At 34.4% G+C, this 288,358-nt stretch overlaps 1 protein-coding gene and 2 long non-coding RNA genes across 4 annotated transcripts; 2 read left to right on the top strand and 1 right to left on the bottom strand.

Moving 5' to 3' along the window:
* Nucleotides 1–12,134: 12,134 nt before the first annotated feature.
* LOC149774007 (uncharacterized) lies at nt 12,135–19,712 on the top strand. The gene is made up of 2 exons (XR_016417099.1): nt 12,135–17,655; nt 18,138–19,712. It is a non-coding gene; the product is annotated as an uncharacterized LOC149774007 (long non-coding RNA).
* Nucleotides 19,713–28,618: 8,906 nt separating this feature from the next.
* On the bottom strand, nt 28,619–48,693 carry LOC149774008 (uncharacterized). Of its 2 annotated transcripts, none has more exons than XR_016417092.1 (5): nt 48,265–48,693; nt 47,603–47,712; nt 46,619–46,747; nt 35,219–35,353; nt 28,619–33,278 (listed from the first exon to the last, which is right to left on the bottom strand). It is a non-coding gene; the product is annotated as an uncharacterized LOC149774008 (long non-coding RNA). The 2 variants fall into 2 exon arrangements; XR_016417093.1 differs by having other exon boundaries at nt 47,603–47,673; nt 48,265–48,692.
* Nucleotides 48,694–59,944: 11,251 nt separating this feature from the next.
* Nucleotides 59,945–216,239, top strand: LOC149774009 (uncharacterized). Its single transcript, XM_089945893.1, has 4 exons — nt 59,945–60,801; nt 77,460–77,483; nt 214,006–214,029; nt 216,123–216,239. The coding sequence occupies exons 1-4, from the start codon at nt 60,079–60,081 to the stop codon at nt 216,237–216,239; spliced, it is 888 nt and encodes a 295-aa protein (XP_089802019.1). The 5' UTR covers nt 59,945–60,078.
* Nucleotides 216,240–288,358: the final 72,119 nt, after the last annotated feature.

Here is a 288,358-nt window from a genome sequence, read left to right on the forward strand (position 1 = left end):
TCGAAATTTGCTTGCACAATAAACTTTACTCTGAAAAAATATTTTTGATTGAGGTAACCGATAATTGTTTTCGCTCGTGCATCACTCATTGTAGCGTCCTTGAAATCGTCGTCATGCATAATGTTGAATGTAGACCACACGTGAGATGCTCCATCATTACGAAATTTGTCTTTGGCATCTCTGATAATATCAAACAGACCAGTCAGGGCGTGCCTCCGCGAATCAGGGGTTAGTATGTCCAGATCAAATCTAGAAGCTTTCCGGGGCTTGATTGCAGATAATCTCTCAAACTCCTCCATATTATATTTAAGACAAACATTTAAATAAGAAATATATAAATAACGCCTAATCAGTGCAAGTTGCTTAAATTGGGATCTGTAACTCCTTGTAACAAATCCTGCAGAAAAGAATTATTCGGAGAACATTTACAAAGCATTCGGAAAGGGTGTTTAGGACCAATACCGTGTCTGCAATGTGGTATTGGAGTCAGGGGTAAAACACAGTTATGCGCAAGTTGCGGGGGAAAAGATACCGTGAACTTGAAAGATATTGTAACAAAAAAAAAAATAAAAACGATACACTAAAATGTGAGCGTGATTATGTAACTAAGTTTTCAGACAAATATAAATTAGACAAATAACATTATCATATAAATGAACCAGGAATTTGTCCCACACCCTATCATTAAGAATTACGAAGCGTCACGCAATGGTGAAATTAGAAACTGCAGATTGAAAAGAAAAGTTGGTTCTGTTAATAATGCTGGTCATCTAATGTTCAAAGGTGGGAAGAAAAATTATCTCTGTCATCGTTTTGTGTATGAAGATTATCACGGAGAGATTAAAGATGGTCTTGTGATCGATCATATGGATAAAATAAACTCAGTATTTCTTTATCCAATCTGAGAATTGTCACACAAAGCCAGAATTGTAAATTTTGAAAGACTGGACGTAACGATAAAAGCGCCAAAGCAATTTTATCCTTAAAGCTAAAGACAAATAAAGAAAAAATATTTCACTCGATGTATGCAGCTAGCAAACATTTTGATATTTGTGTACCTTCAATACGGAAAGTCGCAGAAAATATATACAAATCCACTCTGTCTATAAACTATAATCAAATCATTGTTTTACATCATTGTTAGAATTGTGTATTTCAATCCGAAGGCTTTAATATACATTTAAGGGAGATAACTCTGTTAAGCATGTGTCATGCACTTAATTCCCTCCCCTTGACTTTCAAAATATTTCGATGACATTATCATCTGCGGGTAATTTTCCTGAAAAAGTAGAACTAATTTCAAGTATTATTTTGCAACAACCAAAAGTCAACAGTTAACTGTAACGAATCGTCTAAACAGGTAAACGGTTCTCCGTGTTACCTAACAGGGAAACACACCACAACATGTAAACGGTTCTCCGTGTGCTACCTAACACGGAAGTAAATATCTCCAATTACTTCCCTTGACAAGTCAAGGCTGACAAAGTCAATGATTGGCAGGAGTACTCGTTTATTTACACTTTTTTCACAAACTGGGGTTTCGAAACTCAATAAAGTTGCAAACCTCCGGGTTATAGCCGTGTGCGGTGACATTTTACATCTCGCGGGATTGATTCGGGGAGGGTGTGCAACCTGTTGAGCGTAGAATATAACACCGTGTATGTCTGTGCTATTCTTACACTACCCGTCAAACCTGCCAAAATGTCATAAGACAATCTGGAGGGGCACGGTCAATAGTGACGAAAAAAAAATACACCATTTCTGGACTTGCTAGGATGTTATAAGACAACCTAGGAGTTCACATAAATGGTGTACGTTTTCTTTTAAATATATAATTATATAAATAATGAATTACGAACATATCAATAAAGTAATTTCTGCTATTAAAAAATTAGAAGAAAACGAAATTAATATATCTGATGAATTAAATCCTGAAAAAATCATGTCTGTTTTTTGAAACACTATATGAGGCTAAATTGGAAGGTCGGTATATTTTTCCTGCTCAGTAGAAATTTAAATAGAAAATCCAAACTGCTATGAATAAATCACTGGCTGCAGCAGAAGAAGCACAAAAAAATGAATTTGTCCCTGTCTGCCGTGCAATCGAAAAAATTATATTAGCATTGTCTGAAGAATACAAATTAAAAAAAAAAATAATTAATACTCGTGTAAGACAATTGAGAAAAATTATGTCAAATTGTGAAGCGATCGAGAGTTAGATCCCCTTGATTTCTTGGCAATGAAGTCAAGTACGTGGAAATGAAATCAAAAGTACAATGTCAGTCTCGCACTGACAGTAATATAAAATATATTTTTTACCCACATAATATTTTTACCCACATCAATCAATCTGATGGGTTATTTTCACTTGTATCAATCTGATCTGCAGAGTTAAATAATATTTCCTTAAGCCGATCAAATTTGACGCAGGAATGTGCGTAATTTAAAATCTGGTCTCTGTCACATGTGATCACACAAATACGTTTTTGCTGCAGTTTATCTAACTGTCCCTGCGTTAATAAAATATCGTAGTTGTTTTTTATGCTCTTGATCAATGAATTTAAAGTAATCATTGATCTCATCTAGGTGTATAGTCATGTGTTTAACTGTTCCTCTTTGGAGATCCTCTTCATAAGTAAAAAACCATTTGATATCATCCTTTCTGAGAAAATTAAATACACTACCCAACTTTACGCTTTTTAGCTTAAGTAAATTATCCTCGTATAATGGTAAAATTCCGTGGTATGATTTATTGTCTGTGACATAATCAGATTTTTTAGGTTCTGGTGTTATCGGTAGTGCTTCAGGTGCTATTTCAGGCCATCCTAACACTGTTCTGATCAAATTCTGATATATATCTACGGCTTAGTCTGGAGTGTTTATTTCGACCGCAGAAGACAGGGTGGGTTCATGAGACAGTTATTGCTATCTTGGTTTCTTTTCCTGTGATATTTTTTTATTCGACGTTGTTCTCTTGTGGCTTGTATTTTCGACTATCTGTTGAAGTAATTCTGTCATTATCTATCTTTGTTGTTTTGAAATGGCGGGTGCAGTCTTCGTATATCTTAACCATGTTCGCGAATTTGGAATCTGATATTGTTGTATCGTCGATGCTTGAAGATATCAACGACGATACTTTTGAGTATGCGGTTGTGGCCATGTTTAGTTGTATGATATAATCGTGCGATTTTGTGTTCGTGCACGAGGATATTTTTCTTGCCATTATATTAAAAAACCCTGCGATTGCCACCGATGAAGAAACACACATCGTTACTGCAATTGTTGCTGGTGTTAGCGCTGATAGTACTACTCCGGTGGATGCAACTAACGCGGATACTGAGTATACTAACGCATCCAGGATGACTACTCGTCGTTTATATTTTTTTACTTTTAGGTTGTATTTGTCGATGAGGGTTTTTAACTCTGATTGCCATTCGCGCACTTGATCGTACCTATATTGTTGCGCATCTAATGTTGTCGTTGACGCTGTCATTCTTAACTCTGTTTAGGATGACATTTATTATCTTACGCAGTAACTAATTGAGGTGTTACAGCTACAAATTCCAAACACCACCAGTAATATGTTGTGTTTAATGTCTTATAGGCTGCTTCCAGTATAAACTCTTCTTCTGTTCCTCTATTTATTATTACAGTCAAAACCCCGGAAAATCTGTCAATGGAATGTTGCTAGGGACATGTTGTGAAAATCTCAAATTTTGCAGCACTGAACACAGAAAACCTGTACGCGCCAGTGGCCGTTGCAGTGTATTTGATAGTATTTTTTTTGTTTAGACCATGTTGCGAACCCAGATGCTATCGTGTACACCATGTTGGTAAAATGCCCAGGAGTAACTCCAGGTGGGATTTTAATTAAATTGGTTTTGTTAACGATCTCAGGAATCCCACCTTCGATATTTTGCTGTGTTTGTTTGATCGTGTCAATGTTGGTTTTGATATCGTGCTGTGTTTGTTTGATCGTGTCAATGTTGGTTTTGATATCAGATTGATTTATGTCAACGGTGTGCGGAGTGCCGAAAAATCCTTCTGTGGTTTCATTAATTCGAAGTCGTGAAAACGCGTTTACATGAACGTTGATAATTTATCGTCAACGGTGTCAGCATACTTTTTCGTTGCAGCATCTTCGTCGGATGTTGGATCTCTTAAAACAACTATTTTGTTTCCGTTCATGCTGAGTTCACCTGTCATTGTGTCACCGGTATTTTTTAAACGATTTGATACAACTTTTTTCATCTTGTCTCTGATGGTTGTAAACGATACACTTGAGTTTCTGATTTTTCCGCTGTCACTAAACACGGAAATGTTATCCGGGGTAGCTCCAACAACCCTGCGAACTATGTCATTCCATTTGATATTACTGGTTTTTAGTTTTCCGTATCGGTCCTGTAAAATAACAACCTCATCTGGGTCTATCCCGGATAGCCTTAAAAGATTATCGATTTCATCTCTGGTTGCATAATTTGATAAATCTACATCACTGCGTTTTTTTTATCTCTGCTTCGATGAGAGATCTTCCGTAAATATCAACCATTATTCTTAAAGGATTGTTTAAATCGACCCCCGGTATACTCGTGCACGACTTTGTGAGACGGTTTGGTTGATTTTGATATCGCGTCAAGCACATTTAATATTTCACGACCGCATATTGGCGGATCGGTTAATGTTTGTGTTGGTAGCGTTGAATACCAGACTGGAATGGGAGCGGAAGTACTTTGTACGTATTTAAGGAATTCATCTGGCGGTGCTAACCCATACGAATCGAAATAGACGATTCCACGTGGATCGCTCGCGTAAGCAACCCAGTGAGTTCCAGGGCGTTCGCTGTTATCGAGATTAATAATTTCAGTTTCTGGATTATTCGGTTGCTGGAGTAATTGATCTCGCATGAAGACGCCTCTGATTTTTTTATATTTAATTGTTTAACAGCATCGAGCAAATCAAAATCTGACATCGGTGTCAAAACCGTTTAGGGTACCATGACGGCGGACTTCCTGGAAGTCTTAGACCCCGTCCTTTTTTGGTATCCTTTTCCAGTTGCTTTCTTTAATGCCATCCCAGCAGCTGTTTCAACGGCTCCTAACGCGGCTGCTTTTGCGACAGCTGGGGCAGCTGCAGCTATCAGCGCTGATATTAAGTGGAAATATACCACCTGTTTCAACCATATCCTTGATGGTTTTTGGAGCGAAATCAAGTTGAACTCCGGGTTTTGCCTGTTTTGCTTTATTGAAATTTTTTAATTGAGTTTTAGTCAGCGATAACTTGTTTGGACCACCATTAACGATTTGATCGTCTTTTAGTGTTATCGTTACTCCACATGCACTTGCGTTGTTTGATTGTAATTTCTTTACCTGACCAGGAGTCAGAGTGACATTAGCGTGACTGTATGACATTTTATAATAAACGCGATTGATCTAATTGTCTGCATGTTTTCTAATGGTGCATCAACAATCCTCATTTGGACACCAACACCTTCAAGTAGCATTGTCTTATCACTGAGTATAGCAGCAATGCTCTGTACTCAGCTATAGCCCCTCTTGCCACTTGAGCTCTGAAATGCACATCAACGACAGACTGTCTAGTTAAATCAAAATGCTCTAGTGAGAAGTAATAGATTGGATAACGTAACATAAAATCCAATTGTGATATTTGCAAACCAGTATCGCGCTAGGTATTTCATCAATTTAACTGTATATTTTCAGATGGTTCTTGATGCCCGTTTATTCTTAAAAAAACGTTAGTAACACCGAGTGGATCAAATATCATATGACTCCGTGTTTGTGAGTTTCTTCGTGTAATATCTTGAAGAGCAATGTAAATATGTCGCGGTGCTGGAACCCCCTGCTGTGATGCTACATGCCATGTAAACAAACCATTAGTGGTACTCTGAATGCTATGTGTGGTTACTATAAGCCATGATAACAATGATTTACCGCCTTGATCTATAAAAGAAAGCAGTCGCTGTTCTTCAGCAATTGTCGGAGTCATTACCGGCATCCACAACAAAAGTTTTGTTATTAATACTTTACCAACATCACCCAGAGGTCGTAATAAAGCATCAATGTCATCATTTTTTCTAAAATGTACAACCGTATGTTTTGCTCCAAACATTGCCTGTTTGATATCCCTACAAAATCAAAAAATATGCGACAGCGGAATTGCAGAAGAAACAGTTCTTCTATTCCCACCTAACATTTGTCTACGTGTATGAAATCCTAGATTAAAATGTCCATTAGGACTGTGAACCACCGGATTCACATCAGCGTCGGCGTTGTCGGCAAAGTTTATTGGTCGTCTAATATTGTACTGATTATTATCAGGATGATCAGAAGTGTCCTTGGCAAACATCATTGATGGGCCAGCTGATTTTGTATAACCATCGGAGTATCTTGCTATTAGCCACATCAACATTGTTCTCAATTGACTCAATTTTTTTCCGTCAAAGAGATACGCAGCGCTTTCAAACAAGGCCATACCTTCATTATTAACAAAACCAACTTTAAAAACGTTCTCCATGTTCTGTATTATCTGTTTTTAAAATTTCACCTTCTACTTCGATACAAGCCTCAGCGGGCAAGAAATATCTACTTGTGTCTTGAACCTGCAATTCAATTCGTCCTCGTTGATTTGCATGTTGTATGCCATAAAAATAATACTGAAAATCACGCACCGATTCGTCCTTGAGTACTGGTACATCCATGTCGAACGCCGGGTCAGATTGACGTTTAAACATTTTATTATAATTTGTTATCTTCTAAAACGAAGACCACTTCCGACACCAGACTTCCGACACCAGCCCCTAGATTTATCAACGCTGCTAGTTTTTGATTTGCAGCTTGATTCATTACTTTACTAACATTTGCCGGCATCACTTCAGTACTTGGTAATTTCACCGGTGGTTTTGGCCTACATATTAATCGCCCTAGTCTGTCTTTGATTGCCAAGAGCGCTATACTGGCAACGTTACCAACAGCACCAGTAGCTTTATCACGAATAACGTCAATAGCTTTCACTGATAATTGTTTTGCGATCGATATTGCTTTAGGAATCATTCCCGCAAATAAGCCTTGAACAACATCATCAAATCCATCTCTGTAAGTTAGTGTGTATACTGGCAATCGTGAATTTACCACCCTGACCCTAACTGGCCTACGATGAGATTTGTATATGATCATTTTATTTAATTATTTTTTTTATCTGACAACTAGTCACTATGATATTCATCAACGAGCTCATTAATAAGTTCTCGCTAGATATCGATATCCATGATACCACCTTGAAATAATCGCCGACAGATATCAGCTGCTTCATTAATTACTTCTGGTGACTTGTTTCCAGCTCGCTTTCCTCCTATGAGAACTTCTAGCCGTTGAGCATCATTGATGATATTGTTAGGACATTCAATAAAACCACTTCCTAAACCACGACCAGTAGCTCTCAAGATACCAAGATCTTCTAAAATATCCCCTGAAGAACCAGGTTCATCTTCTGTTTGTGTTTCCTGTCCCCGCGTTTGTTGTCGTTCTATTTGTTGCAGTGGCAGAGGAAGCCGAAAAGGCTCTTGCTCAGACGATAGATAGGGAGGTGCTGGATAGGGAGGAGGTGTTGGCTGTCGTCGTGATGTGAGCCTATCAAGTCGTTTTATTTCCTTTACCAAATTATTATACTCTTCAGTTTTTACCTGACTTTTTTCGTAATGCACGCGATACAATCATTTTATAAATTTCTCATCCCTTACGTTGACATATTTTTGTTTTAAAATTATACCCTTTCGATCTAGAAGTAATAATACTGCAGCGAGGAAATTTTCCTCTGGTGTTTTCCTAATTTTTCAATAAAACCTTCATTAAATTTTGCATCCAGGTCAACATCTTCTCTTACCGGTTTGGGATTAGGCACGAGATTTTCCTTCACGGCAGCGACTTCAGTACGAATTTCGCTGATACCTTTAAGTATTTCCTCACCGGTCGAGGCTGAGCTGCAGCTATATCAGTTGGAAGATCTCGTTAAATCTATTTTGTCTTTTTAGTTCTCGCTGCTATTTTTTCAGTGTGCGCAGCGATCTGTTTTAATATTGGAAGAATACCTTTTCTTCGTTCCTCTTCCTCCTTAATATCATCCTTAGGATCTCCCAATAAAGCTCTTTCAGTGACCGCAGCGGCTTTCTCAGTAGCTGTTGTAATGGGTCTAAGTAATTGTTCCGCGCCTGTAGCGTGTTCAACTTGTGCTTCTTGCAGCGCTTATAATTTTTGTCTTACAGAATCTCTCACAGGAAGAAATTTTTTGTTTGCTTCTAATCGCTCTCGAGCTATTCTAGTGGTATACGCTTCTCCAACATTTGCCATTATCAATAACATAATTGTTTAATCCATAGCAGCAGGGAGGACGACGACAACGAATTGGTTCATTTGGTAAATCGAAGCGCCATTAATAGGTTTTCCAACCAGAAACCACATTTGGACTAACGTAGGAGGACCTCCCAAGGAGTTTTCTCCCTACGAGAAATCCTCCTGAAACGTAGTCGCCGTTATTTCCGGTTGAAACCCTTTTTTGGAGGGTTTATTTCGACATTTGGAACCTTATACATTTTGTAGGATTCGCCCTCCCTGCTGCTAGGATACATGTCGAGGACCTGTGACAGGAAAGTGTGAAACTAGAATCCCCATAACCCAACTACATAATAGTATATCAGTAATATTAATCATATTATTACAATAACATTTGCACAGGCTAAAATGAATGAGAAAAGCAAGACTTATTACAACCGCAGTGTTAATATATAATAAGGTGATACTAGGATATAAAATGTATCTTATATTATATATTTGTTTCAAGTATTTAACAACTGTTGATTGTAATAGTTATGGCTTCTGGCTTGCATGGACTAATAATTGTATGAAGACTGGGTTATGTAATGGTCTTCGTGGGTTTATATGACTGGGGTATTAGATGGTCTATGTGAGTTTATATGACAGAAAATCTTCTTACAACTATTCATCTAATTGGACATGTAATATTGCCTGCCAAATTACTTGCTGCTGTAGCAGACTTGGACACTACAATAACTTTCTATAGTTTGTGACTTCATCATAACAATAAAAACATAGGACCATTGTAAAGAGGCACAGTCGAGGAATTACCTAGTAATTTCATTGTCTTCATTGTAGTGCATTTTAGTAACTTTATATCAAGAATATGGGTACTCCAGTTAATTTCTTTTGTTGGGACACGCTTAGAGTTAATTTGTTTGTTTGAAACCATGGACTCTACTTTTATTGATATTGTGCGGTGTACGATTTTAAAATTAAGGTATATTATCTACCTTGTCCTGTTATATGATATGTAAAGAGAATAAGAGCATACGGTTTAATCGACTTGACATTAAAATAGTAAATCTTTCAACCCGTGACTGGATCAAATAAATAAACTTACTCTGGGTGTATGTTCAACATGCGTACATTCACCTTCCGAATACTTGGTTCAGTACATGTTTAATAATGAAATTATATAATATTATGCATCGTTATGATTACCAACTATTTGTCTGATTTAAATACGATATGCATTACGCGAGGATATGCATAATGGAGGAGGGAAAACGAAAGGTTCATAATGAAAAATGTGTTCAGACATTTTGTCGCCAGCTTGAATTGAAGTGCTAGGTGCAAGTTGCAGGTCACCATTGAACATTATGTACAACCTTCTAGAGCCGATTACTTCCTTCTTCACATTTCAAACTACAGCTATACCAAATTCTCTGCAATTCATTGAAGCCTCGATAAAGAAAGGGGACACTTACATTTTTAGTTTTGGATTATGAGAATTAAACTAGTGTTCAGTTCTCTTTGTTTTGTTTTCTCTCTGCATACTTAGTACATTCACCCCAAGTAGTTTTCCCCTACAGTACAACTGTGCAGCATAGCATCACATTTCGTTACGAATATTAATTAGGTGATCTTACATAAATAGACTGATTGTACAATGTTTTCAACCATGATAATTTTAAACAGATTTTTGTTTTATAACAATTCGTGGGGATAATGCAAAGTCAATTGTCTCTTACCACACTAGATGTTGTGATATTGATTACATTGCAAGACTGGCTTAGTTAGGCTATTTTACATTTCAACACTGCCGTATGTTAAAACTATCTCAGAATATCAAAATGTTGTGGTTGTATGTCACATGTATATGATTGTTAGAGTTCAATATAAATTATAATTGTGTCGTTCTAGAGATTAGTACGAAACAGTAAGAGCTAAATATGCTAAACAAGTCATCAAATGAAAATTGTCGTCAATGAATATTGTGACCATGGATGAAATATTTGGCGTATTTCGTGATTAATGATAATACTAATCAAATTTGTATATGCATCAAATTGATGTTTGTGTGAGATATGACGGCATATAATTAAAAGTAAGCTAGTTATATACAGCTTATATATATATATATATATATATATATATATATATATATATATATATATATATATATGAAATATATTTTTATAAAGATATACTGCTATCTGTATTTGCTTTTCATTGTTTATTAGGTTTCTTTTATTTTGTTGTACACTTTGATAATTTTATTTTGGACTTTACCTTGCCCAAAATCATGTTCTCTTTCAACCAGACCTTAATCATTGAGTTTGGTTTTGGTAACGTCATGTTTTTCTCAGTCTGAGTCTAGAAGATAGGAAATCCCCAATGATTTATCGAGTCATGTTGGATAACACATTTAATATCATAATAGCAGCAACAAACCTTTTTATTGTATCTAACATTTCATCCTCATTTGGAACCTTCCAGAATGAACTTTTCCAATAGGACAAAGATTATTTTAGAAAATGTTACATGTGACATGAGGTGAAATACAGGACTATAAAATGTTAAATGTGACATGTGGTGAAGTACAGGACTATAAACTGTTAAATGTGACATGAGGTGAAGTACAGGACTATAAAATGTTACATGTGATATGAGGTGAAGTACAGGACTAAAATGTTACATGTGACACGAGGTGAAGTACAGGACTATAAAATGTTAAATGTGACATGCGGTGAAGTACAGGACTATAAAATGTTAAATGTAACATAAGATGAAATATAGGACTATAAAATGTTAGATGTGACATGAGGTGAAGTAATGTACTAAAATGTTACATGTGACATGAGATGAAGTACAGGACTATAAAATGTTAAAAGTGTGACATGTGGTGAAGTACAGGACCATAAAATGTTAAATGTGACATAAGATGAAATACTGGACTATAAAATGTTAGATGTGACATGAGGTGAAGTACAGGACTATAAAATGTTGCTTATTTAGAAACTACTAATTCGTGCTGTAAGATCTCAACAGAATCATTGTTGTGACCAGTATTTAATTTTGGCTGGAATTTATTTAGTCAAATTATTATTTTCTGGAAATACAAACGGACCAAAAAATAACATTCCTGGATATAAAGACCTGGATTCATAGTAGAATTTCAAATATGGATACATTCTTTGTTGTATTATTGTGATCAAACAAATGACACTGGCACATATCTACGACACTGGCCATCACAAGCATAATAACAATACAATCGTTGGCTTTAATTTGGAATACCACTAAAGTTTATTCAGAATATTAATCATTAGGACCTGCTTTATACATTCTATGATTATTTCGGATTTAATTCGCAATACAGTTTTGTTTTAACAGTTTTCATTTGGTATAGTAGCAAAATAAATTCTTTGATGAGGTGTATACAACGTGCTGGTTTTCCCTCTTTTTCTGTTATTTTGGTTAAGACCATAGAATCATAAGAGAAAACTGGAGATCCTTAGGATACGAATGTCTCTAAAATATTTCAGAAAACCTTCTTCTTGAAATTTAAATTCATCTTGGTTTGGAATTTTCAAGTTCCTGGTATTAAATCACATAAACGATTAGTTAAACAAACAAGCTTTGACAATGTTTTCTTAAGTTGATAAAATTTTTATCAAATCATGCTCAGGAACAACCCTCCATCAAAGACATGAATACTTCCATACTGCCAGTAAAGATTATGTTCTCCTGGCAAAAGCCTTTTGAACGAAGCAAGAAAGGAAAATGTTTTGGTTCAATATTTGGTAGAAAATACTGCTCTGGATAACAGCGATCTGGAATTGATTAGTGTCTCCATCAGGCTCTAATTTATGTAAGTGCAATTAAAATACAAAAAGACAATCTAGTTAAGAGGGCTTGCGCTTCAAAACTGGAAGAAAAGGAGAAACGCATGTAGTTCGCATGTAGTTATACAAAGAAGAGAAAATAAGATGAATCAATGCATTTACAGAAAGAATAACAAATGCACTTGCAGAAAGAGGACAGAACGAGACAAATATAATTGCAGTTGGAGAAAGAGGAAAAAAGAGAGTAAAACAAGATATACCTGTGCAAATAGAGATACAATGTGGAAAAGAAAATAGAGAAATTCAGAGAGAAAAAAGGTAGAAAGAGAATTTCAAGATATGTTAAAATTATTGGAGCTGGCAAGCGAAAAGCACATACCGACTTTACAAACAAGTTCAGCTTTTGATGTTACTACAAATACTAGGCAGAACTCCTTTTCAATGAAAAGTAAATAGATACATATTTTCCCCATTTTCAAAAAGACAATGAAAATATGAAATGGCCAAGGGAGCATTGGACTCTGTTCTTACAAAGTGCACGTTTTAACAAAGCTCGTGACATTTACACTTCCCCGTCAGTAGAAAGTGCTTATTATGATTTGCGTAAAGGAGATATATTGAAGGGTTATGTGTTGGTAACTGGTGATTATCGACAAACGTTTAGGAACTATGAAAGAAAACACAGGCAAATCCAAGTCGAATCTGCAAGTAAAAATGATCAATAATATGATATGTGATGCTTAGCCAAGAAAAGCGGTCAAGATTACAAAACTCTCAGACAACTCATCCTAGTTGAAGAGTTCACGAATTGCGTCGAAAATAGCGTTACGAATGACCTTGATGAGCACAAGGTGGAAACATTTTAAAATTCTGCTCATACGACTGACGAGGATTATTCCACTCAATAGTCTTTTTGCAATAAAATACAAGTCTAATACAAGCACCTCCAAATATCAAACTTGCACAACCTTTATGAATCAAGTGTCTGATTAGATTGATCAGAAATAGTTGCCTCTTTCTATGTACATATATTGCAAGAATAAATGACATGTTATTTCTGATTGCTACAAATTGAAAATTAAGCAACAAAATCAGGACAGACCTTTTCCACAATAACCTTATTTCTAAAAGGTACTGAAAGCAATAAATGTATTAGGTGAAACAAATCTCAGTCAAATCTCAGTTTGCCCGTATTATGGAAAAGTATGAACCATTAATTTAGCAAAAATAAATATCGCTCATGGTTGATTCAGCCAATCATATTCCTATCAAAAATGTAAAGGATATAGCGAGTCTTTTATAATCAGGTAATGATGCCATGTTTTTAGTTGTAACGAGAGTGTTCTGGTTCATGGAGTAGACTGCGGCTTTGGTAATGTTCCTTCTGTGCTGTAAATGTGTCAACCGACTTAGTCTCAAGATCTATGACAGTCTAAACAGCGTTGACTTTACCAATCGGGGGTATTCATTTAGTACTAGGCAATGACCTAGATGGAGATAAGGTTGTGGTTAATCCGCTCGTAACTGACAAGCCTAGTCTGAATCACAAAGTTCATTGAACAAAGAAACTCATGATTTATAACCAGCATGTGCAGATATTGGAGCTCTGGCATCGAAAGCTCTTGTGAATGATTTGATCAATCAGGATAAATTATTCCTTTAGGTGACACCTGTATTGGTCAGGCTTTTAATCAGGTCACGTCTGTTGATCGTTTGAATCAATCAATATATATCAAACAGAGTGATCATATATTAACTTCTACCCCTCTCTATTTTAATCTAGGTGGCAAATGACAATAACTTGTCGAACTGGAACAATACCCCGATATCGCCTATGTATTACATAAGGTTATTAGCAACACCGAAGCAACAGATGTACCTGTTTGCTATTTTGTTACAAATGCGTCCTTATGTGAAAATGGAGACCACCTGAGGTACTTGCTAGCAACGAGTGGCCATTGAGCTATCCCATTGAAGTTAAAAAGTAGTATTTACAGGAAATTCTTAGTTTAGCCAGTGAAGCTCATTTTGCGGATTATTATCGATCAACAGGACTTACAGCATTATCTGGAATCATTTGTATTCTCCAAAGATTAAAAGTGATGTTTGTAAATACTGCAGATCCTGTAACACACGTCAGATGGTAGGAAAATCCAAACAGAAGATATATATGGCTCATCTGCATGCTTGTCATGCATTTGACGAACAATTTAGCAGAATAATAGTAGACTTTGTCGGACTTTTATATAAGACCAAGCCAGGTAACCACTACTTGTTCATCATAAGGTTTTGCGTCTACAAGATTTCCAAAGGCAATTTCTATGGTGAATGTTAAAACTAAAACAATAGGAAAAGCTTTGATAATGATTTTATTTAGTTTGGTCTTTCCAGATCTATCCAGTCTGATCAAGAGTTAATTTGTATGTCTGTAATTTTGCAGCAAGTTATACATAAAAAGGGCACACAGCAATTCAAGTCCTCTACCTATAACATTGAAATCTGGGGTTGTTACAAAGATGTAATCAGACTTTGAAAAAATAGGATCCCGTCATATTGTTTTCTTACTAGAAAATATTAAGACAAAGGTGATCATTTTCTGTTGTTTGCTGTCAGAGACTCAGTTTAAGAATCTTTAGTATTCATTCCATTTAAAATAAATGTCGACCACTGAAATATTGAAACGACAAAGTTCTTTCATATGAAGGTATAGATATGTTGCTTTTCGAATATTTTCTTATTTTAAGTATAATTTGGTAATTGCCTGTGAAGTTGCAAGAAATAATATGCACTATACTCAGAAACGAAATTATTGACAAAACTACAAAAAGGAAAATGCATCCTGGTGTTATGGCTCGGGTTCTCTTGACCATACATCAAAATTCTTTTCAGGCTAAACACTTTGGTCGTTACAAAGTTGAAAAGAAAGGAAATTATTTGAATCATATCATCAGTATTCCAGTGAGGTGAAAATAATAACAGTATGTTAAAGGAGTATACAAATAGAGACATTATTGTTAATCATACAGTCCATTTAGTTGTACCTGCCCCTCACAGTAAGGATTTAAGCAATGCAATCAGACTGTGTTGAATCTGGTTTAACCTGTCTTCAGAACTCAAAAATGTTTAATAATCTTGGCCAGAAACTATCATATCTCTAGTAAAACAAAAACCAAAAAAAAAAAAAAAAACATGAATTCAAATAGATATTTATTTAGTGTGATCACAAGTTTCTAAATGTTTCCATACGAACAAATAAAGTATGCAATAATGTTGAAATTGTAAAATCAAAAGCCTATTTCACAGGAACGTTCAAAAAGAGAAATTCAGCATATAACCACATGAAAGTGACCTGACTTCACCATGTATACTTGCGCCGAAACTAGGTAATACTTCCCGCAAGTCCACTGACGATAGAAAAGGTAACAGTGTGACCAAATCAGATTCATTTCCATTACCAAGAGTCTATGACCGCATTGATAAAAATGTATATGCAAAATGTGTCACGAAATTTGACCGTTTCAAAGGATTATAGCAAATTCCACTCGAGGGATGTACAAAGGAAATTTCAGCGTTCGTGAATCCAGATGGACTTCATCAATTTGAAAGTGATGTCGCTTGGGTTGAACTGTTCGCCTTGTACTTTTCACCGTTCAATAAACATGATTACGTCTTGTCTAAATAATTGTGAAGTTTGCATCAGTGGTGTCATCATTTGAAGGAAGACCTGGAGCGATCACTTAGAGACAATTTTGAAATTTTATAGCAGACTCACTGATGCAGATATGATAATTTATTTAGCTAAATGTGAGTTTTGCCGTACATGAGTTACATTTTTAGGACATATTGCGGGACATGGACAAGTTTGACTTTAGATGACCAGGTCAAGTCTATTTCTGTATTGACTTTGCCTATTAGTAAAAGAAACAACTGATGGGATTTCAGTGTAAGTCTGGATAACATCTGAACTGTATTCAAATATGAATCATAATCGTTGAACCCCTCACAAACGTATTGGCCAGAAAAAGATCATAAGGATTTAGATAATTCAAGGTCATATCTAAGAGTGCATCATTTAATTAAGCTCCAAATTCCAATTATTTAACATGTATTTTGATGCAAGTAAAGTTGGGGTTGGTGGAGTATTGATTCAGGAAAACAATAATGGTATAGATAATCCAGTGCGCTACACTGAGTCCCGGACATTGGAATTTCCCCATGAAATGCATGGTCAGCCTGCTGTTTACTGCGTTTTATATTATAACTTCAGTAATAGAACTTCCTGATATAACTAACATTTTATTTTGTAAACATTTCGATCCTTCCAAAATAAAATGTTCCATCAGAAATAGATTTGTATGGAAACTGCCAATTGTGTTTTGACGTCAGGTAGAGGACCATAATATTGCTTGTCTTAAAATTATTTATTCGTGTGGTAAGTTCTGTGCAGAATATCTTGAACTATTGTTGTGTCCGGCATGGTCAGGAATTTATTTATTCAAATTATTACATTCAAGTGACTCTTCTCTAGAAATACAAAGTGCTCAAAATGGAATTGAAACTTGGATTTATATTGAAATTTCAAATAAGGATACATTCTTGGTTTGAATCATTGTGATGCAATAATCACAGGCACATCACCACTTTGGGCTTTTAAAATATTTTGGAATGTCATTAAAGTTTCTTCAACCCTTTAATATATAGTGTCTGTGTTAAAATTATTTGGGACATCCCTCACCATAATGAAATTAATTGGGACATAAAACACAATAACGTAAGTATTTTTTATGCTTAACATTTTATTCCATGGAAAGAAATAGTCGTCGAATTCGGTTAATATTGTTGGTTTTCGTTCTTTTTCAGTTACTTTGTTTACTTCATAGAGTATAGAAAATTCTTATATATATATATATATATATATATATATATATATATATATATATATATATATATGTGTGTGTGTGTGTGTGTGTGTGTGTGTGTGTGTGTGTGTGTGTATTTGCGATATAATGTTTTATGTATCGTGGTAGTTGCAAACTGCGGCTGCTGAAAAATCGAAGTGTTACCCAGTTGTGATATCTCTCTCTCTCTCTCTCCCCCTCGCTTTCTGCTTATATATATATATATATATATATATATATATATATATATATATATATATATATATATATATATATATATATATATATATATATATATATCTTTATATATATGTAAATAGTGCATGCAATTTGTTTGGTAATTTTAGGGATAGATACATTTGACAATGTCAATCAAGACAGCTTAAGTAAATGCATTCAGGAATAGTTATAATATATGTTACAAAAGAGCAAAAGATTATCTACTGAGGCTTTGTTTTGATAAATGTTAATTTACAATATTTTAGCAATTTTTCCCTTTGGATTTCAGTGTGGTAAGTGTCAGGGATGGACTTATGACTACAGATTTGGTTTCCAATGTCAATGTGGTGAGAAGAGTTGAAAGTAAGTATTTCTACAGTTAAAACAAATCGTTTCAAGAATGAATACAACAATAAGCACTACTTGAAAGATCAGATTGTCAACGAATAACAACATTATATTTGAGGTTGCTAATAATATTAATTTAGATTTTTGAGTTAATATTCATTAAGGTTAGTAGTCATGCCACAAAAAGTCATGCTTTGATATATAATTTTACCAGCAATACCTTAAGCAGACACAAAGCATCCAACAAGAAAGTAATATTCCGTCCCCAATAAGTACCCATAGAAGATTTTCATGCGTCATTAATTTTGAGACATTATCTTTATGGCCTATATAAGAGCAGCATAATATAATTACACTGATTATGTAAATCAAGAGGACAACGTTTCCCTTATCCCGATCCAGATATTACTTCATTATAAATTAAGTAAACCTTAAAAAGGAATAAGCTATGTTCTGCTTCAATATAGTCTACAATATGTAATTTCTTTCTTTTTAAGGTTGATGGACATTTTGAACAGGGTGAAGAAAATATCACAGAAGAAAACGAGGCAGTTCCCAAATTAAATACGCTTGATGTTAATAAAAAGGAAAACCTGAACTGTTTATTTCAGATACTGATATTATTCAAAAAGATGCTTTATAAGACAGCTTATTTGCCGCAATTTTAAGCTGTGGGGTTTGTTTTGCATTAATAATCAGGGTTTGATTGCGTTATAGTACTAATTAGGGGTTTGATTGTGTTGATTAATAATTATTATTTCATTATATTACATTAATAATTAGGTGTTTAATTATGTTATATTATTAATTTTGGTTTTGAATTGTCCAACGTTATTGTACTTTTTCTCAAAATGAAATTAAATGATAGCTGCCTTGTAAATTAGGGTCTGAAAATTTTCATATTAGTTGTAAAATTGAAAATTTGGTGTACATCCGAGTGAACAGAGCCAGTGAATTAGATTGTTTCGACAAAACCCGCTAGAAGGTTCTGAAATTCGCAAACAAATAATCATGTATTTCCATGCAAAGGCACAACACAGCATTTTGTTCAAAGGTAAATTATATTATTTTCAGCGGCACCAAGTAAACAATATGCAGGAGAGAAGTATGGAATCGTATGTTAGAGTAATTATGGTGGAGTTTATTGCCACAAACTGAAGCTTTGAACCAGTCAAACATCATGTTTCTAAAGCTGGTTTGCTAGAATAATTATTTGCATTCATTTTCGGTTGGCATTTAAGTGTCACTAAATGTGTGTATAAATGATATATCTTGCTGTGTTTAGAAGATATTTTACCTGATAAGTTATCCTCTGCTTCTTGTATTAAATAAATAACCAAACTTAAATTTGACTTACATAAAGAAATACACTTACAATCTAAAGTTATCATTCAAAAGCCAATGCTGTATGCATTATTATATATAAAAGAGATTGAAGTAGTTTAGGAACATACATTTAAAACTTTCATCTTTTTTAAATTTTGAAATAAGTATATTTTATTGTTATCTATTACAATTACATCAAAAATGTCTGCTTATGAGTGAAATGTATTAGAATATTAGCTCCATGTTATCCAATTATAGACTGTTAGGAATATATACCATTTTTTATATGTAATTGACCATATCTAATGCATCGTATATTTGCACAGCAATTCAATGCTATTCCAGTAATATAGACAGAATTATACTTCCAACACATGCTATTTAATTAGATGTGATTGCATATATCTATATTGGCGTATATATATATATATATATATATATATATATATATATATATATATATATACCAATTCATGTTATTCTAGACAGTTTGAGAACGCTTTCAACATGCAAACAGTATCTCTCTTAAAGGCAGAAGGTACAGTGTCGTCCATTTTCTGTATGCCAAAGCATGGATCACCAAGTCCAGACAAATACAATGTCAAAGAACTATAATACTTGTTTGGTTTTTTTGTATATGATGAGAAAGGTGTTATAATCTGATACAATGTACATTATTCCATCAAATTACAAATTCCCAGATTATCCGCTCAACATATGTTTGAATGTATAAAATATTGATTGTATTTACTAGTTTTCTTTAACCCTGATATTAAATAAGGAATTTAGAAATCTAGTCCTGACAAATATGTGTCACGAATGAAAACATTTCGAGTCGACGTAATATTTCTATTAGGATAATATTTATTGTAAGAATATCTGGACATTAATTTACCGTGAAATTATTCCTATGTTATACTAGAAATTGAATGTGACTATCATTGTTTGATACTGAATAGGTAACTATATGCAAATCAGAAACGGGAATGCATACACAATGCATACACAATAGAAAGTGAAAATATAAATATTTTTATTTGTAGCATATGCATATATTCAACATTTCCTCTTGATGCCTTATGTTGTTATATCTAATGTCGTTCCTGACTTTCCTCAACATATATATCTGCAAAAGCTCAACACGAACAGTTTTACAAATCGTTCTACTTAATATAGCACCAGAAAAACCATGACTTATAACTGTTTCTGGAACATGAAGACATTTCACTACGATTAGTGTCAAAAGGTGAATACTTTTAAGGAAAATTGTAGACATAACAGGTTTGCATTTATTTAAATCAGTTTAAACATTCAACTTTCTCCTGATATTGGCAGTGGAGACAAAACACACACACTGATATATACACACACGCAGACACACCCACCTATATATATATATATATATATATATATATATATATATATATATATATATATATATATAGTAGGATAGATGGATATATAGTGAGTGAGAACTTCGCTTCTATGAACTGATATCCATAATGAGAAAATAGATTTCACTTACATCTGAAAACACTATAAAGCTACCATGTTCATAATACGAAAAATACGAAAAATATCTTGTGGGTGAATAACAAATAAGATAGTTTGAAACAAAACATGTATTTACCTTGTTCACAAATGACATGTAATAGACGAAAGGACTTAACAACTTGAAAGTAAACAACTTATTATTTAAAATAAAGAAAACTTGTCACAGTGTTAAAGAATTTCCAAACGAACTCAAAGCACTGAAGACAAACATTGTCATAACACACATGATAATTGTAAACAGCTAAATTATCAACTTACTGATTGTAAAGAAATTTAGGGATTGATAATTATCTCTCGCAGTGGATGAAACACACGGAGAGCTATATTCGTGAAAATAACATTAGGTAGCTTCCTGCTTAGTTGGTTCTGCTCTGTAACTGATTAAGGAATTTAAGCATGAACATGAAATCAACTTCAGTCCAAACGCTGGAGTAATCCTGAAGTAAAGTATGGTCTCTAAATAGAACAATGATATTCCTCTTAAAGATAGCATCTGGATATAGGGATGGAAGTTAATTCCTGTATTAGCCCAGAATGTTAGATAATTTACCAGACTAACATTTCCTTCTGAAAATAGTGATATTATAGAACAGTATCAATAATTTAGTTTGTTGACCTAATATAAACATAGTGTGGGATTAAGTAAAACAACTCCTGAGAGAGAGAGAGAGAGAGAGAGAGCGCACTGCAATCATAAAACTTCATACATCAATACACTAACCAAAATAATAAGCAAGGGGTAATTAGAATTAAATTCAGGAGCAAAACGATTCGTTTCTTTAATAATATCCATGAACTTGTATGTTGCTTTGTTGTAAGTACAAGATTTGTTGAGATTCTTATTTACTATGAAATTGGAGTCTGCAGGGGACCATATGGAAATATATGAAAAGGCTTCCATGGCGTTTATTTCATTTCTAGGTCTCACATTATGAAACTCACATTGTTTTAAAATATCAAAATGCTTTTTATTTCCCAACAATAGAAAATAAAAATTAAAACTACACTTAAAATCTTATGAATTAAATTCTAAATAAGCCTAAATGTCCAATCACTCCTGAATAAAATCCAGTGGTCATGGGTATCCTGATAGGATGCAATGATGAAATCCAGAAATGTTTTTAATTAATTCATAAAATGTCAAAGTAATGTATCCATAAAAATGGACACTATAGCTATTCTAAAGAATATTTGGAATACATAATTCCTCTCTAATCATATCTGATTTCAGAAATACCACTGTATGATCGGATTTCACCAGACTGACCTAGAAAGGAATGAATTATTTCTTTATTAAATCATTATATAATGACATTTTCACAGGACTTAGATCGTAATAGAATGTGAAACATTCGAACGGAAAATCTTAGTCTCATTGATATATATGTGTGTGTGTCTGTGTGTGTGTATGGTGTGTATGTGTGATCAATAATACTTAAAATTACATCGTAGGCTGTCTTATGAATGGCACAGTTTAATTGCACAAAATATATACACAACAAAGCAATACAATACATCCATACACATGTGAAGACACGTTATTGTCCCCTAACCTGTATAATGTATGTGTTGTATTATTTTAATTTCTAACTTGTATTGTTCAATGTGTTAATGAAACTAAATGGATGATCATCCCTGAATATAATAATCGTCGAAGGAGCTGAACTAATACACACTTGAATGAGTTGCAACGCCATTATCAAAGCCAAACAGTACATCACAGTTTTTTTAATAATATTTCTGGTGCATGTTTAATTATCTGTAGACAATTGGCACAAGGGCCTCATGTTTTACCAAGCAGCGAACTGGTACGTGTTTGGCCTCAGTTTCAATAATAGCCCTCTGAAGCAAACATGATATCTTGTTCATGTTCGACAAGTGATTTTATTTTATCAGCCTGATTAGAATATACACAATAAATAGTGAATTGATGACCTTTGTGATAGCTAATTATTGAATGATCAGTTCCACGAGCATAAGTAATATCAGCAAAAGACTGACAAATAAATGTATCATCTAAAGGAATATGTTCCTGATCAACATCATTATCAAAAGCTCATTTTCCCAAGGTTCTGTACACTGAGCAAGAAGAATATAATTCATGGATTTCAATCTCAATACAATCAACTTGTCAATTACAAATTGATGACACACGACCTTATCACCATCTAGTTAATTGTCCAGTAATAAATGAACACTTCGTATAGGCACAGAGGACTCTGTTCCGATAGGCACGGGTCCTGAGACTAAACCGGATGCAAAATAGATTAAATGGAGATGAGCGTTAACGATGTCGCAGTCTACTCCAAGAATAAGAACACTTTCAGTAGAACATTTTTCGACAGACGCAAATAACCTCATAATAAACGACTTTGAGACAAGTATGTGTTGCTTAATATTCAACATGGATAACCCCGTCAGCTTTGCGAACAACAGTTTGCAGTGTACACTTATTGCTCATTAAGAAAGGGCATGATGTCAATGTGGAAACACTTTCTGAACCTTTCAATTAATATGAGCTGTCCAGGATTATCATTATCTCTATCATCCTTCTCCGCTGAGCACAACCTATCAAATAGTTGTGGATTTCCCTTGCTAGTTCGACAAAATCCTAAACCGTTGTGGGTATGACTAAGGCACTCATAACATTTCAAGATCTTTTCCTTAACCATATTGTAGTCCATAATATGTTGTACAGACAAAGTATTGTAGACGTCACGAACTTTGCAAAAAGTACAATTTAAAAAAAAAAAAAAAACTTAAAATGCCCTCGTCACCATTTCTAGCTTTCAGCAACTTTCTGAAAACGAAGAAAATAAATATATTTTTTCCTGAACAAGGGGTACTAAATGAACGTTCATTTTAACATAAAAACTAGAACTTATCTGTAAATCACGGGGTGGAAAAGCGCAGCTTGCCATCTCATAAATTACACTGCATTTCCGTTTCTTCTCTCCGCGTCTGATTTTGTATTCTCTCTCTGTCTCTCTCTATCCCTGCGTCTGCCTCTCTCTGTCCTCTCTCAGTCTCACTCTTTTTTTTTCAATTGCATCATTTAGCCTAAAAAATAAAGCTTTCTTAATTCGAAATATATCGGTTTTCTTTAACTGTAAGTAATTTAATTCCCTATCATAACTAGAGACAGGCTTACCAATCAAACCCAAAGCACAATCACCCAAAATTTTATTTGTCGTCCAAATACTGGATACAAATATTTACCTATTGCTTTCTTAAAAAAGCTTTCGCTTCACAATGCCTGGTATATTCAGGCAACTCATCCTTGTTCATAGAATCCAACCATTTCTGGTTAATATTTAAATAATAGTTCGCGGCATCTGTTGACGTTGTCAGTGATTCATTAGAGATTTTATAAATTTTTGAAAAGGTCAAAAAAAACCAAAGATTGTACGTCAATTTTTATATCTCTGATCTCGGAGGAGCCTTCGATTTACATTACGAATCTAGGTTTTAAAACATGTAGCATGAGGAAAATGGAAACATCATTTTAAGTAATATCTTCAACAAATTTAAATACCAATAATACGAAATCAAAATATACAAGGCACCTGCAATATTGTAAATTCAATTCTAAATAATACTTAAATGTCTTATAATAAGCCAAGAAATGCTGATGAAGTGAGTGAATGTAAAAACGGACAATTGATTTATCCAGACAAAATGAATGAAAACAATTAGTGTTTCTCATTTGTGAAATATTAATTCCTAGCATATAAACGCAAATGATTTCGATGGGAGTGGTGCCGAGTCAATTCGAGTAAATTGCTTTGCTAAAAAGACGCGCCATAGAAGACGATCTGGCTTGATCCGATGGCATGATTTGAACCCGAACACTTTCATCATGAGTCCAGTATGTATACGGCTAAGGAATGCGGCTCTTTGACTCAGTTATAAATTTGACTGAAATTGATATATCTATCCTCAATGAAAATAAATGTCACTACAGAAAGCAGTAATTTTACAAACATAAATGCAGACAGTTTATGTCGGGAAAGGATTAACCATTACGTTCTAATATAAATTACATGTACAGGTCACAAAATTAATAGTATTATCTCGATTGGTTTTAAAGTAACTAACAAATATATTTTGTGATGGTATGTCATGGAAAGATTGTGATATGGTCTATATACTAAGCTATAGTTGTGTGTCAGTGAGTATCACATATCTCCCCTTACTCTGTTTTGTTTCTAAAATGGTGAGTTTTCAGTGTCATTAGTGAGCAGTTGTCCGTCTAACATTATATTCAGCCATTGCATCTCTGTATTTTTTATGCTTATGCTAAGCAGTAATTGTGGGTTTTAGTCTATAGGTGTGATCTCTGATCAGTAAGACTATGTCTAGGTCAGTAGCTTTGGGGTGTTGTGGGTGAAGGTGTCAGTCTTTTGGTGCGAGCGTAGTCAGGAGAAATGGCTGGTAGTCCATAGGTATAGGTGATTGTCTATTCAGCTGGGTTTAACATGTAAGTCCATGTTTAAAAACCTATGAAAGTTTCAATCAAAATATGTGTTTACTCTTTTCATCTGTAACGAGTAGTTGATTGGCGATTGCAATCTAATGTGTCTTCTCATCAGCCATCGACAAAGTTCACTGAATGTCAAATGATTAAGTATATAAAAACATGTCGAATCAAAATCCACGATAGTAGAATATATTCCACTGTTTATCCAACATCGTCATTAAGTTTTCCTTTCACACCAGTCGAATCTGGTTCACCAATCTGACACAACAGTCTTCCGTTATGTGGGACATCTTCCATCGTTTCGCGGCTATGATTAAATAAATTAAACCACGGCAAATAATTAAATCCCTAAATTACCTCATAGTCATCCTTTATATCAGTCTGAGAATATCCTAACTGCACCAGGATTTTACATTATGTTCCTCGTTAGGTAGCAATTATCTCCTCCTGTCTGATATTACTACATTACCTATGTTACGTTACAAGCTTGTATATACAACTGTCCGGTTTTTATGTATATGTACCTGCAGATTATGGAACATTATTTTGCATATGGTTCAACATTCAATTTTGTGGGAGGATCAGGGAAGTGCAGACGTTATTATCAAATATTCCGAACCATATCCACGTGTCCTAGTGCTGTGAGACTTGCTATTACATGGGCACATAAATCGATCATCTCATGTTTGCCAAGAGTCAAATTGCTAAACACTAAACTCTCTGTCTGTCTCTCTGTTTATATATATTTAACACCGACTTTAGTATGAACATTTATGTACGAGCACCACATACTTTATGTTAATCAATTGCCACTAGAACAAACAATGGTTTATTGAGTTTTCCAAAACGTTACCAATTATTTACCAAATCAAAAATATTCATATTCATGTTCGAAATTGACCAGTTAAGCACGTAAGTGAGCGTATTCCACTCAACCATGGTTTTGGTAACCACATTAGCAATGTCCACAATGTGAGAAAACGTTTAGGAACATTTTAAATGTATTGGACATTGTCATTTTTGTGAAGCTTTAGGAACATAATTATTAATCTTTTGTTTGTTTTATTTTAACAAGTTGTTAAATATTTGTATCTGCTGGCAAGTACTATAATGTTTGAGTTAGAACTAATTACAATTACAAGATATGCTTTCTGCTACTGCTTTACATCATCTGAAGGCTAAATGTTGCATTGTTAATAAGCATCAGTAATAGTCCCATTTGTATGTTGAAGACATACATATCCATTCCATACAATATGTCAGTCTGTTAGGTAGGTGTATGTGTGTACCTAAAGGCCTATCATAATGTTTGCATATGTCATTTCATTATAAAATAATTATTACGTATGACTCTACAGAGGTGTAGAGGTGTGGGTGAGTTCCTATAGTATTAATGGTGGAGGAAGAACCCGAGGAAACCCCTTGGAAAGAACCACCGACCCACAAGAAGCTACTGGCAAGCTTTCTCGGATACCCACATTGGCTGAATCTGAGACTCAAAAAGGCGCAGACAGAGGTGAGATGGCAGTGATCCATAACGGAGAGCACTTTAGACCACCCGGGGCCCCTTACATATATATATATATAGTTAATTATTATGTCCCGTACGATAAGAATTAATACTTCATTAAATGTTAAATACAATGTAGGTTACCATGTAGGAATATATCAATATTCAGATGGTGTATATGCATTACCATATTCATATAAGTAACATTATTCATACTTCGAAGCGCAAGGCATGTATGAGTTATGTCAGCAGAGATTTGTGGTTGTACATTGGACCTTGCAAGGTTGGTTGCCCATTAATCTGACGAAAGGTCAGTGAGAGTGATGGATTCCTGAAAAGAAGGCTCGGGATGCAAGAAAATATGTCCCTGTTTTATTCCTTCAAAAGCTTCCAGGGTGCATACATGAAGTAGAAGGGTAGAAGAGGGTGGGAGGAGAAGTCAAGAGTGGAAGAAAGGATGATGTAAAGGAAGAAGCAGGAAGAAATAGAAGGAAGGAGAAAGGAGGAATATTTGGAAAGGAAGAAAGGAAGGAAATATGGAACGAAAGGAAGAAGTATGAATAAGTAGAAGTAGAAGGAAGAATGAAGGAGAAAAGAGAAAGAGGTGAAAACCATAGCAAGGAAGGAAGGAGGAGAAAGATAACGTGTGTAGGAGGGACAACACAAAAATAGGGACTCTTTTGTATGTAGATTGAAAAATTCCAAATGATGAAGTAACTTGTTAAATGGAAGTTTGATTAACCAGGTCAACTGCTGTCTTTTGCACTGACCAGAAATTGAAGTTTTTATGTTGAATATGTTTATTCTTTTGATTCATAACATTGAAAAAATATTCTTCGCCTTTTGAATTTTGAGTTGTTATATGTAGTTTGGGTGTCAGACTAGGGGCTCAAATTTATTAGAGCATATCTTCTGCAGTATTCTTTATAATACCATAGCTGGAACATGACAACTGTATTTATTATGAATTATGACGTAAACAAGGAATCTTTGTAATGTTTAGCAAATGGTATTGTTACATAACACATGCTCATCTTAGTTCACCAACAATGGAAATGATATGGTTGTAAGCATACAAGTATCAGAGGTATAACATGATACTATAGATTAACACATGGATGGAAATAGGTGTACTCAGTGCAAATCAAATGGTTGTAAGTAAAACAGCCCAAAAGCTACAGCATATATCATGTATATTTAATTTACTTGTTTGTTAATTAGTTATATTTTAATTTATTTTATTAGATGCTATTGTAATATAACATTGTATTTTGGACTTGACCTTGTCCAAAATTGAGTTCCTTTCTGCTTGACCCAAACTGACATTTTTTTAATTCTATGTAAACAACTAATACAGAGCTAAATTATTCTCTCTGTGTATGGGCTTGATATCAGGATTACTATTAATAGAAAAAATAATTATGTTAATTGGGGTCAAAGTTTGGAATAATCCAGGTTATTGTTTTGTAAACATCAGTATCATTGTAGGTTATTTTCCCTTAGGTAATGTTTCTTTTTTTATTATAAAATGCTAATTGTGACCTGAGGTCCAGTAGAGATCTATATAATCTTGCAACTGTGAGGACTTGGTCATTTGTGCTTTAACATCTACCACTTGCAATTTGTATTATGTTGTGTCTAGTTGCGATGAATTTTTGTTCTTCACATTATTGAATTCAAGTGATTTTCTCTGGAAATACAAAAACAGATGTGACACAATTCTTGAATAAAGACATTCACTTGAATTTAAACTGAATTCAAACCTGTAATTATATTAATGTAATTTACCAAAAGACTTGACACATCAACACTCTCTAAGCTATAAAATACATGTCATCACCTTCAGTTTTTTGGATTTCTTCAAGACTTGCACTGAGTTATATTCAGGACTTTAAACTATCAGGACTTGTGCCTGTAATTCTTGGATTATTTTGGGAATTAACTTGCAATTCCATAAGTTCTTTTTTCTCATTTTCACTTTGTATTCAAGAGAAATAAATTATAATTGTTAAATTTTACAAAGCTTGTTGCCTTTTACTGTTTTCTGTTACTTATTTTAAGAGCAGACTTGTAAAACATATTCAAAGAAAATAGATAAAGACACAGATGGACAAAGCAAATTCCATATAATGCCTTCTGCATGAAAATATGAAATGGAAATATGTTAAAAAGGATGCATTCCTTGAATAATGGCTATTATTCAAATGCTGTATTCTGTTTGAAAAATAAATGAATTGTATAAGGATGGATGAGACATAGAAAAATGAAATCATTTGTATAAGGATTGATGATACATACTTTTAAACAAATCAAGAGGTACAAGTGTGCATGAGATTAAGCTAAAAGTACATCATAATAGCATGCAATGGTCATTAGGCTCATATTCAGCTAAAGGTACATCATAACAGCAATTTCATGGTTAAACTAGGTTTAGGTATTTTCTCCTCATTGTCACATCTGTATATCATCTCAAGGATTGATGTAAAAACGTGGAATAGCTCCCACAAAGTCAACAAAACAATGAAATATGTCACAACTTTAATCTTGATGCTGTGAACAAAACATGTGATCTGCCACAAGTGTGATTTTGATGTTGGCACCGAAACAATGAGATGTGCCAAAATTTTGATTTTGATGATAGAATCAACACAATCAGATGTACCACAATTGCGGTGTTTTAAATAATAAGAATACCACAACGTATTATATGCTCACCTTGTTGCCCTTTCCTCAACCGATGACCTTGAACTTTGAGATATAAACCTGCAAGTTGCATGATTAAGTCTGAGCAGGGTAAAATTTTATTAAAATATCTGAAGTGCTTAAAAAGAAAACAGGCCACTGAGTGGGGTAATATTTTATCAAAATATCTTAAGTGCTTAAAAAGAAAACAGGCCACTAGGTTCATTTTGTTTATGACCTTGACCTTGTGGGCAGGTGGTATAACTATAATACCCGAGATACATTCCAGTCCAGATAAATAGAAGGCTACATTTTCACTAAACATTTTCATTAGTTCAAATATTCAACCTGTACATGGATGAAAGTTACTGATTTATATTTTCTTCGGCAGTGATATTAAACTTGAAACTGAAGACAAGGTTATGGTACACGACACAGTCTTAAGTTATGATATATTTCTGGTTAAAGTTTCATTAAGGTGTTGTCTGTATCATCTATACTTGCTTATAAGTCATGTAAAACTGCGAACAACAATCCTTATGATCTGCCATGGCATAATGCACCCGCATACCAGGGTTTATGTTGATCTGCCATGGCATAATGCACCCACATACCACGGTCTCAGTTGTTCGTTGTACTGATTACTCCTAAAAAAAACTGCACATATGCAGAACTGCTGGCACATTATGCAACGACAGATTGGGGTACGCGAGTACATGTGGTAGTTTAAAAATTATTCTCCAGACAGTTTAGAAATTACATAATTCTATGTTCTCCTGCCTTGATGCAAACTTAACCCTCTTAACCCTTTGCTCCTAAGTCATGATACATACATGGGTAAAGTTTTAAAAAATTCACAAAATTATGGGCTGGACAAGTAAATGTTAACAAAAGGTTGGGCAGACAATGTGTTAACATAATATGTATGATTTCAGACAATGGTCATAAATCAAGTTAACATAATATGTATGATTTCAGACAATGGGCAGACATCAGGTAAACATAACATGAATGATTTCAGACAATGGGCATACATCAGGTTAACATAATATGTATGATTTCAGACAATGGGCATACATCAGGTAAACATAATATGTATGATTTCAGACAATGGGCAGACATCAAGTTAACATAATATGTATGATTTCAGACAATGGGCATACATCAGGTAAACATAATATGTATGATTTCAGACAATGGGCATACATCAAATTAACATAATATGTATGATTTCAGACAATGGGCATACATCAGGTAAACATAATATGTATGATTTCAGACAATGGGCAGACATCAGGTTAACATAATATGTATGATTTCAGACAATGGGCAGACATCAGGTAAACATAATATGTATGATTTCAGACAATGTGCAGACATCAGGTAAACATAATATGTATTATTTCAGACAATGGGCATACATCAAGTTAACATAATATGTATGATTTCAGACAATGGGCAGACATCAGGTAAACATAATATGTATGATTTCAGACAATGGGCATACATCAAGTTAACATAATATGTATGATTTCAGACAATGGGCATACATCAGGTAAACATAATATGTATGATTTCAGACAATGGGCATACATCAAATTAACATAATATGTATGATTTCAGACAATGGGCATACATCAGGTAAACATAATATGTATGATTTCAGACAATGGGCAGACATCAGGTTAACATAATATGTATGATTTCAGACAATGGGCAGACATCAGGTTAACATAATATGTATGATTTCAGACAATGGGCATACATCAGGTAAACATAATATGTATGATTTCAGACAATGGGCATACATCAGGTAAACATAATATGTATGATTTCAGACAATGGGCAGACATCAGGTAAACATAATATGTATGATTTCAGACAATGGGCAGACATCAAGTTAACATAATATGTATGATTTCAGACAATGGGCATACATCAGGTAAACATAATATGTATGATTTCAGACAATGGGCATACATCAGGTAAACATAATATGTATGATTTCAGACAATGGGCATACATCAGGTAAACATAATATGTATGATTTCAGACAATGGGCATACATCAGGTAAACATAATATGTATGATTTCAGACAATGGGCATACATCAAGTTAATATAATATGTATGATTTCAGACAATTCATAAATATTCATATCATAATTTAGTATTGTATATATGACTAGTGGCATTTTCATTTAAGTCCAACTAAGAAACACAAAACTGTACTAATGAAAATGTCATGTTGATATAGGTATCCATTTGGGAGGAGCTATTTCAAGACAACCAAATGATGTAGGCCATGCTGAGGGTTAATCATTATCATGTAGGACCAATCAGACACAATAGTAACTCATCTGATAAAAAAACCATGTCAAAATGACTTTTAATTATAATTTAGGATGGGTGAACATTATAACCCTTTATTAAAAACCCCTTGCTGATATCACCATACATTCGGGTGAAGTTAAGTGATAACAAGATTTTAAAGCTGGCCTCTTAGACATCACATCATTGGCAGTGCATTTTTGTTAGGACTAAAACAACATCATGAGAAGCCTAAGCTTCTATTGAAAACACTATGTCAACAGGACTTTTGATTCTCTGATCGGTAGCGCCCAGTGTCAGAATGAATTTTAGGAGCAATTAGTGGAACTTTAGTCACCTGTTATCAATTTTTCCTTTATGCTATTTATTGTTTTCATTTAACTTGCTTTAGCCACTTGTGTCAGCATTTAGATATTTATTGACATATTTTATACTGTCTTGTTTATTTGATGTATAATTTAGTCTTTTACTGCCTCCTGTAATGTGCCCTCTATGCTTGTAATGAACCCATTATTCCCAGTATACTGAGTGCAAGTTGGTAGTTTTCCCATTTCTAGTACCAAAATTGGAGAACCCTGGTTGTCTCCCTTAAGTGTGTTAGTGTACACATCTGAGGGTGCAAAGTGTACAAATAGGGTCCAGTCAATCAACATTTCAGGAGGACTACACTTGTGTCATCAGTCATCTATTCCATTGTGCACCATCACTGCTAAGTAAGTGATTCTGCTATCTGCCGATTTGCTATCCAAATTTTGAAATTATCCCAACAACAATCAATTTCGAAGTGATGTCAGTAGTTTAAGAGGAACAAAATGGTCCCAAACATTTGGCCCCATTACTTTGGTTTGTTTACTGTGTACTTTCATGTATTACTGAATGTACTCTCTATCTGCGTAATGACACCCTTGTTCCTAGCATTCTTTGTTACTGAGCATAAGGTGGTAGCAATCCCATTTATAATATCATTGAACCTTGGTTGTTGGTCTAACATCTGAGGTGCCACAAGGGTGCTGAGTCAATAATAAAATAAGAGACAATTCAGATTTCAGACAACAATTACTTCATCAGTCATCTGTTCCATTCTGAACCATCACTATAAATAGGTACTTCTTCTATCTGGTGACTTACTATCCAAATTTGGAAATTATACCTACGCTATGCAACTCTGTGGTCACATCTGCATGTTAAGTGGAACAGAAGTACCAAACAATGCTAGTCTTTAGAGTCTTCAAATAAACAGTGTATATTTCCATATAGTGGATTGCACCCTGATAATATAAATAGTATTATTCAGAAAATATACATTTGGTAAATATTTTGTTAACCTAGTTTTTTTTAAATCCCCTCATAATATTTATAATTAGCAAATCTGTTATTTTTAATTACACATTGTGTTTTGTTGTGAATGCCTTGTTCAATGAAGTTTGTACTATGGTAAGGAATCAAAACCAATATCATTGCATGTAAATGAAATTGTGATCATCTAAATAAATGAAAAAAGAAACAACATAATTAAAGGCAAAACATAATACAGTCGATATTTATTTATGACATCATATGAGGCTATATTTCTTCATTCTCTGTGATCTCTTGTGTGCTTTTAGAATTCATTATACAAAACTATCTGCACCAACAGTCCACTTGCATATTTTTACCGTCTTCTGACCTCAAAAGCAAGTACCAATAGAACCCAGGATGTTTAGGACTGGAAGAACCCTGATGAACAGTCCTAACAAATGGTGTCAGAAGTGGGATCCTGAAAAATAAAATAAAATAAAAAAATTAGGACATCTCAAGGGTTCAAGCATACAATTGGAAACAGAACAAGTAATTCTCTGGAGAATGGTTTAGTAGGTACATTTCCTTCCCTAGAAATTGATAAAAAAAATAAAAATAGAAATGAGAATGAGAACATGGAAATGAGTACTCCATGTTTGACTTGAAGGAAAATTTGGATAGAAATCTAATTCAGTTTGCATATGTATGATGTGTAAGATACAATTTTGTCTCAGAGTGAGCAATTCAGTAAATAATTCAATAGTTTCCCACAATTTACATGCACTGCAGGATAAGATTAAAAAGTTAAAAGTAACCAATCTATTAAAGAAAACTAAAAAAGAAATTTTAGTACAAAAGAATCTCAAAGCAAACAATAATGAGCAAACCTAGCATGGTACCCAACAGTGGAATAAACAACAACACTAAAACAAACCCTGTAATTTGGTGGAAATGTAGATCATGACAAAAGTCCCACTCAGTTTAATATAGTGGCTCAAATCAAAGGCCTGTGTAATCCTGTAAAAGCCTTTTACCTAGTTAGCAGTTTGTTTGATGTAGGTTGAAGCTGCTGTTTTAGAAGAAAGAATTTTTTGCGAGCTTATCCTAGTTGTAAGTGAAAAAATAGAGACATTGTTTTATTGATGGAATTTCAGTCCTTTAACAGACTTGAGTTTGGAACACTCATTACTAAAATTAGCACCTGACTCTTGGGTGTGGAATTGAAAATGCATGTTTCAAACACATGTAAGTCTAGAAAATGCCGTGGCTCATATCCTTTCCTCTACACAGCTAATATCCATGTTTCATCTATATGATAAACAATTGTTTGATCATGAGCACTCACAAATTGTAAGTTATTGAATTTTTAATATCATGGGGTTTGCATAGGTTTACTATGGGAACTGAATTAGTACCGTGAGTCCTACAGTTAAAGTCTAGATATAGAGAGAAAGGGGAGGTAATGCAGAACTAGCTCAGAATATCAAATGTCTTGCCTGATTAGCATATCCTTCTGCTGATCTAATGGAAATCACAGAGAAGCTATCGGCGACTCTAACTTAGGACTGAGACTTGGGGAACAGGGGCCATACACTATGTCACATGCTGTGCCATTATATGTAAAACTTGAATTACACAGAATATCTGATAGACGGAGAAGTAGAATAGTAGGTTGTGTTCAAGAGAATGCAGGTAAAAGGTGTGAAGCCATTCAACAAAACACTATAACAATAAATCAAATTGCTCAACAAATGAAATTGACCCTGCAAAGCAATACATAATAAAATTTCCAAAGTGCAAGAAATCAGATGAATGAGTGAAATCACACAAATCTGTCAAAAGGAAGATCTGGTGGTATTAACCATCAGAAAAATGATTTCAAACCTAAATGGGGAGGTAACTACATACAGAATCCAAAATATTTTGTCAAAATATGAAAATTCGAACACATTTCCAGGGGCTTAGAGAGAAAACAAAAGTCAAGGTCAAAGGCAAAACCAGGAAACCTGGAATGGGATGAGTGTAAGGACAGAAACTCAACTCCCTCTCATAGTAGGTTCCCAATAATAAAACTTATCAGATTCAAAAGGATGAAAGGTACTTTGCACTGGGAAAACAATGAAATGAAATTACTTCATGACACAGGGTCAGATATGTCTATTTTACTGGAAAGTATAATTGAACAATGGCCAAATCCACCAGAAATCAGCCCTGTGAATAGAAAATTACCAACAGTAACTGATAAGACTGTACCATTTTATGGTAAAACAAATTTCAACACAACACGTGGAAATAAATAAACATGTTTATTGGAGTACTTCAAAATGAAGGGATCCTGGGAATGGACTTCATGATGGCAAACAAATGTGACCTAATGATAAGCAAGTGATATTTCAGTGTAAGTGGAGAAAACATTACCTGTTTCTTTAACAATGTAAAGGGAACTGTCCGTTACTGGGTAGCTATTACTGCAACTGTTGTGATTCCTCCACATCATAGTAAACAGTAAACCAATATGAATTGTGGGAGAAGGCTCCTATAGACTGATTCAACCTGCAATGAAAATTGTTGGGAAGACAGAGTTGTTGGTAGCCAATTAGTTAGGCCTAGTAGAAACAGAGTTAGCTATTAAAATAGAAATTTTTGGAACTGAATAATGTCAACTATTTAAAGATATGACAGTAGTCCAATATCACCCTGTGTCAATAAGTAATTGTACTACTTCTGAAATAAACAAGGTCTCACAAACATATGCTAAAATGAACGAGATAATGCCAAAACACCAAGCTGGCAAGTTTCAAGGGTTTTATATTTAGGACTGGTTGGCCTGAGGTCAGGATAATGTGACTCAGACATGATGCTACACGTCTGTGGCATGATGCCGATGTGCCAGACATCACTATAAACTATCACACAGCAGACACTGTAGCAATTTGACTGGAAAACTGAGGCTATATTAAAAATCCAAATCACACAGACACACACACACCCTTCCCATATGTGGCAATATCTCTGAAAAAAGGATAAATATATATGGAGATATGGGGTCTCCTTTTCTACACCCTCTTTGCATGTAAAACCAAGATGAGATGAAGCAATTTACTTTACGACATGATTTTATATTATAAGAAATTTATATCCAGTTTATAACAGACTCTCCAAAATTGAAGAAAGATAGGATGTTCTTAATGTAGGACCAAGTAATATAATCAAAGACCTTCTCAAAGTCAATTAATATTAATAACTCCATAATTTTGTATTTTTTAGTGTAAAACATTAAATCATGCAATGGTATGATGCTTTCCCCCAATACACGTACATCTGCCTTTAATAAAACCTATCTGATCCTCATTTGTAAGGTTAGGTAAGATGCTTTACACTCCACTAGCCATACAAGAAGAGGTTATTTTAAATGAAATATTAAGCCGTGTTATTGATCTCCAGTTCTTGAGATAGAGATCTTGGTTCATGTCCTTCAGTATACAATTATTCCATCTGTCAATGTTGATGAATGTTCTCCTATACTGTAATCATAGCTTATGGATCTAACAACGAAAACACTTTACAACAATCCATGGCATAACCATCTGAAACTGAGCTTGTATTGTCTGCCATCTGTTTCAAGCATCTTAATGCTGACTCATAAGTTATAGGACCTTCCAATGATAGTTTCTTCAATTTAGCAATTGTTGTGATATTCACATTCATATTATTAGAAAGATCATTTAAATTGGGTGGCACTCTACAGTCACATATTTTGCAAAGAGGTAGACTTTTAAAGAAAATTAATTTCCAAGGTTTTCCTCACTGGTTATATGGGTTCTTTAAAAAAACCTTGTGCATCTTAGATACTGTTAAAATAACGGCCTATGATTGATGGGTATAATTTGGGTTACATAGTATATATCTTTGCCTTACTTCAGATGTACACCTATCAAAAGTCTGCGAGCTCTGTTTAGTCAATCTTCCTTCATAAACTTCAGAGGTAAATTGTTATAAAAATGTGCCAATATATGCACCTTCAAAACTGGCATTGTCCACCCTGGCAAAATCCCTACTTTAATAACTGCTAAAAATAGTATAATTGTGACCAATGGAGGATGAATTTTGAGCAAAAGCGAGTGGATATTTTAGTTCTTAGATTATATATAATTTCTTCAAGTCCAATATCCAAAGAAAGTTCAGTTACAATGCATGAAAGTAATATAGAGGTATGCCAACATTCTCTCCAATGTGCATGTTGCCAATGCAAACAATTTCATCTTACATCTAACACTATCTAAGAAGTACATAATATATTGTTACAAGCCAGGGGTCTTTACTTGACCAAGCGGTTGTAAAAACCCTGGTGCAATTCTCGCTAGAAGTCATAAGTTTACCCCAATGTTCCAAAAACTTCCATACAACTTCAGTTGTAAATTAGAAAAACCGACATGTCTATAACTTTTCCTCTGATCAGTGCAAGTAAACAAATAAAACAACCTGCCAAATATCTATCAACCGCATATCTGCATGGTTTATCTTCATCAGGTTTCTGTACCGCCAGCCATTCACGCTGTACGCTGTATCCCCTAACACTGGGGATTATTTTAACTATGCCATCCTAGGTCAGTCAACCCATAGTTTCCAGGCACATTTCGCCAGTATAACTGCACCCAATTTGCCACCATGGCGACATAAACGGTATCTGCCGTGTCCCTTCTTAGTTTTTCCTTTGTGTAATTTACCGGTTTCCTACCGTAAATACTGTTACTAGCAATCACACCACCAATGTACACCACTAGATTTTAATATGGACTATCTTACTCCAGGGACATTCATTCAGTTTGGGCCTGACTTCACTACTACTGACCCATGGCATCATGGAAACTCACTAACACTTCACTCTGTGATGTTTGCTCCTAGTAATTGGCTAATTATTTCAGGCTAAGGATATTTCCAATGCACCGAATTCCAATAATCACACAAATCTAAGAATTCCTTAAAACGGGGCACTATAACCAAATGCGCATGCTCCAACTTTATTACAATATTTAGAGTGTCCCCTTCATCATTTATAGAAATGTTCAAAATAGGTCTTAATTTCTTGTTAAATGCATCACATCTCATTAACATAGGCATCATTTTGCTACCATTTCTTTTCTAAAGAGAGAATACATATTTATCCTCCAGGAAACCATTTTGCTCTGGAATGGAGTATAGCCCCTTTCACTTTGCCCTCCTGTATTCCATTTACTCTTCCTTTTTCCTGCTCAGATGAGTTCAATTTTTAAAAGTTTCACAATCTTTTCTAATTCTGTAATATACTGTTTTCTTTTTTCATGTTTGTGGTATAAGACAATAAAACAACTTTTAATTTATCACAAGTTGTTGATTTAGTTGTTATAGGGTTTAACACCATTTTTCAGCACAAGATAGGCTATACATAGCAGCTAGCATAAATGGTGGAAGAAGAATGTGAAAATCCCGGAAACAAACACCAATAACCTCTTAATGCTGAGCACCAAGCGAGGCAGCTGTTAGTACCATTTTTGTAAGTCTTTGGTATGACTCAGCCGGGGATCGAACCCATGACCTCCCACATCCGAGGTGGATGCTCTAACCACTTGGCCACCAGAGTGGTGTTTAACAAGTTGTAAAGATACTGTATATTTCAAAAATAAAATTAGTAAACTTCTGAAAACCTTTTCCCTTTGGAGTTTTTCAGAACTAATAATCATTGTAGAATGATCAGTTGTGTACCGATGTTCAATTAAAGCTTCCTTAGCATCCAATACTAGATGTTCTGATCCAAAAGAAAATCTCTCTTTGCTTATATAATTTTGTATGTCTATGTTGGTTCATACATTTAGATATTTGTTGACTGGTTTGTCCAATATACTGGATGCCCCATCATTTTTTTGCATGTGATCAAATAAAAAACATTTGATGTTGCATAATTAGTATCACAATGCATATTAAATGTTTCTTTCATATTATTAATATTGAAAGAATTATTGTGATACTAATATATGCAGTGTGATACTAATTGTATAAATCAGTCATTTTCATCTCATGTTACCGAACATTTTAACAACAGTTCCCATACTTTGTAAGATTTCTCCTTTCAAACTATTGTTATATCTGATTCTGAGATGGAACAAAATTATAATGCCCTTCACATTGGAAAATACTTTTTTTGGCATCTCCTTTGTTTAGAATTGGCAGATTTGACTTCTGTTTTCTGACAGCAATTCACGCAAGTTAATCCTTAAAACCCTGAAATTGATTTGGATTATGAGGGAATTCTGAACAATGCCTAAGTCAGTATATTGATGTGCAATTACCTTTTACTCCATAATATTAGCACTATTACCATAGCTGTGTAAATGGGGTTTATGGCTGATTAACACCAAAATCAAACTACAACTCAGTTTTACAGTATTACAGAAATTTTCAAAGCATTATTTCTGAAACTTCTTTATTGTATCTATGAGCTATCATTTCAATTTAGTGCAGTGGTGCCTATGATTCGATTCCAAGGGATGTACATGTACTTCATTCAGCGCAAGTACAAACTTTCAATATAAATGCTGTGATGTCACTAGCGTAAAAACGAGCATTCAATTTAAACACTATTGTTGTTCGTTGTTGTCATACTAGGATCATATTATAATGACTTTGGTTTTTACACTATAGGCAAAATAAAATCGTAATTACTGGTGCATTGATACAAAATTTTAATTTAATAATGCTTAAACAAGCAATAATTAACTAGTCAAATACTTGTAATTGTCTGATCAAATTATACACAAAATCTGAATTAGGAAGAACCAATGAGAAAACAAAAAAATTAAATAAATTATGTGACTTTTCAAACAAATTATATTAACTTAAAAATGCATTTAGAACTTATTGTGTGCAGGGACTATGAGAGACAGACATGCCTCACATCAATTTCAAGAACAACACAAGTACTTTAACCGATATGACTGAGACACCAAATCCTAACATTATTCCATGCAAATTTAGACCTGCAAAAAGGAAAACAATTCATATTAGTACTCATTCAGTACTCAGTGAAAAAACTACCAGTATGTCAGAAGAAAACTTCGTAGTTAACATCAATAAACTTTCAGACTTACATTTATTACAGTTTTTCAGACATATCAATGTGAGAATGCTTTTCAGGTTGGTACAGTACAGAAAAGACAGGGTCTACATTACTGCTTGCACGCAATGCAATAAATGTATGCTTAAATCCAATATGGTGGAACTGTTCACCAAAGTTTCAAAAAGTAGGGGCCCACATGTTGGAATAATGAATGAATAATTGATTTGTACCAGTTGTTGAAGGCCAAGATGGGTATATCAGATATACAATTACTTGTAAGCTACTTAAATATTAAGTCATCAGATATGATGGTGATGCAAATAAAATTAAATCAATTAGCTGATATGGTCACATATGTGAATGAGCAGCAGGTGTTGGCAAATCAGGAGCATGTCAAAACATTCAATATGGCAGCAGGATGGAGAATATTGCTCATGTGGAGACAGATAATTTATATAGCTGCCACCCGTAATCTGGACGTAAAGCTGCTACAAAGAGAATCTCCTTTCTGATAGAACAAAATACAAGGAGAAAACTGGTTTTGTCACAGGCAACTGCCAACAAGTTGTGCCCGAAAAGAAAGCATGTTCATTATTCAATGACATGGAGAAATTTCTATAATACAAAAGACTTGATTGCATCAACCGAAGGTAAATTGCTTGTAAAAAAAATTCAAAAGGTAGAGTCTAATAATATTCTTAAAGTATACATTATACCCAGTGATGACAGGACACTGGTTGAAAAGGCAGTAAGAGAATATGGTCTTAATGCAAAACATAAAATTATGCAGTACAAATTTTGGTACATAAGCTACGTACTCTTCAAAAGCAAATACAAAATGTTAAACTAAAACCATCTCCACTTGGAAGTGAAAAAGATACTTATTCACAAACACTTGCAACTTGCATCAGAGCAAGAGTCAGGCTGGAGACAATATGCACTAGAAAGCCCTGTCAAACAGAAGCATGATTTGTATGTCAGAGTCAAAAAGCTATCAACAATGTTGTGGTCCGTTTTCAAGGTAGGCATGATAACTAAACAAAATGTGTTGGTCTATACTGCTCATTTAGCTTCATATAACACAAAACATCTGCCATATGGAAAGCATATTGCTGTAATTAAGGCAGATATCAGTAAGATACAACCATTTTAGATAAAGTCTTTTCCACTGATAACCTTCACAAATTGTCTCAGCTCTCTTCAAACAATAAATGGGAAGGACTTCATAACCAGGTGTTTGATTTTGTTCTAAAGAATGCTGTGTGGAGTAAACAATTTGCTGGTCTATGTCACTCTGCTGCACATACCTCTTCAGTTGAAAAAGGTAGGTCAGCTCTGATTTTAGCTAGGGCAATTGGTATCTCAATAGGAAAGAATGAACAACTCTATTGACAAATGACACTCTATGATAATAATTGCCAATACCTCTTCAGTCGGAAAAGGTAGGTCAGTCGTAAGTTTAGCTAAGGCACTTTGTATATCAATAGGAAAGAATGATCCACTCTATTGACAAATGACACTTTATGATAAGAATTGCCAATACAATACATTGAGGAAAGCAATATTTTTGTAAAAACATAACCGCCATGTGAGTTGCAAAAAGAAATGTAACAGAAAACTATGCAAATTCATTATACACAAATACCAACCATTAACAAGTCAGGAACATGCACAAGGCAAAAACATAACAGTCTAATGTTTACTACATTTGTCATAATCATGATGTCTAAAACATTCTGAATTTATTTTACAGACTTTCTGTTGATTATTAACGCTATCATTTGCAACAGACATATGTTGAACATTTATACATTTCTTATTGTTGCATTGGTGTGACATAATAATCTTTGGTGTCAACTTTACAGATGGTGCATGAAGGTAAAAAACAAGTTGGTATACTAAATCTTTAATTCTTTTTCTGGAACATAACAGTATGCCAACTTATGATTTCCTTAAAGTGCTAGTTCTCCTGTGGAGTGAAATTACTTTGAAGAATGTGTGACACCGTGTCATGTAATGTTTTTGTTTGTCTGCAGTGAAATATGAATAACTTTCATTAAAATAGGAGTAAAGAGCCTGATACTTACAAGACAAGCAAGTAAATACTTTATAATCCCCTATTTGTTTTCATATTTACTAAGTTACGCCCCAAAATATGCTAACTTGTCCTGATGCAAATAACTATAATTTATGAGTGTAAAAAAAGTTACCTCCCTTGTATAATGAATCTCCCATAGAGCTTACATATTGGGAATAAAATACAATTATGTAGATATTATAATGAGGCTAATTTACAATAATTAACTGAATATGCATAAGGAACAAAAAAAATACAACACGTGGTTCACTGCACCAACAAATATGTAGCATTTTTTAGTAATGGTGCAATTGACAGTCTTTAATATACAAATTTAATGTTGCATGCACCTGCCTAATATACAAATTCATAAATAAAATAATACATGAGTGAGGTCAAAATGGCCCATACTTTTAGATAGGTATAATGAAGCAGAACATAAGCATATCATTCACTTGACCTGACAAGCCCAATGAAATTCAAAGAATAGAAAGATTACACTGGACAACAAATTTTTACAAAAGTCATGTTACTGAAATAAAATTAGTCAATTCTTATCAATTTTTATGTGCTGAACACGAATATGACAGTCAAATTGCAATATTGGCTCTAGTTTTTTTGTAATCTGCAAGAAATTAATGTTTACATAACGAAATGCATTCCAATAGTAAAAGGTCAACTGTAATAGCCTACCTATAAAAAATCAAGTCATTGACTACATCTTAGATTTCTTCGCCTGTCTCTTGTACAGCTGTTCGGGAGCATCTCTGAGGAGTGTCCAGCAGTAGTCAGCCAGCATTGTAGTGGACCATTTTCCCTGGTATCTTTGTTCCATTGTTGCGATATCTTGATGAAAACGTTCGCCGTGTTCATCACTAACAATACCACAGTTGCTAGGAAAGAAATCCAAATGGGAATGAAGGAAGTGAATCTTTAGAGACATATTGCAGCCAAGTTTCTTATACTTCATCAACATGTCTTCTACTAGTTCCTTATAGTTTTCTGCCCTAACATTTCCGAGGAAGTTTGTAGAAACTAGGCGAAAAGCATTCCATGCTTGTTTCGCGTCACCTTCCAGCAAGTTGTTGAACCGGTCATCTTTGAAAAGCTCTCGAATCTGAGGACCCACAAAAACTCCTTCTTTAATCTTTGCTTCGCTGAGTCGAGGGAATTTTTCATGCAGGTATCGGAATGCTGGCAAAGTCCGGTCAATGGCTTTCACGAAGTTCTTCATCAAACCTAGTTTGATGTGAAGGGGTGGTAGCAAGATTTTCTGAGCCTCAACCAGAGCTGGGTGTTGGATATTCTTCTCTCCAATGGCTACATTCTGCCTGTGAGTCCATTCCTTCCTCATGTAGTGCATTTCCCTTGCTCGGCTATCCCACTCGCATAAGAAACACATGTATTTTGTATATCCTTGCTGCAGTCCCATTAAAAGGGCAACTACCTTCAAATCACCACAGAGGTGCCAGCTGTACTTGTTATACTCAATGGAATTCAGTAGCTGCCTTAAGTTATCGTATGTCTCTTTCATGTGGACTGGAATAGATGGAAGAATGTTTCCATTGTGCAAAAGCACAGCCTTGAGACTCAGTTTCGAAGAGTCCACAAATAGTCTCCATTCTTGTGGGTCATGAGTGATTTTTAAAGCATTCATGAGGCCCTCAATATCGGAACAGAATATCAGATTACTTTCCTTTCTGAAGAAAGGCTCCAATTGCTGGTGGCGCTTTTGATATGCAGTAATTGTGACATCTTCTTCTAGAAGATTCCATTGTTGGAGTCTTGATCCTAGCAATTCTGCCTTGTTCTTTGATAAGTCCAAATCACGAATCAGGTCATTTAGTTCTTCCTGTGTTATTCTGTGGGGGTTGATGATGCACCACAGTGAAAATCTGGATCACTGCATGCTGATGGACCAGGAGAAGAACAGGTCGAGTCACCTTTGTCTTCGTCAGATGAATCAAGAGAATATTCTGCTGGAGGTTCTGGAATAGGAAGTCCCTCACCATGTGGAACTGGTCTCAATGCAGACGGAATGTTTGGGTAGACTATTCTCGACTTCTTTCGCTTCGTTATTCCGCCGGAAAGAGGAGGAACCAAGCAGAAGTAACAGTCATTTAGGTGGTTGCTTGGCTCTCTCCACACCATTGGGACTGCAAACGGCATTGATGACCTTTTGCAATTCAACCACTGTGAAAGCTGTGTTGTACATGTAGCACAGCATATATGCGGAGCCCAAGGCTTGTCTTGGTCACCAACCTTGCATCCGAAGTAAAGATGATATGCCTTCTTCACTTGAGAATTGATACTTTTCTTCTGGTTGGCAAATGTCACTTCCCCACAAATATAGCAAAAATTGTCCGCGGTATTATCACACTTTCGAGGCATTACTGTTCTTTATTGTACGTAAATGGATAAAATAATAAGTTTTATGTAACAGTAGCTTGAACTGTCTCGCACAACGTCTAAAATATTTTAAATGCTGAACCTATCTGATTGGGCTTTATATAGTACACTGCTTACGTCAGCTTCAGCAGCCGCCTGGCATTAGTATAATAGGCCTACACATGTATAGTACACTGCTGACGTCAACTTACTTCAGCAGCCGCATGGCATTAGTATTGCATTGCATCAGAAAATGATGCAATCAACTGTGGATGATGTGAGCATGATGGTATTATGCAATGTTACATCATTATTCCGGATGTTGCTGCAGTCCTACTGGAGAAATTTACACAGTGAAACATAGAAAATGAGGTATATGAATATCTTCAAAACGAGAGCCAATACAAATTTTTCACGGTTATATTCGTGTTCGGCACACCAAAATACTACAGATTAGGGCCTTTTCAAGTCAGTAATGATTTCACTGTTGACCAGTGTTATACACACCTAAACCATGTTTTATACATGCATTTTTCATATCAGAAGTCCAATTTTGATAGCAGCTTGTGGTGCTCACAGTGCAAATGTAAGCCCTTTATCTGATGTTAATTTTGTAAAACATTGTCTAATAAACAGCTTGATGCAATTCAGAACAGTTGTCATCCAATCAGTTTTTGAATCATTCTACTTGCCCTGAACCCACATGTCTATTGCTATGGGTGGCTAGCTCTACTTCCTAGCCAACTATTGGTATTTCATTGGCTACATACTGTGCAATGACTATGGGAGGTGGACATGCCTCACATCAATTTCAAGAAAAACACAAGCCTGAACACAAAGTTCACAAATATACTGTATCCATAAAATTAATTGTTACACAAAAATAGCTCAAAATGTCACACAAACCTCTTAAGAAAATTGCTGTAGAAATATCATCCCCCACTTCGAGAAAAACTCCAATAATTTCTTCATTCCACATCAACTTTCCACATTCCTGCCACCACTGACTTGAAACCCACTTTTCACATTCCCGCCACCACTAACCTGAACTGGAAAATAATCTGTAATCTTATGTCCAGCTATGATTGATTTCACTTTTCAGAAATGGACCAAAGTTTGGGCATGTGCACATGAAAGGAAAGGATATCAACTCCATAACCCCTCTCTGACATTTATAAACAATCAGCAGGATTTTTAAGTATTTTTTAGTATTTAAATACTTCAACAGACTGGAATGGAATGGTATGGTGATAAAAAAAAAAAATCATTACTTTTGAATTTATTTTCTGAGTCTTATTTACTGAATTTATTGAAATGGAAATTACATTAAATTTAAAAAATAGTGACATAATATACAAAGCAGCATATGTGCAAAAAACAACTAATTCAGAATAAGCATGTTAATTAGTAAACAGTTTAAAATTCCTTACCAGATGGCCCTAAGGAAATAAGGTGGGATATAATTTGGGCATGACAGAATATACAGTTGCCACATATACCTGAATACATGTTGCTTGAGATTGCAGATTTGAACTGTTGTCAAGATGAATTCACAAATACACACTTAAGGTACTCATACTCAAATATCACAATCCAAATGGAACTTTCACCTTTGTTGGTTTGTTTTTTCTTCCTATTATTGGTTTATTTTCATCACATGTCCCTTTTCCAAAACATGAACAGATTTTGCAAACTCATGTTTGCAAGTCAATGTACTTTTTCTGAACTACTTTTGAAGGTTTCCATTAATACTAATGTGCCCTGAAGAAGTCACATATACTTAAATAGCAATTATTTTTGTTATGTCATATCAATGATTTGACAATATTTTCCAAATCAGACTCATTGAGAAAGTTTTGGTTATATTCATGATTTATATTCACATCATCACCATCTTAATTTAAACACCGCTGCAACAATACAGGGCATCATTTATTTGCAAATCAATTGCTGGGGCTTACATAAACACTCAATGGAACATGGTTTATTTTAAGTATGTCCGACAGTACTTTCAAAATGATAACTGCATTGATAAGGATTAACTGTTAATTAGTCATACTGGCTTCTTGTCTGTTTACTTAAGCCTAGCCTTCAACTATTGTAAAGATTGTCCAGGGCTGACCAGAATATGAAAAGGGAAAAATGAGATGCATCACAGGGAGAAATGGCATGCCCTTTGAGAACTTCACAAGTATCTGACCAGGATGGTCAGGTCCCTGATTGCCCTGTGATCATCAAAGAGAGTCTGATGAATATATACCTTTGGTAATGACGGTTTTCTGGTCTTGAGTTCATGTAACTAGTGGAACAATTCCATCTTTAATGACCTTTAAAAGGGAGATAACTTTGCAAATAGACCTCATCTTTTGTCACCCTGAGAAACAGCAATCTGAAAATCGGAAATATACAACCAATTAAGAAAATGAACTGAAAAAGATAATAAATGAAATGTATGAACTTTTCAGGGCCAAAATACAACTCTCTGGTGTAAACATAAAAGAGCATTATGATCAGAGAATCAGTCTTCATAGCTACAATGTAACCTATGAATAGGTAAAATTCTTTGATCCCAAAAGATTAAGCAGGTTTAATTCAACATTACAAAGACCATGGAAAGGTCCATTTAAAATAAATTCAAAGCTGGTCCATTTCAAATCATTTCATTTCTTAATAATGTGCTATGCAGAAATAAATATGTCCAAGGCATAAGCCAAAGATTGTACATCATGACAAACTTAACTCATTTCATGGAGAAGTTACTTCCCCTGGATCAACATTAATAATTACTGTTTAAAGTGAAGTGTCTTCTGTCCTAAAATTTAGCAAAGTTGACACAGACTGTTTAATCTGTATCTGTTAGTATAATAAATAAATCATTTTAAACAAAATGCCCAATGAAATATTTTGGAAAGAAAATTTTTCTGGAATTGAATAAATGCAAATTGAGTATTTCTAAAACAGTGTAGAATTGAGAAATTAGTTGAAATTGGTAAAGTCGATGGATTTTGGTTGATGAAACTGTAAAGAGAAAACTGTGCGGACCTCTGGACCTAAAGATGTCTAAAAAATACCATACAGATGCATCTATATGAGGAACTTATCAGCAATTTAAAACAATATATATATATATATATATATATATATATGTGTGTGTGTGTGTGTGTGTGTGTGTGTGTGTGATCTTTAGGGACATCCGAACATTCATAAATAAATTTAACTGTAAATTTCAATTATCAATACTTACTGTGTAAGCACATGTGCACTAATACTGGCTTCCTGAGGTAACTTTGCTATTTCTTGATTTATCTCCATGTCCTCCAAAATAAATTTAAACTGTTAAAGGTTTTGTAATTTCTGTAAAATAAAATGCAGTTAGGATATGTTTTTGTAATCCATTTACAATAAAATGTAGTTTGGATATATCATTATATATTCAACCCATTTTATCAAGGTGTACAAGGTTTAGATTTTTGGTGTTTGCAAAGAGTCAGATTTTTAAAAGATAAAAACAATGCTCAGCAACAGGGGTACAACTAGACCTGAAAGGTACATGCATAAAATTGGTTCTTCTACAATTCTTATTTTCTGGAAGTATACATTTTCAGATGTTGCATATAAATGTTTTTTTTTATTGTTTTAACTGAATTATTAGCAACGAAACTTTTCAGTATAGCTGTAATTTGCAAACACCTACTGAACACACAGTGAATAATGAATATGTAAAAAAAACTGCGAGACTAGTGTGGCACTGGAAAATTAAAATTATTTTCTTAAATGTACATAAATCCTATTTCTCATCAATGTGATAATAATTCCTAATGGCTGGGGTTAATGCTAAGCCACCCCACAAATATATGTTTCGTCATGTTGTTTTATTGCCAATCTTAATTAAATGTACATGTATACCTTGTTTCAATTTAACACTCTTACGACAGTCCCTCATTGAAAACACGTGACTGCTTTGGTGGCGGTTAGTCTTCATTAAGTTTCTCAATTATGTTGATTTTTTTTACCCCGTCACTGCCTTGTTATTAACTTTAATGAAGTTATTTATTAGAGAATAACAATATTTGATACAGTAGTGTGTTCCTAACGTGTATTTAGATGTATTACTACATCCTAGAACGTGCCCCGCCGTATTTTTAACACCATTGTTGATAATGAGGTTCAACTTGGAATGGGCCACTTCTTCAGAAATTGCGCACAACATGGAATGGGCCATTTCTCAAGAAATTGCGAGGAATAACTTGGAATCTCTCTCTCTCTATTAAGTATCAGAACAAGGACATAAGCTTGGAATCTTTACCCAAAAATCTTGGTACCAATCTGAGCTATCTATATATTTCATGTTTATTTGGTTTTTAAAATGTATTTATTTATTTTAGAAATATGTATTTATTTAATCTGAATTTTCTTTTCTAAGGCATACATGTATTTGAAAAAGAGCTTTGTGCTTGAAATATATGTTTGTAAAAATAAAATATTTAATAAAAATATATTAAAATTTTGATTGAATGATTTATTTATTGATTTATATTTAATCACTAATGTTAATCTTGTTTGTATCATTGTTGTATATTGTTTGTAACAATTGTGATTCAATCTTGCTCAAAAAGACTGAATCAAAACATTTTGTTTAAGAATGTTGCACATAATTATTTGTAAAATACATAGACACATACGACATTTTTCTGATGGCAGGGGTCACATTTCACAGTAATGAAGGTTACACCCAGCTGCTTAATACAGCCTTAATGGGCTTTCCAAAAAGACTAGCTTTGAAGGAGACGAGATCTAATAGGTCCATTACAATAGCCCTGTTTACTGATGTTTCATGGATAATGAAGACTACTACAAAGTAACACCCCCAATTCTACCTTCTCTTGTATAAAAACTTGTGACTGGATAGAGAAATATTGATACCAATAATGAAACTAGTGACATAACACCAATATACCTTTGGTCCATTCTTGATTTCACATGTTCAATTAAGATACTGAATTGTTGTATTTGTATTGTTTATATATGCGTGTATCATAGTTTCCAACATTTCTATGTTACCTTGATAGTCAGTGCAAGAAATTTACCAAGAAACGAATAAAACATCAATCATAGGATATCTGAATAACACTAAACTTAAAAATCTTTTCTGAAGGACAATATTCAGTGTAATTCAATTTTTTCTGCATGATAGTTAAATGAAATGAAATTATAAATTAAAGTCAGTAATTAATGTTTGATGTGTGTGTGCAATGAGGAAATAAGACATAATAAAGTGTACTGTGATTTTTTTGTTCACTTAAATTACTTAAATACATTAAAAAAATACTCTTTGAAAAAGAATAAAAATATACATGTAACAGACTTAAGGGAGAGGAATTTACTGTTTAAAATTTTGGACCAATGTATTTGAAATGGGTTTTAAAAATGTCATAAAGGAAAAGCATTAAAAACTTTGCAAAATCAAACAGAAAGTCATGCTACCCAAACTACTTCAATTTTGGTACTCTAACTAGTGACAGTTGGCTTGGTACTTTTTACAGTAGTCATTTTTAAAAACACCCCTCCCAACAACAACAAAATTCCTGCATACATATTTTTTTTTAAAATTACTGAAATGTTCCTTTCCATCTAACTTTCTATGTCATTTGCGAACACCCGAACACCTGTTTCTTCATTGATGAATGACCACATTATGCCAATAAAACTGAGTGCAGTGGAACTGGAAAAGTATTATCTTTCATCGACATGTATTATACGTATATTACACTATCCTATTGTCCAATTGAGGATCAACTCCTAATGGTTGGGTAATGCCATGCCAGTCTCACCATCATATGAACGTTTTATAGATTTGTTATGAGTGTTTACAATACGTGTACATGTATAACTTGGGACGATTCATTACCGCAATGCTTACAGTCTCTTGAGACGGTCCCTCATCAAAATCACATAGTTTTGGACAATATCGATCGGCATTCATTTTCATAAATTGTGCTGAATTTTGTACACCGTCACTACGTTGCGATTAATTGTTAGGCCGACATTTCTAACGGAATGACGATGTTATATAATGTCCTGGCTGTTTAATGTGTATTGGTCGTATTTACTACCTCTCCCTAACGTCATGGAGCGATAAAGTGGTACGCTTCCGTTTCTAAAGCAATAATCGGATTACCTTGGTTGTCTCCTTTAAGGGTGCCAAGATTTTAAATAGGGCCCAGTTAGTTTAGATTTTAGACTGAAAACACTTATGTAATCAGTTCCTCTTAAATTAAAAATTTAGGCCTGAAATTGAAATTCAAAAATTTAGAACTGAATAAAAAATTTGGAATTGCAACAAGATTTAGATCTTTACCTATTTGAAAGTGACACAACTATGGTTGGGGGTTTCCCCCTTGTTGGTAAATTGAATAAATAAATAATTTAAAAAATACAGTATTTGAGCACTGATATTTTATGGAAATGTATAATGACAGGAAATAAAATCATCTACTTATCCTGCATCTGTAAATAATGGAGTTGTTTATTATTATTATTATTATTATTTGATATTTACCACATTACAAAATGTATAAATTTGATAATATTACATATAACAAAATGTAATATCTCGAAATTAAATAATCCACATTATTAGATTAATGGAGTTCATCTTTAGCACAGAATTATTTCTTGTGTATTTGCTATGCAAAATTGTTTAAAAGTTATTCACAGTTTATATACATATAATGTGCAATGAATAAATATTCTCTAAAAAAGTTAGGCCTGAAAATATGTGGAAGCTTGTGCTTTTCATAAGTTTGCAAATTGTACAAGCTTGCAGATGCTGGTAAGAAATGACCAGGAATGGTGCCATGCTTGCACAAATATTTATTTGCAAGCTTATTTTGATGATACAAGCTAGCAGCACGCTAACCACAATGTTTCGTTTTGGTTGGATGACAGTGTTGTCTGTGTGCAATCAGTGGAGAGCTTCAAGACTGCTCTTGAATAATACAACTAACTTTCTAGCTGGCTCTCTCTATTCGTCGGTGTAAATTTGTGCTGTATGATTCTGACGCCTACACTGTACAAATTCAGATTCCACTGTAAATTTGTGCTTTATGATTCTGCCACCTGCACTGTACCCATTCAGATTCCATTGTAAATGTGTGCTGTATAATTATACTGTACACGTTCCGATTCTGATTCAAATATGTTTTTAAAGCAGTGTCACATTAAATTATGGTGTATTGTGAAAGCACTCTTTATGAAGTGTTCAGTATGGTAATACATTAAAATCATTAATATTTATGTAAATGAAATTCTGAATATGTAAATAACAAAAAAGGAATAGAGATCATAATAAAAGGAAAAACTTAATTCATTCCTTATTTATAACATCATAAATATCATACATTTATTATTTCTTTTCTGTGATCACTTCTGTCTTTCTAGACTGTATTATACAAGGATATAAGCACCATGCACCAGCACCACTTGCATATTTCTACCCTCTTTTCATTTTAAAACAGTTCCAGATAAATCCTGAAATTCTGTGACTACAAGATTTTAAGGTGACAAATGGATGGTTATATATATATATATATATATATATATATATATATATATATATATATATATATATATATATAGTGTGTGTGTGTGTGTGTTGTGGATTGATCTCAACAGTTTTCAAGTTGTGGAGCAGTAAGGATTTCCCATGGTTCATACTGGAATGTATCTGATATCATCTTATGTTCTTATTATGTAGCAGTAAATTTAAAGCGCTTAACATGATCATATATTAGTGGAATGTTTACTTGATGATTCTGCAAAATCAGTGCAGTTGTAGAGGAAATATTTCCATAAGCATCTCTCTCTCTCTCTCTCTCTCTTTCTCTGTCTCTATATATGTGTGTGTGTGTGTGTGTGTGTGTGCGCGCGCACGTGTGTGTATGTGTGTGTATATAATTTTTGGACATGAAATAAACATTTATATATACAACTGTTATTGGCTCAGGGGTGCATTCGAACCACCCAGAGACATGGCTTTGGATCATAACACAGAAATTATTAAACATTAAACTCTATACTATATAGATGTACAGGGCAGGACAAAACCATTTGCTGACCACCCAGTGCAAGCTCTGAGTAACCTTTTTCTCGTTCAAGTTCATAAGGTACTTGCTTGTGGGCAGCTCCAAAACTTCATAGGATATATACCAAAACCTATATTTAACATGTACATGTACCACTTGCTTCTATTACATTAATGCCAACATTTTCATTAATTGGTCCTATGATATTTCACATTACACATTGTAACAGTCAAAATATGTTGTCTTGTAGTCTTTGTCAAGGCAAACACAATTCACTGTGACATTTATGATCTTGAACTGAAATAATGACAGTAAAACAACATGGGATTTAATACACTTTATATGTAAAATGTTTGTGTAATGAAGTAAAAACTTGCTGCATCTATGGTTTAATCTGTTCCATATTTGGTGTATTTATGTCACTATTTTTTAATGTTTTGTTTTATACTATGGCCTGTTTCAGATTGTGAGAAATAAGTAAGGGATAATCACATTAATCAGTTTAAGTTACACCAGTTTTATCTGTACAGTCCTTTCATCCATTGCAAAATACTTCTTGATGAAAACACAGGGACGTGTGATTGGAACCATTCAGTTATTTTTGAGTGGGTCTGTTAAGTTATGGGTGAATGGGACCATTCAGTTATGTGTGACTGGAACCATTCAGTTATGTGTTAGTGGGACCATTCATTTATGTGTGACTGGAACCATTAAGTTATGTGAGTGGAACCATTATGTTATGCATGAGTGGGATCATTCAGTTATGTGTGACTGGGACCATTCAGTTATGTGTTAGTGGGACCATTCAGTTATGTGTGAGTGGAACCATTATGTTATGCATGAGTGGGCTCATTCAGTTATGTGTGAGTTGGACCATTCAGTTATGTGCAAGTGGGACCATCATGTTATGTGTGAGGTGACCAATATGTTATGTGTGAGTGGAACCATTATGTTATGCATGAGTGGGATCATTCAGTTATGTGTGACTGGGACCATTCAGGTATGTGCTAGTGGGACCATTCAGTTATGTGTGTGTGGAACCATTATGTTATGCATGAGTGGGACCAGTCAGTTATGTGTGAGTGGGACCATTCAGTTATGTGTGAGTGGGACCATTATGTTATGTTTGAGTGGAATCATTCAGTCATGCGTGAGTGGGACCGTTATGTTATGTGTGAGTGAGGCCATTCAGTTATGTGTGAGTGGGCCTAATATGCAGAGGAAATATTATATATACATGTGACAGAACAGACAGGTCAGCTTAGAACAAATCAGGAGATTGGTAAAATTTGATTCCATTTTATGCTGGTAGCAGTCACCTAGCTAACTGAACGAGAAAAGACCAATATTAATGACTCTTCTTACGATTCAAATGGTCAAACTCGAATTTCTTTGCCATTTTATGCCCGTACGTGTGTACTTTTGCGTCCTTCTCTCTCCGAGACCAACACAGCTTTTTCGTTTACTTGCCTGGAGGAAATTCAATTTAGCATATTTTTTTTATCCCCATTTTAGCATAATGTATCACCCACTTTAGTACTAATGTTGTACAAATCACCCCTCTCCGCTGTTTCCTTGTATTTTAGTTGTCATTACAATGGTGAATAAAGTACTGAATTGCCTTTTCGGCTGTGTGCATTTCATATTTGAAGTTGTTCATCACATATTTTGCTATATTTATCTTAATTAATACAGAAAAATCTCCTTGAGCATGACACGGCTGGTCACGATACAGCAGTTATATTTCTTTATTAACAGTATAATATGTCTCATTGCCTGTGTAATAATCATTATATACATATATATATAGATAAGAATATATAGAGATACATTCATATATAGATATAAATATATATATATATATATATATATATATATATATATATATATATATATATATATAGCATATTAATGAATAAAAAAACGCAGGATGAATGTCAGTTAGGGATATATTTATACACGGCTTGCTGACGTACTTCCCGGAAAGGTATTTCAAGATGGTAAAAAACGAATAGCTCTGTATAATTCGTTACAGATTCAGGATGTGGACAAGAGCACGTGTGGCTGGTTATGCATCCGTTACGTACAGCAGAGATACCATGGAAGGTAGCTTGTGGAAAAAATGTTATCACTGCGAAAATAATCTTTTTTGTGGATGTATTAGGTGTAATATAACCATGAACAAGTGGTGTTTCAAGTGTAGAGCTAGAACGGGAAGCAGAAATTCAGTGGACAGCGATGACCAATAATGGACACCTCGTGGTCAGATCGTTCTGCGAGGTGTATGGAGTCAAACAATCGCAAATCGTGACGGGTCGGAAACAAGCAATGTCTACCAAGTCCGGAGCCGTCATCTACTTAGTGTGCCTTTTCTGTATTAAGAAATGCACTGTATGCACTGTGATCTTCAGACAGAGTGAGATCTGTGTCTGGGAGGACGTAAGCCATGTGCTGCACGTCAAATACTAGGGTGCGCTGTAGACATCCTTAAACTCATCAGAAAACTCCCCAGACCCAAAGGTGGATGAATGTTGCCCGGACACAAGTACATCGGGCAATGGAACCCCCTGGAAAAAACAGCTGGACCAAATGAACAGCCGCTGCTCAGCCAGGAGCCTTATAACGGCGTGGATGCCATTGCGCTGAAGCACGATGCTTGTTAAAATGATCATCACGACGACAAAGCTGGATGTGATGAAGTCATGCTGAGTGATTCAAAAGAGCTCAAACTGATACATTTTAGGGACCCAGTAGGTCGTGCTCTTATGCCTAGTATCATAGGGACTAAGCATAAGTATAGTGTTGGTGTTCAGACGCGAGCAACGGAGTCGCAGGGGACAAAGACGCGAGTGTCGAAGAAACTTGCAATGGAGTTGCTGATGGAAGAGCTGCACAAATCTCTGCTTAAGAGTTTTCCACGTCGTAAGGTCATTACTGTGACGGTGGACGAAATTTGGTTGTCGAATTTCGTCGACATGATAGGATCATATCAATTATCTGTGGACAATGTCTTTAGCAAATACGCCTGGGTGGCTCCTCTGAACAACAAGAAAGGAAACTACTGTTGAGGCGTTGGACAGCATTTGGTTGCACGACAATCCCCAAGCTTGTGGCTCGATCACGGCAGCAAATTTTGAAATAAATCCATCTCGGACTGGCTTTAAAAATATAACGTGGATCTGTACAACACGCAATATCAAGTCAAAGAAGCTGTCATGGAGATGTTTAACAGGACTTTGAGAAACCGCATGTGGAAACAATTTACCAGCGATAATACCAAATGGTATTTAGATTTTTTTCGCCATAGATCGTAAACCAGTAGAATCACACAAAGCATAGAGGTATCAAAATAATGTCCACTGAAGCGTCTGAGGAAGACCAAAACAGGAAGTGTCTGACCTCTTTTATATTAGGCAGTAATTTAAGATGGATGACCACGTGAAAATCAGCAGACAAAATTGCACTTTTGGGAAAGGATGAACACCCAACTGGACCGAGGAAGTGTATGTGTTGGATACGGTAAAGAAGACAATCCCAGTCACGTACACGCTGAAAGATGCCTCATTTACGACCAGGAGTTACAGAAAACCAACCAGGATGTTTTCAGGATCAAACAAATCATTACGCAGAAAGGTAAAAAATCTCTTGTCAAATGGTTTGGTTATCCTGACAAATTTAAGTCATGGATCCCGACGGCGGCGTTGAAGCACTTGTCGCTAATGCCAGTGTCTTCGAAATATTCTCATCGAATGCTGCTGACACGTTTTTGCCAGAAACGGGCAAGCATTTTGCAGCCTTTTCTGGTAAACCTATCATCTCAAAACTACGCTTAACACGTAATTGAACTTGATACATTTCATGCATCCTGGAAGTCGAACACTAATGACTAGACTAATCCAAAGACAACATTGATCTTGTCGTTCCGTAGTCAGGTTAAAACGCCTGAGCTAATTCCTGATGTGATAGTGTTGCTTGGATCGCTGCGCAGGCCTCTGATGGTCATAACATCTTCTTCTCCACTGGTCATCTTCGTGCACATCCTGATCCTCCTCCTCTTCCAAAAAAGTATCTCCTGAATATAACTCAGACCCTTATTAGTCATGGCCACATCCTCGTCCAAATATCATCAATGACGTCTTTGACGATCGCGTCCACTTAGGGTGAGGCTAATGTCCATGGCCACGGCCATGGTGATAGCCCTGACGCCTCTGGAAACGAAGTTTCCTGAAAAGAAGATTTCAGATATATTTCGTACACTGATAATAATCGTCTAATATGCAATGTGGTACAGAACCAACATCGATCTGATCACCACATAGTGGTCCAGAACCCACATTGTTTTCTCATTAGAATACCATGAGTTTCATAGGTTTGGTCTATAACCCTATTATTAATAAGAACAACTGATTGGATTTCATGTGCTTGGTCCAGAACCTGTACCTCACATCTCGCTGATCGCCACATACCTCATCTGATCTAGAAACCCATATATATCATTACCTCATGGTACAGCTGGTCCAGAATGACACATCTTATAAGATAACAGGTGTCTCCTACGCGTGGACTGGGACCCCCATTTTACTATATTACTGATATAATCCCAAATGAACTTGAATTAATTCAAAATAATCCCAAAATAACAAATTAGTCCAATAATTATTAATGAACACGTCGTAATTCCAATGAATAATTTTAAAACATAACTAATATTAATATAAAAACCACGACGGAATAACATAACTAGGATGTAGGTAAATGCGAAAAACGGGTAAGAGAAATTAGTTTTGTGATTATTTTGGTCTTATTCCCACTTGCAAATTTCCATCCATATGGTTAAATTTGCACTGTACGTGAGACGGCACAAATTGCATTAACACCACTTTTCCATTTCGTGTAGTGATAGAGTTATTATTGTCATCTTCACCGACATCGTCAAAGCTATATATTTTGACTTGAGAAAAGAAAAGTTCTAAAAGGTACATGTCCGACAACCACAACGTTTCACTACTAATTTTTATAACTATATGTGCGTAATTGCTTTTGCAATATACTTAGATCAGGGACTGATAAAACTAAGTTATGTAGAATGAAAACTTACCCTATGTTGTCTGTGAGTCTTCGATTCCGTCAACGACTGACAAATTATGGGGCTTTCCTATGATCAAATCAATATAGTCCCTCTTGACAGGCTGGCATAAAATAGGTCTTCAACAAATATTTATTTGTTAAACTGATCATCACCTACGTTTTTAAAAAAGATCAAGTCGCAAAATTTGTATCACGTTTAATAGAAGACTATATTATCTTGCTAAACAAGTTACTGACTACGTGAGAAGGTTGATGAATTCTTATATTGAATCGATTATTACTCCTCATGTATTTCATAGGCATGCCATTTTCAAAAGAATTTGGTGAGTACCTCAAGTCATACCGTATTTAATAGCAGCTTAGTACTTTGTTTAGTTTAGTAAATATTACATTCGATCACACCTTAAAGCTCGACTTTTATAATTTACCAAATGTACCCGAGAATATATGGTTAAGATTCAGTGACCAATAACGATCTATAAGCAGATATTCTCAAAACAACATTTTCTTTCACAAACTAGTTAAGCGTACATCTGGTACTGCAATGCCTTTACTGTACAAATGTAACATAAATAAAGATATACTATTAAACAGGGTCTCCCAAATTTACAAGGGTCGAAATGAGGAACATTATACGTTCTGAACGGATTGCGTTCGAATGGCACGTACGCGATATCATTTGTGCCATGACCAATATGTATGTATGTATGTATGTACGTATGTACGTACGTACGTGTGTGTATGTATGTATGTATGTCTGCATGTATGTATGTATGAATGCATGCATGCATGTATGTATGTATGTATGTATGTTTCTATAGTTAGGTAGGTAAGCAAGGAAGCACGGACCGACGAACGCGCACTCGCACATACACACTCCCAGTCCTGGTGTCACCATCACAGAACAATGCGCTTACTCATATGGCTACATTGGCTGTGCCCGAGACTCGAACCCATGCTGACAGAGTTGAATTGCAGTGATTGGTATCGACCACTGGGTCACCGGCGGCCTCATTCGGATAAGTATGTATGTATGTATGTATGTATGTATGTATGTATACATGCGTGGATGTGGCAACGCACACATAAACAAGCAAAACTACCTATATTAATCTCTCCCAACAGAAGACTACATATCTACTATACATATAATACTGAGCAAATATGACGGTTGCCATGCAGTGATACTTAAACAAATATATCTTTAAGAGTATTTCACATGTACTGAATTTTCAAAAGAATTTAGAATCGTCCTTCCCGCATTGAACAAAAGCTATGTGTCGTGTATATCATGCTCCACCTTATTTGATCCATCGTGTTTACCTCAAAACAATAAATGTATGGGCAAAAAATATTCAGTACAAATTAAGCTCGACGAAATCCAATAGAAAAGAAAAGAAGGGTTATTCAACTTCAGCCTTGAGAACAAAAAATGGTTACGGATTTACCTGTACAAGCAATCCTTATGATGTTATCACTGTCAGTAAGATATATGTTGTTGTTGTAGGGTTTAACGCCATTTTTCAGCACTCTATAGGCTGGCTGTACATGGCGGCCAGTATTAATGGTGGAGGAAGAACCCGGGAACACCCCGGAAAGAACCAGCGACCCAAGAGATGTTGCTGGCAAGCTTTCTCACATACCCACATTGGCCGAATCCGAGACTCGAACCAACGCAGACGGAGGTGAGATGGCAGTGATCCGTAACGAAGAGCGCTTTAGACCACTCGGCCACTCGGGGCCCGGTAAGATATATGTACATGATGGTTGTGTCTGACACAACTGTAGTTCAACTTCCATTGAAATTACAGGTTTCCAGAATTTAAAAAATCAATTCACGACATTCCATGTAATGATGACTATCGATTTGTTTTCAGGGGCACACTTACAGGTTTTATTTCTCTCTGACTGCACATGAATCACGACTTACTTACAACTTTATTTTTTACAACTTATTTTTTATATTATGGCTGCAACGATTACCGAGATTTCTAAAAGTATACACGGTTTATGATACTATAAACGAGGTCATTTAATCAAAATGATTAGAAATGCAACCTGTACCGCTATCGACGCGTTAGCCTTATTGAACAGTTCACAACTATTATAATGTACAAGAGTGAGTGCGGGAGATATTGCATAACTTAAGTCTATTTAGAGGTTATTATATAGTATTACCCATAACATACCTGGTCATACGATATAATACGATAACTGTGCCAAAGACACCAGAGTTACGCTTCAAGTTGCTTATAATTTTTTTTCAGTATTAATTATAAATAACTATGGCGCCAATCAAAGCAAATAACAAAATATAGTCCATGTCCCTGCACACATGATCGATACTTAGCTACACGAAGTTCAGATTCTGTATTGGTTGATAATAATGAAAGCGGCTACGAAAATGGCGGCGAGACAACAGGAGTGTAGCATTTGTCATGATAGTTTCAAGAATCCTAAGTTTTTACCTTGTTATCATAGTTTCTGTTATAAATGTTTGGAAGATTATGTTCGTGTTAACCTTCGAAATGGTAGATTTAAGTGTCCGATGTGCAAAAGAAGTGCTGAATTGCCAAGTGAAGGCGTACGAGCATTTGAAACCAATTTCTATATTGTGACCAACGAAACTACAAGGCGTTTAGGACCAAGTGTAAAATGCAGTAAACATACTGGACAAGACATCCAGCTCTTGTGTCAGACGTGTAATGTTTGTATGTGCCTTACGTGCAAAGCATTTGATCATGATACTCATCCATCGAAACCTATCGCTAAGGTGGCGGCTGAAGTAAAAGAGAAGCTTCGAGTAAAACAGAGACTTTGCGATCAAAAGCTGAAGAATCTAAATGCATTTGTGCAAGAAGGAACCAGCCTTGAGAAGCGTTTACAGAACGAAGAGCGAATAGAAATTGAAGCCATTGAAAACCAATATATAAAGTTGCTTAATATTCTGGATCAAGAGGTTACGCAAATGAAAGAAAACGTGAAATCACAATACGAAAAGGTGAGAAAAAGAAATGCAGTTATTATGAAGAAAGCTCTTGATGAAACTGCGTTTTACACTTCTGCAAGGAAAGATGCAAATACTCTAATTGATCAGGGTACAGATATTGAAACAGTTGAACAAGGATCAGAACTAGATCAAAGGATTTCTAAACAGCCATCAGCGACCGATCAAGTTTCCTTAAACAGTCCTGGGAAGAAGTTTTATATACCAGCGGAAATCAAGGTGGGAACACTGACTGCCTTAATAGGAACCACGCAAAAGGAAGATGTAAGTGTCTATTATAGCAAATTTGGTCTAAATAGTTTTGTTAGTTTGAATTTAATGGTAGATAGTACATGTTATTAGTATGGGTAACGTAACATCTGGCCCATTTGTTCAGTGTTAGACCTTTATCTTGTTCGAGATTTGTGGCAATTTGTAAACAATTTAGCCACCGAAATGCACCTTTAAAGTACATTTGTTAAACTTTCGAGCCACCTAAGCCTATGGTCGTCACACGGTAACAGGCACGTGTTAGAATAGACTAAAACATGTGTTACTTAATAGCTGGTGTGATTTTTACTAGTGAAGTCGTTCTATATTGTTTATGAAGCATCTGCAAAGAATAGACCGCTGAGGAGATTACTGACAGATCCTCTAAAGAGCCAAATAAAGCAAATATATATCCGACAAATGTTGTAGATAAATAGATTAGTTAATTATATAGCAAATATAATAAAGTTTGTATTAATGTGTGCTAATAGAAACCAACACAATAATTGCTACTATTTACCATGCAGCATTACACTGAACACTTACAATCACGTACAGTGCACCTTTGATGATAGCATTAACATGGGAATCGAAGGTTGGTTATTCATATTTTTTGAACCAATTTGCTGTTTACACTTTAATATCACAACGCACAACTACAAAAAACAACGATGAAGTTTTGGATCCCTTAAATGCTTGATAAATTCCTTAACAGTCAAGGAAATAACATTAGACTGATGAAAACGAATGAAATTAAGAATCATTTACTTGAAGATATTGAACAGTATTTAGCTGTAAGACATGATCATAAAACAGCATATGAGTTAAAGCTTGGTAATGCAAGTGTACATTGTGTATTGCTGCTTCTGGATTAGAAGTTGTGGACCTGTGCAATATGATTTCCTATGCATCTGCGTTTTATAGGGTTGGTTTACTAGATCTTTTTGCAAGAGCGCACAGCATGGGATGATATACAGCCTAATTTTAAACAACGGTAAGACAGGAAAATAACTAAGACCATGTTATTCTCCGATGTTTTCCATGGATTTGAAAAGTCAGTGTAGCACTCCTGCAGCCATACTGGATAACACAGTGAAACAAAACGCGTCTTGCATAGCTATACATTTGGATATTTTATCGTAGTTCAGGTAAGGTCAAACGGAATTTTCTAATTTAAGGGAGTACATTACAACACAGATTCAGTGCCTGACTAAATAGGGTGATGAATATTCTGGTATATTTGAATTAGATAAAAAGTCTGAAGAAAAGTACAAAACTATGACGTCATTTTGGGATTATAATAAGGATCAATTTATAGTTCTTTAGAGAACATTTGAACCAAAGAGTAACCAAAGGAAGAAACTGATGTTATGCCAATATCTCCTCTGATATACTTTGCTGGAACTTGAAACACGAAATTCAATATAAAACGTCAAACATTAGAACATGGTAATTTAATCAAATAATTAATAACAACAAATATAAAGCCTTGTTCTATTATTTCGTAACCTGCAATTCAAATTGTAATGACAAAAACATACTTCAATTAATGTATTTTACTTTCTGTGTTTAAATTTTGGTATAGAAAGTTGGACCAGTGATCTGGAAAGTAAATATTTTTTGTTTTATTAAAATTAGGGGATATATGTTTAAGCTTTGATCGTTATGTTCAATATCGTACGAAACCCACCGCGGATATCTAGATAAAAAGTTTGAGGTCAGTAAATATCATATGTCTCTCATATTCCCCTTCAACAATTTTAGTTTTATTTACCTTTACCTTGTTTGAAGCGCAGAATATTTGTGGAGCTGTGAACAGATGAAAGAATATCGCTCACTATGCATAATTTGGGTCTAATTATGAAAGTTATTCCACAATGTGTGAACATAGAGAAACACTGCATCCAAATATTTATCCAAGATTTTGAAGCGATTTGGATTTTACTGCGGGATACATATTGAATGGAGGTGTGTTGTTGAAAGGAAAAAGTTTATAGTACAAGCTGTGCGTAATTTATGAAATTGTGTTATCTTTATGAATCATCTAAACAAATTTTTTAAATCTAGCATGGATCTTGACACTGCTACCACCACCGTCGTCAGCATGTGTCACCTATGTCGCGCCTACGCTAAAGCTGGCGAGACAATGAAACAGGTTTAAAGTCAAGTAGCAATATAACAGTTCTCAAGAGATCTTACGTAGTAGCTACAATTCTAACGATGAAAATTGATTGACGCAATAATCACATTAGTGACGATCCATTGTAATATTTTTTTAAAAAGAGATTACTGTGACATTATATTATGCATTAGGAATTAGAAGTAGATGACATATACCTTGAATATACTACCTAATGACAGTCCCCATATAATCCAGTTAGTACTGTAGAAATCAGAAATGGGCTGTGACACATTCCCACAAGAAAATTATTTTTTTGTCTGGACACTGGGAGTAAAATGACTTTTCCAAGAACACGTATGGTAGTCGATCTGGACTAAAGTAACCGATGGGTCTCAAACCCTCGGTGAGTTATTATCTTGCCTATCCTTGCATGCAAAGTCAGCATATACAGACTGGGCCGAAGAGATTAACGGAGTGATCCAACAGCCACGAAGACGAATTTGCAAACGCTATGTGGAGAGCGCAGGGCATGAGAAGGCACCGAAGACGTCATGCCATCCGAAGGAGCCGATGTAGTCCCCACCCGTGACAAATCTTCGTACCACTGAGTTCCAACTACCAAGGTCGAGGGAGTGAGGCTGTCTCTGGACAAAGACTGTTTCCTTAAAGCTATTTCACGCACAGGTCATATTGTGCACCTATCATTCATCCCCATCATCACACGCATCGTTTATTATCTGCACCAACCAAAGTCCTACTGCGATGGGAGACTGGCGAAGCAATAGAAGGAGGTGACCACTGTAAGCTGTAGTCAGATACCTGCACGTAGACGGCCCTTCGACAAATGGTCGCTCTGCTCTGTACCCAGGACAGCGTAACAGTTCGGCAGCATCCAGGGCGACTGAGCAGACATTTACAGGACAGTGCTGCCCACCCTGCAATAGGAGGGGACTAGCAAAAGTGGCCTAAATTTATCCTACCCATCAAAATCTGGATAGCTTGACGCAGCTGGCAAGATCATTCATATCTGCGGTCGAAACTATCAAGCAAAAAATCTTATCAGAGCATAAAGCATCCGTACTCTGATGGACAAAGAGAAAGTATCAAGATCTCCAAGGAGGACCGCCCTAATTGCTAAGGAGCTCTCACGCTACAACATCGAAATTGCAACCTTGAGTGAAACCAGTTTCGCAGAGGAGGGTTATGTGGCTGAGCTAGGAAGCGGCTACACCTTCTTTTGGAAAATGAAAGCCCAATACTAAAACAGGATCGACGGGGTAGGCCTGGCAATCAAGTCAAGTCTTCTGAAATAGTTTCTGGATCTGAGTCTTGGTATCAATGAGTGGCTAATGAAATTGCGACTACGTATCAGCCAGAAACGTCTACGCCCATACCATCTCGAGCCCAGCGGAAACCATCGAGCAGTTCTATGTGGACCTCATCTCTGTACTGTGCTCAGTTCCAGCTGACAACACGATCATACTACTGGGGGACTTCAACGCCCGTGTTAGCTGAGATTTTGATAGATGGAAAGATGTGCTTGACAAGTACGGTGTCGGGAAGATGAACAACAACGGCCTGCTTTCACTCAGCAAATGCACAGAATTCGACCTCTTCATCACAATCTTAATATTCAGAATGGCGAATAAATACAAGATCACCTGTATGCACCTCAGATCTTGCCAATGGCGCTAAATCGACTATGTTCGCATCACCAAGGCCATGCGAGGAGTGGAATGCTGGACAGACCAGTCTTTTCCGAACTACCCTAAAGCTGTGCATTGCCCCACAACACTCAAGGCGTCCTACGATTGCGCGCAAAACCTTCAACATTGTCAAACTTTAATAGCCTTACACCCAGCTCAATTTCCAGGATATATTCTGATGACAAGCTGTCCACCAACGAACTTGTACGTGGAAATGCCTCCGAGAAATAGAACAAGCTAATGGGGCATGACAAGATAAACAGTTATGGCGACTCTGGGCCCCAAGAAGCGAACCCTTCACGACTTGTTCGACGAGACCAACGGTGCCATTGAAAGCTGCTTGCTAGAAAGAACGAAGCATTCATAATCTGGCAGGATTTACCAAACTCCATACCCCAAAAAAACCACTTCAAATGATATAAAGATGAGACTCGAAGAGAAATCTTCAAGATGCCTGACCAGTGGTGAGAAAGGAAAGCGGATGAAATAAAACGCTATGCCGACACTAACGACTTCAAGGAGTTCTACAACGACATCAACTCAATCTTCGGCCCTTCAAAGGATGGCTCTGCCACCTTCATTGCTGAGGATGTTTTTACACTAATAAAGGGCAAGGCTGACATTAAGGCCAGATGGGAAGAACACTTTAGCCAGCTCCTAAACCTGCTATCATAGGTCAGCCATTTTGATCTGTTGTTGACCAAATACCACAACAGCCAACACACGATCAAACCTGGATCATCCGCCATCAACAGAGGAGTTGAGGATGGTCATTAAATCAGTGAACTTTGGCAGGGCACCTAGAAAGGATGGTATCCCAATGGAGGTGTACAAGGCTGTCAGTGAACATACTCTGGAGGCATTCCACGATGTACTAATCAGCATTTGGACTGAAGGGAAGATGTCAGACGACATCCGCGACCCATCCGTTGTGGCCCTCTATAAGAATAAAGGCACACGTGCTGACTTCAGGAACTATAGAGGCATCTCCTTGCTTTCCATAGCTGGCAAAATACTTACTCGCATTATTCACAGCAGGCTTATTGTGGCAGCGTCAGAAGATAACCTCCCCGAATCTCAGTGTGTTTTTTTCCCAGACCGCATTACCGTTGACATGATCTTCGCAGTAAGACAAGTCCAACAGAGGTGCCTTGAGCAGAATATGAATATGTATGCCGTTTTCGTAGACCTAACGATGGCTATCGAAACAGTCAATAGCGACGCACTGTGGTTAGTACTCTAGAAACATAGTATCCTCAGACTTTTATCAATCTCATTCGGCTCTTTCCCGATGACATGACTGGAGAGATTCTCTCAGACAGTGAACTCTCTGAGAAATGCCATCCGTGACCTTGACCGTGACCTTGGTATCTACATTAGATATCGCCTGGATGGACCAGAGTTTGATATATGTCGCCTAGCTGCAAAAACCAAAACATTAGCAAGACTAATCACTGAAAAACTCTTTGCAGATGACTGTGCCCTCATGGCTTATAAAGAGACTTACATATAAGCAGTCTTGGACAGGTTCTCTGAAGCCTCCAATATATTTGGACTCACTGTTAGCCTAGGAAAATCAGAAGTCCTCTTCCAGCCCGCCCCAATTACTTTCCATTCACAACCTTGCATTACCATTGGCGAAACGCAGCTGTATAATGTGGTCAGTTTCAAATACCTAGGCAGCTCAATATCCAGTGATGGCTAACTGGACAAAGAGATTACTGCGAGGATCCAAAACGCCAGTTAAGCACTAGGATGAATCCTAGCCAAGTTCTTGCAACACAAGGACATACGTCTGTCAACTTAGATGAAGGTGTATAATGCAGTTATCCTCGCGTCTATCTGGTATGACTGTGAAACGTAGACTGTCTACCAAGGGCATATCAATCAGTTGGAACAATTACACGAGCTCTCCCTGAGATCCATCATGCGGATCAAGTGGCAGGACCGAATCTCCAACCAGGAAGTCGGACTGGCCATGTCATCCGCATGGATCAAAACAGAATCCCAATACAGCTATTCAGCTAGTCCATGGCAACCGAATCCACGGTCGCCTAGGAAGCTAGTATGACGTGAAACATATTAGCAAGAAAACTATGTCTCGTTAACAAAGTTTAATTTTATTTCCACCATTGGAGAAAATTGAAATGATACTTACAAGCCTTGGTCATTGTTGGAGATTTCTCTGCACAGTGTGTTGATGTAGCCACTTCGAATGTTAAAATGATTTATATCAACTGTTCAATGCTAGTTTGTTTTTCAAATGTATAGCTGTAAACCTTCAATTTTTTGGGACGGTCCGATTGAGACCTGTATCACTATATAATGCAAGAATGGGTGCACTTTGCTACGAATGGCGTCTTAACATTTGTATAACCAATTATTCCAGGGATATTGGCAAATAAATGTTTATCCGCGACCATTAATGGATCATTCACTGATGTAGATTGATGGAAAAAGCTAACCGGCTTCCGGCCTTTACCAACAAGGCATGTTGCTTCTAATGCTTTCTTCACTATCAATGTCATCATATGCCCGTAACAGTCAGATCTATTCCAAATAAGGACCTACTAATATTTTTTGTTTTCATTTGCAGTGTTGTCACTAGCATCAGTCGGAGTAGGAAGATGTAATTTACCCTGAGTAGCTCTAAATATTGTAGCAATATTTTCAGCCTTGTGAGAGCCCTCTCTAGTTTGAGGAACTGTGCCTTTAAATCCTAGTTTTGATCTATGAAGTGAGCAGTAACAGTATCGTAGCCTTCAGTGTTACAACTAGCCCACCCATCATATGTTATTGGTATTTCAGATGCATTTGAATCTCAGACTTGAGATTGGGAGTCATTTCTTCTTTCTTGAAAACTGTACCTCGCCGTGGTACTTTATACCTGAAGAGATAGACATGTACCAAATGCCATGTACCTGTTGGTAGGTGCTTTCATTTCCATATGTTCTACTCATGTTCATTCATTGTGGGTTCAGTCGATTAATTTTTCATATTATTTCCTAAGAGAAATTACTTATTACTATAATAGCCTCTGAAGCAGAAATCAGTCATATTGTTGCGTTCAGTATTTCATTTGGGTGGAATGTATATATTCCAATTATTTATTGACTGAAAATATAAAGAGCATTTGCACAATATTCTTGCACAGAAACATAAATAACGGACTTGTATCGAATTCAGACAAGGACATCTGGATTATAGTATTGTGAATAATTGGAAGACTGTTAGCACATGATCACAATTTATGGCACTGGTACATTAGTACATTCAAGACTACATATACGAAGAAGCCTTCAACGCTGAATCTTATTGCGAACACCAATTTAAATCTAACATTATTCATTAGGACTGGTGATGTAACTGTTTTGTATTATTTGGGATTTAATATGCAATATTGTGAATTCTTCTTAAATTTTCACTTCGTAGTTTGGGAAATAAATTATTTCTTGAATTTTACAAAATCTTGTTGGTTTTCGTTTTGTTATATTGCTTAGTTTAAAACCATAGAGTAATATTATGAAGAAAGACTGCATCCGTAAAATCAGGAGAAAAGCTTTAGACAGGTTAATGCGATGATGCTTAGCATCTCATTTCCGTTTGTAAATATTTATTCCATAAGAGTAAAGCCAGCTAGTCGGTTTTGATAGGTATGAATATAAACATCTTCAAAATAGCAAGTTCCACTGGGCAGTAAAATTATGTACGTTATGTGTGTAATATAATTGATGGGCTGTGATCCTTAAACGATCATTATTTCAACTGAGCTTCAAAAGTGTATAGCAGTTTAATTGTTTTGTACGAGAACAACGAAAACCCAGTCCTGCGTAACAAAATACATAGTATTTTGTAGTGTGGAGGGCTATCCTAGCACCGCTGATATATCAACTTTTGTAATCAAGGACGCGCATCTAATAGCTAAAATTAATACTCAATGAGCAACCAAAAAAACAAAAAAAACAAAAAACAAATAAAACCCCACAAACACGCGTATAAATATTAACGCGGGACGTACATGCACGATTAAGGATGAATGAAGCCTTTACACTTAGTGAAACAAAAAGTGAGTGACATAATAATAATAATAATAATAATAATAATAATAAATAATAATATTAATAATACTAATAATAATGAGGACTTTGTATAGCGCCTAACCTTAGAAGCACTAAGCGCTTTGCAACATTAGACAACACCTATAAGAGAAAAACATATAATAATATTATTACAAAAACAAATACCATGAAATTAGAAAAACATTAAAAAATAAAAAACATGCTGAGAATATTTTCGGTAGGAAACATTATTAGGTCTTTAAGCTTGTTCTTGCGTGAGTTTTGAGAGCACTCTTGAATGTGACCACTGTGTCTTTGTGTCTAAGTTCAGTAGGCAATTAATTCCACGTTGCTGTTCCCTGGTACGAAAAAGAACGCCGTCCATATCACTTTGTTTTCATAGTGGGACTAATGAGTATACGATTGTCAGAAGAGGAGCGTAAGTATCTTGCTGGTGTCTACACATGGGTGAGGTCAGATAGGTATGCTGGACTAGAGTCCGACAGTGAAAAGTAGCACAGAGAACACATTTTGTGTTTGATTCTGGATCGAATGGATAGCCAGTGTAGGGTACAGAGCAGCGGGGAGGTGTGTTCTGATCGTTGTACTCTAAGTATGATCCGAGCAGCTGTGTTTTGAACTTTTTGAAGTTTCTGGAGTAGATATTGAGATGAACCAGACATAATTGAGCTACAATAGTCCAGTCTTGAAAGTACCAATGAACACACAAGTGTTTTAGTGGCATCAACTGAAGATATTTGTGAATTGAGCTGATGCGTCTCATCTCAAGATATGCAGCCTTGCATATGTTCATGACATGTTAGTGCAATGTGAGAGTACTGTCCAGAGTAACACCAAGGTTTCGTACTGATTGTGTGAATTTAATGTTGGCATTGCTGATATTTAGTGTTTGAGGTAAAGGATGTGAATGAGAAAGTATTTGTGTTGTGATCAGAATGGCCTCAGTTTTATCATCATTCATCTGCAGCTAGTTACAAGTCATCCATGATTTCACATCAGAAATGCACCTCTCTACACCATTGATGGTAGCATCAACTTCAGTTGGGTGGCTAGATTTGTATATGTGGGTGTCATCAGCGTACAGTTAGGGAGACACTGAATGACGATATATGACACCTGAGAGCGACTGAGTGTACATAATGAAGAGAACAGGTCCAAGAACAGAGACCTGTGGAACACCACAGCATACATCAACTGGGCTGGAGTGTAATCCATTTGCAGATACAATTTGTGTCCTGTTGCCCAAGTAGGCTGTATCATGAATGTCAAATATATGCTGGAGACGGTGAAGTAATATATAATGGTCTATTTTGTCAAATGCTGCAGACAAATCAAGGAGTGTGATGACTGTAATCTTTCAGCTATCCTTCGCCGAGAAAATGTTATTAACTACTTTTAGAAGAGTAGTTTCAGTACTATGGCAAGGGCGATATGCAGATTGTACATTGCTAAAAAGACTGTTTGAATTTAGATGAGATGTAAGCTGAGGTAGAACAACCTATTCTAAGATTTTTTATATGAATTATAAACCGGGCGGTATTTCTTTAAATCGTTATGGTCTAGTGTTGGTTTCTTCAGCAGAGGCTTTACAAGGGCAGTTTGAAAAATGATGGGAATTCCCAGGATGAGAGAGAGGTATTAATAGCATCAGTTAGTGAAAGCAATACTGGATCTAAGTACTCAAGCAAGAGCGATGTTGGAATTGGATCAAGTTCACATGATTTTGGTGCACTCTGCATTAGGATTGTACGTACATACATATAATACATACAAATGTCAAACATCATGCCAATGTTTGTCTGCATTATTAACTTCGATGTTTTGAAGGCCAAACATGTTATGAAAAATTTATATATAAATGGCTCCTAATAGAGAAAGACTTTGTCCCAATATGACAATGAAATAACAAACGAAGGAAGATACAAAGATGATAACTATACCTTGAGAACGTGTTCATTTTATGCACGCGCACCCTATGAAATTCCATCGTCATTAGAAACGTTATTTCTATATATATATATATATATATATATATATATATATATATATATATATATATATATATATATATGTGTGTGTGTGTGTGTGTGTGTGTGTGTGTGTGTGTGTGTATATCAACACATGAACTATTAGTATCGCTACTATAAATATTGCTCTATGAATGAACATATATTATACAGTGCTGATAGTCAACATGTAAAATTATACATAAAAAGTGACCTAAATGCGGGCCAGCATAATTAACAAAATGGCTTTGCTATTGAGAGAACAATACATATAAAGAACACGTTATGTATACACGTAGTATTTAGACAATGCATCACTAATGAAAAATATATCACACTCTGAGCAATATTACGTGCGGCCAACCAGGCAATCTATTACTGAACTATTACATTCCTTTGGTAACTCAGTTTCCTTACTGGTATATTTCTTTATCAAAAGGTTGATTATTCAAACAGAGTTCATCTGCGCTCATATTAATTACAACATTAAAGTTTAACAACGAAATGATCCTGAGCAAAAGTAAAATTGCTTAGGTAGCTGTAACATATTTGAAAGTTGCATATGATGTTCTATTGCACTTTTTTATGTTGTAAATGTCCTTAAATTGCATTGATAACGCTAGACACATTATGCTTCATTCATATATTATCATGGATTCAGATTTAGTGTCCACATTAGTAATTATGACTTTGACCATTTGAGTAGAGCATGATGGATATTGGTTGTTATGGATCAAAGTAAAATAATTCCTGATCTTTGTTTTATCTCTCTTAGAACGTAACATAAATGTTCTAAGTGACAGCACATGCAAGTCTAAGACTCCTACTATGTGCGTGTGTTAATGTACTCACATACACACACATTCTTGTAAAACCTACAAAACGCGGACATATGATGTTTACCATCAAAACGGGGACATTTTAATTTTAATTAATTATGAGCGATAAAGATCTATTTTAATATTCATTTGATATACGTACATGTCATTTCTAATTGATTTGTGGTTGAGAATCTTTACCATCAGAACGAGGACATACACATATACCCAGTTTTTGAAATTATACAATCAAATAAGGGACATTCAATAAGTATGTAGTTTGATTCTAAATATAAACAATTTCAGTCTAAATACTGCAGTAATCTCACTAATGAACATAGTTGCCATCACTATTAATAAACTAATTAAAATTATCATGTTGACTCTGTATATACTGTTTGTTGTATATATAAGGAGAAATGGTGTCAAGGAGTTTGAAGGAGTTGAATTGTCATAGTTCTGTGAAAATACAGAAAATTTGTCACTTTTTCCAAAATGAGATAATCATAGATCTGTATAACAATCTTCAGTTAAAATAATGTTATTGGCAAACATACGGTTTAGAATTTAGAATCCCACATAATAACACATTTTTAACTTTGGTGTACAGAAATTGGCCACTTTAGTGCAATCTCCTCCGTTAATAAGCCAATGCATGATATGATCTCTTGAATATGAAACACACCAAAACTTTATTTTGTACGATGACATTGTTTAGATTTAGTGAACTCAGGTCAGAGCCGCGTAAGTGTCCCTCTCGCCAAATAATCCCTATTAAAATCTAATCGTGTGGATTGATTGAACGACGCCATGTGCAGTATTCACGAAATCGTACAATTAAATGACCGAGAAGGGACTGTCCCGTTATCTGGAGACGCCTTTTATTCTTACTGTGGTGATAAATATGGTGTAGAGTTACGGGCGAAATGAGGCTCACATTCATGATTTAACTGACTTAATGAAGCGTGGGAAAAATAGTTCCCGGTATTTGGTGTTTGAGTTGTGATTTGTCTTTTTTGGTAGTTAAGTACCGGTGCAATGTTAGGGAAATGTATTAAGGAGAAACAATGCATTTGTGAGGAAGGTAGGCACTTGTGAAATTGTGATGTAAATAAGTAGTTGTTATATTAATGATCGTGCATTAATTAGAGGAACATTATTATAGTCTGCTTCTTTCGTTCGTTTAAAGAGACCCCTTGCATGTAACATTATTAATGTTCTGCCTTTTGCCCAAGTGAAGTCAGTTGTGAATTCAATGTTGCGTATTTGTGGTCATTGATTGAGCAGAGAAAAACTGACGACTTTTAACAACGGGGCCATATAAATAATTGGAAACAAGGGACTTACGGCTAGAACGAAATGAAGCTGGCAAGAAGGATGAACGCCATACAGAAGTAAGGAAGCCCAGAGGCAAAAAGAGAGAGAGAGAGAGAGAGAGAGAGAGAGATTATAAATAGGTAATGACTAAACGAGACAAAAATGTAACATATTTGATAATTTACCTCTGAGTCTTTCTTTTTTGTCACATTATTTATACTTCAGCATGCATGAACATTTATGATACATCGACGAAAACTTAATTTGAGTATAAAAAGGTTTTTCAGCATCGTGACTCGTGCCGTGTACAAGTACTTACAAAGGTTATTTTTTTTTCCCTTTTGTCTCAAGCCTAACGTGTCGGATTTACCACTAATTCGGTTAAATGGAGGAAAGTAATGGTATTCTATTTGGGTTACCACGTAGTCTATTCGTTATTATGCTTCTAACCATGTTTGAATGAACTAAAATCAATGTTGATATTTTCCAGTGTATTTCTTATCTAAATGTGCATGGCTCAGAGTTGAATAGGAGAAAAAATATACAGGCACAGATGAATTGCTAGAATCTCTTGTCCCAAAAAAAAATGTGCATAATATCTGCATGAAACATTATATTCAGTTTTCTTGGTTCCCAATCTAATTTGGTGAAATGTGTTATAACGTTGTACTACCCATTACTAAATATGTATATCGCTTTTCCTCTCTGTATTAAAATAGAAAACATATCATATATATCTTTGTCTATGTTTATATAAATGATTTAAATTATGTTAGCTCTTCTTGATGCCATCTTTGGTCAGTAATTTGGAAACAAAGTGAGCAAGTCGACAGCACAACAGTGAGAATTTTTACCGCGTAAACGGGGACGCAGTTCTCCGACTGATACACGCGAGGTTCTAAGTCGAGTGGGACGTGTGTATTGCTGTGTATAGCATAATGTGAAAAATATAAAAAATATGTGGACATGCTCAGATACACTTATTTTAAAGTTTGTATCATTAAGTAAGGCCTTGGCATTCCATTTAAGTCGACATTACAAAACGGGGACGTCCCCGTTTCGAGGTGTGTCCCCGGTCTGTTGCTTTGTATTCACACTGATTTCCTCGTTTTTGTGCCGTTTCCGTACACACACACACACACACACACACACGGCATGACACCAAAAACACGAGAAAATCTGTTCGTGTTGTGGAATCATTTCTTCTAAAGCTAATTGGTAATGCATTATGTCATGAATAGTGCCATTGAGTTTATATCAAGGACGTTTGTGTAATTATATTGACAAAAGCATTAGCGGATCGTAGAAGGTCACATCAGAAGATCGATACATGACCATTGGGACATATGCGAAGTAATCAACCTTCTTATAACATTGAGATACGAATAATTAAAATGGACATACTATTAAAGATAGAGTTGTTCTTTCCATTTCAACTTGAATATGTACAACGCATTAGCGAACGTGTTTTCACAACACAAGAAGTATAATTTTCATTTTCTACTCCAAAATGCCCATTAACTGGAATGCCATTTTAGCATTTGAAAATGTATTAACTAATCAACGTATTAATAGTATTCAGAAACTAATAAACATATATTTCGTAGATCAAGCCGTTCATTTATAAACGGAATAATTTTCTAACCTCGCATGTTTAGTTTATTATTTGGTATGAACATGTTTCCCACAAGTTCTAGCATGATTATCTCCTACAACCAATTGTTTCTTTTTTTCAAAATAAAGTACCGTTATGAAAAGAAAACGTCCGTGTCTCACTTATAATAAAGTATATATTACTGGTAAAAAGCATGTACATTATAAACTATCAAACACTATAATGAAAGCAAAACACGCAGCTTTGCTAGTTATTTCGAATTATGTTAGCTTCGCTTTTATCAATGTCCACACCTGCCATGCACAAAAACACATTTCATCATTACTTCGAACAGGAACTAAATATTAATGGTGCAAACGCTTGTATATATTTTGGTCGTAAATTTCGTCCTGGTTACGGTAAGACACAACCATTAATATTGACTTATGGGATAGACCAGCAATAACTTGATAGTTTGTGATGTTAACCTTACTTGTTGTTTGGGGGAGAGGGCGGATAATGATTTTTAAAAAAATTAAATTCATAATTAAAATTTTCTTTCAGTTCGGAAATAATCGTGCATGCTTGGTATTGAAAGTTACATAATTCACGGATTTGAGGAATGTCATAGTGTATTTCATTGGTTTGGATTAGGCGATTTGTAGGTAATTGAAATCACATAAAGTATGAATTCATGCATGTGCTCTGACATGCATTTGATAATTAAATTATGTGATATGCATCAAATATACTAAGACTTGATATTTCTATGTCTGGAAAAGTCGGGATATGTACTAAAATGAATCGCTAATTAGCTAATAATTAAGATAAGACAAGACATAAAGTCCATTATTCCATATATGTAATTGAGGTGTGTGTTCTTGTGAACGAGAGGTCGGCGTGTGATAGCCGTCAGAACTCAGCTAGTAACGCACAGCTCAAAGCGGGATGTAACAGTTCATCGACGAAGTCTACTTATGTCATGGTTTCAGTTCGAAATGGAAGTAACTGCAGGAAAGGACAATGTGTGTGTTTGTGTGTGTGTGTGTGTGTGTGTGACGTTGCGAAATGACCATGCTATCTTAGTTCTGTTGAATAAAGAGCTGACATATTGTTCGATCTCAGAAGGGAAACCTTGACACCTATTCAGGTTCTTCATTACATTGTATTTGAAGGAAGAGTATTTCCATTCATGTACTTACTGCACAGTGGAAACTGGCACAGTGTACAACCAATTTACGGTTGAAGATCTAAAGAGGTTGTATACAGAGAGAGAGGGGGAAGCTCAATGCAACAGTGCTGACTGGTCATCAATAGTCGTTTGGAAAGAGTCGAGAGCAAACATTATGTTGAGATGACGGCAATCTGAGTTTGATCAGGTCGCTCGATTGTATGATGAAATAGGTTTTATAGGTACGACAAAACGAATAATTGAATTTCACATATATTTTCTGTCCTTATTTCTCAGAGAAAGTAAATCGTTTAAATGTTGTATTAAGTTTCATTTAGTTTATATAATTTATTAAAATTTTCAAGTTTACATACAAGGGCTCGTGTTGATATGTTTGATATCCCTGCTCAGATCTCTTGTATTCAATCCTTTAACTTCATATGTCATGTTACTGGATACTAGATCCGGGCAATAACACCGACGTCAACCATCTCCTAAAGACCGATTACCTAATCATCATAATGACTGGATACCACAAACACCCTCCCATCTATATCAGTGACCATTATTATAACGTATGGAAATAGTCTTATAGCCATGTACTTGATCAATGCTGTATTCCCTTTTTCTGAAGAAAATGTCATGGGTTTACAAATAAATAAAGCATGACATTTAAAGTTTTAGCAGAAATAGGTAGATGCTAGCCCTTTCTGACAGTCATACTGTTCTGAAAACATTTCATTTTATCTGCCTACTTTTCAAAACAAACTTTAGGGAGTGCACGGTACGGTTTTCTTGTATCGTTCCTCTCAGCGATAAGCGATATTAGGATATTAAATGCAGAAATTTACGTATAAAACAAGCCATTTTGAAAAATACAAAAAAAGTTTCGTGCTTGTCTAATAGTCATTTCTCCACCGCGGATCATCTACTGAAAACGGTATCGTGTTTACAATTTGCACTTAAATATTAAGAACAGCATCGTCTTATTTATAAATATATGTAGTTCTTGTCGCTTTTCTTTGTCAAGACAGAGAGGAAACTTGATGTAATAATCATTTGCGTTAGTTTGCCTTGGAATAATGTCCACACGAGTACCTGCACAAAACACATTTTTGTCATGCATCGATCAAAAATACGTATAAGGTGACGATTATAACAATACCAAAAAATCGTTCGGCTGTATTGCTTGTTGTGTCATACAGATATGGATTAGCTGTAGATTTCGGTGAAACAAAGGTTTAGAGCAAATAAGCATTCTTTAAAAACGTGATACTATTCTGAAAATACAATAGAAATATTTCCATTTATCTGTTTACCTTCACGAGCATACATTTTAGTGCCCATATTATGTTTGTCTTGCATCGGTATATGTGACAATCCAGCCAAATTATATCAATATTTTGAGATCGCAAGTAGTGAAACAAGTGCAAACCAGATACTATTGAAAGTGCATAATCGATGTCGCGCATGTCTGCCATAATATGTGCTATTATGTTCAGCGGTACAATCGATCAGTTATTATTAACGATATATGTCTCTATTTGTTTGTGTCCACGCGCCAACGTTACACTTTCACTAAGCAATTAGAAAGTATTGTGTGCCGAAAAGCTCTGCGCTTTCTTAATATGTATCTCTTCCGGATAAAGAAAAGGACAGAAAGTTTAAATGCAGAGATTTAAGTACGAAAAATCACTATAATATATTAGTTTTTCAATCGATAAGTATTGCCGATAACTCTGCTTCAATAATGGCATAAACTGTATTTGACAGTATGTGCATTCGCGAAAAAATTAGTATGAGAGAAATTAATTGGGATATTGTGTGGTTTCTAATATCACATTTATTATATTCTTTCAGGAAGAAAAAGGGAGAAACAAAAAAGTGAGTATTTATGTGACTGCATTCAGCCAATAAGTACAAAATATGCATCGGATACTGTTGTTTTTTATTGCCAAGACGGGTGCATTTAGTTAGAAAACTTTGCGTCAAATGCACCTTATCTTTTACCAAGAACTATCATGTCGTCAATTCATGTCTCCTACAATTTATTTTGTTCATTTAAGTTTAAATGTAAAAAATGCCATGTAAAGTCACATAACGTTATCCTGTAATATGATACTCTTATACTTGAGTCAGAAAACACATACTACATTTTGTAGTACATACATGCATATTACATACAAACAATTTTCTATAACAGAAATACTTAATTTAGTAATTCCATTGCGAAGTGTACTAGAAACTGCATAATCCTTTTCGAAATTCCTTAATATTTCTTCAGTATGAGTATGTTTGTATGAGAAGATCTAAGGGATCAAAAGCCCCTTTTCTTTCATTTCATCATCACCATTGTAAAATCACGTAGGAAACAGGAATTAGTTACAAAACGTTGTATAGTTAATCTGCTTCTGTATTATATTTTTCCAAAAAGGAAGTTATACATTCCTAAGTTGTAACACGAAGATCTTTGAATGCATGTAAGAATATAAAAATTAATATATTTCAGTATGAAAAGTCATTGAGCAAGTTAATAATTCCAATGAATAATTTGGAGAATATCACCTTCCGAATGATCTCTAATTCCAACAAATCCATGAACTCAGTAGTTTTTCAGAAGCTGATTTTATATAGGAATGAATATAATTTGCATATCAAAATCACTCTATATGAAAATTCCATTGATTGGCATATGAAACAGTATAAATTATTTTGATAGATACACTAATCTACTATGAAATAATAGAAGTAACCCCTTACCTAAACATCAATAATAGCACCGAAATAATGTCAGTAATGATAGATATAGGAACCACAAACATTCAAATAATAAATGCATACGACCCAGGGGGTACCTTCTGCCCTACCAATCTAATCTCACTAAGGGCAATCACTAATGACAATAACAACAATCTAATTATCTGTGGCGACTTCAACGCACACAGTACATTATGGGGAGGTAAAAAGAAAGATCAAAGAGAGAAAATGGTTCAAAAATGGATAACTGAGAAAAATCTAGTTATCTAAAATGACGGGTCGAACACTAGATTAAACCCTGAGGATGGCACTCTCTCAGCCATAGACCTAACTATAGCTACCCCAAACTTGCTCAAATCACAAATTGGTGGATACATTACGAAGTGACCATTTCCCAATCACAATCAATATTCAAACAAAACTCAACACATTCCAAACGAAACCCCTCCTAAATGGAGGTACCAACAGGCAGACTAGGACCAATTCCAATTATTACTAGCTAGAGTAAATCCAGATAACTTAGAAAGCCCAAATATTGACATGTATTATGATAACATAACAGACACAATCATAGAGGCAGCTAACCGATGCATCCCAAAGACAACTAATATCCTAAATAAAAACCCTGTACGATGGTTTACTAAACAGTGCACTATAGCACATAAAGACAAAAAAGGGCCTTAAGTAAATATAAACTCACCAAAAATTATATATACTTCCAGCAATATAAAGATAAAGAAAAAACACTAAAACAAACTTTAAAAAACTGCTAAAATTAATCTATGGCAAACCTTTTGCTCTAAACTGAGTCTAAACCAAACTCAAAACAAATGAGGGACAAGATAAAATTCATTAAAGGGAAAGCAACTACCACAGTCACAAAACTTTAAAATGACATAACAGATGAAGATAAGGCAGACCACATAGCGAAACAATTTTCGAGCATGAGTAGCAACAATAACCACAACAGAAACTTTCAAGAACACAAACAAATAATGGAGAAAACCCAACCTCAAATGTTTCAAGACCAAGGAACAAAACAATTTCACCTAAACAGCGACATCACAGTAAATAAATGAGAGATAGCCCTACGATCCAAAAAAGAAGCATCCCCTTGTAAGGTTCAGTTAGGTTACATTATTTATAAAAAAAACTACCTATCAATATAACAATAGCCATAATCAAACTCTTTAATAGGATATGGGATAAAGGCCAACTACCCACCAAATGGAAACAGGCCATAGTAATACCAATTCCCAAGCTAGGTAAATAGAACAAAGACTTAAATTCGTACCGACCTATCTCCCTTACAAACAATATTTGCAAAATAATAGAGACAATACTCGCAAATAGGTTAATACACCAACTAGAAACAAATAGCCTACTCTCAATAAATCAATGTGGCTTTCGGAACAAACGGTCCACCACTGACCAACTTCTCAGATTGGAAACAGACATGAAACTCGCTGTTAACGCACATAGGAAAACCGACCGCAACCTCATAGCGGTTTTTTCTAGACCTAGAAAAAGCGTTCGACCTAGTATGGACCAATGGACTAATGGCCAAATTAAACCAACTTGTAATAACTGGACGCCTGTTCAACTGGATTGGCGATTTCCTCTCAGGCCGGAAAATTACCACAAGAATAGGCAACACCCATTCCGAAGAATGGAACGCCGCAATGCAGTGTAATAAGTTCCCTACCATTTAACCTAATGGTAAGCTACCTTGGCCTCAATGCAGCCTCCACACACACATAAAAAACTTGTCACAATTTGCAGATGATAGTGGCGTATGGAGGAATGGAAATCCTGCCAATAAATCCAGCAGAGCCTAGACAACATAGGGAGATGGGTGGACAAATGGGGTTTCAACATATCTCATGAAAAAACTGGCAATCATATTCACCTCAAAACGACATAACAATCCTGTCTATTCCAAACTTCTTTACAAAATCAATTAATCAAATAGGTAACAGTAGTAAAATTCCATGGAATATTATTTGACAACCACCTCACATGGAAACAGCACATTGAACAACTCACCCAGAATTGTAACAAAGATCTCAGTTTACTCAGGAACATCACATGGACTGACTAGGGATCCAACCGGGAAACCCTCCTCACGATATATAAAACCCTAATTAGATCAAAACTGGATTAAGGTTGCCAAGCATATAACTCGGCTAAGCAACCTTTACAATAAACACTTGACACTATCGAGAGAAAAGCCGTACTATTATACACTGGAACACTCCCCTCAACATCATTAGAAGAACTACAAACACTAACAGGAGAACTACCCTTAACATTTCGTAGGCAAGAACTGCTCCTCCGATACTCCATTCGATTAGATACCCACCCAGACAACCATCCCACCAAAATAACTATAAACAAGTGTAAAGTTATCTTCAAACCCAAAGTCATACACACCACATCAAGTGGCAAAGTAATCCTTGAACTAAGAGAAAAGATACCTCTACTAAAAAACAGGTAACAAACAATACAGACCAGAACAAATCACAATGGTTACAAAAACAACCAAAGAATAACATTGAAGCTACCAAATTAGGCAATAAAGAAGGACAAGAAAACTTACTAAAACCTGTACTGGTAAACGAAATCAACCAAAAGTACCCGGACTATGTTAAAATATATACCGATAAGTCAAAACAAACAACCCACCAAGAACAGCAGCAGCAATATTCATCCCTGAATTCAATATACAAACGGGATCCAGATTACCTGACTATTGATCCATTTACACTGCTAAATTCTGATAAAAGACAACCAAATACCTAAAGCAGTCATTATAAGCTTTTTCCCTAAGCGTTATCAAATCGATCCAAAATCGTAATACACACTCTAGGGAACAATTCCTTGACAGAGCATGCCAATTAATCAACGATATCACCACAGCGCATCAGTTAGTCGAGCTCATGTGGATACCGTCGCACAATGGAATCTCTGGCAACGAAACAGCAGACAAAGTTGCCCAAACCAAACTAGGAGATCAAAACTCTATCAAGCTTAACTATAGCTCTACAGAAGCACTAAACTTCGCACAAACATACATAGGCCAAGAATGGCACAATTTTTGGAACTCCTCCACAAAAGGTAAAAAGCACCATGAAACCCCAAAAACCGTAGATAGGAACATACAGCTAACAAAGATTACCTATCGAGAACAAAAAACGATAAACATGATAATAACTGGAAAAATTAAACTAGCAAGCAGTTTTGGAAGGTTTATATGACCCAAACCAGCAAAAATTAACTGCTTTAACTGCCGCACCACCGAAGATCTACACCACGTATTCAATATATGCCCAAAATATCAACCCGCTAGGATCACCACACACATACCCAGAGATACTTATGGACTCTAATAAAAATAAGCAATCAGCATATAAAAATATAAATAAATTCATAGACTCAGCAGGACTTATAAACAAAATATAATTGCTATCCTCACAAAACCAAAAGACCCAGTAACTAGCCAAATACATTTAGAAGCCCCCACATAAAACCCATAACATATCATTCAATTTTATAAGAATATTAATACATAATTCATTTACGAAACACCTATCAAAAACTAATGAAACCGCAAAATCGGATGTCCTAGATTTCCTTAACGAACCGAGTAATCAGATAGGACTCGGTCCAAGATGTCCTTAGCGAACCGTGTAATCGGCTAGGACTCCGGTCTCTTGCTAAATGAAGTATAAGTAACATTCAATCTCTGAAAACATTAATAAATAAATAACTTAAACAGGAAATATCTAAAAACTTATAAATAACATAACGTAGGAAGCACACCCTAAACACTCGACTAGTAATACCATAATAACCTTGAAAATCTCTATTCATACACGATTTCTACTAACATCATCTACACAAAGCATAGAACTAACACCCCTTTTTAGACCATTTAAAAAAAAAAAAAAAAAAAAAAACAAACGAAAAAAAAAAAAACGCAAGAAACACCAGACAAATGCAACAAGAAGCAAGCGATATGAAGCAGCCAGGACCGTTCCCGAGCTCTCCTTCCCTCTAATGACAGCAAACTATTCAACTGTAAGTGACCTTTAATTACCCACATATTGAGTCCAAGCTATCAGGGTTCCTTGAACCCATAAAAGCCTGGGGGAGGTGGCACATTTCCCTTCCCCAGGAACAACTATCAGGCTGCTGTGCAGTCAGAAAAAAGTGGCACATGCGCAATTGTGCGCAGCCACTATAATTAAACTCAACAACAACAACAATAGAATATTATGCGATCGTGATCATTGAAATATTTTCATCATATCTTGTAGCAATTGCAAATGCAAGCGGGAAATGTTTTAAAACATGATGGCACGTTTCTATTCTTTATCGTTATCGATTTAGACATGGCTTTATTTGCTAGCATACTATTTAGATTTGGTTTTGTTTGCCATTTCTAATTGGAACTATACAATTCGGTAGCCAAATAAATCAAAATACCACATCAAAATATTTATTCCGTACATGTAATCGATGTAATGTTAGGAAATTCCATTGAAGCAATTTATAAACTATTGTTTGAATAATGCCCGCTACAACCGCGTGGATGAAAGCAAAGCATTTACATTTTCCGCGTGGAAACTCATTTTTAAATCAAAATCAACGACATAGGACCTTAACGCAAGTTCAATAAATGTTTTTCATTACTCTGCACGTTTATGGATAATGTATGGGGTAGTTCTCAATTATTTACATATAGTCCCTCGTTGATATTTTATACAATAATACATCCTCCCATGCTTTGGTAACGTCAGTTTCGTATTGAATAATGTTGAAATAGCATTAATAAATTGATTTTTAAATACAACTAATGGATAAATAAAAATGCCACAAAGCGGACTAGGACGCAGACAAATGAACAACATATGTGTTGTTGCTTGTGCCGAAGTTGCAAACGAACGCTTTGCACTCTCCACCACATTAGAGTCGATAAATATCGAAAATGATATGTTAGAAGAGAAATACGGCATATTGTTCATAACAAACTCGAGAAGAAAATGACGAATTTTCTCTTCGATGATAAAAATGTAACTCTACAAAAACAGAAACAAACATCGACACGGTGGACACATTTTGTAAAGAATGAGCACCGGATAAAATCATGCTCTGATCGATACGACTAATCAAGGGTAGAATTCAATATTCCACATCATTAACAAGGCATATAAATATCAAATAAAATACAACCATGGCTGACAAAGTTAACGAGGAAGAATGATTAGTTTCGATACGAATACATACTTTTATAAACAAACTTAAGTACTCTCAGTTATCAATGTAGGTAGTACACCATTAGAATTAGTCCTTGGCGGTGTAATTATAACGGATAATATCCCAGTTTTTAGCCGCGTCGTTAATACACATTGCAAAATTTCCTTACTTACTCACGACTTATTTAATTGTCTTGCATATATTCATGAACATTTATGTATGTGTATTGTCCTGGAGCCAGACATGGTATTATAGTGCCTTTGATACAGAAGAGATACGCCTAGTGAGTCGCCGAGATAATTACTATAAGCGATGATGCAAGTTACTGTAGGAAATCATATCTCATACGAGCTATTTGAAATCATATAAACCTTTGTTCACCAGCAGCATGACATCGATGATTATCTTCACACGTTATCAAGCCTATATGATCTTTCAACGAAGTGGTGCCGTGTGAAGCGAGCACGATATGTTGAACGTTTAAAAATAAATCCACGCAACATTTTTTAAATGTTCAATATTTTATCAGAACCCAAACATACACACACACTACACACACACATATATATACATTTGATGTGCATAAAACTTCAAAATATATTGAACATTTATTTTCTATGCCTCTTCTTATTTAAAGAATTAGTTAACTGTTTTATTATATTAGTATATACTTTCACTATGTAAGTTATTGTGTAGGTTAGAATAGTACAAAAGTATTTTGTAAACAGGGGACATAATTCAAAAACCTGTTCTAACATAGTTTAAAGAACATAACACATAATATTTTTTTTAAAAACGATTGATGAATGTCGTACTGGAATTGAGATATTTTGTATATACCGTATTAAGACGGCGAATCCAGTAGGTTTCCTTTAGCAGACGTTCCATCTTAGAATCAGCTATACCAAAAGGTCTAAAGGAGATATCTTACAAAGGACGGTAACTGTCGTTAAAATGTACGGTAACATGAGATGAAAATGATTGATATATATGATGTCTATGTCGCCTCATACGTTTAGATATTTGTTGAACGGTTTGTCCAATATAGTTATACTACATTGGGAACCTTTCTGCCACCCAAAGACGCATTTTATTCCAGCTTAAATCTATCCAGCATCACCGACGATGAATATCTACGAACACGCGCGCTATGACAAAATGTGTGTGTCAAAACCTCATAGATTACCACGCTATTTGTCTTAAGACGGACGTGTGTTTGCTCGAATATTACAACAAGTACACTACAATTACATCTACACTGTTACACTATGAGAACATTCCAATCTCATCGACATTACATCTCTACGTTACACATTAGCATAGCAGTACGTGCTCCTTTGATGATAAACGACACCCTACCTATGGTATTCATAGATTCGTCATCGGATACACAAATTTATACCAAAAATATAATAATATATATTATAAACACACTGACACAGAAAACACGCACTCTCACGCACAAACAAAACAACCAGAAACCCCACCCCCTAGTTGTACATATCAAGGGTATGTCGCTTACTTTTTCACGCGAACAAATTTCGCCAGAACCCCTATTAAAATAATACTGCAGTTTTATATGTCTACAAGTTTGAATACGTTCTCAGTCACTAAGTGTACACAGTGAGCTTTATCGACCATCGAATTATCGTACCCCTTTAAAAGGGGCATGCTATGCTATGTCACTTTTTGATTAATCGTTACTGCCATTTCAAGCTTTATGGAGAAGTTGACATAAAACTTTAACCAGATACATAATGTGACCCGATGTGCTTGATATTGGTCAATACTTCAGGAAGGGAAAGTAGTTTAGTAGCCTGATTCGGAGTCTATACATTAAGATTTTAAATGTGCACGCAAGTTGGATGATTGGTTGACATTAATATATCACGTGGACATTTTGTTTTGTACAAGACAACTGGATTTTTAGTTCACACATCATGATTCAACAACCCAAAAAATATATTCGTGGCTTATGTGCGTGACCAGATTGTATTGTTTGAAAGTACAGACACAACGTTTAAATTAATGTTAGTTCGTGTGCTCAAACATTTCTTAGTCATGGAACAACAATTTTGTCGATGGCTTATTTTATTGCCACTATCCTACGTTGTATTGATAGTTTTAGGATTTTATAGCGAAATGTCAATTATGCATCATACTGTATATAATATTGCCATGCCTTACACTGGATTTTCATTGATGAATATGTGCTTGAGTATCTACTCCCTCTTTTGAGAGCAAAAATGTGAGACATTTCATCTTGACTAATATCAGATTTATACTTTTCTTTCAGGAAGAAAGAGAGAAAAAAGGAACAGTAAGTACAATTATTGCTGCTTTCAGTAAATAAGTAAAAATCATGCATTACCTACAGTTATTACATGATTCTAAGACGACAATATTTACAAAAAATAATTATTAGCCAAATGTTCCTCATATTTTACCATCGGAAGGATTATTTTTATTTTCAAACGCTTGTCTAATTCATATATTTTCTATATCGATCATGTACTGTTTTCTACTGAAAAGAAGTAGCATCGTTTGTTCAATAAATTTAGATGATAATTAGTGGTTTTCTTGTTCTAAATATATAATGTGGCTAACATTGTCTGTTTTATCACAAAATTCAAGGTCACAAGAAGGAAGAGGTAACCATGAAACGTGTTTTCGTGCCCGGATAAAAATTTAGAAATACCGGAAACACTTTATTTTCTTAGCATATTCAACAAAACATACGCGATGCGTATTCCCAAAAGCAAAGATGGGGCCACACAAAATATGACACCTGCACTGTTTTTGTTGCTTCGAGACCAATTGAGATATATTAGCATTTAATCAGGAACAATGAGTTTATCTCTAGCAAAGTAGTTGTATAGTAACAATGTTTCAATGAAAGTGTCGAGTTAGTATAAAGTGTCAATACTTTTCAATATACGTGATTACTCTGGGGTATGTTTAATGAGATATTAAAACATTATGTGACATAAACTACTCCAATAATGACCCACTTACCTAATTCTGCGTTTCTTTCTGGCAAGCATGTGGGGCTACAATTTATTATATGTAAAAATAAAACACCAATATAACTGTATTAAATTATCCCAATAATTGTCATGGCGTTTCACACATCGTTGTGCTAAATAAGAACGTCTTGAATAAAGACTGACTGCATGGACAAGTGAAAATGGGATAATGTATGAAGCTCAAACTGGTTTTCGGAAAGGGTACTCGCCCATATTAGCATGTTTAGTCTTCAAACATTGGTCTATAAATATCTAACACTACCTGGCTTCAGATTATTTTATCCTCTATTGACTTGTTTCAACCCATTTGATTTGATAATGTCTCATAGAGTTAGGCGTGTTAAGATAAGTAGGGTATCGAAGAAGGTGTTTCGTTATATATAATCAATGTATATTAATAGTTTTTGAGGACGTGTCTACTTTGATCTGCATTGTATATAATTAATCTATGTAACATAGGAAACATAAACAATTGCATTATAAGTCTTTTAATGTTGACCTTTCAATATATATTGTCAATTATGGCAACTATATATATATATATATATATATATATATATATATATATATATATATATATATATATATATATATATATAGTTGCCATAATTGACAATTTACCATACTAACTGATTGTGATATTGTTAATTGTGCAGATGCTGTCAAATATCTAGAAGTTCAGCTTGTGGAGAAACAGGTTTCAATATTATTAATGACTAAACTCAATGTACTGTTATTATAAATTAAGGTATTCTGAAAAATCGTCTCTCCAATTTATGTCACGATACAATTTGTTTGGATATCAGTATTAAATTCATACTGAAAATGTGCATAACAGATTTTGTACCAGTTATTCGAAATGATCAAACAATATGTTATATTATGCATTCCCTACCAGTACATGTGCCCGATATCCTATTCATATTCATGACCTTACACAGTACTTTAAAGACTGATATAATATGCCAGAATGATCGATTATTCATACTCGCATAATGTTGCAAACTATTAAGCAAAATCAAGAGGAAAATTAAACCAAATGGGGTTCCAGTCCGGAACCACTATCCCCATAATATTCACTAAAGGATACTTGAAATTCTTCGTTTAACAACTGGAATCTTATATATAAATAAACGAATTCGTCTGTGTGTATGTATGTCCGGCTTGGCAAACAAGAAGTCGAGAGTTCGAACTTCGAGAGATATTAATTTTACTTTTATGTTATATTGTTGCTTCAGTTTTAATTTGTAAGTGCATATGGTCTTTTAAAATCGCACATCGCATTTTGCGGCTCTCTTGTTTACTTTTCTTATAGTTTGGTGTTAATCTTTTTTTTTCAACTCGCGCATCCAATTTACTTTTTATAAACTTTTTATTTTTATGTTGGAATTTTCTTTTTTGACTTCGTGTGCCAAACACGAGATAACGAGCAAGAAACTCGCGGCATCCCATTCTGATTATAATTTGTATCTATTTTTAACTTTTAATATTGAATATTTCTTTGAAACTCGCTCATCCCATTCTTTTAATTTAATAGTTTATTTTACTTTTGTATGTTGAAACGCGAGAAGATGCAAGGTTCGCTCACATTAACTACTAACGTTATTTTATACTAACGTCTGCCAAGCAAAAGGTCTTCAGTTCAAAATAAACGGCACCCCATTTGTTTATAGTATAACTTTCATTATGACTAACGCCTCCCAAACACATGGTCCCGAGTCTAAAACTCGCGGCATCCGAGTTGTATTATTATTTATTTTCCTTTCTTTTTTAAGTGGAAACTTTCTTTTATGACTGCCACTTTTCAAACAGGAATTCACGAGTTCGAAAATTGCAGCATCCTATAAGTTGTTTGTTTATTTTTCATGTTTGAACTTCCTTTTTAACTCGTGAAATCCCAATCGTGTTATAGTTTTTATCTGTTTTTAAATTTTAATGTTGAATATTTCTTTGAAACTCGCTCACCCCAAGTTTTTAATTTGAGCTTTCTTACTTTTTTATGTTGAAACGCTAGAAGAAGCAAGGTTCCCCCATTAATTACTAACGTTCTTTGATACTAACTTCTGCCAAGCAAAATGTTGTCAGTTCGGAATTCACGGCACCCGATTTGTTTATACTGAAACTTTCATTATGACTAACGCCTGCCATACACAAGGTCCCGAGTCGGAAACTCGCAGCATCCCATTTCTATTATTGTTGTTTTTCCGTTTTTATTTTTTATGTGGAAACTTTCTTTTATCACTCTCGCTTGTCCAAAAAGAACTCGCTAGATCAAGGTTGCTGCATCTAATTTGATGTTTGTTATTTTTTCATGTTTAAACTTCCTTTTAAACTCATCCCAATGGTTTATTGCGTTATTTTGTTACTTTTTAGATTTATGTTTAAACGTTCTCAAGAAATCTCGAGTTCGAATTTATATTGAAAGTATCTTTTATGACTAATGTATGTCAAACACGAGCTTGTGAGTTCGAAACTTAAAGCATACCACTTTTGATTTTTTAATTTTACCTTTTTGATTTTCATGTTGAAACGTTCTTTGATCTTTCTCATCCCAGTCTTTTATAATTGTTTTACATTTGTAGTTGTCTGCTGATACTGTCTTGTATTACTCCCAGCATATATGAGATTTTATCGGCATAGTACATGGGTTGTCCCTTTCTGTTACGTTTGGAGTCACTTTGCATACCAGATTGATCTGCAATCTCAGCATTCTCTCCAAAATGTTGACATCAAGTTATAATGTATTAGCGGTAGGTACTGTGATTTTCCTAGACAATCCAGGTCGCTACTTAACGTTATCCCTCATTAGACCGTAGGTCCAAAATCGTCAATTTTCAGCAGATACTATATGCACCACAGTCGCATCCTCCGACACGTCACTGATCTTAAAATATGAAATAACACAATAGTTTTAAAATTTATAACAATAAATGATTGCTGATATTTTAACAGCTGACTGTTTATTGAATATTTCAATTGTCAAAAGTACTTCCAGGTACAAAGACAACATTTTAGGTGTGCGATGCTCAAACACAGATTGGACAAATGTATCGAATGCCATATTACCCATACAAGATCAAATGTGGATGGAATAAAGAAGAATATCAGAGGAAACCTCGACATAATGAGATAAGTTCTAAAACAAATAAAAGGAAACGAGTCAGGTTGTACCTTCTTTATAATCCACGTTAAAGTAATCATATAAACATATATTATAGGAACAAATTAAAAATTAAGTATTATTTTAACTGCATACTAGACAGTAAATTCTGCAATATAATAGATATAACTGAATTTCTGGCAACGGTGGCCATTTTTTAAATATTGTCATCTTCGCTACTGCTGAATGGCAGCATGATGCTCCTGTGCTAGACATCACTATAAACTGCCACACTGCAGACATAATAGAAATGTGACTAAACATTTGTTAAAGCTACGTTAAAAATCCTAATCACACACACTACTGCTGAATGAATGGTGATGTTAACATGACATGTTCACTAAGATACTTACTATGATAAAAAGTGGTGCCGATCTGAGGTCATACTGGGGCCGAGTGGTCTAAAGCGCTCACCGTTGCTGATCACTGCTATCTCACGTCTGTCTGCGTGGTTCTGCGTCTCGGGCTTGGCCAATGTGAGTATGTGAGAAGGCTTGCCAGTAGCTTCTCGTATATCGGTGGTTTTCCCGGGGTTTCCCCGGGTTTTTCCTCCATCATTTATACCGCCCGTCACGTAAAGCCTATATTATGCTGCAAATGGCGTTAAACCTATATAAAAAACATACAATCAAACAATTAATTCTACATCTGTTATTGTAGTCGAAGCCAGTTTCTTGAAGTGATTCTTAGATTGTGTTCCTTACAATATAAATTATAATTTGAATTTAAAATACTATATACATTATACTCAAAGTCTTTTTTTTTCATAGAATAGTTATGTTTTCATTTAACCTTGTTTTGATTTCATGCTTGAAGTTTCCAAGTGGCACAGTTTATCGTTCTTTTTAAATACCTTAATGCTTTTAATACTGGAAAGGTTCATCTCTAATTTACGTGGATCATGTGTGCTCTTCCGTTGATAACACCCTTTAAAAGTTATCGTTAGATTAGTGGCATATCTTCAATTGTTATTACCAACCATGACAACAGTTATCACGAAATTACCGCGCGAATGTTTTGCAAAAACCACCGGAGTAACATCTCACAATAGATAAATATTACCATATATAAAACCTCACCGCCACCACCAATTATCTCAGTATCATTTTTATAGGGTCTGTCGTGACATTAAATATCTTTTTGGCCAATAATAAGATCATCAGAGCAGGTACCAATTTCGACAATGAGAGAAAATATAGGAATAATGTTAGTACATCTGCTAGCAATTCTTCTCTTCGATTTCTATTTGTGTTTAGCTTGCTTCAGTTTATTTTAGATTTATCCATTATTACATATCATGATAGTACCTAACTGGTTCTCGTGGTATTGGACATTTATCTCTGGGAATATTGACTTTGCTCCTGTGCATTAAACATGAAAGTAATTATACTGCAGCAACAACTACTGCAAATGTAAACGCGACGAAGACATATATTGTATAGTCCCCGACGAAATTATGTTTTGTAGCAGTATTGGCGTCGCCAGTGCTTTTTCCTTCTTATGGCTCGTGTTTGTTGTTGTTGTCGGTGTTGCCAGCAGAGGTGTCATTGGTGGCGTGATTGGTATCGATGTTGTTACTTGCCGTATCTCTTTCAGTTATGCAAATCAAAAGATCTAACATGGTGACATGTAATTAATGTACCACAGAGAGGTAAAATTATATAACCAACTTCAAAAATAATATTACTTGACAGGTATCGCAACGTGGGTCATATTACTTAAATGTTTGTCAGACCAAAGTAGTGGCTTTCTTTATCGTCTTTGTTATGTATGCAATGCATCAAAATCAAATAACACACAGCAGGGTTTTCCCATTTATAGTAACCAAAGCGGCACAGAAAATGGTATTGAAACGAGACTATGACAACATCACTTCGTCGTCAGATAATTTACAGACACCCGCCTCTGTCATATTTTAAAAATAAATTAATGATACGTTCATCGGACGATACAATTGTGGATTTTATTACGTGCCGCAAATAAAATACGTTTCGTCGTCCACGATCTTCTTTTGCCAATCAACAGTTCGCGATGAAATCAGGCATTGTGTTTTACATGTTTGATACTTTGGGTGACTGTAACACTACCGTTAACGCCACCTTGATATTTATTGACGCGATTACGAACGGCGCAGAAAAATCAAACGTATTCATACATATCCAATGTGAAGAGCAGTTCTAATTTAAATTGTACGTGTAATTATATTTGTTCTAAATATTCTGGAGTCGCCTAACTTGAGTCTAGTCCAGAAAAGAAAACAAACAAACAAACAAATCAACACCAAAATCACATTATGTTTACTTATTGCATTATCGAACGAATTTAATCTGTAAAGTTAAATATAACCACGAATGATGTTTGTTCTCGAAAAAATCTGGACACCGAGTTGTATTTTGTGTAATTACCCAAACACAGTGAATTTTGAGTGTCTTGATGTACATGTCGGTAGTGAGACTACATTACAATTGACACATATCTAAGTAATAGTATTAGTATTAGTATTCATGTGGGATCCTCAATAGCCGACTTAAACTTTGTTCTAAATGTGGCAAAATTTAATTGATTGATACATATATCACGCATCCGAGCATCTCCAGCGTGTCTTTAGCGATTTATATTGCCAGTCGTGCAAATGATAAATATTTATTTAATCGTCCTTGGAAATAGTACCCGCAAGATCAGAAAGTCGCCGATCAATCATCGTGGCGCAAGTTGTTGTGACTACTGAACTATGTAACTTTGTATTGTTTTGTCGTTATTCATTAATCAGGCTATTGATCAGTTCAACGGTGAACCCATATGTACACGAATCTCTGTCTCCGCTAGTAGATAAGTGATTCAAAAGGTCTGTATGTTCTGCATGAATCCATATGTATTACTGATTTTGAATTATTTTTGATAAGCTCACAAATTAAAAAGATAGTACCAGCTCAACGTCTAGAGGAACATCCCACTCATGAAGGGAGTATATTCCAAGAGTAACTCGCAGTGGACATTTCCGCGTACAAAGAAGCGGATACACAACATCTATTCGAGCCAGCAAAAGCAGCACCACAGTTTGAAGTGGAGGAACACTAAATAAACCTTTTTCAGTATATTTCAGTTAAATGGCTAACTTTCCTATGCATATGCATTCTAAAAATATACGTATTATAAAAGCTGCATGATTATAAAAATATAGTCCCCCATGCAAAATAAATCAATTTACTGGATTATACAAATTTAATCTCGACACTGAAAATCGTACATTGAGAATTTCTGCAAAATGTATTACAGACACCATCGTGAATTTATATGTTATACTCAGATCGGGGAACAGTTGTAGATAACTGTGTTGGAAATCAGGTTGCTGTCCGGTAAAACCGCAAGTAAGGTAAGACCGTCTTAGAAGAGTTTGACAAGTTATTTCCTGAGGAATACGATACGACTACAACGCACAAACACACATTCACCACAACATTATTAATTTAACATATTGACAGAGCTGATTCCTTGAATATAACAGGGTTTGTCGACGACACAATCACAGCCAATGCTGATTTTACGTCGACGTCTTGGGCGGTTTTTCTGTTTGAGGTATCGCATGGATGGGTGCAACTATTCCCACATAAAATCGTTGAAACCCGGGAATCTAGTCTTGAGGAAATGCAAGTGGGACAAGATTATATCAGTTACCGTAGGATTAGCTTACAAGCTATTACTATTTATTGATACGCACATACATCATTATTGTTGCTGAATTCCCTTATGTGCGATCCCGATGACGTTTATGGCAATTTACTTTCATTTAGCTGAGAGTAATCATTAGGGTATAATAAACATGATATGATATTATTGATACTACCATATGAGGTCGTGTTGATGTTGAATGCGCCTGTGAAACTCAGCACCAAAAATACAAAATGAAATTAATACCGAGCAAACGACATAAGCCTCGAGAACAATTTTGGATAATACCTCGACTCTGCGGTAGCATTGCCTGCAATCAACCTTACCATGGTATGTAATGACTTATATATATATATATATATATATATATATATATATATATATATATATATATATATATATATATATATATATATATATATATATTATCCGATCAGCGATAGTTGCCCTATCCACATGTAATATCTGATTAATCTGTTCGCACTAGTTGACTGAAAAACAAACAGCCACCTTAAGGTAAATGATTTTAGGGACATAATTAAGTATTAATTAATTATCATGCACGATATCGATTCGGAATCGATATTAGAAACATACAGCACGATTCCTCCTTGGGTCATTTGATATATACTTATACTGATGTTGGTGAATGAGTATTCCAGGTTGGCAATAGCGTTTGTCATAGCGATTTTGGCTTCAGCGATTAGATGTAATGTAATATTTAATCGAGTCAAGATTATGTTGCCCACAAAGGACACGTTTCTGAAGTAAGATCCGACTCGATTTTCGTCGTGTCGGTTTTCCTTGATTTGCCGACCTTGATAAACTTGTAAGCAGTTACGCATTGGCCGCATCCTCGCTGAGAAGTGTATCATGACATTTGTCCCCGTCCGCTGTCATCATTTGTCTATTTATGACGAATCTTATACGATTATAATAACATGTTTCACTTTGCTCTGAACGGCATTAACTCGTGGGATCCAGGTGAATTATATTTAACAATTGTGTTGGACGCGTTAAAATCTATTTGGGTTATTCGTTTATTTAATCATGTTGCTGAATATTCCCCTGAGTCCCTTTCAAGTAGTAACCCAACACTTCTTCGATCGACGTTGTGTCTGTATCCTTGGGTTATTTGAGCATAGATAAACATAAAGGACATGTCAACATGGATATTAAAGACCATAATTAGACTATTATTGTGACTACCGCGCGCATATACAATTATATTTCAACTTGGTCTATACATAACACAATGCAAATATGACGTTGACTGCCTACGAGGGTTTTCTACTGAGTGAATTTGTATGGGTTGATTTAAACTATATGTACCTCCTAGGGATATATTTCAACAGTTTCGCCTGGATTCAGAAATTATCCTCAAATACATGTTCATATTCAATCATACCATAATCTCAAGACGTCTCCCTGGATTTCCTTATACATGCGTAATAACCATGGATATACGTGCGGAAGTGTTCAGAGAGGAGTGGGTTGATAACGTTATTGAGCCTATTAAGGTGTAGATTCAGAGTGGGTTATATTATCGATAAGATTTATTGCCGACAACGGAAACATCGAATATGTTTGTCATCAAAATTAACACGGAAATTTTCCATTGGGATAAATACATAATTATGTCGATTATAAGTCTTTATGTTGGAACAATGTTTGAGTCATTCGACATGAACAACAATAATTAACAAATATACAAATACCCGCGTTGAAAACCAGCCTTGTAAGCAGAACATAAATGGATCTATATAAGCCTAACTAGGGTTAGTCCCAGCGATTAACACGAATTCGACGCCGTTCCTAAACACGTGCGAGTTAATGATAGGTCAGAACTTGTTTGTATCGTCATTGCTCATCGATAGTGCGTTTATTTTATCTCACCTAATGTGTTGCCACTCCTAGAAGGAAATTTGCCGTTGTCGAATAACGCCGGTAATACGCTTATAAACGACTTTATCAGAAGTAATTGCGATCGGTGACGCAAAGAGAATGAATATACGAATTCCCATTACTACACTGCATGCAATGTGTAAAATAAACTGTCGTCGGTTAAATTGCCATCATCGATCATTACAGAGAAACACTAAATGGACATCTACACTATTGTACCATGAGAACATGCAAATCCCATCGAAATCACATCTTTACGTACTCATCAACAAGAAAGGACTGTGCCCCTTTGAAGATAACCGATACTCCACCGATTGTATTCACAGATTCGCCATCGGACACACACATACATACAACACACTATAACGTACATAATATACACAATGACACGTAAAACACACTCTCCGGCACAAAATAAACAAACAACTGAGCCAGAAACCCCGATATTCTATTTGCATACATCAAGGGGCATATCTCACTTTTTGCACGGAGGAAAAAAAGTGAGCCAGAACCTCCCCGAAACTACTACTGTGGTTATTTTACATTTACAAGTATAAATACGCTCTCAGTCAATAAGTGTACACCGTGAGCTTTGCCGATCACCGAATTATAGCACTCGTGTAAAAAGTGCATGCTGTGCTATGCTACTTATTGATTATTTGGTCATTACCATTCCAGATTTTATGGAGATGTTGACAGAAAACGTTATCCAGGTACATAATGTCACCTGGCGTGCTTGATATTGTTCAATACTACAAGAAGGGTATGCAACTGAGCAACATGTTTTGGAGTCTGTACTTTGAGGTTTTAAATACGCACAAAATTTTAATGATTGATTAACATTAATGTACCACGATATATTGCTGTTGTGTTCAAGACAACTTGGTTTTTAGTTCACACGTCATGACCTCAAGAACATAATATAGATTTGTAGCTGATGTAGTTTCCAAACTGTATTGTTTGAAAGTACAAACACAACCTTTAAATTAATTTTCTTTCATGTATACACAACGAATACTTTATTAGAGGTGATGACTTGCACTTTGTAGCTTACACTCTATTTTCAATAGCGAATATGTGGATGTGGGTCTACTCCCTCGTTTGAGAGCAATTAAGTGAAAGTTATACTACCTTTTCTAATACCAGATTTATTCTATTATTTCAGAAGAAAGAAAAAAGTCAAAGTATAGCTGCTTTCAATAAAAGAGAAAGTACAAATTATGCATTGCATGACTTTATTATGATTTCTTAGACGAATATATTTATGAACAATAATTATTGGCCAACTTTACCTCATCTTTAATCACATACCAAAGAAGGATTATTGTCAAACAATTGTCTAGTTCATATATTTTTTATATCGTGAATTTATTGCTTTCTTAGGAAAATGAAGTAGCATCCTTCTTTCAGTGAACACTTACAAACGGACACTTTTATCTTTATCTTTTTCATTTTCATGTTGAACGTTATTTTTTATGACTCTCATCATCTAAACAAGAGGTCGCGAGTTCGAAACTTGCGGAATACGAATTTTTATTTTTTATTTTTTTACATTTTTTATTTTCGTACTGAAATCTCGCGCAAACCAATTTTTGTATAATTGTCCTAGATTTGTATTTGTATGCTGATACCGTCTTTTATACATCCCTTCATGTATAAGATTTCATCGACAAAGTACATGAATTGCCCATCTATGATATGTTAGGTGTCGTATTGCACACCATCTTTGTCTGAAACCTCATCATAAAGCATTCTGTCCAAAATGTTACCAACCTCAAGTATAATTTTTTGGCTATAGGTACTGTAATTTCCGAGAAAATGCTAAGCTGTAGGGGCAAAATCGGCAATTTTCGGCAGATAGTTTACACACCACAAACGCATACTCTGGCCCATCAAAGATTTGAAGTAAAAAAAGGAAATTACACACAATAGTTTTATTACTAATAGCAATGAAATATTGCCAGCATTTTATCAGTTGACTATTATTTGAATATTTAAAGTGTTAAAAGAAGTTCTAGGCTGGATTTAAAATAACAACATTCTAGGTGTGCGCTGCGGAAACACAGATTGGACAGATGTATCCAATAAAATAGTGTCCATTCATGATCAAATGTGTATAAAATAAAGAAGGATATTGTAGAAAACTTTGACATTATGAGACAATTTCTAAAATAATAAAATAAAATTGGTCAGGTTGAATATTCGTTTAATCAATGCTAAAGTTTGGTCAGTGCCCAACTTGGCAAGTCCATTTTAACTACTTATTCTGCATTTGTTTACTTCCACATTGTGCTTTCACTTCAAGCTTTCGTAAGATGTACAGCATATACATACTAACTATAAATGGTGTCAATCTGATATGAAGTATGGCACATTGGCATCCATCTGGAAAATAATGTCATTGTTGTTGTAACGACTCTAGATTTAGAACTAAATAAAAAAATAAAGTTAAACAAGGAAAATACAACAGACAATACATATCGCTAGACTACAAATTCGCAAATTCAGAACTGAGAGTCTTGTGATTTATATTCCAAGGAATCGCAAATGTCGTGTCGTTATTCCAAAAGCATATAATGGTTTGGAATGAATTCCAGTGTCTTTAATCTTTTGATGTACCAGTAGTCTGCAAAGTGATGACATACAATAACATTGAATGTGCTGATGTGCTAGTAGTTTGAATGTGTTTTTCTATCACAATGACACAGCTAAGTATGTTGTTGAATAAATCAATTATATTGCTTATTGTATAAATCGGGTGGTAATCGTGTCAGTCATTAACGCCACTCTAACGAAGATATCATTTACATCCATTTGATCGGGACCGACGTCTGTTCGGATTAACATTCGTCTCAAAGCTACGTGGATAATAGTTGCTCTTCCGGTAATAACACCCTTCAAAAGTTGTCCTTAGAGTGTTGCCTTATCTTCAGTTGTTATTGCCTTCCACGACAACAGTTATCACGAGATTACCGCGCTAGTGGGTGCCCCGATTGGCTGAGTGGTCTACAGCGCTCTCCGTTATGGATCACTGTCATCTCATCTCTCTCTGCGTAGGTTCGAGTCTCGTATTTGGCCAATGTGGGTATTGAGAAAGCTTGCCAGTAGCTTCTCGAGGGTCGGTGGTTCTTTCCGGGATTTCCCGGGTTCTTCTTCCAACATCAATACTGGCCGCCATGTATAGCCTATCGATTGCTTAAAAATGCCGTTAAATCCTACAACAACAACAACCGCGCGAGTGGTTTATAAAAACAGCGGACTAATATCGCAAAGTTAGTAAATATTCCATTTTATAGTCCCTTACTACCACCAATGATCTCAGTATCATATTGCTTAGGGTCAGTCATGGCATTAAATATAGTTCTGACCACGAATACTGTCAGCAGAACCTGCACCATATTCGACAGTGGAAGAAAATATAACACTCAATTTAAATCATCAACTAGTGCTTCTTTGTGTTTTTCTTGCTTCATTTTATATTAGTTTACTCGATCCATTGATTCATATCAGGATAGTACGTAATTGGTTCTCACTGCACTGGACAACTATCGCTGGAAACAGTGACGTTGACGTTGCTCCTGCGCGGTAATCATTAAAAATAATTTTAGTGCAACAACAACCTCCGCAATTGTAAACGCTACGACGACAGGTATTTTATATTTATATAACTAAGAGAGCACATGTGTAATGCAATGACTATTACAAAAATCAATATTTAGTTTACAACCGTTTTCAATCAAACAGCTATATTCTGTATTGAACACCCAGATTAGAAATTTCTCACACACCCTCCCCCCTGGAGAATCCAATATTGTTACAACGATGTTTTGCAAAACACTCACCAAATTGTACGATTTTGATGTTGTGATATGCACCTAATGTGTTTTGTTCTATTCACCACACATAGAATATGTTATGTAAAAATAAATGCTGAATTTGTACATCATGTTGGGACATTCAATATATGAATACAATTGCAAAAGAACTAAGCAATACTACACAATAATCTAGTATAATGATCTCAGAATTATGCTTTTAATAACACAAATAACACGTGGAAGACCCAAGGATAATGTACCCATACACAATATGAAGTAAGGGTATCCAGTAATGTACCTATACACATCATGACTTATGGGTATCCAAAAATTTACCCATACACATTATGAAATATGGGTATCCAATAATGTACCCATAAACATCATTATGAATAGGTATCCAATAATGTGCCCATACCCTTCATGAAATATGGGTATCCATTAATGGATCCATACACATCATGAAGTATAGGTATCCAATAATGTACCCATACACATCATGAAGTATATGTATCCAATAATGTACCATACAGATTATGTTGTATGGGTATCCAATAATGTAACCATACAAATCATGAAATATGGGTATCCAATAATGTACCCATACACATCATGACGTATAGGTATCCAATAATGTACCCATACACATAATGAAGTATGGGTATCCAATTATGTAACCATACACATTATAAAGTATGGGTATCCAATAATGTACCCATACACATTATGAAAAATAGGTATCTCACTTCAAATAATCTACAACAAAATTCATCTATTACTCAGATAGTATTAGTCAAGGTAAAAATAAACGTAAAGGTACACTAAATATTCCTTTATGCGGGCAAAGAAATCCAATACATTTACTCATTTAATGCATCATCAAAATAGTTTGCTGCCCACTCCATTACATGTCAATTGAAAGGGATATGTTGAAGAAGAACATTTTGAGGAAATATATAGAAAACAAGGATTACCAATTGGTATAAAAAATTTCCATGTGAGTTCGCCATTACATGTTCCAATGGGACTCTTTCTTGGACTCATTTGTAGAGCAGTAAGGAAACTTCGCAACAACCGTTGTCCTCTGACATAAAATAATAAATACAAAACACTATTGCAAATGATTTATTATGTTCTGGAAGAATATATGAGATTTAGTTTGATTTGACTCATAGATATGTCTCACCTTGAAAGCTCAACATATTCACAAATATAGTCATGTACCAATTATCCAATGAGTTCCTTTATGTCACATGCAACAAAACATATATCAAAAAGTAATTCCCCATCATTTGTATTGTAACATAGCAATACAAATTGAGTTCTTTACCATCCCTAGAGCTAATTCTTACCTTTTCAAATTAAACGATTCTCCTCACTTGCAACATATTTTATTTCAAATTACTTATTCAAATCAATAATAACAAAACATATACTATATCAAACGAATTGCTTCCCCTCACTTGCAATATAATATGAATGCAGTTTTGCCTTTATTATATACCTCCTCTTTAAGATTGTCCTAATAATTTATGATTTACAGTTTTGCTGGAGTTCCAAAATTAATTTGATATTAAAAGGCTTGGTTCAGTGCCTATAAGAATAATGACACCTAGATGTAAGGAAATACAAATAATCAGTTCCAATCTGGGTGTGTGATATGGCAGTACATGCTGAATATCAGAATCAAATGTCTGATCTACCATATATGGTTAAATGAGTATATTATAAAGGAAGATAAAACAGACTTACCTGTTGTTATAATTTACTTCGTTATGTGAAGTTGAGATATGTCAAGGTGTGTTTGCAAGCATACAACTGATTGAATTCAGTAGCATCGGTTAGCATGTCCTACTTACAAGAACTGATTAGCAGGTTTTACTTACAAGCACTGATTAGCATTCTTACTTAAAAACACTGGTTAGCATCTCTAACTTACACACACTGATTAGTATGTCCAACAAGCACTAGTTAGCGTGTCTTATTTACAAGCATTGAATTTCATGTCTTACAAGAAATGGTTGCCATGTCTTATAAAGACTGGTTAGCATGTCTTACTTACAAGCACTGATCGGCATATCCTACAAACACTAGTTGGCATGTCTTACTTTCAAGCACTGGTTAACATGTTTTAATATTACACACTGGTTAGCATGTCTTACCAGCACTGGTTAGGATCTCCTACCATCCTTACAATCAGTGGTTAGCATGTCTTACTTAAACGCATTGGTTATACTTTCTTACTTTAAAAGTTAACACGTCTTACATACAAGCACTAATTAGCATGTCTTCCTTACAAGCACTGATTAGCATGTCTTACTTTAACAAACATTGGTTAGCATGTCTTACTTATAAGCACTGATTAGCATGTTTTTCTTTAACAAACACTGGTTATCATGTCTTACTTACAGGCACTGGTTAACAATATTGCTTACAAACAGTGTTTAGTATGTATTTACGTAAAAGCACTGACTATCCTGTCTTACTTAAAAAACACTCATCAGCATATCTTACAAACACTGATTAGCATGTCTTAGTTTAACAAACACTGTTTAGCATGTCTTATTTACAAGAGCTGCTTAACATGTCTTAATTGCAAACACTGGTTAGCATATATTTACTTACACACACTTATTAGCATGTCTTATTTACAAGCATTGATTAGCATGCCTTACTCAAACTAACACTGGTTATCATGTCTTACTTACAAGCACTGATTAACATGCATTTATTTACAAGCACTGATTAGCATGTCTTTTTTACAAACACTAATTAGCATGTCTTAGCTTAACAAACACTAGTTAGTATGTATTATTTACAAGCACTGCTTAACATGTCTTACTTACAAACACTTATTAGCATGTCTTACTCAATATAACACTGGTTATCATGTCTTACTTACAAGCACTGATGATCATGCCTTACTTAAAAGCACTGGTTAGCATGTATTTACTTACAAGCACTGATTAGCATGCATTTACTTACAAGCACTGATAAACATGTCTTGCTAAAAAAACACTGTATGTATTTATGGATCCATTTCATCCAAACCATAAAATTCTTAGATCATCCCTGCTGAATTTTTTTAATTATATGATATGCATCCTTGTTGGGTGCAAGGAGTAAAACGAAACCAAACATAAACTGTAGAAAGTGTATATTGACTTGTCGGGTATTTTATTTGCTGTATTAAATCAGCGCGCACTGTACCAGTTATCGGAAATGGTAAAAGTCACTTAAAAAGCCCTCTGTTTCTTTACTAGTTTGCTTCTAAACGTAAAAGCATCCACTCTTAGTTAATCTATTAGGAGTATTATATGGAGAAAAACTTCGAGGTTGGTTAGCTCCTACCTCTTCAAAACAAGGAAAGGACAGAAACTTTAATTCGAGAATTTAAAGACTAATCAACTCATGTAGTACATTTGTTCAAACGAACAGTAATGTGGATTACTCTATTCAACATTTGGTTGAGATTGTATTTTCAATTGCCAATATACACATGCGTGTTTATTATCTCTTTTGCAAGGATATAAACGATGTTGTTTTTACGGTTGCCAATATATAATGTAATGTATTCTTTCAGGATGAAAGAGAGAAGAAAGAAATAGTAAGTATTGATATATCACCTTTCAACCAATAAGAACATGTTATACATTGCATAAGGTTATTATGTGATTGCTGTGACGCGTCTATTTATTAAAAATAACCATTTGTCAAATATACCTTACCTTTTAACAACTGTGATGTCATTAGTTTATGTCTGCTCATTCTTTCGTATTTAAACTTAAATGTTAATGACACAATTTCAGGTCACATTGTTTATCCTAATGATCTCATTCAGCTTGGTGCTAGATACGTTTCCATTTGAGTCAACTAATACCGTTATAATTCATGCAGAGATATAGTACAGTGGAATACGAAAATTTGTACTACAAATGTAAAAGAATAGAAGTAGGTGCAGAATGTAGTTAAAAATCTCGCATCATCGCTAAAAAAAGTATTAGCGTGTCAATCAACTCTCTATAACCGCCCAAGTCTTGAAGACTCCAAGGTAGGAATCATCATGTGAACATGATTGTCAGGATGGATGTCGCTATTATTGCATCCAGTGTAGCTACCATCGGGGGGTGTGAATGTCTGGAACAGTCTAAATGTGCTAATTCTTCTCGTTTGATCTCATTGTCAGTATAGTCACATTGCTTAACAAGGAATGGTTATTTTCATATCCAAGCATGATTTATTTGCTTTCATGTATTGTGCATATGTCGAGCTTGTCTGAAAAGGAAGTCAAATTTACCTAGTTGTTAAACAACTTTGAAACGTTGAACATGTAATTGATACCAAATAAAAACGGTACTGCTCGGACATCCAATATGACCGTCACAATCGCCATCATGAAAATGTTATCATTTTCTCCTCCTAAACATAAAGTCTTACAAAATTGGAGTTTTCACTAGAAAACTGCTTATTATAATTAATTGGTGGGAATTGAAACTGGTACTAATCTGATGCTCAATATGGCCGCCAGAGCAGCCATCATTATAATTTATTTTCATGTCAACTATTGACATGCAGCTATGTCAAAGCTAAGACCCATCTGGAGAGACAAGAATATATGTCTGAAAACTAAAATCAGACTATTGCAAGCTCTAGTCATCTCAGTCTTTTTGTACTCATGTGAGGCATCGACCCTGACATCAGAATTACAACGAAGAATCCAGTCACTTTAAATGAGATGCTACAGAACCATCCTTGACATCTCTTACATGGACCACATCACAAATGAGGAAGTGCGTAACACCATCAGGCGCTAAGTGGGCCAATATGAGGACCTCCTCACCACCGTCAAAAAGAGAAAGCTGAAATGGTATGGCCATGTCACTAGAGTCAACAGTCTATCCACAACAGTCCTGCAGGGCCGCGTCCAGGGTGGCAGAAGGAGAGGTAGACAGAGAAAAAGTGGACTGACAACATCACAGAAAGGACCAGGAAAAGTTTTGCGGAGACACAGGTATTGGCACATGATCAAGACAAGTGGAGGGAACTGGTCAGATGTTCAGCAGCACAGTGCCTCAACGACCACACTAGGTCATGAGACTGATGATGATGATGATGATGATTGAACAAAAATTATAATTGACATGGTGGTCTAATCAGAAGCTTTATTATTTTGTCACAGTGCTCATCAATAAATCATGTTATCGCTGCTGAAGGGAAGATCATCTGAACTTAGGCATTTTTCTTTTTTACGATGTAATACCTGACGTTTGTTCTGATTGTGATTAAACGTTTCTAATATAATTCTGGCCTACCTGACGTTTGCCATCATTGTATGTGTGTAAGCAGTACGTTTATTATAATCTGAGTTTCAGACTTCGTTTAATATTCCTTTTGAAATTTTGGTTAGGAAAGCATATGCGATTTCCTGGCGAAATTCCTTTTGCATGTCATGAATGCCCACACCAGAACATACACAATGCACATTTTGCATTACGTAGTGTACACATTAATTATGAAGTAGCCATTTTCACTAATGTACTGAAATAGCCTTTGCCCATTTATGACACAATTATTAATCCATAATTCCTTTTATTCAAAAAGAATATGAAAGTATTCGAAGGAAGTGTTCTGCTATAGTATTTGATGTAGCCATTTCTAATGTGTTACATGAGCTTGCCATTTCTACTATATTACATGATGTTGCCATTTGTATTGTTTTTTCCGTGCAGAAAGTACAGATTTGATTATTGGCATCTCTTTTATTTTATTTCATATGGTAACCTGAAGCGAATAGTAACAGTCATAGGAGATGATGAGACTTATGAAAGTGTATATAACTGCTTGTTTGTGTGTAAATGCATAATTATGCACCTTTATTTAAATATTTTTAGAGCACAGTATGGTGTAAAATTTGCGGTTCATCATTTTTTTTCAAGATAACTAAATTGAAGAAGAGTTACAATACAGAGACTTAAATACGAAACAATCATCTATAGCAGATAAATGAGATCGACAACGATTGTGGGATATTCTATCCAAGTATTCAGATACATGTACTGACATTTGGGACTATGGACAGGCGTTTCTACACGCTAAAGTTCCAATTGAGAGACTTACGGTCGAGACAGCCCCTAGATTAGTGTGCGTTGTGTATTTATATGTTCGAGCAATGACATAGGCTGCATTTAACAATTGCAAATAGGTTTATGTCAAATCATATAGGTAATGATTGCTTCACCATGTCTGCTATCACGCGTATTATATTATTCCAGGAAGAAAGAGCGAGAAAAGAAAGAGAAAGTGTTAATATCCTGCATTTAAGTAAATAAATACAAATTCGGCTCATGCCTAATGCTCATTTTTCTACATTTGGCTCCATTGTCAATAATCCATTTCAGGTCACATAGTTTAGCCTAAAACATTGTTTCGGCGCACGATGAGACAAATTATGTTGGCATTTTTTGGTCAAACTAAAACAAATTGTTCCAATTAACTTTCGTCAGGATCACATAGTACCTGCATTTTCGGATATATCATGATATGTTATCTTACGACGTTTTTATATTCAACACGAGACTTGGTTAAATGTCGTTAATGATTGTATCAAGGTCAGGAATAAATTCTTTCTAAATCCTACAAAATGCAACAGCTTTTATATTTGTTTCTACAGAAGATATTTGATTGGTCTTATCTAACTCTTTTAGAGAAACGCATCACAACTTGTCTGAGGTTCTAATTATATTATGTTAGTTTGTTGTTCAAGAATGTTCATACAAGCACACAAAAAAAATAAATATTTTTCACATCTCTTTGTATACGAATTAAATATGAAATGTCCATTTATACCAATGTGCTGAATAGCATATGTCGCTTTATGATCAGTGCTTACTCCATACCTCTTTCTTTCTTCTCTCTTCTTAAAGATGACGTCAGTAAACATGAAAATGATTATTTTGCCCTTTTGTAGGTGTTAAAGATTTCAATGAAATAAGCGCGATTTGCAGCTTTGAAAACGATATGTTATTCTGAACAATATTTACTTTTTTTGCACTTTTTCCAATGCACATATTTTGTCGTCCATGGCATCTATCTTCGGCTGCGTTTAAAATTAATTGATTGGATAATATGATATATGCCATTCGAAGTTAAACGGGATGTAGGAACAAAGGACAAACTGCAACAAGTACATAACTGATACATAGCTGTCTGCAATTTTATTTCTAGAGGTAATCAGAAGCAGACCTTAATTCTTCGTAAACAATTAGAAGTAGTCTGTGGCGGAATAATTTGCATCTCATTTGATAATGTCTCTTCAGCATAAGGACAAGACAGACATATTGAAATTCAGAGATTTAAATACGAGACAACCCTGTTGTAGATTAATTTAAATCAGCACTATTATAGACAGTTACCGTATTCCCATTTGGAAATATGAGCATGGTGTCTACTAAGGATATTGAACGCAAATAAGCCAAATTTATTTCTCAGCATGTCTACTATCAAATGTGCTAAACAATTTTCAGGAAGAAATAGTTGTCAAAGAAAGAATAAGTATTAATATATTTGCTTTCAGTAGAGACGTACAATTCATGAATTGCATAACGTTATTATATGATTGCGACGACACGTATATTTATATTTATAAAAATTATTACGTAAATATACCTTATATTGTACTAAACAACATAACATTATGAGTACATGTATCCTCTACCTGTCTTCTTATTTAGACGTAAATGTCTTTATTTTATTATATCAACCGCTTGAATGTGCAAGGAATCATAGAAAGATTAAACATGATCTATCGAAAATGCAGATTGAATAACGAACTTGTTTTCCATTTTAGTTCCACTTCTAAAGAGCAGCGTACTGTACCAGTTATTTGAGATGATACAAGTCACTAAAACCTGTCTAAAATCTTTTTGCATCTACGATTCAAAGTATGCACTGTTACCTAAACAATTAGAAGCGTTGTATGTCTGAATACTGTGCGGCAGGTTAATTGCTATCGCTTTAATGACAAATAGGTTGGAATTCGAGACAAATGCGAGATAACCCATCTGCTCAAAAAATTACTTACACTGCAAATGCGTTTGAAATTTGCACATGCGTGTCCATCCATTCACATGGACGAAAATAAGGGAAGTTTATGTCACGGTCGCTAACATCTCTTTCGTTATTTTCTTTCAGGAAGACAGAGAGAAGAAAGAAAGAGTAAGCATTCGTAGATCTGTTTTCAGGCAATTTGAATAAATCATGCATTGAATAATGTTTTTATATAGTTGCGAAGAAGCGTGCAGTTGTTAAAATTAATTATTTGTCAAAGTTATCTCATCTTTTACCATGAACTATAATGTCGTCAGCTCATATTTCCTCATTCTTTCTATTTAACAATAAATGTTAAGAACACCACATAAGGTCACATTGTTTATCCTAAAGATTTGCTTCAGTCCGTTCTACGATACACGTCGTTTGAGCCAAATAACACCTTATACATTTTATTATAACGAGAGCATCTGCTTCAATGGAAGACGTAAATTATTATCAAAAGTGTAAAAGGATAGTTGATAGTGCAGAATGTAGTTCAAAATACATCACCATAGCAAAACTAAATTATAGCGTGTCGGTACAGTTACCTGGAACGATCTCAGTTTAGAAGCATTCAGTGTAAGTATCTGTTTGTCGGCATAATTGCAACCAGAATAAAAGCCGTAAACCTTCTAACGTTACTAAAGCCCATCAGAAAGCAAACTATACCACCCTACCCCCACCCCAGAAAAATCATCTTAAAAGTGACCAAATTATGTATTGGTATTGCTTTCGGCTGTCATGACATACGATGATAATTCAATAAATGAGATTTATAAAATAGAAAAAAAATCATATGAATGACACTGGTGCATTCTAGGCAACATTTTCGTATTTGAGCATTATTTCAATAAATCAGAAAAAAAATTTAATTTAGTATATAACTACAAGAGTTATCGTGTTTGCTGTCAAACTATTTCTCCTTTCGATTCAAGATTTAAACTAATTTCAGGCTGATCATGCAACGAATGAATGAAAGGTAAACGTGATCGTCCGTGCATATCTTGCTTTAAAAAATCTAATTACTTCATATTTTCCAGAACAAATATTGTTAGGCAAACATAAACCAAATACAATGTAAAACACGAAGTTCAAATGCATTGACTGAATAATATAGTGGGACACAAAATGATGAGAGGTCCTCAACAATAAACATAACAGTAGATACTGAACTGTTCAAATCTGAAGCATAGTGCTTCAAAAAAAAGCTTGCAAAAAAAATCATATGGTAACGATTGTCCACTGACTACTCCATAAATATAAACTGTCCACATTGTATAAATGTGGTAGATGATTTGATAAAGATTATGAAAAAATATACACAATCTACCCCTCCCATAGTTTCGTGGAGAATGTTGTCACATCTGAAAGTAAAGTTACCGATTGCGAAGACATTTATATTTTTTAAAAAATTATTAGGTAAATATACCTTATATTGTACTACAAACCATAACATTATGAGTACATGTATCCTCTACCTGTCTTCTTATTTAGACGAAAATTCTTTATTTTATTATATCCACCTCTTGAAGGTGCAAGGAATCATAAAAAGATTAAACACGATCTATCGAAAATGCAGATTGAATAACGAACTTGTTTTCCATTTTAGTTCCACTTGTAAAGAGCAGCGTACTGTACCAGTTATTTGAGATGATACAAGTCACTAAAACCTGTCTAAAATCTTTTTGCATCTACGATTCAAAGTATGCACTGTTACCTAAACAATTAGAAGCATTGTATGTCTGAATACTGTGCGGTTGGTTAATTGCTATCGCTTTAATGACAAATAGGTTGGAATTCGAGATAAATGCGAGATAAATCTTCCGCTCAAAAAATTACTTACACTGCAAATGCGTTTGAAATTTGCACATGCGTGTTCATCCATTCACATGGACGAAGATAAGGGAAGTTTATGTCACGGTCGCTAATATCTCTTTCATTATTTTCTTTCAGAAAGACAGGGAGAAGAAAGAAAGAGTAAGTATTCATAGATCTGTTTTCAGTCAATTTGAATAAATCATGCATTGAATAATGTTTTTATATAGTTGCGAAGAAGCGTGCAGTTGTTAAAATGAATTATTTGTCAAAGTTATCTCATCTTTTACCATGAACTATAATGTCGTCAGCTCATATTTCCTCATTCTTTCTATTTAACAATACATGTTAAGAACACCACATAAGGTCACATAGTTTATCCTAAAGATTTGCTTCAATCCGTTCTACGATACACGTCGTTTGAGCCAAATAACACCTTATACATTTTATTATAACGAGAGCATCTGCTTCAATGGAAGACGTAAATTATTATCAAAAGTGTAAAAGGATAGTTGATAGTGCAGAATGTAGTTCAAAATACATCACCATAGCTAAACTAAATTATAGCGTGTCGGTACAATTAACTGGAACGATCTCAGTTTAGAAGCATTCAGTGTAAGTATCTGTTTGTCGGCATAATTGCAACCAGAATAAAAGCCGTAAACCTCCTAACGTTTAATAAAGCTCATCAGAAAGCAAACTATACTACCCTACCCCCACTCCAGAAAAATCCCCTTAAAAGTCACCAAATTATGTATTGGTATTGCTTTTGGTTGTTATGACATACGATGATAATACAATAAATGAGATTTATAAAATAGAAAAAAAAATCATATGAATGACACTGGTGCATTCTAGGCAACATTTTCGTATTTGAGCATTATTTCAATAAATCAGAAAAAAAAATTAAATTTAGTATATAACTACAAGAGTTATCGTGTTTGCTGTCAAACTATTTCTCCTTTCGATTCAAGATTTAAACTAATTTCAGGCTGATCATGCAACGAATGAATGAAAGGTAAACGTGATCGTTCGTGCATATCTTGCTTGAAAAAGTCTAATTACTTCATATTTTCCAGAACAAATATTGTTAGGCAAACATAAACCAAGTACAATGTAAAACACGAAGTTCAAATGCATTGACTGAATAATATAGTGGGACACAAAATGATGAGAGGTCCTCAACAATAAACATAACAGTAGATACTGAACTGTTCAAAACTGAAGCATAGTGCTTCGAAAAAAAGCTTGCAAAAAAATCATATGGTAACGATTGTCCACTGACTACTCCATAAATATAAACTGTCCACATTGTATAAATGTGGTAGATGATTTGATAAAGATTATGAAAAAATATACACAATCTATCCCTCCCATAGTTTGGTGGAGAATGTTGTCACATCTGAAAGTAAAGTTACCGATTGCGAAGACATTTATATTTTTTAAAAAATTATTAGGTAAATATACCTTATATTGTACTACAAACCATAACATTATGAGTACATGTATCCTCTACCTGTCTTCTTATTTAGACGAAAATTCTTTATTTTATTATATCCACCTCTTGAAGGTGCAAGGAATCATAAAAAGATTAAACACGATCTATCGAAAATGCAGATTGAATAACGAACTTGTTTTCCATTTTAGTTCCACTTGTAAAGAACAGCGTACTATACCAGTTATTTGAGATGATACAAGTCACTAAAACCTGTCTAAAATCTTTTTGCATCTACGATTCAAAGTATGCACTGTTACCTAAACAATTAGAAGCATTGTATGTCTGAATACTGTGCGGTTGGTTAATTGCTATCGCTTTAATGACAAATAGGTTGGAATTCGAGACAAATGCGAGATAAATCTTCTGCTCAAAAAATTACTTACACTGCAAATGCGTTTGAAATTTGCACATGCGTGTCCATCCTTTCACATGGACGAAAATAAGGGAAGTTTATGTCACGGTCGCTAACATCTCTTTCATTATTTTCTTTCAGGAAGACAGGGAGAAGAAAGAAAGAGTAAGTATTCATAGATCTGTTTTCAGGCAATTTGAATAAATCATGCATTGAATAATGTTTTTATATAGTTGCAAAGAAGCGTGCAGTTGTTAAAATTAATTATTTGTCAAAGTTATCTCATCTTTTACCATGAACTATAATGTCGTCAGCTCATATTTCCTCATTCTTTCTATTTAACAATAAATGTTAAGAACACCACATAAGGTCACATTGTTTATCCTAAAGATTTGCTTCAATCCGTTCTACGATGCACGTCGTTTGAGCCAAATAACACCTTATACATTTTATTATAACGAGATCATCTGCTTTAATATAAGACGTAAATTATTCTCAAAAGTGTAAAAGGATAGTTGATAGTGCAGAATGTAGTTCAAAATACATCACCATAGCTAAACTAAATTATAGCGTGTCGGTACAATTACCTTGAACGATGTCAGTTTAGAAGCACTCGGTATAAGTATCGGTTTGTCGGCATAATTGCAACGAGAATAAAAGCCGTAAAACTCCTAACGTTTAATAAAGCCCATCAGAAAGCAAACTATACCACCCTACCCCCACTCCAGAAAAATCCCCTTAAAAGTCACGAAATTATGTATTGGTATTGCTTTCGGCTGTTATGACATACGATGATAATACAATAAATGAGATTTTAAAAATAGAAGAAAAAAAATCACATGAATGACACTGGTGCATTCTAAGCAACATTTTCGTATTCGAGCATCATTTCAATAAATCAGAAAAAAAATTAAATTTAGTATATAACTACAAGAGTTATCGTGTTTCCTGTCAAACTATTTCTCCTTTCGATTCAAGATTTAAACTAACTTCAGGCTGATCATGCAACGAATGAATGAAAGGTAAACGTGATCATCTGTCCGTGCATATCTCGCTTGAAAAGTCTAGTTACTTCATATTTTCCAGAACAAATATTGTTAGGCAAACATAAACCAAATACAATGTAAAACACGAAGTTCAAATGCATTGACTGAATAATATAGTGGGACACAAAATGATGAGAGGTCCTCAACAATAAACATAACAGTAGATACTGAACTGTTCAAATCTGAAGCATAGTGCTTCGAAAAAAAGCTTACAAAAAAAATCATATGGTAACGATTGTCCACTGACTACTCCATAAATATAAACTGTCCACATTGTATAAATGTGGTAGATGATTTGATAGAGATTACGAAAAAATATACACAATCTACCCCTCCCATAGTTTCATGGAAAATATTGTCACATCTGAATGTAAAGTTACCGATTGCGAAGACATTTATATTTTTTTAAAAATTATTAGGTAAATATACCTTATATTGTACTACAAACCATAACATTATGAGTACATGTATCCTCTACCTGTCTTCTTATTTCGACGTAAATATCTTTATTTTATTATATCAACCGCTTGAAGGTGCAAGGAGTGATTTATAAACAAAACACGAACTATCGAAAATGCAGACTGAATAACGAAATTGATTTTCCATTTTATTTTAACTTGTAAACATCAGCGTACTGCACCAGTCATTTGAGATGAAAGAAGTCACTAAAACATGTCTAAATTTTGTTTGCATCTACGTTGCAAAGTATGTACTCTTACCGAAACAATTAGAAGCGTTGTATGTCTGAATACTGTGCGTTTGCTTAATTGCTATCGCTTTAATGACAAAAAATGTTGGAATTCGAAACAAATGCGAGGTATCCCATCTGTTCAAATAATGACTTAAACTGCAATTGCGTTTGACTATTTGCACATGCGTGTTCATCCATTCACATGGACGAAGATAAGGGAAGTTTATGTCACGGTCGCTAACATCTCTTTCATTATTTTCTTTCAGGAAGACAGGGAGAAGAAAGAAAGAGTAAGTATCCATAATTCTGTTTTCAGGCAATTTGAATAATTCATGCATTGAATAATGTTTTTATATAGTTGCAAAGAAGCGTGCAGTTGTTAAAATTAATTATTTGTCAAAGTTATCTCATCTTTAACCATGAACTATAATGTCGTCAGCTCATATTTCCTCATTCTTTCTATTTAACAATAAATGTTAAGAACACCACATAAGGTCACATTGTTTATCCTAAAGATTTGCTTCAATCCGTTCTACGATACACGTCGTTTGAGCCAAATATCACCTTATACATTTTATTATGCACGAGAGCATCTGCTTCAATGGAAGACGTAAATTATTATCAAAAGTGTAAAAGGATAGTTGATAGTGCAGAATGTAGTTCAAAATACATCACCATAGCTAAACTAAATTATAGCGTGTCGGTACAATTAACTGGAACGATGTCAGTTTAGAAGCATACAGTGTAAGTATCTGTTTGTCGGCATAATTGCAACCAGAATAAAAGCCGTAAACCTCCTAACGTTTAATAAAGCCCATCAGAAAGCAAACTATACCACCCTACCCCCACTCCAGAAAAATCCCCTTAAAAGTCACCAAATTATGTATTGGTATTGCTTTCGGTTGCCATGACATACGATGATAATTCAATAAATGAGATTTTTAAAATAGAAAAAAAAAATCATATGAATGACACTGGTGCATTCTAGGCAACATTTTCGTATTTGAGCATCATTTCAATAAATCAGAAAAAAATTAATTTTAGTTTATAACTACAAGAGTTATCGTGTTTGCTGTCAAACTATTTCTCCTTTCGATTCAATATTTAAACTAACTTCAGGCTGATCATGCAACGAATGAATGAAAGGTAAACGTGATCATCTGTTCGTGCATATCTTGCTTGGGAAATCTAATTACTCCATATTTTCCAGAACAAATTTTGTTAGGCAGACATAAACCGAATAAAATGTAAAATACGAAGTTGAAATACATTGAGTGAATAATATGGTGGGACACAAAATGATGAGAGTTTCTAAACAATAAACATAACAGTAGATACTGAACTGTTCAAATCTGAAGCATAGTGCTAAGAAAAAAAGCTTACAAAAAATCATATGGTGACGATTGTCCAATGACTACTCCATAAATATAAACTGTCCACATTGTATAAATGTGGTAGATGATTTGATAAAGATTATGAAAAAATATACACAATCTACCCCTCCCATAGTTTCATGGAAAATGTTGTCACATCTGAAAGTAAAGTTACCGATTGCGAAGACATTTATATTTTTTTTAAAATTATTAGGTAAATATACCTTATATTGTACTACAAACCATAACATTATGAGTACATGTATCCTCTACCTGTCTTCTTATTTAGACGTAAATATCTTTATTGTATTATATCAACCGCTTGAAGGTGCAAGGAGTGATTTAAAAACAAAACACGATCTATCGAAAATGCAGATTGAATAACGAAATTGTTTTCCATTTTATTTCCACTTGTAAACATCAGCGTACTGTACCAGTTATTTGAGATGATACAAGTCACTAAAACATGTCTAAATTTTGTTTGCATCTACGTTGCAAAGTATGTACTCTTACCGAAACAATTAGAAGCGTTGTATGTCTGAATACTGTGCGTTTGCTTAATTGCTATCGCTTTAATGACCAAAAATGTTGGAATTCGAAACAAATGCGAGGTATCCCATCTGTTCAAATAATGACTTAAACTGCAATTGCGTTTGACTATTTGCACATGCGTGTCCATCCATTCACATGGACGAAGATAAGGGAAGTTTATGTCACGGTCGCTAATATCTCTTTCATTATTTTCTTTCAGGAAGACAGGGAGAAGAAAGAAAGAGTAAGTATCCATAAATCTGTTTTCAGGCAATTTGAATAATTCATGCATTGAATAATGTTTTTATATAGTTGCGAAGAAGCGTGCAGTTGTTAAAATTAATTATTTGTCAAAGTTATCTCATCTTTCGCCATGAACTATAATGTCGTCAGCTCATATTTCCTCATTCTTTCTATTTAACAATAAATGTTAAGAACACCACATAAGGTCACATTGTTTATCCTAAAGATTTGCTTCAATCCGTTCTACGATACACGTCGTTTGAGCCAAATATCACCTTATACATTTTATTATGCACGAGAGCATCTGCTTCAATGGAAGACGTAAATTATTATCAAAAGTGTAAAAGGATAGTTGATAGTGCAGAATGTAGTTCAAAATACATCACCATAGCTAAACTAAATTATAGCGTGTCGGTACAATTACCTGGAACGATCTCAGTTTAGAAGCATTCAGTGTAAGTATCTGTTTGTCGGCATAATTGCAACGAGAATAAAAGCCGTAAACCTCCTAACGTTTAATAAAGCCCATCAGAAAGCAAACTATACCACCCTACCCCCACTCCAGAAAAATCCCCTTAAAAGTCACCAAATTATGTATTGGTATTGCTTTCGGTTGTTATGACATACGATGATAATACAATAAATGAGATTTATAAAATAGAAAAAAAATCATATGAATGACACTGGTGCATTCTAGGCAACATTTTCGTATTTGAGCATTATTTCAATAAATCAGAAAAGAAATTAAATTAAGTATATAACTACAAGAGATATCGTGTTTGCTATCAAACTATTTCTCCTTTCGATTCAAGATTTAAACTAATTTCAGGCTGATCATGCAACGAATGAATGAAAGGTAAACGTGATCGTTCGTGCCTATCTTGCTTGAAAAAATCTAATTACTTCATATTTTCCAGAACAAATATTGTTAGGCAAACATAAACCAAATACAATGTAAAACACGAAGTTCAAATGCATTGACTGAATAATATAGTGGGACACAAAATGATGAGAGGTCCTCAACAATAAACATAACAGTAGATACTGAACTTTTCAAATCTGAAGCATAGTGCTTCGAAAAAAAGCTTGCAAAAAAAATCATATGGTAACGATTGTCCACTGACTACTCCATAAATATAAACTGTCCACATTGTATAAATGTGGTAGATGATTTGATAAAGATTATGAAAAAATATACACAATCTATCCCTCCCATAGTTTCGTGGAGAATGTTGTCACATCTGAAAGTAAAGTTAACGATTGCGAAGACATTTATATTTTTTAAAAAATTATTAGGTAAATATACCTTATATTGTACTACAAACCATAACATTATGAGTACATGTATCCTCTACCTGTCTTCTTATTTAGACGAAAATTCTTTATTTTATTATATCCACCTCTTGAAGGTGCAAGGAATCATAAAAAGATTAAACACGATCTATCGAAAATGCAGATTGAATAACGAACTTGTTTTCCATTTTAGTTCCACTTGTAAAGAGCAGCGTACTGTACCAGTTATTTGAGATGATGCAAGTCACTAAAACCTGTCTAAAATCTTTTTGCATCTACGATTCAAAGTATGCACTGTTACCTAAGCAATTAGAAGCTTTGTATGTCTGAATACTGTGCGGTTGGTTAATTGCTATCGCTTTAATGACAAATAGGTTGGAATTCGAGACAAATGCGAGATAAATCTTCTGCTCAAAAAATTACTTACACTGCAAATGCGTTTGAAATTTGCACATGCGTGTCCATCCTTTCACATGGACGAAAATATGGGAAGTTTATGTCACGGTCGCTAACATCTCTTTCATTATTTTCTTTCAGGACGACAGGGAGAAGAAAGAAAGAGTAAGTATTCATAGATCTGTTTTCAGTCAATTTGAATAAATCATGCATTGAATAATGTTTTTATATAGTTGCAAAGAAGCGTGCAGTTGTTAAAATTATTTATTTATCAAAGTTATCTCATCTTTTACCATGAACTATAATGTCGTCATCTCATATTTCCTCATTCTTTCTATTTAACAATAAATGTTAAGAACACCACATAAGGTCACATTGTTCATCCTAAAGATTTGCTTGAATCCGTTCTACGATACACGTCATTTGAGCCAAATAACACCTTATACATTTTATTATAACGAGATCATCTGCTTTAATGGAAGACGTTAATTATTATCAAAAGTGTAAAAGGATAGTTGATAGTGCAGAATGTAGTTCAAAATACATCACCGTAGCTAAACTAAATTATAGCGTGTCGGTACAATTACCTTGAACGATCTCAGTTTAGAAGCACTCGGTATAAGTATCGGTTTGTCGGCATAATTGCAACCAGAATAAAAGCCGTAAAACTCCTAACGTTTAATAAAGCCCATCAGAAAGCAAACTATACCACCCTACCCCCACTCCAGAAAAATCCCCTTAAAAGTCACCAAATTATGTATTGGTATTGCTTTCGGCTGTTATGACATACGATGATAATACAATAAATGAGATTTTAAAAATAGAAGAAAAAAAAATCACATGAATGACACTGGTGCATTCTAGGCAACATTTTCGTATTCGAGCATCATTTCAATAAATCAGAAAAAAAAATTAAATTTAGTATATAACTACAAGAGTTATCGTGTTTCCTGTCAAACTATTTCTCCTTTCGATTCAAGATTTAAACTAACTTCAGGCTGATCATGCAACGAATGAATGAAAGGTAAACGTGATCATCTGTCCGTGCATATCTCGCTTGAAAAATCTAGTTACTTCATATTTTCCAGAACAAATATTGTTAGGCAAACATAAACCAAATACAATGTAAAACACGAAGTTCAAATGCATTGACTGAATAATATAGTGGGACACAAAATGATGAGAGGTCCTCAACAATAAACATAACAGTAGATACTGAACTGTTCAAATCTGAAGCATAGTGCTAAGAAAAAAAGCTTACAAAAAAAATCATATGGTAACGATTGTCCACTGACTACTCCATAAATATAAACTGTCCACATTGTATAAATGTGGTAGATGATTTGATAAAGATTACGAAAAAATATACACAATCTACCCCTCCCATAGTTTCATGGAAAATGTTGTCACATCTGAAAGTAAAGTTACCGATTGCGATGACATTTATATTTTTTAAAAAAATTATTAGATAAATATACCTTATATTGTACTACAAACCATAACATTATGAGTACATGTATCCTCTACCTGTCTTCTTATTTCGACGTAAATATCTTTATTTTATTATATCAACCGCTTGAAGGTGCAAGGAGTGATTTAAAAACAAAACACGAACTATCGAAAATGCAGACTGAATAACGAAATTGATTTTCCATTTGATTTTAACTTGTAAACATCAGCGTACTGCACCAGTCATTTAAGATGATACAAGTCAATAAAACATGTCTAAATTTTGTTTGCATCTACGTTGCAAAGTATGTACTCTTACCGAAACAATTAGAAGCGTTGTATGTCTGAATACTGTGCGTTTGCTTAATTGCTATCTTTTTAATGACAAAAAATGTTGGAATTCGAAACAAATGCGAGATAACCCATCTGTGCAAAAAATTACTTACACTGCAAATGCGTTTGAAATTTGCACATGCGTGTCCATCCTTTCACATGGACGAAAATAAGGGAAGTTTATGTCACGGTCGTTAATATATCTTTCATTATATTCAATCAGGAAGACAGGGAGAAGAAAGAAAGAGTAAGTATCCATAAATCTGTTTTCAGGCAATTTGAATAATTCATGCATTGAATAATGCTTTTATATAGTTGCAAAGAAGCGTGCAGTTGTTAAAATTAATTATTTGTCAAAGTTATCTCATCTTTAACCATGAACTATAATGTCGTCAGCTCATATTTCCTCATTCTTTCTATTTAACAATAAATGTTAAGAACACCACATAAGGTCACATTGTTTATCCTAAAGATTTGCTTCAATCCGTTCTACGATACACGTCGTTTGAGCCAAATATCACCTTATACATTTTATTATGCACGAGAGCATCTGCTTCAATGGAAGACGTAAATTATCATCAAAAGTGTAAAAGGATAGTTGATAGTGCAGAATGTAGTTCAAAATACATCACCATAGCTAAATTAAATTATAGCGTGTCGGTACAATTAACTGGAACGATCTCAGTTTAGAAGCATTCAGTGTAAGTATCGGTTTGTCGGCATAATTGCAACCAGAATAAAAGCCGTAAACCTCCTAACGTTTAATAAAGCCGATCAGAAAGCAAACTATACCACCCTACCCCCACCCCAGAAAAATCCCCTTAAAAGTCACCAAATTATGTATTGGTATTGCTTTCGGCTGCCATGACATACGATGATAATTCAATAAATGAGATTTTTAAAAGAGAAAAAAAAAATCATATGAATGACACTGGTGCATTCTAGGCAACATTTTCGTATTTGAGCATCATTTCAATAAATCAGAAAAAAAATTAATTTTAGTATATAACTACAAGAGTTATCGTGTTTGCTGTCAAACTATTTCTCCTTTCGATTCAAGATTTAAACTAACTTCAGGCTGATCATGCAACGAATGAATGAAAGGTAAACGTGATCATCTGTTCGTGCATATCTTGCTTGGGAAATCTAATTACTCCATATTTTCCAGAACAAATATTGTTAGGCAGACATAAACCGAATAAAATGTAAAATACGAAGTTGAAATACATTGAGTGAATAATATGGTGGGACACAAAATGATGAGAGGTCCTCAACAATAAACATAACAGTAGATACTGAACTGTTCAAATCTGAAGCATAGTGCTTCGAAAAAAAGCTTACAAAAAATCATATGGTGACGATTGTCCACTGACTACTCCATAAATATAAACTGTCCACATTGTATAAATGTGGTAGATGATTTGATAAAGATTATGAAAAAATATACACAATCTACCCCTCCCATAGTTTCATGGAAAATGTTGTCACATCTGAAAGTAAAGTTACCGATTGCGAAGACATTTATATTTTTTTTAAAATTATTAGGTAAATATACCTTATATTGTACTACAAACCATAACATTATGAGTACATGTATCCTCTACCTGTCTTCTTATTTAGACGTAAATATCTTTATTGTATTATATCAACCGCTTGAAGGTGCAAGGAGTGATTTAAAAACAAAACACGATCTATCGAAAATGCAGTTTGAATAACGAAATTGTTTTCCATTTTATTTCCACTTGTAAACATCAGCGTACTGTACCAGTTATTTGAGATGATACAAGTCACTAAAACATGTCTAAATTTTGTTTGCATCTACGTTGCAAAGTATGTACTCTTACCGAAACAATTAGAAGCGTTGTATGTCTGAATACTGTGCGTTTGCTTAATTGCTATCGCTTTAATGACAAAAAATGTTGGAATTCGAAACAAATGCGAGGTATCCCATCTGTTCAAATAATGACTTCAACTGCAATTGCGTTTGACTATTTGCACATGCGTGTCCATCCATTCACATGGACGAAGATAAGGGAAGTTTATGTCACGGTCGCTAATATCTCTTTCATTATATTCAATCAGGAAGACAGGGAGAAGAAAGAAAGAGTAAGTATCCATAAATCTGTTTTCAGGCCATTTGAATAATTCATGCATTGAATAATGTTTTTATATAGTTGCGAAGAAGCGTGCAGTTGTTAAAATTAATTATTTGTCAAAGTTATCTCATCTTTCGACATGAACTATAATGTCGTCAGCTGATATTTCCTCATTCTTTCTATTGAACAATAAATGTTAAGAACACCACATAAGGTCACATTGTTTATCCTAAAGATTTGCTTCAATCCGTTCTACGATACACGTCGTTTGAGCCAAATATCACCTTATACATTTTACTATGCACGAGAGCATCTGCTTCAATGGAAGACGTAAATTATTATCAAAAGTGTCAAAGGATAGTTGATAGTGCAGAATGTAGTTCAAAATACATCACCATAGCTAAACTAAATTATAGCGTGTCGGTACAATTACCTGGAACGATCTCAGTTTAGAAGCATTCAGTGTAAGTATCTGTTTGTCGGCATAATTGCAACCAGAATAAAAGCCGTAAACCTCCTAACGTTTAATAAAGCCCATCAGAAAGCAAACTATACCACCCTACCCCCACTCCAGAAAAATCCCCTTAAAAGTCACCAAATTATGTATTGGTATTGCTTTCGATTTTTATGACATACGATGATAATACAATAAATGAGATTTATAAAATAGAAAAAAAATCATATGAATGACACTGGTGCATTCTAGGCAACATTTTCGTATTTGAGCATTATTTCAATAAATCAGAAAAAAAATTAAATTAAGTATATAACTACAAGAGATATCGTGTTTGCTATCAAACTATTTCTCCTTTCGATTCAAGATTTAAACTTATTTCAGGCTGATCATGCAACGAATGAATGAAAGGTAAACGTGATCGTTCGTGCATATCTTGCTTGAAAAAATCTAATTACTTCATATTTTCCAGAACAAATATTGTTAGGCAAACATAAACCAAATACAATGTAAAACACGAAGTTCAAATGCATTGACTGAATAATATAGTGGGACACAAAATGATGAGAGGTCCTCAACAATAAACATAACAGTAGATACTGAACTGTTCAAATCTGAAGCATAGTGCTTCGAAAAAAAGCTTGCAAAAAAATCATATGGTAACGATTGTCCACTGACTACTCCATAAATATAAACTGTCCACATTGTATAAATGTGGTAGATGATTTGATAAAGATTATGAAAAAAATATACACAATCTATCCCTCCCATAGTTTCGTGGAGAATGTTGTCACATCTGAAAGTAAAGTTACCGATTGCGAAGACATTTATATTTTTTAAAAAATTATTAGGTAAATATACCTTATATTGTACTACAAACCATAACATTATGAGTACATGTATCCTCTACCTGTGTTCTTATTTAGACGAAAATTCTTTATTTTATTATATCCACCTCTTGAAGGTGCAAGGAATCATAAAAAGATTAAACACGATCTATCGAAAATGCAGATTGAATAACGAACTTGTTTTCCATTTTAGTTCCACTTGTAAAGATCAGCGTACTGTACCAGTTATTTGAGATGATGCAAGTCACTAAAACCTGTCTAAAATCTTTTTGCATCTACGATTCAAAGTATGCACTGTTACCTAAGCAATTAGAAGCTTTGTATGTCTGAATACTGTGCGGTTGGTTAATTGCTATCGCTTTAATGACAAAAAATGTTGGAATTCGAAACAAATGCGAGATATCCCATCTGTGCAAAAAATTACTTACACTGCAAATGCGTTTGAAATTTGCACATGCGTGTCCATCCTTTCACATGGACGAAAATAAGGGAAGTTTATGTCACGGTCGCTAACATCTCTTTCATTATTTTCTTTCAGGAAGACAGGGAGAAGAAAGAAAGAGTAAGTATCCATAAATCTGTTTTCAGGCAATTTGAATAAATCATGCATTGAATAATGTTTTTATATAGTTGCAAAGAAGCGTGCAGTTGTTAAAATTAATTATTTGTCAAAGTTATCTCATCTTTAACCATGAACTATAATGTCGTCAGCTCATATTTCCTCATTCTTTCTATTTAACAATAAATGTTAAGAACACCACATAAGGTCACATTGTTTATCCTAAAGATTTGCTTCAATCCGTTCTACGATACACGTCGTTTGAGCCAAATATCACCTTATACATTTTATTATGCACGAGAGCATCTGCTTCAATGGAAGACGTAAATTATTATCAAAAGTGTAAAAGGATAGTTGATAGTGCAGAATGTAGTTCAAAATACATCACCATAGCTAAATTAAATTATAGCGTGTCGGTACAATTAACTGGAACGATGTCAGTTTAGAAGCACTCGGTATAAGTATCGGTTTGTCGGCATAATTGCAACCAGAATAAAAGCCGTAAACCTCCTAACGTTTAATAAAGCTCATCAGAAAGCAAACTATACCACCCTACCCCCACTCCAGAAAAATCCCCTTTAAAGTGACCAAATTATGTATTGGTATTGCTTTCGGCTGTTATGACATACGATGATAATTCAATAAATGAGATTTCTAAAATAGAAAAAAAAATCATATGAATGACACTGGTGCATTCTAGGCAACATTTTCGTATTTGAGCATCATTTCAATAAATCAGAAAAAAATTAATTTTAGTTTATAACTACAAGAGTTATCGTGTTTGCTGTCAAACTATTTCTCCTTTCGATTCAAGATTTAAACTAACTTCAGGCTGATCATGCAACGAATGAATGAAAGGTAAACGTGATCATCTGTTCGTGCATATCTTGCTTGGGAAATCTAATTACTCCATATTTTCCAGAACAAATATTGTTAGACAGACATAAACCGAATAAAATGTAAAATACGAAGTTGAAATACATTGAGTGAATAATATGGTGGGACACAAAATGATGAGAGTTCCTAAACAATAAACATAACAGTAGATACTGAACTGTTCAAATCTGAAGCATAGTGCTTCGAAAAAAAGCTTACAAAAAATCATATGGTGACGATTGTCCACTGACTACTCCATAAATATAAACTGTCCACATCGTATAAATGTGGTAGATGATTTGATAAAGATTATGAAAAAATATACACAATCTACCCCTCCCATAGTTTCATGGAAAATGTTGTCACATCTGAAAGTAAAGTTACCGATTGCGAAGACATTTGTATTTTTTTAAAAATTATTAGGTAAATATACCTTATATTGTACTACAAACCATAACATTATGAGTACATGTATCCTCTACCTGTCTTCTTATTTAGACGTAAATATCTTTATTTTATTATATCAACCGCTTGAAGGTGCAAGGAGTGATTTAAAAACAAAACACGATCTATCGAAAATGCAGATTGAATAACGAAATTGTTTTCCATTTTATTTCCACTTGTAAACATCAGCGTACTGTACCAGTTATTTGAGCTGATACAAGTCACTAAAACATGTCTAAATTTTGTTTGCATCTACGTTGCAAAGTATGTACTCTTACCAAAACAATTAGAAGCGTTGTATGTCTGAATACTGTGCGTTTGCTTAATTGCTATCGCTTTAATGACAAAAAATGTTGGAATTCGAAACAAATGCGAGATAACCCATCTGTTCAAATAATGACTTCAACTGCAAATGCGTTTGAAATTTGCACATGCGTGTTCATCCATTCACATGGACGAAAATAAGGGAAGTTTATGTCACGGTCGTTAATATATCTTTCATTATATTCAATCAGGAAGACAGGGAGAAGAAAGAAAGAGTAAGTATCCATAAATTTGTTTTCAGGCAATTTGAATAATTCATGCATTGAATAATGCTTTTATATAGTTGCAAAGAAGCGTGCAGTTGTTAAAATTAATTATTTGTCAAAGTTATCTCATCTTTTACCATGAACTATAATGTCGTCAGCTCATATTTCCTCATTCTTTCTATTTAACAATAAATGTTAAGAACACCACATAAGGTCACATTGTTTATCCTAAAGATTTGCTTCAATCCGTTCTACGATACACGTCGTTTGAGCCAAATATCACCTTATACATTTTATTATGCACGAGAGCATCTGCTTCAATGGAAGACGTAAATTATTATCAAAAGTGTAAAAGGATAGTTGATAGTGCAGAATGTAGTTCAAAATACATCACCATAGCTAAATTAAATTATAGCGTGTCGGTACAATTAACTGGAACGATCTCAGTTTAGAAGCATTCAGTGTAAGTATCGGTTTGTCGGCATAATTGCAACCAGAATAAAAGCCGTAAACCTCCTAACGTTTAATAAAGCCCATCAGAAAGCAAACTATACCACCCTACCCCCACCCCAGAAAAATCCCCTTAAAAGTCACCAAATTATGTATTGGTATTGCTTTCGGCTGTTATGACATACGATGATAATTCAATAAATGAGATTTTTAAAAGAGAAAAAAAAATTATATGAATGACACTGGTGCATTCTAGGCAACATTTTCGTATTTGAGCATCATTTCAATAAATCAGAAAAAAAATTAATTTTAGTATATAACTACAAGAGTTATCGTGTCTGCTGTCAAACTATTTCTCCTTTCGATTCAAGATTTAAACTAACTTCAGGATGATCATGCAACGAATGAATGAAAGGTAAACGTGATCATCTGTTCGTGCATATCTTGCTTGGGAAATCTAATTACTCCATATTTTCCAGAACAAATATTGTTAGGCAGACATAAACCGAATAAAATGTAAAATACGAAGTTGAAATACATTGAGTGAATAATATGGTGGGACACAAAATGATGAGAGTTCCTAAACAATAAACATAACAGTAGATACTGAACTGTTCAAATCTGAAGCATAGTGCTCAGAAAAAAAGCTTACAAAAAATCATATGGTGACGATTGTCCACTGACTACTCCATAAATATAAACTGTCCACATTGTATAAATGTGGTAGATGATTTGATAAAGACTATGAAAAAATATACACAATCTATCCCTCCCATAGTTTCATGGAAAATGTTGTCACATCTGAAGGTAAAGTAACCGATTGCGAAGACATTTATATTTTTTAAAAAAATTATTAGGTAAATATACCTTATATTGTACTACAAACCATAACATTATGAGTACATGTATCCTCTACCTGTCTTCTTATTTCGACGTAAATATCTTTATTTTATTATATCAACCGCTTGAAGGTGCAAGGAGTGATTTAAAAACAAAACACGATCTATCGAAATTGCAGATTGAATAACGAAATTGTTTTCCATTTTATTTCCACTTGTAAACATCAGCGTACTGTACCAGTTATTTGAGATGATACAAGTCACTAAAACATGTCTAAATTTTGTTTGCATCTACGTTGCAAAGTATGTACTCTTACCGAAACAATTAGAAGCGTTGTATGTCTGAATACTGTGCGTTTGCTTAATTGCTATCGCTTTAATGACAAAAAATGTTGGAATTCGAAACAAATGCGAGGTATCCCATCTGTTCAAATAATGACTTAAACTGCAATTGCGTTTGAAATTTGCACATGCGTGTCCATCCTTTCACATGGACGAAAATAAGGGAAGTTTATGTCACGGTCGCTAACATCTCTTTCATTATATTCAATCAGGAAGACAGGGAGAAGAAAGAAAGAGTAAGCATTCGTAGATCTGTTTTCAGGCAATTTGAATAATTCATGCATTGAATAATGTTTTTATATAGTTGCGAAGAAGCGTGCAGTTGTTAAAATTAATTATTTGTCAAAGTTATCTCATCTTTCGCCATGAACTATAATGTCGTCAGCTCATATTTCCTCATTCTTTCTATTTAACAATAAATGTTAAGAACACCACATAAGGTCACATTGTTTATCCTAAAGATTTGCTTCAATCCGTTCTACGATACACGTCGTTTGAGCCAAATATCACCTTATACATTTTATTATGCACGAGAGCATCTGCTTCAATGGAAGACGTAAATTATTATCAAAAGTGTAAAAGGATAGTTGATAGTGCAGAATGTAGTTCAAAATACATCACCATAGCTAAACTAAATTATAGCGTGTCGGTACAATTACCTGGAACGATCTCAGTTTAGAAGCATTCAGTGTAAGTATCTGTTTGTCGGCATAATTGCAACCAGAATAAAAGCCGTAAACCTCCTAACGTTTAATAAAGCCCATCAGAAAGCAAACTATACCACCCTACCCCCACTCCAGAAAAATCCCCTTAAAAGTCACCAAAGTATGTATTGGTATTGCTTTCGGTTGTTATGACATACGATGATAATACAATAAATGAGATTTATAAAATAGAAAAAAAATCATATGAATGACACTGGTGCATTCTAGGCAACATTTTCGTATTTGAGCATTATTTCAATAAATCAGAAAAACAATTAAATTTATTATATTACTACAAGAGTTATCGTGTTTGCTATCAAACTATTTCTCCTTTCGATTCAAGATTTAAACTAATTTCAGGCTGATCATGCAACGAATGAATGAAAGGTAAACGTGATCATCTGTTCGTGCATATCTTGCTTGAAAAAATCTAATTACTTCATATTTTCCAGAACAAATATTGTTAGGCAAACATAAACCAAATACAATGTAAAACACGAAGTTCAAATGCATTGACTGAATAATATAGTTTGACACAAAATGATGAGAGGTCCTCAACAATAAACATAACAGTAGATACTGAACTGTTCAAATCTGAAGCATAGTGCTTCTAAAAAAAGCTTGCAAAAAAATCATATGGTAACGATTGTCCACTGACTACTCCATAAATATAAACTGTCCACATTGTATAAATGTGGTAGATGATTTGATAAAGATTATGAAAAAATATACACAATCTATCCCTCCCATAGTTTCGTGGAGAATGTTGTCACATCTGAAAGTAAAGTTACCGATTGCGAAGACATTTATATTTTTTAAAAAATTATTAGGTAAATATACCTTATATTGTACTACAAACCATAACATTATGAGTACATGTATCCTCTACCTGTCTTCTTATTTAGACGAAAATTCTTTATTTTATTATATCCACCTCTTGAAGGTGCAAGGAATCATAAAAAGATTAAACACGATCTATCGAAAATGCAGATTGAATAACGAACTTGTTTTCCATTTTAGTTCCACTTGTAAAGAGCAGCGTAATGTGCCAGTTATTTGAGATGATGCAAGTCACTAAAACCTGTCTAAAATCTTTTTGTATCTACGATTCAAAGTATGCACTGTTACCTAAGCAATTAGAAGCTTTGTATGTCTGAATACTGTGCGGTTGGTTAATTGCTATCGCTTTAATGACAAATAGGTTGGAATTCGAGACAAATGCGAGATAAATCTTCTGCTCAAAAAATTACTTACACTGCAAATGCGTTTGAAATTTGCACATGCGTGTCCATCCTTTCACATGGACGAAAATATGGGAAGTTTATGTCACGGTCGCTAACATCTCTTTCATTATTTTCTTTCAGGACGACAGGGAGAAGAAAGAAAGAGTAAGTATTCATAGATCTGTTTTCAGTCAATTTGAATAAATCATGCATTGAATAATGTTTTTATATAGTTGCAAAGAAGCGTGCAGTTGTTAAAATTATTTATTTATCAAAGTTATCTCATCTTTTACCATGAACTATAATGTCGTCATCTCATATTTCCTCATTCTTTCTATTTAACAATAAATGTTAAGAACACCACATAAGGTCACATTGTTCATCCTAAAGATTTGCTTCAATCCGTTCTACGATACACTTCGTTTGAGCCAAATAACACCTTATACATTTTATTATGCACGAGAGCATCTGCTTCAATGGAAGACGTAAATTATTATCAAAAGTGTAAAAGGATAGTTGATAGTGCAGAATGTAGTTCAAAATACATCACCATAGCTAAACTAAATTATAGCGTGTCGGTACAATTACCTTGAACGATCTCAGTTTAGAAGCACTCGGTATAAGTATCGGTTTGTCGGCATAATTGCAACCAGAATAAAAGCCGTAAAACTCCTAACGTTTAATAAAGCCCATCAGAAAGCAAACTATACCACCCTACCCCCACTCCAGAAAAATCCCCTTAAAAGTCACCAAATTATGTATTGGTATTGCTTTCGGCTGTTATGACATACGATGATAATTCAATAAATGAGATTTTAAAAATAGAAGAAAAAAAAATCACATGAATGACACTGGTGCATTCTAGGCAACATTTTCGTATTCGAGCATCATTTCAATAAATCAGAAAAAAAATTAAATTTAATATATAACTACAAGAGTTATCGTGTTTCCTGTCAAACTATTTCTCCTTTCGATTCAAGATTTAAACTAACTTCAGGCTGATCATGCAACGAATGAATGAAAGGTAAACGTGATCATCTGTCCGTGCATATCTCGCTTGAAAAATCTAGTTACTTCATATTTTCCAGAACAAATATTGTTAGGCAAACATAAACCAAATACAATGTAAAACACGAAGTTCAAATGCATTGACTGAATAATATAGTTTGACACAAAATGATGAGAGGTCCTCAACAATAAACATAACAGTAGATACTGAACTGTTCAAATCTGAAGCATAGTGCTTCGAAAAAAAGCTTACAAAAAAAATCATATGGTGACGATTGTCCACTGACTACTCCATAAATATAAACTGTCCACATTGTATAAATGTGGTAGATGATTTGATAAAGATTACGAAAAAATATACACAATCTACCCCTCCCATAGTTTCATGGAAAATGTTGTCACATCTGAAAGTAAAGTTACCGATTGCGAAGACATTTATATTTTTTAAAAAAATTATTAAATAAATATACCTTATATTGTACTACAAACCATAACCCTATGAGTACATGTATCCTCTACCTGTCTTCTTATTTCGACGTAAATATCTTTATTTTATTATATCAACCGCTTGAAGGTGCAAGGAGTGATTTAAAAACAAAACACGAACTATCGAAAATGCAGACTGAATAACAAAATTGATTTTCCATTTTATTTTAACTTGTAAACATCAGCGTACTGCACCAGTCATTTAAGATGATACAAGTCACTAAAACATGTCTAAATTTTGTTTGCATCTACGTTGCAAAGTATGTACTCTTACCGAAACAATTAGAAGCGTTGTATGTCTGAATACTGTGCGTTTGCTTAATTGCTATCGCTTTAATGACAAAAAATGTTGGAATTCGAAACAAATGCGAGATAACCCATCTGTGCAAATAATGACTTCAACTGCAATTGCGTTTGACTATTTGCACATGCGTGTCCATCCATTCACATGGACGAAATTAAGGGAAGTTTATGTCACGGTCGCTAACATCTCTTTCATTATATTCAACCAGGAAGACAGGGAGAAGAAAGAAAGAGTAAGTATTCATAAATCTGTTTTCAGGCAATTTGAATAATTCATGCATTGAATAATGTTTTTATATAGTTGCGAAGAAGCGTGCAGTTGTTAAAATTAATTATTTGTCAAAGTTATCTCATCTTTAACCATGAACTATAATGTCGTCAGCTCATATTTCCTCATTCTTTCTATTTAACAATAAATGTTAAGAACACCACATAAGGTCACATTGTTTATCCTAAAGATTTGCTTCAATCCGTTCTACGATACACGTCATTTGAGCCAAATATCACCGTATACATTTTATTATGCACGAGAGCATCTGCTTCAATGGAAGACGTAAATTATTATCAAAAGTGTAAAAGGATAGTTGATAGTGCAGAATGTAGTTCAAAATACATCACCATAGCTAAACTAAATTATAGCGTGTCGGTACAATTAACTGGAACGATGTCAGTTTAGAAGCACTCGGTATAAGTATCGGTTTGTCGGCATAATTGCAACCAGAATAAAAGCCGTAAACCTCCTAACGTTTAATAAAGCTCATCAGAAAGCAAACTATACCACCCTACCCCCACTCCAGAAAAATCATCTTAAAAGTGACCAAATTATGTATTGGTATTGCTTTCGGCTGTTATGACATACGATGATAATTCAATAAATGAGATTTTTAAAATAGAAAAAAAAAATCATATGAATGACACTGGTGCATTCTAGGCAACATTTTCGTATTTGAGCATCATTTCAATAAATCAGAAAAAAATTAATTTTAGTTTATAACTACAAGAGTTATCGTGTTTGCTGTCAAACTATTTCTCCTTTCGATTCAAGATTTAAACTAACTTCAGGCTGATCATGCAACGAATGAATGAAAGGTAAACGTGATCATCTGTTCGTGCATATCTTGCTTGGGAAATCTAATTACTCCATATTTTCCAGAACAAATATTGTTAGGCAGACATAAACCGAATAAAATGTAAAATACGAAGTTGAAATACATTGAGTGAATAATATGGTGGGACACAAAATGATGAGAGTTCCTAAACAATAAACATAACAGTAGCTACTGAACTGTTCAAATCTGAAGCATAGTGCTAAGAAAAAAAGCTTACAAAAAATCATATGGTGACGATTGTCCAATGACTACTCCATAAATATAAACTGTCCACATTGTATAAATGTGGTAGATGATTTGATAAAGATTATGAAAAAATATACACAATCTACCCCTCCCATAGTTTCATGGAAAATGTTGTCACATCTGAAAGTAAAGTTACCGATTGCGAAGACATTTATATTTTTTTTAAAATTATTAGGTAAATATACCTTATATTGTACTACAAACCATAACATTATGAGTACATGTATCCTCTACCTGTCTTCTTATTTAGACGTAAATATCTTTATTGTATTATATCAACCGCTTGAAGGTGCAAGGAGTGATTTAAAAACAAAACACGATCTATCGAAAATGCAGATTGAATAACGAAATTGTTTTCCATTTTATTTCCACTTGTAAACATCAGCGTACTGCACCAGTTATTTGAGATGATACAAGTCACTAAAACATGTCTAAATTTTGTTTGCATCTACGTTGCAAAGTATGTACTCTTACCGAAACAATTAGAAGCGTTGTATGTCTGAATACTGTGCGTTTGCTTAATTGCTATCGCTTTAATGACAAAAAATGTTGGAATTCGAAACAAATGCGAGGTATCCCATCTGTTCAAATAATGCCTTCAACTGCAATTGCGTTTGACTATTTGCACATGCGTGTTCATCCATTCACATGGATGAAGATAAAGGAAGTTTATGTCACGGTCGCTAACATCTCTTTCATTATTTTCTTTCAGGAAGACAGGGAGAAGAAAGAAAGAGTAAGTATTCATAGATCTGTTTTCAGGCAATTTGAATAAATCATGCATTGAATAATGTTTTTATATAGTTGCGAAGAAGCGTGCAGTTGTTAAAATTAATTATTTATCAAAGTTATCTCATCTTTTACCATGAACTATAATGTCGTCATCTCATATTTCCTCATTCTTTCTATTTAACAATAAATGTTAAGAACACCACATAAGGTCACATTGTTTATCCTAAAGATTTGCTTCAATCCGTTCTACGATACACGTCGTTTGAGCCAAATAACACCTTATACATTTTATTATAACGAGAGCATCTGCTTTAATGGAGGACGTTAATTATAATCAAAAGTGTAAAAGGATAGTTGATAGTGCAGAATTTAGTTCAAAATACATCACCATAGCTAAACTAAATTATAGCGTGTCGGTAGAATTACCTTGAACGATGTCAGTTTCGAAGGAATCAGTATAAGTATCGGTTTGTCGGCATAATTCCAACCAGAATAAAAGCCGTAAAACTCCTAACGTTTAATAAAGAAAGCAAACTATACCACCCTACCCCCACTCCAGAAAATTCCCCTAAAAAGTCACCAAATTATGTATTGGTATTGCTTTCGGCTGTTGTGACATACGATGATAATACAATAAATGAGATTTTAAAAATAGAAGAAAAAAAAATCACATGAATGACACTGGTGCATTCTAGGCAACATTTTCGTATTCGAGCATCATTTCAATAAATCAGAAAAAAATTAAATTTAGTATATAACTACAAGAGTTATCGTGTTTCCTGTCAAACTATTTCTCCTTTCGATTCAAGATTTAAACTAACTTCAGGCTGATCATGCAACGAATGAATGAAAGGTAAACGTGATCATCTGTTCGTGCATATCTTGCTTGGGAAATCTAATTACTCCATATTTTCCAGAACAAATATTGTTAGGCAGACATAAACCGAATAAAATGTAAAATACGAAGTTGAAATACATTGAGTGAATAATATGGTGGGACACAAAATGATGAGAGTTCCTAAACAAAAAACATAACAGTAGCTACTGAACTGTTCAAATCTGAAGCATAGTGCTAAGAAAAAAAGCTTACAAAAAATCATATGCTGACGATTGTCCACTGACTACTCCATAAATATAAACTGTCCACATTGTATAAATGTGGTAGATGATTTGATAAAGGTTATGAAAAAATATGCACAATCTACCCCTCCCATAGTTTCATGGAAAATGTTGTCACATCTGAAAGTAAAGTTACCGATTGCGAAGACATTTATATTTTTTTAAAAATTATTAGGTAAATATACCTTATATTGTACTACAAACTATAACATTATGAGTACATGTATCCTCTACCTGTCTTCTTATTTAGACGTAAATATCTTTATTTTATTATATCAACCGCTTGAAGGTACAAGGAGTGATTTAAAAACAAAATACGATCTATCGAAAATGCAGATTGAATAACGAAATTGTTTTCCATTTTATTTCCACTTGTAAACATCAGCGTACTGTACCAGTTATTTGAGATGATACAAGTCACTAAAACATGTCTAAATTTTGTTTGCATCTACGTTGCAAATTATGTACTCTTACCGAAACAATTAGAAGCGTTGTATGTCGGAATACTGTGCGTTTGCTTAATTGCTATCGCTTTAATGACAAAAAATGTTGGAATTCGAAACAAATGCGAGGTATCCCATCTGTTCAAATAATGACTTCAACTGCAAATGCGTTTGAAATTTGCACATGCGTGTCCATCCATTCACATGGACGAAAATAAGGGAAGTTTATGTCACGGTCGCTAACATCTCTTTCATTATATTCAATCAGGAAGACAGGGAGAAGAAAGAAAGGGTAAGTATTCATAAATCTGTTTTCAGGCAATTTGAATAAATCATGCATTGAATAATGTTTTTATATAGTTGCGAAGAAGCGTGCAGTTGTTAAAATTAATTATTTGTCAAAGTTATCTCATCTTTTACCATGAACTATAATGTCGTCAGCTCATATTTCCTCATTCTTTCTATTTAACAATAAATGTTAAGAACACCACATAAGGTCACATAGTTTATCCTAAAGATTTGCTTCAATCCGTTCTACGATACACGTCGTTTGAGCCAAATATCACCTTATACATTTTATTATGCACGAGAGCATCTGCTTCAATGGAAGACGTAAATTATTATCAAAAGTGTAAAAGGATAGTTGATAGTGCAGAATGTAGTTCAAAATACATCACCATAGCTAAACTAAATTATAGCGTGTCGGTACAATTACCTGGAACGATCTCAGTTTAGAAGCATTCAGTGTAAGTATCTGTTTGTCGGCATAATTGCAACCAGAATAAAAGCCGTAAACCTCCTAACGTTTAATAAAGCCCATCAGAAAGCAAACTATACCACCCTACCCCCACTCCAGAAAAATCCCCTTAAAAGTCACCAAATTATGTATTGGTATTGCTTTCGGTTGTTATGACATACGATGATAATACAATAAATGAGATTTATAAAATAGAAAAAAAATCATATGAATGACACTGGTGCATTCTAGGCAACATTTTCGTATTTGAGCATTATTTCAATAAATCAGAAAAACAATTAAATTTATTATATTACTACAAGAGTTATCGTGTTTGCTATCAAACTATTTCTCCTTTCGATTCAAGATTTAAACTAATTTCAGGCTGATCATGCAACGAATGAATGAAAGGTAAACGTGATCATCTGTTCGTGCATATCTTGCTTGAAAAAATCTAATTACTTCATATTTTCCAGAACAAATATTGTTAGGCAAACATAAACCAAATACAATCTAAAACACGAAGTTCAAATGCATTGACTGAATAATATAGTGGGACACAAAATGATGAGAGGTCCTCAACAATAAACATAACAGTAGATACTGAACTGTTCAAATCTGAAGCATAGTGCTTCTAAAAAAAGCTTGCAAAAAAATCATATGGTAACGATTGTCCACTGACTACTCCATAAATATAAACTGTCCACATTGTATAAATGTGGTAGATGATTTGATAAAGATTATGAAAAAATATACACAATCTATCCCTCCCATAGTTTCGTGGAGAATGTTGTCACATCTGAAAGTAAAGTTACCGATTGCGAAGACATTTATATTTTTTAAAAAATTATTAGGTAAATATACCTTATATTGTACTACAAACCATAACATTATGAGTACATGTATCCTCTACCTGTCTTCTTATTTAGACGAAAATTCTTTATTTTATTATATCCACCTCTTGAAGGTGCAAGGAATCATAAAAAGATTAAACACGATCTATCGAAAATGCAGATTGAATAACGAACTTGTTTTCCATTTTAGTTCCACTTGTAAAGAGCAGCGTACTGTACCAGTTATTTGAGATGATGCAAGTCACTAAAACCTGTCTAAAATCTTTTTGTATCTACGATTCAAAGTATGCACTGTTACCTAAGCAATTAGAAGCTTTGTATGTCTGAATACTGTGCGGTTGGTTAATTGCTATCGCTTTAATGACAAATAGGTTGGAATTCGAGACAAATGCGAGATAAATCTTCTGCTCAAAAAATTACTTACACTGCAAATGCGTTTGAAATTTGCACATGCGTGTCCATCCTTTCACATGGACGAAAATATGGGAAGTTTATGTCACGGTCGCTAACATCTCTTTCATTATTTTCTTTCAGGACGACAGGGAGAAGAAAGAAAGAGTAAGTATTCATAGATCTGTTTTCAGTCAATTTGAATAAATCATGCATTGAATAATGTTTTTATATAGTTGCAAAGAAGCGTGCAGTTGTTAAAATTATTTATTTATCAAAGTTATCTCATCTTTTACCATGAACTATAATGTCGTCATCTCATATTTCCTCATTCTTTCTATTTAACAATAAATGTTAAGAACACCACATAAGGTCACATTGTTCATCCTAAAGATTTGCTTCAATCCGTTCTACGATACACTTCGTTTGAGCCAAATAACACCTTATACATTTTATTATGCACGAGAGCATCTGCTTCAATGGAAGACGTAAATTATTATCAAAAGTGTAAAAGGATAGTTGATAGTGCAGAATGTAGTTCAAAATACATCACCATAGCTAAACTAAATTATAGCGTGTCGGTACAATTACCTTGAACGATCTCAGTTTAGAAGCACTCGGTATAAGTATCGGTTTGTCGGCATAATTGCAACCAGAATAAAAGCCGTAAAACTCCTAACGTTTAATAAAGCCCATCAGAAAGCAAACTATACCACCCTACCCCCACTCCAGAAAAATCCCCTTAAAAGTCACCAAATTATGTATTGGTATTGCTTTCGGCTGTTATGACATACGATGATAATTCAATAAATGAGATTTTAAAAATAGAAGAAAAAAAAATCACAGAAAAAAAATTAAATTTAATATATAACTACAAGAGTTATCGTGTTTCCTGTCAAACTATTTCTCCTTTCGATTCAAGATTTAAACTAACTTCAGGCTGATCATGCAACGAATGAATGAAAGGTAAACGTGATCATCTGTCCGTGCATATCTCGCTTGAAAAATCTAGTTACTTCATATTTTCCAGAACAAATATTGTTAGGCAAACATAAACCAAATACAGTTGTTAAAATTAATTATTTATCAAAGTTATCTCATCTTTTACCATGAACTATAATGTCGTCATCTCATATTTCCTCATTCTTTCTATTTAACAATAAATGTTAAGAACACCACATAAGGTCACATAGTTTATCCTAAAGATTTGCTTCAATCCGTTCTACGATACACGTCGTTTGAGCCAAATAACACCTTATACATTTTATTATAACGAGAGCATCTGCTTTAATGGAGGACGTTAATTATAATCAAAAGTGTAAAAGGATAGTTGATAGTGCAGAATTTAGTTCAAAATACATCACCATAGCTAAACTAAATTATAGCGTGTCGGTAGAATTACCTTGAACGATGTCAGTTTCGAAGGAATCAGTATAAGTATCGGTTTGTCGGCATAATTCCAACCAGAATAAAAGCCGTAAAACTCCTAACGTTTAATAAAGAAAGCAAACTATACCACCCTACCCCCACTCCAGAAAATTCCCCTAAAAAGTCACCAAATTATGTATTGGTATTGCTTTTGGCTGTTGTGACATACGATGATAATACAATAAATGAGATTTTAAAAATAGAAGAAAAAAAAATCACATGAATGACACTGGTGCATTCTAGGCAACATTTTCGTATTCGAGCATCATTTCAATAAATCAGAAAAAAATTAAATTTAGTATATAACTACAAGAGTTATCGTGTTTCCTGTCAAACTATTTCTCCTTTCGATTCAAGATTTAAACTAACTTCAGGCTGATCATGCAACGAATGAATGAAAGGTAAACGTGATCATCTGTTCGTGCATATCTTGCTTGGGAAATCTAATTACTCCATATTTTCCAGAACAAATATTGTTAGGCAGACATAAACCGAATAAAATGTAAAATACGAAGTTGAAATACATTGAGTGAATAATATGGTGGGACACAAAATGATGAGAGTTCCTAAACAAAAAACATAACAGTAGCTACTGAACTGTTCAAATCTGAAGCATAGTGCTAAGAAAAAAAGCTTACAAAAAATCATATGCTGACGATTGTCCACTGACTACTCCATAAATATAAACTGTCCACATTGTATAAATGTGGTAGATGATTTGATAAAGGTTATGAAAAAATATGCACAATCTACCCCTCCCATAGTTTCATGGAAAATGTTGTCACATCTGAAAGTAAAGTTACCGATTGCGAAGACATTTATATTTTTTTAAAAATTATTAGGTAAATATACCTTATATTGTACTACAAACTATAACATTATGAGTACATGTATCCTCTACCTGTCTTCTTATTTAGACGTAAATATCTTTATTTTATTATATCAACCGCTTGAAGGTACAAGGAGTGATTTAAAAACAAAATACGATCTATCGAAAATGCAGATTGAATAACGAAATTGTTTTCCATTTTATTTCCACTTGTAAACATCAGCGTACTGTACCAGTTATTTGAGATGATACAAGTCACTAAAACATGTCTAAATGTTGTTTGCATCTACGTTGCAAAGTATGTACTCTTACCGAAACAATTAGAAGCGTTGTATGTCTGAATACTGTGCGTTTGCTTAATTGCTATCGCTTTAATGACAAAAAATGTTGGAATTCGAAACAAATGCGAGGTATCCCATCTGTTCAAATAATGACTTCAACTGCAAATGCGTTTGAAATTTGCACATGCGTGTCCATCCATTCACATGGACGAAAATAAGGGAAGTTTATGTCACGGTCGCTAACATCTCTTTCATTATATTCAATCAGGAAGACAGGGAGAAGAAAGAAAGAGTAAGTATCCATAAATCTGTTTTCAGGCAATTTGAATAATTCATGCATTGAATAATGTTTTTATATAGTTGCGAAGAAGCGTGCAGTTGTTAAAATTAATTATTTGTCAAAGTTATCTCATCTTTTACCATGAACTATAATGTCGTCAGCTCATATTTCCTCATTCTTTCTATTTAACAATAAATGTTAAGAACACCACATAAGGCCACATAGTTTATCCTAAAGATTTGCTTCAATCCGTTCTACGATACACGTCGTTTGAGCCAAATATCACCTTATACATTTTATTATGCACGAGAGCATCTGCTTCAATGGAAGACGTAAATTATTATCAAAAGTGTAAAAGGATAGTTGATAGTGCAGAATGTAGTTCAAAATACATCACCATAGCTAAACTAAATTATAGCGTGTCGGTACAATTACCTGGAACGATCTCAGTTTAGAAGCATTCAGTGTAAGTATCTGTTTGTCGGCATAATTGCAACCAGAATAAAAGCCGTAAACCTCCTAACGTTTAATAAAGCCCATCAGAAAGCAAACTATACCACCCTACCCCCACTCCAGAAAAATCCCCTTAAAAGTCACCAAATTATGTATTGGTATTGCTTTCGGTTGTTATGACATACGATGATAATACAATAAATGAGATTTATAAAATAGAAAAAAAATCATATGAATGACACTGGTGCATTCTAGGCAACATTTTCGTATTTGAGCATTATTTCAATAAATCAGAAAAACAATTAAATTTATTATATTACTACAAGAGTTATCGTGTTTGCTATCAAACTATTTCTCCTTTCGATTCAAGATTTAAACTAATTTCAGGCTGATCATGCAACGAATGAATGAAAGGTAAACGTGATCATCTGTTCGTGCATATCTTGCTTGAAAAAATCTAATTACTTCATATTTTCCAGAACAAATATTGTTAGGCAAACATAAACCAAATACAATCTAAAACACGAAGTTCAAATGCATTGACTGAATAATATAGTGGGACACAAAATGATGAGAGGTCCTCAACAATAAACATAACAGTAGATACTGAACTGTTCAAATCTGAAGCATAGTGCTTCTAAAAAAAGCTTGCAAAAAAATCATATGGTAACGATTGTCCACTGACTACTCCATAAATATAAACTGTCCACATTGTATAAATGTGGTAGATGATTTGATAAAGATTATGAAAAAATATACACAATCTATCCCTCCCATAGTTTCGTGGAGAATGTTGTCACATCTGAAAGTAAAGTTACCGATTGCGAAGACATTTATATTTTTTAAAAAATTATTAGGTAAATATACCTTATATTGTACTACAAACCATAACATTATGAGTACATGTATCCTCTACCTGTCTTCTTATTTAGACGAAAATTCTTTATTTTATTATATCCACCTCTTGAAGGTGCAAGGAATCATAAAAAGATTAAACACGATCTATCGAAAATGCAGATTGAATAACGAACTTGTTTTCCATTTTAGTTCCACTTGTAAAGAGCAGCGTACTGTACCAGTTATTTGAGATGATGCAAGTCACTAAAACCTGTCTAAAATCTTTTTGTATCTACGATTCAAAGTATGCACTGTTACCTAAGCAATTAGAAGCTTTGTATGTCTGAATACTGTGCGGTTGGTTAATTGCTATCGCTTTAATGACAAATAGGTTGGAATTCGAGACAAATGCGAGATAAATCTTCTGCTCAAAAAATTACTTACACTGCAAATGCGTTTGAAATTTGCACATGCGTGTCCATCCTTTCACATGGACGAAAATATGGGAAGTTTATGTCACGGTCGCTAACATCTCTTTCATTATTTTCTTTCAGGACGACAGGGAGAAGAAAGAAAGAGTAAGTATTCATAGATCTGTTTTCAGTCAATTTGAATAAATCATGCATTGAATAATGTTTTTATATAGTTGCAAAGAAGCGTGCAGTTGTTAAAATTATTTATTTATCAAAGTTATCTCATCTTTTACCATGAACTATAATGTCGTCATCTCATATTTCCTCATTCTTTCTATTTAACAATAAATGTTAAGAACACCACATAAGGTCACATTGTTCATCCTAAAGATTTGCTTCAATCCGTTCTACGATACACTTCGTTTGAGCCAAATAACACCTTATACCTTTTATTATAACGAGAGCATCTGCTTCAATGGAAGACGTAAATTATTATCAAAAGTGTAAAAGGATAGTTGATAGTGCAGAATGTAGTTCAAAATACATCACCATAGCTAAACTAAATTATAGCGTGTCGGTACAATTACCTGGAACGATCTCAGTTTAGAAGCATTCAGTGTAAGTATCTGTTTGTCGGCATAATTGCAACCAGAATAAAAGCCTTAAACCTCCTAACGTTTAATAAAGATGATCAGAAAGCAAACTATACCACCCTACCCCCACCCCAGAAAAATCCCCTTAAAAGTGACTAAGTTATGTATTGTTACTGCTTTAAGCTGCCATGACATACGATGATAATTCAATAAATGAGATTTTTAAAATAGAAAAAAAATCATATGAATGACACTGGTGCATTCTAGGCAACATTTTCGTATTTGAGCATTATTTCAATAAATCAGAAAAAAAATTAATTTTAGTATATAACTACAAGAGTTATCGTGTTTGCTGTCAAACTATTTCTCCTTTCGATTCAAGATTTAAACTAACTTCAGGCTGATCATGCAACGGATGAATGAAAGGTAAACGTGATCGTTCGTGCATATCTCGCTTGAAAAATCGAATTACTCCATATTTTCCAAAACAAATATTTTTAGGCAAACATAAACCAAATACAATGTAAAACACGAAGTTCAAATGCATTGACTGAATAATATAGTGGGACACAAAATGATGAGAGGTCCTCAACAATAAACATAACAGTAGATACTGAACTGTTCAAATCTGAAGCATAGTGCTTCGAAAAAAAGGTTACAAAAAAAATCATATGGTAACGATTGTCCACTGACTACTCCATAAATATAAACTGTCCACATTGTATAAATGTGGTAGATGATTTGATAAAGATTATGAAAAAATATACACAATCTACCCTTCCCATAGTTTCGTGGAAAATGTTGTCACATCTGAAAGTAAAGTTACCGATTGCGAAGACATTTATATTTTTTAAAAAAATTATTAAATAAATATACCTTATATTGTACTACAAACCATAACCCTATGAGTACATGTATCCTCTACCTGTCTTCTTATTTAGACGTAAACATCTTTATTTTATTATATCAACCGCTTGAAGGTGCAAGGAGTGACTTAAAAACAAAACACGAACTATCTAAAATGCAGACTGAATAACGAAATTGATTTTCCATTTTATTTTAACTTGTAAACATCAGCGTACTGCACCAGTCATTTAAGATGATACAAGTCACTAAAACATGTCTAAATTTTGTTTGCATCTACGTTGCAAAGTATGTACTCTTACCGAAACAATTAGAAGCGTTGTATGTCTGAATACTGTGCGTTTGCTTAATTGCTATCGCTTTAATGACAAAAAATGTTGGAATTCGAAACAAATGCGAGATAACCCATCTGTTCAAATAATGACTTCAACTGCAAATGCGTTTGACTATTTGCACATGCGTGTTCATCCATTCACATGGACGAAAATAAGGGAAGTTTATGTCACGTTCGTTAATATCTCTTTCATTATATTCAATCAGGAAGACAGGGAGAAGAAAGAAAGAGTTAGTATCCATAAATCTGTTTTCAGGCAATTTGAATAATTCATGCATTGAATAATGTTTTTACATAGTTGCAAAGAAGCGTGCAGTTGTTAAAATTAATTATTTGTCAAAGTTATCTCATCTTTAACCATGAACTATAATGTCGTCAGCTCATATTTCCTCATTCTTTCTATTTAACAATAAATGTTAAGGACACCACATAAGGTCACATTGTTTATCCTAAAGATTTGCTTCAATCCGTTCTACGATACACGTCGTTTGAGCCAAATATCACCTTATACATTTTATTATGCACGAGAGCATCTGCTTCAATGGAAGATGTAAATTATTATCAAAAGTGTAAAAGGATAGTTGATAGTGCAGAATGTAGTTCAAAATACATCACAATAGCTAAACTAAATTATAGCGTGTCGGTACAATTAACTGGAACGATGTCAGTTTAGAAGCACTCGGTATAAGTATCGGTTTGTCGGCATAATTGCAACCAGAATAAAAGCCGTAAACCTCCTAACGTTTAATAAAGCTCATCAGAAAGCAAACTATACCACCCTACCCCCACTCCAGAAAAATCATCTTAAAAGTGACCAAATTATGTATTGGTATTGCTTTCGGCTGCTATGACATACGATGATAATTCAATAAATGAGATTTTTAAAATAGAAAAAAAAAATCATATGAATGACACTGGTGCATTCTAGGCAACATTTTCGTGTTTGAGCATCATTTCAATAAATCAGAAAAAAATTAATTTTAGTATATAACTACAAGAGTTATCGTGTTTCCTGTCAAACTATTTCTCCTTTCGATTCAAGATTTAAACTAACTTCAGGCTGATCATGCAACGAATGAATGAAAGGTAAACGTGATCATCTGTTCGTGCATATCTTGCTTGGGAAATCTAATTACTCCATATTTTCCAGAACAAATATTGTTAGGCAGACATAAACCGAATAAAATGTAAAATACGAAGTAGAAATACATTGAGTGAATAACATGGTGGGACACAAAATGATGAGAGTTCCTAAACAATAAACATAACAGTAGATATTGAACTGTTCAAATCTGAAGCATAGTGCTAAGAAAAAAAGCTTACAAAAAATCATATGGTGACGATTGTCCAATGACTACTCCATAAATATAAATTGTCCACATTGTATAAATGTGGTAGATGATTTGATAAAGATTATGAAAAAATATACACAATCTACCCCTCCCATAGTTTCATGGAAAATGTTGTCACATCTGAAAGTAAAGTTACCGATTGCGAAGACATTTATATTTTTTAAAAAATTATTAGGTAAATATACCTTATATTGTACTACAAACCATAACATTATGAGTACATGTATCCTCTACCTGTCTTCTTATTTAGACGTAAATATCTTTATTGTATTATATCAACCGCTTGAAGGTGCAAGGAGTGATTTAAAAACAAAATACGATCTATCGAAAATGCAGATTGAATAACGAAATTGTTTTCCATTTTATTTCCACTTGTAAACATCAGCGTACTGTACCAGTTATTTGAGATGATACAAGTCACTAAAACATGTCTAAATTTTGTTTGCATCTACGTTGCAAAGTATGTACTCTTACCGAAACAATTAGAAGCGTTGTATGTCTGAATACTGTGCGTTTGCTTAATTACTATCGCTTTAATGACAAAAAATGTTGGAATTCGAAACAAATGCGAGGTATCCCATCTGTTCAAATAATGACTTCAACTGCAATTGCGTTTGACTATTTGCACATGCGTGTTCATCCATTCACATGGACGAAGATAAGGGAAGTTTATGTCACGGTCGCTAACATCTCTTTCATTATTTTCTTTCAGGAAGACAGGGAGAAGAAAGAAAGAGTAAGTATCCATAATTCTGTTTTCAGTCAATTTGAATAAATCATGCATTGAATAATGTTTTTATATAGTTGCGAAGAAGCGTGCAGTTGTTAAAATTAATTATTTATCAAAGTTATCTCATCTTTTACCATGAACTATAATGTCGTCATCTCATATTTCCTCATTCTTTCTATTTAACAATAAATGTTAAGAACACCACATAAGGTCACATTGTTTATCCTAAAGATTTGCTTCAATCCGTTCTACGATACACGTCGTTTGAGCCAAATAACACCTTATACATTTTATTATAACGAGAGCATCTGCTTTAATGGAAGACGTTAATTATTATCAAAAGTGTAAAAGGATAGTTGATAGTGCAGAATGTAGTTCAAAATACATCACCATAGCTAAACTAAATTATAGCGTGTCGGTACAATTATCTGGAACGATCTCAGTTTAGAAGCAATCAGTATAAGTATCGGTTTGTCGGCATAATTGCAACCAGAATAAAAGCCGTAAAACTCCTAACGTTTAATAAAGAAAGCAAACTATACCACCCTACCCCCACTCCAGAAAAATCCCCTAAAAAGTCACCAAATTATGTATTGGTATTGCTTTCGGCTGTTATGACATACGATGATAATACAATAAATGAGATTTTAAAAATAGAAGAAAAAAAAATCACATGAATGACACTGGTGCATTCTAGGCAACATTTTCGTATTCGAGCATCATTTCAATAAGTCAGAAAAAAAATTAAATTTAGTATATAACTACAAGAGTTATCGTGTTTCCTGTCAAACTATTTCTCCTTTCGATTCAAGATTTAAACTAACTTCAGGCTGATCATGCAACGAATGAATGAAAGGTAAACGTGATCATCTGTCCGTGCATATCTCGCTTGAAAAATCTAGTTACTTCATATTTTCCAGAACAAATATTGTTAGGCAAACATAAACCAAATACAATGTAAAACACGAAGTTCAAATGCATTGACTGAATAATATAGTGGGACACAAAATGATGAGAGGTCCTCAACAATAAACATAACAGTAGATACTGAACTGTTCAAATCTGAAGCATAGTGCTAAGAAAAAAAGCTTACAAAAAAAAATCATATGGTAACGATTGTCCACTGACTACTCCATAAATATAAACTTTCCACATTGTATAAATGTGGTAGATGATTTGATAAAGATTACGAAAAAATATACACAATCTACCCCTCCCATAGTTTCATGGAAAATGTTGTCACATCTGAAAGTAAAGTTACCGATTGCGAAGACATTTATATTTTTTAAAAAATTTATTAGGTAAATATACCTTATATTGTACTACAAACCATAACATTATGAGTACATGTATCCTCTACCTGTCTTCTTATTTCGACGTAAATATCTTTATTTTATTATATCAACCGCTTGAAGGTGCAAGGAGTGATTTAAAAACAAAACACGAACTATCGAAAATGCAGACTGAATAACGAAATTGATTTTCCATTTTATTTTAACTTGTAAACATCAGCGTACTGCACCAGTCATTTAAGATGATACAAGTCACTAAAACATGTCTAAATTTTGTTTGCATCTACGTTGCAAAGTATGTACTCTTACCGAAACAATTAGAAGCGTTGTATGTCTGAATACTGTGCGTTTGCTTAATTGCTATCGCTTTAATGACAAAAAATGTTGGAATTCGAAACAAATGCGAGGTATCCCATCTGTTCAAATAATGACTTCAACTGCAAATGCGTTTGAAATTTGCACATGCGTGTCCATCCATTCACATGGACGAAAATAAGGGAAGTTTATGTCACGGTCGCTAACATCTCTTTCATTATATTCAATCAGGAAGACAGGGAGAAGAAAGAAAGAGTAAGTATCCATAAATCTGTTTTCAGGCAATTTGAATAATTCATGCATTGAATAATGTTTTTATATAGTTGCGAAGAAGCGTGCAGTTGTTAAAATTAATTATTTGTCAAAGTTATCTCATCTTTTACCATGAACTATAATGTCGTCAGCTCATATTTCCTCATTCTTTCTATTTAACAATAAATGTTAAGAACACCACATAAGGTCACATTGTTTATCCTAAAGATTTGCTTCAATCCGTTCTACGATACACGTCGTTTGAGCCAAATAACACCTTATACCTTTTATTATAACGAGAGCATCTGCTTCAATGGAAGACGTAAATTATTATCAAAAGTGTAAAAGGATAGTTGATAGTGCAGAATGTAGTTCAAAATACATCACCATAGCTAAACTAAATTATAGCGTGTCGGTACAATTACCTGGAACGATCTCAGTTTAGAAGCATTCAGTGTAAGTATCTGTTTGTCGGCATAATTGCAACCAGAATAAAAGCCTTAAACCTCCTAACGTTTAATAAAGATGATCAGAAAGCAAACTATACCACCCTACCCCCACCCCAGAAAAATCCCCTTAAAAGTGACTAAGTTATGTATTGTTACTGCTTTAAGCTGCCATGACATACGATGATAATTCAATAAATGAGATTTTTAAAATAGAAAAAAAATCATATGAATGACACTGGTGCATTCTAGGCAACATTTTCGTATTTGAGCATTATTTCAATAAATCAGAAAAAAAATTAATTTTAGTATATAACTACAAGAGTTATCGTGTTTGCTGTCAAACTATTTCTCCTTTCGATTCAAGATTTAAACTAACTTCAGGCTGATCATGCAACGGATGAATGAAAGGTAAACGTGATCGTTCGTGCATATCTCGCTTGAAAAATCGAATTACTCCATATTTTCCAAAACAAATATTTTTAGGCAAACATAAACCAAATACAATGTAAAACACGAAGTTCAAATGCATTGACTGAATAATATAGTGGGACACAAAATGATGAGAGGTCCTCAACAATAAACATAACAGTAGATACTGAACTGTTCAAATCTGAAGCATAGTGCTTCGAAAAAAAGGTTACAAAAAAAATCATATGGTAACGATTGTCCACTGACTACTCCATAAATATAAACTGTCCACATTGTATAAATGTGGTAGATGATTTGATAAAGATTATGAAAAAATATACACAATCTACCCTTCCCATAGTTTCATGGAAAATGTTGTCACATCTGAAAGTAAAGTTACCGATTGCGAAGACATTTATATTTTTTAAAAAAATTATTAAATAAATATACCTTATATTGTACTACAAACCATAACCCTATGAGTACATGTATCCTCTACCTGTCTTCTTATTTAGACGTAAACATCTTTATTTTATTATATCAACCGCTTGAAGGTGCAAGGAGTGACTTAAAAACAAAACACGAACTATCTAAAATGCAGACTGAATAACGAAATTGATTTTCCATTTTATTTTAACTTGTAAACATCAGCGTACTGCACCAGTCATTTAAGATGATACAAGTCACTAAAACATGTCTAAATTTTGTTTGCATCTACGTTGCAAAGTATGTACTCTTACCGAAACAATTAGAAGCGTTGTATGTCTGAATACTGTGCGTTTGCTTAATTGCTATCGCTTTAATGACAAAAAATGTTGGAATTCGAAACAAATGCGAGATAACCCATCTGTTCAAATAATGACTTCAACTGCAAATGCGTTTGACTATTTGCACATGCGTGTTCATCCATTCACATGGACGAAAATAAGGGAAGTTTATGTCACGTTCGTTAATATCTCTTTCATTATATTCAATCAGGAAGACAGGGAGAAGAAAGAAAGAGTTAGTATCCATAAATCTGTTTTCAGGCAATTTGAATAATTCATGCATTGAATAATGTTTTTATATAGTTGCAAAGAAGCGTGCAGTTGTTAAAATTAATTATTTGTCAAAGTTATCTCATCTTTAACCATGAACTATAATGTCGTCAGCTCATATTTCCTCATTCTTTCTATTTAACAATAAATGTTAAGGACACCACATAAGGTCACATTGTTTATCCTAAAGATTTGCTTCAATCCGTTCTACGATACACGTCGTTTGAGCCAAATATCACCTTATACATTTTATTATGCACGAGAGCATCTGCTTCAATGGAAGATGTAAATTATTATCAAAAGTGTAAAAGGATAGTTGATAGTGCAGAATGTAGTTCAAAATACATCACCATAGCTAAACTAAATTATAGCGTGTCGGTACAATTAACTGGAACGATGTCAGTTTAGAAGCACTCGGTATAAGTATCGGTTTGTCGGCATAATTGCAACCAGAATAAAAGCCGTAAACCTCCTAACGTTTAATAAAGCTCATCAGAAAGCAAACTATACCACCCTACCCCCACTCCAGAAAAATCATCTTAAAAGTGACCAAATTATGTATTGGTATTGCTTTCGGCTGTTATGACATACGATGATAATTCAATAAATGAGATTTTTAAAATAAAAAAAAAAAATCATATGAATGACACTGGTGCATTCTAGGCAACATTTTCGTGTTTGAGCATCATTTCAATAAATCAGAAAAAAATTAATTTTAGTATATAACTACAAGAGTTATCGTGTTTCCTGTCAAACTATTTCTCCTTTCGATTCAAGATTTAAACTAACTTCAGGCTGATCATGCAACGAATGAATGAAAGGTAAACGTGATCATCTGTTCGTGCATATCTTGCTTGGGAAATCTAATTACTCCATATTTTCCAGAACAAATATTGTTAGGCAGACATAAACCGAATAAAATGTAAAATACGAAGTAGAAATACATTGAGTGAATAACATGGTGGGACACAAAATGATCAGAGTTCCTAAACAATAAACATAACAGTAGATACTGAACTGTTCAAATCTGAAGCATAGTGCTAAGAAAAAAAGCTTACAAAAAATCATATGGTGACGATTGTCCAATGACTACTCCATAAATATAAATTGTCCACATTGTATAAATGTGGTAGATGATTTGATAAAGATTATGAAAAAATATACACAATCTACCCCTCCCATAGTTTCATGGAAAATGTTGTCACATCTGAAAGTAAAGTTACCGATTGCGAAGACATTTATATTTTTTAAAAAATTATTAGGTAAATATACCTTATATTGTACTACAAACCATAACATTATGAGTACATGTATCCTCTACCTGTCTTCTTATTTAGACGTAAATATCTTTATTGTATTATATCAACCGCTTGAAGGTGCAAGGAGTGATTTAAAAACAAAATACGATCTATCGAAAATGCAGATTGAATAACGAAATTGTTTTCCATTTTATTTCCACTTGTAAACATCAGCGTACTGTACCAGTTATTTGAGATGATACAAGTCACTAAAACATGTCTAAATTTTGTTTGCATCTACGTTGCAAAGTATGTACTCTTACCGAAACAATTAGAAGCGTTGTATGTCTGAATACTGTGCGTTTGCTTAATTACTATCGCTTTAATGACAAAAAATGTTGGAATTCGAAACAAATGCGAGGTATCCCATCTGTTCAAATAATGACTTCAACTGCAATTGCGTTTGACTATTTGCACATGCGTGTTCATCCATTCACATGGACGAAGATAAGGGAAGTTTATGTCACGGTCGCTAACATCTCTTTCATTATTTTCTTTCAGGAAGACAGGGAGAAGAAAGAAAGAGTAAGTATCCATAATTCTGTTTTCAGTCAATTTGAATAAATCATGCATTGAATAATGTTTTTATATAGTTGCGAAGAAGCGTGCAGTTGTTAAAATTAATTATTTATCAAAGTTATCTCATCTTTTACCATGAACTATAATGTCGTCATCTCATATTTCCTCATTCTTTCTATTTAACAATAAATGTTAAGAACACCACATAAGGTCACATTGTTCATCCTAAAGATTTGCTTCAATCCGTTCTACGATACACTTCGTTTGAGCCAAATAACACCTTATACATTTTATTATGCACGAGAGCATCTGCTTCAATGGAAGACGTAAATTATTATCAAAAGTGTAAAAGGATAGTTGATAGTGCAGAATGTAGTTCAAAATACATCACCATAGCTAAACTAAATTATAGCGTGTCGGTACAATTACCTTGAACGATCTCAGTTTAGAAGCACTCGGTATAAGTATCGGTTTGTCGGCATAATTGCAACCAGAATAAAAGCCGTAAAACTCCTAACGTTTAATAAAGCCCATCAGAAAGCAAACTATACCACCCTACCCCCACTCCAGAAAAATCCCCTTAAAAGTCACCAAATTATGTATTGGTATTGCTTTCGGCTGTTATGACATACGATGATAATTCAATAAATGAGATTTTAAAAATAGAAGAAAAAAAAATCACAGAAAAAAAATTAAATTTAATATATAACTACAAGAGTTATCGTGTTTCCTGTCAAACTATTTCTCCTTTCGATTCAAGATTTAAACTAACTTCAGGCTGATCATGCAACGAATGAATGAAAGGTAAACGTGATCATCTGTCCGTGCATATCTCGCTTGAAAAATCTAGTTACTTCATATTTTCCAGAACAAATATTGTTAGGCAAACATAAACCAAATACAGTTGTTAAAATTAATTATTTATCAAAGTTATCTCATCTTTTACCATGAACTATAATGTCGTCATCTCATATTTCCTCATTCTTTCTATTTAACAATAAATGTTAAGAACACCACATAAGGTCACATAGTTTATCCTAAAGATTTGCTTCAATCCGTTCTACGATACACGTCGTTTGAGCCAAATAACACCTTATACATTTTATTATAACGAGAGCATCTGCTTTAATGGAGGACGTTAATTATAATCAAAAGTGTAAAAGGATAGTTGATAGTGCAGAATTTAGTTCAAAATACATCACCATAGCTAAACTAAATTATAGCGTGTCGGTAGAATTACCTTGAACGATGTCAGTTTCGAAGGAATCAGTATAAGTATCGGTTTGTCGGCATAATTCCAACCAGAATAAAAGCCGTAAAACTCCTAACGTTTAATAAAGAAAGCAAACTATACCACCCTACCCCCACTCCAGAAAATTCCCCTAAAAAGTCACCAAATTATGTATTGGTATTGCTTTTGGCTGTTGTGACATACGATGATAATACAATAAATGAGATTTTAAAAATAGAAGAAAAAAAAAATCACATGAATGACACTGGTGCATTCTAGGCAACATTTTCGTATTCGAGCATCATTTCAATAAATCAGAAAAAAATTAAATTTAGTATATAACTACAAGAGTTATCGTGTTTCCTGTCAAACTATTTCTCCTTTCGATTCAAGATTTAAACTAACTTCAGGCTGATCATGCAACGAATGAATGAAAGGTAAACGTGATCATCTGTTCGTGCATATCTTGCTTGGGAAATCTAATTACTCCATATTTTCCAGAACAAATATTGTTAGGCAGACATAAACCGAATAAAATGTAAAATACGAAGTTGAAATACATTGAGTGAATAATATGGTGGGACACAAAATGATGAGAGTTCCTAAACAAAAAACATAACAGTAGCTACTGAACTGTTCAAATCTGAAGCATAGTGCTAAGAAAAAAAGCTTACAAAAAATCATATGCTGACGATTGTCCACTGACTACTCCATAAATATAAACTGTCCACATTGTATAAATGTGGTAGATGATTTGATAAAGGTTATGAAAAAATATGCACAATCTACCCCTCCCATAGTTTCATGGAAAATGTTGTCACATCTGAAAGTAAAGTTACCGATTGCGAAGACATTTATATTTTTTTAAAAATTATTAGGTAAATATACCTTATATTGTACTACAAACTATAACATTATGAGTACATGTATCCTCTACCTGTCTTCTTATTTAGACGTAAATATCTTTATTTTATTATATCAACCGCTTGAAGGTACAAGGAGTGATTTAAAAACAAAATACGATCTATCGAAAATGCAGATTGAATAACGAAATTGTTTTCCATTTTATTTCCACTTGTAAACATCAGCGTACTGTACCAGTTATTTGAGATGATACAAGTCACTAAAACATGTCTAAATTTTGTTTGCATCTACGTTGCAAAGTATGTACTCTTACCGAAACAATTAGAAGCGTTGTATGTCTGAATACTGTGCGTTTGCTTAATTGCTATCGCTTTAATGACAAAAAATGTTGGAATTCGAAACAAATGCGAGGTATCCCATCTGTTCAAATAATGACTTCAACTGCAAATGCGTTTGAAATTTGCACATGCGTGTCCATCCATTCACATGGACGAAAATAAGGGAAGTTTATGTCACGGTCGCTAACATCTCTTTCATTATATTCAATCAGGAAGACAGGGAGAAGAAAGAAAGAGTAAGTATCCATAAATCTGTTTTCAGGCAATTTGAATAATTCATGCATTGAATAATGTTTTTATATAGTTGCGAAGAAGCGTGCAGTTGTTAAAATTAATTATTTGTCAAAGTTATCTCATCTTTTACCATGAACTATAATGTCGTCAGCTCATATTTCCTCATTCTTTCTATTTAACAATAAATGTTAAGAACACCACATAAGGCCACATAGTTTATCCTAAAGATTTGCTTCAATCCGTTCTACGATACACGTCGTTTGAGCCAAATATCACCTTATACATTTTATTATGCACGAGAGCATCTGCTTCAATGGAAGACGTAAATTATTATCAAAAGTGTAAAAGGATAGTTGATAGTGCAGAATGTAGTTCAAAATACATCACCATAGCTAAACTAAATTATAGCGTGTCGGTACAATTACCTGGAACGATCTCAGTTTAGAAGCATTCAGTGTAAGTATCTGTTTGTCGGCATAATTGCAACCAGAATAAAAGCCGTAAACCTCCTAACGTTTAATAAAGCCCATCAGAAAGCAAACTATACCACCCTACCCCCACTCCAGAAAAATCCCCTTAAAAGTCACCAAATTATGTATTGGTATTGCTTTCGGTTGTTATGACATACGATGATAATACAATAAATGAGATTTATAAAATAGAAAAAAAATCATATGAATGACACTGGTGCATTCTAGGCAACATTTTCGTATTTGAGCATTATTTCAATAAATCAGAAAAACAATTAAATTTATTATATTACTACAAGAGTTATCGTGTTTGCTATCAAACTATTTCTCCTTTCGATTCAAGATTTAAACTAATTTCAGGCTGATCATGCAACGAATGAATGAAAGGTAAACGTGATCATCTGTTCGTGCATATCTTGCTTGAAAAAATCTAATTACTTCATATTTTCCAGAACAAATATTGTTAGGCAAACATAAACCAAATACAATCTAAAACACGAAGTTCAAATGCATTGACTGAATAATATAGTGGGACACAAAATGATGAGAGGTCCTCAACAATAAACATAACAGTAGATACTGAACTGTTCAAATCTGAAGCATAGTGCTTCTAAAAAAAGCTTGCAAAAAAATCATATGGTAACGATTGTCCACTGACTACTCCATAAATATAAACTGTCCACATTGTATAAATGTGGTAGATGATTTGATAAAGATTATGAAAAAATATACACAATCTATCCCTCCCATAGTTTCGTGGAGAATGTTGTCACATCTGAAAGTAAAGTTACCGATTGCGAAGACATTTATATTTTTTAAAAAATTATTAGGTAAATATACCTTATATTGTACTACAAACCATAACATTATGAGTACATGTATCCTCTACCTGTCTTCTTATTTAGACGAAAATTCTTTATTTTATTATATCCACCTCTTGAAGGTGCAAGGAATCATAAAAAGATTAAACACGATCTATCGAAAATGCAGATTGAATAACGAACTTGTTTTCCATTTTAGTTCCACTTGTAAAGAGCAGCGTACTGTACCAGTTATTTGAGATGATGCAAGTCACTAAAACCTGTCTAAAATCTTTTTGTATCTACGATTCAAAGTATGCACTGTTACCTAAGCAATTAGAAGCTTTGTATGTCTGAATACTGTGCGGTTGGTTAATTGCTATCGCTTTAATGACAAATAGGTTGGAATTCGAGACAAATGCGAGATAAATCTTCTGCTCAAAAAATTACTTACACTGCAAATGCGTTTGAAATTTGCACATGCGTGTCCATCCTTTCACATGGACGAAAATATGGGAAGTTTATGTCACGGTCGCTAACATCTCTTTCATTATTTTCTTTCAGGACGACAGGGAGAAGAAAGAAAGAGTAAGTATTCATAGATCTGTTTTCAGTCAATTTGAATAAATCATGCATTGAATAATGTTTTTATATAGTTGCAAAGAAGCGTGCAGTTGTTAAAATTATTTATTTATCAAAGTTATCTCATCTTTTACCATGAACTATAATGTCGTCATCTCATATTTCCTCATTCTTTCTATTTAACAATAAATGTTAAGAACACCACATAAGGTCACATTGTTCATCCTAAAGATTTGCTTCAATCCGTTCTACGATACACTTCGTTTGAGCCAAATAACACCTTATACCTTTTATTATAACGAGAGCATCTGCTTCAATGGAAGACGTAAATTATTATCAAAAGTGTAAAAGGATAGTTGATAGTGCAGAATGTAGTTCAAAATACATCACCATAGCTAAACTAAATTATAGCGTGTCGGTACAATTACCTGGAACGATCTCAGTTTAGAAGCATTCAGTGTAAGTATCTGTTTGTCGGCATAATTGCAACCAGAATAAAAGCCTTAAACCTCCTAACGTTTAATAAAGATGATCAGAAAGCAAACTATACCACCCTACCCCCACCCCAGAAAAATCCCCTTAAAAGTGACTAAGTTATGTATTGTTACTGCTTTAAGCTGCCATGACATACGATGATAATTCAATAAATGAGATTTTTAAAATAGAAAAAAAATCATATGAATGACACTGGTGCATTCTAGGCAACATTTTCGTATTTGAGCATTATTTCAATAAATCAGAAAAAAAATTAATTTTAGTATATAACTACAAGAGTTATCGTGTTTGCTGTCAAACTATTTCTCCTTTCGATTCAAGATTTAAACTAACTTCAGGCTGATCATGCAACGGATGAATGAAAGGTAAACGTGATCGTTCGTGCATATCTCGCTTGAAAAATCGAATTACTCCATATTTTCCAAAACAAATATTTTTAGGCAAACATAAACCAAATACAATGTAAAACACGAAGTTCAAATGCATTGACTGAATAATATAGTGGGACACAAAATGATGAGAGGTCCTCAACAATAAACATAACAGTAGATACTGAACTGTTCAAATCTGAAGCATAGTGCTTCGAAAAAAAGGTTACAAAAAAAATCATATGGTAACGATTGTCCACTGACTACTCCATAAATATAAACTGTCCACATTGTATAAATGTGGTAGATGATTTGATAAAGATTATGAAAAAATATACACAATCTACCCTTCCCATAGTTTCGTGGAAAATGTTGTCACATCTGAAAGTAAAGTTACCGATTGCGAAGACATTTATATTTTTTAAAAAAATTATTAAATAAATATACCTTATATTGTACTACAAACCATAACCCTATGAGTACATGTATCCTCTACCTGTCTTCTTATTTAGACGTAAACATCTTTATTTTATTATATCAACCGCTTGAAGGTGCAAGGAGTGACTTAAAAACAAAACACGAACTATCTAAAATGCAGACTGAATAACGAAATTGATTTTCCATTTTATTTTAACTTGTAAACATCAGCGTACTGCACCAGTCATTTAAGATGATACAAGTCACTAAAACATGTCTAAATTTTGTTTGCATCTACGTTGCAAAGTATGTACTCTTACCGAAACAATTAGAAGCGTTGTATGTCTGAATACTGTGCGTTTGCTTAATTGCTATCGCTTTAATGACAAAAAATGTTGGAATTCGAAACAAATGCGAGATAACCCATCTGTTCAAATAATGACTTCAACTGCAAATGCGTTTGACTATTTGCACATGCGTGTTCATCCATTCACATGGACGAAAATAAGGGAAGTTTATGTCACGTTCGTTAATATCTCTTTCATTATATTCAATCAGGAAGACAGGGAGAAGAAAGAAAGAGTTAGTATCCATAAATCTGTTTTCAGGCAATTTGAATAATTCATGCATTGAATAATGTTTTTACATAGTTGCAAAGAAGCGTGCAGTTGTTAAAATTAATTATTTGTCAAAGTTATCTCATCTTTAACCATGAACTATAATGTCGTCAGCTCATATTTCCTCATTCTTTCTATTTAACAATAAATGTTAAGGACACCACATAAGGTCACATTGTTTATCCTAAAGATTTGCTTCAATCCGTTCTACGATACACGTCGTTTGAGCCAAATATCACCTTATACATTTTATTATGCACGAGAGCATCTGCTTCAATGGAAGATGTAAATTATTATCAAAAGTGTAAAAGGATAGTTGATAGTGCAGAATGTAGTTCAAAATACATCACAATAGCTAAACTAAATTATAGCGTGTCGGTACAATTAACTGGAACGATGTCAGTTTAGAAGCACTCGGTATAAGTATCGGTTTGTCGGCATAATTGCAACCAGAATAAAAGCCGTAAACCTCCTAACGTTTAATAAAGCTCATCAGAAAGCAAACTATACCACCCTACCCCCACTCCAGAAAAATCATCTTAAAAGTGACCAAATTATGTATTGGTATTGCTTTCGGCTGCTATGACATACGATGATAATTCAATAAATGAGATTTTTAAAATAGAAAAAAAAAATCATATGAATGACACTGGTGCATTCTAGGCAACATTTTCGTGTTTGAGCATCATTTCAATAAATCAGAAAAAAATTAATTTTAGTATATAACTACAAGAGTTATCGTGTTTCCTGTCAAACTATTTCTCCTTTCGATTCAAGATTTAAACTAACTTCAGGCTGATCATGCAACGAATGAATGAAAGGTAAACGTGATCATCTGTTCGTGCATATCTTGCTTGGGAAATCTAATTACTCCATATTTTCCAGAACAAATATTGTTAGGCAGACATAAACCGAATAAAATGTAAAATACGAAGTAGAAATACATTGAGTGAATAACATGGTGGGACACAAAATGATGAGAGTTCCTAAACAATAAACATAACAGTAGATATTGAACTGTTCAAATCTGAAGCATAGTGCTAAGAAAAAAAGCTTACAAAAAATCATATGGTGACGATTGTCCAATGACTACTCCATAAATATAAATTGTCCACATTGTATAAATGTGGTAGATGATTTGATAAAGATTATGAAAAAATATACACAATCTACCCCTCCCATAGTTTCATGGAAAATGTTGTCACATCTGAAAGTAAAGTTACCGATTGCGAAGACATTTATATTTTTTAAAAAATTATTAGGTAAATATACCTTATATTGTACTACAAACCATAACATTATGAGTACATGTATCCTCTACCTGTCTTCTTATTTAGACGTAAATATCTTTATTGTATTATATCAACCGCTTGAAGGTGCAAGGAGTGATTTAAAAACAAAATACGATCTATCGAAAATGCAGATTGAATAACGAAATTGTTTTCCATTTTATTTCCACTTGTAAACATCAGCGTACTGTACCAGTTATTTGAGATGATACAAGTCACTAAAACATGTCTAAATTTTGTTTGCATCTACGTTGCAAAGTATGTACTCTTACCGAAACAATTAGAAGCGTTGTATGTCTGAATACTGTGCGTTTGCTTAATTACTATCGCTTTAATGACAAAAAATGTTGGAATTCGAAACAAATGCGAGGTATCCCATCTGTTCAAATAATGACTTCAACTGCAATTGCGTTTGACTATTTGCACATGCGTGTTCATCCATTCACATGGACGAAGATAAGGGAAGTTTATGTCACGGTCGCTAACATCTCTTTCATTATTTTCTTTCAGGAAGACAGGGAGAAGAAAGAAAGAGTAAGTATCCATAATTCTGTTTTCAGTCAATTTGAATAAATCATGCATTGAATAATGTTTTTATATAGTTGCGAAGAAGCGTGCAGTTGTTAAAATTAATTATTTATCAAAGTTATCTCATCTTTTACCATGAACTATAATGTCGTCATCTCATATTTCCTCATTCTTTCTATTTAACAATAAATGTTAAGAACACCACATAAGGTCACATTGTTTATCCTAAAGATTTGCTTCAATCCGTTCTACGATACACGTCGTTTGAGCCAAATAACACCTTATACATTTTATTATAACGAGAGCATCTGCTTTAATGGAAGACGTTAATTATTATCAAAAGTGTAAAAGGATAGTTGATAGTGCAGAATGTAGTTCAAAATACATCACCATAGCTAAACTAAATTATAGCGTGTCGGTACAATTATCTGGAACGATCTCAGTTTAGAAGCAATCAGTATAAGTATCGGTTTGTCGGCATAATTGCAACCAGAATAAAAGCCGTAAAACTCCTAACGTTTAATAAAGAAAGCAAACTATACCACCCTACCCCCACTCCAGAAAAATCCCCTAAAAAGTCACCAAATTATGTATTGGTATTGCTTTCGGCTGTTATGACATACGATGATAATACAATAAATGAGATTTTAAAAATAGAAGAAAAAAAAATCACATGAATGACACTGGTGCATTCTAGGCAACATTTTCGTATTCGAGCATCATTTCAATAAGTCAGAAAAAAAATTAAATTTAGTATATAACTACAAGAGTTATCGTGTTTCCTGTCAAACTATTTCTCCTTTCGATTCAAGATTTAAACTAACTTCAGGCTGATCATGCAACGAATGAATGAAAGGTAAACGTGATCATCTGTCCGTGCATATCTCGCTTGAAAAATCTAGTTACTTCATATTTTCCAGAACAAATATTGTTAGGCAAACATAAACCAAATACAATGTAAAACACGAAGTTCAAATGCATTGACTGAATAATATAGTGGGACACAAAATGATGAGAGGTCCTCAACAATAAACATAACAGTAGATACTGAACTGTTCAAATCTGAAGCATAGTGCTAAGAAAAAAAGCTTACAAAAAAAAATCATATGGTAACGATTGTCCACTGACTACTCCATAAATATAAACTTTCCACATTGTATAAATGTGGTAGATGATTTGATAAAGATTACGAAAAAATATACACAATCTACCCCTCCCATAGTTTCATGGAAAATGTTGTCACATCTGAAAGTAAAGTTACCGATTGCGAAGACATTTATATTTTTTAAAAAATTTATTAGGTAAATATACCTTATATTGTACTACAAACCATAACATTATGAGTACATGTATCCTCTACCTGTCTTCTTATTTCGACGTAAATATCTTTATTTTATTATATCAACCGCTTGAAGGTGCAAGGAGTGATTTAAAAACAAAACACGAACTATCGAAAATGCAGACTGAATAACGAAATTGATTTTCCATTTTATTTTAACTTGTAAACATCAGCGTACTGCACCAGTCATTTAAGATGATACAAGTCACTAAAACATGTCTAAATTTTGTTTGCATCTACGTTGCAAAGTATGTACTCTTACCGAAACAATTAGAAGCGTTGTATGTCTGAATACTGTGCGTTTGCTTAATTGCTATCTTTTTAATGACAAAAAATGTTGGAATTCGAAACAAATGCGAGATAACCCATCTGTGCAAAAAATTACTTACACTGCAAATGCGTTTGAAATTTGCACATGCGTGTCCATCCTTTCACATGGACGAAAATAAGGGAAGTTTATGTCACGGTCGCTAACATCTCTTTCATTATTTTCTTTCAGGAAGACAGGGAGAAGAAAGAAAGAGTAAGTATTCATAGATCTGTTTTCAGGCAATTTGAATAAATAATGCATTGAAAAATGTTTTTATATAGTTGCAAAGAAGGGTGCAGTTGTTAAAGTTAATTATTTGTCAAAGTTATCTCATCTTTAACCATGAACTATAATGTAGTCAGCTCATATTTCCTCATTTTTTCTATTTAACAATAAATGTTAAGAACACCACGTAAGGTCACATTGTTTATCCTAAAGATTTGCTTCAATCCGTTCTACGATACACGTCGTTTGAGCCAAATATCACATTATACATTTTATTATGCACGAGAGCGTCTGATTCAATGGAAGACGTAAATTATTATCAAAAGAGTAAAAGGATAGTTGATAGTGCAGAATGCAGTTCAAAATACATCACCATAGCTAAACTAAATTATAGCGTGTCGGTACAATTAACTGGAACGATCTCAGTTTAGAAGCACTCGGTATAAGTATCGGTTTGTCGGCATAATTGCAACCAGAATAAAAGCCGTAAACCTCCTAACGTTTAGTAAAGCCAATCAGAAAGCAAACTATACCACCCTACCCCCACTCCAGAAAAATCCCCTAAAAAGTCACCAAATTATGTATTGGTATTGCTTTCGGCTGTTATGACATACGATGATAATACAATAAATGAGATTTTAAAAATAGAAGAAAAAAAAAATCACATGAATGACACTCAAGGCAACATTTTCGTATTCGAGCATAATTTCAATAAATCAGAAAAAATTAAATTTAGTATATAACTACAAGAGTTATTGTGTTTGCTGTCAAACTATTTCTCCTTTCGATTCAAGATTTAAACTAACTTCAAGCTGATCATGCAACGAATGAATGAAAGGTAAACGTGATCATCTGTTCGTGCATATCTTGCTTGGGAAATCTAATTACTCCATATTTTCCAGAACAAATATTTTTAGGCAGACATCAACCGAATAAAATGTAAAATACGAAGTAGAAATACATTGAGTGAATAACATGGTGGGACACAAAATGATGAGAGTTCCTAAACAATAAACATAACAGTAGATACTGAACTGTTCAAATCTGAAGCATAGTGCTAAGAAAAAAAGCTTACAAAAAATCATATGGTGACGATTGTCCACTGACTACTCCATAAATATAAACTGTCCACATTGTATAAATGTGGTAGATGATTTGATAAAGATTATGAAAAAATATACACAATCTATCCCTCCCATAGTTTCATGGAAAATGTTGTCACATCTGAAGGTAAAGTAACCGATTGCGAAGACATTTATATTTTTTTAAAAAATTATTAGGTAAATATACCTTATATTGTACTACAAACCATAAAATTATGAGTACATGTATCCTCTACATGTCTTATCATTTAGACGTAAATATCTTTATTTTATTATATCAACCGCTTGAAGGTGCAAGGAGTGATTTAAAAACAAAACACGATCTATCGAAAATGCAGATTGAATAACGAAATTGTTTTCCATTTTATTTCCACTTGTAAACATCAGCGTACTGTACCAGTTATTTGAGATGATACAAGTCACTAAAACATGTCTAAATTTTGTTTGCATCTACGTTGCAAAGTATGTACTCTTACCAAAACAATTAGAAGCGTTGTATGTCTGAATACTGTGCGGTTGGTTAATTGCTATAGCTTTAATGACAAATAGGTTGGAATTCGAGACAAATGCGAGATAAATCTTTTGCCCAAAAAATTACTTACACTGCAAATGCGTTTGAAATTTGCACATGCGTGTCCATCCTTTCACATGGACGAAAATAAGGGAAGTTTATGTCACGGTCGCTAACATCTCTTTCATTATTTTCTTTCAGGAAGACAGGGAGAAGAAAGAAAGAGTAAGTATTCTTAGATCTGTTTTCAGGCAATTTGAATAAATCATGCATTGAACAATGTTTTTATATAGTTGCGAAGAAGCGTGCAATTGTTAAAATTAATTATTTGTCAAAGTTATCTCATCTTTTACCTTGAACTATAATGTCGTCAGCTCATATTTCCTCATTCTTTCTATTTAACAATAAATGTAAAGAACACCACATAAGGTCGCATAGTTTATCCTAAAGATTTGCTTCAGTCCGTTCTACGATACACGTCGTTTGAGCCAAATAACACCTTATACATTTTATTATAATGAGATCATCTGCTTTAATGGAAGACGTAAATTATTATCAAAAGTGTAAAAGGATAGTTGATAGTGCAGAATGTAGTTCAAAATACATCACCATAGCTAAACTAAATTATAGCGTGTCGGTACAATTATCTGGAACGATCTCAGTTTAGAAGCACTCGGTATAAGTATCGGTTTGTCGGCATAATTGCAACCAGAATAAAAGCCGTAAAACTCGTAACGTTTAATAAAGCTCATCAGAAAGCAAACTATACCACCCTACCTCGACCCCAGAAAAATCCCCTTAAAAGTGATCAAATTATATATTGGTATTGCTTTCGGCTGCCATGACATACGATGATAATTCAATAAATGAGATTTTTAAAATAGAAAAGAACCTTATGAATGACACTGGTGCATTCTATTCAACATTTTCGTATTTGAGCATCATTTCAATAAATCAGAAAAAATTAAATTTAGTATATAACTACAAGAGTTATCGTGTTTGCTGTCAAACTATTTCTTCTTTCGATTTAAGATTTAAACAAATTTTAGGCTGATCATGCAACGAATGAATGAAAGGTAAACGTGATCTTCTGTTCGTGCATATCTTGCTTAGAAAAATCTAATTACTTCATATTTTTCAGAACAAATATTGTTAGGCAAACATAAACCAAATACAATGTAAAAAACGAAGTTCAAATGCATTGACTGAATAATATGGTGGGACACAAAATGATGAGAGTTCCTAAACAATAAACATAGCAGTAGATACTGAACTGTTCAAATCTGAAGCATAGTGCTTCGAAAAAAAGCTTACAAAAAATCATATGGTGACGATTGTCCACTGACTACTCGATAAATATAAACTGTCGACATTGTATGAATGTGATAGATGATTTGATAAAGATTACGAAAAATATATACAATCTACCCCTCCCATAGTTTCATGGAAAATGTTGTCACATCTGAAAGTAATGTTACCGATTGCGAAGACATTTATATTTTTTAAAAAAATTAATAGGTACATATACTTTATATCGTACTACAAAACATAACATTATGAGTACATGTATCCTCTACCTGTCTTCTTATTTAGAGGTAAATATCTTTATTTTATTATAACAACCGCTTGAAGGTGCAATGAGTGATTTGAAAACAAAACACGATCTATCGAAAATGCAGATTGAATAACGAAATTGTTTTCCATTTTATTTCCACTTGTAAACATCAGCGTACTGTACCAGTTATTTGAGATGATACAAGTCACTAAAACATGTCTAAATTTTGTTTGCATCTACGTTTCAAAGTATGTACTCTTACCGAAACAATTAGAAGCGTTGTATGTCTGAATACTGTGCGTTTGCTTAATGACAAAAAAAATGTTGGAATTCGAAACAAATGCGAGACAACCCATCTGCTAAAATAATGACTTAAACTGCAATTGCGTTTGAAATTTGCACATGCGTGTCCATCCTTTCACATGGACGAAAATAAGGGAAGTTTATGTCACGGTCGCTAACATCTCTTTCATTATATTCAATCAGGAAGACAGGGAGAAGAAAGAAAGAGTAAGTATCCATAATTCTGTTTTCAGACAATTTAAATAATTCATGCATTGAACAATGTTTTTATATAGTTGCGAAGAAGCGTACAATTGTTAAAATTAAATATTTGTCAATGTTATCTCATCTTTTAATTTGAACTATACTGTCGTCAGCTCATATTTCCTCATTCTTTCTATTTAACAATAAATGTTAAGAACACCACATAAGGTCACATTGTTTATCCTAAAGATTTGCTTCAATCCGTTCTACGATACACGTCGTTTGAGCCAAATATCACATTATACATTTTATTATAACGAGAGCATCTGCTTCAATGGAAGACGTAAATTATTATCAAAAGTGTAAAAGGATAGTTGATAGTGCAGAATGTAGTTCAAAATACATCACCATAGCTAAACTAAATTATAGCGTGTCGGTACAATTATCTGGAACGATCTCAGTTTAGAAGCATTCAGTGTAAGTATCTGTTTGTCGGCATAATTGCAACCAGAATAAAAGCCGTAAACCTCCTAACGTTACTAAAACCCATTATAATGCAAACTATACCACCCTACCCCCACTCCAGAAAAATCCCCTTAAAAGTCACCAAATTATGTATTGGTATTGCTTTCGGCTGCCATGACATACGATGATAATTCAATAAATGAGATTTTTAAAACAGAAAAAAATCATATGAATGACACTGGTGCATTCAAGGCAACATTTTCGTATTTGAGCATCATTTCAATAAATCAGAAAAATAAATTTAGTATATGACTACAAGAGTTATCGTGTTTGCTGTCAAACTATTTCTCCTTTCGATTCAAGATTTAAACTAATTTTAGGCTGATCATGCAACGAATGAATGAGAGGTAAACGTGATCATCTGTTCGTGCATATCTTCTTTGAAAAAATCTAATAACTTCATATTTTCCAGAACAAATATTGTTAGGCAAACATAAACCAAATACAATGTAAAACACGAAGTTCAAATGCATTGACTGAATAATATAGTGGGACACAAAATGATGAGAGGTCATCAACAATAAACATAACAGTAGATACTGAACTGTTCAAATCTGAAGCATAGTGCTTCGAAAAAAAGCTTACAAAAAATCATATGGTGACGATTGTCCTCTGACTACTCCATAAATATAAACTGTCCACATTGTATAAATGTGGCAGACGATTTGATAAAGATTATGAAAAAATATACAAAATCTACCCCTCCCATAGTTTCATGGAAAATGTTGTCACATCTGAAGGTAAAGTTATCGATTGCGAAGACATTTATATTTTTAAAAAAATTATTAGGTAAATATATCTTATATTGTACTACAAACCATAACATTATGAGTACATGTATCCTCTACCTGTCTTCTTATTTAGACGAAAATTCTTTATTTTATTATATCCACCTCTTGAAGGTGCAAGGAATGATAGAAAGATTGAACACGATCTATCGAAAATGCAGATTGAATAAAGAAATTGTTTTCCATTTTAGTTCCACTTGTAAAGAGCAGCGTACTGTACCAGTTATCTGAGATGATACAAGTCACTAAAATATGTCTAAATTTTGTTTGCATCTACTTTGCAAAGTATGTACTCTTACCGAAACAATTAGAAGCACTCTATGTCTGAATACTGTGCGTTTGCTTAATTGCTATCGCTTTAATGACAAGTATGTTGGAATTCGAGACAAATGCGAGATAACCCATCTGCTCAAAAAATTACTTACACTGCAAATGCGTTTGAAATTTGCACACGCGTGTCCATCCTTTCACATGGACGAAAATAAGGGAAGTTTATGTCACGGTCGCTAACATCTCTTTCATTATTTTCTTTCAGGAAGACAGGGAGAAGAAAGAAAGAGTAAGCATTCATAGATCTGTTTTCAGGCAATTTGAATAAATCATGCATTGAATAATAATTTTATATAGTTGGGAAGAAGCGTGCAGTTGTTAAAATTAATTATTTGTCAAAGTTATCTCATCTTTTACCATGAACTATAATGTCGTCATCTCATATTTCCTCATTCTTTCTATTTAACAATAAATGTTAAGAACACCACATAAGGTCACATTGTTTATCCTAAAGATTTGCTTCAATCCGTTCTACGATACACGTCGTTTGAGCCAAATAACACCTTATACATTTTATTATAACGAGAGCATCTGCTTCAATGGAAGACGTTAATTATTATCAAAAGTGTAAAAGGATAGTTGATAGTGCAGAATGTAGTTCAAAATACATCACCATAGCTAAACTAAATTATAGCGTGTCGGTACAATTATCTGGAACGATCTCAGTTTAGAAGCAATCAGTATAAGTATCGGTTTGTCGGCATAATTGCAACCAGAATAAAAGCCGTAAAACTCCTAACGTTTAATAAAGAAAGCAAACTATACCACCCTACCCCCACTCCAGAAAAATCCCCTAAAAAGTCACCAAATTATGTATTGGTATTGCTTTCGGCTGTTATGACATACGATGATAATACAATAAATGAGATTTTAAAAATAGAAGAAAAAAAAATCACATGAATGACACTGGTGCATTCTAGGCAACATTTTCGTATTCGAGCATCATTTCAATAAGTCAGAAAAAAAATTAAATTTAGTATATAACTACAAGAGTTATCGTGTTTCCTGTCAAACTATTTCTCCTTTCGATTCAAGATTTAAACTAACTTCAGGCTGATCATGCAACGAATGAATGAAAGGTAAACGTGATCATCTGTTCGTGCATATCTTGCTTGGGAAATCTAATTACTCCATATTTTCCAGAACAAATATTGTTAGGCAGACATAAACCGAATAAAATGTAAAATACGAAGTTGAAATACATTGAGTGAATAATATGGTGGGACACAAAATGATGAGAGTTCCTAAACAATAAACATAACAGTAGATACTGAACTGTTCAAATCTGAAGCATAGTGCTAAGAAAAAAAGCTTACAAAAAATCATATGGTGACGATTGTCCACTGACTACTCCATAAATATAAACTGTCCACATTGTATAAATGTGGTAGATGATTTGATAAAGATTATGAAAAAATATACACAATCTACCCTTCCCATAGTTTCATGGAAAATGTTGTCACATCTGAAAGTAAAGTTACCGATTGCGAAGACATTTATATTTTTTTAAAAATTGTTAGGTAAATATACCTTATATTGTAATACAAACCATAACATTATGAGTACATGTATCCTCTACCTGTCTTCTTATTTCGACGTAAATATCTTTATTTTATTATATCAACCGCTTGAAGGTGCAAGGAGTGATTTAAAAACAAAACACGATCTATCGAAAATGCAGATTGAATAACGAAATTGTTTTCCATTTTATTTCCACTTGTAAACATCAGCGTACTGTACCAGTTATTTGAGATGATACAAGTCACTAAAACATGTCTAAATTTTGTTTGCATCTACGTTGCAAAGTATGTACTCTTACCGAAACAATTAGAAGCGTTGTATGTCTGAATAATGTGCGTTTGCTTAATTGCTATCGCTTTAATGGCAAAAAATGTTGGAATTCGAAACAAATGCGAGGTATCCCATCTGTTCAAATAATGACTTCAACTGCAAATGCGTTTGAAATTTGCACATGCGTGTCCATCCTTTCACATCGACGAAAATAAGGGAAGTTTATGTCACGGTCGCTAATATCTCTTTCATTATATTCAATCAGGAAGACAGGGAGAAGAAAGAAAGAGTAAGTATCCATAAATCTGTTTTCAGGCAATTTGAATAATTCATGCATTGAATAATGTTTCTATATAGTTGCGAAGAAGCGTGCAGTTGTTAAAATTAATTATTTGTCAAAGTTATCTCATCTTTTACCATGAACTATAATGTCGTCAGCTCATATTTCCTCATTCTTTCTATTTAACAATAAATGTTAAGAACACCACATAAGGTCACATAGTTTATCCTAAAGATTTGCTTCAATCCGTTCTACGATACACGTCGTTTGAGCCAAATAACACCTTATACATTTTATTATAACGAGAGCATCGGCTTCAATGGAAGACGTAAATTATTATCAAAAGTGTAAAAGGATAGTTGATAGTGCAGAATGTAGTTCAAAATACATCACCATAGCTAAACTAAATTATAGCGTGTCGGTACAATTACCTGGAACGATCTCAGTTTAGAAGCATTCAGTGTAAGTATCTATTTGTCGGCATAATTGCAACCAGAATAAAAGCCTTAAACCTCCTAACGTTTAATAAAGCCGATCAGAAAGCAAACTATACCACGCTACCCCCACCCCAGAAAAATCCCTTTAAAAGTGACCAAATTATGTATTGGTACTGCTTTAAGCTGCCATGACATACGATGATAATTCAATAAATGAGATTTTTAAAATTAAAAAAAAATCATATGAATGACACTGGTGCATTCTAGGCAACATTTTCGTATTTGAGCATTATTTCAATAAATCAGAAAAAAAAATTAAATTTAGTATATAACTACAAGAGTTATCGTGTTTGCTGTCAAACTATTTCTCCTTTCGATTCAAGATTTAAACTAACTTCAGGCTGATCACGCAACGGATGAATGAAAGGTAAACGTGATCGTTCGTGAATATCTCGCTTGAAAAATCGAATTACTTGATATTTTTCAGAACAAATATTGTTAGGCAAACATAAACCAAATACAATGTAAAACACGAAGTTCAAATGCATTGACTGAATAATATAGTGGGACACAAAATGATGAGAGGTCCTCAACAATAAACATAACAGTAGATACTGAACTGTTCAAATCTGAAGCATAGTGCTTCGAAAAAAAGGTTACAAAAAAAATCATATGGTAACGATTGTCCACTGACTACTCCATAAATATAAACTGTCCACATTGTATAAATGTGGTAGATGATTTGATAAAGATTATGAAAACATATACAAAATCTACCCCTCCCATAGTTTCATGGAAAATGTTGTCACATCTGAAGGTAACGTTATCGATTGCGAAGACATTTATATTTTTTAAAAATTTATTAGGTAAATATACCTTATATTGTACTACAAACCATAACATTATGAGTACATGTATCCTCTACCTGTGTTCTTATTTAGACGAAAATTCTTTATTTTATTATATCCACCTCTTGAAGGTGCAAGGAATCATAGAAAGATTAAACACGATCTATCGAAAATGCAGATTGAATAACGAACTTGTTTTCCATTTTAGTTTCACTTGTAAAGAGCAGCGTACTGTACCAGTTATTTGAGATGATACAAGTCACTAAAATATGACTAAATTTTGTTTGCATCTACGTTGCAAAGTATGTACTCTTACCGAGACAATTAGAAGCACTGTATGTCTGAATACTGTGCGTTTGCTTAATTGAAATCGCTTTAATGACAAATATGTTGGAATTCGAGACAAATGCGAGATAACCCATCTGCTCAAAAAATTGCTTACACTGCAAATGCATTTGAAATTTCCACATGCGTGTCCATCCATTAACATGGACGAAAATAAGGGAAGTTTATGTCACGGTCGCTAACATCTCTTTCATTATTTTCTTTCAGAAAGACAGGGAGAAGAAAGAAAGAGTAAGTATTCATAGATCTGTTTTCAGGCAATTTGAATAAATCATGCATCGAATAATGTTTTTATATAGTTGCGAAGAAACGTGCAGTTGTTAAAGTTAATTATTTGTCAAAGTTATCTCATCTTTTACCATGAACTATAATGTCGTCAGCTCATATTTCCTCATTCTTTCTATTTAACAATAAATGTTAAGAACACCACATAAGGTCACATAGTTTATCCTAAAGATTTGCTTCAATCCGTTCTACGATACACGTCGTTTGAGCCAAGTAACACCTTATACATTTTATTACAACGAGAGCATCTGCTTCAATGGAAGACGTAAATTATTATCAAAAGTGTAAAAGGATAGTTGATAGTGCAGAATGTAGTTCAAAATACATCACCATAGATAAACTAAATTATAGCGTGTCGGTACAATTATCTGGAACGATCTCAGTTTAGAAGCAATCAGTATAAGTATCGGTTTGTCGGCATAATTGCAACCAGAATAAAAGCCGTAAACCTCCTAACGTTTAATAAAGAAAGCAAACTATACCACCCTACCCCTACTCCAGAAAATTCCCCTTAAAAGTCACCAAATTATGTATTGGTATTGCTTTCGGCTGTTATGACATACGATGATAATACAATAAATCAGATTTATAAAATAGAAAAAAAATCATATGAATGACACTGGTACATTCTAGGCAACATTTTCGTATTTGAGCATTATTTCAATAAATCAGAAAAAAAATTAAATTTAGTATATAACTACAAGAGTTATCGTGTTTGCTGTCAAACTATTTCTCCTTTCGATTCAAGATTTACACTAATTTCAGGCTGATCATGCAACGAATGAATGAAAGGTAAACGTGATCGTTCGTGCATATCTTGCTTGAAAAAATCTAATTACTTCATATTTTCCAGAACAGATATTGTTAGGCAAACATAAACCAAATACAATGTAAAACACGAAGTTCAAATTCATTGACTGAATAATATAGTGGGACACAAAATGATGAGAGGTCCTCAACAATAAACATAACAGTAGATACTGAACTGTTCAAATCTGAAGCATAGTGCTAAGAAAAAAAGCTTACAAAAAAAAATCATATGGTGACGATTGTCCACTGACTACTCCATAAATATAAACTGTCCACATTGTATAAATGTGGTAGATGATTTGATAAAGATTATGAAAAAATATACACAATCTACTCTCCCATAGTTTCATGGAAAATGTTGTCACATCTGAAAGTAAAGTAACCGATTGCGAAGACATTTATATTTTTTTAAAAATTATTAGGTAAATATACCTTATATTGTACTACAAACCATAAAATTATGAGTACATGTATCCTCTACATGTCTTATTATTTAGACGTAAATATCTTTATTTTATTATATCAACCGCTTGAAGGTGCAAGGAGTGATTTAAAAACAAATCACGATCTATCGAAAATGCAGATTGAATAACGAAATTGTTTTCCATTTTATTTCCACTTGTAAACATCAGCGTACTGTACCAGTTATTTGAGATGATACAAGTCACTAAAATATGTCTAAATTTTGTTTGCATCTACGTTGCAAAGCATGTACTCTTACCAAAACAATTAGAAGCGTTGTATGTCTGAATACTGTGCGGTTGGTTAATTGCTATCGCTTTAATGACAAATAGGTTGGAATTCGAGACAAATGCGAGATAAATCTTCTGCTCAAAAAATTACTTACACTGCAAATGCGTTTGAAATTTGCACATGCGTGTCCATCCTTTCACATGGACGAAAATAAGGGAAGTTTATGTCACGGTCGCTAACATCTCTTTCATTATTTTCTTTCAGGAAGACAGGGAGAAGAAAGAAAGAGTAAGTATTCTTAGATCTGTTTTCAGGCAATTTGAATAAATCATGCATTGAATAATGTTTTAATATAGTTGCGAAGAAGCGTGCAGTTGTTAAAATTAAATATTTGTCAAAGTTATCTCATCTTTTACCATGAACTATGATGACGCCATCTCATATTTCCTCATTCTTTCTATTTAACAATAAATGTAAAGAACACCACATAAGGTCGCATAGTTTATCCTAAAGATTTGCTTCAGTCCGTTCTACGATACACGTCGTTTGAGCCAAATAACACCTTATACATTTTATTATAACGAGATCATCTGCTTTAATGGAAGACGTAAATTATTATCAAAAGTGTAAAAGGATAGTTGATAGTGCAGAATGTAGTTCAAAATACATCACCATAGCTAAACTAAATTATAGCGTGTCGGTACAATTATCTGGAACGATCTCAGTTTAGAAGCACTCGGTATAAGTATCGGTTTGTCGGCATAATTGCAACCAGAATAAAAGCCGTAAACCTCCTAACGTTTAGTAAAGCCAATCAGAAAACAAACTATACCACCCTACCCCCACTCCAGAAAAATCCCCTTAAAGTCACCAAATTATGTATTGGTATTGCTTTCGGCTGTTATGACATACGATGATAATACAATAAATGAGATTTTAAAAATAGAAGAAAAAAAAATCACATGAATGACACTCTAGGCAACATTTTCGTATTCGAGCATAATTTCAATAAATCAGAAAAAAATTAAATTTAGTATATAACTAGAAGAGTTATCGTGTTTGCTGTCAAACTATTTCTTCTTTCGATTTAAGATTTAAACTAATTTTAGGCTGATCATGCAACGAATGAATGAAAGGTAAACGTGATCTTCTGTTCGTGCATATCTTGCTTGGAAAAATCTAATTACTTCATATTTTTCAGAACAAATATTGTTAGGCAAACATAAACCAAATACAATGTAAAAAACGAAGTTCAAATGCATTGACTGAATAATATGGTGGGACACAAAATGATGAGAGTTCCTAAACAATAAACATAGCAGTAGATACTGAACTGTTCAACTCTGAAGCATAGTGCTTCGAAAAAAAGCTTACAAAAAATCATATGGTGACGATTGTCCACTGACTACTCGATAAATATAAACTGTCGACATTGTATAAATGTGGTAGATGATTTGATAAAGATTACGAAAAATATATACAATCTACCCCTCCCATAGTTTCATGGAAAATGTTGTCACATCTGAAAGTAATGTTACCGATTGCGAAGACATTTATATTTTTTAAAAAAATTAATAGGTACATATACTTTATATCGTACTACAAAACATAACATTATGAGTACATGTATCCTCTACCTGTCTTCTTATTTAGAGGTAAATATCTTTATTTTATTATATCAACCGCTTGAAGGTGCAATGAGTGATTTGAAAACAAAACACGATCTATCGAAAATGCAGATTGAATAACGAAATTGTTTTCCATTTTATTTCCACTTGTAAACATCAGCGTACTGTACCAGTTATTTGAGATGATACAAGTCACTAAAACATGTCTAAATTTTGTTTGCATCTACGTTTCAAAGTATGTACTCTTACCGAAACAGTTAGAAGCGTTGTATATCTGAATAATGTGCGTTTGCTTAATTGCTATCGCTTTAATGACAAAAAATGTTGGAATTCGAAACAAATGCGAGATAACCCATCTGTGCAAATAATGACTTAAACTGCAATTGCGTTTGACTATTTGCACATGCGTGTTCATCCATTCACATGGACGAAGATAAGGGAAGTTTATGTCACGGTCGCTAACATCTCTTTCATTATTTTCTTTCAGAAAGACATCGAGAAGAAAGAAAGAGTAAGTATTCATAGATCTGTTTTCAGGCAATTTGAATAAATCATGCATTGAATAATGTTTTAATATAGTTGCGAAGAAGCGTGCAGTTGTTAAAATTAAATATTTGTCAAAGTTATCTCATCTTTTACCATGAACTATGATGACGCCAGCTCATATTTCCTCATTCTTTCTATTTAACAATAAATGTTAAGAACACCACATAAGGTCACATTGTTTATCCTAAAGATTTTCTTCAATCCGTTCTACGATACACGTCGTTTGAGCCAAATATCACCTTATACATTTTATTATACACGAGAGCTTCTGCTTCAATGGAAGACGTAAATTATTATCAAAAGTGTAAAAGGATAGTTGATAGTGCAGAATGTAGTTCAAAATACATCACCATAGCTAAACTAAATTATAGCGTGTCGGTACAATTATCTGGAACGATCTCAGTTTAGAAGCATTCAGTGTAAGTATCGGTTTGTCGGCATAATTGCAACCAGAATAAAAGCCGTAAACCTCCTAACGTTTAATAAAGCCCATCAGAAAGCAAACTATACTACCCTACCCCCACCCTAGAAAAATCCCCTTAAAAGTCACCAAATTATGTATTGGTATTGCTTTCGGCTGCCATGACATACGATGATAATACAATAAATGAAATTTTTAAAATAGAAAAAAATCTCATATTAATGACACTGGTGCATTCTAGGCAACATTTTCGTATTCGAGCATCATTTCAATAAATCAGTAAAAAATTAAATTTAGTATATGACTACAAGAGTTATCGTGTTTGCTGTCAAACTATTTCTCCTTTCGATTCAATATTTAAACTAACTTCAGGCTGATCATGCAACGAATGAATCAGAGGTGAAAGGTAAACTTGATCATCTGTTCGTGCATATCTTGCTTGAAAAATCTAATTACTTCATATTTTCCAGAACAAATATTGTTAGGCAGACATAAACCGAATAAAATGTAAAAACACGAAGTTCAAATACATTGACTGAATAATATAGTGGGACACAAAATGATGAGAGTTCCTCAACAATAAACATAACAGTAGATACTGAAATGTTCAATCTGAAGCATAGTGCTTCGAAAAAAAGCTTACAAAAAATCATATGGTAACGATTGTCCACTGACTACTCCATAAATATAAACTGTCCACATTGTATAAATGTGGTAGATGATTTGATAAAGATTATGAAAAAATATACACAATCTACCCCTCCCATAGTTTCATGGAAAATGTTGTCACATCTGAAAGTATACTCACTGACCCAGTGAAGTAAACCTGTCAGTGGAACTGCATGGTCTATCCGTTAGTTAAAGTTTTTCATTGATACCTTTCTTAAAGTACTTAGGTGAGTTTACTTGATGATCTACTTGATCCCAGATGAATATGGTGTCGCTCGGGCATCCAATATGGCCATTGCAGTGGTAAAATATATTGTCATCGCTATTATTGCTGAACACATGTTCACATGAACTGCGGAATTTTTCTAATTTATGTTGTTATGTACCTTTTATTTATATTTTCCACCGGACATTTGTCCTCTGCGATTAACGTTGTAAATGGAGTTTGTTGTGATTGTTACTAATACACAATATATTTATTCCAATATGAGTTCACGAATTAGTGTAATTTTCCATTAGACAGTTTGTATATCCAGGGTAGCTAGTTGGACATGCATTCTTGGTTAATCAGCTTGAAATTATCTGGCTTTGTTTCTATCACAACAGTGATTCTAGTGGAATTGAAATCCCTGCTTTGCTTTCATTCTGCTTGCCATTTAACAGAGCTATGTTGACAGGAAATTATTCCTTTAACTTGCACATGATTTGTTCAATCTTTGGACGAGAATCATTTACTTCAATGATAAAGTGATCTTCTTTTTGCTGCTTGTTCTTTCTTTCTAATAAGGGTGAAACAATTTAACTCACCGTGAAAGTGGAGCGACATCACGCGACGCTCGATTTGCTTCAAAGGGGCATACGGGAAACTGGAAGCAGACAAGTCCAAAATTTGTATTGTGTAACTTATTAGGTCCTTTTGAGAAAATGTGAGCGAATGATTTACCCGCTAGTGTAGTAGTCGTTAACTTTCAACTTGTACTTCCGTGATCATTTCGACGGGAATTTCTTTGTATATTCCATGAAATTCCATTGATTTTCAATAAGGAGTCAACACGACTTTTCGTAAGACATGCAACATTGTTATTGGACGAAAATGGAAGCAATGCTTTTAAGTACTTTAGATCTCCGCGTATTTTGTTATATGTATCTTATCAATCTTAGTTCTTTAAACAGTCAGGTATGTGTGCTCCTGATGTCATAAGTAACTATGCATTTCTCCTGCCTTAGCAGCTTTTTTGCGAGCATGTAATGATAATTAAATTACTGAATGAATTGTATAATGTAGTCAGCAAATGAAATATGTTTTCCAGTTCAGTAATCACTCGCGACATTTGCTCTTTCTTAGACCTCTAAACCTACAAATTCAACTACTTTTGCTCGTAAATACATCCATGTAATGTTTAAGTTATATAATTAATTTTCTTGTCTATCTACGATACCTTACATTAATTTCAATATTATATCCTGCGACTATTAAGAAATATATGTGATAAGGAAGGGACAGATAGATAGATAGATAGATAGATAGATAGATAGATAGATCGATAGATAGATAGATAGATAGAGAGATAGATAGATACACACACACACACACACACACACACACACACACACACACACACACACATATATATATATATATATATATATATATATATATATATATATATATATATATATATATATATACATATATATATATATATATATATATATATATATATATATATATATATATATATATATATATATATATATATATATATATATATATATATATATATATATATATATTGCCACATCACTAGATATATCTGCCAAGCCTGTATATGTACATTTATGTTTGGTTGATTTCTGTATATAGATAGACTCTACTGCATTAGTTGTTATGGTGTAGAAACTGTACTGTGTAATCTTTTGCGAGAAGTTCAGGTGATGACGCGTTTGAGATTTTATTAAAATACCAGAATTAAGAAACGAATGCATACTACGAAGCTGTTTTTCTCCATTTAAATATCCAATACAAATGAAAACTCATTCCTTGTCTCGGTTTGAAATAATCAAGCCGTTTCTTCTCGTATCGGATACAATTTAGAAAACAAAGAAATGGTTTAAGTAAATTAAACTATGCTGCAATAAGAATATGTCATACAGATATGCTTGGCATCATTTTTGCTGTGGATATAGCGTTTTCGGGCCATGATGTTTTGGATTTTTGTTCCTGATGTTATTATATGTCACACGTTTCTACTTTTGACAAAACGCGCATTTCATCATAATAGTGGAGAAATTAAACATTTAGGATAAACTCTAAGAAAGAGTATATTCGTTATCATTTGGTTGAATCAGTGGTGAAAGGTGGTTCGCTGCTGTTATGTCCATTTCATTCTAAAAGAAGAAGGAACTTTTCTGCATAAGGGGGTTCAAATTCAGATGTGGAAACATTTTGTCATAAATTCCATAGTATGCAGAGAGGAGAAACTGTACTGACAGACGTAAAAGTTTGCACAAACGTTTGTGTAGTGTTTACATTTATGTTCATTTTGAAACGTATGCTGTGCATTATGCTCTCCTTTCACCATACATCACCTCATGTCCTCATTCAACCTTCCAAAGTACACACTTGTCCAGATGTGATACCACGCTGTTACAACGGCAGCCCGTCTCGGTCGAAATTAGAAGTCGAATAAAATATTGATAGCATGACATTCTTTAATCTAGTATCTTACTTATTCTCCAGTTTTGGACCCGTGTGGCCTAGTGGTATGAAGCGCTCTTTTAACCGGTCACTATCAGCTGACCTCTGTCCAGATCGGTTTGACTCTCCATCTTGGCCAATGTCGGTATTTCAGAATGCTGCCGGTAGCTTCTCGTGGATCGGTTCTTCTCACTTAGATTTTTTCTGGAGTCTTTCTTCACTAGTGGTAGTAGCCGCCATATACTGCCTATCATGCGCTGAGAAATGTCGTTAAACCCCAAACAATAACAACAACAACAACAACAAATTGCCATCCACATAGTAGGGATCTTTGTATGTCAAACATATAATATATGAGAACTGGGCAAAACGAACAAAATGTATTTGTTACCTTTAAGAGGCAACCAGTCAAATACGGATATACTGGTCGACAAGATTAATATCTTGATTTGAATTTCTATTGGAAAATGTAAGGTCGATAAAGTCCAATCGAAATTGTTATATGGTAATGTAGGCATTATGCGTGTATATTATAGCAGAAATATATATCCCTCATAGAAGCATTCCAAGAATATTGCTATAAATAGGTATCATTGTTTATAAATTACAGTTTATAACGGGAAATTTAATAGCGCGTCTGTAACGGATGGCCAACGTTGAATACTCTAATGTACTTTCTGAGTTTTCGTAATCATAATTTAAGTTCTCCTCCTTTGAAACCGTTTAATTGCATGCTATCAAATGCTTTTCTTATCCTCTCTGATAATTATCTGCTTTCTATGTAAAGCCAAACCTTACGAGGATGTACTAGAAATATGTAACATTGCCGAATATGTGAACCAGATTATGTAAGTTTGTCTTCCAAGAACTCAACAAATGCACATACAAAAGACTAACATTACGTAGCACAAAATTGCAATACAATGTGTCTATTTTCGCTATTGTATTAAAATAGTCAAGTGCCGTTGTGTGTGAGCAATTGGTTTTTCTGCATTGTCACTTCAAAAATGGTATTTAAGTATTTACAATAAAAATAGTGTTCGCATGTCGTGGTGTTTAGGGAGCGATTATTCAATTCGTAAAATTTATCATGAATTTACAACAGCAAACCCATACAATTAGACACTGGTGACATATACAGCTCTTGCAGAAATAAGCAGATGAACAGTATTTGAAAAGTTCATTATATTCCACTTTCCAGAACACTTTGTTACGGTGTCCACTGTGCGATGTTCACTTGGACATTCAGTGAATGGTGACTTTATAATATTATATGCACGTTTCGAGGGCACAAGTGGCAAAGTAAAAAAAAAAATGGAAAAAGCACACACAAAACAAAATGCAAACTGTAGAAAGTGCAGATTGGATGACAGGATTTTCTGCAATTATATCTGCTGTATTAGGCAGCAGGACACCGTGCCAGATATGGGGGACAATACAGGTACTGATGATCTGTTGTTGGATGGTTTTGCTTTGCGTTAAATCAGCTAAGGCTTTTCCTATGGGAACTCTTATGGATGTTTCAATTTCATTGGTGATAGTGGTATCAGTTCAGCCGATGGCAATATCGGTAGCGGCTTTAGTAGAGGCGTTCGTGCTTCTAACAGTGTGGTTTCCATTTGTAGGTTATGCACATTCAATGGTTACACATGTTGGCAGGAAATTAATGCTGTATATAGAGTAGCCAGTACCAAACCAAGTGTAAAAAAAAACATTAATTAAAAAAAAGAAAAAAAAGGATTAATTCTTAGATATAGCAACACTTAACGGGTTACGGGGTCAAATCGAGGAAGATGTTTTCTTTATTGTCTATGTTTACTACGCAAGACATCAACGTGGATTTACACTTCAAGAGAATCTTCCCGGACGATTCTACCATAGAGGGTCCAGTTGATGTACTGAAACTCCCGTGTTTTCTAGAGTTTTTCTTAAAGATGGAGAAGATGCCCATCACTAATTTCGCCTCTTTACCAAAATTATTGTTCTATATTTATCGGATTTATTGATGGTTATCTACTGTAGTAATTTTTATCTTGATATTATCAAGTAGTGGATCGATGCTGTCAGTTCCGAACTGTTTACCGTCGCAAATGGAGACGAGATATCGCTGTTGATATATTTAACATAGTCGGCAATAGCGACTAAGAGTTTGACTAAAATATTAATTCAGATGAAAATATGCACATGGATCCCGACTGATAACACAAAATGTTATCCTCGAGCACTTCCAGATTCAAAATAATGCAAAAGCAGTTTCCAAAGGCGTCGGTAGCAGTGATTTATGTGGCAGCAGATTCAGTTGTGTTTCTAATATGTTACCGGTTAAATGTTGTCCTTGGTTCCTACGGAAATTCTTTGATACAAAGTATTACCACGCTCCTATAGGGTCAAAACATCGTTTAAATTATTACTACTATATGATATTTAAGTAACAGAAAAGAGCGAGAACAAACAAGATCTGCAGAATTGAACAAATAATTTATTTCTTTAGAAGGCAAAGTGAAAATTTAAAACAAATTTACTTTATTGTGAAGTAATATTGCACTTGTCCAAAACTATCAAGAATTCCGAATGAATTAGTCATTTATCTTCTTTTTCAAGCAATATGCATGCGTCATTTAGGCTCAAATTCCTGCACTCAGGTATTGACAAATGTCAATCACACAGTATAAACTAAATATACACAATGAAGGTACATAACATCATTTGCGGATTGTTTCACTATATTTAGCAAAGTATTTGGTGGGGGGGGGGGATAGGCTGCCCTATGTTATGTATGATACGTCTGTGGTAGTTGATATAAGTTATTATCGCAATGACATAAAATGTTTTCATGGTAATCGTGTCAACAACTCAGCCATGGTTAACCAGCGCGAGAAAAAGCGATAACTGGGAATAAACGGATTCGAGTTTCAATCGAAGACTAAGTAAACCCCTCACGCGATGACTACATGATTCCATGACAAAAAAATCTGGATCCCAAATGTATTATATTATCATAATGTTACGCAACAATACATGCAGATATCATCCTAGGGAGCTGGTACAAACATTATCATCTATACTTCAATAGGAATCGACAATCGTCGGCTTACACTTGTGATTTTTATCAAAATACTGGGATGAAGGCGACACAACACAAACCGAATCAAAGCAACTTAGGCTCAAGTAGTTTTCTCTCTTTTTATAAGAAATGGGACCAATCATATAATGCCTGTTGTTTCTTAGGTATGACCTTTGTATCGATGCCAGCGTAGGGTGAAGTTATTGGGCTCAAGTAATTTGTTTTGCATAGGAATATTTTGTCCAGCTACTTTCTATTGAAATGGAGAAACTATTGCTATTTGGTATCAAAATTTGTGTATGCCAAGGCATCGTGATGTAGTTTTTCGTTGTTATGAATAATGAGAGAAATCAATATCCGGCATATGCAAAACAAAAACTTATTTTATGAGGTTTAACTTTTTATTTTATTAATGCCTTATGCGTGATAAATAACCACCCGTATTTGTTTCAGTGTTTATTCTCTGAGAAACGACATTGATAATCTCGGCGATTTGAAAACCGTTACTTCAGGAAACGGCTAAAAATATAGTAATCTGATTGATGGATGCCTCCGCGTTGTTTATATAATGTTTAAATGAGGAAATGTGACTTAGAACAAGCGTGAATGTATTAAATAAGTTATGCAGTTAAGTGTTTATAATTTAAGAATAAAACAAGATATACATATATGCTTGGGCCTTGGTATTTGTGGGCCTAAGTACACCAGTTGTACCTATAGAGTTACATGTCGTTTATAAAGCACAAAGAAGTATGGCTCCTAACTTTTATATATTCAGAAAAAAAAGAAAATAGAAACGTTGAAATACGAATAATTACACATGACACAGCCTGTCAAATAAATTAGGTTAAAGGCAGCTGTTATAGAATACTCAGCTAAAGTCATCATCATCATCATCATCATCATTGGCGACTCGGTCTCGAAAGACCATGCGAATAGCGCCCTTGGGGTGTTGCCTGTCTCTGTTGGCAACGTCTGCTGTGGCTGTGCAGGCCTATACGTGAGTGACAGTCCCTACTGCAGTTGGTGCAGACATACTGGGAAGTCTGCATTACTGTGGTTGCTGTTGCGTTCTTCTTTCTCTTACGTTTCTCTGCCACCAACTGGCCTCTCCTCGCATCAGCGACTGATATGCCATTGTTTACCATCAGTCTCCAGGTGCCTCGGTCCTCAGCCAGCTCTTCCCAGCCATCGGGTGAAATGTTGCATGCCTTCATGCCCCTCTTGCACACATCTTTGAAACGGAGTGAGGGGCGTCCGACTCTTCTCATGCCAGTGGCCAGCTGTCCATATAAGATGTCCTTTGGCAGCCTTCCATCCTCCATGCGTCGGACGTGACCCAGCCATCGAAGGCGGCGTTTAATTAACAGGGAGTACATGCTGGGGGTTCTTGCACGCTGCAGGATCTCGCTGTGTGGAACATGGTCTTGCCAGTTGATTTTCAGGATGCGTTTTAGGCACCGTATATGGAAGGAGTTGAGCCGGCGTTCTTGCCTCATGTAGGTACTCCACGTCTCACTTCCATATAGAAGGGTGCTGAGAACGCAGGCCTGGTAGACTCGGACCTTGGTGTGCTCTGTCAGCGCGTTGTTTTCCCAAACCCTCTTTGTTAATACTCAGCTAAAGTAGTGCAATAGGATGTAATTTTAGTTTGCACATGCATTTTTCCCCTTTTGAGATCAGAGAATTGTTTCCTGCTTATAATATCATATGTGTTGTATTGTTTCAGGAAGGAAAGCAGACACAAGCATATGTGAGTATTAATATATTTTATGTCATTGGTTAAACACGAGTTATCGATTTCATATGGGTACTTTATGATTATTAAGACGTGCACATGCATTATAAATAGATTTCGTCGAATTTAACTCATCATTCACATTGAAGTAAACAGTCGTCTTTTATTATCATGCAACTTTTTCTAATTTAGTAAGAAATATCAATAACATTAATTCAGATCATATCAGGTTATCAAAATGATTTTCGAATAATGAAATTTTGTTCTGCTTGATCACTTTGTACATTAAGATGTTCATAATACAGTTTTAAAATTTCTTCAGAGAAAGGAAGGAGTAAATATTTAAAACAAATATAAACCAACACCAGAAGGTGTAGAATTCGCCAATATTTAATTTGTGTCGCCATCGTTGTCAGGAAAGTGAGAATATTTCCAGCAAGTTAGGAATGTCTCAAAGCCTGAAAATTAGTTTTGCTTTTGTTTCCCCTCCTCTTAGGTGTACATTTATTAACCAAGTATTATTGTTTCTTCCATTATCTTTATGTTTTATTAGCATAAATATCCCAAGAACGTAAATTTGGATTGAATGATCCAACAGACTATTGTAGAACAGTTCTACAATTTGAATACATGACCACCTTTGTTTAAATTTCTTAACTACACCGGTAACAGACCAGAATAGCTACGGGATACACTGTTACCCATTATTCGTCCGTCTGTTTGCACAGATTTGTTATTCTCGTAAATGAAGTGGATGATTTTCACGACACGTTACACAAACACACTCGACCCATGGTATAGTTGTCTCTAGATGAAAATTCTGCTGCTCGGACATATAGAATGTCCAACACGGCAGCCATCTCCTGAATATATGGTCATATCAGCATCAGTGTTTGAGCGATATCGAATATGGCCATCTTGCAAATCTGATTCTTTTGCTAATCCTACGTGATATAGATGCATGAATCAAAGGAACGTTTATATGGGCTTTTGACATTATTTGTGTCTTTCACGTCAGTTAATGTCCAATTGACCAGTATATAGGTAATATTTTCTAATGAATTATCATTGACGAAAACGAATTTTGTCGTGTAAATCATAAAATCATGAGCATTACTATATACTAAACTGCATACGAAAGATGACAAAAATCTAATGAACAAATACAATGATTGAAACTTAAGACTTGTCTCAAACAGTGACGAATCTGTGAATAGATACAGACCGTATTATGAAGTTACAGTCTGTTAAAATTATCTCATTTAAAAATTATTAATGTGAACGTTTATACATTGTGTTTCGTATTAGAATATGTTGGACAGCAAATAATCTGAAATCTGTCAAAGCTGTGTTCAGATTCATGCTCATTTTCATATTTAAACGTTCCTATTGGCGTGCCAAGTTTCCTTAATAATTGTATAAAAGTTTAATAAAATAGACGATTAAATGGATCTACGCAATTTCGTTTGTCCTAATAATGTTATGATAATATATAATGCACGATAATTTGTCTACTCTTCATTGCCGAACATAGGGTATCACATGAGTATGAGTAAGTATATGATTGATAATAGAGATGAAAATGTTGTGTTAAGTTTTCCTTCATGCCATACCACGGAAAGTATATTTTACCGTTTTTAATATAAGATTTGTTGTGTTCTTTCAGCGCTTGGTGCATCGTGTAAGTACCATAATGTGCACCGAAATGCATTACATGATATTAATTACGCGATTTTCAATGTTATCTACTACATATCGCATATCCTTCAATTAATGCACTGAGTAATGTATTATCTTTATGAGAAGCATATGCCAATAACACTATGTCATGTTACGTTAGGGAAAACCTAAAGGTTTTCTTTAATGTCTAAAGGAGTTGTCTTTTCTATGACACAATAACACACGATGCAATTCATACTAAGTATTAATCTTATGCATAGTAAAGACGACGTACACTATTATTACTACTAAAATAAGCACTAGTGGGCAATGCAACTATGTTCATTATTAAAGTATTCCAAACTATGTTCATGGCTAATATGTTGTACATTTAGCCTTTCATCTGCTTGACACAAAACGACACTTTAATAATGACCAGCAATGTGCCAATGCTAGAATGGAGAAGTATAAACACTTGATCCCCCACTTGGAGTTTAAAGGTTGTAATGTTTCGCGCATTTGCCACCCGACTTCGCGAGTTCTTCATGTGCCATCTGACACATACATTTAACATTTTAAACACGTTGACAACGTTTTGGCCGGACGTTTGTGCTTTTTGATCAGTGACATTGCCTTAAGCAGAATTATCCTAGAACATAAAATGAACTACCGTATTGCAAATCTAAAGGTGAAAATCCGGAACGTTGCTGTAGCACCTCTGACTAACACTATTGGTTGTATTTTCGTTACCTTCTTACCTCCATCTACTTTACTTCAATATGTTTTCTGATACAGTTTATGTTCTGTTCTCAACATCTGTCTAAATGTATCCTTGAAATATGAATTATACATTAATAGGAATGTTTAACATTTCGGAAGTTCCCTTTTTCTATCTTAGTTGTGTTAACTTCATTTTGTATTACACTTAGTCTCTGTCTTCCTTGTGCAAGCTGATGTTATCGCATATGGTATTTTGTTCTTACCTTTGCTTATCATATGTCTGCATGTTGACAATTGATGATCGATGTGGTAACCACTTTCTCCGTTATCACTGATTATCAAAACTGTTTCATTTCGACGAACTGTGTTTACACTAGTGAAACACCTCAGTCGGGCTCTTTTCAAGCACGATGCTCATATTTGGCTGAAATTAACTCCAGGATATGGGTAGATATGTTTCAAAACTGGATTGGCGGATGTAATAAGTAACAGCACAGATCAATAGATACGTCGTCAGTTTAAACCAGTAACACATTAACATGTCAAAAGAATGAGTTGACATTTTTGGCTGTCTGCAATGAGATACATATGAAACGACCACAAATCTAATCGGTTTGACAGTTACTCAAAAATACAAATTTATTTTTAAAAAGCGTATTTTCCTAATTTCTTGGAACATATCCTTTGCATAATCAGATATGTAATTCAAGAAAGGAAGTGGTTCATAAATTTGTAGATATAAAGGGATTTAATTGTACTGCGTATATCAAGAGGAGGAGCTATCTTCATACAAAAGCTATACACTAGCAAAGAATGTGACAATTTGAACTAAAATGTAAATATCAAGGTAGCAATTTAGCGTTGATAAGAATTGCTTGATAGTTGCGAGTCAGAAGAATATTACATGTCAGTAAAGAGTATATTGATTAATTTTCCTAAGGGATAATACAAAGAGCAGCGTCATATGTATTTCTGTATATTATACAAACCACTCAACAATATGGTTTCTGTGTTATTTCTTTCATTTTTGGATATGATTTTACATCAACGATGAATGTGCTACATGATGTTACATAAATAGACATAGCTGAAAATTTCATGGGGTGTACTTACATTAAAGAAAATATGAAGTGTGCTGTGTAGCATCATGCCATTTTGTCTGGAAAATATTACTGCTGTAGGGGTGAATTATAAGCTATTTTATTTTACCTGTTCTTTAGCGCTGCGGATTTGACAAGACGTTCAAAATTTGTTAATCTGGTAGTGGGAACATGACTGACAACATTAGTATCACACTCGTTTCATCGTATTATTTGATATGGGTAGATAATACATGGCAATCCGTGGTATGTAACATTGTATTTAATTAATCATAAGAATGTCATAAATGTAATAAAATATAGACTGCATGCCTATGCTGAATAATAAAAAGGCGTGGATTGTTTGAAGCTTTAAAGTTTATTCCATAAATACTATTGAACACCTGAACCAAAATGATTGTGCTGGAACAGTAATCATTCTAAAGTAATTATTAATTCTTATAGGTAGCAAAAGAAAATTCACGTATGTTAATCCATGCAAGTAAAAGAAGTAATGATGATTGAAATTACGTTTTCCTGTGTATCTGGCGAGATAAAAGGAAATTTAAGAGGTAATAAAAGTTACACTAGTTATATTATCATCTAAAATATTTTAAGTAATAAAAGCACAATAAGTACAAAAAATACAATTATGGTGAGAAAAGTTCAATAATGTAGATTAAGTGAGCATATAAACATCCATAGACTGCGTGAGAATAGATACAGGGACGCCTTTGTAATGCATCCTAGTAACTGTAACACTGTAATAATAGAATAATCATGCCGCCATTTAACCAGCCAAAGGATCGGAACCAATAAATTAATTTACGTTAGTTAAAGTTTTATTCTCATACCACACTCATTCTTAAATATATTTACAACTTTTTGGATTTTTTGTTGTTGAAGTTTTACGACATATATCCTTGTTATAATAATAAACATGAGTCTGTGGCAGAATATAAAACGAATTGTGTTATCGGGATTTACAGGCAAACGAAAACCAAATTATATTCCGATTGAATTTCGCATAATAAAAACCAAACCTAATTGTTGGTGTCATCTTGGTATGCCATCTTCGAGTCTTGATTCAACTGCTAATTTATACAAGGCACCTACTTTATTGATCCACATTAAGCCATTCAAATGTGAATCAAATGCATATCCCCTACCGTCAATAATGCATATGCTATATATTACCATAGCTATATGTCTAATATATCTCGCATCAGTACGAAACTGAAAAGATAAACGAGAATTACTCTATTCCGGGCAACACATACACGGTTTTAGATAGCAACTTATCTAGACAAACGTGTTAGAATTTCTCGCACCATTAGTTATATAGCATACCGGTATTTAAATTGTATAAATTGTATTTTTCTTCGTCAAAGCTTAAATCGTGCATGCTACATTTAGTACTCAGTAGTTACCTTTAAAGCAGACAATACTGATCATTAAATTATTCAATAGTTACATTCAAAGTAGTCAATATTTACCTTTAAAGTAGTCAATAGTTACCTTTAATGAGGTCTATAGTGACCTATAATGAGGTCAATAGTTACCTGTATAGTAGTTAATAGCTACCTTTAATGAGGTCAATAGTTACATTTAAGTAGTCAATAGTTACATTTGGAAGTCGATAGTTAACTTTTAAGTTGTCAATTGTTACATTTAACGTATTCGCTATTTTCCTTTAAAGCAGTGAATAGTTTCATTTAATGTAGATTTTAGTTGCCTTTAAAGTAGTCAGTATTTACCTTCAAGGTAGTCAATAGCTATCTTTAAAGTAGTTAATAATTACATTTAAAGTAGTCAATATATGGCTTTAAAGGTGTCATCAGTTATCTCTAATGAGATCAATGGTTAACTTTACATTAGTCAACGGTTTCCTTTAAAGTAATATATAGTTATCTTTAAAGTAGTCAATAATTACATTTAAAGTAGTATATAGTTACCTTTAAATTATTCATCAGTTACCTTTAATGAGGTCAATAGTTACCTTTAAAGTAGTCAGTTGTTACCTTTAAAGTAGTCAATGGTTACATTTAATGAGGTCAATAGTTACCTTTAAAGTAGTCAATATGTAACTTTTATGAGGTCAATAGTTAATTTTAAAGTAGTCAGTTGTTACCTTTAAAGAAGTCAATGGTTACATTTAATGAGGTCAATAGTTACCTTTAAAGTAGTCAGTTGTTACCTTTAAAGTAGTCAATGGTTACATTTAATGAGGTCAATGGTTACCTTTAAAGTAGTCAGTTGTTACCTTTAAAGTAGTCAATGGTTACATTTAATGAGGTCAATAGTTACCTTTAAAGTAGTCAATATGTAACTTTTATGAGGTCAATAGTTACCTTTATGTAGTCAAAAGTTACATTTAGTTGCCAAAAGTTAACATTAAAGTAGTCAATAGTTAAGTTTAAAGTAGTCAATAGTTACCTTTAAATTAGTCATTAGTTATCTTTCGATAGTCAATACTTACCGTTAATGTTTAATGGGGTCAATATATACCTTTACAGCATTTAATTGTTACCTTTAATGTAGCTAATAGTTTCCTTTAAAGTTGCCAATAGTTACCTTTACATTACACAACAGTTATCTTTAAAGCGGTCAATAGTTACCTTTAAATTAGTCAGTAGTTATCTTTAAAGTAGTCCATAGTTACCTTTAAGGTATTCAATAGATACATTTGATGAGGTCAATCGTTATCTTTAAAGCAGTCAATAGTTACATTTATTAGTCAAAATTTACAGTTAATTTAGCCAATAGTTACCTTTAATATAGTTAATCGTTACATTTAAATTAGTCAATATTTACCTTTACAGGTGACAAAAGTTACCTTTATAGTCGTCAATAGTTACCTTTAAGGTAGTCAATAGGTACCTTTGAATTAGTCTGTAGTTAACTTTAAGATAGTGGAAATTTACCTTTAAATTAGTCAATAGTTGCCAATAAAATTGTCAAAAGTTAAGTTTAATGACATTAATAGTTATATTTAAAGTAGTCAATATTAACATTTAGTGATCAGTAGTTGCATTTAATGTAGCCAATAGTTACCTTTAAAGTAGTCAAAATTTACATTTAATGAGGTCAATATTTATCTTTAAAGTAGTGAAACATTATCTTTAAAGTAGTGAATAGTTACCTTTAAAGTAGTCAATGTTTACCTTTAAAGTACTCGATAGTTACTTTTAAATTTGTCAATAGTTACCATTAAGGTAGTCAATAGGTACCTTTGAAGTAATCAATAGTTAGCCTTAAATAGTGGAAATTTACTTTAAAGTAGCCAATGGTTTCCTTTAAAGTAGTCAATAGTTACCTTTAACGTAGTCAATATGTACCTTTAATGTAATCAATAGTCACCTTTATACTATTCAATGGTAGTCTATTGATAACTTTGAAGTAGTTAATAGTTACATTTAAAGTAGTCTATTGTCACCTTTAAAGTATTCATCAGTTTCCGCTAATGAGGTCAAGAGTTACCTTTAAAGTAGTCAACATTTTCCTTTAAAGTAGTCAATAGTTACCTTTAATGAGGTCAATAGTCACCTTTAATTAGTCAATAGTTACATTTAGTAGCAAATTGCTAACATTAAAAAAGTCAATAGTTACCTTTAAAGTAGTCAATAATTACCATTAATGTAGTCAATATTTACCTTTAGTGTAGTTAATATTTCCCTTGAAAGTAGTCAGTAGTTTCCTTTCATGTAGTCATTAGTTACCGTTAAAGTAGTCAATAATTACCCTTAAATTAGTCAATAGTTGCCTTTAAATTCGTATTTAGTTACCTTTAAATTGTTCTTTAGTTACCTTTAAGGTAGTCAATAGTTACCTTTATAGTAGTCAGTAATTCCCTTTAATGATGTAAATAGTTGCTTTAATGAGGTCAATAGGTACCTCACCAGAAGTGAATTGGTACCTTTAATGTAGCCAATAGTTTCCTTTAAAGATGTAAATATTTAGATTCAATGTAGTTAATATTGTCCTTTAAATTAGTCAAATGTACCCTTAAAGTAATCAATAGTAACCTTTAAAGTCGTTAATAGTTGCCTTTAAAGTTTCAATAGTTACTATTAATGTCGTCAGTTGTTATCTTTACTGTAATCAATAGGTACCTATAAAATAGTCAATATATACCTTTAATGATGTCTGTGCTTATCGTTAAGGTAGTCAATAGTTACATTTATTAGTCAATAATTACATTTAATTTAGCCAATAGTTACCTTTTAGATGTTGTTAACAGTTACCTTTAATTTATTCAATATTTACCTTTACAGTAGTCAATAGTTACCTTCAAAGTAGTCAATAGTTACCTTTAAGGTAGTCAATAGGTATCTTTAAATTAGTCAATAGTTGTCTTTAAAGTATTGTAAGTTTAGCTTTAAATTGGTCAATAGTTGCCTTTAAAGTTGTCAAAAATTACCTTTAACGAGGTCAATAGTTATCTTTAAAGTAGTCAATAATTATATTTAGTGGTCAATAGTTACATTTAATGTAGTCAATAGTTAGCTTTGAATTAGTCAATAGTTAAATTTGAAGTTGTCAAAAGTTACCTTGAAAGTTGCCAAGTTACATTCAATTAGGACAATAGTTATCTTTAAAGTAGTGAAAAATTCCTTTTAAAGTAGTCAATAGTTGCCTTTAACGTAGTCAATATTTTCCTTTAAAGTAATCAATAGTTACCTTAATACCAGTCAATAGTTGCCTTTAAATTAATCAATAAATACCTTTATACCAGTGAAAGTTGCAGTAAGTATTATCTGTTATTGTTCTTTACTGGCAACAAATTGAGTATTTTCCACTGTAAATATGATAACAAGCATTTCCACGCATCAGTATGTATATTGTGTGTAATATCCTGCAATAATGCTTCACATTACGCTCAATCATTGTCACCTATGTGAGCATGGCTGTTACAACTATACAGTCACAAACTAAGTAACAAATATTACAACTATACGGTCACAAACTAAGTAAAATAAAAAGGCAACAGAGAATTTATTTGTCAAAGTTGTAAATGAAAATGTGAGAACAGCTTACAGTATTATGAAGTGGATCCAAACTAGTCCCTTTAAAGATCAGTGAAAGCCTACATGAGTGAAAAGTTCCTTATACATTTCGCAATCAGAACTGGTCCTCCAAGAACCATGACCCTCTCAAGGTGCATAGTCCAGAATTCCTTTCAATAATTTGTAACAAATATCGAATAATATTATATTCTAAATAATGAACACTTTCCATTTCCAGTCAACAATCTAAGCAAATGGGACCGCTCTGGTAGCCTAGTGGTTAAAGCATCTGCCTCAGATGCGGGAAGTTGGGGATTTTGAACCCATCAAAGACTCAAGAATCTGTATTTCACAAGAGACCCAATGAAACAGAAAGCACATCTCATTTTGTTTAAATTTGGCCTATTCATGTGACCTAGCCCAACCAACGGGAAGTTACGTACTTATTCTACAAATGTTGAAACCACAAGCAGCAGAGGGGGCGAATCGGACATTTTGTCCAATCGTTATTTGGCTTAATTATTACTTTCTGCACTCAACGATCCGGTGTCGTCAGCGCCTGGTAAAAAAAAAACGACGACGTCGTTGGGGGATCGTCGCGTCGTCATTTGGTTTAATTAACACCTTCTGCGCGCTGATCCCCAGCGTCGTCAGCGTCCGGTAAGCACATCGACGACCGCGTCGATGTCATCGCCCCCTCTGCTGCTATGATCTTACAAACAGAGTGATCACTAACTCCTCCTCTTGCAGATCAATTAGGTTATTTGACTGATCGGTAAGTCTGAAATTAATTCTCGTTAAAAACCGATCATGGCATCGCATATAGACCGGATTAATCGGACTCTCAATGATCAAAAATCCCGGAGGGGCTGTTGGTGAAAACGAATAAAGGATATACCCCTGTTGAGCCTGATTTGATTGCTTGGTATCTACCTGGTAACTCCCTTCGATAACATCACACACTAGATTGATTGCTATCACCGATGCGATATTTACGTTGTATGGAGCAATATGCCTACCACCATCTCCGTTATCGTGTTTGAGGATAGTTGATGGGGGGGTGTCCGCGGGTGGATTCTCAGGCCATCCTAGTATGGTTCTTATTGAGCTGTTATAAATATCAACCATATACCCCGGTGTGCTTATTTCAATCGTCGATGATAACGTCGGTTCATGAACCGTAATAGCGATTTTTGATTCCTTTCCTGTGATCGATTTTATTCTGCGTTGAAATTCTTTATTGATTTGCTCTATTTGGTATGACCCAGTTGGTATTGTAACCTCCTCCCAGTTTGGGGTCCCATCGGGTTTATTTGTCCGTGCAAAAACCAGCGAGTTATTAGGTTGTTGTCCGTTAAATGCGTCCGCTCGGATATTAGGCCAACTGTGATATACTCGCAATTTTGCCAGCGCTATTTCCTTTACTGGAACCGGTGATGGGAAGTTCACACTGAATTCGGGTTTCGTTGATGTTATCGATATCATACTTGTTTGTACCGGAGTGGTGTTCTCCGCGATCCGCTGAAGTAATTGAGACCCTTCGGGGTTCAGCGACATTATTATTATTCGTTGTTTTTAGTGTCTAATTTTAACAACCAGGTGGTTTCGGCTTCCAGTTGAAAATCCTCGATTTTTGACATCGCGGAGCTATATAACTGGACCATCGTGGAGAATTCAACATCGGATACGAACAAATTATCAATCGATAACGAGATCAACCCGGATAATTTCGAGTATGCGTCGGATACTATTTGATGTTTTACTGTATACTCGTTGAGTTTTTTCTGAAAACACGATGATATCTTCCTAGTGATTGCGTTGGCAACTCCAGCAACTGTTGTCATTGCGGAGACAGCGATTGGAACAGCGATCGGGGTTATCGTGGTCACCGTGGATAAAATAACACCGGCGCCAGCTACTATACCCGACACCGAGTACACGACCGCGTCAATGGCGGTTATTTTACGACGGTATTTTTTTATTTTTACACGGTATTGTTCGGAAAGCGTTTTCAAGTTCGCGGAAAATTCTTTTGCGGTATCGAATCGATATTGATGTGACGTCGGTGATACCTCTGATTCAACTTCCTTGGTGGTCATTTTTATTTTAAAAGAGCTAGTGTTTTTAATTACTTAGATTCGCCGCAAATTCCACATACCATGTAATGTTTGCCCGGGCTAGATTTCTATCAACGGTATAAATTGTAAACTGTTCAGTTGCGTTCTTGTCTATAATTGTTGATATTGTATTGTTAAACCCGGATGAACTCGACGATAATATATTAAACTGCATCATTGAAACCAGTGTCAGTCGATAAATACCCTTAACAGTTGCGGTGATATTTACTGTATTCTGTGTAGGAGTCCAATCGAATGATCCATGCCGAATTGTGTATACTGTGTTGATGATGTTCTCATGAGGGGTTTTTATTTTTTCGAATTGCTCTGCTACTCTCGGTAGCCCGTCTTTAATCGCTTCAACATCAGTTTTAATCGTTCCTATTTCCTGTATATGCGTGTCCACATCTTTTTTGTTCGCTGCAACATTAGTTTTGATTGTTTCTATTTCCCGTGTATTCTCGGTCATACTTTTTTTGTTCGCTGCAACATCAAGTTTGATTGTTCCTATTTCATATGTATGCACGTCTATGCCTTTTTTGTTCGCTGCAACATCAGTTTTAATTAATCCTATTCCCCGCCAATACGCGTCTACATTTTTTTTGTTCGCTTCAATATCAGTTTTGATTGTTCCTATTTCCTGTGTATGCGTGTCCATATTATTTATGATCGTTGTAACATCAGTTTTGATTGTTTCTATTTTCCGTCCATGCGAGTCTACATTATTTATGATCGTTGCAACATTAGCGCCGATTATTTCTATTTCCCGTTCATGCGCGTCTACACTCTTTTTGTTTGTTGCAACATCAGTTTTGATTGTTTTTATTTCCTGTCCATACGCAGTGATATCATTTATAGTTATTGTAATCTCATCCGGCTTGGTATTTTTTTTACCAAAGAATTTATCAAAGTTGTCATCGATCCTGTTAACATTTTTTCGCAACGGGGGTAAATTGGCCGACATCTCCATAAGATCCGAAATAGCATTTTTTATTTTTACAAGATTTGGTTCGTCTGCCGTCGTGGATCCCCGAAAAAATCTTTCGACAATGTGTTTCACATCGTCGAAATGCGTTAGCGTCAACACGATCCGTTCTTCATATAATTTAATTTCACTACGTAAACCCTTTAACGAATTTGACATGGTTATATAATTGTCGCCAAGTGTACTTATTTTTCCATTTATCGTCAAGATGGATTCACCCGGTTTGATTCGTCCGTCGCTGGTATACAGCGCGATAGTGTCCTCGGCGGCATCGCGCTGTCGTATTAAAACATCATCCAGTGACACATTACTGGATTTCAATTTACCCTGGCGGTCTTGAAATACAACTATTTCATCTGGGTCAACACTGGTTAAATTCAACGTATCAGCGATTTCATCCTCAATTAGTTTTTTTATGTCATCGGTGGCGGGCGTTTCCGTGGGCTTTTTCAGCGCCGAAACCGGTCGTCCCCAAATATCAATCATTATTATTGTAAATGTTATTCTCTAAAATCCGTTGAGCTTCTACAACCCCACTAGTGTATTCGTTTACAACCACATGAGGTGGTTTTCGCGATGATGAAATCGCCGCAAGTACGTTTAATACCTCACGGCCACATATCGGTGGGTCACTTAATCGCTGTGTTGGCAGCGTGGAATAAAAAACCCGGGCTGAACACGCCCGGGCTGAACACGCCCGGATATACCGCATGAACTCTTTCGGCGGGGCTAACCCGTATGAATCAAAATAGACGATTGCACGCGGATCAATCGCGTACGCAACCCAATGAGTTCCCGCTCCGGAGGACCCATCGAGGTTAATTATGCCTGTTTCAGTATTCCTTGGGGCCGCCGGTAATTGATCCCTCATAAAAACACCTCTGAAGTTTTTTATCGCTAGCGCGTTTGCGGCGCCTATTAAATCAAAATTAGACATGGGAGTCATTGACTCAGGAGTCATTGACTCCTGCGTTAATAAACGGTTCCTGGTAGTCTTAGACCCTTTCCGGCCACGGGTCGTTTTTTTTTGTAGCCTTTCCCGGTTGCCTTCTTCAATGCCATCCCCGCCGCGGTACCAACGGCTCCTAACGCCGCCGCCTTAGCCACTGCTGGTGCGGCCGCGGCAATCAACGCTGGAATCGCAGCTAACAGTGGAAATATCCCACCGGTCCTTTCCATGTTTTTAATTGCTGCGGCTGAAAAATCTATTTGAACACCCTTTTTATTCTTCATCGCATCATTGAAATGTTTTATTTGACGCGCCGTCAACGATATCTTATGATTACCACCTGCCATCTGTGACGGCTTCAGCGTTATTGTGGTTCCGCATTGTTTAGCCGACTTTGATCGTAATTTCTTGACTTGACCATCAGTCAACTCTACACTGACGACACTATACGACATTTATTGTAAACGCGTTTTGTGCTTTCAATTACATGTTTTCCACTGGCGCATCAACGATTCTCATTCGTCCACCAACGCCTTCTAGCAGCATTGATTTATCGCTGAGAATGACAGCAACCGCTCTATAATTAACACCACCCGGGGCTATACGAGCTCTGAAGTGTATATCAACGACGGATTGTCTCGTTAAATCAAGATGTTCCAACGAAAAGTAATAAATCGGATACAGGTTTTTAAAATCAAGTTGTGATATTTGCAAACCAGTGTCGACGTTTTGATCACGACCCATATACGACAGCAATCGATGATACACACGTGCGATATGGTTGTCGCCGTAATTAAGCTGTATATCCTCGGATGGTTCCTGTTGTCCGTTTATTCTCAGCGAAACATCCCTGACTCCTAATTGATCAAATATCATATGGCTGCGTTCTTGACTACCCAATCGTTCCCTATTCTGCAGCGCTATGAATATATGACGCGGGGCTGAAACACCCTGTTTTGATGCTAGGTGCCATGTAAACGTATCGGCGACGTTATCCTCTTTAGCATCAGTTGTTACCGCTAGCCAACTCAACAACAATTTCCCTCCCTGTTCCATAAATGCTAACAATCGTGCTTCCGTGGTAACTGATGGAGTCAGCACCGGCATCCACAATGCCATTTTAGTTAAAACGACTTTACCGGCAGCGACGCCAGCAGCACGCCATATTGCATTGTTATCATCGCCCCTTCGCGTCAGCGCGATTGTATGCTTAGCCCCATAGACAACTTTTCTGACATTTCTGCAGAATCCAAATATGTGATGGAGTGGAATCGCGCATGAAAACTGTCGGCGTGGTCCTTGCAACATTCCTACTCGTGCTGCGAATCCTAGATTGTAATTATCGTTAAGACTTTTTATAATATTGAAATTAGCGCCTGGTCTTGCTCTGCGGTCTGGGTTATTTGCTTCAGCCTGTGGGTCAGTTGCGGTATCTCTTTCCACCAGCACGTTAACGTACTGAAGATGGTCAGCGTTATTAGTGGTGTCCTTCGCAAACATCATAGATGGGCCCGCCGATCTTGTATAATCATCCGAGTATCTCGCTAACCCAATTATCGTCGTTGCAACATCAACCTCGCGTTCTATTGATTCAATTTCTCGCCCGTCAATAAGATATCTGGCGCTCTCAAATAACGCCATGATACCGTTGTTGACGAAGCCAACTCGAACACGATGGTCATCTGCGTATGGTGCATTATCGGCGGCATTTGTCACGAGTTCTCCCTCGATTTCGATAAACGCTTCACACGGCAAAAAATATTTACTGGTATCTTGGACTTGAAGTTCAATTCGCGATCGTAGGTCGGGTTGCGCTGCATAATAAGAATAATATTGATAATCACGGACAGAATCATCCCTGTGCACTGGGGCGTCCATATCAAACGCGGGATCAGCGGTACGCGCAAACATTTTATTATTTATCATGTTGATGTTTTCAATTGCGATTTTTTCGTCGTAAATTCTTTGAATTTAAACCACTTCCCGCTATTGCGTTCATGAGCGTGTTGGTTGCCGCATCGGCGGATGGCTGAGCCGCCAACGACTCTAATTTTTCTTCCACGGCGTTATTTATTACTTTACTGACATTTGCAGGCATCACTGTCGTTGATGGCATTACCGGTGGTTTCTGTTTTTTTCTCTTGGATTTCACCAATGACATTAGTTTGTCCCGCGCGGCTGAAAGCGCCTTTCCGGCAACATCTCCAATGGCACTAATACCCTTATCACGAATAACATCAATAGCCTTCATTCCTAATTGTTTGGCTAACGGCGCTACTTTTGGAGCCATTCTTGTAAATAACCCCGCAATGGTGCTACCGAGACCATCTCCATAGTACGCGCGGTAAACAGGCAATCGCGAGTTTACCACGTAGACGAGTACTGGTTTATCATGGTTGTAGTGTATGATCATCCTTATTAAAAACACCAGTTTTCCAATTAATCATCCACGAGTTCGTCTATGAGCGTTCGATATGCATTAATGTCCATAATATCGCCTGCAAATAACCGCTTGCAAATATCAGCGGCTTCATTGATTATTTCCGGAGAGTTATTTCCGGCTCGTTTTCCTCCAATTAGTACCTCTAGCCGTGATATATCACTGAGAACACTACCAGGACAGGTAACGCCGTAGGATTCTTTACCAACAGGGTATCCTTTTCCTTTTTTTGGTGTTATAGTCTTAACTTCCTTGTGGAATTCATCGTAATCGGATTTACTACGATGTGGTAATGCATCTTTATGTTTACTCGCTAAATACACTATTCTTGCCCAGTCCTTTAACGACTTTATATTTTTCTCGTAACCGCTATTGATATGCTTCTTATCTCGTATGCTCTTAGCAAAATTGTTGGCAGCAAAATTAATTAATTCTTCCCTGCTGCTGAAGCCTCTAATTTCATCTATTGTGCTCTTCTTGAGTACAATACGGGGTATATTCCCCTCTTTTTCTTCCGGTATTTCTTCTTCTGGTATTTCCTCTTCTGGTATTTCTTCTTCCGGTTCTTTCGCAGTAGCACCTAGTTCTTCTTCATCGGCCATTGTAACATAGGGTTCTTGTGGTTCGGTTATAGCGAGTGGTGGCGGGCTCCGTGTTGTAGCAGCCGCTATTTTTGCAGGAAGTGTTTCTAAAGACCTTTTTGTTTGTTCGGTCTGAGCCGCTATCTTTTCAAGCGCACCAAGAACGGGTACAGTTGCCGCCGTAACATCTTTGGTCGCTTTAGTTACCGGGGCAAAGAGTTGTTCGCTTCCAACAGTAAAATCGGTTTGTAGTTGCTGCCGCGTTTGAAGTTGTTCTCGGACCCTGTCTCGTAACGGTATAAACTTTTTAAGCGCTGCTAGCCGCTCTCTGGCTAGCCGAGTAGTAAGTGATTCGCCTACCATTATTGCAATTGCGAAGCAATTTCTAATTTCTCGCCGGAGTTTTCGTCTATAATCCTTCTAATGTTTTTGATTTTACTAGAAATCTCCCGGCGTCGTTCATAAACACGTCCGAGTTTTTTTCGTATTATTTCAACGGCAGTGAATAGTCCAATGAATGCATTTGCGTCATTGTGGTACAAGTTTTCATTGATCGTATGTTGTAATCGTTTTATAAAAAAGTACTCGCGGGCCAGGGTAAAACGCCCCCGTTTCGACTGTTCGTTAATAATCTCATAATCGGATAATATTTTTTCACTGTCGAGACCATCAGATAATTCAATTCCTTGATTTTTTAATTTTGAAATCTCGGCTAATATATTATTGATGTCTTCGATATTCATTATTCTTATAGAACATCTTGTTTTTAAATAAAAAAAAATGAAACCCCGTGTATCAATCCCGAGGTGTTCAACAATACTGAATACTTTGTTTTCTTCCGGAATGGACAATTTATTGTCATGGCGACTTCGTCAGCGCCATAGGCGCCGGTGACTTCGTATCTATATATGAAAATCGAATTCTATGCCCGGTCTTTTTTGAGATTGCTGTTTGATATACTCGTTCTGCTACTTTTCGTATTGAGGCGATACAAATGTCAAAGTATCTACTGGCTTCATTCATCGACTGAAATATTTTTTCCTCGTGAGTTGTTGTATCAAATGACTTTACGGGTTTTGCTTTCTTTGGGTATTTACCGGTTTGGCCTTTTTTGGTATTTTGACTCTGCGAGACAGCTTGCAAGTTTATAAGAGAATTATCAGTCTTATTATTATTAATATGATCAATCACAAGTCCATTTTCGATTAATCCGTTGAATACCTCAAATACCGCCCTATGAACATGGTACTTCTTCTTTCCGGCACCAAACATCAGATACCCCTGATTACTTACGGTACCAACCGGCTTCTTCAGTTTGCGGTTTCTAACAATGCCGTCGCGAGATGCCTCGTAATTGACGAGCAAGGGGTGAGGTCTGAACTCTTGGTCCATTTATATAATGATACTACTTGTCTAATTTATTATTTGGTTTAATTATGAATCTTTCAACGTAGTCTTGGGGGGTTTTGATGACGAAGTCAGCGGTGGGGTCAATGACGGCGTTTTTTATTCGTTTGTCATAATAGCGTTTTAGTTCCCTGTATCGCTTTCCGCCACAATTGATACACAACTGCGATTTTCCTCTTACACCGACGTGGCAAACCAAGCACGGGAGGGGGCCAAGAGAACCATTACGAACGCTTTGTAAATGGTACCCGCAGAATTCACCTCTACATGATTTATTGCACGGGGTTGTCGACCCAATCATCAACCATTTGCAGTGATTCATTATACTATATTCTTTCATTTAAATACTTGTTTTAATTATATGGATGAGTTCGAGAGATTGGCAGCAATTAAGCCCCGGAAAAATATTAAATTCAATCTCGATAGAGTCCTCAAGGACACACCAAAAGCGTTAATAAACGATAAAACCCTGTTGAGTAAAATACGCGATTGTATCAATGAATTCAAGCGTGATGGCGCATCTCACAGTTGGTCAACATTTCGAATTGATGGCATTGTTGATGCTACCATGAACGACAATCGCGCAGCAACGATAATATCACAACTTGACGGTAAAAGATATTTCTTCAGAGTAAAATTCATTGTCCGGGTGAAATCAGGCGATTGGATCATACGTGATAAATTTGAACCGGTTCTCAGCGACAAGAAAACAGTCATTGTCAGCCGCGACTCCAAGCCGGGGTTGTTAACCGGAATTGATAGACCATACTATGAACGAGCGTATCCTGAAACAGCAGTTGTTTATGGAATATACCCGTTAAATAAGAAACCTGATATCGGAAAACTGAAACCGATGAAACAGTCAACCGGGATAAATTGTGTAGCAGAACGAATAATAGAGCATTTTACAAATGCGTGTCGAGGAAACAAATTGACTGATTTACGACGTAGCAAAATCAACCAGTGGGAACTAACCGTAAAAGAGCGTGGAGCAACCATCAGCGACATAGCGAGATTAGAAACATCGCTGAGATTTCCAATAACCGTTACAACGATAACCGGTGAAGTATTATACGAATCGAAGTATAAATCGAAGGGAGCCCCAATCAAAATTATTGATCATAATGAACACGCATGGACGCCCGCGATCACAATATTTCCACGGGATAGAACAGTAAAGTATATACCCGAAGAATTCCTGGGAGAACAGTTCTCCAGGGATGGTTTTCTCGCGGAGAGGAAACTATTTGATGCTATTGCCTACTTGTGTAAAAACGACCCTGTATCAGTGTGGTTACTTCGCAGCGCTGAAAACGACATGGATACCTTTGATCAGTTTGTAAGACCAAACGGTGAATTATATCGCACTGAAGCGTTTCACAACAAGATGAAAAAAACCGCCATGGAATTTGAAGAGCATGATGAACAACTGCTAACAAATTGTTTTACGATTCCATCGGTTGTAGCTCATGTTGCAGCAAGGAAAAATGCGTGGAGACCAACGCGCAAGGAATTTCTACCGGATGTACAATCCAGTTGTTTGGAATACTATCACGGTGGACTATGGAACACTGAATACAACCGCGACGCTATGATCTCGGTTGATATGGTTGCCTGTTATCCAGCGAGTTTTCTCGGGTATGGATCCGCCGCTGAGTATTTCAAACGATTTGGACACCCCAGACATGAAATGACTCGTGTTGCTATTAATGGACCACTGCCTGATTTTGATTTAACCGGATTCGCTCGCATAGTATCATTTGAGTTCGCGGCAGGACTTCATCGCTGTTGCTATATTTGGATCGGTAGACACATGGCTGAAAAGAAGTGGCTGCCAATAGCGCTGCTACGGTATATGATTGATTGTAGCATGCTAGTTTCGTTGATTGTCAGTGACGCGATTATATCATACCGGGCGCAGACTGAAGTCTGGTTACCAGAACCAGAGCGTCTAGATAGCATAATTGACGAATCCAGAAAACACATCGATGCCGACGAGGAATATATCGTCGAATGGTCCAGGAGGATATTTAACCAACGAAACCACGAGGCAAAAGATCTCGGTAGAAGAATAATCGGTAAGTTCACACAAGGTGGAAAAAACTACGACTACAAACGATATTGCTCACGGCTGATTATAGATGACGCAGAATATGATTTCGTAATCAAGGACGCAGTGGCAAAAAATAGATACGTGAACTGCGAAACAGCTTTCTTGTCCAATGGAACGAGGTTGGGTACAGTTGTTACCTACAGCGACGGAGACAGCCCGGCGTATCCACATTTGAGGGCGTCTATGCTGGGTTATGCCGCTATCAATTTATTCTCGATGATAAATAGATTCCCCGATACCGCGGTTAGAGTAGCCGTTGATTCGTTTTATATTGACGTAGCGTATAAGGGAAACGTAGCCGAGTTTACTAGTCCGGACGAGAGTTGGGGTACATGGAGAATTAAAGAAGAAATACGACGCGATTATTCCCCGTCAGCAAATGTCATCGTTGAGAACAATTACCTACGCGGTGATAAATTGTCAGAATGGTCTAATGCACCATCGTGTTCTGATCCAATTTGTAGACACAAGACGGTTTATTTAAGCGGCTGTGGCGGGTCAGGAAAGACGACTCGGGCAATTGAATTATTTCGAACGCGGGCAAGTATAATCGTGCTTACACCGACCCATAGACTAGCGCGAGAGATAAAACAACGAAATGTTGACGCCGTTACTTATCACAGCTTTTTTCGATACAGCGGCGGTGAGTGGACTCCTGATCGAATGGGTGAAAAATTTATTCCCGACATTATCATCTGGGATGAGATATGTACTGTTTCGTTAGATACTTTACAAATGTTTCTTGAGTGGTTGCTGCGCGCGAATACAGCGGTAATCATGTGTGGGGACCATGGCCAACCACCACCATTTGTCGGCGAGGGTCCACATGATTGGTTGAGCGGGTTCGTGGACTATTATGAAGAAACCGATACTGATTACCGAGCACTTGATGAACAACTGCGCGGGGTTAAAAAACTAATCAGATTACAGCCGGATAGAATTCAATGTGAAATAATTCGCGAGGTGATTCCGGAAACGCCGTTAAATGAATTCTGGGAAACATGGAGACCAAACGATTTAATTGTAGCGAGTAGAAAGATAGTCAGAGACACACTTCAGCGGAAGTTGTTTACGTTGCATAAGGAAAGGTTTCCAACGCGTCCAGTGCCGTTATGTTATAGACCCGCGGACACACGGCGGCAGAACATTGAAGTTGAAATTCCAGCCCCGACAGCGTCGGGGGCAAAAAAACAAATTCTCGTGCTGAATGATATCGTGCTCGTTGATATCAGCGTCGTCGAGGACGCGCTACGTGCTGATAAATCCCCGTGGACGCTAGGATACGCAACAACAATACATTCCTCGCAGGGACTAACCATCACGGACACAATTGTTTGGATAGTTGATAATCGCATCGAATGGTCGAATCTAGTCTATCTTGCAGTGTCCAGAGTACGAAGGATAAATCAGCTCCGAAGAATTGTTGTTGACGAAGTCAGTGACGGAGTCACTGACGAAGCCGGCGACAAAGTCACCATCGATGCAAGCGTCATTGATAGAAAACTCTCGGGTTACCGCCAACAGGATAAAAAAAAACAGCGGCGTTTTGATATTGATGCCGAATTAATAATCTCGCTACGACAACAACAGAATAATCACTGCGCGAGTTGCAATTGTATAATGAGTTGGCGTTATTCGGATAAAGACACTCGCCAATTTACCGTGGATAGGATCGATAACAGTCTCGGTCATGTCAAAAACAATGTGAGGTTGACCTGTCTTGAGTGCAATAGACGCAACGGCGCTAGTTAAGACCACGTGGGGGTAATTGAGTATCGTTAGGTATCACTTGTAGTTGCTCGCGTGTAAATCCGCGCTGAGGAGCAGTTGAATCCAGTCTGTAGATCGGTGGTCTACCAGTTGATCGTGTTATCGTTGATATGTTATGTGTGGTAACACTCCAAATAGGATCGGTAGCCCTTTTTTTACCGCCTTCAAGCTCTCCTGGTTCATATAGATATCTAACAGTGACATCGCCAAGAATCGGCTTGGAAACGCTATTTATTTTTGATTTTCCGGGTATATACTCGTATTTAATCGCGTCGCTGGGCTTCATGTTGATTGCTCGGGTAATCTCGTTATTTAACGCTGCAATTACGCCTGGCAACCTTTTAACCCATTCACGAGATCGTTTTTCTTGGATGAATTCCTTCGCGTATTGATATCCAAATAACCGTTCAGCGAGAGTCCGATTGAATCGTTCAACAATTGCCTGATCACGATGTAGCGCAGTATGACCTCGTCGTATCGCGACGCTATGATGTTTCAGCGTTGCTAAAACAGCGCCGCGAAATTCACTACCGGGATCAACTTGTAATAGATTTGGCCAGCGCAGAGGGCCTCTTCGATAAATTCTTTCAAACGCAGCGGCTACTTCAGTTGCCGACTTTGTTTTTAACGGCTCCGCTTGTTTGTATCGACTCGCAACATCAACTACGGTTAGCGCGTATTTGTAACCGTTGTCATGCGGCAAAAATAGTATATCAGCCTGATGAACTTCATTAGGTACGCTGACATCAAAGCGCGAGAAGTTGATTTGTTTAGGCGGTGGTAGATAGATTTGCCATATAGCCTGTTTGGATAACCAATTAGCCGCAGTGGTCTTTGTTACCTTTGCAGCGCTTGCAAGCTTACCAATTGCGGCCTTCCCCTTCCAGTATCCTCTCGGAGAATAATAGATGGAATCCATCGTTTTTCTTGGATGATTGTTATTAATTACCAGCGCCAATCATTAATTTACCTTTCATAGCCGATTTTACCAACCATGAGGCCAATTTTTCTTTGACGGATTTATCAGGAATAGCATTTAGCGCGTGAATTAATTTTACATCCGCGATATGGCGCTGTTGCAGATCGCTACTTTTATAAGCAACATCATGAGCATGACACGCCTTATCGATAGCGTTTATTGGATACTCACCGGGTTTGGGCTGATTTTGATCATCGAGTCTAATATCTAATCGTGTTCCGGGGCCACAGTAGTTATATCCTGGGAGGTGTTTTTCTCCTGGATACTTTGCCCACGGTGTTCCGGGGAGTTTTGCCAATTTGGCTGCGATGTCACCTCCTCGCTTTTTTTTAAAACATCTCCGGGTCTAATAGAAATAAATCTAAATTTCTTTGTACCGCATTGTACACACTTGCCAGTAAGGGCCGATCTGTTATTTCTTGTTGTAGCGGTTGTCATATCATTTGTACCAGTACGTACTCTACACTTCACACAATATAGATCCATAATTTATGTATAGAAATATGAATATAATTGATTTTTCGGCGACTAAAACAAGAGAACCAGTTAAGCATGTTGCAGCGTTACCAAACTCGATCCGGATGATTATCATCGGACCATCTGGATCCGGCAAGACGCAATTGTTACTCAATTTAATAATGAGATGGATGAAGTGGGATAAGTTGTATTTGGTTGCTCCTAGCGTAGATGATCAACGATGCTACGAGGTGTTGAAAGATTTCAACGAGAATGCATCAGCGATCGCTAAAAAAAATGTTATTGAGTTTATTACAGATATCAATGATGCACCGGGTATTGATGATATTGATGGCGACGTTAACAATCTAGTCGTGTACGATGATGTTATGTTAGACAATCAAAAGAACCCAGCTAGGATATTTTCCAGAGGCAGGCATAAAAACACTGACGTGATATATGTCACTCAACGATACACTCAGATTCCAAAAGTAATCAGAGATAACTGCAATATTCTTGCTGTATTCAACGGCGTTGATACACACACGCTACGAAATATTTGGCAGACATGGTGCGGCGGTGACATGGACTTTAATGTTTTTCGAAACTTTTTTAGTCATGCTCAGTCGACCCCACATGGATTCATAACGATAAATTTACATGATCCTCGGACACGATATCGTATCGGACTTGACCAAATATTCGGTTAGTTGTAAATAATTTTCATTGTAAATAACCACTTAGCAGCAGAGGGGGCGATGACATCGACGCGGTCGTCGATGTGCTTACCGGACGCTGACGACGCTGGGGATCGGCGCGCAGAAGGTGTTAATTAAACCAAATGACGACGCGACGATCCCCCAACGACGTCGTCGTTTTTTTTTTACCAGGCGCTGACGACACTAGATCGTTGAGTGCAGAAAGTAATAATTAAGCCAAATAACGATTGGACAAAATGTCCGATTCGCCCCCTCTGCTGCTCCACATCAGCCCGTGATAAATTAAGTCAAATGTCTTGTTATTAAGATTGCAATTATTAATTGTCAACAAACAAGTTAACATACAATTATAGATGATATGCAACACACAAGTTAGCATATACCTATAGATCCTATGCAACACACAATATAACATATACCTATTGATCCTATGCAATATTGTTCTCTTAAAAGATTAAGGTCATGTAGAGAAAACTAACTAACTAGAATTTGTAAAGTGTACAGCCATGAATAATGACAATAGATAAATTAGACAAAATAATCTCTCAGGAGTTACATAAGAACATAGATATAAACATACACTAGGTTCAATCCTTGGATTCAGCAGTGGTTGCCATTCATTATTTGAAAGTTTCCGCTAGGTTTGTAACCACCCTCACTTTAATGAGAACCATATTTGAACTTAGAATTGATTACACAAGATTTATTGTAATTCAATGCGTGTAGAATTTATGTCATAAAACTTCATGTCTTTGAAGACGTGTGTTCCTACATAATAAGACTGTGGGTTTATGGGACAGATAAGGGTAAACCATAGAGCAAATATGCAAAGAACAAACTAAAACAATAACAACATCATCCTTTGTTATAAAATTAATTTTTCCAATAATTAAAAAAATAATGGCATGCGCAATGGGCAGTAAAATAAACATTTCCATCGTGGTTATGCTATTTCAATTTACCAGACATTTACATTTATAATGTGTTTCAAATGTAAATGATTGAACATAATACATACATTTATCTATTTATATAATTTTCTTCACAAAATATTTTAATTTCAATGGCTTGTATCAATTAATCAAGAAGAGACGCATTTTTATAGATATTTATGTCACGATATAAAATGTTGCAGACATATGCACTTTTCAAATGTAAAAAATGGTAGGTTATCCATTACCGAGAGAATACAATCTGACAGCAATAAACTGGATTTTCTTAATAACAAAATTTGACAGCAATAAACTATCTAGTCCTTTCCCAATGACAGAACACTCAATGTTCCATATCACAGTAAAAACTTTCTTTTGATGTTTCCAGCAACGTTTGGTTAAAAACTGTATCAAAACATAAATATCTTTGCAATGTACAGTTGTCAAAAATAAAATAAGTGCAAAACTGTACTGTAAAAGAATCACCCAATAATATGAATCGGTCACTTGATCAACTACATCCATTATTAATTACCCGACCCAAGCACAAACTAACACCATTTTTTTCTTAAGGTTTATTTAATTTACATTTCACCTATAATGAGCTAGAAGTTTTAGCCAAATAGTTATGCAGCACGAACTCTATCTATGATTGAAGCCATAGAAATGTTGACTACTTTGTTCATATAAACATACTCTTATCTCTCCTGCATCCCTAATTCATGATTTGAACGTCTGTTGCCAAAACCGATGACAACTCTTGTGAAAATTATGTTAATACAACAATTTAGTCATATATTCTGATGATCAGCACTGTAGATGCATAGTTTTACAGCAGTTCAATAAAAAGTATAATAGTCGCTGCATTACAAATTGTGACATGCACTGAATCAAGCCATGAGTAAACAATGGCAATAACTCTTCCATACATTAAGGAAGTACGGACATTTTTCAATATGCACTGATGAATGATGACCATATAATTTAAACCATCTTTAACTGAAGTCAATACAATGGCAAGAAAACTTGCATTCATAATGAAATTTTGTCTGGCACTATTTTCAGCAGTAGGACAAAAGGAACAGGAGCTTCAAAAACATTGAGGAGTAAAGTGATTTGTTGACATGTTTGTCTTCCTATCATGATCATAATAGTTACCAACTTTCAGCGCAATCCATGCAAAACTCTGGGACTAGCTGCATTAATGACAATGTGTTGGATGGATGGAAATGAGTATTACTATATAGAGACAGAGATAACACAATTAATATAAAACATCCTTGATTCACATAAATCAAACTAACTGTGTTATATATAACAGGAATGCACCTTTCCCACAACTTCAGTAAAATGACAGTCCAAAAATTAAACATTTCAACATAATGGCATGAATACATGATCATCTAAACAGTTCGACATAATGGCACGAATACATGATCATCTAAACAGGTCAACGTAATGGCATCAATACATGATCATCTAAACAGTTCAACATAATGGCATACATACATGATCATCTAAACAGTTCAACATAATGGCATAAATACATAATCATCTTAAACAGTTCAACATAATGGCATGAATACATAATCATCTAAACAGTTCAACATAATGGTATGAATACATGATAATCTAAACCGTTATACATAATGGCATGAATATATGATCATATTATGCACATACATATCTAACAAGTTTAATTTTTATTCAGCATTTAGTGTTTTTATGTATAATCATTTTAACAAGGGTTTTATTAATGAAATTAAGAATTAAAACATATAAAATTGTTAAAATGTATGAAAAATAGTGTTATCACTTTGTCATTCATTGCTCATGTTAACAGGCTCAGAGGATCAAGAGAAAGAGAGACAACAAAACAAATTATGATGCATCACCTACTGTGTGCAACAAGTCGAGGGCTCATTTTCATATCACAAACTGTCAGTGCACCCTTAAGTGAAAACAATACCCGTACCCCCTAAAGTGAAAATAAAACACATGCACCCGAAAGCGAAACAAACTACATATGCACCCTAAAGTGTTTAAGCAAGGTGCAACAATCATAAATAATATTTTAGGCAAATAAAAAAACAAGCAAGCAAAACATGTGTGAGCTAAACATTAGTCACAGAGATTAAAATACACAAGGCGCAATCATGGATGCATCATGTTCAAGCTCATTTCATTTTTTTTCATGCACTGGTTAATGTAGAGCACGATTATGTGAGAGACCCCCCAATGTTAAGCAGACTTCTTTATCATCCTCCTGAATGTATTTGGCTATTATGTACTTTCCTTCCTGTGGGACATCAGGAGCTTTTTCTTTGACCTTTATTGATGCTGCTGGTTCTTTATAACAGAAACCTCTTGCATTTTGTTGAACATATGTCAATGCATATCTGGTCCAATATCTTCTTTACCTTTGATTCTCATGAAGAAAGCCCACCGCCTGCACCTTTCTGGTCTGAACTCAGGCAGCTGATCTCATGCACCTTCCTTACTGTGGCCATTTTTCCAGAACTCCATGACTCTTTCTTTTCCAATGCAGATAGTCTTCATTTGGATTTATGCTGCATGATACATTAAAGGGACAAACTTATATATACATACATATACCTAAATATAATATAACACTAGTGATATGAAGTCATGAAATTTTACTCAATAACAGGTGAGTTTCCTTTAGGACACACTGTACTATCTCAACTCCCATAGTAAACACATGGAAACACTTTGATATTCAAAATGTGTCCTTTCTGCATAATACTTATATATTATGAACTATGAATGTGTTACACTGATGTGTGTGTGTGTGTGTGTGTGTGTGTGTGTTGGCAGTCTGTAAACAATGGTTCCATTTCTCCCCTCTAAATATCCTAGCCCCAATAGCCTCACTGGAAAAAGCTGTCGAATAATACCTTCACATGTCCTTGTCATTAGAATATGCAATGCTGGATCTGTCTGGGTGGATATTACACAGATAGTGCGTTCACAGTCTCCATGTCACTAATTGCGACATTGTCCTTGTTTGTTATAAATCCAAACAGCTCTTTTACTCTTGCATACTGGAGTTTTTATGTTGCACCTAAAGAACCTGTACCAGTATATTCAATAAATGACTACCGTAGAATACAACCTAACTTATGTACTTCACATATGGTGATGTACTCACTATACAGTGTTGTACACACAATATGGTGTTGTACTCACTATATTGTGTGGTACTCACAGTATGGTACTGTAATCACTATACAGAGTTGTACTCACAGTACGATGCTATACTCACTATATGGTGTAGTACTCACTAGATGGTGTTGTACTCACTATATAATGTTGTACTCACAATATTGATTTGTACCCATAATATGGTGTTCTACTCAATATATGGTGTTGATAGCTGTTACAGTATGTTTTGGTTTGTGTCCTAATATCAATACAGTATTGAACACCGAGTCATTAACATGAAAACATATTAATGCTCTGGCCATATAGTCAATGGATGCTAATAAAACATGCATATGCACATATTTAAGCCAACACTATAGTCTGTATTGTTAGAAAAAGTCCCCAAAATAAGATTTTATGAGATTAAGTATATTTAATACCAATGGCCTGAATGGTCTATGGACACTGATGGTTGAATTATATTGAAGACTCCACAGCCAGCCAACAACTATTATTATTATTAAGTATTATTGTATAAATATACAGTATCTGGAAAATAAAATACATATACTTGAAACCCATGAATCTCCAAAAGAGTACATTAAACTTGAGATGTATTCCAATGACATGAATGCATCAAGTTTTGCTTTGCTTCAGATATTTAGCAGCTGTGTTACGTGCTTAGGCTTGAATAAACTGTAACGCAGAAAGAGTGAAAATAACAAGCTTTGTAAAATTCAACCAATGCTTTATTTTTCTGGAAAATTCTGTAAAAATGAAGAAAAATATATAAAAACTTACGGTTTCAAGAATCAAATCCAAAAATTATCTAAGAATAATCAACAAATTCAATTCCAAATGTCCTAATAATAAATGTTCCAATAATTACAAATTCGAATCCTGATGTAAAATCCAATATGGATGGCGATGACGTATGCTGTAGTCAGTACTGTGCTTATCTTCAGTTCTTTGTAGAAATACCAATAATATCATTCCGATGTTGGAAATCCAAATTAAATGTGTAAGCAATGTCGTTCCAAAATTTATGTGTGAGTAATACTCAAATTATTTCCAGAGAATAAAGAATTAATCCTTTTGAAATCCAACTGATCTGAAAAAATATTATAGTTCAAATCTGGCTACAACAAATTAACTTGACATCTGAATGAAAAGCCCCCAAAACTGAGAAATCGCTCTCAGAACAAAGATTATATTGTATCAAAAGACGCACTTTTGAAATTCCCCCAAGTTGTGAAATAAGAAGGGGGTCACATGATCATGTTTGTATCACATACACAGGATATGGCATTGATTAGAGCAATGATTTTATTCCCAGAATAAAAATAAAAAGTGTTTACTTCTTAATCCACATAGTCCCATCATAACCTTGTCGATTAATGTAGCTTCTTTATACATTATTACCGCTCCGGTGGCTTGTGGGTAGAGCGACCGCCTCGGATGCGGAAGGTCATGGGCTCGATCTCCGGCCGAGTCTAGCCATATACTTATAAAATTGGTACTAACAGCTACCTCGCTTTGCGCTCAGCATTAAGAGGTTAGTGTTAGGCCTGGTTGGCATGGTGTCTGAATAATGTGACTAGGTGGGACATCATGCTACATGTCTGCGGTTGTAAACTGCCACATTGCAGACATCGTAGTGATATGACTGAAATATTGTTAAAGCGACGTTAAAAGTCCAAATCACATCCATACACATGTATGTATGTATGTATGTATGTATGTATGTATGTATGTATGTATGTATGTCTGTCTGTCTGTATGTATGTATGTATGTATGTATGTATGTATGTATGTATGTATGTATGTATGTATGTGTGTATACATGTTATGTATTTGTCGACCTTTCCGGTGGCATAAGTGGTTAGAGCGTCCACCCGGTTATCGGAATATCTCAAGTTCTAACCCAGTCCAAGCGATACCAAATACTAACAAAAATGTTAGTAGCATCTACCTGACTGTGCGTTTAGCATTAAGGGGTTGCTTTTAGGATTGCTAGGCCTGATTTTAGGTGGAACATAATGATATATGTGTGCGGCATAATGTCCCAGTGCTGAACATTACTATCAACTGCCACACTGCAGACATCGTAGCGTTATGAGTGAACATTGTTAAATGTATGTTACATATCTAAGTCACAAACAGACACACACACATCTTATTATTCAACCAGCAACCAACATAAAAAGGTAATGTCCCTTTCAAAAATATTTTCATTGCAGTTTGTGACCGACCTGGAAATAATATAAGTCAGTGTGTTGAGCTGAAAAATTCCATAGGGGTTCGTATTCATAACGTTGCTTACAGTTTACCTGTCATACATGTACGATATAGTACATGTATTCAAAGTAAATTGTAAGCAATGATACGAGCCCCTGTGAAAAATTATAAGTCATAATTCTTTTGCTTGTAAACTCTTAGGACTGTAAGAATTCTGAAAACACGAAGAAGCAGACCTATTTAAATTCGTTTCTTAAGTTTATGTTTGCATTGTATTAAATTATATTGGAATAATAGGCTACTATAAACATAAGTAAGACTGAGCATGCGCTTGGCTGAAACCTATGTTACCATATTTATATTGGTTAAACGTTAGTTTAACTCGTTAATACTTTAAACTTCATGCAATTACTTTGGACTATGTTCAACGAGTTATTAGACCACACCGTGACAGAAACTACTCCAGCATGGACAATGGAAATGGAGGTAATCTATGAAGCTCAGTTTGGTTTCAGAAATGGGTGCTTGCCCATATTAACCTGTTTTAAGACTTCAAATGTTGGGCTATAAATATTTAAGCAATCCTGTTAGCCGATTATTTTGTCTTCTACTTATTTTTTCTTTCCGTTTCATTCGATAGATGACTCATATTATTGTTAATGTTTAGAGACGTAGGATATTGAAGTCAAAGTGTGTAATGCTCGTCTTTATGTCGATGTCTACGTTGATCGGCATCATACACAATGTGTCATTCTAAAACAGGAAACATAAACTATTTCATTCTAAGGCCTACGACTTTGATTGTATTTATAGTTTGATTATCAACTTAAGAAAGAAATATGTCCATATAATAGTTGTTATAATTGACAATTTAGTATACTGACTGATCAATATTTACTAAACTCAAAGTACTATTTGGATAAATGGAGGTATTATGAAAACAGCGAGGCAGATTAGTCTCTCTTAACTTTGCCACAAAAGATAATTTATTAAGAAGATACAAAATTGTGCACAATATAATTTGAATTGTTCGAAATGAGCAGACAATACGCTCCTTTTTTGCATGAAAGTGGCCGATATACTGTTTACGTACAATACTTTACATATTGCTTTAAAAACTGGATAAAATTGACCATATCTCTTTTTTTAAAAGTTGCTTACCGTTTTTTCATTTTCATGTTAAAACTTTATGTTCAAATTGCGCATCCATTTTTGTTAAAATATTTTCTTTGTACCGTTTTAACTTTAAGTTGGAACTTAACTTTCTTTTATGAATACCGTCTGCAAAAGAAGAAGTCTCGAGTTTAAAACTCGCGGCACCCAGTTTTGATAGATTTTTTTTTGTTTTAAAAGTTATGTTGAAACTTTCTTTTAAACACGCTCATCACAATTTGTATTTTTTATTGTACTTTTCACTTTAAAGAAAGTTTTTATGTTGGATCGTTCGAAACTCGCGGCATCCCAATATTTTCTTTTGTATTTTTACTTTTAACTTATTTTTGTATTAAATCTTTCTTTTCAACACGGGCATCCTATTTTTTTCTTTTTATTATTTTACCTGTTTAAATTTGTTTGTGGAAACCTTTCTTTGTGACTCCCTCCGGTCCAATAAGAATCAAACTGGTTATTAACTCGCGGTATCCAAATTTTTTTTCTTTATAATTTTATATTTGAACTTCATTTTCAACTCTCGCATCCCAATTTGTTTCATTTTATTATATTTACTTTCTATATTTCATATTGAAACGCTTTTTTTTATGACTTTCCAAACAAGATGTCGATTGTTCGAACTCCAGGCACCCCAATGTTCTCTTCTTTTTGATTTTATTTTCATGTTGAAACTTTCATTTTTTTTTAGTCGCGCATTCCCTTCTTTCTATTTTTTAACATATTTTTTTTTTCATGGTGAAATTTTCTTTTATGGCTCTCGTCTGCTAAACGAGGGGTCTCGAGGTCAAAACTCGCTGCATCCCAACTGTGTATTGTTTTTATTTTTACTTTCTGATTTTCATGTTGAAACATTCTTTTCATCCGGCGCATCCCGTTATTGACCTTTATATTTTTGTGTTGGTACTGTCTTTTATGACTCCCGTCCTAAATAAGATTTCATCGACAGAGTATATGGTTTCTTTAAAAGAATAAAGCAAACGCGATGTTTAAATTTAATGATTTTGATACAACTAAAGAACGACACAAGCTTTGATTTAAGTATCTCTTAATTTTTCGGTACTGAATACGTGTACTTCAATTTGAAACAAAGGTCTATCAAATGATAGTAATATATTTTTATCAGATACGTGGATTGTGTTATCATTAGTGGAAATGTAGTGATTTTGGTTCTGCAAATTATCTTGTAGCTACACCTCAGCCTGGTGTCGCACTTTAGCAGCTTCAAGTTCAATTTATTGAAACATCGCGTTTAAATGAAGTATAAGTAACTGCTGCCATCCATCATGTATTATCCACTAATATATATTTTGCTTTTATTTCGGAGGGAGAATTTCAACGAATTATGAAGCTTCATGTGTGGGTTTAGTGGGATATACTTATAATCTTACACTGGTCATGTCAAAACAAGACCTGATGTTATCGTCTGTATCAAGCCATTGTTGTTGTTGTTGTAGGTTTAACGCCATTTCTCAGCACACAATAGTATTATATGCACAGTTTGAGGGCAAACATAGTGAAACAGGACCAAGACGCAAACTGCAGAAGGAACATAAAGTTTTATAGATAAGCTTTCTGGTTTTGTAATCAGCTTCGCTGTGTATGTTTTTCCCGAAGACTTTAAAGTACTAAATTGTTAAAAACTGTACAGCTTGTTAATTTATATTTATTCAGGATAAATCAAATACAGAAACGTTAAAACTCATATATTTGTATATGATACGTGCTTACAACAGATAAATACTAACAACAACTAGTTTAGGATTACCATATTTTATGTAATGACTTACACTGTGTGACTTACACAGTTTTCCATTTGTGAATAAGTGCATGCCTTATCTCCTCCCTCTTTTGGGAGAAAATAAGTCGAATTAATAGAACCTTGTCTAATGTCAGATGTATTATATTTTTACAGCAATAGTTGCTTGCTTACTTTGAATTAGCTATATTTGCCAATATTTTCATGCTTTTCTACTCTCACCTTTGAGAGCAAATACGCGGAAAATATTTAACCTGTCTAATAACTGGTGTATTGTATTTTTTAGGACGAAAGAGACCAAAAAGAAAGTGTAAGTACAATTATAGGTGTTTTTAGTAAATAAGAACAATTTTTGCCTTACATAAAGTTAATGCATAATTTCTAAGACGCATATATTTATGAAAATTAATTATTCGTCAAATTTATCGCATATCTGTTCCCACAAAAAAGGCAGGATTTTTTTCAAACTCTTGTCTAATTCATATTTTTCCAATATCGCGTATTTATCGCTTTCGTAGGAAAGAGAAGTAACATGTATTTATGGACTTACGAATTATACATTTGTTTCAAGATGTGCCTATTATTGTTCCCCTGTTAATCATGTTCAATTATTGACTTATCGGCCATACTATCGTAAGTATTGGATATAAGTTAATCAGTGTAAATTTTGTTCTCCAAAATGTATAATGTGACTAACATTATACGTTGGATTCACGGTCAAAAGAAGAAAATGGAATTATTAATTTTGTTTCAGAGTCCGGAATAAAATTGTAGGTATACGGGCAACACTTCCGTATTATATTCGTCAAAACATACGAGATGCCTAACTTCAGTATTACATAGTCCCGTCGTTGTTAAAATGGTGATGTCTCAACAAGGAAAGGTTGACTATTAAATTAGGTTACACGTCCGCTCTTGTGGAATATTCAGCGACCGTAACGGCTTACGTTGCAATTGTAGTTTTGCATGCGTTTTATTCCCCCTTTTTGAGATCTACTAAGTGACGCTTGTTTCACCGTTTCTAATAAGATATTTGTTATATTATTTCAGGAAGAAAAGCAGATACAAGCATGTGTAAGTATCAATACATCCTCTTAGTCATTAAGATTAAGATATGTATTTCTTATGGTTTTTATTTGATTATCAAGACACATATGTTCATAAAAATATTTATTCATCGAATTTAAGCCATCATTTACTACTTAGTATAAAGTTACAGTTTAGTTATCATGACCCTTTTTCTTATCTATGATGTGATATCAGTAGCACTCCGATCACATCAGGTAATCAAACTGCTTTATATTCGCATATAATACAAGTGTATTATGTTTGATTCCAACTATACATTAATAAGTTCATAATATACCTTTAGATTTTCTGCAGAAAAATGAAGAGTTAAATATTTAATACAAATATGAAAAACCCAATAAAAGGCGCATACTTTATCTAGAGTTTCCTCTCCATTAATGAAGAAACAATTGGCATTTTGCTATAATTGTCAGGAGAGAGAGGGGTATACCTTGTACGTTGTGATGCTGTGTTTCCCAGACATTTAAATCTCAAAGCCCTCATATTAGGTTTAATGTTATTACAGCTTTCTCGCAGTTGTATATTTTACTAATCAATGATTCCTCTTTCATTATTTTTACATTCTGTTGGTATAAATACCCCAGGAAAATATATTTGTCAGAGTGACACAACTTATTTCAGTAAGACACTTCTACGAGTGGTATACACAGACGAGACTATTTGTTCGTATGTTATCCATTGTCCGTCTATCTGTCAGCACTATATTTGATCATCGTACATAATGTTGAGGATTCCCATAAAACGTTAAACACACACTCATCGCGAGTTTAGTTGGTCCTAAATGTAAATTGTGCTCATCGAACATATGATATGGCTACCATAGCAGCCGTCTTAAAAATCATGTTATCGCTATTCCTTGGTCGATGGTCATATCAGTATGGGGTATTCACGATATCTTATATGACCATATTGAAAATCTTGTTATTGCCACTCTTCCTTTATGCAATAGATGGCTATTCTTCCAGAATTACGCAGGACATGTTATGAGGCATCATGTTTGTGAATGATACTAAGAAAGTTTATTTGGCTTGTGCAAACGAGTTTATTAATCGTTACAATTCAATCAATACCTTATTCTAAGTTAGCTAGTAGACAGCGAGTAAAATGTAGCCTTTAACAAAAATGATACAAAGAAAGTTTATATAGCTTGATATTCGACTTTTCCATTACTGGATATATAACATAGATACAGGTAAATATATGATGTATAACATAGAGGCTACTCAAATTCGTTCATGCCACAACAACACCGTAAGGATCACGAGACCATCTATTTTATACCGAAGAAGATGCTGGAATGAGGCATCACAACAAGTGCAGTGGAAGGTAGTTAAACGGCATTAGTCACAGCCAACAAATTATACGGTATAGAACAATTTACAGCTACTTGGAATATTTTACATTTCAGAGACATAGCGTGAGATTGCAAAGAAAATGCGGGAAGTGTATTCATTGTTTCGAATATGACGTTTATTTTGTTTTTTACGGGGAAGAACGGAAAATAGCATTCTTAAGAATCAAAAGATCTAAACAATTTCATCTACTTTCACAAACTCATTATAAAGTATGCATTTTTTTAAGGCTATGATCTGTAAACATCTACATGAATTACAAAATAAATATTTAAACCACTTACGAGAAGTATATTTCACCGTTTCTATTATCACGCTTATTATGTTCTTTCAGCGCTCGAAGTGGCCCGGGGTAAGTGCTGATTTGAACACGATATGCATTATATAATATATATTCCTCGAAGTTAATTGCTACTGAGCGGCTGATCGTAAAGCCTTCAATTCATTTATCATTCAAGTTAAGTAGTTTTTGAGGATAATATATCAGTGACACTATTTCAGAAAACATTAGGATACCTATCTTATTGTTTTTTCTTTAGCTTATAACGAAATTTTCTTTATACAGTAATACATGATGCATTTCATAATAAAATTACGTGCATTCTGCATAGTAAAGAAGACGTACAATATTAATACATACATGAAATAAATAGAAGAAAGTGTAGATTATACTGGGAGAATGCTTATCAGTAAAGTACCGATCAGACTGTTTTTCTGTTTTGCCAGGTAATTGTGAAACTGATTGTAACTGATAATGTTGTACTCCCAGACATTGAAAGCCTCAAGTCTCCAACGGCTGCAGACTTGTTTGGTTCTTCTTTCACTACAGGCTATATCTCATAGGATTATGTTCACACCTTGTTTCTGTTTTAAGAAGAAACCATGGTTCTATTTTATTTTCTTGGTATATTATCACCAAGATTAACGTAATAAAACACCGCATGAATTGAACGAGATATGTATGTATGTATATATATATATATATATATATATATATATATATATATATATATATATATATATATATATATATATATATGTATGCATTCATGTATGTATGCATGCATATGTATATGTATGTGTGTACGCATGTATATATGTACGTATTTCCTGTTTAACTGATATTCCAATAAGTTAATCAAAACCCATACAATGCAAGCTTTTTAAACACAGCACAGAATTGAGTCCAAAACTTAGATAAGAATACTGTGTCAACTTACGCATTTACAAGAAGAAACACAAAATCACATACATATGTCAAGTGCGTAGTTGAACTAAATATCATTTAACTTTGTATAACCAATCGTCTTTAAACGGTTGTTTGGTGCTGCTAATGTCACAGATAGTGGCAGTACATCTTGTATTTATAGATGTATTGTTAAATGGGATATTAACGACAATTCTGCTGTAATTATTCATAATGCGAGAGACATATACATGCATGCAGATATGCAAAACTAGCATGAGAAAATGAAAATATTACGGACAGCCAATACACTTTGACTTACACCTTATCATTTTGTCATATCAAAGACACCAACTGCATTGCATTCCCGTGTCACTCAAACTACATTGAACCTACAATAGTAAGAGACAACAAGTTGGAGGAAGTTTCTACCGACAGACGATGTAAATTCCAAGCATATATGCTACCTCCCCCCTCCCCGACTTTTAAATGTATAACGGTACCAGATACAATTTGCTCCGCTTGTTAATCTCAAAAACACTTCATGCGTTTGATCCCGCATAAATTGATCCCTCGAGATTTCGGTTAAGTCTCATAGAACTGTATGTTGTTGTAGCGTGTCTTTCCACTTCTGCATACCTGGCTTAGTTTCGTCCCTTTTTGTAATGGAGAACTGAAAATTTAACAGTCGAAGTTCTGGAGCCCTCGATGCTTCGAATTGTTAAATCGTATATTGGTATTGCCTCGATTGTTTCCGTTTGGAAAATGAGTCTGGATTTCGATTAAAGCGGCGGGAATTGACCAGTCTTTCAATCTAACAAAATGCACAGGGATTTCCAACCAAGCATTTGGTCATCAATAACAATACTTTGCTTTACCAAGACGCCCATACACTCGGCGTCGCGTAAAACCATAACATCTGGACCGTTGTCGATGCAACGAGCGTCACTACCTTCGTATATTGGATTAGACTAATGCTGATTGGCGGAATAAAATACTCAAACATCTCTGCACTCTAAAGGACATGCATACCATATTTATTTAATTTGTTAGTGTCTTTACAAAACCTTTTCGTGCAAGACAAGCTTTTGAGATGTGTCGAGTCCTTAAATCCGTAACCTTGATATTCTTACGGTTATCACCATTTCCTGACTGAAAACGTCCTTTAATAAGCACATGGTTTATTGTGTCCAAGGTGTCTCTTGCCTGTAAATTGATTACCTGACTTATTGCAATTTAGACCTCATTTTTTTACACACGTGAGTTTTAAATAACTAGTTTGCTTTTATAGTCATGTCAGTGATATTTGTGATGAATGTTTCCATCAGAAAATGGTACTGCTCTTTACCTCAAGTGGTCAACAAGTGGGTCTCGGTGTAAATTAATGCCCAAGACATGCATTTTGCTCTATCCTACTAAACATAATCCATCGTTTAAGATAATTGCTCGTTCTACTGATCTTTTTGCGCAAATGTTTACCCTCTCTCGATTGCGGTACATTTAAACGTATGAGCGATACCTCTGGTCGGTTCGCTGGAATGTGTTACCAAGAATATACGGAACAATTAAATATTCAACTCTTAAAGCAAGATCACGTGGTAATAATTATGCATATTCTCAAGTGATTCTCGCTTTTCTTGCGCCTCTTATTAAGGCGGTAAGTTTCATAATTCAATTATTCTCATCCAATATTATCGATAGTCAGTGGACCGGAACTAATCTTGACCTGAAAGGGTTACGTTGGTACGTGCTTTTTCTGAGCATCGATACTAATACAGGAAATATATTAAGATTACTTTTTTATATAATTTGATAGATATTCAGAGATATTAGGTTGATTATATTTTTCATTAGGTGCTTTAGCGGCATATACATATCTTCGAAATACAATTATTGATGAACCTTTGAAAGTCGGTTTATTTTGAATCAACAGGTTTCAAATCATTGAATATTTCATTTTCTCCGGAATAATTAGAGCGGATACACACACACACACACACACACACACACTCAGACAGATATATATATATATATATATATATATATATATATATATATATATATATATATATATATATATATATATATATATATATATATATATATATAATTAGGTTTTCTTGATAAAATATATGTGTCTAGAGAAGCTGACGAAATTGCGTACGTAGTTACTAAATGATGTGACAAGTGAACAAAATTCGTTTACAAAGAATTATGGGTAAATACATTAAAGACATAAAATAATGTGCATTAGGTAAACTAATTTGGAGCAAATTTGAGTAGATATTATACCTCACATTGCGTTGTTTAAAATGCAAATGTACTTTTACCAAACGCTTATGACTGAGATGCCTGTCGAATGTCGGATATTCAGAAAATGTTTAAATTGTTGACATTTAGTGAACTGATGGTAGGCACTCATAATTTCATAAACATTAATTTATTTATCAACATTTTATACATTCTACTTCGATTTTCATCTTTACATGATAGCATCCTGTGAAAGCATTGCATTCTGAAAAACTAAAATCTTTTTTCAATATTATGTTTTGGTGCTTTGCCGTGTGTGTGTTTTTGTGTGTAATTCGGATTTTTAACGTAGCTTTAACAATATTTCAGTCATATCACTACGATGGCTGCAGTCTGGCAGTTCATAGTGATGTCTAGCACTGGGGCTTCATGCCGTAGACATGTAGCATGATGACCCACCCTGTCACATTATCCTGAAACCAGGCCAACCAGTCCTAACACTAGCCTCTTAGTGACGAGCGCCTAGCAAGACAGCTGTTGGTACCATTTTTGTAAGTCTTTGTTATGACTCGGCCGGGAACCGAACCCAGGTGCCTTGTCATAGATGTCAAAACATATATTCTCAATCATATAGTAACATTATTACTTTAGGCTAAATAAAAGTGATAACAGTGAGGTAGCAACTAAAATCACAGTAAACTGCAATTCTAGTGTGATATTTTATTGTTATGTAAGTGTTTACCCTATTTATTGCCTTCTTGCAAACGCGCATGTCTTTGCCTTGCTGGCGATTATCATAGCAAGTTCGATATTTCATAAGGGGAACCTCATACCCTTAATTAGATCGTCAGTTGAGTGTTCTTTAATCTATGTCACACTGACGTAAACGAAAAAATCGTTATGTATTATCTTGTCTGTTTCAGTGGTATGTGACGGTTCTATACTTTGTCATTTTTTGTTCTGCAGCTAAATATTAGCATTATATCCATGAATGTCTCGAGTTCATAATGTTTTCAATGTAAACCGTTGTTTATCTCCATTTAGAAGGATAAATAATTCACATTTTGTTATACAATAACTACATGGATAGACGTCGGACTCACGATCCAATGGACACAGGTTCGATACGTTCTAAAGGCAATCCAAATCTGCCGCATTACTGTTTCCTTCGGCATTCAATTTAGCTCTCACTTCCACGGCTATATATTATCTAATATGGTTTAAAAAGTTGACTTAGGAAAACAACCGCTCCCCCCTGTTTTTTACAGCCTAGCCACTTTACATGTTTTATTTTCGGTATTAAAATAGAATAATAAAATAAAATAAATAAAAAATATTTTATAAAATAATGAAATAATTATAACGAAAATAGCAGTTGTAGTCCTAGTGGCAATTGTTGTTCGGGTCATGTACATATTAACCCTTTTGGCTGTGGGCTGTGGGATAATAATTGAAATACATGCTGCTTACGCGAATAATGCATATTAGAAAAACATATAACAGCGTCGCAAAGTAGTCTCAGCACGATTATTAAAGCCGGTGGCTATTAAATATATCATTCTTAAGACAACATAAGTTGATATGCTGTTAGCGGAATTATAAAATATCCGACTGTTCTGTGCCAGCGGAGCAGATCCAAGCTGGGATGTGATATACAGGTCCGTATCAATCAAGTAAACAGTTTGAAAACCCAGGCGCCACTGCGATTTTCCCTCACGGGGATCTCAAATGAAATAGTCGAGCACGACTTCACCTCACCCGTACGATTGTCGAGCTGATCCATCAGTGTATGTTTGGGGAAAAAAGGCATCTGGAATAGAAGGCGATTACCTAGATCCATAGCGTTAATCTTAACTTTCGTATTTTGATAATACTGCACATGCAACCATTGCTTGTATTCTGTATATATCTTATCAACTTCTCCCTTAGTTATTTTAATAACCCTTAGCGATTTACTCACCATTGCAATATCATTGTTCAACTTTATTTAAGTGGATGTTACAATCTCATAGGGCTTTAATACTGTATTGTATGGAAGATAGTCCTTTAAAACCTTTACAGCCAAACTAAATAGTTATTCACTCTGTCATAGCCATATTTGCATCTTCCTAAACAGTTATCACGTAATCGTTTTGTTCAGCTTATTAGAAACATTTGTTATATGTGTCTTTGTTATAGTTTTGAACTGTTTTTTAATCATCGTACAAGTATGTTATTGCAATGTTGATAAAATATTGTATATACATACAACTATGTTATGATTATTCTATCTTCAATTTGTTAAAATATTCTGAAATCACATGTGCCCCGCCATCTGATATGGTTCATTTAAACTGATGTTTGTATCATATACAATAATTTTCAAAATGTTCTCGTGTATTTCGCGTACACTGTCAAGAGAGTAATTTATTTATGTGCGTGACATAGTAATATATCTCTTAAGCACGTACACAATTTTTGATATTGGCTAATATACTGTTTCTGAATTGTAACTCCTGGATCTATTGACTCTGGTTCGATGGAATTTACTGACATATATATCACAAAATATTTAATGATTCATATTAAAATCGCAAGCTGTAAGAGATTAAGGTCTTAGAATGGGAACTTCTGCTTATACACAGGGTCTCGTTGCATTACTTTATTTATATGTTCGATATCTGCTTATCGGTATTTGTTTCTGAATGTTAGTGTATGTCCTTACAAACGAAACACATACTATTACTATCTCTAATAATACCAAAATGTAATATATTTTAGGGATGATTAATAAATACAGTTAAGATAATTCAGAATCTAAAATAACCATCTCAACACACTCACAAACACACTCACCCACACACGCACACACGCACACACACACACACACACACACACACATATATATATATATATATATATATATATATATATATATATATATATAATGAATATATGGGGTTAAAACTTGTAATATAAAAGAGTGAGAAGCAACAAACTTTGTAACATTTAACAAATAATTTATTGTCCTAGAATACAAACTGTAACTATAAAATGGAACTTACGCTATTTATAAATAGCGATCGTGACAGGGTTGTTTTGGAGTTGCTGTTTCTATGGCCATTAAGATCTCATGAGACTGTAATTAACCACCTATCACTTTGGGGTCAATTACAAATCTAAATCTTTTTGTGTGATTCCACTTGCTCTGTATGTATTTTGTTCTCGTTTGTAGCATCGTAGTGTGGATATTTTGTTGATGTTGAGGGTAGTTTCATAGATGGATATTCCTTATTGTTAATCCGTGAACAGAATGATGGAGGTCACTGCTATGATCATATTGTTACGTATCCTCATACATCCTCGTCGAGTATTGTCAGATTTGGTAATCGCTTTAGCTCCTGATAGACCAATTGCGTACTTGCGTCCTTCTTCGTCATATAGCCAAATTGTTGTGTCGGAGACCCTGGCAAAAACAGTATTTTTACAAATTATATGCATCAAACGTTTGATCCATCTTTCTTTTTTCCCTCTAATACCACACCGCTCTGGTGGCCTAAGTGGTCTGAGCATCCGCCTTGGATGCTGCCTTCGTGGGTTTCAAAGCCCGAATGAGTCATACCTAAGACCTATACAATTAGTACTATCAACTGCCTCTCGTTGTGCTGAGCATTAATAGGTTGATGTTAGTGCTGGTCGGCCTGGTGTCAGGATAATGTGACAGGTTGAGACATGATGTTAAATTTCTACGGCCTGATGCCCCATTGATAGGCATCACTATAAATTGTCACACTTCAAACATCGTAGCGATATAACTGGAAAATTGTAAACGCTACTTTAAAAATCCAAATCACAAACACACATATATACACACATTCAATAACATCACAGGTTGACGGTGAATCGGAAACGTTTACGTGTTCAACTGCATCCAGGTCCTGCATTATAGTCACTTCCTTGCTGATTGTCTAACGTTCATTATAAGGTATTCCACATTCTTCAATTTTCATTGAGACTAAGGTACCTAATTTTGTTTCAAATTTTGTTAACTCAATATGACCCATCATAAATAAAGCCGAATAACTGTTTATGATCTCCCTGCATTGTTGAAAATGATCTTTAGAAAACTTTACACAGGTATTGATCCTATATACTACTTTTCACCCCATTAGGTAATCAAGTGTAATCGGGTTTTCTTTTGGTCTTCCACAAGGCTCATCATGGAAGAATACATAATACATTATATACATGGTTGCTACTCACTGGCATTAAACTAAGTAATAGAAAGCAGCAAAAGAAACAAGGTTTGTAAAACTCGACGAATACCTGAATTACTTATGCTATAAAATTAGAATTTAAGAAGAACGTACAGTATTATAAACTAAGTCCAAAACAATCCTAAAATGTATATGACGAGAACGAATTTCAGGTCACGAATATGCTGATATACCATCAAAATCTTGGAATATGCTTTATTGCCAACAGTCTTGATTTATCAAAATCTCATTATACAATACTTCTTTTAAATAATTCACAATAAGATGAAATTCATAAGAGAGTTAGAGAGAGACAGAAACATACAAATATAATTTTTTACCTGTGGCAGGTACAATTAATGTAAATATAACTCGTAATTCCGGTTATAATGCAGATTGCTATGTTCTAATTCGTTTTATTCTATTTTCGCTAATTTATGTTTATCGGACCATTACATCTCTGATTATGGAGAATATGCTTACTGTTGATATTAACTACCTAACTCAGGTATAATTCAGTATAACGTCTTAGACAATCATTATTAGGTCCTAACAATTCTTTGGAAATGTTTGATTAGTATTGTAAAAGGGGTGAGAATGCCAAGCAAAGGAAAGTCATGTTACTTAATATGCGGAGTTTCTCGTGTCGTGGCATGTGTGTGCACTATGGCCACAGTTAATTATGATGAAATCGGTCAAAAACAAGGAAGGTTTGCAATAGAGAACTGTAATAAATTATAAAATTCTAAGTACGAAAGCGACATTTGCTAGCTAGCTGCTTTCAAAGTCTACACGTCTGCGAAGATGAATCCCATGTTTGTTTACGGGCAACTATATACTGTCTCTGTCTCTCTCCCTTTCTCTCTCAGACAAGGAAACATAGACACTCGGTTCCAAAAGTTACAGACTGCAAGTGTTTACTTCATTAATGTAAATGTTTTAAAATTTGGCAAATCTCAATGTAACAAATACAAACCTCAATCATTGTTTTTTTTTTACGTTATTCCTGGAGAACTTTCTAACGCGAGGCTAATAGTTGTAATGTAATGGCAAATAAAATGCAGCTTTAATTGAAATAAAGTGTTTAGTGGTGTATTTGTTCACCGCATTTAACTTATTATCTGATGTAAATCTTAGGTTTGAAGACATTTTTTAGAGAGCTACAATCTAGCAAATTCCTCGTTTTCCTAATTTGTTTCTTCTTGTGAGTAATAATTTAGGATATTTTTCTAGGTTAATATTGATGTATAGCGTAAACCAAAGTACATGTGCATGACAGCTATTATGAATATATAGAATGACAAACAATCTGCTGTTAAAATAAATGTTCCTGGTAAAAGTGTGTTGCGTTCTATCTCTCACTATATCGTATACTAGTTGCATTTGTGGCATGTGATAAAATCATGGCCCACGAATTTCTAAATGTCATAACACAGTACATATATATATATATATATATATATATATATATATATATATATATATATATATATATATATATATATATATATATATATGTATGTATATGAATATATATAAATGTGTTAGATTTTTATGTTTTTGATGATTGTTGAACTTATTTAATATTTTCTTTCCTCCATAAATTTCTTATATGAAAAAGCCACTGTTACCTTACCCATGATAATTCCTGGTATGCTTGCATTTTGCATGACGTCTCTTTTTCATACTTAAGGTGATATATTGGAGCCATACCAATTTTCTAGTGAGGTTGATTGTCAAACATAACGCTTTATTTATGTTTTCACTACTTCTATAGTTATCTATTTTATATTTTTATCGAAAAAAATATCGTCAATTGGCAAACCCAGTTGTAGATGATAACATAAATTTCTAATATATATATATATATATATATATATATATATATATATATATATATATATATATATATATATATATATATATATATATATATAATTCTGTCATTCCTAAGTGTGGTTGCTGATATTCCTTGTGAAAATATATTTATCTAATTACTGCTTTGACCACCTACTGAGTTTATGTTGACCCTCTTTCACGGCGCCAGCTTCTAGGATTGTGTAATCGATATTCGTTAAAAGTAACGCTTCAGAAGCAAATTTATATCAAAATGCATTTAAATGACAGCATCGTATAATAAAGTACAATTAAACGTGGTCCAGACATAGATTGTTGGGGCACATTACCCTTCATATACTGTTATTAAGTATTGCTTATGTCTTACGATATTGTGTTGATGACTGAACTAATGTTATATAACCTCGTAAAATATAAAAACAAAATACATATATTGCATCCCAATAAACAATAAATGTAGCTGATCATTACATGGGTTCTACTTATATTGATCCACAAAGGTGAAGTTTGTTTGTGCAGCATCAGGCGACGTTTGTCTGGAAAATATTATTTATGTAGGAGATCAGTGTGAGCCAGCGTTGTAGTTGTACCTAAATATAAAGCATTACAAATTCGACAATACGTTCGGAAAGTGTTAATCTGGTAATGTGTAGAATGAGTCACAAAGTTAGTACCACAATCGCTTTTATCAGATTATTTCAAACGAGAAGAGCTCACTGCATTGCATCCCGTTGAAAGCAAACTTTGAATACACAATAATAATGAATGCAATTAAAATCGAGTAATATATATATATATATATATATATATATATATATATATATATATATATATATATATATATATATATATATATATATATATATATCACTGTCATTGTATAATAAGATAGGTTTAAGCTGTAAGATTTCCAGTAGGGATTATGAGAGGTTATGATTATGATAGGTTATTAGACAAGTGTGAGTAGGAACATGTTTTGCATAATTCATCAAATGATTTATGTTCTTAGAATACAAAATGTAAGAGAATTATTTCGTTATTGCAGATTAAGTCCGAATTGTTATTTGAATTACGGGTGGAGGTCTTAATTCATAAAGATAGCAATTCTGAATAAACTTTAGTGGAAATCCAAATTAAATCCAATGCGGAAGTGCGGATGTGCCTGTGGTTGACCGTGTACTGGTGATTTGAAAACGTTATTTTGTTAATCACGTTATACAATTCAAAATACATCCTTATCTGAAAGTTCTCTATAAAGTTTAGTCTGTTTCTAAGATTGTTATTTGTGATGTCCACATTGTACTTCCAGTATATAAAATTATTGAATAAACAAATTCCAGCATCAAAAGATTGACAAACACAACAATAACACAACCGATTGTGCAAGGAACTTACATCACGAATGAATAATTTCAATAAAATCAAGAATGTTCTCTTCTACTTTAATTCGTGTCACAATTAGCATTTTCTAAAAAAAAGACTATTAGCTGATGGAAAACATACTTGTAGAATATTCCTAATGTTTACAAGATAGAACCTCAGTTAAAAATAGAAGGTCTGGTACTAAGTTATAATACATATTGTGGAGTTTATCAGGATAACAATGTATAGTTATAGGGGACATTCAATAACCTATACCCTGACCCAAATAAATGTTTACTTTCATTAATTATCGTCATATTATACATCCGATATATGTATAAAATATGTTAGCTATGTATTATATGTTTGCATAGTAAAAATATCATTGATTCCGGCTATCAGGAGATAAACATTCTTTTCGACAAGGTCAAGTGCAATAAATGTTACATTATAAATTGCATATAATGAACTAACGCAAATACCGCACACGAACTATACATACATATACGGCCTCGCCCTTTGTATTCATACCATCTGCATTTTCAATAATTATAAATGTGTTTCTTATCATGTTCTGCTGTCTCGCTGTGATTTTATCAATTTTTATATCGGGGGACCACTCCGGTGGCCCAGTGATTACAGCGTCAGCCTCGGCAGCGGGAGACATCATTTAGACGAAAGCGAATAACAATTTAAGCAGATCATTATACCGCGGTCATCAACAACAAGGTCAAATACCTGATGAGAACGATAAAAAACGTAGCCTAGAATAATTACAAATAATAAAACAAAATATTAATGAAATTTTGCAAGAAGATATTAAATAAGATAACGATTTATCAAGGAAAATTAGAGTTTGATCAGCTGTCCCCCAGGGATTTGAACAAAGCAAAAGCAATCACATTAAAAATAATCCCTATCACATTCATGATGCAAAATTCTAATTTTGGACATTTCGGAAAGGTGAATTGTCTCAAGTCTCCTACGTGTGAGAAATCCAACCGGAAAGGAGATATAAACTGTTTTCATTCGTGTGTGCAATTGCTATCTTATGATACCATATAAGGTGTAGGTGTATCGTGCCAAAGTATTTCTAATCACATATTGAGCTAAAATTCCAGACATCATCGACGAAATCGATGAATCGTTCCAAGAATCTGGCAGGATTATAATTGGTATATCTGCGAAATACAGCCACGTAATTTCTGTACATCCTTCAATGATCAGTTAGTTCCAGATCAAGATCACACATGAGTGAAGATCATATGAAGAAAATGTTGTTTCTCTAAAGTATGCTACCGAGTAATAGTCATAAGGTATGTCAACAGAAACAGCTATGTTCTAGTCACATTATATACATTTTCTACTACACATATCATATAGTTTTTTCGTGTTTGTCATTAATGTACATTTTTATAAGATGGATGAAGGAAATACAAGAAACATACGACATACAAACTGTGCAATTATAAAGAAATCCGAGTGGCATTACAGAAAAGTAAAATAATCAGCGAATGCGGATAGAATAGACTGTACGTATGTTGGATTTAGCAAAGACAAAAATTATTACATATATTATGAAAGACTCGTTTAATAAATAGATCTTGGATGATATTTTACTTGTACTTTAAAATGCAGATATTTATCAACATCATTTTACTAATTGTGTTGGTTTCAACCAATTTAACCATACTTCAGATAGTGGTATTGATGTATGTCACAAATATCAGAGGAACTCGCTCTTAATGCAGAACTGAATAACTAATCATGAACAAAAAATCTCATTGCAGAAACAGATTCTAGCATTTTATAACATATATTTCTTAATACGAATCGCTTGATTCGCTTACGATTGAATGAAACTGAACTACTAGAAATCAGAAACGTTTATTATAAACTCGTTGTATCCATACTTAAATAAGCACATTACTATTGAGTTATAAGTGCATAGGAATCATTAAAGACTCAGATATTTGTCTTTATGTACTTGCAAAATGCTATGTACTTTCAATACACACCGTAATCTATAACAAATTCCATTCAGAAAAGGTACCTGTAACTTTTTAATACACACCATTATACCGCTCATTTACCATCACAGAACAATTTTGTTTCAGAGTAAGCTAATTTTATTTTTTCATTAATGTCGGGTAATTTTAATCTCTCTTGATCCAATTGCTAAAAACCCTCGTGTCGGAGCCTTTGGCAAATGTAGGGTTGGTACAGTGATAAACCTTTCTCTATGAGCATTATAATGTCTCTTCTGGATTGATGCCATGTTTGTTGATTTGCCTTTATTTAGCCACGTCCGTCAACGGACTAGAAACAGCGACATAATTTTGTAAGTTTTTCTGTACAAACCGACTAAACAAAAGAGCAAAGGGATATGTTTATTTGTTTCTGATTGAGAATCGTCTTTTCAAATAATTTTTCTCAAGGCCTGGTTGCAATTGCTATTAACTGACTTATTAAAAGGTGAAAATGCATTATATACCATATTGCACTTGGTGGTGCTCGGTGTGACATTAGCCATTAAGAGTTTGTCGAAAAAATGTGTTAAATCTGTAAAGTGCTAATCCGGGAAATGCTCGCACATAAGTATATCGTCAAAGACACTATAGTTATCGAATGACCTTTACATGCGGCGCCTTCTGAGTTAGTCACCTGCTAATAACAGTTCATGTGATCCAGTTCTGAAATACTTTTACATTACCAGTTGTCAAAAGAAAGCAAATTCTCCATTTGTGGCATCGGTTCCTTATATAAAGCAGTTATTTAAAAATAGTATAGACATCAATATTTACTTCCATCCTTCTTTTTCACCAACACCATAGTGTGTTGTGGGGACGAATCCCGGGAGTTTAATTGTTCATGTTCATCATGAATGAGCACATATTGTATATATATATGTATATATAAAGAGTGAGAGAGAGAGAGAGAGTTACGAATCGATGGACATAAAATGAAGTGCCAGCAGCCTTGACGTATCAAAACAACATTGTCAACGAACATTATATATGACTTTACAATATAATGAAGTTCAGGAAGAAATGCGCGAGAGAGAGAGTTAGAGAGAGAGAGATAGAGAGAGAGAGAGAGTTTACCTGTGGCAGGCGCAATCAATGCAAATGTTGTGATCCACTTCTTGATAACTCCAACATTATCAGGACATAAAAGTGGAAAATAAAGTTTAACATTTCTCTTGAGTTAGATAAAAGGATTGGTTTAATTAATATACGTTTAAATACAATTAAGTGAAATTAATTCAGAGACATATATCATGACCCAAATATCAGTATATTTGGTCAATAGTATTGACAGCCGATTAAGACCCATTTTAAAATGTATATCATGTTCCACACACTTTAGTTCAATTTGACTTTTTTATATATGCTAGCTTTTTCGTTATTCTCACAAAGTACACATTGAGGATGATCCCCGACATGTGGTTTAAATTTGTAATTTCGATTTTGTTTCTAAATTAAGATTACGGTTATAATATAATCACAATTAAGCTGCAGTAATTGCTGAGACTGATATTTGCGGTTGTGTTGCACTTCATAGATATTATTTTCTAATGACAACTAAGTTTTGAAAAAAATTATCTTTCAAATTATTCTGTAGATGCCATGTTTTCTTCTTTCGGGCGAATCAGTCACTTTAAAGTAACAGAGTGGTATGTTTTATTTATTCTTTGATTATGTTTGAATTGTAACTTAAAATAGTGTGTTCATATAGGAGCGGTTGGTCTCCTTATGTAAACTGAGAACAGTCTATACCGTAACATATTTGTAAAACAACTATTATGATATACGTTTGTCTTGGTGATATGAGATTTGTGGTTCGATCTCGCATGAGTATAATATTTACCTGGTTGGCATGTGGGAAAACCAAGACTCTCAGATTTCGTCCATTATTCCTATTTTTACGCTTGGATCACTATGTTTTGTACATGTTCGTATTCTATGGACATATCCGATATAATATATTCATACTCCAGAATAATTCATATCAAGGTCATATAAAGAAGCCCCAAATAATGTTCTTGCGAGTGTGAATTTCAAATATTGCGATATATATTTTGTATACTTGAACTTAATTTTGTCAAGAGTTAAGCTCAGATGTTGCGAAGAACCGATGTTCTTAATAAATGTACTCTTTATCAAGTGTGGTGGGTATTTTCTTTTAAAATTTCATTGATTGGATTATGTATTTACTCTCGTGGATTTGATCTACTATTAAGAAGATTAAATGGTATTGTCTGTGTTTATATATTATGTCACTGATCGTTTAGCGTCGTTTCCTTCACAGTCATTAATAATGACCTTTCATCATCATACAGTTGTATACCGAATTTACTTTCAATATCAATGTCATTACTATTAAATACACGTAAGAGTGGTCCAAGCAGAGCCAGTTAGGGTATCTCAATCATAATAGGCTGATAATTTGTACTGCTTTTCTCTTACGATCTTATCATGACTAACCAGATTAAACGTCCGTTTTAGGACGGGAGCCATAACATAACGATTAAAAATAAAAACAAAACAGCTAAAAGAATATAAAACTATTATGCACGAGATTTAAACATTAAAAAGCAAAGTAAAAATAAAGAATGGAATGCAACAAATTTCGTACTCGCGACCTCCTCTTTGGCAGCCGGGACAGGGCAAAGAAGAATGAAAAATGTCTGCGTCGGTTTTTATTAAAATTACACTGTTCGTTTAGCTTTGTTTCCTTCACAGTCTTTAATACTGACGTGTCATCAGCATACAGTTGTATACCGAATTAACTTTCGATGTCAATGGCATTACTATTGAATACACGTAACAGTGGTCCAAGCATAGACAGTTAGGACATATCAATCCTGATATGCTGGTAATTTGTCCTGCTTTTCTCGTACGATCTTATCATGACAAAAAGGAATAATGTTAAATGATCTATTTTCTTAAAATAATTAGCTTTGAATAGAAAATGACTGATTATAGTAAAGTGATACCATTAGCGAACACTTTATCCTTGATACAATATAATGCATTCTCTCAAAATAATTCCAATTAAATAGAAAATACATTTTTACATCCTTGTAAGCAAATAAGCGAGCACGTTGTCCATACTACAATATAATCCGTTCTTTCAAACTAATACCTATTTAATATAAAATGAAATATTATTTCCTTGTAAACACCTAAGCGTGCATTTTGTTCATACTGTAATGGAAAATATTACTTCAAAATAATTCGTATTATAAAGGAAGTGTATTGATATTCTCCAGCAAAAACCTAAGCAGGCACTTTGCTATTACTTTCAAATGGATTTGATAATACATAATTTATGTGGGTAAATACTTAGACTTCCCAAGTAAGATCATCATGCACGCTTTAATGCTGAAATCTAATAAGACACACGAAGTTGAAATTTTGAAAGTTTTATTTCTTTGTTATTATTATTGTCTCCATACATAGTCTTCATGCGTTGGGATTCGGCCTGTGTAATGAAAGAGTTTGACATTGTTTTTACACATATGAAATTTGTTCTTATTATAGCGTCTGAATACATATACATCACTAATTGTATGATTACTTTTCTTTCATAATTGGGTAAATATTAACATTTGCCACGAACATTCTGCCTGATCATTTTATGGATTCCGTTTCCATTATGACAAAAAATTGAAATGTGTTGTGTAACATCAGGGCAAATTTGATGGAAAATATTATGCATGTGATTGTAAGAGATGAGCTATATCTGCAATTTGAACAAATCAATATTATAGGATATTGAGAAATATGTTGACATATGTTAATTTGGTATCAATACCAAGGGCAACACAGCTAAATTAAAGTCAAGTCTAGTTGCTTAATACGTGGTGTTTTGTTGACGATGATATGGAATTTTATCTGCTCAATAACATCAGGCGTAAATAAATGCATGTGTACCAGGGACAAGAAAAGCCTTCAAAGAAAGTTTACTAGATTTCTTTTCATTTCTTTCTATTCTGTGTGACATAATTTTGCGAATTGCCAGGTCGTACATATTGCATTGACCACACAAAAACATCGCATAATTCCTGTTTTAAACTAGTGTACTATGTTGTAATTCAGTCTATTCTTTTTGTCTATTAGTTTATCTTGATTTTATGTTTATGGGACCATAAACAGCTTGTCGTCGGAGACGATTCTCATCGTTAAAACCACCTCCCTAAATGACTTGTAATTAAACGAATTGGATCAGAATAATCTTGATTCACTTTCAATAATACTTTTAGATAAATATTATTGAGTTCTAAAAATGTATTAGAAATATGGGCTACGTTTGATATCAGAAAGACATTTCACTCTGAGTTAGATTGAAATCAGATGTTTCCGATGATATGATCAAAATCATTCATTTGTAAATATACAATATTTGTATGCCATGGGCAAACACCACATAAATCATTTCAAAATAGAGAAAAGCAAAGATTACTGGGGAGTGGGCAACTAAACTCCGTATTGTGTGTTTAATAAACATATATACAGACAGACTGATTCATAACTAAATATGGATAATGTGTTCCCTTTACGATATTATGAACGCTCTGTGACATAGTCTTCCGAATTACATAAATAATAAGTTTTCAATCTAAAGTGATTGCAATTCCTGCGAAACAAGTTAAGTCATGTTTAAACTTATACATATATATGCTTTAACGTAGGCTTTGTATGCAACTTAACTCTAGTGTATCTTGTATTATATATATATATATATATATATACATATATATATATATATATATATATATATATATATATATATATATATATATATATATATATATATATATATATATATATATATATATATATATATATATAATAAAAGTTACACTAGAGTTAAGTTCCATACAAAGCCTACGTTAGAGCATCATGAACAGATAACGCATTCAGTTTCTGAATTTTTTTATTATTGTGAGAAAGTAGTTGGCTATGGCGAATTGATGCGCACGGAAATTTTACTTTATTGAGAAGTCAAGATTACTTGTTTACAAAGACACCAAGGGCTCAACACTACATTTGCTATGTAATTAATACAAATTTGAATTAATTTCCATTATTAGAACACATGATACAATGCAATAGATGCATATCTTAATAACAGTGCTGGTTATTTAATGTTTTAGATAGTCTCCAAACTTATGTTTCAAACATATGTAATTGCACACTTCCTGGAAGTAAATCAAATTATCAGTTTCTTAATACGCATCAGATAAATATCACTAGTGGTAAAAATTGCTAGAAATTTGAAAGTGTGATGTTTTTAACAGCTATTAATAAATACGTTGGTTCTTTCATTTGTACTTGTCGATGACGTAACACAATATCAGATGTTATACATTGATTTTGTCAATGAAGTTATTTATGCCGAACGTTTGTGTAAAATTATATCTTTTTTCATAAAATTATAGGATTAATTGCAGGTTCGATTTAACTGATAGTGCAATAGGTATTGTTTGACAGGTTGATCAAATGCAAGCATCACATTCAGATAACTGGAGACTTGTTCAGTTAGAACCTGTAGGCTAAACTCTGCAGACAGCAATCCAAGCAACGTACCAGCCATTACCCGACGCAATGTCTAAAGAGAAACAGTAATGAGAGACAAAGAACGACCGGACGATACAAGGTGAACAAGAATGAATGTTGTAGTGGCAAGAAAATCACTGTGTCTCCCCATGTTGCTCATGATTTTCAAAATAAAAGGGCGTACGTGTAAAGAAAAGACGTCCGTACAGTTTCATCACAGCTTTCATCTACACACATGATGCAATATTTGAAATAGCAAGATCTAAACTCTTTGAGTGCATTTGCGCGAGATATTTCTATCTATCGATATATATATATATATATATATATATATATATATATATATATATATATTAAAGGAAACATACAGAGAGAGAAAAAAAGAAAGATACAGATCGTGAGATAAGCGTAAATAAAAAGAGAGACATATAGTCATAAAAAGACATAGAGAGATAGGGAGATAATAGCAAAGTATGCAACAGTGAATGCATTGATAATGATCACAGTTTTGATGCATATGTTTGTTAATATGTCACTACCCTTACCCGGATTGAATGAACACAACTAGCATTTGTTAGTTAATTTAATTGTATCTGATTTAATATATATTTATTTCAATTTATGTGTTTGTCAGTTTTAATTTTTTAATTTTTCATTACATACTATTGTAATGCAACTTTATTCACTGGATAATATACTTTTTTCCAGATAATAGTTTGACCTTGACTGTTTTAGTAAACACCAGGTGTTGATCTAGATGTTGACCTTGATTAAAGCATTTGTCGCAACCAGGAAATAAGTTCTATTTTTTATTTTAAAATGATTGGTTGCTATCGATGTCATGATGGAAATACGTATTTAAGATGTAAACAATTTTATTTTATTTTTTATTTCTTAGAGTAAAATGATTGGTTTTCGTCAGGGCCACACTGGGTGTACGTGATCGTTAATAAGTAGATAATTTCGTCGAAGTTCTGGAAAATGATAATGCGACCCCATTTTTGCGTTTTAAAATACGATATAACCTTTGTTTTGGGGAGATATTCTCAGTTAGCTGTCCTCTAACACTGGACATTTTATGTTATCCTATTTGGAGTTATTTCAGATTACTTGGATTCAAAGGTTCATTTTATTTTTTCAATAAAATACGTGTGCTCATGTGAAACTGTTAAACAACGACAGTTTTTATCTAAAAATTGTTCAGATTTTCAAAACCGGAGTGATAATTCTTGTTTATACAAGGAACTGTAGAATTCAACACTACATATTACATCATACGTCATCGTCTTCGTTCCTGGATTCTTCATCGGAATTCGAACTTGAAATCAGTAGAACATTTTGTTATTAGGACATTAAAAAAATATTCGTGGATTATTCTTGGATTATTTTTTATTTGATTCTTAAAACCGTAAGTTCTTATTTTATTTTTTTTTTTTGTTCATTTTTACAGAATTTACCGAAAATAGATTATTATATTTTTTCAAAGTCTGATGTTTTCACTCTTTCTTGTGTTACTGTTTATTCGAGCATAAACGTGTAACATAAGACATTTCACGGAAATAAATGGCTAAAAGAGTATAAGATACTAAAAGACACGACGACACCAGGAATATCCACAGTATTCATCAAACACCCCTCTACTAGAGTAAATATCGTTAATGTACACAAAATTAAAAGAGGCTTTTCAGATTTATATTCTCATCTTAATAACTAGATAACACGTGTGTTCTTTGATCATCAGACTTATTTTCAATGGATGCCTACATTTCTCCATCCCATGTTGTTTTGTATATATTAGTCCACCTGCAAGAGCGTAGTTTTATTTTTCAACGAGGATTTATTTGCCTGAAGTTATTATTTTTAATATGTTTACATATTCTAGACTCACTAGCCAAAAATAACAATATTTCAGAACGATACGAGGGAATGCGTCAGAACTAATTTTCTGAACATAACACATCTTGGTAAATGTACGTCGATTCTCGTTTTGTATGCGACTAGGTTTCCTGATAAATATTGTGAGCAGAAACAATTAATATTAGACAGTCAAATTTCTTCCTGTTTCAAGTTGCTCTTATGTTTCTGATTTGTTTGGCATGCCTGTTTAATGACAATACAGTTTTGAAGAAATGGTCGTTTAGAAAACTACAATCAATTGCTTTAAAATGTATGTTAATGTTTCAGCAGTTTTTATTGGGCATTTGTCTCTCTCCCACTTTTGGTCCTGAGTGTTCCCCACAGCAGGTATCCTCCATGACAAGGTAAGCAAACAAAATACAGAAATGCACAACCCCATGCTGGTTAATCCATAAAAATAGTCAAAATGTGTACAAATTAGGTTTTATACGGCTATTAAGCAACCATGAGTGCTGAATAAATAAACGGTTGCCCAGACTATTTGCTGAGATTACAACTGAGGCCAATCTTGTTTGAATTAGACTGTTTGTAAATCCCTAAACAACATTGTTTCTTTTTGTGCTCGGAGTTGTTGGATATTTCCCATTTCTGTCAAACCTGTCGCGAATTCAGCCGTGTTAGTTATTTTATCATCGATATCCACCAAATACAGTTTATTGATCGTGTTGAAACTGTTTGTGTTACTGCTAGCAGATATCAAACGAAATGTATTCCTGAATGAAATCATGTCGATTCAGTTGATGGCAGCACCAGGGTCAACGGTTACTATCGGTATAGCCCCGAAAATAAATGTGTACACCTAAGATGGCTGTGGTTCTTATGATTCCAGCCACACCAAGATCAAGAGTTGCTTCTGATGCAAGATCGCAATATCATCTAAGACCATCCACGAGTGTATATTATTTTAATATCAGCACGGATCTCTATATGTGATTTCATTTCAGAGCTGTTTCTCCGCCCCGCTTCTTTTTTCAAGTCGAGAACATTTTTTGACCATTATAGTAGTATTGATATTACAATCACGTAGTACAGTTACACGACTGGCAGACGCTGTCCAAACACATTGTTTCCAGGTGCAATACACTCACGCAGTTCTAGCAAATTACCCGTTTACACTGGTACAACTGTCGTATAATCACAGTAAACCACTGACTCAGGGATATTTAAATTTCAATCGATTGTGCGTTCTTGATGTTTTGTACCCGTATTATTTAATATCACACCGTGTACGCCGGTACCTTTTCTATCTAAGGATCGCTTTTGCCTAAGAATTATTACACTAACTAGTGCATTATTTTTAAATAACAGTCGAGATCTCTCTTCTTAACCAATTCAAAGTTGTTGAAAAAATATTATTTGGTACATAACCCAAGTTCAACGATTGTCAATGCCACAAAATATTATCAACATCTTAAAATTATCACAAATCCCCTTCTGTGCTTGTTTTTATCGCTCAATCACGCTAATAACATGAGTGTGTTTAAGACTGATTCATGAAAAAAATACTTGTGCAGTTGTGATTTGATTTTCAAGCATCACATCGTCGTATTCTATATGAATGTTTTCGCTTGCATTCAGATCATCAATGACTGGTGCTTCATAGATGCTGGAAAAGAAATCGATTGTGGTGGAGTTGCCATGTCTGCTTAGCAGTATTTTCAGAAAAACGTTTTGAAACATCATATAACGGTTGGTCATGTATAAACAATTCCGCTGAATCCCTAGTAAAATAATATTCAGCAACAGTTAAGTGTTATTCTGATCCAGCGGGGTCAATGATCGATGCACGATCTGAGTTTTGAAATAGGTCTCCATCTCAATGTTTGGACGGTTTAAAAGATGAAAGTGCGGAGAAGTCAGTGACCGAAAAATCTATGAAAGCGTATGCGAATTTCCATTTTTTTTGTTGCCATTGAACGAAACAGTATATAATAGGATCATGCATTCTTATTGTGCATGACTTCGCAAATCTAAATCGAAATGAACACACACTGGACGTGCAATGATTACTTAATATTGTGTTCGATATAGAGCTAAGAAGCGCCACATACTAAACGAAAAGAGGCAGTGATATAGCAGTTGCATTTTTAAAGTTATCGGTAACGCCGTGAAGTAAATACTCTGTAAAAAGCTCCTTCCTTGATACAGTTACTAAGTGCCATGTAGACAGCTGGATATGCAACACGATTATAACAAGGAAAGCCTGATAAATCACCAGGAATCGTGTTCATGCTGCTTGTTGCCTGCTGACCTTGCTGACATAGCATCAAGTTATATCCGTGCACGTCAGCCCGATGATGTAGATCCCCTCCACGACTTGAATACCATTGTGGAACCAGGTGCTGGAGAAGAAATTCCAAGATGGGTCGTCAAAAGGTGTGTCAAAGTTAACACTGCATTCGTACGTTCCTCTCATTAAAAGCAAAATAATTGTTACACAAACAATGCAATGGATTCAAAAGCTTGACATTATCGAACATATTTTAAATTCCGCGAGAGTAATGAATTTGTGAAACCGCCGATGAAAAGTTAGCCAGCATAGTTAAAGTCACTCATGATTGCTTTAACATGGTTGGCTAAACAAGCGCTTTGGAAAATGTATCTACCAGTACCAAGGAAAATGTCACGTGGGTGGCTTGATGTACAGATACATAATGGGTTTAATCTGGCTGATTTATTGTTTCTTCCACACGATTCCGATTAAGTATACCCTAAAGAGTGTTGATGTTGCATGAAGTCGGAACTGCTGACAAGAATAGATTATACAACTGTTGCTGATCCACTCGATCGAATTTATGTATGTTCGCCGTACACATGGCTACAATTGTTGCAAGTAAATTCTGGTAAAGACGGTATCTGGTGTTTTAAAGTGTTGCTAACCATCCATCTTTTACGAGCTTGTGTTCGACATATCAACATTCATCGCGACATCCTATTGCGGAATTATTTAATTGAACACTCGCGGAATGGTTTCTAGGGCATCTACAAGCGATGTAGCTAGTAATGAGGCAAGATATGTCTAACGAATAGATAATCCGTCTTCTACTAGTCATATCAGAATTGAACAATTAAGTAAAACTCTCGATTGGATTAAAACCAGTTAATGCGATTGGACATATGACTGTCGCGAGGCTCTATCTCGAATCAGAGAATGCTTTCACAGTCGGCTCCGTTACGACCAATCGAATATACGTTTTTGTGTTATCTGTATGCATCTGTAGAATTATCGTGTCGTGCAACGTCCCCAGTAGGGTCCGTCGATGAGTTTGCTATCTCAGAAGAGATTTTTACTCCAAGACAACCAGCACATTATTGTTTGTGATCATCGTCGCATGGTTGAACCAGATATTCCAGCCGAGCAATTGATTTTCAGGAAACGGATGACGTTCCCGAAATGCTGGAATTTCCACCGAAACCTGTGTTAACACTTTGATGTACCAGTAGACCTATCATTTGCAATAGCACGAAGACCAAACGCGTGATTGATGATTCCATCGGGAGTATCCATCGCTTGATATCAAGCGGGGAAATCTCCCTTTATTGCATGTGATATATCTGAAATCGTATCCTATTTGCCGTGTGATTAAATTCACGTCGGTCTCGAAGACATTCCACGTACATGTTGTGTTTAAAATTCTTCTGCACAATAGCTCTTGTGAGTCCTTTGCCCTTTGACTATTTTTGAGTCTGAGTATAATCGATTCAATTGTAGGACGGAATCTCACATATTTTTCAATTCGTTTGTCTGGTCATAATTTGTGTTCGTGATACTAAAGAACGGATGATATTTAGGATAATACTCTGCATCAAATGCATTGACAAAACATAGCTGTATCATGTCTGCGTACAACTCTGGTGGTGATGTGCGAAATCTGCAAGTCGGTGTCACTGTGCAAAATTTTGACCGGATCCTGATCAAACGGCTTGATTTTGTCATAGTAAAACTGGTACACGAGTAGCTTCGACACGTCCAGCACGGTCGAACTGGTATATATTTTCTTGTCAGCTTGATTTTTTCTATTTATAGTTTTGGCTGAGAATGGCAACACATATACCATCAAAAATATGTTTTGTTTCAATTGTTGCGTCAGCGATGAGACTTCGAATATTGTATTATTTGCTACCATGCATAAGAACGACTCGAATTCGTTTTAGCGAATTCTCCATGGAGGTTCCGGACACGGAATTGTTCATGAGCTTGAAAATGTCCTACTCTGACTCGCTTGTTTCCTTTGTTCTCAGCTACTTATTAATCTGCATATACGACGCCACCCAAGCGTTCTTGCGAAATTCATGCTCCCGATGGATATTGCTTACACAAAAACCCAATCGCAGATGGAGCTTGATGCTTCGTACATACAGTACATAACTGTGTTTGATTCTAGGACTTGGTAATATATTGGTGCATTCAATTTATTTATGTCTGGATTAATCAGTGATCAGGCAATGATATGGATACCGCAATGTAACAGACACTGAAAACACTTCAGCCGCCAGGGGATAATCTTGTGCGTCATGTAAATGTTCACGTTAATCCAGATCAACTTCGATGAAATGTCTGTGATCACTGGTGATATTGTAATCGCACACGCTTTAGAAAAAGAAGCGAAGCTTCCTTGGGATCAAGCTATGAAACCCACCAGCCGGTAACGGCTACATCATTGCTCTGTTATAGAGGTTATTCAGTTCGAAATACCTGATGCAGCTGCTCAGGACAGAGGGTTCATACCAGTGAGCATTTGATTTCTTGCCGCGAACATATATGTGCCTCGCCAAGGACATCTATCAACGATGGGTACGCTCAATAAACATATGCTGTTCAACGTCTCTGAGCACTTCCAACTCCATGTTTGCTTTCGAAAACAACGCATCCCAAGCCATTTCAGGCAATAGGAAGTAATATGCAGGAAGAAACGTGTACATGTCCATGACAGTGCCAGGAAAGGGTATTAAAATCAGTGAGCAACAATATATCAGGTCACAAATATAGATCGTGATAGGCGTTTGCATTCCAATGAGTACCAAACTCAACATGCGCGTAATTTTTATCTGAAATACCGTCAAGTGAAAGCGCTGAATAACATGATTCGATGGGTGGCAAATGAGCTTCAGCAAGTTAGTTCCATTTACTCATGTACTAATATTGATACACACCTTTTCTCATTAATAAGTCAGTATTGGCACGACAGTGTCAAAGGTCGACTGTACATTTTCCGGCACTAGCATGCTGGCCTTGTTGAAGGATGAATTCAGAAACTGTAATGAATCGATGAACTGCACTTGGCATAGCTTAAACAACATGCATGTTTCCCTGTTGTAAGGGTTTACGCTTCTTTTTTAATTTGATGTCGTGATTATCGTTTGCATTATAAAGTGAGCATCACGTCCCTTCAAGTTATGACACACTAGAGGAATTTTAATTGTATTTTTGGCAATTCTCAACTGTACATTACATGTTGTGGGTTAGGCTCATCTTTATGCACAAGTGATCACGGACATTGGCGTCAGTGGTAGTAAAGTCTTCTCAAACATTGAGTAGCTGCGGCAAACTAACGAATGATATCATCTGTCAAAATAATGTCAGGTTGTGAATGGAACCGTTGCTGAATCGATTTTGGTATAACCTCGATCGATTTAAGAAAAACTCTAACCGAGCCTTTTCTGCGATACAATACTGTTACCTCAGCTTTGCCTGTCACACCTAAGCATTGCTCGTGGTCAGCGACATGTGTTGTTTTACGGCCGTTAGCTGTGGAGCTAGGCTCTTTTGCGTCTTTGGAAGCTGATGCTTCCACTCGAACGTTGAAATATCCACCGTCCATGTAGATGATATAAGGAAGAGTCTTTGTTCATTCTACCGCAGTTAATTTGAAAATGGTTTCGCCTGGTCATGGCATTATTTTCCTCAGCGATTTTCCAATACTTCCAGCACAGTACAAGTCACGATCGGTGAGAAGTTGTTGGGTCCTTGCTCTGTCTGTTAATCAATCGAGCAAGATACCTTATCAATACGTAGTGCGATACATACACTGAACTAATCAATCAGCAAGAGCAAGTAAAGATGAGATAGTCCATGTTGCCCAGCTGAGGATAGTGAGAGCAGATAAAAACCGTTATCGGAAGAAAACACATTAACCGCAATACCAGGGTTACGTGGTTAAAGATTTGTCAGTGTGGCTTTAGTAAGAGGCACGGGAAATTCGATATTATGAATGTCGAATTCACCAAGATGCTACCGGTATTTTGAGGCAAGTTTGTATTGTCACCAGCCTGATATAAAGCTGATAGACTCGTCCATTCAAAACATTGATATTGTTACAGTTCAGATTGTACGAGCAGCGCTATAAATCAGCAGTTCTGCCATTTTAAATCGTTCCTTGACACGATTAAAGGTTATACACACATGTGCATTAAGGACAATATCTGCTCTAACGCCAGACTGACAACACTCGTGCAAACCCAATGTGATTTATAGGAATCGTATTTTTTGACAGTTGTTGAGAGTCTGTACATGATATTGAGGTCGGTTGGATTATTGCCACGTTAATTTGTTACTCAGGACTACGCTTGTAAACATAGAACTCAGGTACTTGTGATTGTTGTGATCCGTCACGAACATACTCAACAGCTCCAGCAGAAATAGCAGATGCAAGACGTTCTTCTTTAACCCGAGGAAGATTGTGTTCACCCATTATTCAAAGGCTTCATCTATCTCAAGGATATCAGTTTTTCTTGCACCATGTTTTAGTGTTATATATTACGCTGACGTGAACATTATTTTAGTTGATCTAATGTTGCATTAACAACCGGCTATGGACTAGTGAAGCATGGTGGATCAGGATGAAGTAGTGCAGGTGTGGGTTTCAGTAATTCAAGTATGTAAGCCTTTTGCTTACAACGTCTTATTCGAACTCCATGCTGCTGTACTAGTTGTTTTAGCTAATCTACAGTTGGCATTCATATATAAGGAAAAAGCTTTCTCTAATTAATAAATTCATCAAAAAATGTTTTATACCAGGAATATAACTTTAATTACGTTGATCCCAGTTAATACAAGTAACTCAAAAATACAGAACACTTTATTAACACCTACAAATTAAATTATTGTATTTTTCTAAAATCATTATTGCATTATTGTCACTCTGTAAGTCTGTGATTGCGTCACTTACCTTCCGTTCGTTCGAATGCTACTACAGTTTTTTGTGCTTTTGCAGGTTTTTCTTTCATTCCATCAGTTTCTTAAGGTTTTGAAACTGTTCGTGCATACATTAATATCTGATTAAACTCTATTAATGTTACATATATAATCTGAAAACTTGTTCTTATTATCATTAATATGACTTTGAATTTGTGACAATTAAGGATATTTTTCTGTTACACTTTGTTGCAGAATTATGCAACTGTTCATTTAGCATTAACATGTTCTCTTGATGGTGTTATATCTCTTGAAATTTTTGTCCTCACACGTCTTATGTATTTTGGATGTCAACGCTATTTTGCTCAAAACCTTGAATACCTGTAGCAAGCTATACATGTGCTATTATAAAGAAATGTGCAATTACCGTACCATTTAAAATAAGGCTTGTTTTCCATCCTCGCCTTAATATTGATATTTAATATATTTATAGTATCTCTAATTGCTAAGATGAAATATCAACATTATATGAGATGTTGCCATGGTAAATATTTTTTTTTTCGGTAGGGACTAGAAATTAATAACATATGAAAATAGTCATAGCATCATATTGATAAATCCCAGGTACACAATAAATTACACTAAATGGTTATTCTTGATCTCTTCTTTATTTAAAATGTGGTGATCCAGTTTCTGCAAACAATGCAAACTCTTAAGGAATGTTGTCTTTCAACATTTGTCAGAATGTCCCTTCTGTTACTAGTATATACTACAAAGGTTGTAAATAGTTCTATCTCACATGATGCAATATTTTGAACAGATAACCACAGCGCGGAAATTATCTTCAACAATAGTCCATTTCGAGAACAATGATAATATAATGCAACATATCTACAAAATAGCAGTCTTAATATTCACCCTGTAACTGGAACACTAGAATCTAGCAAAACATGTACGTATGCAATAAGGTAGACATATCAGTATATATTTTTCAATATTTGACTTATAGGTCACACTTCAATTAGACTCTCAACATACAACTTATTTCGTATTTCCTCAATTGGCTACCGTATATAAGTAAACTAATCATTGTTTTATATGCAATCATATTCACAAAAGCAGTTTAAAATTTGTGCTCTGTTACCGTCAAAGTCACATTATGTATCTTTAATATTAATCGATGGCATTCAAATCTCGTTATTGTTATACAGCTTTGCCTTTCTTATCTCAGCTATGACCATATCCTAAGGATACATTGTAGTAGAGAAACCGTTTAATTCTTAATATTTGCATACTTTATACAACTTTGAAAATATATGCACATTTCTATACACTGATTGGAAAAGACAGAGGGAAAGGTTTTAAATGCAATTCATTGTCAAACTAAGATTTTATTATGTGAACCTTTGTCAATGTAGCAGTGAAATCTAAACCTGCCAATATATACCATTATAAATCCAATATCAGGTGAACGCTGTAGCAGGTACAGAGTCAAAGATAATCTTTAGTGATAATATTTTGTTCACCATAGTGAATACAATATTTGCTTCGTTTTATGCAAGGTTCATATAAACCATAGATCAGTGAAAGTCGGTTGCGAGTTCGCTAGAATATTTTACCTACTACGATTGTGCCGTTTCATCATATATCTAAACTTAAGCCGAAATGACAATTATGATTTCAGAGCGGAGATTAGTCTATAAGGTAAAATATCCGTTCACAAATAGTCATTTATTGAAATATGCGAACTTAAGCAACTATCTTAAAGACATGTTCGGCCTTCACAAGGATTTCGTCGATGTTGATATTATAACATATTTCTTTCAAATCTTATAATAAAGAAATGCATCGTACGATTAGAGCTGAAATTAGGTTTAATATATATAAGAGAAGTTCTTTCTTTTCTATTTTAAATCTAGTGAGAATGCAAGCCCTATGTTTTGAATTTTGCCACACAAAATATCACGCACATATACGTATCCCTCCCACTCTTGTGTGTGTGTGTTCGTCTATGCATCAACACTATATATCAATAATTCTCTCTTTATATATGGAACTGAAAATAAATTTGAAAGGAATGTGCACTCATTGCCAACGACAGCAGAAAACGTACTCAGAAATGTGATTCACACATCACGTTTAAAAAGTTATTCTCCTAATTATATTGTTGGAATGATGTGCAATAATATGTTGTTACATGCTCAATGTTTTCAATTTAATGATTAGTAATATAGTATTATGACATATTTCCGTGCAAAACTTGTGTTCGTTCGATAATTGGCAAATTTCGTGTGATTTTATCACATCATTGGGATAATGTGACTGGGTGGGACATCATGCTACATGTCTGCGGTATGATGCCCCAGTGCTAGACATCACTATAAACTGCCACATTGCATACATCGTAGCGATATGACTGAAAAATTGTTAAAGCTACGTTAAAAATCAAAATCACATCACATCACATCACATGTATGTATGTATGTATGTATGTATGTATGTATGTATGTATGTATGTATGTATGTATGTATGTATGTTTGTATATGTATGCATGTATGTATGTCTGCATGTAGGTATGTATGCATGTACGTGCAAAGGGTCAGTTGTATGTAGATCTGACAGTTTCTTTATAAATATATTAAAGAGCTGCAAATCGTCTTAGGCCAATCAGAGAGTTCCCTGGAAAACTTTACCATTAGAGGGTAAAATTACAATTTAATGACAAATTCAGATGCAGTTTTTTTTATATAAAATTAAATTGTTTTGTCTTTTCTTGTTTACCGCATTCATTTTATCTTTTCTATGTAAATCTAAGGTTTAAAGAAATCGTTTGTAAAGAACTACAATCTAGCAGTTGCTTCGAATTCCTAATTGACCTTGAGAGTAACAACTTAATATTTTGTTGTAGGTTAATATATGTGTAACGTAACGAATATACGTGTGTATGAAAGCTGTTATGAATGTGTAAATGGAAAACAAACAACAAAAAAATCTCCTTTTGAAACAGATATATGCTCCTGGTACAATAGGAGTTGCGTTCGATCCTCACGATGTCCTATACTGTTTGCATGTGGGGCATGTGGTGAAATCAAGGCCCACGAAGGTCTAAATGTCACACCACTGTCCATTTTGTTTTATACAATAGAGTCAGATTTAAATATCGTCGATAGGTAAACACCGTTATTGATGATAATTGATATTCCTAATGAATATATCATTCTGTCATTCATAAGTGTGGTTGGTGATATTCCTTGTGAAAATATATGGATCTAATCAGTGATCTGACCATCTACTGAGTTCATGTAAGTCCTCTTTCAAGGCCTCAGCTGCTAGGATTGTGTAATCGCTATTCATTAATAATGGCGTGTCGGCTGCAAATAATTTCCATCTAAATGCATTTAAATGACAATATCGTTTAATATGGTACAAGTAAACGTGGTCCAACCACTGATTGTTGGGGCACATTTATCTTGATACACTGATATTCAGTACTGCATATGTCTTACGGTATTTTGTTGATAACTAATGCAATATAAACTTATAGATAAGTGAGAACTTTGTTCATACTACCAAACTAATAAATTAGCGCAGACTTATTCAATGTACAGATTTAGGTCCTCCCGAGTAAAATCATCATGATCGTTTTAATGTTGGAAACCAACACAAAACACGAATATGTTATATTCAAGGTTGTCTTACCATTATATACATATTGTCTAATAGTATATCGAATATGTATTTTGATTTCGGACGGTTTGATGCAGGAGCTTGAGTTATTAATCTTATGGAACATGCTCCTGTAATAGTGCGTCGGAATAATGATACAAGCTATGAAACTTGTTTTCGTTACAGTACATTTGAATAAATGATACAACATTAGTTGCAAATTTTAATCTCGTTTCCGCTGGTAAGTGTTTACATTAACGATGAACATACATCATTTTGTTACGTAAGTTCATGTAGCTGACCGTTACAAAGGTTATACGTACTTTATCACAAAAAGGTGAAGTGTGCATGTGAAGCATAAGGCGAAGTTTGTCTGGAAAAATATTATTTTTGTAGGAGTTCAATGTGAACCAGCTTTATTGTTGTACCTAGCTATATAGCATTACAAATTCTACAAAACGTTCCGCACGAGTTAGTCTCGTAATGTGGATAATGGGTGACTACATCAGTACAATAATCGTTGTATCAGATTATTTAAAATGGGGAGAAAGTTATTACTTGGCAACCCGTCCTATGCAACAATAAATTGTATCATGCTTAAGTATGTTGTCACTTTTATAAAGTCTAACCTACATTTCAGTGCTGATTATTATAAAAGGTAATACTTGTTTGAAACAAACTTTGAATACACAAATAATAATCAATAAAACTAAAATCGAGTAATGTATATATCATTGTCACTGTATGATAAGATAGGCTTACTAGCACATACAAATCAAATATATAGTTCAAAATTTACATATTGATCAAGTTATGTTCACTTCAGAATATCATCAGAGGAAGCCGTCGAATAAAGCCAAGCTGATTTATGTGTTCAATTTCTTTTTTCTCTCTGAGGTATAAAGCGTCATTTTCCTCGTGATCTTACATTATTTCACGATTCTGGTTATGCATTACATTATTAGGGATTATTTCATTTCATTATCATATATAAGCCGACTTCTTTTTTATAAGGTCTAGATGGACTCAGTTCAAGTAATAGATAAGAGTGACAAGTAACCAGTTTTCTTCAATTCCACAAATATTGTATGCCATTATAATACACATGTGAAGAATGAACTTTCGTTATTGTGAGTTAAGTCCAAAATAATCATATAATTAGTGATAAAAAATCTTAACAAATCTTCTAAATATCAAACTTCTGATAGGTGTTAGTTCCTTAGTGGAAATCCAGAATAATTCCAGAGGTGGAAGTGCCGTTGTGCTAATGGTTGGTCGTGCAGTGATGTTGTTCCAACGTTATTGCAAATGATTAACATAGCGCAGACTTTATCTGAGTAAACATGTAGGTGCTCCCGAGTAAAATCTGCATGAAGCTTTAATGTTGGATACAAATCTGTTGTATTCAAAGTTGTATTACCATTATGTTAGTATTGTCTAATAGCATCTCGATGATTGTATTTTGATTTCGGTCGGTGTGATGCAGGAGCTTCTGTTCTTACATCACATGGAACATGCACTTATTATAGTGCGTCTGAAGAATGCTGTAACATATGACACTTGCTGTTGTTAATGTACATTTGAATAACGATACAACCTTAATTGCATTTTTTTTTCCTTTCAGTGGGTAAGTGTTTACATTAACGATGAACATACATCATGATGTTACGTAAGTAGATTTATCTGACCATTACATTGGTTCTACTTATGTTAAAACAAAAAGATGAAGTTTGTGAAGCATCAGGCGAGGTTTGTCAGAAAAATATTATTTATGTAGGGGTTGATCTGAACCAGCTTTATAGTCGTATCTAACTCTATAGCATTACAGATTCGATAAAATGTTCGGCACGTGTTAATCTGGTAATGTGGAGAATGAGTTACAGCATTAATATCACAATTGTTGTGTCCGAATATTGTTGATTTAGCGAGCATATATGCACACAACGGCTGCGTTGGGATAATAACAGTGACTCTATTCGAATGCATCATAATATCTGTAACACTGTAAAAATATAATGTCCGTGTCAAAATGTTACCGGACACAAGAGGAGAGACCAAGAGATTACTTCATTAAAAAAACTTCTTCTTGTATCACACTCATTCAGGAATATATCAACAGTTTTGGGGAGAATTTCGGAGTTGTTTTAGAGATATATATTTCACAGAATTTCGTTATGTAGAGCAACGATATAAAACAAATAGGAATGTGATACCTTCATTTCAATAGTACAAAGAACCAAGTATATTCCGATTCAATTTCGAGTAAAGAGCAACATAACTTTTTATTGATGCGATCTTGCTACATCATCTTCGCGTTTCTTTCAGCTGCTAAATTATATAAGACACGTGCAAATTTCATGTATATATAATTAGTGATAAAAGTCTTAACAAGTCTTCTAATGATCAAACTTCTGATCATTTCTGGTCATTTTCGTGCGATAGTATCAAATTAAGTGGAATATTACTAATGTCATAATTAATTCAAATAACCATTATACATAATTCCCCAAGTTATTCACACTATACGCGTCCAACATTTTAATACATAAGAAATTTCATGTATTAGAAATTGATACAAAATCAGATTAAACCTTGTTGTCATTATGAAGGAATGATCTCCGGAATTCCCGCATCACAATGGTATGTTTTTTTATTTGCTGCTCTACTTTTTCTGACACTGTCTTTTGAGTAGTGTGTCAAGATTGCTATACCATTTGCGTTGAATCATTAATTCAAATCGATGAATATAGTTATGATATTTTGTAATAATTTAGGGACTAGAACGGTATTAAACGAGTTAAACATTCACAAATGTGAAAGTATGTTGTATGTGGCATTGCTTAAGCGAGTTTCATCAGACATAAATTTGTATTTACTAATAGTTTGTCGAAAGACAAGATCTATTTTTTGCAATATAGTCTGCATGGTCATAAAATGTCTTCATCATCAGGTATTTCAACATTTTGCACTATAATATGGTCAAAGTCAAATCACATCAAATTTCTTTGAAACTAATCAATGACATTCAAGTTATTCTTGTACAGCTTTATGCGCTTTACTCCATCTGTAGTCGTACGGTTGGAAGGGTTATTTTAGTACAGAAAAAAACAAACAATTGTTCTGCCTTATTATGTTCACAGCTTTAATGGGAACTACAAATTACATTATACTTTGATGGGAATGTAGAATATATAATTTATTTAATTCGACATATTTCCAAGTTTTGTTTCGATCCGGTGCAACGTTTTCATTGCAGTTTTGCAGTTTAAACATATCAGTAAAGTCGAGCCTATTCAATATTAGATGAAAGCTATTTTGCAGACACAGTACCAGTGGTTATGGCTTGTTAATAATGTAGTGTTCACCAGCATGTAATTGAAGTTAAAACGTATGTTATTAACTCTTTCAAGTGCACCATAGTATAATGAAAAATAAACAACTATCCTAAGAAATTTCTTGCCAGAACAATACAAAAAAAGAAATACCTCTATAGGATAGAGTCAATTAACTCAATTATATTAACTCGTAATAATGTTCTTTGGAAAAAGTACTATACCTCTTGGCATGACAAGCTTCCATTCGATCTATGTAAGCCATACTATATCGCAAGCCTCATTTTATAATTAAGTCACTCCAGATCTTACCCGTAATAAGTATGTCGTAAAGTGTGAGAACTGCAAGGTGTAGGTTGATGATGTCAAATAAATGCAATTTCTGTTTCGTGCTAACATATTGTATGCAAAAAACCTAATGAATACCCAAACTGAAATGTTTTTTATTTGTTTCCAGAACGTAGTTTCAAAATTATGCAGTATATTATTGTTCAGTGTAATACATTTGCTGCCAGGTGTAAACTTAAAAAAAAAGGAAAAAGGTACCAGTAGATAAAACATATTACAGATTAGTGTTTATCATATGTGGAAAGGATGGTGCCTTCGATAATGATAATAATAATAATACAATACTACTACTGCTACTACTGATGCTACTACTACTACTACTACTACTACTACTAATAATAATAATAATAATAATAATAATAATACAAATTATAATAACAATATTACTACTACTACTACTATTACTATTACTACTACTCTTACTTCTAATACTAATAATAATAATAATAAATAATAATAATAATAATAATAATAATAATAATGAAAATAATAATAATAATTAGGTAGTAGTAGTGGCTGTAGTCGTAGTTGTAGTAGTATTGGCAGTAGTAGTAATCATAGTAGAATAAACGCTAGTACTAGCAGTAGTTGTAATTTCATTCATTTATCTATTCATTCATTTATGTAACTAGAATAACACTTTGTGTCAGGATTGATCAGTCTTTTAAGTTGTCAATAGACATGTCGCCTGTTGGATCCAACAACCTAGCAACATGACATAGCTATCATTCGGCCAATAATTATGCATGAAACATCTAAATAAAACAGCAGTTAAAATGCTAGAATCTGAATATAAAAGGACTATTGTTTCGAAAAGTTGTCATGGAAGAGACTTTGTTTATATTCAAACAAGCACTTTTAGGAGACCATATTGTTCACGGATTGGAAGACATAAAGGGAAATAATGGTGAAGAAATATTTGATTAGGAAGAATTATCTCCATAAGACAAGCAACATGACGTAATTACGACAGACAATTTAGAAACTTAAAGAATAATACTGGTAGCAATTTTGCTTTGGTAAAACGGACATAATTACAAAGGTCATTTGATAGTTGCGAACCCGAAGAAAATGTTATTTTTCTATATTAGGTACCGATAAATAGTCTTGAGATATGTCAATAGAAACAGCTGTGTTAAAGACATACTATACCAATTTTCTACTATACAAATTTAATAGTTATTCCGCGTTTGTTTGTGATTAAATTAAATATTTGGTAAGATAGATGAAGGAATAACAAGATAAATACGATAAAAAAGCCGAGCATTATAACGAAATCACAGTGGTATTACAGCAAAATTAATCCAATCAGCGCATACAGTTAGAATAGACTGAAGCGTAAGTCGGATTTAACAAAGCAAAAATTAGTATATAATATACGCAAGACTAGTTTAATAAACTCTTGGATGATTTTTTACTTGTACCTGAAAAGGTTGAAATTCTTGAACATGATTTTACTGATTTTATTGGTGTCTACCAATTTAACCATGCTTCAATCCATATATTATTAACCTCACATGATTAATAGAACTCATAGAGGAAATGGACCCTAGCGTTTTAGGAAAAAAACATTTCTTAATATGCGTGGCTGGATTCGCATAAGATTTAATGAAACTGAACTACTAGAAATAGGAAACATTATTGAAAACTCATTGTATCCATAATTAAAGAAGTGCATTACTATTCATATATAGGTGCAAACGAATTATAAAGGATTCCGATATATGTCTTTGCATAATTGCCAACTTGAATGCACTTTAAATGAGTGTGTGTGTGTTTAATTGTTAATAACTCTAATAATTTATTGCATGGTATAAACGACTGTCGTGAGACAGACATTGTATATTTATAACCTCTGATAAATGTAGGGTTGGTACACTGATCAACTTTTCCTTAAGAGTGTTATACTGTCTATTAGGGCGTGAAGCCACATTTATTGATTTACCTTTGTCTAGCAATGTCCGTCAATGGACTTCGAACAGCGACATAATTGTGTACGAATTTCGTGTATAGCACGTATACCCAATAGAGCGATGGGACCTGCGTATTTGTTTATAATCTAGAATCGTATGTTTTATTCAGTTTTCTCAAGGCCGGGTTTGAATTACTCGGACTGACCTAATAAATGGTCAAAATGCATCTATAATATAATACACTTATTGGTGCTACATGTGATATTAGCCATCAAGTGTTTGTCGAAAAAGGTTATGACATATGCAACATGCTGTTCCCGGAAATGCTTGTACACAAGTATATCGCCAAAGAAACTATAGTTTGCCTATAGCATTTACGTGCGGCATCATCTGCGGTGGGTACATACCAATAATACTTTGTTTGATGCAGTTCTGAAGTAACGGTGCATTGCTAATTGTGAAAACAAAACAAATTATGTATTTTTGTCATCGGTGCCTTATAAAAAGCAGTTATTTAACTATAGTATAGACATCAATTTATTCTTCAATCCTTCTATTTCACAACACCATAGTGTGGGATGTGGACGAATGCTGACAGTTTAACTTTTCATGTATCGCCAGGTCCTGCAGTATGCTTACTTCATCGCTGATTGCCTACAGCTCATTACAGGGTAATCAACATCATGTAATTTCCAATGACTGATGCACTTAAGCTACTTCAATCTTTGCTAACTATGTCTTAAATATCATGCATGTAAACAAATTTGCATAGCTAATTAAATTCCCCCTGCTTTGTTGAAAATGATCTTGTTGAGAGAGAAAGAGAGAGTGGGTGGACACTATATGGTACTAGAAAATAATGAAATGCCAACAGCCTTGATGCATCATAATGGCATTGTCAACACAACTTCTAAAGGAAATTACAATATGAAGTTCTGAAGAGAGAGACAGAGGCAGACAGACAAACGGACAAACAGAGAAAGAGACAGCGATAGATAGAGTACCTGTGGCAGGTGCATGCGATGTAAATATTATGCCTCATTTCTAGATGACTCCAATATTGTCATGATATGAAAGTGGAAAATAAAGTGTAACATTTATCATGAGTTAGATAAAAAAAAATTCTCATGAGTTAGATTAAAGGCTTTCAATGATCTGCTATCTTGAAGATACCATGTTGTTTTCTTTCACATTCGGGCGAATGAATCACTTTAACATGGTGGTATGTTTCTATTGTATTTGGTTTGAATTGCAACTTAAAATGATGTGTTCATATTGGATTGGATGCCCTCTATATGTAAACTGTGAACAGTCTATTCCGTAACATAGTTTCATAACAATTAAATCAGATGCAACTTTCGCCTGGTGAAATGGGTTTTTTGGTTCGAACTCGTCCACGTATATTTTCCAGCTTGCAATGTGGGAAAACCAAGTATCCCAGATTTCGACAACTATTCATGTTTATGCTTGGATCAATATGTCCTTTCATGTACGTATTCTTTGGATATATTCCGTATAATATATCCATAAAATAATTCATGTCAAGTTGATATCAATATGCCCCAATAATGTTCTTGTGATAGTTAAGACAATACATAATTTGGGGGGGGGGTAAAGAGTAAGACTTCCCAGGTAAATTCTCCGTGAACGCTTTAATGCTTAAAACTAATAAGACACAAGAAGGTGATAGTTTGAAAGACTTATTACTTCGGTATTAATATTGTCTCCAAACGTAATTTTCATGCATTGGGATTTCAGTCTGTGTAATGAAATCGTAAATCATATGAAACCTGCTCTTATTATAGTGTCTTACTACATATACATCACTAATTGTATGATTACTTTCCTTTCACGGTTGGGTAAGTATTTACATTCACGATGACCATTCTACATGGCGTTAAGTAAGTAAATTTAATGATCATTTCAGGGATTATTCTTCTATTACAACAAATAGGTGACCTTTTATGTGTATTATCAGGGCAAATTTGTCGGAAAATATTATTGCTGTGATATTGTTACATTTAGGCTCTTAGAAAACGCAAGAAAATAAGAGTGAAGAAAATAGGCTTTGTAGAATTTAGCAGTTAGTTTATTTCCATAGAAAAACAAGGCAAAAATGAGAAAATGAACTTAAGGTTTTACGAAGCAAATCCAAAAATAATCCAAGAATTAAAACTATAACTCTAAATAATAAGAAGTGAGTTCGAATCCCGATGAAATCCAGAAATGGAAGGCCATCACGTATGCTGTGGTTAATGTCGTCCTGATGTGTCAACATTTATTTGATGAACCACATAAAATAATAGTTGAGTGCTTGAATTCTTTGTAAAGTTTGATAACTCTCCATGTCCAAGAAATCATTTGCAGAACAAGTATTTCCAGGGAAAATCAATCTCTTGGAACCCAAATAATTGCAAAAAAATTAAAAAATTTACTCCAACCGGTCACAACGAAACACTGTTAATTGTCAATGGTTTCAAGCCCGACTGCTCAAATTCTCTATAGGAAAAAGTTATATGCTAATTTAAGACTCAAAACAGATTCCCGCATGAGGTGACATGATCATGTTTCTAGAAAAAAGTATAACATTTCTACATGCCTAACATCATGTATGGCCTTGAATAAAATCAAAGATTATTTACTCTGGGAAAGAATAAAATAAAATGAAAAAAAGTTTTTTTTACAAGAACCCTATACTATGTTCTGAATTAAGGTCAGGCACTAGGTCAGCATTATATACGACGTTTATTTTATTTGTGTATACGAAAAACTGAACTAAATGTAAAATCCAGTACATAACATTACATTACAATAGAATATAATGGAATTAAAAACAAACAAAAAACTTGCAGATAAACACAATTGTAAAAGATGAGTTATATCTGCAATTTGAACAGATCAGTATTATTGAATATTGAAAAATTAGTTGACATATGTTATTTTAGTATTGATAAAAGGGTGACACTGCTAAATCAAAGCCATGTCGAGTTGCCTAATGCGTGATGTTTTGTGTCGAGGGGAGGGAATTTTTTCTGTTACCAATAATACCAGACATAAAAAATGCATGTACACTATCGCTGGGGAAAAATCTTCAAATAGAGTTTACTCATTTTCTTTTCACCTTTTCATTTGTTTTATGTGTGATATAATCAGCGAATTGCCGAGTAGTACATATTGCATAGACCAAAACAAAATAACGTATAATTCCTGTTCCAAAGCTGATAACTATGCTGTTATTGAGTTTATTAATTTTTCTTGATTTTATGCTTATGGGGCCATGACAAGCTTGTGGTCGGATACTATTCTCACTGTCAAAATCAGGTACATAAAATGTTGCGTAATTAAATGAATTTGATCAAGAAAAATCTTGATTCACTTTCAGTAACACTTTTAGGCATACATTATTGAGTTCTAAAACTTAATTAGAAATGTGAGCAAAGTTTGATAACAGGAAGACTTTTCACTTAGAGCTAGAATGAAATCAGATGTTTCCGATGTTATCATCAAAATCTTACATTTGTAAATGTACATCATGTTTATGCTACAAACTAACACCATACAAATCATTTCAAAATAGAGAAAAGGTAGATAGTGTCGGTGGGCACATAAACTCCGTAATGTGTATTTAGTAATTATATACATAGAGATTGATTTTTCATCAAGATCTAGGTAATATGGTCTATTTCAAAAAATATGACCGCTATGAGGCAATATCTACGGAATATCATAGATAACAATTTTCCAATCTAAAGTATTTGCATTTCCTGCGAAACAAGTCAAGTCGCGTAAAAAAATATATGAGTATATGCTCTTACAATAAGTAACAGAAAAGTGTGAAGAGAACAAGCTTTGTACAATTTTACACTTATTTTATTTCCCTACAGCACGATTTACGTAATAGTCAGCGTTGTACTGATGTGTCAACAGTCTCTTGTTGAATCACATAAAATATTATTCCTGTTTTTGAATTCCGTATAAATTCCCGTGAATGTTTTTGTCCAAGAAATTATATAAGAACACGTTTGTATTTCCAGAGGAAATAATCACTTGAATTCAATAATTTAAAACAATATTAATACAGACCAAACTGGTCAGGATATGACATAACTTAATGTGCTAGGTTTTAAAACACGATTGACTATAATTCTTATCAATACATCCGTTATAAGACTGACTATAACGCAAAACAGATTCCGGGATGAGGGTCTAATGTTCACACTTTTGGAAAAATTAGAAGTTTGTTTACCAATAGACACATACCTAAAATCATGTCGTTCAGGTATGACCTTGATTCAACTGACTGATTATTACACTGGGAAAGAAAAGATTAAAGAAACTTAAAAAACTTGTTTACCAAATCTATCACTGATTTCGTAAATATGGCGCAACAAGATACAATGTTTCATTTACTCAATTCTTGATAAAATCAAGTCAGCAACAAGATATAATGTATCATTTACTTCATTGTAGGCAAAGTCAAGTCCATTAAGCAATGTTACATTACAATATCATGTGATTAAATTAAATACAGTTTTAAATTTAACAGAGAAACAATTAATTGAAATATACATAACACTCACCCCATAAATACAAAGAATATATGTATATAAAGCTTTATTTTTAACAACCGTCAGTTATATGTTAGGTTTATAAAACATATAAGAAGAAATCTAATGAATGATACATTATACACATACAATTTTTTGTTTTAAACACGTGAAGGTGCATTTGCTATTAAATTGTCTTTTCCCTTGATATGCCTGGTATCAATATAATCTCGAACAAAACAAACGCCACCTTGATAACCTCTTATTTTTGTTTTTTATCTCGCACTAAACAGAACAATCGTAAGAGGAGCTGAATATATGAAAACATCAAAATGTTGTAATGGAATATCAATGCCGAACGCTCTTTCTCGATTCTGGAATAATTTATTTTGGTGCTTATTTAATTTCTTAAGAAAATAGCACATTGAATGATCAACATCATTTTAATCTTCTATACTGTTCAACCACAAAATCACTTACATCGCCAGACAGTTTAAATGATTGGCTGAAATTTGCAGATTTAAGCTTTAAATATGGCCTTTAACTTAGCAAAAGCCTCCTGACATTTTTCAGTCCAATCAAACTTGGGTTTCTTCCTCACAAATTTGACAGCTGCTCGGCACTTATGGACACATTGGAACAACATTTCTGATAGTATCCAGCCATACCCCAAAATCACGTCAGTTGGTTTCAGTGATATGGACAGCGAATTCGGAGAAAGTCTTGACCTTAGCATCTATAGGTTTAACACGTCAATGTCCCACCATCTGTCCCATAAATGTTAAAGATGCACTTACATCAATGAGTCTGTCAAAGAGTTTCCGAATTTTCGTTAAATGTCCTTTCCAGGTGTCGTTGCAGATGATGACATCATCAACATAAGCATCAAAATTATCTAGACAAAAATGAATCATGTTCATTAACCGCTGAAAAGTACATGGTGAACTATTCATCCCAAAAGGTATTACTCTATATTGATAAAGTCCGTCTGGAGTCACGAATGCCGAGAATTCATTTGTCCTTTTCATCAGTGGAATTTGCCAAAATCCTTTCAGAAGGTAAACTTTTGGTGACATACTTTTCATATCGAATTTTCCGAATGCAATCATCGATTCTTGTTAATGGAAATGAACCTGTTTAGTCACACTGTACACCTTTCTATAGTCAATGCAAATGCGGACAGGTTTAGATGGTTTTGGAAGAAGTATGCATGGTGAACTCTAGCAACTTTTAAAGGGCTTAATGAAATAATCTGCTAGCGAAAACTGCATTTCTTTTTATACAGTATGGCTGTTTTTTTTCACTGGTCTGGAAATTAAAATGTCAACGTCACGGTAAATTTGTTCTTGTAGTAACGTCTGGACATAAGTGCTAATATTCAAGTAATAACTGATTGAGTTCATTCCTTTCTTGTTTTTGCAAATGGGACAGTTTATGGTGCAGATTATGCATTATATCTGAAGTCCGAAGATTTGTCATTCCAAAATCGATATTATCGGATGGTATTCCCTTCACTTAATTCTTCACTGAGTGCAACACTTACAAATAAATTAATTGCTTGATTAACCTGACTATCGCTCTCAACATTTTGGTACTCCTTTAATTTATTTACATTCCAGGAGTACTATTATTAAACTTTAACTCACTTATTTTCTTCGTAACCTTGTAAGGGCCTTAATACCTAATCTAAAGCATATTTTGAGGATTGATCAATAGAGACAACTCTATTATCAAACTCAAAAGTTCTGCTATTGAAGTTCTGTTAACCATTTCTTTCTTCACTTTTGACATGAACTGCTGCATGTCAAATTCAAGTGTAAATCAATCAATCCTCTCTGCGCCGTATGGTGCTTGAGGCGACAGCAAAGGAGCACCATTTTGGTCTGTCGGCTGCTGTTATGGGGGCAGTCTGCAGGGTGGGGCCTCTGGTCTTGAGTTCTCGCCCCACTGTTCGGCGCCCGGTCTCTTTGGGTCTGCCACGGTTCCTTTTCCCCTGTGGAGTCCATCTCAGTGCCACCCTTGGTAGTGAGTCAGTGGGAATTCTGCAGACGCGGCCGAACCATCTCCATCGACGCGTTACAATGATCTCAGCGATGGTGTTTGCGCCCGCTCTGTGCCGCAGTTCCTCGTTCGAGATCATGTTTGGCCAGAACATCCTCATAATCCGTCGCAGTCACTTTATCTGGAAGAGTTCGAGCTTGCGTTCTATGTTAGCAGGGGTCCTCCAACACTCTGACCCGTATACAAGGACGCTCAGCACGTTGCTCTTGAAGATACGGATCTTCGTGTGGACGCTGAGGTTTGTTGTCCTCCAGAGGGGCTTCAGCATTGCAAAGGCCTGGTTGGCCTTGCTGGTTCTTTTGGTGACTTCCCTTGTGCAATCTCCATCCGTGGCGACCTTGCTGCCCAGGTAAGTGAATTCGTCTACTTCTTCCAGAGGCTGGTCGTTGATGGTGATTGGATCGCCCACTCCAGTGTTCTCCCTCAAAACTTGTGTCTTCCCTATGTTGACTCGAGGACCTATGGTGCATGTTGTCTGTATCAACTGTTTTGTCTTCTGTTGGATATCCTGGTGTCTGCTTGCCAGCAACCAGATATCGTCGGCATAATCCAAGTCATCAAGCAATTTGGTCAGCTTCCACTGTATTCCTTGCCTCCTGCCCTCTGTAGAGTGGCGCATGATCCAGTCAATGGCCAGTGAGAAGAGGATCGGCGAGAGAATGCATCTTTGTTTCACTCCGGTTTCCACCTTGAATGGTTCAGTGAGTAGGTTGTTGTGGATGACTCTGCACTCAAAGTTCTCGTACAGGGGTCTGATGACGTTGACAATCTCTGAAGGATGCCATGTGTCGTAGGATCTTCCACAGAGAGGCTCGGTACAGGCTGCCGAAGGCCTTCTGAAAGTCCACAAAGACCACATAAAGGGATCCACTCATGGGACTGATCGAGGATCTGGATTAATTTAGTAGTCACACTTCTAAATATTCCATATATTTGAATAAAATGTTAAATACGATTGCAAGGCACATATAAAGTACCTTGTTCAAGAGGTTTGATTTTTCTTAAACTCAGTCATTACTTGTGAAGACTACATTTTACATGATATATTTTAGGTAATGAAGTATTCACTGGATTGTACACGTGAATAAACATAATTATAAGAAAACTCATAAAGACGTTGCTTTGCATCATTTCGGCAAATGGCCATTATATATGTGATTGATCCTAAAGAATGTTAATTTAATTTTGGGTTTCATGAAAAATGTCAATATGTGTAAAGTTTCCTGCGTAATCTCATTAAAGCAATCTATAGCAAGACGAACAGATTTAGCATCGTTCCAAATTCACAGTAATATTATCCATCTTATTGGCTTTTTCGTGATGCCATATTATAATCCAAATCGTATTTTGCAAAATGTTTATTTCCGCTTCCCAAGGAGACAAAATATCTATGTAATATGTATTTATTTATTGTTGATGCAGAAAAATCAATATGTTTCAATCGCTGCTGACTATTCATGGAAAATGTGGTTCGACACTTTGGTCAAATTTATTCCCTCAAAAATAGCAGCCCGGAATCCGTTCGCTGCATGTTCCTGGCGTAGGATGCCGTCCACAGCTGTTGTGATGCTTTGGAGAATGACGCGACTGAAAATCCTACTGGAGATGGATAGTAAGGCGATTCCTCGCCAGTTGTTGCAGTTTCCCAGATCTCCTTTCTTGAGAAGTTTGATGATGATTCCTGTTTTCCAGTCATTCTGTGCTTCTTCACTATCCCAGATCTTTTGGAGACACTGGCAAAGAAGCTGTGGTGTCTTTGTGTCTTCTGCCTTGAGCATCTCGGGACATACTCCATCATTGCCAGGATCATTACCATTCTTCTCCTTGTGGATGGCCTGCTTGACCTCCTCAACAGTGATGGTGTCGCAGTTGATGTCAAGGTCCTCCTCTGCTTCACGAATGTTAGCGAGAACTGGTGGGTCTGGGCGATTCAATATGGACTCAAAGTGTTGCTTCCATCTCTTCTTCTTCTCCTCCTCCGCTGTGACATGAGTTCTATCTTCATCTCTCACTGGGAGATCATGGTGCTGGCCGTAGTCGCCCTTCTACTTCTTGGTGTTCTGGTACACCGTCCTCATGTCTTTCTGCTTTGCTGCTGCCTCCGCCTCCTTTGCCAGTCTCTCTGTGTATTCTCTCCTGTTTCTCCTTTCTGATTTCTTCACCTCCTTATCTTTTTCTCTATACTCCTTCTAAATTTTCTATTTCAGTCTTGGTGACTTGGAGTCCAAAAGTCTCCTCTTAATCTGTCTTCTCTCGTCTATGCGGGTCCACGTCTCTCCTGATATCCACTCTGTCTTCTTGCTGTTCCTATAACCTAAATCTACTTCCCCTGCTTCCTTCATTGCACTGTTGAAATTGTCGATGGTCAGCGCTGTCTCATCTTCTAGAATAATAAGCCTATTCCTTAGGGCCAGCCTAAACTCTTCCTTCACTTTTGGATCTTTCAGCTTGGCCACATCGAAGCTCTGATTCCTGTAGACCCCGATCTTAACTTTCCTAAGCTTCAAAGTCACCTTGGCCACCAGAATACTATGGTCGCTGCCGATGTCAGCGTGCCGTATCCCCGCACGTCCAGCAGGGAGTGTTTCCATCGGCTGTTGATGATGATGTGGTCGATCTGGTTCTGAGTACTGCCGTCTGGTGATGTCCATGTGAGCTTATGGATGTCCTTGTGCTCGAACAGGTCCGTCCTATGACCAAGTCATTCTCTTCACAAAAGTTGACCAGTCTTTCCCCGATGTCAATAATCTATAATGTCGACACGTGGTGGTTGTCAAGTTCAAAGAATACTTGAGAAAGCATTAGAAATTGTAATATATTTGCACGAAAATTGTATTGATTATACTTTCGCACCTAGATCCTAATGCGGATGATTTATCGCTACTACATACTATATTAATTGTATTGATATGTAAGCGATGCATATGTAAAATCAGCGCCCAATCTGTTAATCTTGCGTAGGCGAATGTCGATTTATTAAACATAAGGGTCTTGTGACACATGTTATGAACTAATTCCTTTCCAAAAAGGCGTGCGCAATGATTTCCTACTCACCAAAGGAATGTTTTAATATACATTTCCTGTAAAATGCTATTGACGAAAAGATCCATTGAACTTCTTTCTTGGTTTCCGGTCCAGAAGCGACTCTGATTATTTCAATTTTGTCTCATTTTTGTGCCATCAACCAGGACCCACATTTTAGATGGTCAAAACAATCCATGCCGTAATACACTCGGTTGTCCTCTCTCTGAGACTGGCATTATACGGTTTGTCGAACAAGTTGATTACAGCCGTAATATGCTCCTCGCGGAAATACATGTGCAGAAGGATATCGTCATTATAATTACATTTCCACATTCATTTTAACAATTTGCGCTTGAGACCAATGATGATGCGACAGAGGTGATCTGTCCGAAAGACACGAACTTCAACTTATACACATATTTAGGGGTTGCGTATGCCGTTAACGTGTGGTATAAACCGCTTTGAATATATGCAGTATACAATGATCATGAGACCCAATTTCGAAATGGTGGTTCCCTGCCAAGTTTGAGGAAGAAAAAAAAGCTCCATATCTGGCCCCGGCTCCACATCAAACACGATAGCTTTTGCGAAAGTCAGTACAAAAACAGTTGTTGCCATCTTTATTTCTGACCAAGACCGTACGGGACGGAAATGTTTAGTTAAAGGGATAAATTACCTACAGGTCTTGTATTTGATCTACTTCCAAGTCGATTGTTTTCCGCGCATTATAGGGTATTGTATGTCCTTTAATTTTGACTGATTGTGAGATACTTAAGTCTATCTCATTCTTGGTATCCTGTCCGTATACATATTAGTGAAACTGTTTGAAATCTCCCTTACTTTTGAACGATGATCTACATAACTACATGCTGGTATTAACTACTATATCTATCTATCTATCTATCTATCTATCTATCTATCTATATATATATATATATATATATATATATATATATATATATATATATATATATATATATATATATATATATATATATATACACTTGAGCAACAAGCTGTTGGCCGAGGTATTCCCCACATGGGGAAGTAAAGACAAATTTCATACTAGGGTCTACTTTTAGCTCGCTACCCGACTCGTCTTCGATGACCGTAGTAATACTTTATTAAAGATCTCTTATTCTAATATTTGCTCAGGCAATACTGCTTCTCTCTTTACCTTATTTACATGAAATATTCCAAACTATGTTCATGCTTAATATGTTGTACATTTAGCCTTTGACCTGCTTGAGACATAACAACTCTTTAATAATGACAAAAATGTGCCACTACTAGGAAGGAGAAGTATAACAACTTGATCACCCACTTCGAGTTTCACGGATGTAATCTCTCGCACATTTGTCACCCGACATTGCGAGTTCTTCATGTGCCATATGATACATACAATTTACACTTTGCACACGCTGACAACGTTTTGGCAGGACGTTTCTGCTTCTGATCAGCGACATTGCCTTGTGCAGATTTATCCTATAACACAAAATGAACTACGGTAATGCAAATCTAAATGTGAAAATTCAAAACGTTCCTGGAGCACCTCTGACTACATTCATTACATTCTTACCTCCATCTACTTTCATTACATTCTTACCTCCATCTACTTTCCTCCAATATGTTTTCCGATACACTTTTCTGTTCTCAACATCTGTCTAAATGTATCGTTGAAATAATAATTATACATGAATAGTAATTGTGAACCTTTCTGATGTTCTTTTTTGTATCTTAGTTGTGTTAACGTCATTTTATATTACGCTTATTCTATCTCTTCGTTGTGCGATCTGATGGTATTGCATATGGTATTTTGTTCTTGCCGTTGCTTATCATATGTCTGCATGTTGATAATTGATGATCAATGTGATAACCACTTTCTCCGTTATCATTGATTATCAAAACTGTTTCATTCAAAGAACTGTGTTTACACTAGTGAAACACCTGAGTCGGACTCTTTTCAAGCATAATACTCTTATGTTTGGCTGAAATTAACTCCATGATATGGGTAGATATATTTGAATACAGGATTGATGGATACAATAAGTAATGGCACAGATGAATAGATCTGTCGTTAGTTTAACCAGTAACACATTTACATGTCATAAATATGAGTTGACATTCTTGGCTGTCTGCAATGAAATGCATATGAAACGACCAAAAGGCTAATCGGTGTGACAGTTACTCAAAATGCAAATTTATCTTTAATAAAGCATATCTTCCTAATTTTATAGAAGAGATCATTTGCGTAATCAGATAAGTACTTTAATAAAGAAAGTGGTGCATAAATTTGTAGACATAAAGGGATTTAATTGTTATGCGTATATCAAGAGGAGGAGCTATCTTCATACGAAAAACTATATAATTTAGCTAAGACTGTGAGGATTTGAATGTCAATAGCAATGGTAGCAATTTAGCGTTGGTAAGAAGAATTGCTTGGTAGTTGCGAGTGCGAAGAATATTATATTTCAGTAAAGAGTATGTTGATTAATTGTCCTAAGGGATAATACAAAGAGCAGCATAATAGTCATATGTATTTCTGTATATTTTACAAACCGTCCAACAATACGGTGTATGTGTTATTTCATTCAGTTTAGCGTATGTCTTTACATTAACGATGAACGTCCTCCATGATGTTACATAAGTAGATTTAGCTGAAAATTTCATGGGTGTACTTACGTTAGAGAAAATATGAAGTGTCTTCTGGAAAATAGTTTTGCTGTAGGGGTGAATTATAAGCTATCTATATACTGCGGATTCAACAAGACGTTCAACATTTGTTAATCTGGTAGTGGGAACATGCCTGACAACATTAGCATCACACTCTTTCCATCGTATTATTTCAAATGGGTAGAAAATAGATGGTAATCCTTGGCATGCATCACTGTATTTAAATAATCTTAAGAATATAATAGATGTAGTAAATTATAGCATGCATGTATGTGCTCATTAATACAAAGCGTTGATTGGTTGAAGCTTTGAATTTTATTACATAAATAATAATGAATGACAAAAACAAAATGATTGTGCTGGAACAAGAATCATTCTAATGTAAATATTATTTTATATAAGTAGTAAAAAATAATTCACGTATGTCAATCCAAGCAAGGAAAAAAATTAATGATGATTGGAATAACGTTTAACAGTGGATTTGGCGAGATAAAATGAAATTTAAGAGGTAATAAAATCTATACTAGTTATATTAGCATCTAAACTATTTTAAGCAATAAAAGCACAATTCGTGCAAAAATATAATAGTGGTGAGATAAGGTCAATAATGTAGATTAAGCAAGCATATAAACATTCACAGACTGCGTGAGAACATATATATAAGGACGCCTTTGTAATGCGTTCTAATAACTGTAACACTGTAATAATAGTATAACCATGCAGCCATTTAACCAAAGGAAGAGAACCAAAAAAATAATTTATTTTAGTTAAAGGTTTATTCTCTTACCACACTCATTCACAAATATATCTACAACTTTTTGAATTTTTGTGAAATTATTACGACATATTTTCCTGTTATAATAATAAACGTTGGTCTGTGACAGAATATAACCCGAACTGTGTTATCGGGATTTACAGGCAAACGAAAACCAAATTATATTCCGATTGCATTTTCCCTATTGAAAACCAAACCTATTTGTTTGTGTGATCTTGGTATGTCATCTTCGCGTCTTGATTCACCTGCTAATTTATGCAAGGCACGTGCTTTATTGACACACGTTAAGCCATTCAAATGTGAATCAAATCAATATCCACTATCGTCAATCATAAATTTGTCATAGTTTATCATCGCTATCGGACTAATATTTCTCGCATCAGTAAGAAACTGAAACGGTGAAACGGGATTTACTCCATTCAGGACAACACAAAGACGTGGAGCAAAGTTTTCGGTAACAACTTTTCTAGACAAACGTGTTAGGGTTTCTTGCACAATTAGTTATATAGTATACCGGACATTAAATTGTAAAAAAAAAATTGGACTATTTATCTTTGTCACAGCTTACATCGTGCATGCTTGTTCACTTTCCATTTAATCGGCCTCTGATACATCTAGGTTATTATATATATGTTTAAACAATTACTTGTTCATTTATATCCCTAGATTCACCAGAAGACTCCTCGAATCAAAGTTAAGGACTTTTTGTTTTTCACCCTGACTTGGCTTATATAGTGTCAGTATGCTCCGCAAATTAATATACCCACGTAGGTACATTGTAGTAAATTAATATACCCACGTAGGTACATTGTAGTAGTTCTTAATGTACTTTTTACTGATTTATTTACTCTATATTTTACCAAGTGTAGCAACATTTATGTTAATATCCACTAATTCAAAGCAACAAATAATCAACATTACTATGTGAGAAAATATTCCTACCACTAGGTGAAGATTTATAGATATGGACACAGTGTATTGATTGACGCATGGTGGCATGAATTAGATCTTGATGAAAGCAGAAGAACAACAGCAATATAAATGATTACAAAGTCCAATATCTTTATGTCCGGCTTGTAAAGGGGCTTTAATGCCTTAAGCGACAAAACGTGTGAAACGTCGGGTCAAATTGCATAATAATCTCTTTTATAATTGTATTCGTCTAATTCGAGTACTAAAATAGTTCTTTAATTTTGTATTGACTTCTATTTTGTCTATCTGTCTGTCTGTCTATATTTGATCAATATTTTACTCCTGTCTATGAAAACCTTTTGTATCAGCTACTAGTCAGCGATTTACACTAAATCGTTTTATAATGAACAAATGAAAATATCTCTATTCGTACAAAATATCCTGTTGTGGGAAAAACTCTCTCCGTCTCTCTCTCTCTCTCTTTATATATATATATATATATATATATATATATATATATATATATATATATATATATATATATATATATATATATAATAGTTTGTTGACATTAGCAGATATGCACCTGCCTGATACTAAATATACTGACATCAATGCATCAAAGTAATATTAGCAGAGAGGCACCTGTCTGATACTAAATATATTGACATCAATGCATCAAAGTAATATTAGCAGAGAGGCAGATGCCTGATACTAAATATACTGACATCAATAGATAAAAGTAACTTTAGCAGACTAAGATTAAGGTCTCAATGTAGAAAACCAATCAAGCACAGTTACAAAAATCTCGGAATATATTCATATTAAGTATTATTGTTTCTTCTCTTTTAATGCTGACTCAATCATGTATTTGAATTCCAGATCAGTGGCAAAAAGTTTTACTCTACTTCGCTTACACTAACTCAGAAATATTGCCTTATTACTCCTGCAATGATATAAAACACGTGTCTTCCTTTATTAACTTCGTCTTCTCTCTAAACCTGCGCTATAAGTCATGATCCTGGATTTTCAAAAAATAGCTGGCATAAGAGAGGAAAACCAGGTACGAAACTGTACTTGTGATAGCAGAAATGTCTTCAAGGATGTTGCTGAAAATGCATTCTTGAAAAGATTTGATCAAGTTACGATAACATAAAATCCACAGGAGAGTGAGTACAAGTCAGGGTAGAATACCCGTACATATCATGTTAGTCATGTTACCTCGTCACAAGTAATCTCTGTGGCTAGGTACATGTTAATACAGTCGCTTAAATGGAAATACACATTCACCCTAGATAACGTTGTACGCATGTGCAAAGAGTAATAGTCGAATAGTGTTAAAACAAAACCAAGTTATTTCTTTGCCTAATTTTGTGACATATATATATATATATATATATATACGTATGTATATATATACACACACACATATATATATATATATATATATATATATATATATATATATATATATATATATATATATATATATATATATATATATATATATATACATACATACATACATATATATATATATATATATATATATATATATATATATATATATATATATATATATATATATATATATATATATATATATATATATATATATATATATATATATATATATAATGTTTTGTTGACATTAGCAGAGAGGCACCTGCCTGATACTAAATATGCTGACATCAATGCATCAAAGTGACAGTATCAGACTAAGATTAAATTCTCAATGTAGAAAACTAGCGTGGCACAGTTACAAAAATCTCGAAACATATTCATATTTAGTAGGATTGCATCTTCTTTTTTAATGCTGACTCAAATATGTACTTGATCTCTAAGTCAGTCATACATGTTGTAGTATTTTGTAATATGAACAATGGCAAAATATAACCAGACATTTCATATCTAGGTATTAACGCCAAACAAAATCAAAATATATCCGAATTAAATTTCTACTAAATAGCACCAAAAGTACGTTTTATTATATATATTGGTATACCATCAGCAGCTGCTATTTTATGCGTTGCATGTTTATATTTTGTAATTATTTTATGGAAAGTTTATCCGTTGTGACCTCAACTTAACATTCGAATCCGCAAATAACTTTGAATTGATGTTCTGACGTCCTGGTCGCCTTTATGAATCATTTCAAATGAGTCATATGCAATTCGTTCAATTATTTGGAGTGTTTCCCAAGTTAGCATTAAGCCAAAAAAGAATTTTACATAATTCTTTCAAATTATTCCACATCAATAAAAGCCTAATGCTTTACCATCAAACGAATTCTCTCTTGTAATGTCATGTTCGATGATTGATACAACAAACATAGAAAAGTGTTTTCCTTATCCAATAATTCCCACCAACGTTTGCTCATTAAGATTTTATGTTTATATTATTTGGCACAGATCAGTCAATGAGCATATTTTCTCACACCGGATATATGTTACACAGACGTCAGTTAGATTCACTTCAAAATAGTTTACGTTGGAATAACTTAAACCGTACGTTATATGAGAGTTTCGAATAACCAGCCACCTTTACTGAATTCACACTAACATTATATATCAACGAATATCATTTTGGTGGTGAAAATGACGATGTACGATCTGTCAAGCGCTTAAGAGATGGATACATACTGCCATTTAAGACAAATTCAATTTGGAAATGGTTAAACGATGTAAGAACTTTATATTAGTTTTCGACAAAATGTAATTCATGTGGTTGTCGTCGACAAGGATCATGCTGTTTGACACCAGTCTGTGACTAAATGGAGTCATATTACAACTGGTTGTATTGTTATACACGTTGTAATTAGTTCCTCACACAAATTTCGTATTTAATCTTCAGGCCTAATTAAATCTATATGAAGCGTAGTTTAAGATCCTTTCGAATCTACATATGCTCGGCTGAAATGCATCTCGATGATTGCCACTTCTCGTGTATCAGCATTCTAAATGGATATCGAGTATGTGGTTGATGTTTCACTTTTGAACCTCCAACTCAAATTGATACAAGTCTCCATTGTGTAGACCAATTATGGCCATCTCCACAAACAAGAGAGAGCAAGGTCTAATCTAATATGGTTATACATTCCATTTACACTTTTCAAGATTTCGTGTCAATAAACGTGCCCTTGAGTGAACTTCTATGGATTGATTTAGTTCCTGAATAGACACATGTTACTTTAGATGCGAACCACTTTCAAGTATTTGCAGTATTCATACTTGCAGCCAAGGTTCCTGAAAACTTATCATTGGTGCAAGCATCTTTAACATCTAGCTTTAAGGTCAGTTATCTTCCAGAGGAAAACAAAGGCTTCCATTCTAGTATAACAAATTAGCATGCAGTCCAAAACATTATTATTATTCATGATGCACTATTCCTTGGCAAATGCTGACTGCTAAATCAGTGTATGGACTTTTCGTATATCGGTCTGGTTTCCTATCAAGACAACGCTTTTAGGAACACATTTACTTCCATGCAACCTTCAGTTAATGTAGGTCTAACACTATGTTTAAGATAATTTCGTTGTGTGGCGCTACACTAGACACTTTTACTTGAGATCCACTGTTATCATAATAATTGTAAATATCTGACACAAGGCAACAATCACTATAGACATAAAATATTGTTAAACAAAATGGTTCAGTGATATACATCACATTATATTTGGTGTTCTATATTATGCAACAGTTTTATTCAACATTTAAAATATACATTTTGAGAAACAAATCATGATATATGTTAAACGTTATTAACATCTCAAGTGAAACAATATCTATGGAAAGAAACGACTTGCATTAAATGCCTCTAAAGCGGATGTTAACCCAATTCAGACTCATTGTATAGAGCCGCAGACGCTGACAAACATAGTTAATTGAAGGACTCACGTTTTTTGGTTGAGAACCTTATGCAAACCGATGAAAACATCATGATATAAAAATTCAAGAACTTTACAGTTTGGAATGTTTATTATACAACCTATATGTATTAGTGTAGACATATATTTTCTGGATTTAAGGTTGGTTGAATCGTGTGTTATCAATTCTGCATTATATTATCAGGTGTTAATTTCAGTAATGAATTTTTCAAATTAAATTATATACAGAGATACAAATCCAACACTAAATTAAAGTCTCTATTCTTGTCAGTAAGAACTCAAATAAAATATTAGTTTTCCTTACCTTTTACATGCATTAGGACCTAATCCTGGCCGGCAAAACCTAATTATTTTCCATTTTATGTTCACTTTGACTGCTTTTCATTTTTTCTTGATATCTTAAGCCACTATATTTCACTCCATCCAGGTATGATTATGTTAGAACTTGCAAGAAAATATTTACCGGTACTTAAATAGAACTATATTGTCGTCAGCCAATTAAAGACATTCACTTCTGAAAACAATGCCAGAGATTGTTTATTTGTAAATTTATACTATGATTAGGTGATACAACGTCGCTTGATATGAGTTTGCCTATGATGTTAGTCCATGCTAAGATGAAGGTTGCCATGGTAGTGTTCCAAGTGATTGGTAGATGGCAACATCTTGCGGCAAGAGCAGTATTTCCTTCCGTTTGGAAATAATGCCTGATTTAGTATATACAAATCACAAAGATAAAGAAAAAAGGGAATACGTATCATTAAAATTCTCCTTAAGGTGACTAAAATATGAGGAGATGATACAACGTCGCTTAATATGATTTTGACTGTGTTGTGAGTCCCTGATAAGATCAAAGGATGCCATCTCAGTACTCCCATTAATTAGTGGATGGCAACTTCTTGCGGAAAGAGCAGCATTTCCTTCTGTTTCGAAAAAATGCCTGATTTAGTATATATTAATCACAATCACCTTTTGAAAATCATAATAGATCCTCAAAAATAGAAGCTTGAATCGCAACTCCCGTGATAAGAAAGAAGGGAGTTCGTAGTATTACAATTCTCCTTAATGTGACTGGAAAATATCAAGGGTAAATGCCTCAGAGTCTGTTATGTATAAGAATGGGAATTATGTCGTGATGGAAATAAACGTATGATGCTCATTCTGGATCTGAAACTGTGTCTTAATGTTTCTGAGCTTGTATCTTGTTTTCTTATGTGATGTAGTAACATAATTATTTATATCTTAAACATCCAAACTTGAGTCATACATCTAATTGTTTTTTTGAGAAGAGTATTTTATTTCAGTTTTTAATTGGAATTACGAAGTGCCCATACACTTTAAGGCTAAACTATTTTGAAATTACTTTGAGTTCATTAAGAACATTCCGGAATATATCATTGTGAAACATCAAAACTATTAACACATTATCTCATTTGAGGCTGCTGGTACGTCATTACATTCAAAAGTTCACTTCGTTCGGAAGACCACTGGTAATAATTTGAGATACTCTATACTTCTGGATTTGTGATAAGCTGTTCGGACTATTTGTGTGTTAATACACAATAATATGAGCTATTTCAACTTGTTGGCATTGTAGTTAAGGGAAATATTGTATATCTAGTATTTTACAAAAGTTGTTGGTTTTCGCTCTTTTCTGTTACGTAGGGTCTTATCACTTTATAATCACAAATATGATGATATGCACAACGTATGAACAATTTGATATCATTCAAACTTCCGAGGATGATTGTCCCATGTCCCAATATGCATTCGATGATGGCACATTATAAAATTTACTAACACATACAAATTAGGAAAGCGTTTGCACTAAGGTTCATCTTATCTTCTAGTCTTGAGTAATCACTTTGTCCAATAATAACTTTAATATAAGCATAAGAAACATTCATATTATATATAAATTATAGCGTTTGGCATAATTGTGTCGTATGCTCTAGCAAAAGCATCATGCATTAAGTGTGAAGTCCATCAGATACGAGCAACGGTCTAACTAGCCTAAAACCAAGCCAAGTTGCACGAATCGTTTTGCAAGAAGTTTTGAACCCACTGGAGATTAGTTGTGACATCTCGCAATTACAGACAGTAGGAGTGAATATAATTTAAGAGATTATATTCCAACTCATTATATGCATAGTTCAGTTAGAAGCTTCAATGAACATGTATATATGCGTTAGGTAAATTCACCTTCATCGTTTAGAGAAAGGCGCACACGTTTGCAAACATATCTTATATTTTTTCCTGTCAGGATGAGACTATCCACTTTAACTTGACATACCATGAGCATAAACTGAGATTAATCCATCCAAAACGGGGCTATGCAGCATATTCTCTTCCAGGTACAAAAAAGTAACAACATATCCGTAAAGGTTTGCCCATGTGAGCTTAAGGTTATCCTGCCTCGGTATGACAACGTTAACTAAGCCGTGTGGAGCAAACTAGATCAACATTATTAATATTCACGATTTTACTCTTGTTTGCAAACAACATGCAATCTAAGTGCCGATGCAGCATCATAAATCATTCCTCTACTACAATGAATATTGGTGACTGTATCATTAGTTTAAGCTCACAAACGTAATAGAGATAAAAGTATGTATAACTGAGGCACACCAGCCCTGATATGTTGACAATGTGAGGTGAATGGTTCTTACGATGGTTTCGTTATGATGTATTCTATTCTGTGAGAATGATTCACGTTTCCATTGAAAATGCATTATTATATCCACGTAAACAAACAGGCGAGTAGTATGCTCATTCTTTCGAATTATTAAGATAACATATACTTTATCTTGGTAAAGAATAAGAGATCATAAGTGAAATCACCATGAAAGCCGAAATGTTTGTTTTAATCTGAACTTTTTAGACATGAAGTTTCTATATTCCTAGTTGTAATACTGTTTATTTAATGAAGTCAGAACATCTTTGGTTTCTTGTACGTTAATTTTGGTCTTTGTGATGAAAGAGCTTCATGCACCTCTACAACATAACGTGTTCTAATTATAGTTTTGATGAACGAATAAACACTAACTGCATGTTTTATTTCCTTTCAGTTTCTGGTAAGTGCCTACATTCACGATAACCATACATCATGACGTAACGTAAGTAAATCTACATAATTTTAAAGCATTATATTTACATAGGATTAAAACTGAAAAGTGTGTTTTCTAGTATGACACAAATTTATCCCGAAACATTGTACAGTTCTGGTCGCACTTGATCAGTTATCTCTGCAGTTTTACGTTAAATGTACTGTTAGTTATTTGACAGAACATTATATCGTTCTGGTCGCACTTGATGATCTATCACTGCAGTTTTACGTTAAATGTACTGTTAGTTATTTGACAGAACATTTGATACCTGTTCATCTTATTATGCAAAAATGATTGACAATCCTTTTCCTTTATTTAAAATGAGTAATGTCCCAAATTATGATCCGTGCATATACAAAGCTGTAGATTAGGTGCATAATTATGCTGTCAACATTATAATCTGTATCCTGCAGTTTATTGATTTTTGGTAAATGAGACATCTGCTGTCTCAAACTTAATGGATGTATATTCATATGTAACTGATTGTCCAAAATTCAAACATTTCCGTTCCAAAATGTACTATTGTAAGATTGATTGAGTCTTAGAGAGAGAGACACACAGATTTGTACATCAGATAAACATGTGAAGGTAGAGTAAACACCACCACCATTGTGAAATTACTTGCTGCCATTGGACATTTTTGAAGTTGAATACCTTTGTCGGAAAACATGTAGCACAACAAATACACTTATTTTTCACATGTTTAACCGTTATACAGCTGTTAATTATCCAATTAATAGATAAAGAGATATAAAGATATATAAGTGGTGCCGTACAACTACATGCTAATTATTGTATATGATACGGTACGCTGTTCATTTATGTTGATAAATCTTACTTACAAAATGACAGTTGATATTATAATCAAGCAACATTATTCCAAAATTAATTTTAATTAGGTGAGTTGGATGTTTTGAAAAGGAATGATACAATTTTTGAACTTGTACATATTTCATATTTGCATATAATGACATGTATTGCAAAATGTACTAAGCATAAAAACAAGCATAATGTGATGTTCTAAGAAAAGAAGAATACAACATAGTGATAAGTGAATATGGTATTGGGAACAATGTAATTGCCTCACATCTCTGACTTTGCTTCTGGGTGGGAAAGAAAATAACCCAAAATAATTCAATTTTAATATATCCCATCAAGACAGGATTAAATTAACAAATACCCCCAACACAAAGAGATGCATAGCTTAGAGCGGGATATGTTCCACTTGAACTGCGTCATGACAGAGTTACAACGTGCCGATTATGGTAAAGATAAACCTTTAAAGTTGAGTTGTAGTGGGTGATAGTTAACTTCTTTAGGATATCAAATATAATACTCAATGGTATATTCATGATACAGGAAACATTTTCCAGTAAGTTTTAATTGATAATGTCGGTAGCATATCCATTTTTCCTAGTATATTAAAAATAAGGACGTTCGCATGATAAAATTGTAACAATTTTAAATCTTTAAATATGAAGAGTGCCATTGACTAATTAGCTGCTTACAAAGTCAATACATCTGCGAAGATGATTCCCATGTTTATTAGCCAGGTGACTTTACTCTCTCTCTCTCTCTCTCTCTCTCTCTCTCGATCAAAGTTATATACACAACATAGACAGTTGCCTTCAGTTGCAAATGACCTGCTTGCATCTGAAAATAATAACAATTGTCAAAATACTTGAACTAGGTGTTCTTCAAAACGCTAAACCCATTGTGTGCCCCCATCCAGATTTGACACCATAACATTGCCCTATTAATTATTGATATGAGCTGGTAATATAAAAGGAAACTAAAGTTGTTGTTGTTTTGATGATTAACGCCATTTCTCTGTGCAAGATAGGCAATATATGGCTGCCAGTATATCTAGTCGATGAAGAAACTCCAGTAAGAATCTCCTTCTCACAGGAAACTACTGGTAGCTTTCTCACATATCTGTATTGGCCTATTCCGAAACTCGAATCCAAGAGGGCAGAAGTGAAATGTCAGTGATCGACTCGGTCACCCGGTTCCCGTAAGTTACATAATGAGAGTTTTTACTTCCTTAATTTAAATGTTTCAGAATATAAGAAATCTACGTTTAAAAAAGTCAAACCCCAATAGTTGGCTGAATTGGTTATTCCTTCTTTCCTCTCTTTCTTCGAAGCTTAGCTTGTAGATAAGTCCGCAATGTTCCATTTTGATGTCTATCATGCAAGCTGTAGTCAATTTTTGGGGCAGCATCGGTCAATGCCATTCTCCTTAAAATCATAGGGAGATGATGTACAACTGTCATTAATTAGATGAACAACTTTGACAGTATTATGATATGGGGTAAACTATATATTGTCCTATCTATATCATAGTAATGTTTGCAAAGGCTGTTCCTTCTTCTCTCTTGTTTCAAATAGTTCCCCTCAAAATCTCTGAAGTATACATACGTTTTACTATATTCATATCGATCATTTAAAACAATTAATTTTATTTTACCTGGTTATAAAGGACGTTTCTGTTCATCATTTTGAGTATTACCTTCATGCAATATCATTTTGGGACTGTCCAATCATTGAATATTGAATAACAGTTGATAGGGAAATGTTGTCTAAAGTATATATAGACCATGCTAAGTTACGTTTGCGTTTAACAATGACCCTGATTTCTTGTTTTCTGGTAAAACAGACTATTCAAAAGAATTTTGTATGATCTTAACAATTATTTAAATTGAATTTTTTTGAGGTGAAAGATTATATATAGAGCTCGTATAGTGAAAAAAAACGTTTGTCACTTTCATCCGGATTATAAATGTATCAAACAATTTCAAAACAAATACATTCCATAATAGTGCATTCTATGAGTATTGATACTACTATTGATGCTACTAGCTATAGTTGCCAACCAGTTTTAAAACGAATAGATTGCATACTGGTACATTTTAATGGTAACATATTAAGAGAAACACCTGGAGTTTCAATTTCATTTTTTGGATGAAACGTTCAGTTTAATCATGGTACAGTTATTAAAGTCCCTTTCTGTCTTCCCTGGAGTTTGTGATAGCCAAGTTTATTCATCTTACAAAACCGCCAGCCTTATTAGAGCATCCGCCTCGGATGCGGAAGGTCATGGGTTCGGTCTCCGGCCGAGTCATATCAAGGACTTACCAAAAAATGGTACCAACAGCTGCCTCTCTTGGCATGTAGCATTAGAAGGTTAGTGATAAGACTGGTCGGCCTGCTGTCAGGAAAATATGACTGGTTGGGACATCATGCTACATGTCTATTGCATGATGCCCCAGTGCTAGACATCACTATAAACTTCACACTGCAGACATCGTTGCGATATGATTGAACAAAAGCTACGTTAAAAATCCAAAATCACTCACAGACGCACACATACAAAGACACATTTCCGTGCAACCATCAGTTACCGTTGGTCTAACGCGATGCTTAAGACATACTTTGCGAAGCGTTACACTAGCCACATTTACGTGAGATACATTGTTATTATAATAATTGTAAATATCTGACACAAAACAATACTCAATAAAAGCATAGTAAATAATTAATATATATATATATATATATATATATATATATATATATATATATATATATATATATATATATATATATATATATATATATATTAAAAAGCGCTACATTTTATTTTGGTGCTATACATTATGCCACGGTTTTATTCGACATCTAAACATATACATTTTGAGACGTAAAACTATTGTTAAGTCTATATAGATATACCCTATTATGGTTTATTACAATAGCAGTAGTATTTTGTTGTGGGGGTAACCCATTCTCAGCACGTGTTAGCCATACATGGCGGCCAGTATATCTGGTGGTGGGAGAACCAGGTAAAATTCCGTGAAGAACCACCGACATTCTGACATATAAACACATTAACAGAACAAGAGACCCAAATCCACGCGGACAGAAATAAGATGTCAGGGACCGGTAAAAGCGAGCCCTTTAGAACATTCGGACACTAGGTGCCCAATAGTATGCTAATCATATTCCTATATAGAAATACAAAATTGAAATATTAGGTAATTACCGTTTAATTTCGTACAATGGTAGATATGAATAAAAATATTTCAGCTCCATCCATGTGTCTTGATTTCAAGCCACTCATCGTGGAAATGATGAGTATTTCCAATGGACGTCGCGAAATGAATGGAAACATTGAGACTGTACCATTATTATGTAATATATACAAACAAATTAAGTGTGGTCAATACAATGTGTTTCTCGTACCCACGGAAACTAGGATAAGAAAAGAAAAGACAAACTTTAGATGGCATTAATATTGAATCCGTAAAAAGGTTTAAGTTAAAACAGATTTATCGAAAGGAATATTTAAAAAGTGTGACTTCATGTGGAAGATTTATGTACACTTACATGTAATGCATTGTTGGAGATTTTATATAGCAGGCATTCTAACTATCAAAATTATGCAGCCGTTGAGAGAAATAGAAACAGGAGAGTAAGAAACACACAAACATAACAGAGAATCTTGATCATATATTGCTTTTTATTTCTCTCGGAAACCTCGTTGATGTTATTGCATACAATACACAAATTATTCTCGGCTTTCAAATGTTTAAACAATACAAAGGTCACATTTAACTATGATATAAAGAGAGAGAGAGACATATAAATGAAGCATGTAATCATAGCGATTATGCAATTGTTTAAGGGAAAAAACTTGCAAAGATTAAAACAATAAAGCTTCAAATATAACTGTAAGATAGAGAGAGAGAAAGACTGAGAGACAGAGAGATTTTGATAATGTGTGTAGTTTAAGGCAAAATTATATCGTTTTATCAAATCTACAGAATGATTGTTGATTTTATAATCAGGAAACATTCCAAAGATAATTAATGAGCCAAAAGTACCTCTTTACAAAAACAAATTAATATATAAATTGTTGTTTTGCAAATATAATAAATAAATGATACAATATACAGAACATAAAAATAGAGGTGGCTTATGCCGGGTTTATTAACAAAATTAAAAAGTAAATACTACATAAGTGAGAAAGATAAAGATCAAGAGACAGAGAAAATATACAGGGCTTGTTTGTAAATATATAATGACTATATACCGTAATTTACTTTGACAAGATAGTGAAAGACTCGTTCTTATTTTCATTTGTAACTTTCAATTCGAAGAAGAGATAACAATAAGATAGATTATAGAATATAAGGACAAAATGGGTTAATTTAGAAATGGAACATACAAATGTTTTCTATTTTAAATGTATAATTATGGTTTGTATTTATCAGTTACGACATGTAGCATGTGTTGTGTTGCCGAAGGGTGATTCTGCTGTCAGACAAATTATAACGATAAATCAACTCCGCGAAAGTGAGATTCAAGATCAATATCGACGCTAAAGCATAAAATGTGTATTATAACAAGCCTAATCATGACAATAATCGTGAATAATATTCATCCATATCAATTAATTCAAACGACGATAATCTGTCCTGATGGTCCATATGCCTTTCATTTCCATTAAATGGACAGAACAATATTTAAACGAAACTAATAATCTATAATGTCAACAAGCGATGGTTGTCAAATTCAAAAGAATAATTGAGGAAGCGTAAAAAATGGTAAGGTATTTGCACGAAATTTGTATTTATTATCATTTTTCACCTGGACCCTAATATGGATGACGTATCGCTACTACATACTATAATAATTTCCTCGATCTGTAAGCAATGCATATGTAAAGTCAGAGCACAATCCTTTAATCTTGTGTTGGCGAATGTTGATTTATTAAACAATGAGAGGCTTATGACACATTTCATGAACCAATTCCTTTCCGAAAAGGCATGTGCGATATTTTCCTATTCCTCAGACTGCTGATGTTTTTCAAACAGTAATCAGTTTTGCTTCAGAGAGAACAATTTAATACTCACATCAGTGATGGTAAATGTTTCCTTTTTTCGTCCAATAGCAAAACCGTCCCCCTTGTAGCGTCCGTATTTAAAAATAATGTTTTTTCGCTCCGACAAATTATGTTGTTTTTTCTTACTTATCAACTTTAACACAAGAGAGTTCAATTTTATTTCGGGCACAAAGCCCAATGCACGCAATTGGCTAGTCATTTACTAGTCAAGTCAGTGAGCGGTGTTAGCTTAAAACTAATATTTTAATGGACATTTACTGTAAAATGCTATTAACGAAAGGATCGATCGATCTTCTTTCTTGATTTCTGGTCCAGAAGCGAGTCTGATTGCATCAATTGCATCAATTTTATCAGGTTTCTGTGTCATCTACCAAGGTCCACTTATTAGATGGTCAAAGTTTTCCATACTGTATTACACTCGATTGTCCTCTCTGTGAGATTGGCATTTTAGGGTTTGCCGAAGATGTTGATTAAAGTCGTAATATGCTCCTCGCGGAAATTCGTCTGCAGAAGAATATCTTCATTATAATTACATTTCCCATTCTTTTTATCAATTTCCGCATAAGACGAATGATGACGCAACTGAGGCGATCTGTCCGAAAGACACAAATTTCAAATTTTATAAATATTTAGATATGCCGTTAACGTGTGGTATAATCCGCTTTGAACATGTGCACTATATAAAGGTCGAGAGACTCAATTTCGAAATGATGTTTCCTTGCCAATTTTGAAAACATATATACACAAATCCGAAATTTAGGCGAAAGCGTCTAAATTGCAACCTTTCGGCGACATCGTTGTATACTGAATATGTGTGGGTCATGATTGTGCCTATGTAGTGAATACTGTATAGACTACTGAAAGGAATATGAAAATACACGAACAAGTGGTAAAATAAAATAAATGTCAAACATACATTTTTTGTCGCCCATTTACTGTCGCCGAAAGGTAAAAATATGTACGCTCATGCAAAATACCAACCTTTGGACGACCGGTCGTCGAATGGTTGATGTGTCGCCCAAAGGTTTAGTATATATCTCGCTAGGTATAATTTATATGTGTCACCTAAAAGTATTATATACAGTGTATTTAAGTATTACGATTGCCAGCGAGACGGGAATAAAGTAATCGCATGCGTTGGACGGTCTGAATATCTGCGTTGTGCTGTCGGCATCCGTAAAATATTGGCTTATGTGATTACTTCTTGTAATCAGGCGACTGTTTTAGCATACTTCTTAAACGGGATGGAATAACTGGCCGTAATCCGGAATAGCGTAATAGTTTTAATTCGGACTGTATGCAGTTTTAATCTTAAATACAGGCGTGGTTATTTAGATATAGCTCGACTTTGCAAATATTTTGTAGGAGAGACTGTTGTTTAATTTTTTTATTATTTTCTGTATATAGCAATCATTATGTACATGAATTTCAGATGATTATTATCGTATTTTTAATATAGGCTAGTCTGCGAATCAGGGGATTTTCCATTTAAAATATTTTTCCATAATTCACTGGAGTAAATTATGAATGGGGTCACGGGTGGCCGAGTGGTTTAATGCGCTCACCTTTGTTATATCACTGTCACTATCCTCCGTCCGCATGAGTTCCAGTCTTGACTCTACCTCCGTGGACATGCGAGAAAGCTTGCCAGTAGCTTCATGTGGGTCAGTGGTTCTTCCCGGATTCTTCTTCCACCACAAATACTGGCCGCCGTGTTATACACGTACACATACCAACCAACCAACCAACCAATCAAATTAAACTGTTTTCTGTCCTAATGTAATCGAAAGACGTTTATAACATTATGACGAAGAACATCGAAGGGTATTTTCGTAATATTCTTAGTTTAATGGTAAACATATCCACATATCACGCAGGTGTACCAGGTTGGAATCCAGCAACCTACTTTTCATTTTTCTTTTAGATTATGTGTGTTCAACGATGAGTTATGAAAGAGAACTATGTTATTACTACGCAGTGGCCTTAGCAAACGCGAGGCCGGATTTTTATTTTTTTTACCGGGACCCCTTGGTTTACGCGAAGAGCTTCCTGTGAGCAATCCATTTAGAAATAAACTTCGAAACAAGTTTTATGCAATATCGAACTGAACATTTCTTCCATCGATTTAAAGTTATTATCTTTCTCTCTCTCTCTCTCTCTCTCTCTCTCTCTCTCTCTCTCTCTATATATATATATATATATATATATATATATATATATATAATTTACTAACGCGCGGGGCACCTTGAGTGCGGGGACCAATTGGGCCTCATCGGTCCAATCGGCCAAAAAGCAGGATATGTTATTACTACAATTTTCTATACAAATGTCAAGAAAAACACAGCGGAAAATAAATGGTGATCAGCTGACATTATCAAGTAAGATAGTTTCTACTTGAATTTATTATACAATTTGCTAGCCAATACGTTCTAGCGGAACATAAGATAAAACCGGCTTGTGTTGAGTGAATAACGGATATATTCCATCCACAAGAAAAATTAAATAAATGAAATATATCCATTGTTCACTCGATAGAAGCAAATACTCTATATCGATAAACAGCATACCTTTATTTTATAACCATGATGGTAAATGGAGAAGCTCTCTAAACTACTTCGAAAGGTGTGTGGCAAGGGCACAACCCAAAGGATATACTATCTTGATAAAAGTTTTAGACTTGGCTGACTTCCATAGTTTCAAATGTAGTCGGCACCGTCCAATTAATTTACAGTTTTGCTAGCTGTTACAAAATACACTATGATAGCAAGCGAAATTCTGATTTTTATTTTCATCAGGTCGTGTACTGATCTCAGCCGTTTCAGGCATCCTGAAATACAAATTCGTATAATGCAGTGAAAACTGCAAAGAAATAGAAGAAAACTGAATTATTCGACCATTACTTTAGCTACGATTGACCTGTTCCCAAGTGAAGCTGATTAAGATTGGGTCAGAACCTATGGCAATTAAACAACTCAGTTGTAAAAGACGAAGAATACAAAGCTATACTTAAAGTATTGTTTGAAACCTTTTTAAAAATGGGAATATCGCAGCCTAATGGAAGAGTTGGGAAGGGGAATTAAGAAGAGAATTAAATCAATAACCAAAACATATTGTCAAGTCAAACAAAACATGAGACGGGGAAGGCAACGAAAATGCAATAAATATTTAAATACAAAAAAATAGAGGATACAAAATAAGTGATGAAAGTACGAAGCTTTATAAGATTACAAATTAACTGGCACAAAATAATGGGCAGGATAATTCCCCAAGTTATATAATAAAGCAAAAAGTATGCAAATCATGGAATAAATACGAAAAGGAAAAAGAGGCATATGGAAAAACTAAAAAATATAACGTTACCATAACTAAACCAACACACATAATGGGTCATATGTACAGCTTTTAAAAAGAACTAAACATTACACAAATCTATCACCGGGGTGGATAAACGAATAAGCTGGGCATATATAATTGTCTGAAATCCCACAGGACCCTAGGTCTCAATGCGAAAAACGTATAATATCAAATGAAATAATTGCAGCATTCAAGCAACTCTAAAAAGGAAAATCAATTGGTTGAGGTGGCTTAACGACATATTTATATATTACCTTAAAATATATCTTAATTCCAATATTAAAGATATCATTTTTGCCGTTGTTGTTGTAGGGTTTAGCGCCATGCTTCAGCACACGATAGGCTATACATGGCGGCCAGTATTAATGGTGGAGGAAGAACCCGGAAAGAACCACCGACCCACGAGAAGCTACTGGCAAGCTTTCCCACATACCCACATTGGCTGAATCCGAGACTCGAACCCATGCAGACAGAGGAGGTGAGATGGCTGTGATCCTTACCGGACAGCGCTTTAGACCACTCGGCCACTCGGGGCTCCGTTAAAGATATGATATATTAATATTCTTTAAATAATGAAATGACGTCCACGACGAAAGAAGGGGTAGAAACACTTAGGTACAAGGGGAAAGGAGATGTAAAAGACATAACGAGTTGAATAATGATATCGTTTTTAAATACAGACTATAAAATATGTAGTAAGATCCTTTCTAACAGAATCAAAACATGAGTCGGAACTATAATTAACATTATATTCAGAACACAGTTCTATCCTTAAAAACAGCGATTGATTTTTTGGAAACTAAAGAGAGGAGGGGCCTTGATCTTATATATCAAGAAAAGGCTCTTCACAGAATATAGTAATAGTTACATAGATGTAGTTTCTTATGTATGCACGATGAAATTTAATATAGAACGTTCCGCGAGACAGGATTGTTCCTTATCGATGATATAATATGTAATAGCAATGGAAACCCTCCGAATAAAAATACATAACAATACAAATATAAAGGGAATTCAATCCCGAACCTCAAAAAGCAACTAAAAATGGTACAGCATGTTCGTGACTAAAACAAAATTTACATCCGATGCCTACAGCTTCAAACATTTAGAAAAGGAATTTATGGAATTCGGGAAAGCAACAGAATCTAAAATTAATCATGCAAAACACTGAAATTCTGTATAAATAAGTAACTGGCAGGGGAACAATACTGGACTCGAACCAGACGACACGTATATTAGGCTTAGAAATGACTTATGTGTGTATGCGGGGTGGGGATATAAGAGTATACAAATTCAACATAATTGGGAAAAACTACGAACTATCTTACAAATGTAGGCACATGCAAATTTGAATATAATGGATCGAATGCAGGTCGCTCAGACATATGTATATTAAAATTTGTATATGTTTAACTAGGTAGATTTAAAGGACAGTATGAAAGATACCTTTGACAAAGAAATAATCCTGTTCATATAGGGAGGGGAGTTACATTACCTCCGCAGCAAAACTAAATAAAGTAATGATGGAGGGATGACTAAATAATCCAACATCGTAGACATTATAAATTAGAAAATATTTCAGAAAAAAAAAACATTATATATGAAAAAACTAGATAAAAGGGAGTCTGTGTAAAAACATATAATTATTTCTTTATGTATACTTTGTGTATACGTTGAAACAAATGCATGGGATATACAGAAACAATAATATAACCAAATTAATAGAACCACCAACAAAAATGAGGTATATCAAAACTATAGTTCTTAAATATAAAGTCAGATCAAGAAAATATGGACTGAGGAAAAATATTTGTTTGGCTAACTGGAGATGTAGAATTTAGATGATATTTAAAAAAAAAATACCAGTATATCACTTTTTGTAATACAAAGTGCATCCGCAAACAATTCATTCGATATCGAACTGAAAAAAAAAATAAAGATAGAAAGAAATTAACTGCAAAAATAAAAACTCAGCATCGTACCTTTCAGATAAAAAGCGTACTGTACACAACGGATAAAAAATAGCAAATAGCTATACAAAGAAATAATAAATGGCATTACAGATGTCTTGACCAGATGTGGTAGAACAGTTTTTCCGACTTGAAAGAAGAATTAAAAAAACCAACACCACGGCATGTAGAAACCCTGGCATATCTTATACATAAAAAAAACATTTGTCTTTCTATATGTTCCAGCTGCCAAACAAGAAGTCTCGAGTTTGGAACTCGTAGCGGCATTCGGAATATATTTTGTTTATTACTTTTTTATATTTATCTTCAAACGTCTTTTAAACTCTCTCCTCCAGTTTATTTATTTATTTATTTTATTTTTTAATTAACGTCCTAGGACGGGAAATCAAACTAGTGATGTAAAAGCACTCACATTTGTCTTTCTGTAAAATCCAGGCTGCCAAACAAGAGGTCGCTAGTTCGAAACGAGTGGCGGCATCACAATTCTTTTAAAACTTTATTTGTTTTTGTATGTTTAAACTTTCTTTCAAGGTCGCTGATCCCAAGATATTTTTTTTATTCCCGTCCAAGGACGGGCAATTGACCTAGTATATTCAAACCGAGTGGTCCTGTTAGCCGAAATACAGAAGGGGGGATGCTGGAAGGGTTGTTGCATTTCCAGAAAGGGAAGTCAGACATACCTCTTGCAGTAGAAGAGAGGAGCCTTAAGATAGGAACTGCACGGCTTCCCCGCCAGGAATGGGAGAAAAGAAACATTCTGAAAAAACAATTTAACAAATAGCAAAGGAAAATCAAAAAAATCATGGGCTCAAGTACCCGAGTGGTCTAAGATTCTCGCCTTTAAAATCACAAAATATTCTCATCTCGCTCGCTTCGGGTGACTCGCATTTCGAGCTCGAAATTAAGAAAACTTCTCCATCGTTAAGTCCACCAACGTATCGAATCAGATAGACAATAATAATAACAACAAGAACACAAACAAAGAAACAAAGTGCTTTAACATGCGCTAATGATTGGGGTTCCTTTCCTAATTGACTCTTGCATTATGTATGAGAGAAACTTTTGTTACCTCAAAATAGCATACCACTCAGACGTGATCTCCGATTTGTAACTTTGAAGAAATATGGAAATTGTATGAATGGTTATCATCAGAGTTTAGACATAAGTGGAGGTAACCTCACTGAGTGTGAATTTCTAAAAATCAACCATTCTGAAGTTACGAATGATGTTGATTAACACACTTGGCCAACGTATTTCTCATGTTATACACTACACCAATGTTAAACATATGACCAAAATATCATGGGGAGGTCGGGGTGGAGAGGGGTGGTGGTGGATTATATGGTCTATGTAAACTTTACTATAAAACAATCCAGTGGGTAAATTTGATGGACTTCGCCAAAAGAGATTCAGTCAACTCAAACTCGGATAGAAGGTGATCGGGCTGGAAGTTTTTTCGGGGAGGGATTATACCCAAACTCAATCACTACTCTTACCTAATCACATTTCACTACATCCTAACCAAACCGGAGCAGACAAAAATGGCCATTTCACCAGTATCAAATATATATGGGTAAAACGTAATGAAATTATATACAGTGTTTGTCTTGATGTCTAGGCACATCTATACCGAAATACTATCAATTGGATATGGTCACTAGGGAAGATATTGTAGAAATTATATTGTCTCTACCATCCGAAGATAATAGTCGTATCGACATGTTACTTTCTAACACGGCTGACATTAACAATACTTATGTATAGACTATTTCTTCGCTCATTAATCTTTATTTCCTCCATAAGGAGATTTTGCATAATGCATTGACTTAGGTACATGACAAAACAGTTTGATAGCTACATAAAAGAATAGTTTCATGCATACAAAATACACACAGCACCGCCACGCACACACAAAAACCCCAGACACAAGGCGTTTCCCTTTATACATGTAGCTATGGGAGTGTACCTTTCAAACATACGCATAGGCCTCGAGTGGTCTAAAGCGCTGAAAATTATGGATCATTGCAATGCCACCTTTGTCTGCGTGGGTTCGAGTCTCGGGTTCGGCCAATGTGGGTATGTGAGAAAGCTTGCCAGTAGCATCTCATGGGTCGGTGATTTTTTCCAGGATTCTCCGGGGTTCTTCTTCCACCATTAATACTGACCTCTATGTATAGCCTCTCTTATGCTGAAAAATAGCGTTAAACCCTACAATAACAACAACAACAAACATACCCCGATGGTTTCCTTCATTTCGGCAATCGCTATGATGCAATACGACTATCTGCGAGTGACCTTGGATGTATTTCCCCAAGGATCCAAAAATTGAATCAATTCACTTCTTATAAATGAAAATTCAAATGAAATTATTAGTATCATTTAAGATTGAATATATTATATATATATAACAACATGATGTTATTCTTGTTATTGCTACTCAGGTCAAAATTAAGAGTCATATTTTCAAAGTTATCTGGCTTGTTAGGATTCGTTGTGTCTTAAAATAAGTAACAGAAAGAAGCAAAACCAACACAAGAACAACGCGCTGAATGAAACAATACCTTCTCATTGGCCAACTGAAAATCAGTTATAAATATAAATAAATACAGGACAGCGTTTTATTTTAACCAATGAGAGGACAGTATTCGATTCAGCAGGATCTCACATATTAAGCGGGCGCGATCACGGCCAGGTCGAGCAGTAGCGTGGAACAATGATTTGACAGTCTTTAATGGTATGATATTAAGTCAATCGTTCGATAGGGATACACAGTCGACTGCCTGAGCTAAATATTCGGTACCAAAGTATTGAGCTACGCAAAGCGTAGCTTGAAATATCAGCGTTTATTCTTAAATAGGTCGCGCGAGCAAGGAGACAAGTGTTCTCCGTTGTAGTTATTGTATTTAGTTATTATACATTACATGTATGACAGGTCAATTGTAAGCAACGATACAAGCCCCTGTGGTGAAAACGAAATGTCCGGCTGCAACAAATACAACATTTACATCAAAAGTATATTGTTAATGTTACTTTCTTTCGCAAAAACTTTACATTTCAGTATTAATTATGTGCCATTAAAACTAATATACTCTTTGCTTTGGTCACCCATTTCTAGATTGGTCAATAGTTGTGCATATAATTAGTACCGCGAATCCAATATACATGTATACTGGCTAATCGACATAATGTCAATTGGTAGAAATTGAACTTAAGTTTTGATAGTGACTGTAAAGTATAGATTCAGTTCGGATCTAATTAGGTTTTACATGAACAAGAAAACGTCTTAGCACTATATAAAAGCAGCTTAATTACTTTACTTTTAATTTTATGTAAACAATCATTTCGTGTCTCTTGCAGTAAAAAGTGATAGGTTCGCAGATTAGGGTGTGTGTGTGTGTGTGTGTGTGTGTGTGATTAGGATTTATAACGTAGCTTTAAAAATTAATCAGTCATATCGCTACGATGTGTAGTGGTTTACAGTGACGTCTAGCACTGAGGAATCATAAGGCAGACATGTAGCATGATGTCCCACCCAGTCACATTTTCCTTACACTAGGCCGACCAGTCCTAGCATCGTAATGCTGAGCGTATAGCGAGGCAGCCGTTTGTACCATTTTTATGTCTCTGATATGACTCAGCCGGGGTTAGAACCCGCGACCTACCGCATCGGAGGCGAACGCTCTAACCACTAGGCCACCGGAGCGGTCGCAAAGTAGAATGTACAAAATTGAGTCTTATAAGCTCGTTCTTCTTGTATCATGATACGTTCGGCGCTACATCATAATATCGGGTTTGCATCATTGCAAAAACAACTGGGGGTCCCGAGTGTCCGAGTGTTCTAAAGCGCTCTCCGTTACGGATCACTACCATATCACCTGTCTGCGTAGGTTGGAGTCTCGGTTTCAGCCAATGTGGGTATGTGAGAAAGCTTGCCAGTAGCTTCTCGTGGGTCGGTGGTTCTTTCCGGGTTCTTCCACCA

The sequence above is a fragment of the Sinohyriopsis cumingii genome, unplaced genomic scaffold (genome assembly GCF_028554795.1).
Source record: "Sinohyriopsis cumingii isolate HCF-2022 unplaced genomic scaffold, ASM2855479v2 utg000452l, whole genome shotgun sequence".
NCBI lineage: Eukaryota > Metazoa > Mollusca > Bivalvia > Unionida > Unionidae > Sinohyriopsis > Sinohyriopsis cumingii.

What these genes read in the sequence shown, in the direction of transcription:
- LOC149774009 (XM_089945893.1), top strand. Translation starts at nt 60,079, where the DNA reads ATGTGCAAAAGAAGTGCTGAATTGCCAAGTGAAGGCGTACGAGCATTT. An exon ending in AAAAAGGGAGAAACAAAAAA is followed by an intron (nt 77,484 to 214,005) that starts GTGAGTATTTAT and finishes ATATTATTTCAG; the next exon opens with GAAGAAAAGCAGATACAAGC. An exon ending in AAAAGCAGATACAAGCATGT is followed by an intron (nt 214,030 to 216,122) that starts GTAAGTATCAAT and finishes CTGTTTTGCCAG; the next exon opens with GTAATTGTGAAACTGATTGT.